This window comes from Xenopus laevis, chromosome 5S (genome assembly GCF_017654675.1).
Source record: "Xenopus laevis strain J_2021 chromosome 5S, Xenopus_laevis_v10.1, whole genome shotgun sequence".
NCBI lineage: Eukaryota > Metazoa > Chordata > Amphibia > Anura > Pipidae > Xenopus > Xenopus laevis.
In genome coordinates, this window is record NC_054380.1 from 141,834,583 (window position 1) to 142,122,940 (window position 288,358).

Here is a 288,358-nt window from a genome sequence, read left to right on the forward strand (position 1 = left end):
CTGCGTTGCAGCAGGTGCCTGGGTTCGTTCTGGTGATTCCGACCAGAAATCGTGCGCTTCCAGCTCCTCGTCACGCTGGTCTACAGCCTCATCTGTCACTCATCGCACGGCACGCTCCAGGAAGAAAGCGAAGGGTATTAGGTCGCTGATGGTGCCTTCGGTGCGACTGACCATATTTGTCACCTCTTCAAAAGGTCGCATGAGCCTGCAGGCATCGCGCATAAGCACCCAGTAACGGGGGAAAAAAATCCCCAGCTGTGCAGATCCAGTCCTACCACCCAGTTCAAAAAGGTACTCGTTGACGGCCCTTTGTTGTTGCAGCAGACGTTCCAACATAAGGAGCGTTGAATTCCAGCGAGTCTGGCTGTCAGAAATCAAACGCCTGACTGGCATGTTGTAGCGCTGCTGAATGTCAGCAAGGCGTGCCATGGCTGTGTAGGAACGTCTGAAATGGGCCGACACCTTTCTGGACTGGGTGAGAACGTCCTGGAATCCTGGGTACTTGGAGACAAAACGTTGGACTATTAAATTTAACACATGTGCCATGCAGGGCACATGTGTTAAATTGCCTAGTCTCAACGCTGCCAACAGATTGCTTCCATTGTCACACACCACTTTTCCGATCTGCAGTTGGTGTGGGGTCAGCCACCGATCGGCCTGTGACTGCAGAGATGACAGGAGTACAGATCCGGTATGGTTTTTGCTTTCCAGGCACGTCATCCCCAAGACAGCGTGACAACGGCGTACCTGGCACGTCGAATAGCCTAGGGGGAGCTGGGGGTGCACAGGTGTGGAGGAGGAGAAGGAGGACCCAGCAGCAGAGTAAGAAGAAGACGAGGTAGAGAGCGATGGAGGAGTAGAGGTGGTGGCAGAACCGCGTGCAATCCGTGGCGGTGACACCAACTCCACTGTTGTTGTTGAGCTACCCATTCCCTGCTTCCCAGCCATTACCAAGTTCACCCAGTGGGCAGTGTAGGTGACATACCTGCCCTGACCATGCTTGGAGGACCATGCGTCAGTAGTCATATGGACCTTTGGCCCAACACTAAGTGACAGAGATGCGGTAACTTGGCTCTGCACATGTTGGTACAGGTGTGGTATTCCCTTTTTAGAAAAAAAATTGCGGCTGGGTACCTTCCACTGCGGTGTCCCAATTGCTACAAATTTGCGGAAGGCCTCAGAGTCCACCAGCTGGTATGGTAAAAGCTGGCGGGCTAAGAGTGCAGACAAGCCAGCTGTCAGACGCCAGGCAAGGGGGTGACAGTCAGACATTGGCTTCTTACGCTCAAACATGGCCTTCACAGAAACTTGGCTGGTGGCAGATGACTGGGAATGGGAACAGTTGGTCAAGGTGGAAGGCGGAGTGGAGGGTGGTTCAGACGGGTCAAGGAGAGCAGAGGTAGAGCAGTAAGATGCTGGACCAGAAGGAGTGTGGCTTTTAGTTTGCCTGTTGCCTTTGAGGTGTTGCTCCCAAAGTGCTTTGTGCTTGCCGCTCATGTGCCTTCGCATAGAAGTTGTACCTATGTGGCTGTTGGGCTTACCAAGGCTCAGTTTCTGACTGCACTCATTGCAAATTACAATGCTTTTGTCAGAGGCACACACATTAAAAAAATCCCACACTGCTGACTTTTTGGAAGTGTGCGATCTGGCGGTAACAGTAGAAGTTGGCGGCATTGGCGGCAATGGCGGGTGCGTTGGCCGGCTGAACACAGGTGCCGATACATGTTGTTGCCCTACTGATCCCTGCGGGCTGTCCTCCCTGCTTCTTCTAAGTCTTATTCTCCTACTGCCTCTCTGACTCTCCGTCTCTCCATCTGAACTACCCTCCTCTTGCTCTCTTCTACTAGGCACCCACAAAACATCAATCTCCTCATCATCATTCTCCTCAGATGCATCAATTTCTTCTGACACATCACAGAAGGAAGCAGCAGCGGGGACCTCCTCCTCATCACTCATTATGTCCATCTCTATCGTGTTCTCTGCCAGAATTAAATCTGGTGTAAGGTCCTCATCTCCTTCATCTTCTTCTGGCAATAATGGTTGCGCATTACTCAGTTCAAGAAACTCATGGGAAAATAACTCCTCTGACCCCAGTGAAGAAGGGGCACCGGTGGTGGAGGAAGTGTTACGTGGGGTGGCCATAGCAGTGGAGGATGAGGAGGATGTTGTGGTAAAGTTAGAAACGGTAGAGGATGGGGTGTGCTGTGTAAGCCAGTCAACTACCTCTTCAGCATTTTGGGAGTTCAGGGTCATTGGCTTTTTAAAACTGGGCAATTTGCTAGGGCCACAGGATTGCATAGCAGCACGGCCCCTAGCACGGCCTCTGCGTGGCGGCCTGCCTTTGCCTGGCATTATTTTTAAAAAAACAACAACAACAACAAAAACTCAGTTGGTTTTTCTGGAAACGATAATACACACAGCTAGATGGCGGGTTGAAGAAAACAGTGTGCAAATAATGCCTACAAGGTCAACGTATACACTACTACAGCGGTGGATACGGATTACGTAAAATATATGAATGCTGCTTGAAAAAAAGTAACTCAAGTGGTTTTTCTAGAGACGATAATATTATCAATATTTAGACAAAATGTGAACAAGCTCACACAGCTAGATGGCGGGTTGAAGAAAACACTGTGCAAATAATGCCTACAAGGTCAACGTATACACTACTACAGCGGTGGATACGGATTACGTAAAATATATTATGGCTGCTTGAAAAAAGTCACTCCGGTGTTTTTTCTGGAGACGGTAATATTATGGATATTTAGACAGAATGTGAACAAGGTCACACAGCTAGATGGCGGGTTGAAGAAAACAGTGTGCAAATAAAGCCTACAGGGCAAATAATGCCTAAAAGGTCAACTTATACACTACTACAGCGGTAGTAAAATAAAAAAAAGTAAAATAAAAAAAAAATGAATATTAAAAAAAAAAAATTAAAGTTGGTGCTGCTGAACTACTAGGAGCAGCAGATTAGCACACCAGTCCCACTCCCCAACACTGCTAGACTAATAGCACTGGGCTCTTATAGTAGTAGTAGTAGTAGTAGTAGTAAAACAACAAAAAAATAAATAAAAGCAGTCCTTACAAGGACTACTGTTATTGCAGCAGTCAGCAGATGAGATCAGAAGCAGGACAGCTGCCCACTGCAGCTACATACAGAGCACTGCAGTAGAAGGTAGATTACTAGCCAGCAAAGCTACCTAAGCTTAAATGTCCCTCAAACCCCTGCAGACTTCTGTCCCTCCAATAACAGAGCAGTATCAAAACGATTACTAGCCAGCAAACTTTCAACTGTCCCTGAAATCACTAACAGGCAGCAGCTCTCTCCCTACACTATCTCTTCAGCACACACAGGCAGAGTGAAAAAACGCTGCAGGGCTTCGGTTTTTATAGGGAAGGGGAGTGGTCCAGGGGAGAGCTTCCTGATTGGCTGCCATGTACCTGCTGGTCTGGGGTGAGAGGGCAAAAAAAAGCGCCAACCATGGCGAACCCAAAATGGCGAACGTCGCGCGACGTTCGCGAACTTCCGGCGAGCGCGAACACCCGATGTTCGCGCGAACAAGTTCGCCGGCGAACAGTTCGCGACATCTCTAGTGATGGACTATCATCTCTTGTCATCAAAGTGTTTGGGTATTCCTATACTTTTTCATGTAAGTGGATAATCTCTAATAGTCAAAAAGGCTAGGCAAAGGGATATGTTGTTGACAGCCAGTGTTTGACATGGATTGGAAAGTCCTCTTGTGATTGGTCAACTTTGACCGATATGGAAATAAAGGAGACTTGGCAGGTTTTTCTCTCCCTATGGTATTACGGGATAGGGAAGTTGAGGCTTACTAAGCACAGCTCAACACATGGTTATGAGTTGTAATGTCAGATTTTATCATGGGAGTGCTTGGGCAATGGCTAATTTGCCATAGAGGCTAGGCAAAGGGCTGTGTGACTGACAGCTCTTGTCATAGAAGTGGTTGGTTCTTCCTATTGTTTTTCATGCAAGTGGGCAATCTGTAATAGGCAAAGGGCTATGTTGTTTGACAGGCAGTCTTTGACATGGGTTGGAAAGTCCTCTTGTGAATGGTCAACTATGACTGATATGTAAATGAAGAAGACTTGGTAGGTTTTTCTCTCCCTATGGTATTACGGGATAGGGAAATTGAGGCTTACTAGGCACAGCTAAACACATGGCTATGTGTTTTAATGTCAGATTTTATCATGGGAGTTCTTGGGAAATGGCTAATTGCCATAGAGGCTATGCAAAGGGCTGTGTGACTGACAGCTCTGGTGATAGAAGTGGTTGCGTCTTCCTATTATTTTTCATGTTAAGTGGGTAGTATGTAATAGGCAAAGGGCTATGTTGTTGACAGGCAGTCTTTGGCATGGAGTGGAAAGTCCTCTTGTGATTGGTCAACTTTGACTGATATGGAAATAAAGGAGACTTGGCAGGTTTTTCTCTCCCTATGGTATTACAGGATAGGGAAGTTGAGGCTTACTGGGCATGACTTAACACATGGTGTTCCTACCTGACTCTCTGTTCTGTACCTTTTTCCTCCTCCTATCATTATTTTCAATGTCTTGAGCAGATTTTCTAGTTTGGAAATCCTGACAGGCTCTTCCTAATACCGGGTTGTCTGGGTGAAATCTGGACAGGTGGCAACCCTACTTATATGGCACATAGGCTCCTACCTGCCAAATATTCATTATAATCAGGTGAGTTAATCTCTGTGGCACTTGCTATTCTTCAAGTTTTTGTTATGGTCAGTGACTCCAACTTGAAAGCTGGGAAGAGTCAGAAGAAGAGGAATAATTCAAAAACTATTAAAAAATAATGAAGACCAACTGAAAATTTGCATAGAATTGGGAATTCAATAACATATTGACTTAAATACCAAAACATTTGTCAAAAGAAATAATACACTGAGCACAGACACACTTACCTACTTCGCCAGCAAATATTTTGCTGTAGTTTCTCGAATTTATACGCCGGCGGCAGAATGTGGAAATTTAACGCGAATTCTCACCTGCTAAATTTATTCGCCCATCACTAAATTTTACAAGTGAGGGTTGGAAGTGATTGGCTCTTTTCAAAGGACACACTTGGCCGCTTAATGTTTGTACTTAAAAATAACTCAGCAATTCTATTTGTAACAACCCAAATAAACTTTGTCTATAGTATTAATAATTACTGTGTATTAGTTACTGAATCATTAAGGCATATGTGCAGGTACTTTTGTCAGCCCAAATCCGACCCTAAAGCAGCCCACCTCTGACCCACCCGTAAGACTTACAAACTGTCGCCCTTTATTACCTGCACCTGACAGTGGCCAGTGAATAGATGTAAAGGGGAAGTTCATGCTGGTGTTGTGGCTGGGGACGGACATAGGGTTTAAAATCTGATGTTTTGCAGCTAATGAAGCAATTAAGACATATGGAACTGCAACACCGCTACTTACAGCTGTTCTTATATCCATAAAATTGTTATTGTCCCATAATGTTTGTACTTTCTTTGTTCTTATATTAAAATATTCTCATTTATATTCATTTTATTAATTTGTTTACTCATATGATTCAATGAGCAGAAATGCGACTGCCCCCTAGTGACTAATGGGAGGAATAACTTGTACAGGTATGGGACCTGTTATCCAGAATTCTCGGGACCTGGGGCTTTCTGGATGACGGAACTTTCTGTAATTTGGATCTTCATATCTTAAGGGGCAGATTTATCAAGGATCGAATTTCGAATTAAAAAATACTTCGAATTTCGACCATTGAATTGAAATACTTCGAATTCGAATATTTTTTTTTCATCTAATTTGGGTATTCTACGGTCGAAGTAAAATCGTTCGATCGGACGATTAAATCCTTCGAATCGAACGATTTTATCATACGATCGAACGATTTTACTTCGACTTCAAAAAAAATGCTCTAGAAGATCCCCATAGGCTAACATAGCCCTTCGGCAGGTTTAATTTGGCGAAGGATTGAAGTCAAAGTTTTTTTAAAGAGACAGTATTTCGATTATAGAATGGTCGAATATTCTAACGATTTTACTTTTATCAAATTCGAAGTAAATTCGATGGTCGAAATATCCAAAAAATTACTTAGAATTTTTTAACTTCAAAAATCTCCTCAAATTCACTTCGACCCTTCATAAATCTGCCCCTTAGTCTATTAGAAAATCAAATAAATATTAAATAAAGCCAATAGGCTGGTTTTGCCTCCATTAAGGTTTAATTATATCTTAGTTGGGATCAAGTATTGTTACACAGGAAATGGAAATCATTTGGATTATTTAGATAAAATTGAGCCTATGGGAGACGGCCTTTCCTTAATTTGGAGCATTGTGGATAAGGGGTTTCCAGATAAGGGATTCCATACCTGGATACAGAGCTAGAGACACCTTCACTAACCTTCAGAACCTTTTTTGCATCTTGAAGCATTTTCTAACACTAAAAAAAGTAGCATTTTAAAAGAGTGAGAATAAGATTTTCCAAGACTGAAAACCGTTTTGTACCCAGATTCCCACTCAGACATCAGTAAGGAAACTCCATAGGGAATCACTGAGAAACACAATAGGTCACGTGACTCCCCAGTAGGATAAAGGGCTGCGATGGATCTGGTGCCTTTATATTGGATCCCTTTCTGATGTATATGGGATCATTTAAAGGGGGTGTGCACCTTGGACTTAACTGTTGAGGGCATATTTATCAATGGTCGTATTTCGAATTTGAAAAACTTCGAAATTCGAATTGAAATAGACCAACCGAAATTAAGTCAAAGGTTTTTTTTTGATCAAATAGGTCAGTTTTCGATCGGATAGGTCCGTATTTGGCTGAATTCGAATCGTCTGAATCAAAGTAATCGCACATTCGATCAAAGTTTTTCCCCAAAAAAACTTTGCTTTTTCAAAGTCCACCAATTGACTTCAAATGGGTTCTAGGAGGTCCCCCATAGGCTAAAACAGCAATTCGGAAGGTTTTAGATGGTGAATAGTCGTCAAATTTTTAAAGAGACAGTACATGATAAATTTCAATTTATGTATTTTCGATTTTTTTTTTTTCAAATTCGAATCGAATTCGGACTATTCCCTAGTCGAAGTACACAAAAAATAGCTCAAAATACGAATTTTTTAAATTCACCTTGACCTTTGATAAATCTGCCCCTTAGTATGATGTAGAGAGTGATATTTTCAGACAATTTAGGGGGTTATTTACTAACTTTATTAGTAAATACTAAAATCATGAAAAATTTGTGGTTTTTTTTTAAATAAATTTTTTTTTAAATAAAATCGGACATTTAAAAAAATCACAAATTTTTGGGAATTTATTAAACCCAGAGGATGGAAAAGTCCGAATCAGAAAATCCAGCATCTCAGACCTGATGAGGTTGTATATAAGTCATTGGGAGAAGATGTGTGATGGGTTTCTTGCAAAAATCTGAGTTTTCGGGTAATAAGTCCGAAAAAATCATGAAAATTGGATGAAAAACCTGAAAAAATCGTGAAAATCTGATTTTTTTCCCGCAAAATAAATTTTTGGGAAAATGTAATAATAAATAAGCGTAAAAAACCAGAGCGTATTTAATCGGAGTTTGTAGCAAAAAAAATTGAGATAAATTTGGACTTTGATAAATAACCCCCTTACAATTGGTTTTCATTTCTTTTTTTTATATGTGGGTTTTGACTTATTTAGATTTTACTCAACAGCTCTCCAGTTTCCAATTTCAGCAGTCTGGTTGCTAGGGTCCATGTTACCCTAGCAACCGTGTACTGATCTGAATAAGAGACTGGAATATAAATAGGGGAGATCTGAATAGAAAGATGAGGAATACAAAGTAGCAATAACTATAAATGTTTGGCTTTGCAGGACATTTGTTTTAAGATGGGGTCAGTGACCCACATTTGAAAGTTGGAAAGAGATGAAGAAGGAGGCAGAGAAAAGGGCTGAGTCTTCAGCAAGGGGTATTAGGTCAGTACCCTGAAACCACCCAGCAGTATAGGGGCTCTGACTGGAATAGAATTCATTTATGGCTGCAAGATGCTGTGCTAGGCACAAATATTCGTACAGAATTGCCCCGAGGGGGTTATTTATAAGGGAAGAGACACACACTGCTATTTCGAGATTAATTGCCCAGCAACAAATCGCTTCTTCTTCTCGCGATTAATTTCCACGAACTGCCTTCCCGCCGGCAAGAACGTAAATCACCAGCGGGATGGCAATCGGATCGCTTTGGCTTTCCAAAGTCGCCACAAAGTTTCCTCATGAGTTTTTTATATATATAAAATCCGAATTTTTAGTGGAAAACAAAAAAAAAGTCTGAATTCCGTCATCTCAGACCTACCGAGGTTGTTTATGGGAGAGCCAATGGGAGAGGTCCCTATTCTGTTTGGTAGTTTGCGTAGTCTGCGCTGAAATTAGCCTGAAAATCTGACTATTTCTGGCTTTTCGGACAAAGAATCAAGTGATTCGGGAAAAAATCTGAAATAATCACACTATTTTATGGGTTCTCGCTCAATCTTATCATGTTTTCCCAGATCCTATTAAATGTAGCTTTTTTAATATTTAATAAGGTAAAATCATGGATTCTAGTTTGGTTAGACTTTTTTGAAATCTGATTTTTCAGGCAAAAATTCAGAAAAATTGGGCCCAAAAAAAAATCGAGTGATTTTCAAAAAAACTGATTTTTGCTTGATTTTTTGGGTTTGTCCCCGATCCGATACTAAATAATAAATAAGCTCCAATGGTGGATTCTAGTTTGGTCAGACTTTTTTGATTAAAATAATTTGGATTTTGATAAATAAGGCCCTTATTGTCACCATTCAACACAAACTGATTTATGATTATAGAAACCAAATGACTGCTCCAAGCTCCCTCTCCACTTGATACCCCTTCAGTGCAGTCCCTTACCAGGTGCTCAGCCTCCAGTGTCCCAACTGCTAACTAGAGATGCCTGATGCGTTTCGAGAAATTGTTTATTTATCCAGAGTGCCGACTATTTTGTGTTTGAAAGTTGTATAATTATCCTCTGCCGCCTGCCTTGGACCTGCCTGAACTAACTTAATTTTTTTACTACATTTTTGGACTTAGTTTTCCAGTAGGTATAACTCCTTGCACTCCTCTGAGTCAGCTCTGTCTCATCCTCAGGTGATGCTCCTTGTGTGGGAGGTGTAGGAGAGGTCATATTTCTCCAATTGACTCCAAGACCCTGTAAATTGGTCGCTTGTTCCTTAGTCTGTTTTGGTTCCCAAAACTCTGGCCTGTACTATGTGCTTTTGCCTGCCACCAGCCCTGAACTTAGGCTTCTATATTAGGCTCAAATCCATGAAAAGATTTGAGATTTATGTGTAAAGTGTAAAAACCAAGAAAAACTCTAATACAAAAATTTGACAGGTAAAATTAGTCAAGGTCCTATAGAAGTCAATGTGCTGATCCTATTGGACCCTTTTTAATCAATTCAGACTGGTTTTTTCTCCAGTAATTGTGTCACGACCGGCACCCAATACCAGAACAAATGCCAAGGGCCCTGGTCTCGGCTCGGCTTCACCAGTAGTGTGACCACCTTTGGGCTTCGGGAGGAGCCCTCAGCTTAATTGGGTGCCACCTGGACTTAACGAGGGGTACAAGGCAAGAGGTTCTGGCTGGCAAAGGGGCACGACCGGTTAGCAAGAGTCTTTGGGCAGAAGGTCAAGGACAAGGCGTCTGGTGGAAACGGAACAGACCGGATAAGGCAGAAGGATGGTCAGACAGGCTGGGTCGAGGCAGGCGGATATCAGAATCGTCAGGCAGGCAAGGGTCGAACCGGGTGATCAAACAAGGGGTTAAGCAGGAAGAGTTGTCGTAGACAGGCAAGGGTCAGGATACAGAATGCAGAATAGTCAGGAACAGGCAGGGTCAAACACGGATAATCAGTCAGGATAGCAAATTCAGGAACAGGTAGCACAAAGCTCAGGAAACCACAGGATATGATCCTATAACGGGCACTGGCTACAGGTCTGAATGGGCCTTAATTAGGGTCCCAATTCCCGCCAAAACGTGCGCAATTTCGTGCCATTGCACGCTGGCGCAATTACACCAGCGTGCCTGCGCCTTTAAGAGACACGCGCCCTAGGGATCCAAGATGGGATCCAAGAGGACGCGGCGTGGACCCCGCTGCCCACTAGACCACCAGGGTAGGTTTCTTACATTTTGTTCAAAAAACTCAAAATTTTAAATAGGTTTTTGAGGTATATATATTTATTAGAGCATAATTTTTTTTAGTTTGTACTTTTTATATAAAATTTTTTAATAACTTCAATCATTTGAGCCATTTTAAATCATTTGCTGGCAAATATTACATTGCGCTAAACAAAAGTTTGCGTTAACACCTGCTCTGGAGTTTCGTTAAATATTTTATTGCAAAAAAGGCTTTTCAATTGTGAAATTTTATTACATGCACTGCACATATTTAAAAAAAAGCCATTTATGCACAAATGAAGCAGTCGTAATCAGTCAAAAGTAATGCAAAAATGGTTGCTAACATTGATTGCGCTAACGAAACATATTCGATTCCCCCAATAGAGTTTAATTGTGCTTTCAAAAACCTCTAAAACCACTAAAATTTGACTTTTGATAAATGGGTCTCCCCGTGAAACAAATGAATGGTCCACTAAATATGATTGGAAAGGTGGCCTTTTGCAATATTGTGGTTTTCTAAAAACTTTCCGATCCAATTCCTCATTGATTACTCGTATTACTCTTATTAAAAGCAACCCGATATGCTAAAATTAAACCAAATACTCTCTAAGTTTATACGGCAGGTCTGAGATGGAGGATTTTCGAATTCAGATTTTTTGCAGCCTCGGAGTATAACAAATCTTTTGCACAATTCTGATTTTAGCATTCAGACCTTAATAAATAACCCCCTACGTGAAATGGTTAACTGAGAAGAGAAAGTTTTAAAATCTAGATATTGAGCTTTGTCATGGGTCTCAAGAATCTGTTGGTTCTTTTCTTCATAAAAACAGGATGAATCAACCTATAGATGTCCAAAAGAATCCTTTTTAAAGAGATATTATTTCTGCCTGAATATTTTTATGGAAACATAATATTTTGAACTTTTAAATTTCCCCTTTTTCGTTTCCATTTAATATGGACATATTTTCTAACCCAAAACTCAGTCCTTCTCTCTTGGAGAAATAAGGGTATCCATGGATATTGGATTATGACAACGAAGAAGGACTAACCTGGAATCATAACAGGCTACAATTTATCTGAATTTGACAAATTGAATTTTTCTCATCAAATTTTTTGGCTAGAAATGTTTCAAGAAAAACATTCTATGGCCTCCAATAAAGACAGTCTATACATAAATCCATCTTACAATTGATGGATGATGCCACGTTGATTAACACTAGATGAATCTCTCAAATCTTTCTTTCCTTCCTTCACAACACTTTTTATCTCTTCCAAATTCAGCTGATTTTGAAGGTGATCCTCATTCTTAAAAATGTATATCAAGTCCAAAACTTACAACATTATAATAGATGTATATTTTCAGAAAGTTTCATCTACTACATCTTGGTTATAGCAAAATGTAAGGAAAATGTTCAAACATTAAAACCATTTTGGAATGGTTGGAATGTCAGCTTTTATCATGTGAGTGCTTGGGCAATGGCTATTTAGCCATAGAGGCTAGGCAAAGGGATATGGGACTTACAGCTCTTGTCATAAAAGGCTCTTGTCATAAAAGGCTTCCTATTTATTTGTATGGAAGGTGGAATCTATAGTAGGCAAAGGGCTATGTTGTTTGACAGGCAGTCTTTGACCTGGATTGGAAAGTCCTCTTGTATTTGGTCAACTTAGACTGGTATGGAAATGAAGAAGACTTGGCAGGTTTTTCTCTCCCTATGGTATTACGGGATAGGGAAGTTGAGGCTTACTAGGCACAGGTCAACACATGGCTATGTGTTGGAATGTTAGATTTTATCATGAGAGTGTTTGGGTAATGTCTAATTTGCTATAGAGGCTAGGCAAAGGGATATGGGACTGACAGCTCTTGTCATAGAAGTCTGTGGGTCTTCCTATTGTTTTTCATATAAGTGGGCGATCTGTAATAGCCAAAGGGCTATGTTGTCTGACAGGCAGTCTTTGACATGGATGGGAAAGTCCTCTTGTGATTGGTCAACTTAGACTGATATGGAAATGAAGAAGACTTGGTAGGTTTTTCTCTCCCTATGGTATTATGGGATAAGGAAGTTGAGGCTTACTAGGCACAGCTCAACACTTGGTTATGTGTTAGAATGTCAGCTTTTATCATGTGAGTGCTTGGGCAATGGCTAATTAGCCATAGAGACTAGGCAAAGGGATATGTGACTGACAGCTCTTGTCATAGAAGGCTGTCGGTCTTCCTATTTATTTGTATGGAAGGGGGAATCTATAGTAGGCAAATGACTATGTTGTTTCACAGGCAGTCTTTGACATGGATTGGAAAGTCCTCTTGTGATTGGTCAACTTTGACTGATATGGAAACGAAGAAGACTTGGTAGGATTTTCTCTCCCTATGGTATTACGGGATAGGGAAGTTGAGGCTTCCTAGGCACAGCTCAACACATGGCAATTTGTTGGAATGTCAGCTTTTATCATGGAAGTGATTGGGCAATGGCTAATTAGCCATAGAGGCTAGGCAAAGGGCTATGTTGTTTGACAGGCAGTCTTTGACATGGATTGGAAAGTCCTCTTGTGATTGGTCAACTTTGACTGATATGGAAATGTAGAAGACTTGGTAGGTTTTTCTCTCCCTATGGTATTACGGGATAGGGAAGTTGAGGCTTACTAAGCAAAGCTCATACATGGTAATGTGTTGGAATGTCAGCTTTTATCATGGGAGTGCTTGGGCAATGGCTAATTTGCCATAGAGGTTACGCAAAGGGCTATGTGACTGACAGCTCTTGTCATAGAAGGCTGTGGGTCTTCCTATTGTTTTTCACATAAGTGGGCAATCTGTAATAGGCAAAGGGCTATGTTGTCTGACAGGCAGTCTTTGACATGGATGGGAAAGTCCTCTTGTGATTGGTCAATTAGACTGATATGGAAATGAAGAAGACCTGGTAGGTTTTGCTCTCCCTATGGTATTACGGGATAGGGAAGTTGAGGCTTACTAGGCACAGCTCAACACATGAACATGTTTTCGAATATCAGTTTCTATCATGGGAGTTTTTGGGCACTGGCTAATTAGCTATAGAGGTTAGGCAAATGTCTATGTGTCTGACAGCTCATGTCATAGAATGCTGTGGGTCTTCCATTTCTTTTGTATGGAAGGGAGAATCTATAGTAGGCAAATGTCTATGTTGTTTGACAGACAGTCTTTGACATGGATTGGAAAGTCCTATTGTGATTGGTCAACTTTGACAGATATGGAAATGAAGAAGACTTGGTAGATTTTTCTCTCCCTATGGTATTACGGGATAGGGAAGTTGAGGCTTACTAAGCACAGGTCAACACATGGGTATGTGTTGGAATGTCAGCTTTATCATGGGAGTTTTTGGGCACTGGCTAATTAGCCATAGAGGCTAGGCAAAGGGCTATGTGTCTAACAGCTCTTGTCATAAAAGGCTGTGGGTCTTCCTATTTATTTGTATGAAAGGGGGAATCTATAGTAGGCAAAGGATTATGTTGTTTGACAGGCAGTCAGTGACATGGGTTGGAAAGTCCTCTTGTGATTGGTCAACTTTGACTGATATGGAAAAGAAGAAGACTTGGTAGATTTTTCTCTCCCTATGGTATTATGGGATAGGGAAGTTGAGGCTTACTAAGCACAGCTTGACACATACCCAGAGTTGGAACATCATCTTTTATCATGGGAGTGCTTGAGCAATGACTAGTTTGCCATAGAGGCTAGGTAAAGGACTACGTGTCTGACAGCTCTTGTCATAGAAGGCTACGGGTCTTCCTATTCTTTTGTATGGAAGGGGGAATCTATAGTAAGCAAAGAGCTATGTTGTTTGACAGGCAGTCTTTGCTCCACTGTTTATTCCATGTGTTATAACTGAGGTAACACACTGGGTGTTTTGTCAGCATTATAAATAAATGATAATGAATAGTCCCCTCATCAATTTTACATCTACTAATTGTTGAGGTTTCCTTATCCTTTAAAGAAACAGAGTAGGGGGTTCATCACAGTGAGGACAGTGAGGTTGGGGAATGCACTGCCGGGTGATGATTCAGTTAATGACTATAAGAGGGACTTGGATGATTTCTTGGACAGACATAATACAAAGGCTATTGTGATACTAAACTCTATAGTTAGTATAGATATGGGTATATATCATTTATGTGACAGTAGGGAGGGGTGTGTGTATGGGGCTGGGTTTTCATTTGGAGGGTTTGAACTTGATGGACTTTGTCTTTTTTCATCCCAACTTAACTATGTAAGCATACAAGGAACTCCAGCTACATGAACTCTGTAGTGAGTGGCCTGAATAGAATAGAGCTGGAGAAGACCACCGCTGCACCTCTTGTTGACTTCAATTCAGCCCTGAGTCAATTGCAGGAGCCAAATGATAATATTAAGGGGGTTATTTATCAAGCTCCGAATTTATCTCAGCAACTCTGAAAATCTGCGCAACTCAAAATTCCCAAAAGGACCTTATTTATTATTCAAAAAAAAAAAAAATATATATATATATACAAATACATGATTCCTCTGCACTCAACCCATTATCAATATATTTAAGACAGCGACATTTTGTGCTACTGCTACTGAAAAATGCCTTACCCTTTAAACAAAACAGGGATTGTTTGTCCATATATTGCAATATATTTAAGCTGAACAACTACGTCAAAGTCATCCCATATCTGGCCAGTCCTATGCTCAATTTTCATCTGATTCATTAAGAATTCTATGGTTTAATTATACATTTTATAAAAGGGATGAATACGTTTTACCTGCAACTTACTTGCTGCTTTCAAAGTAAAACTCCCAAACTTGGCTGCCCTTTTATTAGACACCAGTGGGATCACCTGACTATAGTTGGAGGGGGTGGTAGCTACAACATGGAGCTGGCCAGATATGGGATGACTTTGACGTAGTTGGCCAGCTTAAATATATTGTAATATATGGACAAACAATCCCTGTGTTGTTTAAAGGGTAAGGCATTTTTCAGTAGCAGTAGAACAAAATGTCGCTGTCTTAAATATATTGATAATGGGTTGAGTGCAGAGGAATCTTGTATTTGTCTATATGTATTTTGTGGTCACACCCTCATTGCACCCCCGCCTAATGATTTTAAAAACTAGTGGTGAGCACAACTTTCCCCTGTTTGTTATAGTTATACAGGAGCAGTGACCAGCTCCATGTTGTAGCTCCCACCCTTCCCAGCTATAGTCAGGTGATCCCACTGGTGTCTAATAAAAGGGCAGCCAAGTTTGGGAGTTTTACTTTGAAAGCAGCAAGTAAGTTGCAGGTAAAACTTAGTCCCTTTTATAAAATGTATAATTAAACCATAGAATTCTTAATGAATCAGATAAAATTAAGCGTAGGACTGGCCAGATATGGGATGACTTTGACGTAGTTGTTCAGCTTAAATATATTGTAATATATGGACAAACAATCCCTGTTTTGTTTAAAGGGTAAGGCATTTTTCAGTAGCAGTAGCACAAAATGTCTCTGTCTTAAATATATTGATAATGGGTTGAGTGCAGAGGAATCTTGTATTTGACTATATGTTTTTTGTGGTCACACCCTCATTGAACCCCGCCTAATGATTTTAAAAACTAGTGGTGAGCACAACTTTCCCCTGTTTATATATATATATACATCAATAAGTAGAATTAAAAACAGAATTGACACTTATGTTGGGCCTGGCCAATCAAGTACTGTATCTTTTTTCTGGGAGCTCTTGGCTTCTTGCAGGGGGTTGTACACTTACATTCTGGCTCCTGGCCCATCCTTTCACCTACTAATGTGTATAAAGGAAAGGAAAAAAGAGGTTTTAAAAAAAGTGAGAATGAAAAAGGAGGAAATTACAAGTTTATTACATATACTCTGCATACTGGAAACGGAAAGATAGACTTGTCAATGTACCAAACTTCTCCTTTATATTTGAAAAAAGTTCATTTCAAGATAGAAAATAGAATCATTCATAAAGTAATGCAGCGTCCCATAACCAACCAGACATAATCAAGTGAATCTACACTTTGGGTTTAGTTGTTATGATTTTCTTTATCCAACTCATGGTCCTTTGGTACATTGCTACACAGGCTTTTCTCAGTCTGCTGTTGAAATAAATCAAGATCAGAGAATGGAAAATCGGGTAGAAACATGAAATAGCCGTACAGAACATGAGCCAAAATGGTTCAAGCTGCCCATATGAGGCAAGAATGTCCGCTACATAATATATAGCATAAAGAAAAAAGGAGACAACCAGCTTCCTTAATACATTGAGTTGAACTTCCACACTCAGACTTTGGAGACTTGTTTCGCTGCTTCTCATCCGTCGGATGTGTCTCCATAGAGAGTTCAGCAAAAGCAAAGCCGCAATGCAGTATAATAAAAATGGCTGTGTAACCGCCACATAGTATACAACTAATGAAGTCTGAAGGGTTATGGTGACATTTCCATGTTCCTCTGTGCTGTTCTTCTGCATAATTCCTGTAGAACTGCTCAGAGAGTGGGGAAAACCATATGTTGTATACCAGTCAAGGCAACTGAGAGCCAGAGAAGTCAGCAGATTGGCCAAAACCATCCATGTGCAAACTCTGGAGATCCTGTGCTTCAAATAGATGAATAAGGAATTGGAATAGTTTGCAACTGTCACACAATAAATGGCACAGAGGAAGGAAGCAAACCATAGACTGGCAGTATTGAAAAAAATATAGAGAGCCTGAAAAATACTGGTTAAAACTATATGTTTAAAGTGCATAGGTGAATAGAAGAAAAAGAAAAACAGGTGCATCAACAGCCTGGTGAAGCCCAAGCACATGAGGATAGTATCGCTGGCATGGAGGCGTTTATTAGTTATCCATTCCAGGCAAAATGTCCACACAATGAATCCGTTTACTGGCATCCCCAAGAGGAACTGAGTGAATGCTATGATTGCCAATGTGAAATCACTAATCATTTTCTTGGGTATGGACTGTCCTTCTTAGATGATGATATTCTTGCAGATCTATCACAGGCAGCAGGGATGGAACCCGATCTCCAGTTGTACAGTCTGTATGGGGTGTGCAAGGTGCTCAGGTTATTTTATGGAGCTGTGCCTTATGCAAAACGTATTCATATTCACTAATCTGCCCCGGTGCCAATGCAAATCTCTAAGTAGCAATCACATCCTCACTGACGGTGTTGTGTGATCCATGGCCAATGCATTGCTTAGGGTTTCAGAGGGAAAACGTAACATCTCTTGCTTAATTTACAACTCTTAGTTGAACACATTGATCTTACATAACTCATCATTGAATCGTTTTATTTGGAGAAATAATAAAACCTACAATAGCTTTAGCCAAATGTCCATTTAATTTAGGAGGTTTTAAGGTACCCAAGTTTAGAATTTTCACCTGGTACCTTATAAAAAGGCTATTTGGAGGGAACAGGTTTATAAATTCTGAGATTAAAATCCTTTGTGAATATTTGTCTAACATTTTGAGCGCTCTGTATAATAAAATGAAGAGATGTGCTCAATGCCGAACAACCTGTTATTTAGGGGGTATTTAATAAAACTCATATTTTTCTTATATTAAAAATTCAACCTAACTCCCAAACATGATTTGGCTTAATTTACTAAAATATCAGAGCAAAAATTGCACACGAGGGAAAAGTCTCGTCTAAAAAACATGCAACATGCAACTTTTTCAAATTGTCAGCAGAAAAACTCAAAATGTAAAACAGCTCGAAACCCTTGAACATCCTGAAGTCAAAAAACATCTTCCAAATATAAGACATCTGCTGTTGACTTTTACACGACTTTGATTCATTTTAGTTGGAGCATTTTCAGATTTTTAGAAGCTTTGGAGCATAATTATCTTGAAAAAAAAGAAAAAAGGTTTTGTTTTCCTATTTTTATAGGAAAACAAAACCTTTTTTTTTTTTTTTCAAGATAATTATGCTCCAAAGCTGTATCAGCTTTTATGGCAGATATTATTTGAAGCCCAACTGAAGCCCAGACCACACTGAGCATGTGCACAGTCTTGGTCTTGCAAAGATGTTTAACAAAGTTACAAGACGGTGACTCCCTGTAGCCAACTTTGAAAACATAAATCATTTGTTTGATTAGGCTTGTGGTGCAGTAAGTTCATGTTCATGTTTAGTATACAAAATACAGCATTTCTAGCCTTATTCTATTTTAGACAAAGATAGTAATGAAAGAAGATATGGCCATAAATGAAAGGAGCTCTGTTATGGATATACATCTGTTTTGGGTATACATGAAGTCTAGTACCATAAATACAACATGAGAGAGCATGGCAAAGGTCATGCATAGTAGAGTAATAACCCTCCAGTTGGAATCCAGGTTCATTGCTTATTTTGAATCTGTGGTGTACCAAAAAACAATACAATTAAGGTAAAACATGCAAACGTAGTCTGAAGCTATCAGCAGAACTGGAGATCAGGAAAAATCGATAATGGCACCTAAAGACAATGTTACTGAGGTTTACAAGGATTTTGTCATGATGTTTATGGTTTATAGTTTTTATTTCTAAATGACACTGTTTACACTGCAAATAATTCACTCTACCATATAAAATTAATTTTTTTTTTTTTTTTTTGGTTGTAATGTTGGTGCATAAGCGCCATCTCAGGTCATTTTGCCTGGTCGTGTGCTTTTAGAAAGAGTCAGTGCTGCACTATGGAACTGCTTTCTGGCAGGCTATTGTTTCTCCTACTCAAAGTAACTGAAGGAGTCGCAGTGGGACTACCTTCCCATTGTTCTGCTGATGAGTGCTGGGTGTGATATCATTCCAACTTGCAGTACAGCAGTAAAGAGGGACTGAAGTTTATCAGAGCACAAGTCACGTGACTGGGGGCACCTGAGAAACGGACAATATGTCAATCCCCATGTCGGATTTCAAAATTAAATATGAAAAAATCTGTTTGCTCTTTAAAAAATGGATTTCATTGTAGATTTCTGCTGGAGCAGCACTAATATTTTCCTATGACACTATCCCTTTAAGAATAGGTGTAGGTAACAGTACAGCATACAACAAAGCTCCTATTTCAAGTCCAGTCCAGTGGACAACAACATATTGAAATAATCACTGGAGTCTTACAGCTGTTGGCCAATACAGGTAATGTTACCTACATTTATTGGTGTAGAGATATTCTGACAATAGACTTGGCTTATAAACTACAAGCATTGTAGCTTCAAGTCTACACTCTGTACCATCCATGCGTGTAGAGCAATAGTCAGTCAAAAGATCTTCTGTCTCTCCAGCATTATTAGTATGTAGAAGGTTTTTAAAGGTCCATCAGAAATGAATTTGATATGTCTTCAGCCATAATACAATATGGGACTGTGGATGTTATAGAATGAATAGGAAAGACAAAGGCAAACAACTGAAAATATATGCCACGTTCAGTAGACAGGAGTCAATAATGAACAGTTACAGTAGGCAAATATGTACTCAGCATATTCACACTGTGTTCTGAATTTGGGTGTTTGGTTTCCTGGTCTTGGCACAATGAATGGATCCATGATACATAACCAGACAGGCTTTTCTCAGTGCCTTGTTGGAGAAGATCAGGACCCCAGAATGGACAGAGGGGTAGAAGCAGAGAATTATAACATAGGAAATCGACATCTCTTTTACTTTGTACCTATCAAGTGAACCAATGAGCATTGAAATAAAATACATAATGTAAAGGGACAGAAATAATATCAGTACTTTTATTACCCTTAAATGGGCTTTCAGATGTGGGTTTTGTATGGGCGCCCCACTGCATTGTATGTGCTGTGTGTGTCTCCAGAGAGAGTGAATCAAAGCTGTCATAGAGGACAAGCGCATTAGTCCTGAAAAGAAAAACGCAAGGCAGAACAGAGCGAAGCTATAGTCCGTGCTTATCCCCGTTAGCATTAATGGACTGTTCACAAGCCAAATGTCGGAATTATTCTGATGGGACAAAACAAAATCCCATGGAACTGAAATCACACTGTAAGCCAAACTAATCACCAAAGTGGCCAAAATTAGCCATTTTAATATTCTGGAGATCCTGAGCTTGATGTAAACGAAAACATCGTTGTTATAGTTCGAGATCTTGACACAGTAGCCGACGCAGAGCACAGAAACCAGCCCAAAGCTGTTCCAGTTTAACAAAGAACTCATAGCAAAACAAGTAGCATATACCGGTAACCCAATGTCAGGAATGAAACTGGTCAAAGAAATGACCCAATGCCAAAGGAATCTCATTAGAGCCACAAAAATAAGGATTGTGTCAATGGTATTGAGGCTTCCACCAGTTATCCACTGTGTCAAATACACCCCAACAATGAATCCATTGATAGTGATCCCCAGGAAGAACTGGACCAACAGTACAACTTGCAAAGCCAAATCCATTGTTATTCCTTAGAATATGATTGTGGTTCTGAATTGAACAGCTCTGCAGGTCTGTCACTCGAGAGGAATGGGAAGCCCAGTGTCTGAGAGGCACGGGATATGTACTGGTCTCGGATGCTCAGGCTTTTATATGAAGCAGACAATGTGCCGTTTGCCCAGCACAGGCAATAAGTTACTTTGATTATGATGCAAATCTGGGTCTCAATTTATTCTTCACGGTATGTTTTGCATTGTGCACATACTGGTGCAGCCCAGGTGGAGCTTTGGATCTGCTATTTTAGAACTCTATCTTCAAACAGCAAAGCAAAGAAGACGTTCTGTAACTGTGGGATTTCATGTCTCCTTTTGAGCTGAAACGTTTGAAGCAACTCAAATGCCGCCATGTCCACATGTAGCTGTTCTTCTCCTCTTAAATCCACACTGTTTTCATGATTCTCACATTCTTTTCATTTGAAACACACCAAACATCTTGGTCTGTTCCAATTATCTTGGTTAGTTTTGTGATGACAAGGAAACTCACTGGGGCAGATTTACTAAAGGGCGAAGTGGCCATCGCTAGCAAAATTCTGCCAGAAATCTGCAGGGACATCGGCAATTTACAGGTGTAGAGGACAATTCACTAGTGAAAGAGACTGTTGCTAATGTAGTTTCGCTCCCTATCGCCAGGCGAATTTTCACTCGGGAAAACCGTCGTTACTCTGCAAATTCACTAAAGTGTAAATTTTACAGAACATTATCTCTTTCGCCAGAGTTTCCTTCTCCACCTAAAACTGGCCACAGACGCAAAGATCCGATTGTACGAATCAACGTACGATCGGACTTTCCCATCTCCCGACCTGCCACTAACCATTCAGATCAAAGTCTTACCATTCCGACCAAATAAAGTAGTTAAAGAACAGATCAGCTGATGTTCTGCCCCTGACAGCAATCGTACGATAGAAAACGTTAGTGACATTCTCCCACGCAGAGATATTATTGGCAGCCGACAGAAATTTTCTAACCTGTCCGATCGACCAAACGACTGATCTCCGCCGGATGAAAAATGTCGGGACTCTTCACACACGTTCCAAAAATCATACGAATCCTCGATTCGTACGATGAGATCTTTGCGTCTATAGCCAGCTTTAAACCGGGCGAACTGATAAGATGAAGCTACATCCTCCTTAGTCTTATATCAGTGACATCATATCCTGTATGCCAGAAAGTTGTAAAAAAAACGCTGGTGTTTAATTATTAAAGATTTTTGTGTTAAAAGCTTTTTTCCAACCATTTGAGGGGCATGCCACATTTGTTTTAGGGTAGGCTCTTGTCTAGGGCATTAGAGGATCTTTTTTGTCTTTATTTTGCTTAGGACATTTGTAGTAATAATTGGCCACTTCAAGCATTTGCACCAACATCTCCAATAAAGACGTCTATACAACCTACAGTATATGTACCCAGCCTTTTCAAATTGAGTAAGAGTACTAACAAAGTTTCGCTAGGTAGAATTGAACGCTAGTAAAAGATCGCTTATAAATGCTTGCGCTGATGAATTGACCCTAGCAAAACTTCTCCAGCGTTCGGCTGCTGAGACGCAACTTCGCATTTTAGTGGTAGTTGGCGCGAAGTGTGTCGGAGCGTTTGCTGGCAAAAATTCGCCCATCAGTGAATTTGCCCCTTTGCCTGTAAAGCGATATCCATTACTTTTAGTATCTTCCTTGATATTATCAGTAACATGATGTAACATAATGCATGCCTGCGCCTAATCCATCATTTTCCAAGCATTTTAACAAGTTTTCCTGAACAAGAAGTCTAGAGTCTTCTTGCTTCTTGAATACTTGTCCTGAGCTTTCCAACCCTTGGCAGTGACAGCTGTGAGCCAACATGGGTCCATAATGTCCAGAGCAACATGCAGAGGATTGGAGCATGCTCACTAGAAAGGGATCTCCCAGTGAATTCTAGATGTGACATTAGCATGCATTTGTGCTATGAAATCCAAACCCTTAAAACCAATTTATTGACATTGCGTTCCCACTGGCCATTCCGATGATGGTAGGTGCTCCAGACCTGTTCCTGTATTGAGCTTTGCCTGCTTGACCTAACTAGCCTCAAAATCTTTTTGTTGTTTCACAATCATTTTAAGATCAAATGACAACAATTCAATATCTATTTGAGGATATTCTTATTTATGAAAAACAGAATGTGATGCGGATGCAAAATATGAATTCTTGGGGTTTTATAATGTCCTGTACCTGTGTTCTGCTGGTTCTAGGCTCTGACAAATAGGAAATAAGGATTTGACTATACTTCACTCAATGACCCCACGTTCCATCTGGCTTTGCGTATTATGTGCAAATAATATTAATTGAATTTACCACAATCTTTTTTGCCTGTCCTGTAACCAAAGTAGAAAGCACATTTACTGTATGTACATTATAGATCTTTTGTTTATGGCTGGATCTATTTGAAAGTCAGTTACAGCCTTAGATTTGTGTTTCCAGATGCATTTACACATGTTGATTTAGAAACACTTTGCATCCACCAAGCAATTTTTCCATAAAATAGATGTTTTTTTGTGTCCCATAATTTAATCACACTTCTTCCCTGCTGCATAACGAAAGCTAAAATTCGAATTAAATCAAGGCAGCCATGGGATCTGAGTGCAAAATGCAAAAGCTAAGCACCAAGGCACATGCAAAGTCTACAACTTGCTGTATGGGGCATGGGCTTCAGTGTTGGTGTTTCTTGTCATTAGGTGCTTCAAAAGTGCTCCAAAGAAGAGAATAAGATCTGTACAGTAACTCAAAGATGAACATCTGTGGCACATTGGAATTGGATACTAAGCTATCACTCCAAGAGGTGGGATCTGGCTTTAGCTCTGAAGAGGATTAGGGAATGGTCCTTATGAAGGAATTTAGGGATGACATTGACAGAGGGAATGAGCAGTAGGAGAAAGGCAGGCGAGCAGTCAGTGTGGGCAGTATGAAAAGATGATGGGTCTCTGAGGAACCTTCAAGGAACATATGTATGCACAATTGAAGAAAGGTACTGAGATGTGGAGGCTCAAAGGGCTTTGAATGTTGATAGAATAACTCTATTTATTGCTTAACTGGGTGCTATGAAAGTATTGGGCAAACGGAGGACAATTCTAGCAGCAGAGACAGAATAGGGAGTATATACAGTGCTACGCAATATGTTGGCGCTATATAAATACATGTTAATAATAATAATAAAATAAGCATACAGGTAGTCAAGTCTGCAACCACTCCCAATAAGCAAAAAATGGCATAGTGGGGTACTGTCTAATAAGTACATTCACTATGAATTTATGAAAAATGTCTCTTCCCAAACATTATGGGGCACTTGATTCTGTTGTGGGGTCTCCAATGCCCAAAATGGACATTACTGAAATACAATATAGAAATCGTTTGCCAGCTTAGAAATCACATTTACTGTATGTACATTATAGATCCTTTGTTTATGGCTGGATCTATTTGAAAGTCAGTTACAGCCTTAGATTTGTGTTTCCACATGCATTTACACATGTTGATTTAGAAACACTTTGCATCCACCAATCAATTTTTCCATAAAATAGATGTTTTTTTGTGTCCCATAATTTAACACTTCTTCCCTGCTGCATAACGATAGCTAAAATTCTAATTAAATCCACAGTCATACTGACCAAGGCAGCCATGGGGTCTGAGTGTAAAATGCAAGCTAAGCATCAAGGCACATGCAAAGTCTACAACTTGCTGTATGGGGCAAGGGCTTCCGTGTTGGTGTTTCTTGTCATTAGGTGCAACTGACAGTGCCTGGGCTTCAAAAGTGCTCCAAAGAAGAGAATAAGATCTGTATAGCAACTCAAAGATGAACATCTGTGGCACATTGGAATTGGATACTAAGCTATCACTCCAAGAGGTGGGATCTGGCTTTAGCTCTGAAGAGGATTAGGGAATGGTCCTTATGAAGGAATTTAGGGATGAAATTGGCAGAGGGAATGAGCAGTAGGAGAAAGGCAGGCGAGCAGTCAGTGTGGGCAGTATGAAAAGATGATGGGTCTCTGAGGAACCTTCAAGGAACATATGTATGCACAATTGAAGAAAGGTACTGAGATGTGCAGGCTTGAGGGGCTGTGAATGTTAATAGAATAACTCTATTTATTGCTTAACTGGGTGCTATGAAAGGATTGGGCAAACGGAGGACAATTCTAGCAGCAGAGACAGAATAGGGAGTATATACAGTGCTACGCAATATGTTGGCGCTATATAAATACATGTTAATAATAATAATAATAAAATAAGCATACAGGTAGTCAAGTCTGCAACCACTCCCAATAAGCAAAAAATGGCATAGTGGGGTACTGTCTAATAAGTACATTCACTATGAATTTATGAAAAATGTCTCTTCCCAAACATTATGGGGCACTTGATTCTGTTGTGGGGTCTCCAATGCCCAAAATGGACATTACTGAAATAAAGAAATACAATATAGAAATCGTTTGCCAGCTTAGACCAGGGAATCTCGATCTTATCTTAGTGACAACACCAGTAAACCCCCGATTCTCTAAAGAATCGTTAATGAAAGAATGGTAACAACAGTGAGGCAGCAAAATGCGATGGGTGCTGATTCACTCTCCATCCCCAGGCAGCAACTGGCGACGCTAATTTGTGGGGATGTAGAGTGAATCTGTGCCGATTGCTTGTTGTTACCTATCTGCTATTAGAATTCTTAAATTTTGAGTTTATTGGTAGTAAAGTGTTACTGAAAAATTTCTTTATAAACAACATTTTTGGTGAAAATGTTCTCCTGTCCTTGAATGAGTTCTCCCTGGTGAGCTGTACTTAAAATCTTGACTTTAACATCAGATGAACGCTGCACTCTTGAAAATGCAACATAAAGTTGACCATGACCAAACACAGGCTCAGATAGGTAAATGCCGACTTTATCCAATGTTTGTCCTTGTGATTTGTTGATTGTCATGGCAAATGCAGCCTTAATGGGGAATTGTCGTCGTTTAAGTTTAAAAGGTAATTCCTGGTCAGAACTGGTAAGGTCAATTCTGGGAATCAAAATGGTATCACCGCTATGGGATCCTGTAAGCACTTCTGCCTTGATAACATTTTGTCTCATGGTCTTCACAACCAACCGTGTACCGTTACATAAACCTTGCTTAGTGTTAAGGTTTCTTAACAGCATGACTATTGTTCCTACTTTGAGTATTAGATTGTGTTGTGGTAATCCAGCAGGGTTGATAGTGTTTAAATATTGTAATGGGAAATTAAGTTTCTCACTTTCGTCTTCAGAATCAATACAGTCTGTACTCAGAAAGACACAGCTTTGTCCAGGAAGTAATGCAATCACTTGGTTGTTTATCATGTCAACATCAATATTTTTTGGAGATAATATAGCCCGTTTTGCTAATAATGGTATCTGGTCTAATGACAGTTTATTAACTGGTGTGACAGAGGCAGTGGAGTAGCTGCCGGCACTGGTGACAGAGGCAGACAGTTTATTAACTGGTGTGACAGAGGCAGTGGAGTAGCTGGTGGCACTGGTGACAGAGGCAGTGGAGTAGCTGCTGGCAGTCGGCACTGGTGACAGAGGCAGTGGAGTAGCTGCCGGCACTGGTGACAGAGGCAGACAGTTTATTAACTGGTGTGACAGAGGCAGAGGAGTAGCTGGTGGCACTGGTGACAGAGGCAGTGGAGTAGCTGCTGGCAGTCGGCACTGGTGACAGAGGCAGTGGAGTAGCTGCCGGCACTGGTGACAGAGGCAGACAGTTTATTAACTGGTGTGACAGAGGCAGAGGAGTAGCTGGTGGCACTGGTGACAGAGGCAGTGGAGTAGCTGCCAGCACTGGTGACAGAGGCAGACAGCTTATTAACTGGTGTGACAGAGGCAGTGGAGTAGCTGCCGGCACTGGTGGTGTGACAGAGGCAGAGGAGCGCCGCCATTACACAAACTCACAGAGGAGTAGCAACATGGCCGATGGTGCGTGCTGATTGGGCAGTGCGGTGCCGCCCACTCTCCCAGCAAAGAAGAGGTGGCGGGAGGCAGAAGGAGACAGCGGTAAGAGTGAGGGGGACGGTGTCTGGGGAGCCTGAATCTGCCGCCAGCACAGCGCATATGCCTCCTTCCTAACCTATGTCCGGCGTGTCTTTCAGCTGACACGCCGGGCACTCACAGAGGAGTAGCAACATGGCCGCCCAGCAAAGAAGAGGCGGCGGGAGGCAGAAGGAGACAGCGGTAAGAGTGAGGGGGATGATCTTATGCCAGCAACCTATGTCCGGCGTGTCTTTCTGCGCGCGCATCTTTCCTAGCCTTTCAGCTGAAGATGCGCGCGCCGGGCATGAGTGAGGGGCCTCCCCGACACGCCGGGCATGAGTGAGGGGGACGGTGTCTGCCTGAATCTTCTGGCAGCTGGCAGCAACCTATGTCCGGCGTGTCTTTCTGCGCGCGCATCTTTGCTAACCTTTCAGCTGAAGATGCGCGCGCATCTGCCTCCCCGACACGCCGGGCATAGAAACAACCTTCGTTTAGTATATAGGATGTCCTGTATGCTGAAAAGTCATAAAAGCTGTAAATATTTTAAAGCAGGATTGTCTTCAAAAGTTCTAACTATTAAAGATTTGTGTGTTAACATTTGTTTTACCAATTTGAGGGGCATGCCACAATTGTTTTAGGGTGGGCTCATGTCTAGGGCATTAGAGGATCTCTTTTGTCTTTATTTTGGTTCCTTGGACATTTGTGGCCACTTCAAGCATTTGCAGCAACATCTCCAATAAAGACGTACAGTATATATGACCTATATGTACCCGCCCTATTCAAATTGACCTAAGTGTAACTGAACTAACAATAAAATGAACATTAGCAAAAGTTCGCTATGAAATCACGCTGACGAATTAACGCTAACATTTAGCTGCCAAGACGCAACTTTGCATTTTAGTGAATCAGCGCAGTGGTAAGGACTTTACACCCGGCGAAGAGGCACATAGTGTGGCGGATCCTTCGCTGGCAAAAATGTGTGAATCTGCCGTAAAGAATCTTTATTGAGAGCAAAACCAGCCTATTCAGTTTATTTAATGTTTACATGATTTTCTAGTAGCTGTAGGCTATGAAGATTTAAATTATGGAAAAATCCGTTATCCGGAAATCCCCGGGTCCTAAGCATTCTGGACAACAGGTCCCATTCCTGTACAGACAATTCTGCCACCTACCCAGGGCCTTGTTTCTGAAAGGGCCCAAAGCCCAACAAGAGAAAGTGTCAGCTGAGTTGAACTATGTCTTGTCAATATAAACAAGCTGCTGTGTAGCCATGGGGGCAGCCATTCAAGCACAGGATACACAGTAGATAACAGATAAGTACTACTATAGTTTATATAAACAAGCTGCTGTGTAGCCATGGGGGCAGCCATTCAAGCACAGGATACACAGTAGATAACAGATAAGTACTACTATAGTTTATATAAACAAGCTGCTGTGTAGCCATGGGGGCAGCCATTCAAGCACAGGATACACAGTAGATAACAGATAAATACTACTATAGTTTATATAAACAAGCTGCTGTGTAGCCATGGGGGCAGCCATTCAAGCACAGGATACACAGTAGATAACAGATAAGTACTACTATAGTTTATATAAACAAGCTGATGTGTAGTCATGGGGGCAGACATTCAAGCACAGGATACACAGTAGATAACAGATAAGTACTACTATAGTTTATATAAACAAGCTGCTGTGTAGCCATGGGGGCAGCCATTCAAGCACAGGATACACAGTAGATAACATAAGTACTACTATAGTTTATATAAACAAGATGCTGTGTAGCCATGGGGGCAGCCATTCAAGCACAGGATACACAGTAGATAACAGATAAGTACTACTATAGTTTATATAAACAAGCTGCTGAGTAGCAATGGTGGAAATTGAAAAAAGGCTATATGGCACAGGATAAATAGTGGATAACAGATAACACCATTATGATCTACAGAGCTTATCGGCTGTGTAACAAGCTTTTTCTCCTTTGAATAACTTCCCCCATTGCTACACAGCAGCTTGTTTTTTTTTTATAAACAATTTAATTTCTGAAGCAAACAGAGCAGTTTTACCAGTACAGGGCAACACTGCATTATATTTGTATTACTTTAAAACAATTTCATTTTTAGATGTTACTGTTTCTTTAACTGCCCACCGCAAACCTCAGCTCCCAATGTTTTCAGTAATTTATTATTTCTGCTCAAAGCTCCCACTTGTGCCAGAGAACTGAGAAATCATTTTTTATGCAAACTAGGACTAGATAATATTGAAGGGGTGGTTCACATTTACGTTAACTTTGTAGGTTATAGAATGGGCAAGTCTAAGCAACTTCTCATTATTTTGTATAGTTCTAGTGTAGTATAATTATTTATATTTTTACTGCTACGAGAGTCCATGTTGGGGCACACACATGCATATAATTAGCGAATGCTGCGACTTGCTCATTATGCACATGCGCATGAAATCAGAAGCGCATTATGCGCATCTACTATGTATGACATGGCGGCTTGTACCTGGAGCTGCTTCTCAGTGCAAGTACCCTAGCCCAGGCGCGGGGGGGGAATTTCTAGGGGTAGGCCTACTCTGCCTACCCCTAGTTCCGGCCCTGCCATGATTCGTTCTGCAGGTATAAGCACTCCCTACCTCCCTATTGGCTGCTGCTGGCACAGGTACAGATTTGGGGGCATTATGATGGATTTTTGGCTGCTGCTGTCACAAGTACATGCAATATTGTTACATAGTTACATAGTTAAATTGGGTTGAAAAAAGACAAAGTCCATCAAGTCCAACCCCTCCAAATGAAAACCCAGCCCCATACACACACCCCTCCCTACTGTCACATAAATGATATATCCCCATATCTATACTAACTATAGAGTTTAGTATCACAATAGCCTTTGTATTATGTCTGTCCAAGAAATCCTCCAAGTCCCTCTTATAGTCATTAACTGAATCATCACCCGGCAGTGCATTCCCCAACCTCACTGTCCTCACTGTGATGAACCCCCTACTCTGTTCCTTTAAATGAAACTTCTTTTCCTCTAGTCTGAAGGGGAGGCCTCTGGTACGTGATTCTCTTTATGGGTAAAAAGGTCCCCTGCTATTTGTCTATAATGTCCTCTAATGTACTTGTAAAGTCTAATCATGTCCCCTCACAAGCGCCTTTTTTCCCCCAGAGAAAACAACCCCAACCTTGTCAGTCTCCCCTCATAATTTAACTCTTCCCTCCCTCTAACCAGTTTAGTTGCACTTAGTCTCTGCACTCTCTCCAGCTCATTTATATCCCTCTTAAGGACTGGAGTCCAAAACTGCCCCCATACTCCAGATGGATTGTGGATTGTTTTGGCTGCTGCTGGCACAGATACAGATTGGGGCAATATGAAGGATTGGTTGCTGCTGGCTCAGGTACATGGGGCACGGGTACAGAGATATTTGGGGCAATATGATGGATTTTTGGCTCCTGCTGGCACAGGTACAAATTAGAGGCAATATGATTAAATTTTGGCTCCAGCCAGGGTTGGACTGGCACAGTGGGACACTGGGAAAAAACCCAATGGGCCCCGAGCCACAGACCCCCTGTCCTGATATTTGGATTCTAAAAGAATGTTCATGCATGCGCGCCGCGCGTCACAGTAGGGGGGCACTTGTAAGGAGGTGAACGAAATGTGTGTGCAGAATGATAAGTATAATGTGGGTGCATGGTCACTAGATGGCAGGCAAGTGTAACAAAAGTACAAGTGTAATTATTTCCCCTGCCACTAGAGGGAGTTGGTTTCTTACTACGGGTATAAAAGGGAACCACACCCAGAGTTAAGTGTCTTGTGATGGGAAAGAACTGTCAAGAAAGAAGGTCCAGATAGAGAGGCCCGGTAAGAACAAAAGACAGACAGTATTGAGAGGCTAAGGTAGTAAGATTTAAGTGGAGCAGGCACTAGGTGCATGAGGCAGGAAATTTAGTAAGGGCCGCTCAATAACCCAACGAGGAGGTTAGAGGGGATAGTGCCCCCCTGGATACCCCACGAGTTAGGAATTCTAGAAGTTAGAATAGGAGAAGAGAGGGTTTGAGGGCCTTGGGCCAGAAAGCTGCCAGCAAAGAAGCCCAACTGGAATAGCAAAGGGGTGCTGATGGGGTAACGGATTGTTGAAGTGGGTGAGCCTGTGAGAGTGGAAAGGGGTGATGTGTGAGGATTGTCGAAGCAGGTAGACTGGAGCTGTTTGTGAATGCCCTTCTCCAGTATTCCGGGTGGATCCCTTTGGGAAGAAGGAAACCCGTGATGTAAGTGGGCCTATACTGTAGTGGAGTGCCTGATTGGATGTAAATTTGCCTGGCTGTGAGAAATTGGAAGGGAAGTTGGAGGGATTGTACCAAGAAAACTCTGGATTGTGTTTAATGTGAGGGGATAGACAGTTGGTAATTCTCCTTACACATTTGCATAGGTACAGATTGGGGGTAACAATATGATGGATGTTTTGCCTTATGTTGGCACAAGTACAGATGGGGGGGGCAATCTGAGGGTTTGACTGCAGTTTTTTATTGAAAGCCCGGGATTGTGCTTTCTAACACCCCTAGTGCACAGTGCGGGTGTCCCCTGAGTCCTACCCCGAAGGGCAATGGGCTCCGTGTTACTTAAAGGAACAGTTCAGTGTGAAAATAAAAACTGGGTAAATAAATAGGCTGTGCAAAATAAAAAATTTATCTAATATAGATAGTTAGGCAAAAATGTAATGTATAAAGGCTGGAGTGAGTGGGTGTGTTACATAATAGCCAGAACACTACTTCCTGCTTTTCAGCTCTCTAACTCTGAGTTAGTCAGTGACTATAAGGGGGGCCACATGGGACATAACTGTTCAGTGAGTTTGTAATTGATCCTCAGTATTCAGCTCAGATTCAAAAGCAACAGTTATGTCCCATGTGCCCCTCCCTCAAGTCTCTGATTGGTTACTGCCTGATAACCACGGTAACCAGTCAGTGTAAACCAAGAGAGCTGAAAAGCAGGAAGTAGTGTTCTGACTGACATGTTATAGATCAAATCACTCCAGCCTTTATACATTACATTTTTGCCTAACTAACTATATTAGATACATCTTTTATTTTGCACAGCCTATTTATTTACCCAGTTTTTATTCTTACACTGAACAATTCCTTTAAGATCCTCAGGCCAAGGCACTGACGGCTACTCAAGTCATTGGACCCACCTTCACCTGAAGCTCGTGTGGGCCCCGTCTGACCTGACCGGCCAAAAGGTGCAGACAGGGGGGCTAGGGTCTCTAGGCTCTCCTTTGCCTCATGGCTAGTCTGCTGAGGATTCACTCTATAGTGCCACCAGACCCGTGTGCACCAGCAAAAGAATACAGACAAGACAAACACGGGGCAACATGAATGGTAAGGTGGCAAATGGTAATGCAGGACCGGGGGGGGCATTGATTGAAGCCCTTGGCTAGGGAGCCAAAATACCTTGGCCGGGCCTGTTGGGAGGATTCAACAGGACAGAGAGAAGAATTGAAGTCCTCCATTGTGTCCTCACTTGTCCCTCTTGGGAGTTCGATTAATCCAGATTTACGTAGAAACACTGGCCCTGGGTTGGATTTTCAGTTGATGAGACATAATGAGGTGGGTTATATGTAAATGAGTGGCCTGACTGTTAATTACAATGACTATTTCATTTACCTCACAGCCCAATACACTCAAGTGCTACTTATCCCACAACAGGTGACACTAGAGTTATGGTGGCCATACACGGCCAGATAAAGCTGCAGATATCAGTCGTTTGGACCGATGTGACAGTTTATCTGCCCGTGTATGGGGGCTTCCGACGGGTCTTCCCAATCGATATCTGGCCACGATATCAATCTGGAAGGTTGGATTTTTACCCGACCGACCCGTCGGAGCCGCTTGGCGCATCGTAATTCGATCGTTCGGCCATACGGCCGAACGCTCGAATTACCCCCGATATAGCCACGCAGTTTAGTGGCATATCGGGGAAAAGATCCGCTCGTTTGGTATGGCCACCTTTACACGTGACTAAACACGACACGACTCCATCTTTTATATTTCTGTGGTGTAGAAAATAGCGACACATTTGGCCTCACATCGCCAGGGTTTTGTAAAGAAAAGGATGATTTTTCTATCGTGTTTTTGTCAGTGACTCCCGCCAGAACTTCGTGCCACAGCGCTGAAGTGACGTCATATCTGACGTAAACTCTGCGCGAAACTTCATCAATAAATGGAATTTCGTTTTACAAAGACTAATAAATGTGCTCCGACTTTATTATTATTATTATTAGTAGTACTCGTTACACTGAGGGATAAAAGCGCTTATCCCCGCGGTTGTGTCTGTGACAGACAATTAGGCGCGCAGCAGCCTCACTCGCTTCTCACACAGTTTCAGCTTTGTGGCGCGCTCATCACGTGACACGGTTTCCGTGAGCGCGCGCTGTCTGTTCCAGCAGGTGGGCGGAGCTGGAGCGTGCTTGCCAGGCTGGCGCTTATTGGTCAGAAGCCGCAAAGGCTGACGGGAAGAGCTTCGAATTGAGTGGCGGGAAGTGTGTGAAGCGAGCGGCTCCGGGACACGGACGGCGGGATAAACTCACAAACTCGTCTCTTTCTAAAGCGAAATGGCGGCGCGCACCCCCCGCAAGAGGAAACTCAGCTGTGTCAGCTCGGACGGGTGAGTGGAAGCTCGGGAGTGGGAGTCATGATTGTGCTCAACTACAGCTCCCGACATTCCCCGCTGAGACTCGTGTGCCCGCGCCTGTCCTGCCCCAATCACAGAGGCGCGGGGAGTCACGGTCACTGCTGGGACTTGTAGTTGAACAGCAGCAGCTGGGGGTTACTGTGGACAAGATCAGTGTCGGACACTTGTGTCACAGGAGCAGGGGTCGCCGACGTGACACATAATTGGCTACTGCTTCTATTAATGGGCTCCTGCGCCTTTAAATTAACCTACTGTGATGTACAGGGACATTCTGAGACCATTTGTGATTGGTCTTTATTATTTGTGGTTTTTGACTTATTTAGTTTTTTATTCAGCAGCTCTCCTGTTTGTAATTTCAGCCATCTGGTTGCTAGGGTCCAAATTCCCCTAGCAACCATGCACTGATTTGTATAAGAGACTGGAAAATGAATAGGAGAGGCCTGAATAGAAAGATGAGGAATAAAAAGTAACAATAACAATACATTTGTAGCCTTACAGAGCATTTGTTTTTTATTTGGCCTTCCCCTCCAAAGACTGTCAGCTCTCCAGTCCATAATGAACACTGCTGCGAGGCTCATACACCTCAGCAACCGCTCCTCCTCTGCCTCGCCATTCTGTCAATCCCTGCACTGGCTTCCGTTACCTTTCAGAATCAAATTCAAATTAATGACCCTGACATTCAAAGCACTTCATAACTCTGCCCCACCCTACATCTCTGAACTCATCTCTATATACTCACCCACTCGCTTACTACTCTCCTCTACTGACCTGCTCCTCAACTCTTCTCTCATTACCTCCTCACATGCTCGCATTCAAGACTTTGCAAGGGCTGCTCCCTCCTCTGGAACTCTCTCCCACGGTCTGTCCCACTTTCTCCCAACCTTTCTGCTTTCAAGAAATCTCTGAAAACGCACTTCTTTCGAGAAGCCTCCCCTCACTCTGCTTAACTACCAAACGCAACACCACATACAGTACCACATTTCTCACCCACTTAATTCCATCTTGCCCACTCCCACACCTTGTGTATTACTCCCTTCCCTTTTGACTGTAAGCTCTTTTGCATAGGGCCTTCCTCACCTTTTGTACCGGTATTGATTGTGATGTATGTAACTCCATATGTTCTATGTATATAATTCATGTGATGTAGTTTTATAATCACATTTACTTTACAGTGCTACGCAATATGTTGGCGCTATATAAATACATGTTAATAATAATAATAATAATAATAGTTGCGGTCAGTGACCCCCATTTGAAAGCAAAGCAAAATGATTAACAATCTAATAAAATAATGGCCAATTGAAAAGTTGCTTAACAATGTTACCTCCCCTTCAACCCTTGAGATGCTTTAGCTGTGCAGTTGAGACTAGAGGGGCCGCTTTAAATTAACTATTCTCATCATGTAGAGAGTGAACTTTTGAGATAATTTGCAGTTGGTCTTCCTTTTCTATTTGTGCGTCTTCAGATATTTCCATTTTTTTTTTTTATTTAAGCAGCTCTCCAGTTTCAGCAGACTGGTTGCTAGAGTCCAAATTCCCCTAGCAACCATGTACTGATTGGAATAAGAGACTGGCACCTGAATAGAAGATAAGGAATAAAATAAAATAATACATTTTTTAGCTTTACATTTGTTTTTTTTAGATGGAGTCAGTGACCCCCATTTAAAAACTGGGATGGGCCAGAAGAATAAGGAAACATTAAAAATTAAAAAAAAAAAAAGGGAATACCAATTGAAAAGCTGCTTAGAATTAGCCATTCTATAACATACTAAAAATTAACATAATAGTGGAGCATGCCTTTAAATTCAGAAAAGGTTCTTACAGGCAGGCTTGTCACATAATTGCAGTTGGTCTTTTTTTTCTGGTTTTTGATCTAGTTGTGCTTTTATTCTCTCAGACGTAACACGCTGGTCGCTTGTTGGTGTCCTGCCTCCCACAAAGCAAGTTCGTTTTCACTCCAGGTTTCTGTTGCTTCTTCCTGTTTGGCCCCTCCCCTGTTCTACCATAAAATGTGCTGTCAGTTGCTAGGGTCAGTGGGACCCTAGCAACCAGCCAACTGTTTTGCTTTCAGACCAGACAGAAGCAGATAACTTAGTCCACAGAGTAAAAATTGAAGTCCAACTGCAAATTGTCTAGAAATCCCTCAATTCGATTTGTACTAAAAGGGCTAGACCACCCTGGAATGAACTTTAAGCACTTTCCACACCATGTGACACATAACTGGCATCTTCTCTTGTTTCTAGTCTCTTGTTTCTAGTCCCTTATCAATGCTGTCCGGTAGCCTTTCAGTAGATGCCCAGGAGCAGCTTCAGGAAGTGAAGTCTATAAAGCTGCTAATGCTTCCCAGTGGTTACAGATCTATTTATACATGTCGGCTATATAAATATATACAGGTATGGGACCTATTATACAGAATGCTCGGAGTCTGGGGTTTTCCGGTTAACGGATCTTTCCATAATTTGGATCTTCATACCTTACATCTGCTAGAAAATTATATAAACATTAAATAAAGCCAATAGGCTGGTTTTGCCTCCAATAAGGATTAATTATATCTTAGTTGGGAACAAGTACAAGTTACTGTTTTATTATTACACAGAAAAAGGAAATCATTTTTAAACATTTGGATTATTGGATAAAATGAAGTCTATGGGAGATGGCCTTTCTGTAATTCGAAGCTTTCTGGATAAAGGGTTTCCGGATAACAGTTCCCATACCTGTACAATATACAGGGCCACGCTCTTATTTCTAACGGCCAGTAGGGGGAGACATACTTGAATGCACAGTGCACATACTGTGCAATGGCTACTAGACAGCATTCCCATTGTACCCTAATATATTCCTTTCAGAAATACAACCTAATATCCACTATGGTTTCTGCTAAGGATTTAGAGCAGGATCTGAAAACTCCATGTTTGTTATTGGCCCCACCCATTGGGCAGGTGTCTGGGCCCAGACTTCCTGTGTCTCCTGCAGCAGGGCATTGTGGGATATTGTGGGAGCTGTGATATTCAGGCTGCAGTGGATTGAGCTAAAGGTGAGCAGGAGAGGAAGGGCCAGTAACTGGGGGCGGGGCAGTAGCCACATTAATCACATGACATAAATCTCCCACCTACCTGCACAGTGCTAGCGCTTCTATCCTTTGGGAACCTGGAGGAGACTCGTACAGAAGCATGGAGGCTAGGGTTGGTGGGGGATGGGATGACCCATTTCCAATAGAACAGGGTTGGCAGACTTTGTACAAAAGTGAACTTTGTTCTTATATTTGTTTGTGTTTGGACACGAGCTACACAAGTGTCTCTTCATATACAGGGGATACACTCCCTGACTCTGCCCATTATGTGCCACATTAAAGGGCTGCTTCACCTTCAGGAGAAATTTTAGTACAGCTACAGGACCTGTTATCCAGAATGCCTGGGACCTGGGGTATTCCAGATAACGGATCTTTCTGTAATTTGGATCTTCATACCTTAAAGGGGTTAACTGTTACTATAATGTATAGAGGGATATTCTGAGACAATTTGCAATTGGTTTTCATTTTTATTATTTGTGGTTTTTGAGTTATTTAGCTTTTTATTCAGCAGCTCTTCAGTTTGCCATTTCAGCAGTCTGGTTGCTAGGGTCCAAATTCTCCTAGCAACCATGCACTGATTTGAATAGGAGACTAGAATATGAATAGGAGAGGCCTGAATAGAAAGATGAGGAATAAAAAGTAACAATAACAATACATTTGTGGCCTTACAGAGCATTTGTTTTTTAGATGGGGTCAGTGACCAAATAATTAAAAAAAACTATAGAAAATAAATAATGAAGACCAGATGAAAAGTTGCTTAGAATTGACATTCTATAACATACTAAAAGTTAACTTAAATGTGATCAATCCCTTTGTCTACTAGAAAATCATATAAACATTAAATAAAGCCAATAGACTAATTCTGTCTCCAATAAGGATTATTTACATCTTAGTTGGGGTCAAGTACAAGCGACTGTTTTAATAATACACTGAAAAAGGAAATCCATTAAAAAAAAAAAAATTGGTTTATTTGATTATAATGGAGTCTATGGGAGATGGCCTTTCCATAATACAGAGCTTTCCGGATAACTGATCCCAGACCTGTATGTTCTAAAATGACTAATTTTGAGCAGCTTTTTAATTTGCTTTTATTTGTTTGTTTTTACTGTTTGTGAATTATTTACCTTTTCCGTCTTGATTCTTTCCAGCTTTCAAACAGGGGTCACTGACCCCATCTAAAAACACATGCTCTGTAAGGCCTGGGATGTATTGTTATTACTACTTTTTATTACTTACTTTCTCTTCAGTCCCTCTCCTATTCATATTCCAGTCTCTTATTCAAATCAATGTATGGTTGTTAGGGGAATTTGCACCTAGCAACAAGACTGCTGAAATTGCGAACTGGAGAGCTGCTGCTGCTGAATAAAAAGCTAAGTCAAAAAAACACAAATAATAAAAAAAAAAGAAAAACCAATTGCAAATTCTCAGAATATCCCTCTCTACATCATACTAACAGTTAATTTAAAGGTAAACAACCCCATTAAATTTCCTGACTGCTCTTTTACTCATTTCAGTAACATTTTCCTTATCATTATTAAAGCCCTTTGCCACCCACTCCAAGAGAGAGGCTAATAGCTGTGTAACAAGCCCACCCTGGTGCCAAATGTTTATCTATACATACACATGGGATCTGTTATAAGGAAACTCGTTATCCAGAAAGCTGTAAATGATGGGAAGAATGTCTCCCGTAGAGCAGAGCCCAGGTTGATGAAATAATGAACTGCTGCAGGTCATTCCCCAGGCAATTGAATAAAGTAGTGAGTGCAGGTGCAACTGTCTCATCTTCCCAACATCACTTCTGGGTTCAGTAAGAAGCCTCGTCAGTCTGCTGTATAAATGTGGCCCCTATATGGCGACCATTACTTATATAAGTGTATTTCTATAAATGGGATTAGACCTACTGGCACTAACCATTATTACAAGAGTGGGGGTATTTGTTTATAATACTTGCGTGTGTGTATATGAAAAAACAATTTGGGGCTCTGGTTGCCCCTATATAATGCTTATATCCTGCTGTGGTGGGGGTACGTGCCAATAATCCTTCCGATGGCTGAAGTCTTCTCCCCCCTGCTGGTAAACTCATACTGGTGCTTTTAAAGGGAAACTATTGCGAAAATGATAATTTAATATAAGCTTCCTCTTACTGAAGTAAGAAAATTTCTAAATACAATCAATTAAATATTCTGTAGAGTTTCTGAAATAATCAAGTTTATCTTCACTATTCCTCTCAGCATCTGTTTCTCTTCATTCTGTCTTCATGCAGATATTCATGTCTTCATGTCAGATATTCACTGACAGTTACATCCAATATATCTTATAGGGGGGGGCTCCTTTCCTAGCAGATGTATTAGAACTCACTCAAATAACTGATTCCAGTACAAACAAAATGTAACAAAATAACTGCCTTTTGCACAAATCCTGCATGTAGAGAGACATGATGTCTGGTGAGTTTAATAGAGTGAGCTCTAATACATCTTCTAGGCAAAAGGAGCCCCCCTTTAAGACGGAATGTTCCCCAGACATTTAAATGGGTGCAGGAAATTCAGCAAATGTCGGCTGTGGTCTGGGGTTTAGAAAGTAACCCCTGTGGTTCAGCCTGTGTGCAGATTATCTCCCAAACTGAAAGTGTTTGCTTACTAAGCATGAATATTTTCATTGATAATGTTTCTCTCTGTGCACAGGCGTCAGGCTTTCTATGGAACCCCAGTGAAGAAGCTGATTGTGGAGAACAGCAACTGCCCATCGCCCCTTACAACCCGGAACTCCAGTCAGCGAAATATAAAGAAGAGCCCCCCTGTCGCAAGCTACACAGACATGGATGACCTTACAGAGAAGGAGAATGTAGGTGCTTCTCCACTGAAGTCCAGCACTGCACGGAAGCTTGTGGTCTCACCCACCCAGACAGCGGCTGTGCCCAGAGCAGTGTATGGAAACCCTCCGCTTGTCACTTCACCCCGGCCTGCGTCCCCATTTAAGGCTTCCGTCTCAACTCGGTCCTTTTATAAACGGGACAAGTTCTACGTCACCCCTCTGGACCGGAAACTGATCAATCAAAGTAAATCCTCGAGCAGCAGTGAAAGCTCCATGTCCTCTCCTACCAGTCCAGTGAGTAGCGGCACCTCCAGGGTTAAACCAAATAAGCCTCAGCCTGGCAAGCGCAAGTCTGGCACTAAAAGCAAGAAAACCCCTCCGGGCAGTGGAAAGAAGACCACTCATAAGCCCACCCCATCTCCCCGCAGTGCAATGAACGCTCTGCCCAACGTGTCTGCCCGTAAACCGGCCCCATCTCCCCGCAATGACCAACCCACCCCATCTCCCCAAAGTGATAAGCCCACCAGTAAAAAGGGGACAGAGATAAATGCCCTTCCTTCTAAGCCCACCCCAGAACCAGAGGAAACTACGAGCGTTCTCAGCATGAAGACCACCTTTCTTGGGCTTAAGATGAAGCCAAGACCAAAACTCACAGTCGGAGCAGCGTTTTTTGCTACAGGCAAGAGACCCCACTCTGCTCCCAAGAGGCCGTCCCCAAATATTAAATTCCCCCCATCAGCAAAGCCGGTGAAGCAGAGCCCTGTGCCTGTCACTAAAGCTTTGCCGCCACACAGTGCGTTTAAAGGGGTATTTTGTGTGGCTGAAGGGCAGAAGCAGGGGCAAGAAGAGCAGAGGAAGACATGCAACTTACACTCTGAATTGAAGGGAGGAAAGGAGCCTGAAAGCAGCAAGAAAGTTACACTAGAGAAGGATCATGTTGGCCAGGAGAGACTACCTACCTCTCCAGAGCAATCAGGCACTGGCATGCAGGTAGGCACAATACATGGGCCCTTTTATTTAAAGGGATGATGTTGCCTCATTGTCCAATTCTAATGGAAACATAGCACTGTGTATTAGCTTCAGGCCTGTGTAAAAGCGCTCTAGCTGTGTAATTAATAACTCTTCCTCTCTATGGGCAGCAAGTGGCACCAGACTCTCCTGTGATGGGCGTGGGTGAGGACAGTCCTGTACCAAAGCCGTCTGATAAGAAAGGTAACGTGAGGTTTTATTTGCAGTTCAGCCCATCTATTGGTTCATAGATATGTGAATGTGACCAGTACAATCCAGCCTATCGTATTATTGGCCCAAATGGAATTGCTTTAAATCTTTTCTTCCCTTTTATTTTTAGGTCCAACTGTGTTTCCAATCTTCTGTACCCCCGTGGCCAATAAGAGGTCAGTACTTTATTGCTGTATACCCTTGGCTCTGTTAGTAGCCACAGTCGCTATCAGAGATACCAGTCTCTAGCTGTTGCTGAACTGCAGCTCCCACAAGCAGGTGCAGCAAGCTCAATATCTTTGTTGCTTCAGTTCTGTTGATTTACAATAGGCTTTAGGGTGAGTGAATATCCGCATCTTGGAGTTAGATGTAGGGTAGAAGCTGCTTTGGCCATGGGTAGCCATGTTCCCTTTCCAGTGCTCCCTGGTCACCCCATTATAATAAGGGGGCCCTTGGGAACATCTTGTTGAATTTTTCAATCGGGCAGCAGATCTCACTACTTTCCTATGGTGTTTCCCCTTCTTTGTGTGAACAGGTAGGACTGATGTAGGTACCTGACTTGGGAACACAGATACCCAGGAAATCTTTGCGCCCCTCATTCTGAAAAGAATATCTCTTACAGGATAGAAATATCCATTATTGAGCCAAATATGGGTGGGATAGATGACCTTTTGGAGCTGGGGAAATAAGCTTTATTTGTTGTTGTTCTGTATCCAGACCTTTGGAGCTGAGAGATCTGGCCTCCCCGGTGTTCTCCAGCACCCCGACTAATGCCCCTGCTGCCCTCCGGTTCCCCAAACAAGGCAAGAAAAAGAGAGAAGGAAAGAAGGTAGCCGAGGACCAGCTCGTCATTGTAAGTTCCTCTAGCAGTAGTAGCAGCATCTCACTGCATGTGGCACCCCTAGGGATCTAGTCCCACCTGTCACGCACTTCCTTTTGGTAAATCTGGAAACTGCTGCAAATATTCTTGATTTTATTGAATTCCGTCCCCACTAATTTACACTATCCCCACTTCTGTCTGCTCCAGGATGCAGGGCAGAGGCACTTTGGGGCAGTGGCATGCACCACGTGTGGGATGGTCTATGCTGCAGCCAATATGGAGGATGAAGCTCAGCACGTTCAGTATCACCAGAGGCTTCTAGAAGGAATACGATATGTGGTAAGTGCTGTACTACCAGCAATAGTGTCCTTAGTCTGCCGTGGGCAAACAGCGCAACAAGGACCCACTTAGGGGAAATAAGGGATCCTGGGATATAGATGGGGAGGCAATCTACTGATGTATGTGTAAAGCCTGACATATCTTCTCCAAATTACAAGCGCACACCCTGGCCCTCCTGAAACTTGAATCCCTGGTGCCCAGCGAAAAAGGGGATCGGCCAACCCCTCAAAAGTCCAGACGAAAAGAAATTCACTGGCACTCAGGTAATGCTCGCAGGGTGAAACCCTTGCTTTAAATTTATGCAATGCGGCATGCAATGTTTCGGGGACAACCCCTTTATCAAGCTTGATAAAGGGGTTGTCCCCGAAACGTTGCACGCCGCATTGAATAGATTTAAAGCAAGGGTTTCACCCTGCGAGCATTACCTGAGTGCCAGTGAAGTTCTTTTCGTCTAAAGCCTGACATATGTCTTAAGAGCTCTAGAAGCTCTCTTTGTTTAGGATAGCAGCTGACATATTAATTTGGTGTGACATCACTTCCTACCTGAGTCTCTCCCTGCTTACTCATAGCTCTGGGCTCAGATTACAGCAGGGAGGGGAGGAGCGAGGGGGAGAGGAGCAAACTGAGCATGCTCAAGCCCTAGCCCTGGAGGTTTAAGCTGAAAACAGGAAGTCTGATACAGAAGCCCATGAGTACACAATAGAAGAAAAGAAATGTGAAGCTGCTCTGAGTCCTCTGTCAAAATAAATATTAGTTTGAGGGTTTACTGGTATATTTATATAGACCTTTCTGATAAAGCTTACTTAATTTTAGCCTTTCATACTCCTTTAGTGTAACCTGAGGGGAAACTCTTAACAGATTAGGGAGACCAGGATGCAGGGTTTACAGATCGGTTACTGCCTAGGCACCCAGCATGTTTGGAGGGGGGGTTTGGAGTGTTGAATTATAGAGAGCAATTTGTGTAACTGGATAGAGACTGATACTACTGAGTTCATTCTTTTCAAGGGCTGGAAGAAAGAGCGAGTTATTACAGAGTTCTGGGATGGAAAAATCATAATGGTTTCACCAGATGACCCTAAATACGCCCTGAAAAAGGTGAGACCTCTTAATTTTATCTGGTGTCTTTTGAAGAGCAAGTGTGCAGACATGTCTCATGACTCCTTATTGCCATTGCCAGCAGAAACATCACAACCATGCTCTGATAGTCACCATTTTGGGCAAAACAATATCTTTATATCTGTATAATAATGTACACTTTTCAACCCCCACGTCAGGAGCTGGACTATCAACGAAGAGTCAACAGGGGTTAGCCGTTCAGATGGGTTTTAGTGATCAGCAGCAGCACTGAACTCTAACACCCCATTGACATTAATGGTTTCTGACTGCTTAGAGCAATCAAACACACTGATCGGCTGATAATTGTATCAATTCCTATTGGGGAACAGCTCCTGGAGCTGGCACTTCTGTATGTTTTTAAAAAAAAAAAACCAGTTAGTGGTCCGTATCCCCCTATTGTTTGCATGGTCTAGTAATTAGTCCACTGCCAGGCATTGGTGTCTGAAGAGCTTACATTCTTTTCATGACTGTAACGTTCTTTTAGGGTCCATATCCCCATGGTTAAAGGTTTTTCTGTACACCTTCACATGTTTTTCCCTGTTTTCTATTTGTAAGGCGGAGGAAGTTCGGGAGCTGGTGGATTCTGAGCTGGGATTTCAGCAGGTTTCCTTGAGGTGCCCAAGCCAGACCAGAACCTACATGTTTGTATCGAACGAGAAGAAGATCGTTGGCTGTTTGATTGCAGAGCCAATCAGAGAGGTGTGTTTCTCAATTCATTATGGGGTATTATAGAACATATTCCTGAACATGTGACCAGGCCCAGCACATGACCACCACTTTAAGGAACCAGAAATCTAGAGGTGGCCCTCTAGATGTCTGGTTCCTTAAAGTGGTTGTCATGATTTTTATGGTGTAATTTTTATTTCTAAATTACACTGTTTACACTGCAAATAATTCACTCTAAAATATAAAATTTCATTCCTGAACCAGTAAGTGTATTTAGTTGTAATATTGGTGTGTAGGTGCATCTCAGGTCATTTTGCCTGGTCATGTGCTTTCAGAAAGGGCCAGCACTAGGATGGAACTGCTTTCTGACAGGCTGTTTCTTCTACTCAATGTAACTGAATGTGTCTCAGTGGGACCTGGATTTTACTTATTGAGTGCTGTTCTTAGATCTACCAGGCAGCTGTTATATTGTGTAAGGGAGCTGCCATCTGGTTACCTTCCCATTGTTCTTTTGTTTGGCTGCTGGGAGGAAAGTGAGGGGGTGATATCACTCCAACTTGCAGTAAAGAGTGACTGAAGTTTATCAGAGCAGAAGTCACACGACTGGGGGCAGCTGGGAAACTGACTATGTCTATCCCCATGTCAAATTTCAAAATTAAATATAAAAAAATCTGTTTGCTCTTTTGAGAAATGGATTTCAGTGCAGATTTCTGCTGGAGCAGCACTATTAACTGAGGCGTTTAAAAAAAAAACAGTACCCCTTTAATATGTGACCTTATCTCATGTGTCTGTTGCTTACATCTGCTGCATCTCTTTTAGGCCTATCGAGTGCTCGCAGAGCCCCCATCTCTACACTCGCTACATGGGGAACCTCTAGAGCGTCATCGAGCTTGGAGGTGCTCCACTGAGCCGGAGCCTGCTATATGTGGCATCAGCAGAATTTGGGTCTTTGCCCTCATGCGCAGAAAGGCCATCGCTAGCCGCATGGTGGATGCCGTCAGGTGAGTTGTTGTTTTCCCATTATATCCTGTGGTTCTGAAACCTTTCAGTTTAATGAAGCCAGGGAAAGCCCTGCAGTAGTGACATTACACGTTCAGGGTTCAGAAGATTTAAGGGGTTCAGACTGAGCAGAGTAGTAGCTACTGGAATTAGATAACTGGCCCAGATATAAAGTACGAGGGAGTGACTGTAATGAGTTTATTCTATATAGAAAATGTGAACTTGTGAGACACTTGTTGCTTTGTGGCATGTAGTAAAACACATTCCTCCTTTTGCAGAAGTTCCTTTATGTATGGCTCAGTCCTCACCACAGAAGAAATCGCCTTCTCCGACCCGACTCCTGACGGCAAACTGTTTGCCAGCACCTACTGCAAGGTTCCAGATTTCCTGGTGTATAATTTTGTCAGTTAGAAGTGTGCGCTGTTCCATTGCACTTTCACTGTTTCACCAACCCCAGCGCCTTTGCTGCTGTCGCTAGCGTTTAATATGGTACTTGAGCAACTGCCGCCTAGTTCCGGCAATAAATGCAAGTTTTTGGTTTTAATCGATGGCAGTGGGTGCATTTCTAAATATGTTTAACAAAATATGCTAAAAGAAAAGCCCCGGCATTGCCATTGTAAATAACCCATAAGGGTGAAAATGTTTTATTAGGGTTTCATATTGAATGTAGCTTCCATGCTGCGGATGCCTGCTGATTTTGAAGTAGCTTTGGTGCTCGAACTCCACCAAAGAGCTTGTAGGCAGCCAGATTGGTGTTGCCCATGAAAGCAGCAGGGATCCGGTGGAATGTAGAGCAGCCATTGTTCTGTATGTCTGAATCAAGCTGCTTCATGTTGGGGTTTCTATGTTTATGTGCAAATCTGTATGTTCTGTAAATACTTTATTGTTATCAGTCTGTTCATGTTCTATTTGTTGTACCTGTTTTTCATGATTTACATTGTGCCATTTGCTACAGACACTAGTTGTTAGTGTGTAACAGCAGTGGCTTCCACCAGTCTGGTCTCTTTTTTAGGCAAGTTCTTTTATCCAGCAGTTATTTTAAATATGTGAGAGAATCCTGTGCAAATCCAGTTTCAGCCGCTGTTTGGGTCAGAGACAAACTCATTCGAGGAGATTAGTCGGCCAGCGGCAAATCTCTTCTTCTTCGGGTCCACTAATCTCCCCGAACTACCTCCCGCTGGCTAGAATGTAAATCGCCGGCAGGATGAAAATCGGTGCGCTTTTGTTTTCCGAAGTTGCCTCATGAGGAGACTTCGGAAAACTAAACTCACAGAGTGCCATCCCGCTGGCGGGATATTAGTCGCCCCAAAGGAGATTTTTCACCAGATGACTTCTCCCTGAATCGGAGCGTGTGTCTCTGCCCTAAGACTGTGTACCAGCTACTTCCATGTTCCATGATTTGTTTTGCATATGTAAATGGTGTCATTGCACAGGTAAGTGGCTGTGGCCTAAAGAAAGCTACTGTTCTGCGCCTTTGGGCTGGAGCTGATTGGACGTCCCTCTTCATGGAACAATTGTGCCAGGGAATAAAAGCAAAGTGATTTGACACCTTCTCTCACTGTTCTGTATTATCTGACAAATGTTTCACATTAAATATTTAAAGCAATAATTGAGTGACGGTGGCTGTGGTTCTTCTGAAATCATTGTGCCCGTTCCCGTGCCGGTTGCTTTAGTTAATGGGAACACAGTGCTTCTCGTGGAAGCGAGACACATAGGGAAGAATTCACTAAAGGGCGAATTTTCGCCTGGAAAGGCTTCGCCGCACTTAGCGCCACTTCACCAGACGTTAATTCGTATGACATACGCAAATTTATCAAAATGCAACGCATGCATTTCATAGCGAACTTTTGTTGGCATTCATTTCAGCTTAGCGAAACTTCATTGGTACTCTTAGAGTTAATTTCAATAGGGTGGGTACATATACTGTAGGTCGTATAGACGTCTTCATTAGAGATGTGCAAATGCTTGAAGTGGCCACTTATTATTACACATGTTGTCCAAGGAAGCAAAATAAAGACCAGATCCCCTATTGCCCTGAACATGAGCCCACCCTAAAACAAATGTGGCATGACCCTCAAATAGTTAAAAAAAAGAATATTAAAATGAAAATATCTGTCACAACTTTTAAGCAGAATCCCACTTTAATATAAGAAAACGCCAGTGTTTTTTTCTTTTAAACTTTATAGTTATTGTCACTGACTGAGGAGGATGTTGCTTCATCTTATCAGTTTAACCTGGCGAAGGAAACTCTGGCGAAAGAGGTAACGTAACGGAAGATTCAATCACCTGGCAAATGGGAGTGAAACTTCGTTAGTGATGTACACTTTCGCTAATGAATTGTCCTCTACGCCCTTTCGGATGTCCCTGTGAATGAGATTTCTGGCGAATTTTCACTAGCGACGGCCACTTCGCCCTTTAGTAAATCTGCCCCATTCTGTAGCATTTGTGAGAGGGACGAGCTGTATAATAACTAAAGGCTGGTAGTGAGATTTAGTCTGGTTCCTACTCAACATAAACTAAATTCAATTGACATAAGACAAGTAATGTTACAATTTTGGCCTATGCAAATTAGGGTTAATTCTATTAACCTTGTTGATTTGTCTGGCAAGGTCACCAGTCAGTATTTTGACTAAAGCAATGGGTCTGCCAGACTCGCAGGTGTGGGGTATTTGTCCAACTGTGCAATTGTAGATTTGTGCATTGAATCTGAAAACACTATTATGTGTATGTCATCCATCCCTGTCTAGTTATACACTCCTCACTTATATACTGGAGACAAACGGTGTTGCCAATGCTCTTAGTCTATAGTCAGAAAGCAGCAATTGGCACCTGTATGATCCCCTGGAAGTAGGACCCCTAAACCATTATAGACCCTCAATGAGAGAAGCCTCAGTAGTAAGGTCTGGGTCACAAAGACCTTTACGTGCAACTGGTGCTGATGACACCAAAAGTGGTAGGTTTGCCAATAGCCAACATTTGACCTACCTAATTTTCTAACCTGAACCTGCCAGAATTCCAGGTATTCTATACTTCTACATCTATGTTTGGAAGTACCAACCTGGGTATCCATGAACTGTACACCTAGACTGAAACTACTGTATGGGTTATAAACAGAAGATCTTCCAGATGTTCAGGATTGCTAAATACCTCCACAACTTCTGGTCTCGCACTCCTATTGGTCGGATCGATATTGGCAATTTGACGTCACACAAGGGCCTGGATATAGTAAAGCAGAGCAGTTGAGCAGATAAATCAGCCTTATGCCCAATACTGCTGCTCATCGGTCCAGAACATGCCTTTTCCGCTGTTTATACCAACACCTTTAGCTCTGTATTAAAATCTCTGCTTTATTTTCCTTTATAATCCATCTTAAAGGGATACTGTCATGGGAAAAAAAATGTTTTCAAAATGAATCCGTTAATAGTGCTGCTCCAGCAGAATTCTGCACTGAAATCCATTTCTCAAAAGAGCAAACTGATTTTTTTATATTTAATTTTGAAATCTGACATGGGGCTAGACATTTTGTCAATTTCCCAGCTGCCCCAGGTCATGTGACTTGTGCTCTGATAAACTTCAATCACTCTTTACTGCTGTACTGCAAGTCGGAGTCATATCACCCCCTTCCTTTCCCCCCCAGCAGCCTAACAACAGAACAATGGGAAGGTAACCAGATAGCAGCTCCCTAACACAAGATAACAGCTGCCTGGTAGATCTAAGAACAGCATTCAATAGTAAAATCCAGGTCCCACTGAGACACATTCAGTTACATTGAGAAGGAAAAACAGCTGCCTGCCAGAAAGCATTTCTCTCCTAAAGTGCAGGCACAAGTCACATGACCAGGGGCAGCTGGGAAATTGACAATATGTCTAGCCCCATGCCAGATTTCAAAATTGAATATAAAAAAATCTGTTTGGTCTTTTAAGAAATGGATTTCAGTGCAGAATTCTGCTGGAGCAGCACTACAGATGGGCAATACATGCAGAGATATCGACAGCCGACAGAAATCTTTTAACCTGTCAGATCATCCAAACGACCGATCTCCATGGGACGAAAAATGACAGGACTCTCCACACATGGTCCGAAAATTGGATCTTTCCGTCTATGGCCAGCTTAAGTCAAAGCCTGGGAACTGTACAAATTATCTGCACTTACAGGCCCTGCAATTCTATCGTCTCCAGTAAGTGCAATCCCCATGGGAGAAGGAAGAGACATGGGAAGACTGATCTGCATTTTGTATGTTAATACAAAAGCTGAAGTCTCAGTCTGACTGCTTCATTTTACCACTATAAGGGCATTTGCACTTGTGTTAGAGAAGCAGCTTTCATCTAAACTACACACATAACCTAAAATGACGACAAACCAACACAAATGCGTTTCTTATCTTCTGCCTCTAAAACCTCGATGATTTTGGCAGCGGAGGGTCACAGCTTGGGGTCTTCGTTTGTGCACATGTAGAAGAGCTCAATCACCTTCTAGTAGGAATCGTCAAGTTCCTCCATATTGAGCGGAGGCCGGGTCCCCAAGGCCTCATAGTAAGCATCTTCATCAGTCATCTTCATCGAATGTATCGTCTGTGCAGAGGAAACACAAATCAACAGGATAATTTCACTGGACCTGATGTTCCCCGTACTGGGAGAGGATCCCAACACTAACCCAACAATCGATGCTTCATATTTCCTTTGACCTTGACCCAACATTAATATGGTTTTGTGAATTGGTTTGGTTAGACTCCATAATAATGACTGTACGTTCCATTCGCTGGTGCCTTAAGGTGGCCATACACACAGATCCACTCGTCTGGCAATTTTGCTAACGGGCCAATCGGCTGCCGACTTGGTCTGTCAGCAGCTTTTATCGGCCCATGTATGGCCACCTTTACCCTATTGGACGTGTCTAATTATCTGTGATCTGTGCGTTTAATTGTGAATAATGTATATTTGCGGCACACCTTCATATTCAGGAGGCAGATTTAAATGGGGTATGGACAGGGCCATCATCTCCCACAGAGGCCAAATGCAAAGATGTCTGCTTTATCCGTTCTAATTGCGCCTTCATCCAAGGCTTCCATGGAAGGGGAGAGGGTTAGCTGCAACTTTCTTACCAATCAAAAGCAACAATGTGTCTTACTCATAATTTACTCAACATGAACCATTTCAGAGAACATTAATTACATGGACAAACTTTTTTTTCTTAAATTTCCGGGTTACACAATATAACATTAGGGCTGGAATGGACAGACCTACAGCTGTAGTGAGCGATACGACACCCTAACATCACAGATCTTGATGGATTCAAAGTCTCCCTTTACAGCACAGACTTACATGTTAGATCACTGTAACTCCCCGCCATGCTCTCAGACACTCCCTGCTTTACCCAAGGTCAAACCACAAGCAGATCCCAAATTAAACTCCAGCGTATCCAATTGGTCACTTATCTGTCTGATCCCCCCCCCACACACACACCTCAGCATCCGGCTGGATGCGTCACACAGCTTGCATATCTTCTTTACAGCCCAAGGGGAATGAGGCACATCCCTGGGGGATCTGCACAATGGAACAATATTAATCAGCTGAACATAGGGAAAATGTACCCCCTACTGTAAATGACAAGGATATTAGAAGTCACTGAGGGGTTGTTCTGTGACCATATAAAGGCACAAGGCTGCAGGCTGAGTTATACAGGGAACTCTGAGTATCACTCATGTATTATAAGGGATAATGTACCCCCTACTGTAAATGATAAGGATATTAGAAGTCACTGAGGAGTTGTTCTGTGACCATATATAGACACAAGGCTGCAGGCTGAGTTATACAGGGAACTCTGAGTATCACTCGTGTATTATAAGGGATAATGTACCCCCTACTGTAAATGATAAGGATATTAGAAGTCACTGAGGGGTTGTTCTGTGACCATATAAAGGCACAAGGCTGCAGGCTGAGTTATACAGGGAACTCTGAGTATCACTCATGTATTATAAGGGATAATGTACCCCCTACTGTAAATGATAAGGATATTAGAAGTCACTGAGGGGTTGTTCTGTGACCATATAAAGGCACAAGGCTGCAGGCTGAGTTATACAGGGAACTCTGAGTATCACTCATGTATTATAAGGGATAATGTACCCCTACTGTAAATGATAAGGATATTAGAAGTCACTGAGGGGTTGTTCTGTGACCAATATAAGGCACAAGGCTGCAGGCTGAGTTATACAGGGAACTCTGAGTATCACTCATGTATTATAAGGGATAATGTACCCCCTACTGTAAATGATAAGGATATTAGAAGTCACTGAGGGGTTGTTCTGTGACCATATAAAGGCACAAGGCTGCAGGCTGAGTTATACAGGGAACTCTGAGTATCACTCATGTATTATAAGGGATAATGTACCCCTACTGTAAATGACAAGGATATTAGAAGTCACTGAGGGGTTGTTCTGTGACCATATAAAGGCACAAGGCTGCAGGCTGAGTTATACAGGGAACTCTGAGTATCACTCGTCTATTATAAGGGATAATGTACCCCCTACTGTAAATGATAAGGATATTAGAAGTCACTGAGGGGTTGTTCTGTGACCATATAAAGGCACAAGGCTGCAGGCTGAGTTATACAGGGAACTCTGAGTATCACTCATGTATTATAAGGGATAATGTACCCCTACTGTAAATGATAAGGATATTAGAAGTCACTGAGGGGTTGTTCTGTGACCATATAAAGGCACAAGGCTGCAGGCTGAGTTATACAGGGAACTCTGAGTATCACTCGTCTATTATAAGGGATAATGTACCCCCTACTGTAAATGATAAGGATATTAGAAGTCACTGAGGGGTTGTTCTGTGACCATATAAAGGCACAAGGCTGCAGGCTGAGTTATACAGGGAACTCTGAGTATCACTCATGTATTATAAGGGATAATGTACCCCCTACTGTAAATGATAAGGATATTAGAAGTCACTGAGGGGTTGTTCTGTGACCATATAAAGGCACAAGGCTGCAGGCTGAGTTATACAGGGAACTCTGAGTATCACTCATGTATTATAAGGGATAATGTACCCCTACTGTAAATGATAAGGATATTAGAAGTCACTGAGGGGTTGTTCTGTGACCATATAAAGGCACAAGGCTGCAGGCTGAGTTATACAGGGAACTCTGAGTATCACTCATGTATTATAAGGGATAATGTACCCCCTACTGTAAATGATAAGGATATTAGAAGTCACTGAGGGGTTGTTCTGTGACCATATAAAGGCACAAGGCTGCAGGCTGAGTTATACAGGGAACTCTGAGTATCACTCATGTATTATAAGGGATAATGTACCCCCTACTGTAAATGATAAGGATATTAGAAGTCACTGAGGGGTTGTTCTGTGACCATATAAAGACACAAGGCTGCAGGCTGAGTTATACAGGGAACTCTGAGTATCACTCATGTATTATAAGGGATAATGTACCCCCTACTGTAAATGATAAGGATATTAGAAGTCACTGAGGAGTTGTTCTGTGACCATATAAAGACACAAGGCTGCAGGCTGAGTTATACAGGGAACTCTGAGTATCACTCATGTATTATAAGGATAATGTACCCCCTACTGTAAATGATAAGGATATTAGAAGTCACTGAGGAGTTGTTCTGTGACCATATATAGACACAAGGCTGCAGGCTGAGTTATACAGGGAACTCTGAGTATCACTCGTGTATTATAAGGGATAATGTACCCCCTACTGTAAATGATAAGGATATTAGAAGTCACTGAGGGGTTGTTCTGTGACCATATAAAGGCACAAGGCTGCAGGCTGAGTTATACAGGGAACTCTGAGTATCACTCATGTATTATAAGGGATAATGTACCCCCTACTGTAAATGATAAGGATATTAGAAGTCACTGAGGGGTTGTTCTGTGACCATATAAAGGCACAAGGCTGCAGGCTGAGTTATACAGGGAACTCTGAGTATCACTCATGTATTATAAGGGATAATGTACCCCCTACTGTAAATGATAAGGATATTAGAAGTCACTGAGGGGTTGTTCTGTGACCATATAAAGGCACAAGGCTGCAGGCTGAGTTATACAGGGAACTCTGAGTATCACTCATGTATTATAAGGGATAATGTACCCCCTACTGTAAATGATAAGGATATTAGAAGTCACTGAGGGGTTGTTCTGTGACCATATAAAGACACAAGGCTGCAGGCTGAGTTATACAGGGAACTCTGAGTATCACTCATGTATTATAAGGGATAATGTACCCCCTACTGTAAATGATAAGGATATTAGAAGTCACTGAGGAGTTGTTCTGTGACCATATAAAGACACAAGGCTGCAGGCTGAGTTATACAGGGAACTCTGAGTATCACTCATGTATTATAAGGATAATGTACCCCCTACTGTAAATGATAAGGATATTAGAAGTCACTGAGGAGTTGTTCTGTGACCATATATAGACACAAGGCTGCAGGCTGACACTGTTTGTCTTGTAGTGTGGGACCTGCACACACACAGGGAAAACAACAGGGTTATAGAGAGATAGTAAGATCTTTGGGGCAGATCCCTCTTCGGCTTTTGTTCTGGTCATTGTATATTGTCTCTAAAAATACTTAATTGTTAGTATGATGTAGAGAGGGATATTCTGAGTCAATTTGCAATTGTTTTGGTTTTTTTGAGTTATTTAGCGTTTTATTTAGCAGCTCTCCAGTTTCAAAATTTCATCCATCTGGTTGCTAGGAGAGGCCTGAATAGAAAGATGAGGAATAAAAAGTAGCAACAACAATAAATGTGTAGCCTTACAGAGGATTTGTTTTTAGATGGGGTCAGTGACCCCCATTTGAAAGCTGAAAAGAGTCAGAAGAAGAAGGCAATCGTTGAAAAAAACTACAGAAAATAAATAATGAAGACCAACTGAAAAATGCTGAAAGTGAAAGGTGATTTAGTCCGTTAAAGGAGACATATTATGTAAAACACAAGAATGTACCAGTGCATTATACTCATTGAGATATAGATTGTAGTGTTTCAGGCTGATTTATTGAATATTTCTGCAAAAACCCTAATAATCCCGCCCTTCTCTTCCACTTGCTGAATTCCCAGGCTGTGCACTCACTGCACTGTAGGACAGGAACCAATCAGCAGCTAGCAGGACCTGATAGGGAACTGAAGCCTGTCTGTGTGACTGCAGGGCTGTGATTGGCTGTCCCCCTCCTACTGTGCTTCTGGCAGGGACACGCCCATCCCTCATTTGAACACAGACAGGGACCAGAGAACATCTATAGGGAGCTCCAATAAAGGGGCTAATTTTAAAGATAATAATTTTAAGCAGCATGTAAACAACACCATATATTACTTATAATTGCCTACACAATTAGGGTTTTTTCATTTATCCTATATGTCTCTTTTAACACAAATAGGAATAAAGTGGGGAAGCGCTGAGCCACAGCAATGGGTTCCAGGAACCCAGCGCCTCCCGGTGGAGCAGTCCCAGCTTGCTCATGCACACGCGTGTCACATACAGTTAGGGGCATATGATCGGGACCCTTTGATACAGTTAAAAGACAAGGGAAGTAAAAATCACTGGGGGCACCTGACAAACACAGGGTAGGAACACCGGCCCGGGGGCAAGGGTAGCAGTCAAGCTCACTGGGGGTGTCTGAATATGATGGAGCACATTAACTGGTTAGGATGAAGAGCTGCCATTGCTGGGGATTCTTTATTCATTGCAGATAAAATGGTTGGTGGTGCTCCCCTCCATCTTGGCTTTGTCCATTAATTAAAGAAGCCACAGACAATACAGTGTTTACTGAGCAATAAAAGCAAAGTAGTGCGATGATATGAGGCTGGGGCAGTGACACTGCTTCTCTTTCCTCCGCAAATGGCATTACCAAATATAATCTAGTGGGTCTCACCGTGATCTCTGGTGCTAGTGGATTTGTATAGGAAAGAAGCTGCCTATAATGGAGCCCTACTTGCACCAAACAGTGCCCAGTCTCAAGGCAAATAATACATTCCAGAGAAATACAGAACCTCTTATTCTCTGATGGGAAAAAGCTCAGGCATCTGGTTCTGGTTATCAGTGCGAGTGTACGGCGCCTCTCACAGGCTGATCCAGTCCAAACAATGAGGTGCTGGTATGTACCCGTCATCATACTGACCTATTATCTACCAACCCTTGCATGTGGCCTTTCTCTGCTACACTAAGCTTTCATATCCGTGATATCTCGGCTATATCTTGCTACACATCCAATTGGCCAAGGATGATGTTCTTGTGAGTCTGCATGGGATATAAATCAGGCCAATCAAAACAGGAAAATACGGCTCATCTTTTATTTTCATATTAACTTTTCTTTCCAACCTTCAGTGTTTCTGATCGTTGTTCCTTCGCTGAGATGAACGTTGCAGACCCTTCCTCCTGTGGTAGCCATGGATTTGTATCTTCTCCTTGCAAATATACATTTCTAGCCCTTTAAAGGCCACAGAAAGGTTACTCATTGGGAAAGGTTACTCATTTGTTAAGAATGCCCCCTGGTTATAATATCTCGGACTCTGGGCCACAATCATCTTTCCTGAAAAATGCAGCTCAGGGTCCATTCTTATGAGCATCCCAGCACCTTGTTCCATCACCCTTGTGCATGCTCAGTAGGGTAAAAGTAAGATCTCAGCTCTGATTTTAGATGCAATCACTGATGGTTATGGTAAAAATAGCTTTGGGGGTGTTGAGCCAAGAGGGCCGTACTGCTCAGTTCGAAGGCTGAGTTAAGTGTTTTCAAATGTTTTAAAGGTTCTTCAGTACTGGAAAAAGACTTCTTGGATTACAGCAACCAATAAGACAAGTCTCATTCCTCAGTTCCAGATGTAATTAATAATTGTCTTATTTGTGGTTTTTGAAATATTATTTTTTGATGATTCAATATTTTTTGTGGTTTGGAATTTCCCACGTGGTATAAATTAATGGGTTTCACTTTTTATAAACCCTATCAGCTCCTAGTGGAGAAGTCCAGACCAAGGAGGAAGCTTCAGGACAAAGTTCAAGTTTGCGGTAATCAAAAAGGATTCAAGAGCAATCGTAGTCAATTTCAGGCCGTAGTTCAATTGGCAGACAGCAAAGGATCGTGGAAACAGGTTCAGGCAAGAGTCAAAGTCCAGGAATACAATTTAGGAACACCCTGGAACCAAAGTAGCAATTCCTATAATTGGGCATTGAACCTGTGACCTGGAAGTCATCGCGCCGGCGTAAAGGAGTCGGCCCACGTGGTTCATGGGAGCCCCCATCTTGGATGTGATGCCACCGGAGACGGGAACGCCAACTGGTGCTCCTGACACCCTTCACCAGATTCCAACTAGGAAAAGCAGAGCTCGAGATGTTCTTCATAACTCTTCTTCCTCCCACAAGAAACGGTGGGATCTCTTGGTCTAAGCAACTGACTTTGTCTTCCTAATAAATAGGGCGAAGAAAAATGACTGGTGTTGGAGTTCCAACAGAGTCTTCTCAGAATGAAATATTTTCCATCAAAGGGTAAAATGACTAAATAGTTAAGTAGGAAAAATATGTGATATTTTCAAACTTCTGCCAACACCTAGAATAAAAAGTTGCCTCCTTTCCTTTATATCTGGTTCTTTCTTCTACATGACCTTCCTGCTGTTCTTCAGGACATTCTCCCTCTTGACATTCAGAGCAGAACTGTTGAACAAAGACCACATCAACACTCTGATCACGTGATCCTCATCTGATAGGCTAAAACCTGCCCAATATATATCTGGCTGGTTATAGATGGATGTCGTCAGGCTCATCAGTGGCCTCATACACAAGACATTTGCTAAATCAGTCTGGATGGAGCAAGATGGCAGATTTTAGCAGCCATATTTGGGGGTTAGTAATGCATTCGGTCTGTGCTTCCCCTTTGATATCTAATATTTCTGGCAGCAATTAAAACCAACAGCTCCTAAATAACACTAATTACTTTCAAATGATGTCAGTGGAAGGTTATGAACACAGTCATAGGATCTAATGATCATTCCTTTTCATCAATGATTTCCTCAGCTGCTCTTATTTTACTTTTTGATGAAATCCAAGTATTTTGGGTTTTTTTTTCCCATTCGGATGACTGAGATTAGATTTAACCCTACAGTGCAACTCACATATTAATGGGAAAAGTCTGGGGTCACTGTAATTTTCCAATTTAGAGCCTTCATCAGCGCTCGGGCTCCAACTTCTAATTAGTTGTTCCCAGGACTTTAATCAATTCTGTCTTTAGGCTTTAACGTAGAATCACACAGCAGCTACTGTATCCCTGTAGGGAAATGTATAGCTTGTTTATACAGGGGCAACCAAAATAATTCTCCAATATATTCATATAAACAATCTATTCCCAAATAAAAACTTACATTTCCACCACCCTCTTGTTAATCTTTATCCCTGCAATGAAGGACTATTAGGACTGGAACTATATTCAAGAAATATTCCTATTTCCACTGGTGCACAAATTAAATAATACAGTAACCTGATAATAGGGATTCGGTTCAGGATTCAGCCAAATCCTTCTTCCCGGCTGAACCGAATCCTAATTTGCATATGCAAATTAGGGGCCGGGTGGAAAATCTATGACTTTGTCACAAAAAAAGATTCCAAACTGAATTGTGGATTTGATGCATCTCTACCTGATATATATCAGTCATGCAACCTCTTATCATCTAGTTAATAAAAAGATCATGTGGCACACGTCGTATACACAGTAATTAAATACAAGAATAAATCATTAGATAATCCATAAGAGGGGATCTCAAGGCACACACATGTACAAAGGATTCTCACCTTCCGCCAACCAACCCCAATGCACATTTCATCAAATAGGGGACAAACGAACATAAACCCAACCCCAAAGCTATCTGAGCTAATTCATCCATTCTGCTAAGATTATAAAGGCTTCTCGTTAGCCAATCATCAGATCACACCCCATGGGGAATCAATAAAGACTTTTTTCTTAGTTCAACATCCAAGCTCATCAGGAACTAGGGATGCACCCAATCCACTATTTTGGATTCAACCAAACCCCCAAATCCTTCACAAAAGATGCGGCCGAAGACCGAATTGGAATGTGTGTGTGTCCCCCATGTGTAGTGAGAGGCCCCAGGAATTTTTTTTTCCCCTGTAAACTTAGTACATTGAGCACTTTAAATCTACCTTTGTACTTACTCAGGTCTTATGTACAACGTTCCCTTGTATCTTATTTTGATATTGTACCTGAAGAGGGCAGTGATAGGCTGCAAGATAATTGACCCTATTGAGCCGATGTTCTGTCATACGAGTGTGATAAAAGCCATGATTATATTTTTATTTTGTATAATGCTCATTTCTCGTAAATCTGCCCGATTATCTCCTTTTAACACTTGTGTTTATGTTCTGTGCCAAAGAACATTGTGTAAAAAGAAAAGAAATAACATATTTCTTGCAGATTTGATACTCAAGTGTAGGGATAAATCAGATGGGGGATCCCTGACCAGTTAATGCCCCATATATAGTACCCCACAATAGATCTGTTTCCCTTGTGGGGAGTTATGTTACCCCTGCTGGTGAGGTGCATTATAGGTTATGCACTTTGGCAGAAATAATATAAATGCAAGTTATACACTAAATGGCAGTGTGTTGGGAGTTTCCTTAAATGAGAAGGATCTTGGGGTCTTTGTAGATAACACGTTGTCTAATTCTGAGCAGTGTCATTCTGTGGCTACTAAAGCAAATAAAGTTCTTGTATAAAAAAGGGCATTAACTCAAGGGATGAAACATAATTGTGTCTCTTTATAGGTCCCTGGTGAGGCCTCATCTGGAGTATGGGGGCAGTTTTGGACTCCAGTCCTTAAGAGGGATATAAATGAGCTGGAGAGAGTGCAGAGACTAAGTGCAACTAAACTGGTTAGAGGGAGGGAAGAGTTAAATTATGAGGGGAGACTGACAAGGTTGGGGTTGTTTTCTCTGGGGGAAAAAAGGCGCTTGTGAGGGACATGATTAGACTTTACAAGTACATTAGAGGACATTATAGACAAATAGCAGGGGACCTTTTTACCCATAAAGAGAATCACGTACCAGAGGCCTCCCCTTCAGACTAGAGGAAAAGAAGTTTCATTTAAAGGAACAGAGTAGGGGGTTCATCACAGTGAGGACAGTGAGGTTGGGGAATGCACTGCCGGGTGATGATTCAGTTAATGACTATAAGAGGGACTTGGATGATTTCTTGGACAGACATAATACAAAGGCTATTGTGATACTAAACTCTATAGTTAGTATAGATATGGGGATATATCATTTATGTGACAGTAGGGAGGGGTGTGTGTATGGAGCTGGGTTTTCATTTGGAGGGGTTGAACTTGATGGACTTTGTCTTTTTTCAACCCAATTTAACTATGTAACTATATATGGATGTGCTTAGGGTACTAAGTGGCTGATTGCCAAACAAGCCTGCAAATTAGTGATGTGCGGGTCGGTTTTTCCCGACCCGTACCCGTCCCTAACCCGCCCTCCACGCACGTGCCCGCCCGAGTCCGACTTTCCTTTATAGACCCGCTGACCCACCCCGCCAATGACATCACAAGAGGAATGGGGCGAGCAGGCACATGGCTATAAAGACGGAAGCCGGCAGTTAAAGGTTGCGGGCGGGGAGAGCAGGGGGTGCAAGGTCAGCCCAAACCCGACCAGCCCGCGGGTCCCACAGGTATCAGGCCGGCCCACAGATCACTACTGCAAATACATTAAACAAGAATAGTATCTACAGCCAAAGACCTTGCCGGATCAGTAGCAGAACACACTCTGAGAAGAGACAATCGTTTTGCCCCAAGATTGGGCTGTGTATATCCAAATTAACATTGAGTAATGGTTCTGCCATGATTTTTATGGTGTAGTTTTTATTTCTAAATGACACTGTTTACACTGCAAATAATTCCCTGTTCAATATAAAATGTCATTCCTGAAGCAGCAAGTGTATTTAGTTGTAATATTGGTGTGTAGGTGCATCTCAGCTCATTTTGCCTGGTCATGTGATTTCAGAAAGAGCCATCACTTTAGGATGGAACTGCTTTCTGGCAGGCTGTTGTTTCTCCTACTCAATGTAACTGAATGTGTCTCAGTGGGACCTGGATTTTACTATTGAGTGTTGTTCTTAGATCTACCAGGGAGCTGTTATCTTGTGTTAGGGAACTGCTAACACAGGATAGGATCTCAACACAGTTTTTTGTGAGGGGGGTTGATTTTATGTAATAATAATGAAAGAGTTCCACAGTTACAAATATGACAGTAATTAAGATAGTGTCACCTCTATTGTATGTGGATTCAGAAACAGCCCTGAGCAAATCCGAAGCAAGATGGTGGCAAATTAGCAACCCAGAAGATTATGATGAAATATGAAGATTCATAAACAAGTGGCTATCACAATGGTCTAACCACACCCACAGCCAGATTCTTTAGCAAGTCAATTTGCTTCAGATTCTCCACTAGTGGAAACTGCAGTGCATTTGCTTTTCAGAAGATGAAATAATAAGCTGAGGGCTCGGAGTAGCTCATATTTTATTATTATTATTATTTTTAACATGTATTTATATAGCGCCAACATATTGCGTAGCACTGTAAAGTAAATGTGATTATACAACTACATCACATGAATTACATATATAGAATATATGGAGTAACAAACATCACAATCAATACAGGTACAAAGAGGTGAGGAAGGCCCTATGCATAGGCATACAGTCTAAAGGGAAGGGAGTAATACACAAGGTGTGGGAGTGGGTAAGATGGAATTAAGTGGGTGAGAAATGTGGTACTGTATGTGGTGTTGCGTTTGGTAGTTAAGCAGAGTGAGGGGAGGCTTCTCGAAAGAAGTGCGTTTTCAGAGATTTTTTGAAAGCAGAAAGGTTGGGAGAAAGTCGGACAGACCGTGGAAGAGCGTTCCAGAGGAGGGTGCAGCCCTTGCAAAGTCTTGAATGCGAGCGTGTGAGGAGGTAATGAGAGAAGAGTTGAGTAGCAGGTCAGTAGAGGAGCGTAGTAAGCGAGTGGGTGAGTATATAGAGATGAGTTCAGAGATGTAGGGTGGAGCAGAGTTGTGAAGTGCTTTGAAAGTCAGTGTCATTAATTTGAATTTGATTCTGAAAGGTAACGGAAGCCAGTGCAGGGATTGACAGAATGGCGAGGCAGAGGAGGAGCGGTTGCTGAGGTGTATGAGCCTCGCAGCAGTGTTCATTATGGACTGGAGAGCTGACAGTCTCTGGAGGGGGAGGCCAATTAAAAGAGAGTTGCAGTAGTCTAGACGCGATATGATGAGAGAGTGAATAAGAATTTTGGCAGCGTCTTGGGTGATAAATGATCTTATTTTGGATATGTTCCTTAGGTGGAAGTGACATATTTGCTGGTTGTTTTCTATTACCATCCTTGTGCCATGGAGTCCATTGAGTAACTTGTTTAAATTTGCCTTCCAGGGTGCCCTGAAACAGTCCAGAAAGTTCCTGGGGGGCAGACAGTTGAAGAGTTCATGTTTCAGACCATCAAGAAGGCCTGTGCAAAAGGGCAATCTAAAAAAGATGTTTCCTCATAAATGGTGCACCATGGACAATGCCGGTTCATGCACAGCTTATGGGAATACATAAAGGTTCTAAGTGGGAAGTACATCTTGGATAGACTTCCATCACATGTCCTTGACATTATTCATGATATGGTTAGCCCGTCTGAAGAAGTATTTTCCCAGACAGTGGCAGATAAGTCTCCAACACAACTTTGGCTGTGGTGAGCAGAAGTCGGGCTTCATTCCCTCCATTTTGTGAACCCTCACAAACTTTATAACGGGTAAAAACAAGGGGAATCCAGTTGTAAGGATTGTAGAGTAGGGTAGAGCTGTTCCACTTTTCCCACCCTTCATGTGCAAATGAGAGAAGAAAGAATGTAGATCTGTCAGTAGTGCCTAAATTTGGCTTGTCAATTTCTGGTTGATGTGGTTTCTAGGGATGTCAGGAATACCTTTCCCACCCTACCCAAGCTTTTTGTACATAACTGACTGCTTGACTCTGTCCATCTTGGATCCCCAGATGAAGTAAAAAACTGTCCTAGTGATGGCTCTGCAGAGTCCTGAGTCATGTACTCCGGGATGGGAAGAATCTCATTCCACACCAGTGTTTTCCCTTCCATGGTAAGTTCTCTGACCACTTTTTTGTTGACATCTTCTCATCCAAGCATTTTAGGGCACCACCACCTTAGTGAAGTTTTACTTGATGGGCAATGAGATGGCATCAGAAGTCAGGTCCCACTCTTAGAAGAGCAGGGTCTGTAGGAGCTAACGTATGTAGCACTTTGTATTTTAGGGACTGTTCCTGGGCACCCACATGGAATGTTTTGTTTTGAGGGGGAGAGAATGTCTATTATTATTATTATTACAGGTTTATTTACATGCTTAGAAATAATCTCAGCAGAGACAATCCTGAAATTCTTCTCCTTCAGTTCATGTGTTGGTCCTTTAATCTCCCCTTTTCCTGTTGCTTTTTTGTTGTTTGGTTGCATTGAGGGTTGAACTGTGCTATAGAATATGTGTATTGTAATGTTTGTTCTTATTTTATTATAGTATAATGTTCAATAGAATGATTGAATTATTTCATTTGGAGGGGAATGGAGGCTAGAGGCCCTCCTGCGGCACAGACGTATGGCAAGTAGTAGTAGGGCTACTTTTCTAACCTTAAGTTCAAATATGGCTATTTCAGTATTAGTGTAACTTTAAAAGCTTACAGCCCCTTTTCCATATATTGCCTTCCAAACCGCTGTTATTACTTTGCCGATGAACTTATTGGGTGGCAGTTTGGGTGGGAAAGTTTGAGGTTTATTTCGCTGGTGCAGCTCCATTTTCCAGCTCTCCTGGAGATTGTAAATACCAGTTCCAAATCACAGAGCCAGCGAATAAATCCTATATCCCTGCCAGACTGATAACTTGACACATAGCAGATGAATAAAGCAAAGCTCTACTATGTTCAGCTGGGACCAGCAATTCCGAAACCCGAACAGAAACACAATTTAATTAGTTCCTCGGATAATTAAAGTCAAACCTGCCTTATATAGACATATGAACATTTCTGATTCAAGTTACTTTTTATTCCTGATCGCTAGGTAAATATTATTTTATAGATATATATACAAGGATATTGCAAAAAAGAGATATATTATTGTGGTATAGGTCACATAGTCTGCAACGTTTCGGGCCCTTTGACAAGACATGTTGAAAATAGCTTTAAATGATGGAATTTAAAGGGATACACAGGAAGTTACCTTACATTATTCCCATGGTGCACAATTAGCAGATAAAACCGTAATATAAATATAGAAATAAATAGACAAAAAATAGAAATGGGTCATAATCTTTTAAGTTTAAACTCCCTGGGGCAAATTCACTAAGTGCCGAACGCTAGCGTTACTTCGCTAGCGTTTGGCATTATCGTTACTGCGCTAATTCACTAATGAACGCTGGCGTAGTTTCGCTAGTGTTACTTCGCACCCTTACGCCTGGCGAAGTTTCGCTAGCGACGTAACTACGCAAATTCACTAATGCGCGCAGTGTACTGAACGCTACCTTTTACGCTAGACTTCCTTCGCCACCTCAGACCAGGCGAAGCGCAATACAGTAGATAGGGATTGCTTCAAAAAACAGTCAAAATATTTTCTAAGTCCCAAAAAACGCTGGCGTGTTTTCTACATGACGGGTGATAGGCTGAAAAAGATCGAAAAAATTTTTGGGGCTCCCCTCCTTCCCCCCTACATCTCCTGACTCATGGCAACTTACCTATACAGTGGGCACATTCCTCCATTGAAATTTGAATTTGGCGCCGTATGCAAATTAGCCTTCGCTAGCGTAACTTCGCTTTACTTAGCGAATCAATGCTAGCGCAACTTCGCAACCTTACGCTACCCCTGAGCGCAACTTCGGATTTTAGTGAATTTGCGAAGCGCTGGCGAAACTACGCCTGGCGAAGTGCGACGAAGTTACGCCTGGCGCAACTACGAATCTTAGTGAATTTGCCCCCCTGTCTCCTCCGCTCTTAAGTGATAGGGGGTAATGTTTTCAACACCATAAATCTAAGTTGTCGGAGGTGTGGCTTTTTTTCCAAAAAGTGCTTAGACACAGGTGATAAGGTATTACCAAGATTAATAGCAGAGCGGTGTTGTGAAATACGTGACTATATAGATGAGACCACATGGATTTCAGGAGCGCCCATTGGGTGATGACGTCACGCGCCCGGCGCAAACGTTGAAAATAAAAGGACTTCCAGGTCATTGGTTCAATGACGTTTATAGGAATTGCTGAATTGTGTTCCTGGGTTTCCTAAATGACTGTTTCCTGGCTGCTTGACCCTGATTTGGATTCTTGCTGCCTGCCTTATTGAACATTAGCCTGAACTTGACTACGTTTACGCCTGACCCCTTTTGGGGACTTTAACCCCTGGGCTTCCTCCTTGGTCCGGACTTCTCCGTAAGTGGCATTATCTGTCCTGTATGGGGATGATCAAACTCCCCCCGCCCCTTTCACATATAAAATCACTGAGTGCAGCCAAGACAGGGGTACATGCCCTTTGATTTGACTCCCAAAAAAGTATTCCTTCCCTAGTTTTGGCCTTAATACGTGAGGAAATGACCAAAACTCCAATGGTTTTACCTCTGCAATATGAGAAAAGAGGTGGCAACTTAAAATCCTGTATAGAGGGCTATGAATTGGGTGGCCATACATGTAGAGATCCACTTGTTTGGCCCTAGGGCCCAACTATTGGATCATAGTTCAGGAAATACAGGCGTCAGATTGCGGGACTGTATCAACGAACAGATGCAGCCCAATCTTACAGAATTTTTTACCCTGCCCGATCGACATCTGGCCAATTTTCGGGCAGATATCGATCAGGGAAGCCCGTCAGAGGGCCCCACACATGGGCCAATAAGCTGCCGACTCGGTCTGTATGTGCCAAGCTTTAGAATATACCGATGTTTACTCAACATTTTCCCTATAGAATCATTGTTGGCATAAAGTTGTGTAACAAACGGTATGTGACCCGACTTTTTAATTCTCTCATGTGGATACTTGATTCCATGTTGAGATTTCCGAATAACCTATTCTGGATAACCTCTCTCGTGAAACTTCTGGCGTATAATTTGTTCCTCTGCTTTCTATTTCTGAGTTTCACTCACCAGTCTAGAAGATCTGTACATTTTATGGCTAAAGAGGTGCACAAATGGCCATCCTGGACTTTTTAAATCAAAACATCAACAAAAAAATGAATGCCATGGAGATTAAATGAAAGTGACAAAGGATAGAAGGAGGCACCTCATTCAGTAAACTGTGGAACTACTGTAGGGAGTCAACATCACCAGGCCATAGTACAAAAACATCGTATCTCTTGGTCTATCATACATTTCTTCAATTCTAGCCATAAAGCTTAGCTGAGGACGGGCAACTTTGGATCTCATGATGGTCCCACAAAGCTGGGGGTAAAATTGTTCCCTTAAAGTGAATTAGTTCCAGCTTAATATGATCTCCAACGCTCTCTTTAAGAATCCATGTACAGGCCTGTATTCCATCCTGGTGCTGTATGGAGCGGGAATGTAAGGAACCAGGGGGAGAACTCATAGTTTGATTAGGAAACTGATATAGCACATTACACAGTAGAGTCCTTCAGCGGGGAAAGGTACCTGCAAAAAAAACGGGATGAAGGTAGGGTGTGGGTATTTCTTATGCTATATTGTCTACATTTTAATCCTTTTAAAATTTTACAAAACTTTTTGCTGTCTCCACCCACTTTTGATGATGTCACTTCCGGTTTGCAAAAACAGCACTTCCTGTTTAATGGTGGTCAGCGGGTAGCGGATAAGGCAGTTACAGGTCGGGAAGAGGATCCAAGTGGGTAAATATTTGGGTTGCAGTTTCAATAGCGGGCTGCAGGTTGGGTCCGGGTCTCAAAAATTGGTTCCATGCAGGACTCACTAACTCACAGTGTAGATCAACAATGGAGCTTGTTTCATATGACAAACAGCAGCGCAACTCAATGTACTCAATGGCAGGTCTTGGTAGGCACGTGGACTGCCGCGATTCAACACAAAATCAGCTGATAGACTTAAAGGGACAGTATATACGCTTCATAACAAGTACAAGGAATAGGGATTGGGCCGAACATACGCTTTGCCTGTGGAACAAGCCCAATGCTGAAACCTTAAGTCGCATTCTACTCCCTGATTCAGATGAGCACAAACAAAACAAATCAGCTTGATCTGTGATCCAGTTTTGCCGGTGGCAATGGGCCTTCCAGTTGGGTAAATTCGTTGGTAAAACCTTTGTACTGTAAATTAGAGATGCTGCCGGTATTGTCCAAGTTATCATGTCATGTAATTGTTACTATGGGTCAGACTTAGATATTAACAGTGGGGGTGCCTGAGGTTTTACTTTGGGAGAACTTTTGCTTCTTCTGTGTAATATGTTCAGATGGGCTTGGGGAGGAGACTCTGCTTTGCTTATACTCCAGGAGATATGGAGACCTTCCAATAACATTATGCATTGGCCACCTGCACCCAGGTGTTAAACCTCAGGGCAATATGAGCACATACAGGTCCTGTGCCTGGGCAGCCCTTGTTTAGAGGAATAAAAGCCTATAATTATATTAATTTTCCAGACAATAGCAGCACAATTACATTTCTGCTCAGATCCTTCCCAAAATGGCACCAGTACAAAGAGTCCAAACAGAATTCCAGCCAAAAACAAACTGGGCACACGCACAGGGACGTACTTAGCTGGTGGCATGAAATTATTATAGAGGTGCCATTATCAATAATGTTCTTTGGCATCAGCTCTTTCTTCTATTTCACACAGTCTGTAGCTTGGCACGGAACATTGGAAGAGAGAACATTGCTAGAATGGGTGGCAAGAACTAACCAGCCCGTGGGACTGGGAAGCTCATGTGCCCAATACTCAATAATAAAGATTTCATTGGATGTATTGCTGTTATACCCAATATCTGCCGCAATTTGCTTGCCAGTGCTTGCAACAAACTCAATGCTGAATATTAGGAGCAAATGGAGGGGTATTTGTTGGATATTATTGCTCTTCTCGGCTGCATTTAAAGGGGAAGCTTAACTCTCCAGCTTTATACTTTTCTGCCTGCCCCTGTTCCACTGGAAAATGACCATCGATCTACAGTTCCACCAATGCTTGTGCCCAGTGCAATTAGCCGGCGCATTAAATAAGCTGCAGTCCTAATAACAAGAGTAACTAATAACAAGAACATATTTTCCCCTCCGAGCAAAGTACGGAACAAAATATGAAGATCTGTCAGGAATCCGAGGGGCTGTTTACTCCACTTCTGGACTGTGATTTCAGAGCACCTAATACTTTGCCCATTTCTCAGAGGAGCAGAGTTTTTGTCGGCATTAGAGCTCGCAATTAATGAAGTGACCGAAATAAAAACCTGCTTTCCTGGCACCATCCCCGCTACATATTTACAGACCAGATTGTACAATCACTGAACCTGTCCCTTCTCTGACCCCTCCATATCTGCTCCAGCACAAAACCTATTGTAATTCACATGGTGCCTGTTGTTGGCTCTCTGCGACTCTATATTTCATTGGAGATGGAGAAGATGCATTGTTATTATTTGGCCAGTAGAGACTGATCATAGGCCAATGTCATCAAACCCTTAGTGGTACTTACTATTGTCTGAAACCCATTGCATTGAACTTCCGAATTCCAGTGTAGCAACACAATAACAGCACTAGAATACGTAGGTGCATTTGTGTTGGTCAAGAGCCATTCTGTGCATAGAAATACAAAACTAATTGCAAAATTACACCTAGAGTGTTACTTGCCACCAGATTACTTACAATCCCACCACCCAGTCCCTTCCCAGAGACTATTATCCACTGTTACTATAGGCACCATCTCTCCCTACTATACCTGCTATCCCACAGTCACACTCCCTTCCCAGAGACTATTATCCACTGTTACTATAGACACCATCTCTCCTACTATACCTGCTATCCCACAGTCACACTCCTTCCCAGAGACTATTATCCACTGTTACTATAGGCACATCTCTCCTACTATACCTGCTATCCACAGTCACACCCTTCCCAGAGACTATTATCCACTGTTACTATAGGCACCATCTCTCCTACTATACTGCTATCCACAGTCACACTCCCTTCCCAGAGACTATTATCAAATGTTACTATAGCACCATCTCTCCTACTATACCTGCTATCCACAGTCACACTCCTTCCCAGAGACTATTATCCACTGTTACTATAGCACCATCTCTCCTACTATACCTGCTATCCACAGTCACACTCCCTTCCCAGAGACTATTATCCACTGTTACTATAGGCACATCTCTCCTACTATACCTGCTATCCCACAGTCACACTCCCTTCCCAGAGACTATTATCCACTGTTACTATAGGCACCATCTCTCCCTACTATACTGCTATCCCACAGTCACACTCCCTTCCCAGAGACTATTATCCACTGTTACTATAGCACATCTCCCTACTATACCTGCTATCCCACAGTCACACTCCCTTCCCAGAGACTATTATCCACTGTTACTATAGGCACCATCTCTCCTACTATACCTGCTATCCCACAGTCACACTCCTTCCCAGAGACTATTATCCACTGTTATATAGACACATCTCTCCCTACTATACCTGCTATCCCACAGTCACACTCCCTTCCCAGAGACTATTATCCACTGTTACTATAGACACCATCTCTCCTACTATACCTGCTATCCCACAGTCACACTCCCTTCCCAGAGACTATTATTCCACTGTTACTACTAGACACCATCTCTCCCTACTATACTGCTATCCCACAGTCACATCCCTTCCCAGAGACTATTATCCACTGTTACTATAGGCACCATCTCTCCCTACTATACCTGCTATCCCACAGTCACACTCCCTTCCCAGAGACTATTATCCACTGTTACTATAGGCACCATCTCTCCTACTATACCTGCTATCCCACAGTCACACTCCCTTCCCAGAGACTATTATCCAATGTTACTATAGGCACCATCTCTCCCTACTATACCTGCTATCCACAGTCACACTCCCTTCCCAGAGACTATTATCCACTGTTACTATAGACACCATCTCTCCCTACTATACCTGCTATCCCACAGTCACACTCCTTCCCAGAGACTATTATCCACTGTTACTATAGACACATCTCTCCCTACTATACCTGCTATCCCACAGTCACACTCCCTTCCCAGAGACTATTATCCACTGTTACTATAGGCACCATCTCTCCCTACTATACCTGCTATCCACAGTCACACTCCTTCCCAGAGACTATTATCCACTGTTACTATAGCACATCTCTCCCTACTATACCTGCTATCCCACAGTCACACTCCCTTCCCAGAGACTATTATCCACTGTTACTATAGGCACCATCTCTCCCTACTATACCTGCTATCCCACAGTCACACTCCCTTCCCAGAGACTATTATCCACTGTTACTATGGGCACCATCTCTCCTACTATACCTGCTATCCCACAGTCACACTCCCTTCCCAGAGACTATTATCCCACTGTTACTATAGGCACCATCTCTCCCTACTATACCTGCTATCCACAGTCACACTCCTTCCCGGGGCCCCCTATAGGCACCATCTCTCCCTACTATACCTGCTATCCCACAGTCCACCCCTTCCCAGAGACTATTATCCCACTGTTATATAGCACATCTCTCCTACTATACCTGCTATCCACATCACACTCCCTTCCCAGAGACTATTATCACTGTTACTATAGGCACCATCTCTCCTACTATACCTGCTATCCCACAGTCACAATCCCTTTCCCAGAGACATTATTATGTTCTGGCATTTCCCACTAACTGCATAAGTCACTCCCTCCCGGACTATTTCCACTGTTAATATAGACCTTCCCTACTATACCTGCTATCCCACAGCACACTCCTTCCGAGATATTATCCACTGTACTTGGCACCATCTCTCCTCTATATGTATAAGCAATCCTTCCAAGAGACTATTATCCACTGTTACTATGAACACCATCTTCCTATATCCTGCTACCACAGTCACACTCCTTTCCCAGAGACTATTATCCCTGTACTACAGACACCATCTCTCTACTATACTGCTATCCCACAGTCCACTCCCTTCCCAGAGACTATTATCCACTGTTACTATAGGCACCATCTCTCCCTACTATACCTGCTATCCACAGTCACACTCCCTTCCCAGAGACTATTATCCACTGTTACTATAGGCACCATCTCTCCCTACTATACCTGCTATCCCACAGTCACACTCCCTTCCCAGAGACTATTATCCATGTTACTATAGACACATCTCTCCCTACTATACCTGCTATCCCACAGTCACACTCCCTTCCCAGAGACTATTATCCACTGTTACTATAGCACCATCTCTCCTACTATACCTGCTATCCACAGTCACACTCCCTTCCAGAGACTATTATCCACTGTTACTATAGACACATCTCTCCTACTATACCTGCTATCCCACAGTCACACTCCCTTCCCAGAGACTATTATCCACTGTTACTATAGGCACCATCTCTCCCTACTATACCTGCTATCCCACAGTCACACTCCCTCCCAGAGACTATTATCCACTGTTACTATAGACACCATCTCTCCCTACTATACCTGCTATCCCACAGTCACACTCCCTTCCCAGAGACTATTATCCACTGTTACTATAGACACATCTCTCCCTACTATACCTGCTATCCCACAGTCACACTCCCTTCCCAGAGACTATTATCCACTGTTACTATAGGCACCATCTCTCCCTACTATACCTGCTATCCCACAGTCACACTCCCTTCCCAGAGACTATTATCCACTGTTACTATAGACACATCTCTCCCTACTATACCTGCTATCCCACAGTCACACTCCCTTCCCAGAGACTATTATCCCACTGTTACTATAGGCACCATCTCTCCCTACTATACCTGCTATCCCACAGTCACACTCCCTTCCCAGAGATTATTATCCCACTGTTACTATAGGCACCATCTCTCCATACTATACCTGCTATCCCACAGTCACACTCCCTTCCCAGAGACTATTATCCCACTGTTACTATAGGCACCATCTCTCCCTACTATACCTGCTATCCCATACTCCGTTCCCAGAGACTATTATCCACTGTTACTATAGGCACCATCTCTCCCTACTATACCTGCTGTCCCACAGTCACACTCCCTTCCCAGAGACTAAGATAAGCTTTATAATACAGGTATGGGACCTGTTATCCAGAATGCTCGGGACCTGGGGGTTTTACAGATAAAGGATCTTTTTGTAAATTTGGATCTTCATACCTAAAGTCTACTAGAAAATCATATAAACATTAAATAAACCCAATAGTCTGGTTTTGCTTCCAATAAGGATTAATTATATCTTAGTTGGGATCAAGTACACGCTATTGTTTTACTATTACAGAGAAAAATGGAATCATTGTTAAAGATTTGGATAAAATGGACCTATGGGAGATGGCTTTTCTGTAATTTGGAGCTTTCTGGATAATGGGTTTCCAGATAACGGATCACATACCTGTACCAAAATGGGAAACTTCACAAATATTATCAGTTAAAAAATCTGACCAGTTCCGTTTCTTGATTATTTCAGAAACAGGTCAGGATATTAAATTTGTCATATAAAATTTTTATTTCAGCATGATGAAGTTAGTTCCCCTTTATGTGTAATGCTGCAGAGGAATGTTGCTTTGAGCTTCACTATGAAAGTTTACAGGGAATTTGTTACATGGCAAATACAGGCACAAGCGGAGCATTTATAGGCGGAGCTTAGAAACTGTCAGTCTGGGAGCTGTTGGCTGCGCGGAGCAGGGAATACTGAATAATTACAGCGCTTGGTGAACGAGGAATAATGGGCTGTAGCTGTTCCCATTGTTCCAGTGAAAAGTGAAAAAGTGGGGTACAATGACATTCCTGACAATTCCGTGGAACAGTTTGGGGGGTACAAGACAAACCTGAGCCACCCCGCAGTGGTATTGGGAGAGACTGGGTACCTGGTACTTACTAGCGCCTCCAACTAGTAAGATCTGGGACTGAACCTACGGGGGCCCCACTAGGAACACAGTAATAAAACACACACAGTAGTTGGTAACTAGATAACAGTTTATATAAATTAAATGTAAAGGGCAGCGAATAGAAACAGGTGCCAATAGGAGCTTCACTAACTAACTAGGGCCAGGGCAAACTATCTCTCAAAAGAAAGACGGAAAAGTAATTTAATATATTTCCAAAAACACAGTCTCTGAAATCGTCAAGCTCTCCTTTAAGACACTGCCCTAACTGAGTAATGGTAACAATGCAACGTCTTTCTATTGGCTACTCCACATTCCTACCCTGATACTATACCCTAACTGAGTAATGGTACCACTACAACAGCTTTCTACTGTGGACCACTCCACTTTCCTACAGTAAGCTGGCTGGGTATCATAACTAAGCAATGGTACCAGTTCAACATCTTTCTGTTAGAGACTACTCCACCTTTTTAGAATAATCCAGATCCTAAATGTGGATCAGTACCCCTGCAGCATCATTCCCTGTGGATTATCTACTTATCCCCGTCACAAATTCAGAAGAGTACTCTGCACAGGGCATTGTACCACGGCAGCATAATTCCCTTGGGAACGCCCTATTTACTTTGGCTTTTTAAATGGAGGAATTTTTGCCCTTTATCCCACTATACACAATATTCTGAACAACCATGTATTGTATTTACAGTTACTGAAGACCGATAGTTGGCCTGAGCCGGCCATTATCATCATATCCTATTGAAGATTACTTTTTGTGGTTAGAACTAAAGGAGCATTATAAATATAGTGAAGTCACATTTTCTATTTATGATTAAAATTCAAGGACAAACACATATTTGTTTCCATGTAATCAAATGCAACACACCAATATGGAACCACTAAGCTCGTGCCGCTCTTTCCCCCCATCACTTGCCATAATAAACAGTATGTTACCATGCAATGCCATTATGAGTCAATCAGCAAGTACAAACTTGACAACATAATGTTCCACGGCTGGAATGTTCCAAATGTTATACTTGGATCCAAATCCTGATCAAGTTGTTGCCTCTCCTAAAAGTGACCTCACTGCGATCATAAAACTATAGTTGTGGCTCCCCAACTGCTTTTATTCCCTTCACTTGATATTGACATCAGAAAGAGAACACAAAAGAAAAATTCAGCGTTTGGGGCATGTTCTAGCTATTACGTTGGATTGTCTTGGCAAAGAAACTGTAACCGGCACAGCCATGTCGGTCTCTGGAAGTCCATCATGTTCTCAGAGACCTTATTCACCTGCAGGGCAGTATGAGAGTGTAGCTGGCTGATAGCCGAGGTAGTGGAGAGTCTACAGAACCAAGACATCCGATGCTTTATAGCCTCACATTGGACGCCATGGAAGACCCATGATGACCCCTCCTAGGAACACTCATCTCAGAAAATGACAGCAGAAGAGATTCTATTGCTTCAACAAGTTCAGTGCTTTCTATTCATCAAGCCAGCCAGGAAACCCTTTAAAGCCAAAGTTCATATAAAGTATCGCTTAATGGTACAAAGGTTTCGGACAGTCCTCCTTTTCCTTGATTTAACATGGTTTTTTCCTAAAGTTTGCAACCCAGACATCTTTCATTAACACATCCCATTCTCACTTCAGCTCTTGGTGCACCCCAGTGTCTATGTGGTCTTGTACAACTATCACTTGTGATCAAGAGAAATTGCTGGATATCCCAATGTCAGAACAGACTCCAAGGACCCGGTTGAGGCTCACCCTTCTGTCGATAACAGCCGCCTTTGGCTTCGGAACCAGCCCTCCGCTACTTGGATGCTGCCAGGTCTTAATGTGAGAGGCCCAAGGAGAGAGTTCTGAGCAAGCAAGGGAACCAAGCATGGGGTTATAGACTGGGAACCAAGGGTTGTAGAACGTAGTCAAAAGCAAGACAGGGTCAGTAATAATCAGACAGTATGGTACAGTTACAGGAGACATAGGAATGGTTGAGGTTACAGGTCTGTTCAAACACACCAACATCGCAGTATACAACAGGATCCAAGAAAGTAGTCGAAAACAAGGCAAAGATCAAAACAGGCAGCAAACTAGACGTAATCTGGGACAGGCAGGGTCAGTAACAGATCAGCAGTACAGAGAAAAACACACCCAGGAACTATGAAATAGACCTAACATTGGGCAATGAACAAAAGGCACCTTCGCCTTTAAATATATGAATCTCACAACAAAGTGAGCGCCGCCACTCAAACCTTATTCACCTGCAGGGCAGTATGAGAGTGTACAGAAAGTGCTCAGAAAGTGACAGCAGAAGAGATTCTATTGCTTCAACAAGTTCAGTGCTTTCTATTCAACAAGCCAGCCAGGAAACCCTGACTCCCCCTGGCCAGCTACTACAGAATGGGAAACATCTCCCCCAAGAATGGGACATATCTCCTCTTCCCAACTGTAAATCAGGACCAGCTCTCAGCTGTCCACAAATTTCCTGGGGAACAACCTGAAATAAAGGTTGGTAAAAACTTTACCCTCTTCGCAAGGATGAATTACGGCACAGTTGCAAAGTTGTCTTAAGGTCCCAGGGTCTCCTGGTCGGTCCTTTTGTAATATCAAGTGATAGAATTTATAGAGCTTATTTATTTGCCTTTTTATAAATAAATTTTGACAGTTTGTAACAGTATGTATGTTTATTATACTGTTATATTTGTGCCGTTACTGAGCTATGAGCTCTATGCACATTTTCACTGCACGAACCGTTAGAGGCCTCAGTTTGTTTGTTTGTATGTTTATTGATTATGATAATAAAATGAAAATAAGCAACCCAAGATAAAATGGAGTTACAGTTCTGTAAAAAGTTAATCGCTTGTCCTCTGTCTCTGTTGGCTATGTGGAGGAATTTTGCTCCTCCAAGTCGTTCCTGTTCCCTGGAGTTAGAGAATATCAACAAGAGCTAAAGGACCATAAAAGTGGTTCTCTGTTTTTGTTTCTCAAAATGACTTAATAAATTTGTATGAGAAGCAGCGGAGTAAATAGGTTTCTTGGGTTCCCTATTTGAGGCTATTATTTTGATATTTTGTTATGTACGTTGTTGATATGAAGAGTATTATGCTCTATGGAATATACATTTTGAAGGTATTGGGAGTTTTGTTAGTGTGTTGAAGTGTCACTAGTGAGTTTGACAGAGAGTAATCAAACTAGTAAATGTTCGTGTAGAGAACTGAAGATTTAGTTACCCTTTATTCAGGCTTCCCCTACGTTTTGGCCAAGGGAAGGGACTACAGTATATTCAAGCAGTTCAGCAACTGGCCAGCAGATGTCATTGTTTGGTTCTATAAATGGGGGAGCCAGCATGTGCTCTTGATCTTTCTTATGTAAGGTGGGTGCAAGTTAGGGCCTGGTCGCAGGTATGCCCAGTAGGTAAATTTGGTGTGAGCCTAGTTCTGTTATAGCTCACTACAGGAATAAGAGATAGATTCAGGTTAGCTAGTGAGCAGCCTGAGCTCCACCAAGCTGAATTAGAAGGGTTAGAGTCCTTGGTGTTCCACCCATAGAGTAGGAACTCAAGTGTATGGACTAAGGGACTTTTGAAGCTTGCCTAGGTTCCACTTAAAGGGCCTGGTACTTGGGATTCAATGTTCTGTTATTAACCCCTGATAGGTAAAGCATGGTGGTAGAACCTGTGTATGTGATTAAATGGTAACTGTACAGAACTTATATTGATGACTGTCCTCCTGGAGGTTGTGCTACAATTCTATAAATAAATAGTTCTCTTTTGTTTTAAGAACCACTGGTGTCCAATTTACTTGCTCACCCTGAGGGTGGTAGTTCTGTGATACCCTTCCTCCAACCCGAGGGCCATACATTGATTTGAATGGTATCGGATAGTCCTCTGGTTAAAAGCAAGTCCAGTTATCTATCTCCTTAAAGTTGACAACCATTTTGTTTTTAAATACACAATTAACAGCAAAGAAATAGGAACAACAACAAAAAGTCTTATTTATTCATATTCATATTGGATTTGTTTTTCCTTTTAAGTTTGAAATTTCATTTTGCAATAATTAGTAAGTGGATAGCCAGGCAGTTTGGAGATGGGTTGGCCCATGTGCAAAATGAATTGTACAAGAGAAAGAGATATTAGTTCATGAAAAAATGAATAGAAAAAGCTGAAGATGTAAGATGAGGGCAAGTGAAATGTGCAGAGAATAGAGATGTCCCCGGTATTAAATACCCTACTTATAGCTTGAAATTACAATTAAAGCCACATATATGTGTGATTTTTAATTAAATGTTATCTTACAGTTGTGCCATGATATACTGAGGTATATATGAGTAGTTAGGAAACTGGCACCCATAGTTGAATAGAGGAGACTTCATACAAAGTACTGGCACACAATAGCTTTGCAAAGGGGTGATTCCCCTACGTGTTTATTACGTCAAATAAAAGTTCACAACGTTTCGGGGGCTGGCCCCTTCGTCAGGTGAACAGAGGAGAGCCAGACTGCAAGTGAAATCAGGGTGCTGTAACGTTGTGTGTGTCTGGGCAGAAGAAGGGGAAGAAGGTTCATGAGAGAGTTTAACTACTACTGAATGGAGAGGGATTTGCTAATATCCAAGAACATTTTGGCTTTATAGAAACAACAGTCACTTCTTAAATGAGGCTCAACCAAGAATCTAATAAAACATCCAAAAAGTTTCTTTGGACTCACGTGCTCTCCATTTTCCACTATAAGCAAAATAGTTCTCAGGTCCTGGTGCTCAGCTAGGACATGTCACAGTAGCTACTGCATTGGGAGACCTGTGCACCTGTAGGGTTCTATCCTAAGCTTTTGTTGTGTCAAGCTCCTTCATATATACAGAAGTCCAGTCCAATCTTCTTGGGGCCATGTTCAACCAAAGGAAGAAAGAGATCCATATTACACAGACAGACAGACAGACAGAGTGGTCTTTGAGAGCAAAGGAATCCTCAATGGATTCCTAAGTAGTATCCTTCTAAGCAGAGACAATTCTAAAGGAATAATAGCCCTAAAATGCATCATTGTAGAAAGAACCACATCACAAGGGGCTCCTACATACTCCTAATACGGTAGATTTATTTCCCATGTGTTATACATCACCTCTTACCTTGCTAGTCTGAATCTGTTAACAAGGTCCTAATTGCCAGAGAAGTCAAAATGATTCAGTGACTATCAAGTAACATATGCTTTCTTTTAGATTGTATTACATAATGGTCTGTTCTTCTGGACCATATTCCAGTACTGATTGTACAGCTTCATTTGTGACTTGTGACTGATGACATGAGGGGTTTTCCTCAGATCTCCTTCCTTGGGTTCAAGGACAGAACCCCAACCCCACTAGTCATGCTACACATTACTGTCAGGGGAATTAATATTTCTGTTTGGAATTTATTCATAATTACACGTTCAGAGGCATGATCGAGTTTCAGTAAACACTGACATACTGTATTTCTTTTAGAATCCACATAACATCATCATTATCCTTTTTCTCTCGCCAATATAACACGGTACGGTTCTGGAAGACTATAAAAGGTAGATATAACGTTCCCTATTGTAGTGAGACTTCCTACTTTATGGTGTTTAGTCATGGGGATAGTATGGAAGAGCTTACATATTGCCCCATGTGTCATCAACCACAAACTGCATTGTGCAGCAGATTTTAGTAGTACTAGAGGACTGGAGCAAGGGTTAGGAGTATGAGAGGGCTTAAGCAAGGGTTAGGAGTGCTGGAGGGCTGGAGGACTGGAGGAAGGGTTAGGAATATGAGAGGAATTGAGAAGGGATTGTGGTTGGACTGCATCAGGGGTAGGGGTTAAGAGTGCTGCAGTAATGAATAGCAGTGCTGTGGGAATATATCAATATATTAAAATATAATGCAATTTATAAAAATATATAATTCCCCAATCTTCTAAGATATATACACACACATATATAGAATATATATATTATATTGTTAAAATACAGGTTTCAAATACAAAAATAGTATATTCAGCGAATGATATCTCAATTGTGATGTTTAGGGCACAGTGTTTGCCCTTTATCAAGCTATGGCAAACATGGTGCCCGAAACATCAAAATTGTTATGTTATTCACTTACTGTACTCTTTTTGCATTTGGAACCTGTGTGCCGCTTCTTATTTTAACAAGATATTTGATGCACTTTAGGAAGCAGGAGGACAGATTGCATATGTGGGAGAATGGTTAGAATTTACCATTCTGGTTGCTGTGTGACACTTGAAAAAGAGCTTGTGCTCGAAACGTTTCTTACAATTACTTTTGGCTGAATACATGGAATTACCTTTGTGGCGTCCTGCCATGAGTTCCGGGGGTATTATACATGGAATTGCCTTTGTGCCGTCCTGTTGTGAGTTCCGGGGGTATTTATACATGGAATTACCTTTGTGCCCTCCTGCTGTGAGTTCTGGGGGTATTATATATGGAATTTGCCTTTGTGCCCTCCTGTTGTGAGTTCTCGGGGTATTATACATGAAATTGGGGGAATTAGCAGTGGTGGGCAGGTTAAGCAGAAGCTCCGGAGCAAAAGACAGGGACACTATCTCTTCAGCCAAACACAGGTTTATTTCAAAAGGCTTTACCCAACATAAATTCATAGAAATACAGTTCATTAGCTTTCAGTATCAGGCATATAAACTTTTCCCCCTCTCTCACCATTTGAGAGCGACTCCTGCACTAAGGCATATTCAGGCTTCTCCCTAAGTCTCTCTACACTCCCCTTCAGGGATACTCATTGACTATCTGCTGGTAGCACCACACCTCCCTCCAGCATACGGACGTGTCCATGGGCCTCTCACCCTCCTCCAGCAGAAGGTCTCCCAGAAAACACCTCCTTTATCTACAGCTCATCTGCAGCCTAATCAGATAGTTACCTCTAGCTGGGCAGCTACAATGTATGGAACGGAGGCCCACCCTGTTCTCCTCCATTCACTCCAGGGACTCATTTATCCAGTTTTCCTAAGCTATACAGTATATACAGTATATTTGTTATGGGCTTGGTTAGTTAGTTATTTACACCATGACTTTCCTTTCTTTGGAAGTTTTGGCTACATCTTGATGCAAGAGAGCTTGTGTTGAAGTGTTCCCATTATGGCCCTGGAAGCTAATCGAAGGCCTGGACTTCTAAGGAAACTAAGTCAAGGGAGTAGGTTAGTCACTAGAGACCCATCCATATTCATCTGCTGATTCCATTTATTATAGTAACACTGAGCAGAAGTGATAGAAAATAGGAATTTAAGGAAAGAGATCCCGCAGAGATGGTCAAGTAGCATTTTCTTCATTCCCGTCAAGCTTTTGGTTTCATAATAGAAAGCACCAAGTTAATAATCCAAACTCTGTAGTCACTGACTGTGATATCCACATTCTAAGCATCTCCTTTATGTTCTGAGGAATAATTATTTCTGTGAATGCAAAGCTAATAAGAATGATACCATCAGAATGTCAAGTGAAGGTCTTCTACTGAACCAAGAGCTGGAGATGTAAAGGCCAGGCCTGATCATGTCTATCATTGTAGAGTAAGACTGATCATTAGATCACCAGTTTCTTCCATTAGTCTGTGTTCCTCCTGGATCCCAAACACATGGATCTCATTGTGATGCTTCCTTCAAACAAGGCTCATAAACAGGGGAGGGGGAGGAACCAAAATAAAATAAATAGTATATTCTAAAATCCCCATTCACGTCTTTGCAGATTGTATTAATTATAGTAATAAAAACTAATGAAATACAGTAGATCATGGATGCTACACGAGGTCAGGGTTTGTGCTGGAATCGATGTGCTGAGGGAATTCTCTGGAACCAAACTAGCGGTTTCTACATGAAAAACAAAGACCCAGGAGGTAATGATAAAGGAACAGATACTTATTTATTGTTCTGTGATGAGCAGGCCTGGGAACATTTGTGTTTCTTGTTTATAATCAACGTGTCCAGTAAAAGGACATTTCTTCTATATATCCCAATGATATGGCTGCTACCTGTGCTTCTATCAGAATTGTCCATCCAAGGGCAAAAGGGATGCTGGGCACCCTGGGGAAATGCACCCTAACATCTATTTACTGTATGCTTACTCAAAACTGGGGATCAGTTGCCTTATGAGCCTTGAACAGCAACAAGAAAGTCACACAGATACATCTAGATGAGAAGATTTGGCTTTGGCAGGGCTGTTTTATCTCAAATATATACCAGTCCATCATGTTGTTTAGCCCCAAAGACTAAAAAGGCTAATTTTACTAGTATGTTTAGCATCAACAGTTTCCATCAATGTGGTTATCTCCTATTTAGAAGTATTTGTAGAGGTGACGGCAAAGTTGTGGGAAAGTCTTTGATGTACAGTAAAATCCCATTATTCCAATATTTATTTATTTTATTTATCTCCAGTTATTTATATGGCCAACATATTTCCTCAACACTTTATATACATTATACATCATTCACATTGACCGCTGCCCCAGTGAGCTTACAATCTAAGGTCCCTATCGCAATCCCATCAGTCCCTGCAGTCTAATGTCCCTGTCACATTGCGATCAGTTCCTGCCCCAGTGAGCTTACACTCTAAGGTCCCTATCAGATTCCCATCAGCCCCTGTCACAGTGAGTTTACAAACTAAGGTTCCGATCCCAGTTCCATCAGCCCCTACCCCAGTGAGCTTACAATCTAAGGTCCCTATCACATTTCCATCAGCCCCTGCCCAATGAGCTTGCAATCTAAGGTCCCTATCACATTCCCATCAGTCCCTGCCCCAGTGAAGTACAATCAAAGGTCCCTATCACATTCCCATCAGTCCCTGCCCCAGTGAATTTACAACCTAAGGTCCCTATCACATTTCCATCAGTCCCTGTCCAGTGAGATTACGATCTAATGTCCCTATCACATTCCCTGCCCCAGTGAGTTTATAATCTAAGGTCCCTATCATATTACCATCAGCCCTGCCCCAGTAAGCTTACAGTCTAATGTCTCTATAACATTCCCATCAGTTCCTATCCCAGTGAGCTTACAATCTAAGGTCCCTATCACATTTCCATCAGTCCCTGCCCCAGTGATCTTACAATCTAAGGTCCCTATCACATTCCCATCAGTCCCTGTCCCAGAGGAGACTACAATCTAAGGTCCCTATCACATTCCCATCAGTCCCTGTCCCAGAGGAGACTACAATCTAAGGTCCCCATCACTTTCCCATCAGTCCTTGCTCCAGTGAGCTTACAATCTAAATCCCACTTCACTTTCACACAGACTATGATCAAGTTAATCAGCAGCCAATTAACTTGCCTTTATGTATGGGAGGAAGATGGGGTACCCATAGGAAACTTATACAAACATGGGGAGAACTTACACACTCCTTGCAGAGAGTATTCTGACTGGAATTGAACTCAGGGCCCCAGTGCTGTTATTTCTGTGACTTAATGAAATAATTGCTGGGCAATAACATTTTTATAACCTCTCTCACAAGTCCTTGATATACAGTACTTGGATTTGGCAGAGCAGTGCAGGCAAAGACATTTTTGCCATATTTAGGTCCAACTGAATGATGTACAAAACATTTTCTATCCATAAATCTGCGACGTCAAATATTTTTGAACGTCACTACTTTTTCATGTGGGACCCAGTCACTTTGAAGGCACATAAAGAAGCTGCTCCATTGAAACAAAATATCCTATAGAGCCCAGAGGCCTTTAGAACGAGTCAATATGTAAAAATACGGCATTTCTTGGGCATGATGGGAACATGACATGTTTCACAAAAAGAAGCCCCCATTTGTAGGCTTTGAAAATAAGCAAGAAACTAAGAAATGGTTTATATTTTTGCCTCTGGTATGATTTTATTTTGTAATGAAACACAACTGGCAGCCCTTCTTTGGCACATTGTGTTGCAGGATCCATGGCCCCAACACTGTATTGTACAATAATAATCATAAACTCTTCATTAAAACCATGGGCAGAATCGACATCTCCGTGTGTAGCAGCTGCTGGTGGCCTATTATGTGGCGAGTTCTGCTTAGTGTTTGAGGAACAGTATCAGCCGTCCCACATCCATTCTGGACAAGGATGTGCCTCGCCAAGCAGCCAAAATGCTTCCAAAAACATTTCCTAGGAAACAAAGTGAAAAACTCCAGAATCTGTGACACATAATAATATTCCCTTCCCAACAGTTTATTAACCTTCTTTATCCTGGATCTATAAATCCAGGCTTGTAGATCCAGAAGAGTTTTTAATATTAATGAAAGTTCTCAAGTATCCTAGAGGTGGAACTAACTGAAGCATTTTTAAAAAAAAAAATCTTGTACCCCTATTAAGCAGATCTGGATACTGAAATACTGATGATGGAAATAACCTACTAGTGTGTCTTCCTGCGTGGGCACATTAGATTGTAAGCTCTGCTGGGGCAGGGACTGAGGTGTACAATTGCTCCCATGATGAACCTCCCATGAAATAAGTGGAAATGTAGGGAAAGATGCGTCCGTCTCTCGTGACTAGAGGAGATTATATGAGCGAGCGCTGCTTTCCATAACTCTCGGAGTGATTATATGTCAGCGAGGCACTTATTTGGCCATTTAACATGTCAGGAAACAGAACGCAATTCAGATAGATTTTTATATAACGTAATCTAAACCTACAGCACCAGGACCTCAGCCGAGACGCTCGGAGCAAAACACACATTTCCTGTTTTCAGCACAAATGTTATTTTCTGGGTTTGATTAGAGTTGGACAAGCCGGGCCGGGAACAGGCACATCCCTCATGTACTGAGCATCTAACACAACCTGTAATGTCTTTATTAATAGGATAATGGGGGGTCATGGTTCCTCTTTAGCTGTATACCCCTTCTTCCTTAATGAATATCCCCACTCAATTAAAATAAAATATATCTCTTGTTTGTTCATAACCTTCTTTGAATGAGTCCTTGGTGGGAAAGCCTACCTTACACCTTGTATCCCATAGAATGTGACTTCTTTGTGGTGTGTTTTTTACCCCAGTTGTGTGCAATAGTCTGTCATTCAGGTGTGTTTTGGAGGGCAACCCACTCTGGAGGGAAGAGAATTTTGATAAATCACCCCCAATCTAGGCAACATCAGCCAGACAGATAACCCTATAAATTGTTGTGTGTGGAGGGAAACATTGTCCACAGATTCTGGCAAAACCAAAGCCTTGTTTGACTCCTTACTTTCACTGATGGTTCCGTTCCAACAACTGTTTCATCCAGACAACCAGTGATGGGACATGAATGTCGAACAGCAGCACATTTGCACTTGGCTGGATCAGAACTGGGACCTGATGGACCCAATAACAAAACTTTACAATATTGTGTTCCCTATACATTAGTGTAGGTATGTCTGGTATTTGTGACTATGTAGCTACAACATGCAGGCTTAGCCTAGGAGAGATGGGGACTTGGGCAAATTTCCAGGGCTTCTTGCATTTCCACATGATTTAAGATTTAGGGTAAAGCTTGGCTTCTGTGTGCGGATTGAGGCCATTGGAGTATATCGCAAACTGGCCATAGTCCTTTATAACCTAAACTGGCCATAGTCCTCTATAACCCAAACATGCTCATAGTCCTCTATAACCCAAACTTGCTTATAGTCCTCTATAACCAAAACTGGCCATAGTCCTCTATAACCCAAACATGCTTATAGTCCTCTATAACCCAAACTGCCATAGTCCTCTATAACCCAAACTGGCCATAGTCCTCTATAACCCAAACTGGCCATAGTCCTCTATAACCCAAACATGCTTATAGTCCTTTATAACCCAAACTGCCAAAGTCCTCTATAACCCAAACTGGCCATAGTCCTCTATAACCCAAACTGGCCATAGTCCTCTATAACCCAAACTTGCTTATAGTCCTTTATAACCCAAACTGCCATAGTCCTCTATAAACCAAACTGGCCATAGTCCTCTATAACCCAAACTTGCTTATAGTCCCATCACATATTCTGAGTCCTCTATAACCCAGTCTGGTTTATATCCACATAGTGGGTCCTCTGTGGCCCAAACCGTCTTATGTCCCCATGACTAAATTGAGTCAACTATGTCCCAAACTGGCTTATTGCCCCATCACATATACCCATGTCTTTGGGCAGCTTGATTGGAGAACCTCTGTAAGGGAAGAAAACAGACTGAGCTCAGAAAGAGGAGCCACGGCTTGTTAATTGGGAAGTGAATAAATGATGAAAAGACTGAGTGTATTGTGTGTCTGGCCCTGTGTCACAGTCATACTCCCAACTAGTGTGTTAGATTTTACACAGTAACACTCAGTACATTCTCTTGCTCTCTTGGCTTGATACAATATTTTGTCCTGTAATGTGATTGGTTACAGGTAATGCTCGGCAGGCACGGTATTGGCTGAAGAGAATTCATTACCATGTTTGACCCCGGCTACAAATAAGGGGCTTAATGAGGTTTTCTTCTAAGAAGTGAGAAGTACAGCCAATATCCTCTCTCACGGCATAACTGATCATTTTCAATAGGATCTGACACATAAACGTGAGCTCTCAGCTCTGGGGAAGATATATAACAGCATTAAGCTAATGGCCATCTAGATACACAGTGAGGGGTATAACTATCACTATCCCAACACCTTCATAGAGCCTTATAATGTAAATCTTTCTCTTACTCTCCGCATACACTTGGGTACAAGCTGCTTCTGCTTCATCTTTCTCCCCCCACCACTCAACTAGTTGCATTTTATTTGTATGATTAAATTTAACATGACTCCCTCTGCTGTATAGCATGTTATGGGTTTATAAAGAGCCAATCAGTTCTCTGGGTTGCTAGATGAAAGATCTAGGGGCAATATGTACAATCATGCCATTTCTTACATTTTCCCCCAAAATGCATGATTTTCTCCAGAGAATTCCAATGGTCATAATCTTATACCTTAGTAATTGTGCCACAACTGAGTGCCACATGGGCAGAACCAGGGCCACCATTAGCAATACCACTAAGTTTGCAGGACCCATGCCCTACAGTTACTTCCTTTTGCCCAGCTGATTTAATGGGATGTAAAACCAATGGGAAGGGCTGTATGATGTTTGGGGGCTGGAATGGTGACATTTGGAGGTGGTAGTATTATGTCAAGGGTGGGGCGATGACACAGCCGCCAAGAATTGGCCAAAATGCCAGGTCCTACTGGAAGAGTTTTGTAGTTTTGAACTGGACAGAATGTGTAAATCCAGTTCAAAACAGTTGGAACCCCAACCTTTCCCATGGGGGTGGGGCAATTATTAACGCATTGGGAGGAGGGCCCTGTCATAGAGTTGAATGGGAACCCAATGGCCTTGCAGACATGACCACACCCCATAAATACTTAAAGGAGGAATAACTCCTCCCTGTGCAATTATTTTCACTCAAGCTGAGGGCAGTGGCTAGTAAACTGGGAGCACTGGCAAAATGGCACCACCACACTCTCTGTAGTATGACGGGGCAGGAGTCTAGTTTAAGGAACAAGCTCATCACCCAAGAATATCAGGTTAGGGACTTGGGTCACAGGATTGGGGGTACAATAGTTCTCCATATTTTTCCACAGTACGGTTGGTTGAAGCCGAGCCTCTCCACCATCAGAGGGGCCACACATGCAAACAGGAATATTTAAAACATAAATTGGTCAAAGAGAGATTTAATTCAAATGGAAAATCAGTGCAACATCACCAGTGCAATGGCTGAATGGACCTGGCATGTCAGTGCATCGTGTTACCGGACTAATTCCTCATGTAGAACTCAAAACACGCAGTTCCTCTGGCTGCCGGCTCCATTACCCACTCCGGCAAGGCTGCCTTCATCCTAGGGCTTCGTTTGAAATGCAAAACAAGGTTTTCATGTTCGTACCCAAATACATCCCATGTGTCTGGGCTCCTACCCAACGTCAAGTTGCTGCTTTCTTTTTATTTCTTTTTTTTAATTTTATTTTTCCTGAAACACAAAGTAAAATCTTATTTGGTCGCCGTCCCATCAAAATGAACAATTGAATTTGCGTAAAATCGACACCAGACCCGTTTTAAACGAAACCAATGAAATAAAGAATCAACTTCATACAAATGAATCTGTCATTAAGGATTTGATTTCATTCTTTCTTATTTCATTTTAAAATTGTTTAACAAAAACTTACTGCAAATTTAAACCAGAAAACTTTGCATAGTTATTGGCACATGCGAGAGCCAATGGAAAATAAACCCTACTAATAGGACAATTAACATTTCCACACATATTCATAAGGAATAACTTGCCCTTTGGTTAAAGAGTTGCGATTGCTGTTTTTATTTAGTAGAGATCAAAGAGTTTATCATTCTATATCAACGTATCAAAGAGCCTACAAAGAATCCCCCTTGTTATATAAAAACAAATGCTAAATATTTAATGGATATGAAATAAGGTTTTTCTTAAATAACCTTAAATTGTGGACTTTACAAACCACTACCGACATCTGGATGGCACCACAGACAAGGGAAAAGCTCAACTGTTCATCATGGTGTCCCACAAAATAGGGATAAGGGTGGTTTATTGCTGTAGTGTGTTCCCAGGATTGGCCTCTTAGCACACGATACAGATTCTGTTGTGAGTAGTCATCATCGGTGGATAATGGGACGAATAAAGGGGAAGATGAAAGAATGTGGGCACTGCTGGAAAAAAGTGAGAAGATGACCCTGTTCTGGCACCTTATAAACAGAAGGAATCAAAGTACACCAGCTGCAGCCATCTTGATATAATAGTCCTTGGACACAAGGAGGAAGGCTCCCCTGCTAAAATGGGTCAAGCAAAGAGACTTGGTGCTCCAGAACTCAGCAAAAAGATGGACCACGTACCAGGCTGAAGGTATGATTGAGTGTGCCATCACTGCAAAGATGTCATAGGCTCTGAGGTTACTACTTCAGTGGGTCAACTATGAAGCGAGTGGGTATTGGCAGATGAACAGTGAATTATATCACTCAGAAGAGAGTCTTGGCTAAGACCACCCTGGGACCAACTGGTTTTCTTTTAGGGAAGGTACTTTGGCTCTATTTTTGATGGACTTTGTTAGTTAGAGATTGGTTCTTTTTCAAAATGAACTAGGTAGCCCCCCAGTACCAGAAGCAGCTAAATATATTTCTATTTGGCTATATACGTATCTGTTTCAGTTTCAAATCAGTTTTATATTTATGGTTTATTATGAGGAGCTTGAGAACAGCTAGATCCCATTAACGTTGATGTGTCTGTTGTTCTTACAGTTGCTTATTTACAAATTGACCATCTCTCACCATTATTCCTATTCCATTAAAACAACAGTAGTAAGCTAAATATATGTGGCTGCCTACATATACATTTCTAAATCTGGATCTTCCTCTGTCACATCTCGTTTGAGCATCTGACAGTGGCCTGAGTTCTACATTAGCCCTAGAGTTAGAATAAGTCTCTTGTCTGGTTGCCGGGGTCAATGAGCAGAAAATTTAATCGAATTGACTTAAAGGGGAACTATCGCGAAAATGAAAATTTAATATAAGCTTCATCATACTGAAATAAGAAACTTTCTAAATACAAACAATTAAATATTCTGCATTGTTTCTGAAATAATCAAGTTTATCTCTCAGCATCTGTTTCTCTTCATTCTGTCTTCATGCAGCAGTTGCTGCCTTTTGCACAAATCCTGCAAGAGATATCTGGGATTTTAATAGAGTGAGCTCTAATACATCTAGGCAAAAGGAGCCCCCCTATAAGATATATTGGATGTAACTGTCAATGAATATCTGACACCCAACTGCTGCATGAAGAGAGAATGAAGAGAAACAGATGCTGAGAGAGGGACATTGAAGATAAACTTGATTATTTCAGAAACAATGCAGAATATTTAATTGATTGTATTTAAAAACTTTCTTATTTCAGTATGATGCTTATGTTCAATTTTTATTTTCATGATAGTTCCCCTTTAACCCATGGTTTATTGGCTTTGCCCAGACCAGAGCTATAGATCATTGGTCTCTGTCGTCTCTGTTATGTTCAATTTCTGGCCCATGTACTGTGACTTAGCGTTAGGGTTCAGTAGAGTAAGAATTTCCTTTACCATCATATATGGTTATCTAATCCAGAGCACCCTCATAACTGGAAGACAAAACTACTGTTTTATAGCTCAACCACCCCTTCTCTCCCACCAAAAATCTCAACATCTCTGAGAATTTGGTGGAGAATTGTCTTTTTACTTTTTTTATCCTGTACACCCCTAGGAATATGAGGATAAGGTTAATATGAATGATCTATGGAGTATCAGAACCCATTGAATAACCCTGGAGACAACATGAAATGTGAGACTATTAACTATACAGAAGTTCCATCTCTTGATTTTTCTTCAGCCTGGTGTCCCTGTCCTTAAGACCATGGACTAACATTTAAAGGCTTCCACTTTTTCTTCTGTTTTCAATGGGAAGTCTCCTTCTGGTCCTGGGCTCTCAGTGGCTACTGAACATAGAAATGTTATGTTCAGTCGCCCAATATAGATACAGTAGACACTGTCCTTCATCATGGAAGATTTTACTTCTACCCTTGAAATGTCTTCAACCCCAGAGTTCCCTTGGCTGTGACCACTCACAAGCAAAATCTCAAGTTTCACATTTTAATTGCAGCATACTTTGTCCTGTGTTTGCTGCTGTCCTGGGAACTTAACACTGGAATCTTTAAATGTTGACCTTAAACAAGTGTTGTCCTAATGGCCCTAAATCTGATAGATATGATGAACACCAAATATAAAATACTTGTTATTTCCCACTTAGCCATCATTATATTTGAATATGTCACATGATAAAGCTAAACCAGTTAAAGCAAAACACATCTAGATTTAACAAATGTCTTATAAAACAGAGAGAGTCCTTCCACTTTCCCAACAAACCATCCAATCCTCCATATTGTCTAGATGATAGAAAGAGGCTTTTTCTTTTCCTAAAGGTCAAAAGAAGAGCTGCCACTGCCAACATAGCAAATTAAGAGGTGGGACAGCACAATGCAGTGCAATGGTCTACTAGCTCTGAGATTAGTCTAACCTCAATGTATCTTGTTACATGTATATGCTCATATGTTATAATTTGGTCCTACCTACCTGAGAGGGCCTTCCTACTGAGATTTTAAAACAAATTGCTCCTTTGTAAGATACATGTTATACATGATACTCACTGCATAACTGTATATTAATACTGACCCTTATGACAAGGAACATCAATGATCGAAGAGCTTTTACTTTGTCAACCCAGCCATGTGCCATATGTCACAGCCCATCAGCGCTGGGCAACCATCTGCCATATCTTCTTATACCATCCCACATTCCCATAATGTGCCCCATGTATTAGGCCTCCTATACCATCTTACATAAATATTAGGCTTCTTATACCATTCCTTATATATTAAGCTTTCCATACCAACCTCAGATTCTCCTGTCTGATGAAGCCTATTGTATCATACTTTGTAGAACCATATTCATTTACAGGGTCAGACACAGTTTAACATAAAGTGATCATGTACTCCATCATTGTATTAAACAAAAATAATAGTGGACCTTGTTAAACTGTCATTTGAAGTACATTAATCTAAGTAAAATGTGAAAATGCTTATTTGGATCCAGGGGACCCCTTTAGTGTAGTCCTGCTTATGTTTTGATCTTTTGTGTTATTTGCCATGAATTGTAAATGCATGCCTGTAAGTATAAAAAAATGTTTTGCTTTGAGCATCTCATTGGTCTCTGGATAAATCCCTGGAACAAGTGCAGAAAAGTACATCCTCTTCATGGTTATGAAGACAACAAGCAAGCCAAGTCCTTTGTTTTGGCCAACTTAGTCAAGAGTTATTTTCCTGTCTTTATAACTGTACCATGTTTGGACCTAGTTGACTTAAAGGCTCCAGAAACGGTGTCTTTCTGTAATGTGCATTGTTATTGTTTAATACATGTGACTCCAGCATCCTCTGCATGCCCACAGTTGGTCTTTCCCCAGTTTGAGAAGCTGCACTGTAGGATACTCTCCTCAGTCCCTTTGCAAGCAACATCATCCATCCAGATACGTCCAACACCTGCAACAAAAGTACATTGATAAAACATCAGCCATTCTTCTATTCAATGCTTAGTCATTGGGAACATCTCATTGCAGACCTGCCACCAAATGAGTCTTTAATGACCAGGCACATTCATACTGAAAAGAGTCTGGAACAAAGGGTCTGTTTTCCATTTCATGTTCATTATCATGAATTTTGTAACACCCCAAGATGAACTATCTATACGGGGTCCAAAAAAAGGAAAACTGCCAACATACAGTGGGATACTGTTGAGCAGCAGCTGTAAATAGGAAGAGTGGGAGAGAGCAGGTACAGTAGGACAAACTAGTGCCAAAATGGATATGAGACAAGATGGTGGTATTAGAGCAGTGTACAGGCAATAGGGCTACATTTCTTCCAGGCTAAGCAAACTTTGGCTCATAAAAAGACTACACTGTATATATATACTCTACTATAGTTCAAGGGGTACCCAGGGCACAAATGAGCACTCACCCCAAATCTCCCCCTAACTGACCTTCAGACTGGGCCCCCTTCGCTCATAACAAAGTTACAGATAAATAGAAACATTGGGGTGTCACCCTGCTATAGTTCCAGGGGTACCCAGGACACAAATAAGCACTCACCCCAAATCTTCCCCTAACTGGCCTTCAGGCTGGGCCCCCTAAGCTCATAACAAGGTCACATTTCAGAGACCATTGCAGAGACAATGGACTACTAGAAGAGAATCATAGAGCTCTCTTAGAACAAGTGGTTCTGCTCTTTCTGGGAGAAGCTCCCATCCCACAGCTTTATCACATGTGGCCCATTCTTGGTGACAGTAGGACAGTACCAGTATGAGCTGTGCTGTAGGTAAGACCCTGGATTTGGACTTGCCCAATGAGATAAGCTCCTCCACTTGTTATTATTCATGAATAAGGCAATGCAACTCCTGTATCTATTGATTCTCTCTTTCCCCTTTGTTCATTCTGAGAACATGATCTTCTGGATCTAATAAAACTATATGTGATGTTTTTACTGCAGTTACGAGGGGTAGAGTAAAAGTACAGCACTAGAGCCAGTCCAGTCTGGAGAATAAATAAATCCTAACAAGAACCATTCGCTGGCTCCGTACCCAGCACCGCCCTGAATTTATCTGCTGATTTCACTTATTTACAACTAGACCGGGACATGAGTAGATAACAGTATTTTATATCCCAAAAGCAACAACGTGTCACCAAAACCATCATCTCCAGTGAGGACCAACTCTAGGGAAGCTTTTATTATTCCCAGATACATGAGAGAGCAGATAGGATCTACCAACTGGTCTTAATACTAAAAATGTGTTCACACATGATATATTGTTTTGGATTGGCCAGAACCAGACCAAAAGGATAGTTTCCATTTAGAGAACCACCCTTTCTTTCAATTTGCACTCCTGGGCTACAAGAACATAGACCACTGTGGAAATTGGGTAGGTGGTGGTGGGTAGTTTTGGAATTCACATGCTAATATGCAATTATTGGTGGCATTCGCTGAATCAGTTGAACTATGTTTCAGATACTTCTCTATAAAACATAGAGAATAACTGGCACCAGCTACATGCACATGAGTGGATCAGGGAACTCATAAATGCTCACCCATTACTAGTGCATTACTAGTGCACAATTTCACAGGTTCTAGAAGTAACAAGGGGTGCAGGGTGCTGAGTAATGCCTAAACTTACTGCAAGTTCCCAACCTTCCCAGCCAACCTACTTTGTATCACTTAGTGGGGTCCTGCAGTTTTTCTGCTGCAAACACTTCACTCATGGTGTAAATCCCAGATTAAGAGCCATTGGTCATCCCAGGAGGTCACCCCAGGGACCTTTACTGGTTTCCCCCCTGGCAGCATTATGCAATAATAATATCAGGTTCAGGAAGTTCAGGAATAAACCATTTCATATATTAAATATTATAAAAAAAATTAAGTTTTATTAAACATCTTGTAAAGTCTGGGAACTTTTTCACTGTTCCTCTGTAGGGTCTCTTAAACAAAGCCAGTTGATCCAATCACAGGAGCGACTCAGCGTCAGACTATAAGGAACATGTGATTCCAATAACATTAGGACTTTGGAAGAAATAACATAAACCCCAAACAAACATGTTGCCCTAAAAAGTAATATAAGATATTCTGTCTGCTTTTTAAGTCAAGGGTTGGCCAGGATCCACCAAGGACCACATTGTCGGTTTCCACGCTTTATCTGATGGGAAACACAGGCCCGCGTTGATCCGTGCTGCCTTTGGCCATCGGCTGCCATGGGAATGACGTTCAGTCTAGTCTCCCTCTGCCATTTGGCATTGCCCAGTATGTTCCATTGCATCCATGTCCAGGCTGATTAGTGCAAGGGGAACTAGGGCTTCTCTTTTCCCACAAATGGATTCGTTTTAGAGATGATTAGAAGGAGAGGTTCTGGGAAACGCATCCCTTTCAGTAGTTATTTTGGTGGCTACTGATGACCTGTCACTTGTCATAGAAGTTACTTCCATCTTTTCCCATCACCTGCCAACAACAGCCCTGGAGGTATAATTTGAGTGGTTTTGTGCTGCAGACCAACATTTATTACTGGAATGAACCAGGGCTGCTTCTTAAATGCTTTATTCAGTTAAGGCATTTGGACACAAGTCATGATGCTTCTGATTCCTGAAGCTCACACCATTTCCCCTTCTGTATGTCCCTAATGGTTTTTTAACCACAATTTTGGGTTTTTTATTTGACTGACAGTGGCTCCCCCTTGCTCATGTGCATCCCTACATATTGTACTGGACAATCAACAGTTTAATGGCCCGAAGCTTCTCTTTAAAGGGTAAGGAAAGCTACTAAAGCAGTTTATTGCCAATAGTGTAGCCACAATAGTGCAAGCTATAACACTATATTTATTCTGCAGAATGCTTTACCATACCTGAGTAACCAGCTCTAGAAACTCTTTGTTTAGGATAGAAGCTGCCATATTAACGTGTTGTGACATCACTTCCTGCCTGAGTAACTCCCTGCTCACTCATAGCTCTGGGCTCAGATTACAGCAGGGAGGGAGAGAGGAACAAACTGAGCATGCCCAAGCCCTGGAGGTTGAAGCTGAAAACAGGAAGTCTGATACAGAAGCCCATGAGTACACAATAGAAGGAAAGAAATGTGCTGTTTCTTTTGAAAGAGGCTCTAGAAGCTCTTTGTTTGTTTAGGATAGCAGCTGCCATATTAGCATGGTGTGACATCACTTCCTGCCTGAGTCTCTCCCTGCTGTTTCTTTTGACAGAGGACTCAGAGCAACATTACTTTGAGGCTTTACTGGTGTATTTATATAGACCTTTCTGATAAAGCTCACTTAATATTAGCCTTTCATTCTCCTTTAAGCCCTTACCCTATGGACATGGCATTTCAGAACGTCATTCAGAAGCACCAATGTCCAATATATTGACTCTATCTGATGTTCGTGACTATTAACATGGTTTAGTCTACTAATCTCCTTGCAAATCTTCACAGTTTTTGGGTCAGAAGAGAATTTTTCTGCATTCAGGTACCCCAGTAATTAAGGAAAATTGTCTACTGATGTAACTGTTACTCAATACAAAGCAATTACTATTTCTCCCTAACCACAAGGAGATAAATAACCCTACCTATGGACCTAGGTTTGACTGTTACCTTCTCAATTGTAGGTAACTTGCAGGACCTGCCGCCAGTTCTGTTGCTTCTAGTGTCCTGTGTGCATTGTCTCAGGCCTCCGGTTAACCACCCAGTCCCTGTGCCACCCTATCTAACCTGCTTCCATCTGGGTCTTCTTTGTTTCTATATTGACATTGGATGAAACATCCAACAAGGTGACATTTGGACTTCTGCTCAGAAAAATTCTCACTTGAGCACTTTCCACCAGACGGCAGCAGTGGTCAAAACAACTGTGTACTATAAGCCTAATGGGACACTCCAGCACCCTAGCCACCTAAAGCCACGAGATCTCTTCCAGAATCCCCTTCACATTTCCTCCAATGCCTAAACACAAAGTGCTTTTATATTTGATTTTCCTTTGGGGCCGGGTATGTTATGGGCATAGCCTTGTTATTTATATTTAGCATTGACACCTCCATCTTCCAGAAGAAAACTATTTGGAAGCTTTACTTAAGCACTGGATTTAAATCAAATGGACTGCAAATGGTTATCCTAATTGTCTATCAGGAGAAATCCTCAAGGTCAACCTGATGCCAAACTCAACTAAAAAATGCTTTTATATGCTCAGGGAAAAGGCTCCATCCCTACAGTATGAGTGAAAGCTGTTGAGAAAGAGTTTTTCCTGGGACGTGAGAAGGTGCTAATACTTCCAAACAGAGCTGCCATTAGTGAGGTGTAAGTAGGGGCAACTGTCCAGCTCTCCACTCTGTGTGAGGACCAGAAGAGCAGACCTTTTATGTAGGAAGAGAACTAGAAGTCATGGAGGGGTTGTTCTGTGACCATATAAAGGCACAAGGCTGCAGGCTGAGTTATACAGGGAACTCTGAGTATCACTCATGTATTATAAGGGATAATGTACCCCCTACTGTAAATGATAAGGATATTAGAAGTCACTGAGGGGTTGTTCTGTGACCATATAAAGGCACAAGGCTGCAGGCTGAGTTATACAGGGAACTCTGAGTATCACTCATGTATTATAAGGGATAATGTACCCCCTACTGTAAATGATAAGGATATAAGAAGTCACTGAGGGGTTGTTCTGTGACCATATAAAGGCACAAGGCTGCAGGCTGAGTTATACAGGGAACTCTGAGTATCACTCATGTATTATAAGGGATAATGTACCCCCTACTGTAAATGATAAGGATATTATAAGTCACTGAGGGGTTGTTCTGTGACCATATAAAGACACAAGGCTGCAGGCTGAGTTATACCCTTGGAGTAATTGAATAATAAGCATCCCATTGCTAATTTAGGTTAATAAACAGACTGACAATCCCATGGGGAAGGTGTAGTTAGCTCATATTACTCCTTAACTCCAAACATAATAAAGAAGATAGAGAGGAAATTGTAAGATCACCCATCCCAATGAAGAATGATAATATGGCCGTGTGGATATTTAATCTCTAAATGGAATGTCACTATATGAGTAACTGATCGACTAACCCAAATAGAGGTACCCCTGGGCCCTAAAGCTATTCATCCCAATTTGTTGTATCACATTTAGGAGAAGAAAGCAGCAGTAACAACTTATACCAGGGATGTCGCACTTGAGTTTGGGGCTTTAGTCCAATAAGAGCCGTTGGTTTATAGACAATAAGGCCCCACATGGGGCATTTTTCCTTAGATATAAAGGCACTGCCATCTGTGCTAGGATTTTGGAAGGACATTGGAAGAGGGATTTGTTGTTTTTCTTCATTGTTATGACTTAAAAATGAAAATATAGAAAAGTGTGCAGAACCAAAAGATCTGACTTGAATTATTACTTGGTCAGAAATCATATGTGCTGAAAGCAATTATCTTTTATTAATGTTTTTACAGCCAAGAGCTCCAGAAGGGGAAAAACAAAAATGATCTTAAAATGACATTTTTAGAAATGTATGTTAAAGGAATAAAGTGGGTTCCTGAGAACAACAGGGGGAATTAGGAGCTTCTGGGCAGCTCTTGAAAGAAATATTAATTATGGGCAAAACTCGTTGTGTTACTTAATCAGGTGGGGGAGGAGATACAAGGTACAACATATCATGTTATATCATCATCATCAAAACCAGAGCTTCCTTTACGTCCCAGTCATAGAGTGATGGATTCCTAGTGGGGCTCTGCAGACACCAAGGTGTGGTGGGTTGACCACTGTTAGTTGCCCTATGTATGGGGTTGTAAGGTTTCTGAATTTTCAGTAGGCTGGCAGAGGAGAAATATAACATTTAAGAATGAATAGATTCATGTTTTCATCTACAGATTCTTACCTTGGCCAAACCTGGCAGTCCTGTACACTTCTTCTGCTCCTTTGAAACCCAGCATTCGACAAACTACATCTCCATCTTTCTTGTCCCATCCATCATCACACACCGTCCCCCAACGCTTGTCATAAAACACCTCCACGCGGCCTTCATGGGGACCAGAGCCATTCACTAGCCGGATTACGCTCTCCTCCACTGTGCCTGGGAAACATTGAAGCAGATACGATACTTCAAATTTACTGGTAGATGTCCTCAAATGATATCTAACTATTTTCAAAAGAAGACCAACTGTAATGAGATTCCCATGACATTGTAGTGGGTCTCAACTGCCATGTTACCCTTGCCTACCTTCACCACCCCTCTTGCCATGGCTCATAACAAGACTGAGCAAGTCCTAAAGTGTAACTGTAGACAACTGAAGTCAGCATGGTGACACTAACCTGATAATGATATTATTCAATTGCCTTCCTTAAAATCCCTTGCCTACATGATCCTGCTTTAATTCTACCGGCATGTTATTGATAGTATACCTTTCGATAGACCCGGGAAAGCTCCCCCCATATATCGAACCAAGTGTCAAGCTCTATAATAGGTTGTGTATCTCCCCATTATATTGCTTTTATAGATTGTGGTAGAGAATTGTGTCCAGATGCAGGTCACCACACCCTAGGAATGTTTTCTTGACAACAAAGCCCCCATTTCAATCACAACCCTCAAGGTTTAGGGACTTCATTAGTAGGATTATGTTCTCAGGAATGATCTTAGAGAATGATCTTAGCCTGTCCCCAAGTTCCTCTTAACCTTGTTAGGTTTTTCAAGAATTGTTTCATGTTATATGATAACATTGTAGGTTGATAAAATCTATAATCAATCCTGGTTATTACATATGGGGTTTGTTCAGAGGAGGATTTCTTGACCTGTAACAGCCCAAGCTTTTTGAAGTCCTTATGAATAAATAAATCTAAACGGTTAACTGAGTAGGGCTTGGTCCCGTACAGCTGGATCCCTCTGAGACCATTTAATCCACATAATTCATACCAGATGTGAGGCACAGAGAGCGGTTTTGCTCAAGCTTGATGGAATCATCCAATCACTAAATAAAGTATTTTCCTGCTGATTGTTGGGCAGAATGTGCTGATTATGCGCTTACGTACAGATGGCAGGATACACTCTCTCTCTACGATGCCATAAACATAATGTCATTAATAACATCAATTATTTTTACAAAATGAAGATAATAAATATCTATGGCAAAGAACTCTGACTTGTTATTAAGGTTTAGCCGTATTCAGTGAGATAAGGTAAGGGCTACACATACAGTATAACCAGTTACCACAGATGAACCCTGCCCAAACCCAGGATATACATAAATAAAGAGCACATACAAAATGAGGATTCTGCCAAGACCAAGAGTAAGATGAGTGGTATATATGGAACTATAAGTGGACCTGTCTAGAAAGTGGTACATACATAATGAGGAACAACAGATGGACACTGCCCAGACCAAGAGTAAGGTTAGTGGTAATTATGGAACCACAGATGGACCCTTCCCAGATCAAGAAGTAACCACAGATGTACCCTGCCCAGGCCAAGAGTAAAATGAGTGGTATATATAGAACCATAAGTGGACCCTGCCCAGACTGAGGAGAGTGGTACATGCAGAATGAGGAACAACAGATGGACACTGCCCAGACAAAGAGTAAGATGAGGCATACATACAGAATGAGGAACCGCAGATGGACCCTGTCCAGACCAAGGATAAAATGAGAGGTACATATGGAACCACAGATGTACCCTGCCCAGACCAAGAAGTAACCACTGATGTACCCTTTCCAGACCAAGAAGTAATCACAGATGGACCTTGCCCATACCAAGAGTACAACGAGTGGTACATTTGGAAATACAGATAAATCCTGCCTAGACCAAGAACTAACCACAGTTGGATCCTGCTCAGGTCAAGAAGCAACCACAGATGGACCCTGTCCAGACTAAGAGTAAGTTAAGTGGTACATACAAAATGAGGAATCACAGATGGATCCTGCTCAAGCCAAGAAGCAAATAAAGACAGAACCTGCCAAGACCAAGAAGTAACCACAGATGGACCTTGTCCAGACCAAGAGTAAGTTGAGTGCTACATACAGAATGAGGAATCACAGATGGACTCTGCCCAGACCAAGTAACCACAGATGGGCAATGCCCAGACGAAAAGTAATATGAGTCAAACATACAGAATGACAAAAAAAAAAGATGGATCCTGCACAGACCAAAAAGTAACCATAGATGGACCCTTCCCAGAACTATTCCAAGATGTGTGAAACAGACATAAAGTGGAGATTTAAAGAGGTTTCTCATACTGGGGAATTTGCTCCCACACTCTATAAATTGCTAAAAATATAGAGAATTGTGAATAAACTGAAACCAAACACACAATCCCAACACAAACACAAATAAACAGACACAGGTGGCCGTGAGCTGGTGTTGACATTGTTTTTTCAGATATTATTGCAGACAGATTTTTTAGAAAAATACAGGATAACTAGTTACAGTGTCACCCCTGGGTTATGGTTATGTTTCCCATAACCCTGAAACAGAACAGCACCAGAACCTGCTCCATACTGTGAATACAGATATGTTCTGTGGTTGTTCTTCCTCCCTCCTCACACCATAGTCATCAGTTATTAATTCATTCCATGTATCTGAGTTATTTTTATGGAAATTGTGATTATGAGAAAGTGATGGTTTGAGTATCTGCGTGACCGTGGTTATGGACTGGATAATCAATGTAAGAGATACAAAGTAGCAACAGAAGAGAAGATAATACACGTTTAATAGCCCCATGTCCCAAATAATGTCAACAGGAGTGAGATTAGAATTCACATCTGGCCTGATTCCTATATGGAACATCTGGAATAATCGCCCACAGTAGTTGGAGGAACCTTCAGAAAAATCAACGTCCGCCAAGATGAGAAGCCACCAGCCAGATCCTGATGGAATCCTTTATTGAAGAAAAAGAAATAATAACATACAAAGCCCCGAAGGTGAATGTATTAGGTACACCCCAAACCATAAGTGGGTGCACTGTAGGCCATGGCTGCTGAGCAACAGAGAGAGGCACAAGTGACCGTAGAACCAATTGCTCTGGGAGAAATTATAGGAGGTTATAAATGGCTCTAATTGGCTGTGGTTATATGGACTTAATTTTAATTGAAATTCCTGGCCCGGTTACATTCTTACCTAATAGTGGTGCCCCTCCTGCGCCTCTGGAAGTTGGACTCATTCAGTCATTTTATTTCTTTTGCTGTTTATTTTTTTTACAGTTATACACACGGCGCCTAGAATAATACCTGACCCCTGACCAGTTCTCTGATTAATAACTGAATGGCTAATTATTCCATAAATTCTCTCTCACCCTGTCTGATATTTTTATTTTCAATTTATTTCATGTGACATTTGTTTTGTAATAGAAAAAAAGCAGCTTAGGAATGAATAACGGATCTCAGTGTTTGGATGGGTAGGATGGCAGGGATCTTGGCCCATTACTCCAGGAAGATTTGCTCCAGGTTTCTCAGACATCACTTTTGGACCCCAGTTCTCAAATTGTCCCAGAGATTCTCAACTGGATTGAGATCAGGGTTGTGATTGGGCTTTTGTAGGACAATCTCCAGCCCAGTGTTGGACTGGCCCAGGAAAACTCCCGGTGGGCCAAGGTGTCAGTGGGCCCTCTAGCTTCTAAACTTTTGGCCAATTTCATGGCCATTCCCTTTTCCTATGAGAACAAAGAGGCTAAATAGATGGAATAATTGATTATAGTATATAAAGAAAACAGACTAGGAGAATAGAGGTTGATTGAGAAGATGAAGAATAATAGTACTGAGAGTGGACCCTGGTCTAAGGTTTTTGGGTGGGCCCTGGTCTAAGGTTTTTGGGTGGGCCCCTGGTGTACCAGTCCGACACTGCTCCAGCCTTTGGCCTATTGGCCACTGATAGACCCTTAGCAATGTATAGTATATGTAGCTGTGATTATAACAACAAACTATGCATTGGAGTGGAGGATAGAATATATAGCTCCTGCACCAGTATATAAAATTTGGGTTACAGTCCTTTTATGAGTTGAGTTTTAAACAAAATTTAAAGATATAGGTGCAAATTATGCCTTTGTTACTGGAAATACAGTGAGAACCAGAAATGTCCATACCTGTAGGGCGTGACCCTCCCCCTCAGTGGTTAAATATTTGCTCAGGTCCCAATCACCTTAAAACAAGGTTACATATATTTATATTTTTTAGGGTCCATATACCATGACCATGGATGCAAATGCTAAAGCACTAACCCCCACGAGCCCACCATCTCTTCCTACCTTGTGCATGTCAATGACAAACAAGTCCAGGACTCATGAAAAAATGCCACCCTGCCCTGTTCTTAGTAGATGAACCCTAACGTGTTCCTAATAGTCTCCCTTCTGTCTCAGCAGACCAATGGGAACCAACCCAAAATTATGGCAACCTCTCAGTTAAGAGTGTGATGGTGTCGAAAACTGAAATAATGGTGAAATTAATTGGTGGTTTGATTTGGTTAAATTTGTTGTTTGGTAATTATAATCCAATGGTCTCCCACCTACCACCTTTGAGCTTTGGGTGGTCTCACAGTATTGCCCACTTGTCCCTAGAGGATGTGGTAATCACTGTTGGCCTTGTTTCCAGGTTCCTATAGGTAAGTGTTATTGATTCTGAGCACCTGCATACTCTAAATGTATATAATGTATCTTGCTTAGACTTAGACTATCAACCAGAAGATCCAAAGGCATCAGGGCATGTTTTCCTGTATAACCCTGCTGGGTTAATTATATGATCTACAAGCTGTGCTGAGCGTTTGTGCCCCACAGAGACCCACAATGTGCGGAGTCAGCATGATGCGGCATTGAGTCCGTCCTTATTCAGCCTTGTCCATAGACGACCTACTGAACTGGAGCCAATCAGAATGTGCCTCTCTGTAGAGGAAGCAAAATACAAAAGACCTGGGGCAATTTTCCTGGTTCTCCAGCCCCGAGTCATGTTGTTTCCTAACCATCTCCATCATTGCCAAGTCCAGCATGTGGAATCAGAGCAATTAAGGCGCTTGGCAAAGGCTTCAGCCCAAATGAAATTGTTTTTGAAGTCGGAACTGACATAGCGAGTTGGTTTTAATTGACCGCCTTTATCAAGATTAATAAGTGCATAAGTACATTGGGCAAAGACTTCTGAGCTGTTTGTTTCCCTTAATGCACAAATGAAACGTAACAAGGGGTGAGCGCCGGGTTAGTTCTGCCTTAGAGGGAAAAGGCAAGAAAAGATCTGACTTTATTTTATGAGGCCCCAGTCTGTGGTTCTTACCCTTCCTATATCTTACAGTTTGGCTTTAGTGTAAGTTTATAGTTGCCTGGAGTGTATAAAGAAGTACAAGTCATTCCAATATCATTGCGATGTTGTTAGTGGAATTGTGAATCAATAAGTTGGTTATTTAATCAAGTGCTCCTGCCAGGTGACTGCGGTTTTGTAGAACAATGATTGTGTCTGGGGCCAATTTAGCCAATCAATCCAATTGGATTGGAATTAGATGGAACGTTTGTATTTTCACAGGATTAAAAAAAAAAAAACAACAGAACAAATTCTTCAGTGTTTTTGGCTGCAGAAAAGTTGCCCTGAAACGCCAGTCGGACAGAATGTGATCATGATCCATGGCCAATGTCCAACATCTGACAGTAGAAGGAAGCAATCAACACCAAGCAGAATGAATTGAGCCCTAGTTTCTCTCTTTCTTGTAAGGTAAATATCTGTATAGACATGGAGGCAGTTTTCTGATTCAGGGGGCCCTGAAAAACTCCATAAATTCTACATGATGCAGAGCAAGATGGTTGAGCTGGAGAAGGGAGGTGGCCCTTTCTGGGTTGACCTACATCCCTGGAAGGAATACTTTGAAATACATTTTTTATCACAACAAACTCACACTGATGTAAATAAAGTGCCAGATGCTCTATTGACACTACCGCTTGAGGGTTTAGATGGTCAGGAGATTCAACCAACATTGGCCAAATTGCTTCACCTATGCTACACCACCTTAAAGGGATTCTGTCATGGTTTTGTGGTGTAGTTTTTATTTCCACTGTTTACACTGCAAATAATTTACTCTACCATGTAAATGTCATTCCTAACCCAACAAGTGTATTTTTTTAAAGATTTTTATTTTGCATTTTATAACAAATAAACAAACAAACAATAAAATATGCATGGTTATGTCATTATTGTAGCCATCACAGTACAGCATATGCATTTAACACTTTTTGAATCCCGTAAATTCGTATACATTTCGGTGCAGTTATGGTTTTGTATCTGTTACCCCTAGGTAGCTTGAACAATAATTATGTATAGCTAAGCTCCTACTTGCTTGTCATCTCTGGCATTAAGGCTCCTCTGTGGCTTCCAGGCAGTTTAGCCACACCAGGTTATATTTCTGGAGACAACCTCTTGCAGTATAAGGGAGTTGCATTAGGGGGAGTGTTGCTTTAAGCAGGTTCAGCCAGCCATTGAGAGTGGGCGGTTATGGGGACATCCAATTCAGGAGGATGCATTTCCAGGCATAGAATAATAATGTGCGGAAAAGTATTCTCATGGCCGCCCTTGGGGTGACGTCATCTATTACACCAAGGAGGCATACCTTAGGGGTTATTAGCTTAGGTAGTGCTGTTTTGTCCTGAATATAGTTGAGAACCTGGAACCAGAAGGCTTGGATTCGGGGGGCATGACCAGATGAGGTGTAGGTAAGGTGCCTCTGAGGCCCTACACTTTTGACACTGTGGTGAGTTGAGTTTGTTCATACGGACCAGTCTAGTTGGGGTTAAGTGGAGTCTATGTAGGATTTTGAATTGGATCAGTCGATCTCTGGTTGAGACTAGGTAGTCAGAGGCCCTGTCAGTTGCCTCTTCCCAGTCATCATCCTCCAACTCTGGGATGCCTCTACTCCAGGCTATACCCGCTGCATTAAATGGAGGTTTAATGGTAACTACGAGAAGTGAGTATAGCCTGGTGACAAGTTTCCTGGTGGTGGTGGCTCTAAGGGCTGATTCTATCTTAGAATTTGTAAGGTTCATAGTGTTCCCTTGAAATTGGGTATTGGTGGCCTGTCTCAGCTGAAAGTATGCGAACCAGAGGAGAGCCTCCTGGGTTTGAACATGTTTTATTTGGGGCGTACCACTCCAGTCCCCTAGTGTGCGTAGGCCCCAGTGTGGCCATATTTTGTACTCCGCTATGTGTTGCAGATGTGGGAGGAAGAAATTTCCCCATAGAGTAAGATGTAGCGATAGGAGAGGTAGTGCGAGGTTGCTAACTTTAAGTGTTGCCACCCATGCTTTATATGCGGTGGTTATAACTGGGTGGGCTGTGTGTAAGTCGGGAGGTTTGACTTGGGATATATGAGAGTGACCATGTTGAGCTTGCTAGAGTGGCCTGTAGTGGGAAATTTGGATTAAATGGGTCTGGATTAAGCCACCAGTGCATAAAGTAGATCTGGGCTACCAATGAGTAAAAGTACCAATGTGGGAGGTCCAATCCCCCTTCGCTAACTGGACCCCGCAGTTTGGTTCTAGCAAACCTGGGGGGCTTGTTTGCCCAAAGAAAAGCTGTTTGGGCCGTATCAATGGTTGAAAAGAAAGAACGGGGATGGGACAGGGGAATTGTGGATGATGTAGAGGAAATTGGGGAGAAATATCATCTTTAGGTTATTGATCCTGCTCAGGATAGCCCACACTTTCAGTTTGTCTTTCATACTGGAGAGAATCAGATCAAGATTAGAGGGTATGAAGGCATTTCAATTCCTATGTACCACAATGCCAAGGTATTTGAATGAGTCCACCCAGACTAGAGGGGTGGGAGGGAATGAGCTGGGGTTAATGTTTGTGTCGATAGAGAGTCTGCTTGATTTCTCCCAATAAATTTTTGCCCTGAAAATTGTCCAAAGTGGTCCACTATTCTCAGGACCGCCTGCAGGGAGTTGCCTGGGTTATCCAGATATAACAGTATGTCGTCACCATAGAGAGAGATGGGTTCTTCCACTCTCCCCAGGCGGAGTCCTGTGATGTTATTTGCCTGACAGATACGGATTGCTAGAGGCTCTACAGCCAGGGCTAGAACTAGGGGTAGGCAGAAGAGGCACCTGGCTAGGGCGCAACAATGTAGGGGCACTGGGCAGGTGCCTGTTGAAGTGTCTTCTGCCTACCCCTAGTCTGTCTGCACTCCCCTCTGCCGCTCTCACTCGCCTACCGCCTCTCTCCCATGTGCTTCCAAATCCCTTCCGCATACTGCCCTTCTGCATTCCTTCCACATACTGCCCTTCCACACCTCTTCCGCATACTGCTCTTCCGCATCCCTTCCACATCCTACGGAACCTGCCCTTTCGCATCCTCTCTTCTATGTCGCATGCGTTCTTGTGCGCACACATGGGGGGCGGGGTTAGCCGACCAGGTTGCCTAGGGTGCCTGGTCAGTTCGGCCCGGGACTGGCCAGGACAAAGAGGAATGGCGATAATGGACATTCCTGTCGGGTGCCCCTATAAAGGTTGAGTGCAGCTGATAGGTGGCCATTAGAGCTGACTCTCGCTATTGGTTGTTTATATAGTAGCTTCACCCGTTCAATGAATTGGTCCCCCAAGCCAAATTTCCCAAAGGAATGGCCATTCTATAGAGTTGAGTGCTTTATCTACATTCAGTGACACTACTGCTCGTGATTGCTATGGGTTGCATGCAACTTTGTAAATAGCCTTCGGATTTTCACATTGGTGGATCTATTGGCATATATCAAGTTTGGTCTGGTTCAACTATTTCCTCTATGGTTTACTTTAGTCTGGTGGCCAGGACCTTTGCAAACACCTTGGCATCTGTGTTAAGCAGGGAGATAGGTCGGTAAGATCTGCAGTTCAGAGGGTCCTTTCCTTCTTTCAGAATGACCACAATCAGTGCCTCATTGAAGAGGGAGGAAGGTGGTCTTTTTTTAGTTGTAATATTGGTGTGTAGGTGCATCTCAGGTCATTTTGCCTGGTCATGTGCTTTCAGAAAGAGCCAGCACTTTAGGATGAAACTGCTTTTTGGCAGGCTGTTGTTTCTCCTACTCAATGTAACTAAATGTGTCTCAGTGGGACCTGGATTGTTACTACTGAGTGCTGTTCTTAGATCTACCAGGCAGCTGTTATCTTGTGTTAGGGAGCTGCTATCTGGTTATCTTCACATTATTCTGCTGATGGGCTGCAACTTGCAGTACAGCAGTAAAGAGTGACTGAAGTTTATCAGAGCACAAGTCACATGACTGGGGCACCTGGGAACTGACAATATGTCTAGCCCCATGTCATATTTCAAAATTAAATATAAAAAAAATCTGTTTGCTCTTTTGAGAAATTCATTTCTGTGCAGAATTCTGCTGGAGCAGCACTATTAACTGATGTGTTTTGAAAGAAAACGTTTCCCATGACAGTATCCCTTTAATAATATTTACAAAAATAAATGGAATAGCAGTGAGTGTACAGCACCCCCCATGGTTGTAGAAAGGGGCAGCTGTCTCAATTATAATTAATGCAGATTCACATGAAATAGCCAACAAGTTAGATGATACCCCTAAAGCAGAAATAAAGTCAATGCAGGTCTTTCCTTGGTCAAAGTGAAGTATAAGCAATACACAAGTCTAGAGATAAAGCCTAAAGTCTAAGATAAAGCCAACTAATATAAAACACAGTGTCCAGTCAGTTTTGTTATCTTCAGAGAATGTTCTATTGTGACTAGTAGGTTCCTATGTCCTTTGCCAACCAGGAGACACGGTTATAGGGAGACCTTCTGGACGTATGAAGGACACATCTCACGCAACAGTTTATGTACCAGCCCCAAGAGCTTATTAATGAATTCTGCAAATTGTAAGTAACGGACCAGTCCCAAAAGCTATGATCTGTTTGCTTGAATAACAGAACTGGAGAATTCTATCGCACAAGTCCTTTCCATTCTGCACCAGTCGCTGATTCGTTAAACAGTCTCTTGTTGGATCAACAAATTGTTCTGCCAATATTTTTACATCTTGACATTCGCTAACAGCTAATAAAACCAGATTATATTTGGGGTCTCGGTGGGACCAATAAAACCGTCTTGTTTCAGCTTCAGAGAGCTCAGCTCAAAGCTCAGCGCAGTTCGCTCGTCTATAGTTTTCTACTTGCCCTTAGGGAAACCTGAAGGGGCTTTTAAAACCCACCTGTTCACTTTCACATTATATCTCAGTTTTATATCAATGGTTTTATTTGACACAAAATGGGCTTTCAGGTGTGAATCTGGGACATCAGGTTTCACCTGAAAGAATTTTGTCTTTCGAAATACAGGTATAGGATCCATTATCCGGAAACCCGTTATGCAGCAAGCTCCGAATTACAGAATTACAGCCGTCTCTCATAGACTCCATTATAATGAAAGATCCAAATGTATAAAAATGATTTCCTTTTTCTGTGTAATAATAAAACATTCGCTTGTACTTGATCCCAACTAAGATATAATCAATCCTTATTGGAGGCAAAAGCAGCCTATTGGGTTTATTTCATGTTTATATGATTTTCTAGTAGACTTAAGGTATGAAGATCCAAATTATGGAAAGATGCGTTATCCTGAAAACCTCAGGTCCAGATCATTCTGGATAACAGGTCCAATACCTGTGATATTAACCCATAGCTATTCAAAATTTATTCCCACAAAAAGTAAAAGCATTAAGGACTTGGACTATCTCCGTCGCAAGTTGGTGTTTTGGCATGCGCATTTCATTGCGTGGGAGCATCGGTATTGACGCACGGAATGCGATGACGTAGATCCATGTCAAGATTGATGATCTGCCCATGTGTTGTGGTAATAAGAGGACAATCCGACCTGCTCACTTTGTGAAGTGATTATGGAACGGGGGACCTTGTCTTGGAGGAAGTTGGTGGAGATACAGCCTCTCCTACACCTCCCACAGGGTAGACAATCTCTGAGAGTGGAAACAGAACTGTAACCAGTGGAGGAATGTCAGGAGTGCCAAAAGAGTTCTGGAATGTCAAGGCAAAGCTGCAGGCAATAGCAGGTGTAAGAAATTGCCATCTTGGTTTGACATTATAGGTTTTACCTAAAGTATATGTTAATGTATACTTTGGGTTTCCTGTGACTACTTAGTCCTATGTCGGCTGTGGGGACCATAAATCAACTTACTGAATGCAAAAAAACTCGCTCAACAGGAGGAAGACAAGTTTATCTCGGCATCTTATCAGTTGGGAGGTTGCTGTGGTTGCAGGTGTCACAACCGAGGATAAAAAACCCTGGAGAGATTGGAGAGGGAAGCAGCTGGGGGCCTGGAGAAGAGAGGAACCTGGGGAAGAGAGGAGCCTGGGGAAGAGAGGAGCCTGGGGAAGAGACGGAGGAACCTGGGACAAGTCAGTATGTGAGGACTTCAGACCAGAGGGAAGCCATAATGAAGCTGACCTCTATTCCATTGCTATGGTGGTAACAACAATGTAGACTTGTATAATGAGTAACTGTAAATACTGTACATACTGTTTTAGTCTAAGTGTAATCATTTATGTGTAAAAATCCAATGAATTATTCCAATGAAATATAATCTCTTTAATATACGTTTCTTTGTCTGCTTGCTCCAAAAAACCACACCCAAGTAAGAGGCTTGAGGTATATTATTATTAATATACAGTATGATCCTACACAGGTCAATCAAGCAGAGGGTTGGTCCAGGCAGCAAAGGTTCAGCAACGTAGAAACAGACAGAAAAGTCATTAGTCAGCAGAAGGTACAAGGCCGGTGTGTCATTTTATTATTAGGGTACATGCGCAGAGCGTCAAACTGGACGCTGGTTTGAATCATCATGTTCTGTGCGTAAATGCCGACTCCCAACTGCGACGAAACACAAGTGCCCAAATTCCAAACAGTTCTGACCTGCAGTGGAGAGCGTCGAAGTCCGTGACAAAAGGAGCCGTCACTGGAGGTGCCTGACAGTATCTCTACCAACTCTCTCAGACACAAGGTGCCCCGTTCCAAGGTACATGATAGTAACGGGGTTAATAGGAAAGAATAAGACAGCAAAAGGGATAGAAACTTCCTTTAGAATCTGTGATTAATACAATAAATACTGCAAAGCAGCAATAAGGAAGGCAAAAAGCTGAAGTGAAAATGAGGAACTGATTGCTTCACCTTCAAAGAGTAATTCCAAAAGGTTTTAAGTGTATCAGTAGTAAATAGATGTGGGTCAAGAGTGTGGCTTTATTACGGTAGAAATATATTGGTTAATGTGTTTAATCATTACTTTTCTCTTAGATTTCATTGGGTCACTAACGAGTAATAACTTAAAGTCATATCTTTCAAAGCCCTTCATTCCTCTGCATCTCACTGCAAGGGAAACCTATGAATGCAGTGCAGTGATGCCTCATAAGAGAGGCAATGTCAATCGGGTGCTACTGGAGGTGCAGATCATTTCTGGGGAGGGGGGTGAGTCATTTCCGTGGCTCAGAGTTAAGTCGCATTGGCATGAGAAATTTATGAATCAATTCTGCTGAACCTATTGACTCAATCTATTGTGGGGACCTGTAAATTAGCACAATGTTCAGGGATGACAGTAGCTTTAGGGTTCTATAGCCAAGTTAAATGCATCTTCCCTTTTGGAATCCTAACCCTAAATTTTTCCCTCAATTCTTTACAACCAAACCCAAAAGCCACCTATTGACCCAATGGCTCAAAATCTGATTCTGTCAGGGATTTATGGGGCAATGCTTCAACCATGATAGTTTTCCTCCTCCCTTATATTTCCCTAACTTCACTGCCTTGGGCCCCTTCTACTCTAAAGCAAAAACAGAGAACTGCACAAGTAAAGGACAAGTAAAACAGAAACACACACCTGGGTTAGTAACATATCTAAAGACATGTTGTATGGTTTTTGCCCTTTTATTTCTCTAGGGTAGAAAACTATTTTTATGAATCATATACCATAACTGGTCTGATTGCCGTCACACCGTCCCTGACTTGCTGCCCACCCCCTGGGCCCTTGATTTGGAAGAGTCTCAATGCTCAAGCTGATGGCGCACACACACAAGCCAATCTTTAGTCCACTGTTAGCAATGACGCAGGTCACACGGAAACACTGCAAGATGGCAGCTGGGTGTGACTGGCAGTTTGAATGGGGCAGTCGGCACTCTAGTGACCTGAGGGGAACAGAAGGATAATAAATAGACTTTTCTTCTCCTTTAATCTGGCCCATTTCAAGGAGATGCAGTTGCGTAGCTCTCACCCCTGTGTCTCTTTTAATAAACCAGCCCCTACATCTCCATATTGTAACATTCCCATATCCATCACATACGGAGCCTGAGGATTTCATGCTAACAATGCCCTTCTGCCCAATAATTAGACCTATTGATTGAATGGGCTGATTGCACAAACAGAAACCCAGTTCCAACTCCACAGATGTTATTAGTTATTCCCAGCACCTCCCAGCAAGGTTAATAGCGATATATCAGCGACGGGATTGTGGATTGCGTATTCCTGTAATTTCCCGGCATATAAACACGAGCTCAAGGAATAAAACAAATAAAAATAGAAAGCGATAGAGCTACGAAGTGCCGGCAGGGAATATGTTTATCCCATTCCATATCATTTATACGCGGCTAATGGAAAAGAGCAACAGCAAGTGATTTATGGGGCTCCATGTGTTTTCTATTTTAGGGATCTGGGGGGATTCTGTTTAACTGTCTGGAAAAGGTACAGCGGCTGTACAGCAAGGTCCTATTTATTCACCTTCAGAATAGCAAAATCAGGTACCTTTACTATTAAAAATCTAACTGTCCTAGAGGTCCTGGTTCTGTAGAACTTACAATCTATGTAGGTGGGTCATACAGGCACAAATAGATAATATGTTTTACTAAGCACAATGGTTAGGGCAGTGGCCAATAAGTTCCAAGACTAGTTTCAAGACTAGTTCCAAGACTAGACAATAAACCATTCAACTGCTCCAAAAAGTAGGCAATGAATTTAGTTCTTAGGAGCTGGGGGCAAGTTGGAATGAGAGTTCAGAGAGAAGGAGCAGCAGGAGAGACATGTTTTAAGAGAGGATTGAATGTGGGTGGTATGAAAACATGATGGCACCTAGAGGAACAGTGGAGATAACAAGGAACATATGGAGATATAAGTAGGGTAAAAGAGTAGGAATGGTAAAATAGCCAACTATTAACAGTATAGGAGATTTAAAGGAGTTAACCAGTCCTACTATGAGGAAGTGTACCAATGCCCTGGGGAGGAATATGTTCCCATAGGTCCAGAGGTAGTGGCTGAAGTTGATGTGCCCTGGTCTATATAAGAGTATGAAGCACATGGTCCTGTCTCTATGGATCCCAATCCAGGAGGAGGTGAAAGCTGCTGGAGAGCCTGAGGTAGGAGACCTCTGTAAGGAGATTAAACCATAAGGTAATCAAAGCCTTAGTAAAGTCAGGGATAAGGGACCCTAGGAATGAGGACAGGATAGTGGAAGGTAGGACTTTATATACGACACTCTAAGAGTGTTACCTACCCCTTATTAAAGCTTAGTAAGTGGTAGGTCCCCATGTGACACTCAGCACGTTGTAGGGACTCAAGTGGGCAATCTTTGTGTAATCCCTTGAAACACTCGGTGTAACCTGAATAATACCCATATGTGATGTGATATTGTGTATACTTGTTCTTTTGTTATTTCTTCACTAAATCAATAGTTCCTGTTTAATAACCACTGGTGCCGAAACTTCAAAGTGAATATGCTGAGAGTAATAGTGCAGCCTGGAGACCCTTCCTATAATACTAAAGTACCATCTACAGTAGTAGTCACGTGTAGCTCTACCATTAAGAGCAGCTGGAGAGTTAGCCTCTAGTATCTATAGCACTACTTTTAGGTATATTATATCTATAAAAAAGGGGATGCACCCCTACTATTCTTTTGGAATCTCTCACTGGAGGATGAAGAATGTGGTTCAGCGACTGGGGTAAGAGACCTAAGTGAAGAGTGAGTCCTGGGGTAGGAAGAGCTCAAACTGTGACTAGATAACGTCTTAGATTCTAAATTAAGGTGATCGGGGAACATTTTTAGCCTGCACCTAGAGTAGGGGTCTGAAAGTTGAGGTTCACCATGGGGTGTAACCTGCTAACTGGCTTGAGTAATCCACAATGGGGGATGAAACAGCATATCCAATATACATAATAAAGTTCTTCCTCCCTACAGCACCACAGAGCCACTGGGCAGCATTGCTGTAGAAAGCTAATGGTGTGCCTCAGACATAGTGCTGGGAGTGCAAGTAGGGACACACTTGTATAAATACACACTGTCTCAGACTAAATGAACACTGGCAAGAGAGACTCTTCCTCTAATCACTTGCAGCTTCTCCAACATGTCCCTGATATTCCGACGGCACTCACATCTGGCCCAATTGCCGCTATGGGCGTCTGCGACTGGGGGGGGTTAAAACATGAGAGATATCAGACAAGAAGGTACTGCCATGCGTCTTTGGAAAAGGGGCCCTCCTTGCATGTAAAGGATGATCTGATTGGTTGGTTTGCTTTTTAAAGGTCTATGTTTTAATTGATGGGGAATAAAAAAAAATCTGCAGTGTTAAGAAATCCAAATAAAGTTAAGGCTTTGGGAGTTAACATGACAGAAAACAACAAAAACATCAAATGAAGAATAGTGAAGGAAGCCATAGCCAAAAAACAACAAAAATATGGCATTTAGGAGAAAAATAATGGCACCACGGGCACAAAGAACACTACCCTTGTGTATCAATATAAAACAATGTCACTTCATGTTAATGGAGAGTTAATTCAATACTGAGGTCCAACAGAGGGGATAGAACTTACTGACACCCAAACAGCCCCCATGTTGGCATTAATTACAGCGGAGACGGCATTTGTTTTTTAGGACAGATCTTTGCTCTTCTCCCACGCTACCATCATGTTCCCTTAGATCCTGTAGTTCTTGGAGCCCCTCATTTGTCTCATTATTATTTCTTGATTATCAGCACTAGACCCAACTGCTAATTTGAATCATATTTCAGCTTATCCTCATGCAAAGGAAAAAGAAACAAGCCCCAAATATAATGATACAACATCTACTGTAACATTCATTTGTTGAATCCCATCACCTCTTTCTAAATTACCCGCAACTCAAACTTATGGCTGAATTGCTTCAATCCACAAATCATTCCAACGGTCTGAAAAAATTAATTCCACTTTATTTGTAGAGTAAATATTGCAGCACAAGTTTCTCCTACCGTATCCTCCTAAACATCTCAGATTATGCCACATTGTGAGCACTCCGTTCCATAATAACCATCTCTGCCTGGTTCGACAACTTGTTTTTAATATGAATACAATAGAACCCTCATTTTAGGTTTTTAAGAGGACAAAAGTGGTGTAAAATTCAGGAAAATGTGAAATCAGGGAAATGCATTAGGCATTAATATTAATATAGAGGTGGGACCACACAATACAGTGTCAAATGAAGGAAAACTTAACACAATGTATTTTTTCCCTCAAGGGTGAGTGGACTATCCAGAAAGATCAGATGGGCGATAGAGGGCCTTAAAAATGGATAACAAAATAAACAGGGCAAATTCAGGAGCCAAAGAAAATAAATTTAGAGTTTAACTCCACTCCCAGTTCTTAGTTGAGCTACAGACAGAATTAGTCTCTAACAATAGTCCCCTACTGTGTGGTCCTAGAGTAAATAATGTCTAGGATAGTCGCTAACCTTATGTTATTATTATTATTATTATTATCAACATGTATTTTTAGAGCTCCAACATATCCCACAGTGCTGTACAAGAAGTGGGTTTATACAAAGAAAATACAGAATGACATAAAGGTTGACCAAGAACCAATACAAAAGGTTAAGAGGGCCCTGCCCAAAAGAGCTTGCAATCTAAAAGGATATGGGCTTGGGGCACAAGGTGTGGGAATGGGCAAGATCAGATGTAAGCAAGCTGAGAGATGTAGCATAGGGTATTACATTTAGTAGCAAACTGAAGTCATGCTAAACTAAATGAGGGTAAGCTTCCAAATCATTGTCTTTTAAGAGATCTTTAAAAAGTGGAAAGGTTGGGAGAAAATAGGACAGACCTTGGAAGAGAATTCCAGAGAAGGGGTGCGGTTCTTGCAAAGTCTGGAATGTGAGGAGGCAATGAGAGAAGAGCCAAGGAGCAGGTTTCTAGAGTAAATGGTGTCTAGAATAGTCCCCTACTTTATGTTCCTACTGCCAATAGCGTCTAGAATAGTCCATAGTCCATTACCTTGTGTTACTAGAAAAAATATATAAAGTGTCTAGGATAGAACCTACCTTATGTTCCTACTGCAAATAGTGTCTAGAATAGTCCATAGTCCACTACCTTGTGGTCCTACGATAAATATACAAAGTATCTAGGATAGTCCCTTGCTTGTGTTTCTACAGCAAATAGTGTCTAGTTAGGACCTTTGTGTTTCTTAAGTAAATAAAGATCTAACCATCTGCTACCCAATCATTGACCACTTGGTCCCTCCTGAGGCTTTCTGCTTCAGGCCCACCATTCACTGAGGCTCCCCACCATGAGTTTCTTCTTTTTCCTTCACTGAGGGGTTGCAGAAGAAACATGGTAACTCATCCCCTAGCCCAACCAGCCTTCAACCCCAGTAAAACACCATGCTGAATGGTGGGTTCCACTTACTCCAACTAACCTAGGGCACATACTTAGCACCTTAATGTAATATATTTTCATTATTTCCTTACATTCTATTTAAAGACACCCACTGGATCTGGAACTGTACAGAGATGTTTATTTCTACATTAAGCTCATTCGTTTCTTTTTGACAGATAAGGATAATTAGATTATTGGTTTGCAGGCTCCAAAGTTGGATGATTCCAATAAAGAAGAATGCAGTAGCCTCCTGGGAAATATGATAACGGACAATGCCCAAAACCATCACCATTTATCAGCTAATGATACATAACAGGCCGCTCAGAGGGGAGTCACAGAGCTTTATCCATCAACTATTTACTTGTCAGCACTTGGAAAACTGATGAGCAGTAATGTGTATGGCTTGGCTGGAAGGACAGAGCTGGGATTCTGAGCTAATATATTATTAGTGGAGGAGAAAAGTCCCCAAACCAAGATGAAACTAATTACAAAAACCTCTCTAGTTCCATTTAGGTCTATTATGTTCTTCATTAGCAGGATGAGATATATCTGAATCATTGAAGGCAAATTACACATAGATATGAGGAACACCTTTTTCCAGGCCACACCCTCTTCATAGTTTGGATCTAATACAGTCAGTTATTTAAAATTAAAGGAAAGTTCATTCCTTTTTAAGACACACACGGCACATTCTTAGAGACATTTCTGGTTTGTCTCTCAAGGCTTAGTAAGCATGTGAGGCCACAGTTGGTTATTTTCTAAAAGGAAACTTTTCATAGGGAATCTCATTGGGTTTGGCTAAAGTTGAGTCCAGTGATTGCTGTCTGTGCTTTGTCTGCAGATAACACATATTTTAGATTCCGTAATCCTAACATGTTTGGTTAATGACAAACTTTAAATTCTAGATAAAGAAGAAACTTTCCACTAGAGCAAATCAACCAGGAGCAGAATAACATTTCAGAAAGAGTCAGTTGTGAAACTCTTATCAACAAAACATCGGGGCTCCCGATCAGTTCAACAAGAAGGTGTCCACCTCACCCTTCTGTGGAAACCAGTCATTGCTAAACTCTAATTATCCCCTGAATGGCTACAGAAGCCACAATAGATCCCCCTAAAATTGTTCAACGTGACTCTTAAAATGGAATGTTTGTAACTGTAAAAGGAATTCAAGAATTGAAAAATGTACCCCAATAGAATGAAGGAGCCAACTGCATAGGTTCTTCTAGAATAAAGAACTACACGTGAAGAGCATTGGTGTGATGTTAGTTATCCCAAACCCAGAACAAACCTCAAGGTCCCAGTCACAGCTCACTGTTCTGCCTATAACAACCGTCTTTCTCTTTGGGATGCCGCCATGTCTAAATGTGAGAGAACCAAGGACAGAGTTCTGGCCAAGCAAGGTTACCGTATGTGGAACAGGAACGGAGAATAGGAGCATGGTCAAAATACAGGACTAGTCAGTATCAAATCAGACAGCACAGTACAAAATCATGAGACAGAAGCTTAGTTGGGGTCACAGGCCAGGTCAGAATACCAAAGTGGCGGGTTCAAGACAGGATCCGAGAGAATGGTCAAAGTACAGGCAAGAGTCAATACAGGCAGCAGACAAAACAGGAACAGGGACAGTCAAGGTTTAAACACGGCTGATATAAACTAGAATTAGCACCCAGGAACTACCAAAAATAGACCTACGTTGGGCAACGAGTCAGTAGACGCGGGCTCTTTAAATATTTGAATTTCTCGCCTATGAGCAATGGCGTCATCACCTTGTCAAACCCAGGAGCACAGAGCACAGAGCATGTCATTTGCCATCTAGGACATGGCGGGCATCCAGGAGGCGGCACCACCGCTAAACCACCAGGGATTCTCACAGTTGGTCCATTTCAGTTACCACATCTGCCAGTAAAAACTGGTAGTAAGACATTGTTGAGGAGTTTCCTGCCCCATCTCAACCTGGGATCAACCTGTCACTACAAAGAGGTGAGATGGGGCAAGTTCGGACCAGAAATGATGGGAACCTCATGAGAAAGAGAGGAAACCAGTAGCTAATGGATAATTCCAGTCTATCATAACTGCCTTGGCTCTTGCACCAAGTGGAGTCCCAAAGCAGAAGGCCTTGTCTATGTTCCTTACATGGATGAATATTCTCATGGACTTGTGTTTAGCTCCATCTATTAACTCAAGAAATCTGGAGATTAAAATAAAACACAACAAAGAAAACCGTTAATAGCTATGACCCAACCTGTGATGCCGCAGCTTCTGTTTAACCTGTTCATAAATGGGAATATCAACAGAACCACTGTAGCTCCATCATCGTAGTTGCTCCACCTAAGATCCTTTCTACATATAATGAGTCCTGTAGCTCCTTCATCATATTTGCTCCACCTAATATCCTCTCTATAAATATTGAGCCTTGTAGCACCTTCATTATGTTTGCTCCACCTGAGATTAGTCTCTGCATATAATGACTCCAGTTTTTCCCTCACATTTGATCTACCTGAGATCCTCTCAACATATAGTGAGTCCAGTAGATGTTTCATCATACTTGCTCCAACTAAGATTAGGTGCACTCCTGCAGGTGTTTGATAATATCTGCTTTGCCCGAGATCCCTCAGTAGCCCATCAATCCACAGTGAGCCCTGCAGCTGCTTGATAAGGTCCACCTGAGAATCAATCTCTCTGTAAATAGTGACTCTTGTATTGGACAAGACTGTGTGATCTCTGGGGCATGTTTGGCCCTGCTACCAAGCTTTTTGGTAAGACCAACCAATCAATGGATTTAGTGCATGTATAATATCATTGGCTGGCCTAGAGATGCATGGGTCGCTCTTTTTAAAACTTATACAAAACCAGAACCTATCAACCTGTCAATGACTCGTGAACCCAACTGAGATCATTACCTTCCCTTCAGCAAGAAGCTTTATAGAACTTGTAATTCATAATAACGAACAGCACCCCCTACTGTTTCAGCCCCAGAAAATGCATTTATTTGTTCAAGAAACAAATTCACAATGAAGATTTTTACCTGTGTCGCCTCTGTCTCCTCTGTCGCCCTTTTCACCTTTTGGCCCTCGGTCCCCTAGAAAGTAAAAGATAAAAGATGATGAAGACTCAGTTCATTATGTACTTTTCACTGAAGAGATGCAAGAAGTGTCTTGGCTCCTTTAGTACAGAGATAAAACTATGGCACATAGGTATTCCCTGTACTAAGCACAATTCAGCAGGAACAGTCCCTAAGTTTGCTCATAGTCTGTACAGAGAGATCCCATAAAACTATGGCAGCATAGGTATTCCCTGTACTAAGCACAATTCAGCAGGAACATTCCCCTAAGTTTGCTCATAGTCTGTACAGAGAGATCCCATAAAACTATGGTACATAGGTATTCCCTGTACTAAGCACAATTCAGCAGGAACAGTCCCTAAGTTTGCTCATAGTCTGTACAGAGAGATCCCATAAAACTATGACAGCATAGGTATTCCCTGTACTAAGCACAATTCAGCAGGAATATTCCCCTAAGTTTGCTCATAGTCTGTACAGAGAGATCCCATAAAACTATGGTACATAGGTATTCCCTGTACTAAGCACAATTCAGCAGGAACAGTCCCTAAGTTTGCTCATAGTCTGTACAGAGAGATCCCATAAAACTATGGCAGCATATGTATTCCCTGTACTAAGCACAATTCAGCAGGAACAGTCCCTAAGTTTGCTCATAGTCTGTACAGAGAGATCCCATAAAACTATGGCAGCATAGGTATTCCCTGTACTAAGCACAATTCAGCAGGAACAGCCCCTAAGTTTGCTCATAGTCTGTACAGAGAGATCCCATAAAACTATGGCAGCATAGGTATCCCCTGTACTAAGCACAATTCAGCAGGAACAGCCCCCTAAGTTTGCTCATAGTCTGTACAGAGAGATCCCATAAAACTATGGCAGCATAGGTATTCCCTGTACTAAGCACAATTCAGCAGGAACAGTCCCTAAGTTTGCTCATAGTCTGTACAGAGAGATCCCATAAAACTATGGTACATAGGTATTCCCTGTACTAAGCACAATTCAGCAGGAACAGTCCCTAAGTTTGCTCATAGTCTGTATAGAGAGATCCTATAAAACTATGTCAGCATAGATATTCCCTGTACTAAGCACAATTCAGCAGGAACAGCCCATTAACTCCCAGCATCCTTGGCTAGCCATGGTTAGTAGCAGAGTTCAGAAATGGGCAGATCACATTGAGGTATATGAGACATGGGGGCACTAGGGTCATGTTGGGAGAGGGTGTGGGAGACATTATGAATATAAAGGAAATAATAACGAGCTCGTTAGTTCTATCTGTACATTAAACTCTCCGGCTCGTTTGCTTAATGCACAAACACTTTATTATAAAGTATAAAATTGACATAAAAAATCCCAGGAAATTCTCCCCCTTGAACAGGGAACTGTGGGTCCCATGAGCTTTATCAGCTGCAGACATGGAGCTCTTACTCGCACGGCCTGGTGAGAAGCAGATGGAGGTGATGCTGCACGAGGCCCTTATCTACTAAACTGCAGTAATTGCAGAGACTTGACCTGATATTGTTGTGTCAAGAACCGCAGTGGATTTGTGGGCAGAAAGGCCGGGTCCTAAACTCCAGCACCATCTGCAACAAAGCGTATGCGCCTAAAAGCTTAAAGGGGAACTCCACCCAAATATTTTTTCTGCACTGATGGTTCTGACAACCTGTAAATGCAGCAAAGGCTAGCTGGCCTCCACTGATGACTGCAATTCCAACTGTATCCAATGGGCCTCAGTGTACCAGAATACATGTGCCAGGGGCATTTACTGAATTCATGGACCCATCACATGTTGGTGCCACACAGAACTTGATACATTGGCAACCTTAGGGCACATAAGGGTAAGTGATGCCTGAAGAAAAAAATATGAGTCTCCCTGGCCAAATCAAGTGTCACCTGTACATAGTAGCCCATTTAATAATTAGCACCCACATTCCATCCCCTAGTGGGAAGCTTAGGCCTAAGCTCTGTAGGTGCCAGTGTTAGATATGTGGCCCAAGCCCATGGACTAGTGGCATTGTGGTGACACTAGCAGCATGCTTAGGGGGGACATGGTTAGGGGGGATATTGTTGGGGTGCCATGGTTAGGGGTGACAGCCTATAAGCCTGTGTTGCATTTTTTACAAGCAGGTGTTGTGCCACTGCTGTTGGGGCAATTCCACTCAAATATGAAGAGCTTCTGTCTGTAGAAAGAACCCTCTTTGGTGGGTAGGGCTAAACAGTGGAAGGACCATCCGCCTGTGTTTAAAGAAACATGTAGAACAACAGGTAGACTGTAGCCCACCACAAACTTGGAGATTAGTGCATCAGAGATATAGGCTTTTTTTTTGCCTTTTATATATCTACTGTTGTTGGGGCAGGCAGTATAATAGGCAGCTAAAGCCTTACTACTGCCCACAGGCAACAGGAGAGCGCCCCCTAGTGTCTGTCAGTGGAAACTACGTACAGAGCAACATGTCACATGTCCCTCACCCCACAATGTGGCAACAACTCATAACATTACACGTGTCACACCCAGCATTCCATAGACTGGATCATCCATGAGGTCAACTTCATGTTTGGGGTCAAATCATCGACTACAGAGGCAATGGTGAAATGAGCTGGAAGGTGTAGGCGTTGGTTGTTGAGTGTAGAAATTCATTTCCAAACCATATTGCTGATTATTATTGAGCCACAGTGGATACACCCTCTACACACAAACACCACGGGGGGAGGGGCAAGAAGCTATAGGGGTGGCCTATACTGGAGAGTCAGGACCACGGCTCTGTAAGACCCTTTAATGTGTTTAAGTGCAAATGGCAGTTGGATCCTCAGAGGACAGAGTTGTGGCAGATCCAAGTAATGGGGCGCAGGGAATCCAATATCTTTAATAGCCTGAGTATTATGGGCGAGTGTTTGTGATGTGGAAGGGCGAGAGTCATAATGTGGTTCTCATGGTGGGAATTTGTTTTTCCATTCAGCCAAAGAGTGGGAACAGCAATTTCTCAGCCTCGTGCTTCCACTTAGTGGGAATTCTTGCGGCTGGGGGTTCACCCTGATTGTTGACACAGGAGTTATCAGTGAAACCCCGGAGCTGGCACAGTAAATGCCCCACATACAGAATTTACATAGAAAATGGAATATGAAATGATATGACTTTGTGTAGCCTTTCTACTTGCAGCTTATGAACTCAAACTCCCAGCACCCTTCATAAACACAGTAGGGAACATCTACCCTTAAACTGCCACTATTTCTACTATTGTTCCCAGAATGCTTCACACCCCTAAAGGTGCAATTTGCACCCCTCCACAGGCAGTAGTTACAGGGTGCTATATGGGGATGCTAACCTTCATTTGTGAGGCCCAGGGCCACCTCACTGCACCTCCTCAAGAACTTGCCCCAACTGACATTTTTCCCAAAAGGCAATTTTAGTCCAGTGTATTTACTGACAATGCACAAATGCCAGTTCCACTCAGGGGACTCTCTGTTTGAGGCCCATCAACTCGTTGGCCACTCTGAGCTACTTGCCAGTGGAATAGTTGAGCAGAGACTGGCAGTTAGGTAGGTTAAAAAAAGTTATAAGGTTGAACATGATAGACGTGTGTCTTTTTTCAAACGAACATACTATGTTACTATGTTACTATAAGGCATGCATGTTGGGAAAAAGATGGCAGAAAGCTCTTATGCTAAACCAAGGGGGAGATGAAGAGAAGCATTGTGGGTAGGTGAGAGGGGCAGAGCAAAAAGGTGCAAGTAAATCCTGCACAGGTTGTGTCTGTTTTGGCTCAAAATTGTCTCTGTTCACCTCAGATGTTCTCCGTCTGTTCCATATGTAGGTGCATCACACAAAGACAATCTTCTGACTGTAGGTGCCTCCATGGGCTGGTCCTTGGCACCTTTAGCACAACTCATCATCCAATGACTCCAATAACAGATGCTGCACTTGACTAGGGGCTGCTCGAGTAACGTAGACGTTGGACTAGGTAGGTTGACCTATTGGTTTGAAGTGGACTTCCCAGAAGTCCAGGAAGTACATAGACCCTCAGAAGGTTCTGGGCCCTGTTGCTGATCAATATGCATTGACATTCACTATTACAAACAACATATTTTATTTTTCCCTCCAAACTAAAGCGTCTTGTAATGATATAGCCCTGGAGGGGTTATATATAAGTTATTATAGTCACATATTGGACGGCCTTTCTCTGTGGGAACCTGCTCAGTGGCCAGACCAATGTATAAATATTTAGCAGTTCTATGGAGAAGAGAAAGATGTTGGGCCGAGATGGTATCACTGTGAGTCCAGCGCCGGCATCTGGACTGGAACCTGATTGGAAATGTGTTGTGCAGATCTTTCCTCTACTCCAGCAACCAAACATCTCATTCAGCTTCTAACAACCACACAACTTGTTCCAAGAGACTTTCCTCCCCCAGCTGTCACAGAACAACATGTTTCTTCATTAAAATCCTGCTGACACTTGCTATCTACGTGCCATCCAGTCCCACGCTGATTAGAGCTTACGCCATGGCCAGACTCTATAGCTTCTCTCAGTGCCCTAATACAAGAGTGCAGACTGGGGATGTGTTGGTTATATTTATATTGGAAGGGGTTTGTTTATCCTGGCGCCTCTCCATCTTCAGATCTCCTTCACTTTCCTCTCCCCGACAGTTGTTTGTTTTTATTCAGGGTGAGACGCTTGTCATATGTAGAGTTCTCCTTTCTAAACATTATACTGTCTCTTGTGTTACCGTCCGGCCAGGATCTGAGCTTATTCCACATCCACATTATCTCAACCAGAAGGAATTTCTGAGCTTCCTATGCTTGCATTACTTCCATATACACACCAAAAAAAGAAATTCACCACTTTGACTGTCTCTACTACCTTGCTGGCACACAGCAGTCCGCTTTGCTTTATGGTAGAAATTCTATATAGACCCTCAGTGGCAGAGCTGTAGTCTCATTGGATACTTGATGATTCATTTAGATTCAGTACAAACTAATAAACTTTTAATATGTCTGAAGGGTCAATAGTTTCCATTTAAAGCAGGGGTATCCAACCTTTGAGGCACATTCAAATGTAAAAAAGTTGGGGAGTAACACAAGCATGAAAAAGGTTCCTGGGGTGCCAGATGCCTATGATTGGTTATCAGTAGCCCCAATATGGACTGGCAGCCTACAGGAGGTTCTACTAGACATTACAACTAAACTTGCCCTGAAACCAGGAATTCAATAATAAGCATTGGGACCACTGGAAGCAATAGCCGAGGGATTAGTGACCAAAAGCTACTGGTTGAGGATCACTGGTTTGTTTTCCATTTAAGGACAACTCCAGTCTAATCTAATGTTAGGGCTCCACCCAAACTGCTCTTTTGGGTGGAGTCTAATCTAATGCTAGTTCCTCCCACTGCTCTAAGTCCCACAGTTTGTGAAGCACTTGTACTTGTGTACTAGACCACAGGTCCAATGGCCCATGAAATGTTCTGCCCCAAAGGCATATTACTGGTTCTCTGTTAGTTGTTCCAGTGCACACAAGAAGGGGGTTGTGGGATCCCCCCAAGGATGAGTAAATGTACAAGTACAATGGAAATGTCCAACTGTTCTGATCTGGCCAAATTATCTACAAGCTTACAAAAGAGAGAGGAGCTTTATCATTGCACGTTCCCTGGTCCCCCATACGAAGATATAGTAGGGGCATATAACCGAATATCAACATATATTATTCCTTGGGGGCAGTTTCCTACACTCAGGTGTCATTCCACGGCACATTCGTATCGAGAAGCTGGAAAACATTTGCCCTGTGCCTCATCCTCTGGTAATGGATTGGGGTTCGGCTTGGTGCCTGCGCATTTAATGAGGTGTGTGTCAACCTCCAGTCATACAGAAATAAAACTCAATGTCCCTGGTTTTGTTGAATTCCGCACTAACAAGCAATTACTTGTGCAAGTGAAATAAATTCCTCCATGCCATTAATGTGTAGTTCTGCTTCTACTGTAGTCAGGCTGGAACTGTCCGGTAATTAGAAGCACCTGCCTCTGAACTGCAGTAGAAATGGATCTATATCATTGTGCCATGAAGTCTGACCTCTACAGCACGTCAGCCAATCACCCATAATTCATTTGGATGGTAAGTGTCATGTCTCTGATGTACTTGTAGCTGATGGTGCCTGTATCAAGGTTAGTCTGGATAAGGGGTTCTGCTGTGGATCACTAGAGCACTGAATCATTGTCCCTATAACTACATAGTCCAGTAAATGTGTAGGAGACCCCTTAGTGCACTTGGATTGTTTTGAGGTAGAATGTCAAACAGCTCAGATGATCAACTCCTATTGACTCCAGTGGAATGTGCCACAAATATTTTGGCTGGAGAAGAGGCTAGTGCAAACTCCACAGGTGGAACCAGCATTGTTGATGAAGTCAAAAACAGCAGGAGACTCGGCTGGAGAACAGTTTCAGGAGACGGGTCAAGTTACATTATGTTCGTATGTTTCAAAGAAGTATCCCATTAGAAACGATGCCGCTGGTGTCCATGAAAAGAACTTTTGTTATGAGATTTTGGCACAGGGCAATGCTGGTCTTGTTTTTGTCTGAGAGGCTCCCTGTAAAGGCCAAGATGACTCCAAGCAGCCAGCCATTGGTATGTTTATGTTCCCTCTCAGGTATCCATTCAGACAATGTTCTCCTTCCTTTGGCAATGCCCAGGGTGTAGGATTCAACTGGAATTTGCATTAATTCAATCATTCTCAGACAGAATGGGCTGAACAATAGAGAATGGGCTGGTCTTGCCTAGAGCAACTGGGCTACCAACCAAACACCATAACACAAATTCTTTGATTTCCTGGGTTTCTAAAGGTTGGGGTTGTGTTAACAGACTAGAGTTAAGAGAGAAATAATATAAATATACTTCATAAGAGGCTTTTGTTCTTTATAAATAATATTAATTTAGGATTAACTTAAGAACCTGTAGCCAATTAAAGCATCAGAAATTTTACAGAGATAATGCAGCCGTTGGCCAAACATTAGTGGGACTGTCAACCTCTTCCATAAATTGACCCAATGTGACAACCCCACTCTGTTTTTATTGGAGCCTTGAGATTTGCATCACCATTTCCCGCCCTTTGAAGTCCATTGGGCAAAAGTGACAATAGTACCTTGATAGCCAAAAATGACCCAGGACATATGTATTGTAATGTAGGTTTATTCAGTTCACCATTCCAAAATTCTTCCACAAGCCTACTGCCCTCACCCTTCCTGCCCCCTCTTCCTTACGTAACATACCTCTGTAACTGTAACTGTAATAGGCATGAGCTACAGGCCCGACAAAATGTTATTAGGGCCAACAGAATATAATTGTTGAAGATTTTAAGACACTTCAAGTCCTGGTGTAGCCAATAAAGCCAAGGCCCAAGCTCCCCCAGTCTCCTTGGACAACCTGAATTTTAAAACATTTGCCTAAAATTAAACAGTTGATGAAGATGACGGTGGCATGTTGGAAAGAGTATCCAAGTGACTAAGCCACTCTGACAACACACACGTTCCCAAAGAACAAATAATCAAACATATAAGATAGATTTTTGGATGAGATGTTAAAGGATAAACAGCAAGCAAGAACAACTTGTCACCATGACAATATATTTAAAGTACAAATAACTGCCGCCCTAACGGGAGACCTCACTTAGGTCATAGTAATAAAAATATAAACGTGTTGGCTCAGACGTCTAAACCAAATTCCAGTCTCTATGAAGTCAAATTCCTGGCTACTCCAGAAATATTGGCCGGGCAATCTTTTTTTAGGTAGTTTTTGCTCATTTCCATAAAAACAGACTTATTTTAAGAAACAGCTTAGTCTGTTCCTAAAATGGGAAAATGCAAATGGGGATTAGTGGAGATCTGAGGACAGAAAGAGAAAAGAGTAACAGTTACAGTAATAAAAAATGTTTCTATCATTCAGCTAAACCTAATCAATCATTTTCTGGCTATTGGAGGGCTATCGTTCACTGCAGGCTCACCAGGATTCTTTCTTAAAGAAAACATACACATTTAAATGAATATTTCAGTGGCTGCAGGGCCTACATATAGACCAGTTGACATTAGATTTGGGGGATTGCCTATCTGCTTACAGCATGACGGGATAGATTTGTGAAGAATTTCTATTTGCTCTCCTAGATCCACAGCCTAAAGCCTTTTTGGAGCTATTATTGAGAATGTCTATTTGCTCTCCTAGATCTTCCTGGATCCACAGCCTGGAGCCTCTTTAGAGTTAGTATTGGGGATTGTCTATTTGCTCTCCTAGATATTCCTGTATCCACAGACTGAGGCTTTTTTGGAGTTAGTATTGAGAACACCTATTTGCCGTCCTAGATATTCATGGCTCCACAGCCTGAAGGCCCTTTGGAGTTAATATTGAGAACGTCTTTTTGCTGTCCTAGATATTCCTGGATCCACAGCCTTAAGCCTCTTTGGGGTAAGTATTGAGAAGGTCTATTTGCTTTCCTAGATATTCCTGGATCCACAGATTGAAGGCTCTTTAGAATTACAGTAGTTCTGAGAATACCTATTTGCTCTTCTGGATATACCTGGAACAACTATTTTCCTTGTATGCCTATACAGCTGCAATTGCCCCATTTCTATATAGGAATAAAGAGAAGAAATGGAGGGAGCTGTTATCAGCTGTGAGTGGCTGAATTGTTGGATTTAAAAGAGGACATGTAATCAAAATGGTTTGAACCACAGCTCTATATACTTTCTCATCAACCAGAGAAATATGTAAATGGAAAAAGTTACTCTGTTCAATCAAATGAATTGACATTAACCCCGGATCTAATATCTTGTGTAAGACTTATTATAAATTCACTACTCCATGGTTGTTTTTGCCCATAATGTACCCTGCCGTGCCATGAGTAGTGCCTGGAGTCCTTAGAACTCTCTCTCTATGTGACTTGCAGCACTGTACTAGACAGACAGTTTTGGGATACTCAAGGCAACTCTGGGGAACTCAAGGGATATATACCCTACAGTGGTTCTACCTCTGCTCATAGTAAATGAACCCCAAGATCTGCCTGTGTGGAAAGCATTTGATTGCTGCAATATTCATCTAATGATTAGAGGGGGGGGTCTCCAAAATTCTCAGATGTCCATCATAATAGTTTTTATAGAGACAAAATCAACTTCAGATTACCAATTACCGACTGAAAAAACAATTAGGTCTAATTTTGCTGTAATCAAAAAATGACGGGAATGAATTCCAGACAGCATTCAGCTTATATCCACTTGCATGCAGAACTTTCCATTGTTGAAAGATAAAGGGATACTATTATTATATTGAAGCCAGCCGATCCAATGAGATATAATGCCAACGGTGACTCAGTGTCAGTTCTAAAGCAGCCTGGGCCATTCCTCTTAGAGTCCAATGGGGGGTGTCTTTTGTAATGCAATATACTTTCATTTGGTTGACAAAATTCTATTACTGTATCCCTTTAGTAAATGGTTCTTAAATCATACAGAACCTCTGTTTTCATTCCAAATCCGACCCAAACCTCAACCCACCCATTTCTTTGGATGATGAACCCATTCTTAGACAGAGGGAATCATATACAATACTTACCTTTGAAGCCACGTAATCCCATAATTCCTGGTGCACCGATGTCTCCTTGATCTCCTTTGAGCCCGGGTAATCCCACTGGGCCAGGCACTCCTGGCATGCCTAGGAGAAACAGATTAGACAAAGTGAGCTGGACATTTGGCCAGGTCTAGTAACCAATAGAAACATACAAATATCTGGTTTTGTTATTCAGACATCAGTTTCAGTGTAAAACTGCCTAGTAACGTAATCTTTACCTATGACCCACAGAGCCTCCCTTGCTATGGCCAACTGCCCTGGCTGGATTCTGCTTGGACACAGTTTAGCTTCAAAGTTTAGTTCATGTTCCAACTCGAGGGAGCATTTGAGAAACAAGATCTAGCCTTTGTGCATCAAGCAACCAGATAAACCAGATCCAGATGGTTAAGAAGAAAGTCTTTGAAGACAAGAAATTCTTTCCCCTTATTTGTGCTGTTCCTAAGATGTTCCTGCTTTCCTTATGCAGTTTGGTAAGGCGGGAGATTAGGAGTGCAATAAAAAGGTTTGTATTTTTGGCACCCGGGAAATAAATAAATGAGTAAAACTTCCCAAATGCTTGAGGTCCAGATGTCATAAAACCTATACCCTAAGGAGAGATTGTAGAAACACCACAAACCTTCAGTGGAAGGAGATCATTTCCTTGGTGGATTCATGAAGGTGCCTTTCCAGAAGAATGCCAAGGAGTTGCCTTGTATGAAGCTCTTAGATTAGATTTATTGAAACAGATGGAGCTACAGTACTCTTAAACCAGATGATATATAAACCAAAGTCCTTGAGTTCTCTCTTAGCTTAAGGTCGGAGAAATATAGGACATGGAGAGATGCATTTTCCTGAGGGTAGATTTGCCTCTCCTGCTGTTACAAGAATTTCACAAGGAACCACCAGCTGCTCCTTGGCACATTCCCTAATTTGTTTCTGATTTTTATTACAGGATCTTGTAAACATATGTTCATTAGCTTTAGGGCATAGAGAAGCACCCTTTTGTACTTTGTCTATGGTGTGGTTACAGGTCCCTCAGCTGCAGAATGTGGGTGGCATGTTAGGAGTTATAGTGTTGTAGCAGCCAGAGAACAAGTAATTGCCAAATGCCATCAGAACTAGGGATGTAGCGAACCGCCGATAATGTGTTCGCGAACGCCGTTCGCGAACACCGGCAAAAAATGCGAACAGTTCGCGAACTTCGAACATCCGAAAATCGTTCGATTCGAACGATCGAAGGATTTTAATCGTTCGATCGAACGATTTTCGTTCGAATCGAACGAAAATCGTTCGATTTTAGCGATCGAATGGTCGAATGGTCGAACGATTTTGACGCGAACGCCTATTGGCGAACGTCGCGCGACGTTCGCGAACTTGCGGCGGACGCGAACAGCCGATGTTCGCGCGAACAAGTTCGCCGCCGAACAGTCCGCGACATCCCTAATCAGAACCCAGAATCCTCTGCACCAGACCTGTTCGCTAGCCTGAAATCTCTGATCCTCAGTGTATTACTCATTTTAAAGAACAGCCTTCACTGCCTTAGGTCTGGTTCTACATCACTCCCCTTACCAAAAATGTATGCAAGAGACAAACTGTAATTCACCCCACTTTATATACATAGATGGGTGTCATCTGACATTGACATAACTAAAGAAGCCATCCACACTTTCTTAATGTCTCCACCCTGAGAAAAGCTATTTGTACAAGTAGTGTCCTTTAATAAAATACCATCATCCCTACCAGTGTGTTAGGATTTAGCCGGTTTTGGACTGGAAACCTACTCTTTATTGGCTGCTCAGTCTTTCCTTCTCCACCTGTATTCCCTATGACATTTATGAAGCCTAACTTGTAATTTGAGGTCAGCCAATTAGAGCCAGCTGTGCTCTGTTTAAGCTCTTCTCATACCTAATCTCCTGGCCTGAATATTAATGTAGTTTTGAATACTTGAATACTGTGGCTTTCCCCTAGCTCTAGCTCTTCTTTGCTTTCACCCTCCATTGTGTTGACGCTGCTTCAATCTGTTCTTTGATCCTGTTCTGTCCCACTCCAGTCTGTCCATTTTGCTTCCAAACTGCTCCTTGCCGGAAAGACTCACCGCTATCCCATCTCCCTATCACTGGGGATTTCCCCTTAAATCCATGACACACTGGCACTAAAGGTATCATAGTCTTGAATGAGGTTGGAGAGCTTACAATTCTTGTCTTCTACTGGTCAGTTCTTGTACTTTGAGCCACAGTAATATCAAGGTACTTGCACCAAACGACTAGTGTTCAAATGCCATATAATCTATCTTGTCCACATCAACACCCTGCAACCAGCACCATTGAAAGTAAATTCAACTGATGGGTAAAAATGCTGCATTGTGGGTAAAAATCATGGGGAAATGCTCTTCAACTGTAACGTTATTCATTTAGCACTTGGTAAATGAGCCCTAGGAAATGTAAGTGGTGCCTTTGCTGGGTCACTGACCCTATCACACCCATTAGATTTCTTTCATTAGCACATTCTCTGGGCAGGATAGAGGCGAATTGAGCACAGGGAGGATAAATGATTTATGTCTGTACAGAGAATCTGATCGGATTATTATCCACCAATCACTCACATGTGGAAGCACTTTGGAGGAGACAGTCGCTGTTCTAATGTGCAAAATATGAAAATAGAGGGGTGGTAATGCACCAGCCATTCTGTAATGGAACAGGTTTGACAGATGGAGGGGATTTGCTGAGTTCAGAATGGTAATACGGTTACTAATACAACATTACAATTGACTGGTGATTATTCACTTCAGCTCTCTGAATAGGGATGTCTGTCTTGTTCCTGAGCACCACTTATAGTTAGAATAGGAACCATAGCAGAACAAGCAAGGGGCAGAGCAAGAGAATCAGAGGGGAGGACATCATGACAGCAGGGCAAGAAAGAGAAAAATTAGAGACAGTAGGGCAAGATGGAGAAGAAGATGCAGACAGTAGGGCAAGATAGACACAGCATAGCAAAATAAAGACAGTAGGGTATGATGGCAACACTAGGACAAATTAGAAACAGTAGGGCAGGACGACGATAGTATCGTCAGATAAACACTAAAAAAGGAAAACAAGATGGAAACAGTAGAAAATCTATTGATAATTCATCAATATATATATGTAATGGTGCCCTAAATCTCTTTTTACCACCAAAGATTGTTGTACCTAGTGCCAAATAGACATTAAGCAGGAAACTTGCAACATCTGATAAAAATTATGGAATTTTAACACAATTAAAATTATTCAATTATTCAAAATTATTCAATTATCCAACCCTCAGGGTTTCTTCTAGGCTGATACTTTTCCAGCCCGGCCAAAAAAACCTCTACCCTATGGCAATGTTAGTAACGTAGGAAAGTCAACAAAGATATGGGGGCAGGATGTTTTTTCCAGAGCAAAGAGGTAGACCCAGCATCTCCATAAGTTGGTCATATAAAAATTGCAGACTGTGTGATCCTGACTGTATATAATTGGGTGTTTTTTGGAATCTGGGGAATTATATTATCTGAATATATTTCTCTTTAATCCGACCAAGAGGAGGCATTGTACTGATCTTAACTTTCTAGAGAATCTCATCCCCCTATAGCTTCTGGGTATGGCAGGTCATTTTCCTTCTATCAAGAAACTGCACCTCTTTATTTATAGATCCCTGATTTTATACATTAAAACATCAAAGAACAGGAAAGTAGGATTATAGTCAAGTGAAGAAGTGACACAACAATAGGCTACAGAAAGCTTCTAGCTGATAAAACTGATAAAAACTCTCATTTAAATGCTGATTGTAAAATGTACCTTGTAACCCAGGTAGGCCAGGTACTCCAGGTACACCTTCCATTCCTTCATGGCCTTGTTCTCCCTTCGGCCCAGGGGGACCTGAAAATAATTAAAGATACATTGAATTTTGAGATTTTGTACCATGACCATGATAAGCTTGGTGAGGACCATCAGTACAATATATTATATAAATAAGTTATGCCCGGTGCACTTTATACATATAGTGAAAGAAATGTGGTTTCCTGCTTTAAAATTACAAAATACAAGTACAGTCATTTCTATACCCAAAACAGAGATCATTATGCAGGTAAGTACCCATCAAGATTATACCAAAAATAACCAGATTCTGAAAAACAATTGTCACACCTTGTGTCTCAAGCCCTTCTCCTTTTAGATTGTGAGCTCTTTGTATGCAATTCTGTATGTTCTTCTGTATAAACCCTTTTATTGTACAGCACTGCAGACTATGTTGGTGCTCTACAAAAATCTAAGAATAATAATAGATGAGGGAAGCTATCTACACCATGTCTAATAAAGGATGGATAGTGGTTCCTACAGACTATTGAATAGCCCATATACAGTAGGATAAACATACACAGTTATACAATAGAGAATTGGAACCACATTATTAAGTGGAGTCTGCTTTGCTAGAGCTGGATCGGTTGGCATACAGGGCATGTGGCCAAGATCTTGGGCAATAGGGATGAAGATCTTTATTTCGCAGCATGAGAAACAAAATGTACATGTGCTGAAAGAGAGCCCCACATGCTACTCAGCAATGAGTTTCCAACTCAAAGGAGAAGATACCTCCACTGTCAAAATGGCAAGACTTTCATGCCCTTCAGTGGGTTTTGATAAGGCCTCCAGTCCTAAGGGGAGGGACTACTATCTTCTTTCCATAGAGGCTTCCTTAACCCTATTTGCAGCTAAGTAGTCTACGGTTCCAGCAGTCCTTCTTAGACACTAAGGGGTCAGATGTATCTAGGGTCGAATATCGAGGGTTAATTAACCCTCGATATTCGACTGCCAAATTAAAATCCTTCGACTTCGAATATCGAAGTCAAGGATTTTGCGCAATTCCTTTGATCGAACGAATAATCGGGTTATCCTTCGATCAGAAAAACCTTGGAAAGCCTATGGGGACCTTCCTTATAGGCTAACATTGGCCTCGGTAGGTTTTAGGTGGCGAACTAGGGGGGTTGAAGAAATTTTTAAAGAGACAGTACTTCGATTATCGAATGGTCGATTATTCAAACAATTTCGATTCGAAGTCGAAGGTCTAAGTAGCCAAATCGATGGTCGAAGTAGCCAAAAAAAAAGATTTGAAAATCAATTTTTTTTCCTCTATTTTCCTCCATTCCTTCACTTGAGCTTAGTGAATGGGCCCCTGCATCTCCCTAAAAGGGAAATTGTCTCTCTGACTTCCCAAGAAAATGTGCCTGTTCCACCTCTTTCTCCTTTCTTTCTTGGGCCTCCTCATCTTGAAAGGACCTCTTATGGAGTAGCACTCAATCTTCCAATTGGACAAATGAATTAGACAGTGCCATACAAAGACCAAACATACTATTATATAACATAGAATACATATAAAATTATAAACTTGAAAGTGATGCCAAGAAAATAGTCCAAAGCACAAAGAGTAAGGGACACTCAACAAAGTCCCTTACAGGTCAAGCAGTTCACAGTCTCATGCCTTCCTCTATCAATGTCACCTTCTGCCCGGTCCACATGATGCTGAAGGAAGGATATATATATATATATATATATATATATATATATATATATATATATATAGGTATGAGAAGGCAATTATTTGGCTCTATACATGGAATGATTGGATGCCACTTCATACAAAAAAGGTACCAAATATCTGCCCATATACCAGCACAAGCAGAGGGACTATAGGTAATTTACCATTTAGGATGAATGTGTTGGTGCAGCTGTATTCTTCTATATTCTACATTTCTTTTTATCTCAGTTCTGATTAGTGGAAAGCTTGTTAGACATAAATGTTTTTATAACTGAAATCTTTGCATGTTGGCTCATCCCAAACTCTAATAGCGCACTGGGATTTAGAATATTCTGCTGGTAAAGACTGTTTTTCATGTGATAATTAGATCTAAAGACATTTCTGAAGGCAGTTATTGCCCCGCTGCTCTGACCCAAGAAGGAATTCGAATTTATCTGTTTTCCTTATTGCCCAAGAAAATCAAAGGACAAAACTTACATCCAACTTGGCCCTCCAATCAGAACCCACAGTATAAATCATCTTTAACTTATCTATAAATAGTCCAAACACTGAAAGGATTAATTGTGCCAAAGATATACTGTATATATTAGCCAGGTAATGATCCCAAAGCCAGGGCATAATGAATAGTAAGTACTTTATAGTAAGTCACTGGCAGGGTATCAATAAATCCACCAATATCAGAGAGAGATCATTTTTATTTACTTCTTCAAAAATTTACTGAAAACCAATATATTTACTGACCAATTTAATTGAGTACCTGCAATTCTCTGGGTTATAGAAGGGGGCTCCAACTGAAGACTTGACTGGAGCGAGGAAGATTTAGAAGGAAGGAGAGCTCTTCCTATGCCAGCGATACAGAGAGCAGCATCCCTCCCACCTACCCTTTTAGTTTTCTTATGGACAAGTGGTAAGATTAAAGCAAGTTTTGGCTCCAAAGCCAAGATTGCCCGAGGTGGAGGCCTGTGCTCTAGTTTTATGCACAAGGTTGTGGATGCCTCTGCTGGGGCTCGAACCCAGGACCTCCTGGTTGTTGGCTTCTATATATGACCTTTGGACCAGGAGAGCAGCCAGCAAGTTCCCATCTCTCTTCATCCTGTTTCCTTGGTTACATACGGTTACACCCCAACAGTCTTATTGGTTGGGTAGGGTCAGTCTTATATGAGCCCAGTCCTCCTAACTTCCTGTGCCTGAACATTGGCTTCTCTCTTCCTTGCACTTGCTCCTCTCTCCTCCTTGTCTTGTTCCTGACCTGTTCCTGTTCCCTACTCTAGTCCTGCTCAGTTCTATTCTTGCTCAAATCCAGTCCTGTCCCAGTCAGTCACCAGTTCTTTCCCCACACAATCCCTGTAATGTTAAGTCTGTTCCTAATTCTTCTCCTGCACCATTCCTATCCTACTAGACCCTGACTCTTCATCCTTGACACCCTGATCTTGTTCCTAACCTTCTGTCACCCCTTTTCTATCTGCTGGCATGATACCAGTCCTCACCTGAAGGACCTTTAATCATGGCAAGCATTCCTGGCATGATGGACCTTAATGTAACAAGGTGATTACCAATCATCTCTTATCTTAAAACACGAGGGGTTTGGGATAACATCACTCAATCAATATGGGGAAGTTAAAAGCAAGGACTTTAGGAAGACTCCTCACAATAATCATCTGGGAGACACAGAACATAGGGACAGCCCATAAGATATATGGTTGTAATCAAAGAGATATTGATTTTGCTATGAGAGATTCAATACTTTGTCAATTGACTTAGTCTTTAAGATAACCCCATGAAATTGTAATATCAGGCCCTCCTTCCTATAAAAGGGATACAAAACCAATTCTTTCACTACTACATGTAAATCAGCATCGCCCCATAAATGTTTAAGGCAGGAACCAGATCTACTACCATGGAAAACAATGACCTTGATGATATTATAGACATATAGACGCTCCGTCAGTTCTGATTCCCCTCATAGATTACTGGAAGTCTGGCTTCTGTCTGAATTCTCTGATGAAATAGGAGTCAACTTTTTGTTTATATTATTCTTATTACCCTTAATTCTGTTGATTAGAATATGTTGTTAGTTTGTTCATGGACTTTAATTTAAAGACAGAGAATTCTATAAACATTTTCTGTAAAATACAAAAGGAACACACAGTCACACTCCCTTCCCAGAGACTATTATCCACTGTTACTATAGGCACCATCTCTCCCTACTATACCTGCTATCCCACAGTCACACTCCCTTCCCAGAGACTATTATCCACTGTTACTATAGACACATCTCTCCCTACTATACCTGCTATCCCACAGTCACACTCCCTTCCCAGAGACTATTATCCACTGTTACTATAGACACATCTCTCCCTACTATACCTGCTATCCCACAGTCACACTCCCTTCCCAGAGACTATTATCCACTGTTACTATAGACACATCATTCCCTACTATACCTGCTATCCCACAGTCACACTCCCTTCCCAGAGACTATTATCCACTGTTACTATAGACACATCTCTCCCTACTATACCTGCTATCCCACAGTCACACTCCCTTCACAGAGACTATTATCCACTGTTACTATAGGCACCATCTCTCCCTACTATACCTGTTATCCCACAGTCACACTCCCTTCCTAGAGACTATTATCCCACTGTTACTATAGACACCATCTCTCCCTACTATACCTGCTATCCCACAGTCACACTCCCTTCCCAGAGACTATTATCCACTGTTACTATAGACACCATCTCTCCCTACTATACCTGCTATCCCACAGTCACACTCCCTTCACAGAGACTATTATCCACTGTTACTATAGGCACCATCTCTCCCTACTATACCTGTTATCCCACAGTCACACTCCCTTCCTAGAGACTATTATCCCACTGTTACTATAGGCACCATCTCTCCCTACTATACCTGCTATCCCACAGTCACACTCCCTTCCCAGAGACTATTATCCACTGTTACTATAGACATCATTTCTCCCTACTATACCTGCTATCCCACAGTCACACTCCCTTCCCAGAGACTATTATCCCACTGTTACTATAGACATCATTTCTCCCTACTATACCTGCTATCCCACAGTCACACTCCCTTCCCAGAGACTATTATCCACTGTTACTATAGACATCATTTCTCCCTACTATACCTGCTATCCCACAGTCACACTCCCTTCCCAGAGACTATTATCCACTGTTACTATAGACACCATCTCTCCCTACTATACCTGCTATCCCACAGTCACACTCCCTTCCCAGAGACTATTATCCACTGTTACTATAGGCACCATCTCTCCCTACTATACCTGCTATCCCACAGTCACACTCCCTTCCCAGAGACTATTAACCCACTGTTACTATAGACACCATCTCTCCCTACTATACCTGCTATCCCACAGTCACACTCCCTTCCCAGAGACTATTATCCACTGTTACTATAGACACATCTCTCCCTACTATACCTGCTATCCCACAGTCACACACCCTTCCCAGAGACTATTATCCACTGTTACTATAGGCACCATCTCTCCCTACTATACCTGCTATCCCACAGTCACACTCCCTTCCCAGGTATGCTATTATATATATATATGCATCAGAGATGTATATATCTCACTTCCTTCAGCTGTAATTGCACTGGAACTTGTGTTGCTGTTCAGACATTCAAAAGACGTACCTTGTGACCGTGTAATGGAAACCACATTATAGTTTATTTATAAGAATAACTTTGCTTTTCCTTGAGGCTGTGATATATTTTGGGAATTAATCTGTGTGTTTTGGTGGTGGGAGACAAATCCTGTCAACATTTAGGAACATGTCAACATTACATGGATGTCTCTGGCAGAACATTCTAACCGCAGTGTTTGGATTCTATAGGTCAAGAGTAGAACATCTCATGTGTAGGATATAAAGATCAAGTTGTATTAATTATCCTTATTGCTCATGATGTCCTGCCCACTGGGAATGGCTTGGCAAGCACAGATCCAGCTTCTATCATCAGTTCAGTTGATCTGGTTTATAGAAAGTTCATGTTTTTATGACATTGCTTCCAAATGTGTCCATTATTACAGATTATAATTTTTTTGGAGCTTCCCAGTCTGAATCTTTTAATATTAAAGTACAAGAACACACAAACATATCCCCCAACTGGAGTAGAACAGGTTGGGAATTCATTCAAGAGTCAACATGCTGCAGATAAAGACTAAACTGGGAGATACAGAAAAATTTCCTGCATTTTAATCCCGGTATATTTAATGAATTGACACATTCATATCAAGCTTGAAACCTGTATCAGTTCATGAAAATGTATTTTGCTTTGAGCCTTGGAACCCAAAACTGTCCATCAAGTTCATCCCTATTCTAACAGGGATCAGCCTATGGGGTTCACGCTAGGCATCACCCACTGGACTGTGAGACAATTTATATCATACCTGCATACACGTGGTACCAGATCTGGCAGGCAGCATGGGTGCAGGAGATATTTTGGCCAGTTGGAGGCCACCGCAGAAAATATAGTGAGGGCAACTCTGGCTCAGCTGAGTATCCTGTGGGGAAATGAGAAAAATAGGTCTTCCTCCAATCAGCATTTATGGTGAGGGGTGCACCTTACTCTTTCTTCTTCATTGAACATGCCCTCTTCTCAAGGTGTGTACCACCTGTATGTATATGGCTCCCTGGTGCTGATACTGCTTCTCTCTGGGATGCAGCTTGTATGTAGCCTGGGAGAATGTTGGAAAATATGTCATGTGCACCTTTTCTTTACTTATGCCATTTGCTGTGTTTTTGTAGGGGTGCAAACTGGAGGGGGTTGCTCTGGAAAAGACTTTTCTGGGAATGTTGGTTTGGGTTGGTGGTGGTGGGACAGCCATTGATTTGCTTTGATGTTGCAATTGAACAGATGGATGGACTCTATTTTCTGGAGAGTATATAGGGGGGTTTGTGGGATGCTTTGATTATTTTTGTGTTGTGAACTGTTTATGATATGTTGATTATTTAATGTGAAGTGTTTTTATAAATCAAAAATTCTTATTCTAGAGCTGGTGCAGCAATTCTGAGTAGCAGGAAGACAGCAGGGGAAGATGGGGTTGGAATGGGCTGCAGAAGGACATGGCCAGGGATTGGGACATGAGGAGCAGTGACAGGTGCAGTTATAGAGCCCTCACCCTTATCAGTATATTATAGACATTTTGAGATGTAGGATCAGTGTTGGTAATGGATTTATAAGGAGCAGAGGACTGAAATGACATCTGAAAAAAAGGAGAGCCATGGCTACCAGGGTTCATGAGGAATAGGATTGGGTATGTGGAAGGCTATTTACAATCCTGATAAATTATAGTGGCCAGGGAATGGGTGAGAATTATATCTGCCTCACTAGGAAGCATAGACTGAATGGTTCCGAGGCAGATGTAGTTGGAACCTGAGTGTGAGGATTAAAGGGTAGACAAAAGGTTATGGTCGGGTTCTTGCTGAAACTGCTGGCCATGATATCACAGTACCACAAATGGACAGCTGATGTCAGAATCAGAGCTCAGGTAAGGAATAAAGACTAATTACACATATGATATAAAGTAGCGCTGTCCATTGGTCGTGTTGTATTGGCAGGTGAGGGATGCATGCCCAAACAAGACTACCATGTATTGTGCCAACACTTGGCCTACACAGTGGCCACTGATATTTGTTGTCAGCTGTATTTAATGATATCACCATAAATTGTGCAGCTTCTGAAAAGAATCTAATTGCCCTCTGATTATCCATTTTATTTCCTAAATAAAATGACCCGGTCACTGCTACTCATGAAGGCCACTCTGTCTGTGCTTGCCCACATTACAATGAAGAAGTGGTTGTCAGTGATCACAAACTGGAATAAGAGGCCTAAATCTACTGGGCCGTATTATCTCATACCTAGTGAAATGATGACCAATGAATGCAGTCTAAACTAGTGATGTCATAGGGCCACCTAGACTATTTGACTTATTGACAAATGTTGGTTTAGCAAATATACAGCATTAACTGTATACTACATAGTAATTATATTATGGGGGTTAAAATAATGAACAATAATATTTCTTCAAGGTGGGCACCAATGAGATGTGATATTGTTGACCACACATGGAAATGGCCAAACTGTGTTGACCAAAGTCAATGTTCCTTATGGCAACTGAACAGAACTTTACCCAGTAGTGTTGGGCACCTCAGCTGTGGCTTAAGATACAATTCTGGATAGGGGTTATCAAGCAAAGTGAATTGAATAAACTCTGCTGAAACCAACTTTAGGGCATTTAGGACAATTGCTAATTCATGACTTCTCCAGTTACATGTAGGGGCACCAATACACAATATCAGGTGATCAAATTCAATCAAACAATAAAGCTAAGATCCATGGACCAGAAAGGGGATCATTACAGATGTCAGGGGGAATGTACAGTATTTGTTTAGCCTATTGGAAGTCCTTCAGGGTCAAAGATGAATTCTTAACCTTACGCTGACACACACTGAACGCTAAAGATATGCAAAATATTTTACAGCTTTAAAATCGCCCTGGAGGAAATGCCTTGGAGCTCGGCAAATATACACAGATAATAAGAAATATATAGAGGCCCAAGAACAGTCTCAAATAATATATATGTGAAAGCACCAAAGGGCAAACATTCCATGTAGGAAATAATTAGCCACAAATCTCAGTTTTATCACTAGAAATGAAGTGAAACAGCTCTGGTTAACAAAGTATATGCATTGTGGCCTGGCAATGGAGTAGAAAGGGAAATGAGTGTAACATGAAGCAATAAGTTCATTATTTCGCCCTTGTCAACAAGGATTCTGAGACGAACAGAAGACATTCTTTATTTTGGCTGTACCGCATCTCTTTTGCACATCAGCTCTTGTCAACAGGGGCAACTAAATCCAGCCAGGGCAAAGTAAACTTTGATGATACCCATCACTTAATATGAAATTGTGATATTTGGCCTTAACTATGAAGTCCAACTTCCACAACCTTTCAGTAGAAGGGCTAGTCTGTGGGTGCTGGGAGTAAGACACCATAATATCGTTCCTTCTTTTCACTATCTATAAATAGAACATGCTTTAATAACTTGAGACGTTCTTTAAGAAATCAACTGGTTACTGTGTCATGCAGTTCCATAGCACCAACCAGGGCACTTAAGATCCCCTTTAGGGTGCTCCATAGCAAAGCATGGACTTTTTCCTCCAGGATTATCAAATATATCAAGTTCCTCCAAAATAGTTTCAATGAGCCACCTGCAGGGGCATTAGTTCATATGGAAATGTGGTCAGTATTCTTATTACTGCACTAAATCCTAAACATTCCAAATAAACATTTCTCATTGCAAATAGCTGGAGTTTTTGCATGTTTTTATACATCTGCAGGGTGGGACTGATTAGCTATGTGAGACTTTCTGCACACAAGATCAGTTAGAAGTGACCCAAATCCCATGCCAAGGAAAACTATCCAATCACCCTGTAACCAAAATTGTCACTATAATTGGTAATTGTCACTATAATTGGTGTTTTTAATACAAAGAACTCAGGCAACAAACATCACCCTCGGTCAGACATCCCAGGTAAGAGAAAAGGCCACAATATATATGATTATTTATGGTATGGCCATCCATGTGCTTCACTCCCAGGCCTGAGCTAAATGACAGACTTTATAACAATACCAACCGTAAATAGGTTGAAAATAGAATTTTGCTGCAATTATGGGTCTAATTGATACCAGGGGGAGCTAATAAATAACCCCAGAAGTGCTAGAGAAGAACATGACAGTAATATCTGAGAGAAGGGCTTGGGATGACAGCCAAACCCAGTGCTTTCACCCTGTTTGGGCCTTGCACATCTTGCCAAATGGTTCCCACAAGAAATAGTGGAGTCAACAAATTAGTATAAGGAAAACTGTACCCAGAGAACTAGCAGGTATTCTGTATCACTCTAAAGAACATTGTAGCATGCAGCAGATATAGTAATATAGAGGTGCAACCCATAAGGGACATTGTCCCATCCTGCACTGGGTAGAAGCCCATCCATTTAATGATGATGTACTGACCATCCATAGACATCTGCCAGTAAGTCCTTAGGATTCTGATAGGACACCTATGTCAGGTGTGTATATCTACTCTACACTAGGTAAGGATTAGAAATAGGCTAACCCATAGAGAGCCCTGCAACCAAAACAGCTCGTAATTGGCTTTATGCACTTTTTAAGGTTCCAAAATGAGTCAACAGGGATTCTATCCAACCAGCTACAGTATGACCTCTGCATTCCTTCAATAAAGCCCCCTTTCGTAAAAAGTAAGGTAAAATGATCAGAGCATTATATTCGCTGTCCTTATGCAAGACCCTATGCTAGGTATAGTTATCCTTAACCAGCACCCCACTACCTGCTCAGCTTTGGAAGGACAGTAGGTCATGTTGCTGAAGGCTCCCCAGCCCTACACTGATGAGTAGATTTAAGGATATAAGAAATGAACCTTCAATATATCCCAAGAACCATTCCTAATATACATGATTGGAGCATTTTTGAAACTATATTGAGGGCCACTAATACTTTCTTGTAGGCATGTGTTTTGGGAAGCCAATTAATGAGTCTGCCATTGTGATGGATTTAGCAGCACTCAAGCTGGGCTGTGCCCAATGTCTGGAGCAGTTGCTAAGCTAAGGTAAATAAAGGGAATATTTTGCAATTTAATATGGCAGCAGGAAGCGGATTCATGAATGGTTAAGTGACATTGCTACCAAAACATTGTGTGAATGTGGCTCAGTCCAACTGCCAGCTTTCTGTTTACTTTGAGAGGACAGCTCCACTGTTTCTGGCATTCTGATCCACCTTATGAATATCCAGTAAGCTGAAAGCGATATTGGAAAACCGTAACGTTTGAGAAAGTACCGTTCTCATTCCCTTTAAACTCAGTGGGAGAACTTCTCCACTTCTCTACTAATAATATAAATAATATCAAGAGCTCCAGCTAATTAAAGTCAAGAGAACGAGCCAAGAGAGGGTCATGTTACTTCCCATATGGGTCCCATACATGGACATGTGCAATAGAGTTGCATTCCTCTCAGCAGAGGGCAATGTTCCTCCTGTCGATTTCTCATTCTTCCCTCAACCACAGGGAAAGAGCTGCAGATTAATAGGAATTTTGTGGATTTACTTGGTAAAGTAATTGGCTTTTAATTTCACCACATGGGGAGGTTTGTCCATCTGCACGGCAGGAGCCGGAGAGGGAAGGAGTCATGGGGAGACACAGAGTTCAGATCTGGAGCAGCTTATGGTTCTATTTGTTTTATTTCATTCAATAACCAGTTAAGAATTCTATTGTTTTTAATAAAGTCCAGCAGCAACGACTTTTCTATTCACCAGGACATGAGGAAGGAGATGCCGGGAGAGACACACATATAGCGGCCATTTAATTAGAAGCTCATAGGACCTAATGCCCCTGGTTTATTCACCAAAACACCACTATCCTCCCATATTAGATGATTCTGCACATTGCCTTGTGTGCTTGCCTCTTTAACAACTCATTTTCTGTGCCCATGGGTCCTGGGCTCAGACACAGTCAATGAGCTTAGAAGATACTTTGCCAAAAAGCCTAATGTCACGACCGGCACCAGAATACCAGAACAAATGGCAAGCACCCTGGTCTCGGCTCGGCTTCACCAGTAGTGTGACCACCGTTGGGCAAGGGTCAAACCGGGTTGTCAATCAAGGGGTTAAGCAGGAAGATTTGTCGTAGGCAGGCAAGGGTCAGGATACAGAATGCAGAGTAGTCAGGAACAGGCAGGGTCAAACACGGGTAATCAAACAGACTAGATTCAGAACAGATCAGACGCACAAGCCTCAGGAACCACAAGAAACAAGTTCTATCACGGGCACTGGCTGGGAAACTGAATGGGCCTTAAATAGGTTAAAATTTCGCGCCAAACGGGCGTCAGAAACGTGCTGGCGCAAATGCGCCAGCGTGCCTGTGCCTTTAAGAGGCGCGCAGGCGCGCCCTAGATTCCAAGATGGCGCCGGCGCCGGCTCGAGGACCATGCGTCCTGCCGCATCGGTAAGACTCTTACATTACCCCCCTCTCCAGGGGGGGCCACTGGACCCCCAGGCTTCCCAAGAAACTTTTGGTGAAATTGCTTCCTAAGACGGTCAGCTCTGATGTCATCAACTGAGACCCAGGAGTTCTCTTCAGGGCCAAAGTCCTTCCATCTGGTCAGATATTGTACTTTACCACGCACAAGGCGTGAATCAAGGAACTCCTGGATCTCAAATTCAGGCTGACCTTCAACCAGCACAGGGAGAGGAACAGAAACAAAACGAACATGGTTAGCAGGTTTTAACAAGGAAACATGAAAAGAGTCTGAAATCTTAAAATTAGCAGGTAACTTAAGACGAACACAAGAAGGGTTGATAATTTCAGAAATGGGGTATGGACCAATGAATCTAGGCCCCAGTTTGAGAGAGGGAACCTTCAGTTTAATATTCCTAGTAGAGAGCCATACTGAGTCTCCCACTTTATATTGGGGTGCTTCTCTACGGGTTCTGTCAGCAGCTTTTTTCTGAGCTGAGGAAGCTGCTGACAGAGAGTCGTGAACCAGCGACCAAACCCTAGAAAAACGGTCAATACAAGAATTAGCAGAGGGAACAGGGGAACCAGACCCAGAAAATTAAAATGCTTTGGGGTGCAACCCATTAACCACAAAAAAAGGGGACTCCCCTGAGGAGGAATGGGTCGCATTATTGTACGCAAATTCTGCCCAAGGTAAAAGTTCTGCCCATGTGGACTGGTTATCCGAAACATAACACCTGAGGTACTGCTCAAGGGACTGGTTTACCCTTTCAGTTTGACCATTAGTTTGGGGGTGATAAGCAGACAAAAAGGATAATTCAACCCCAACCAGAGAACAGAAAGCACGCCAAAACTTAGATACAAACTGAACCCCCCTGTCAGAAACAATGTTCTCAGGAAAACCATGAAACTTAAAAATATGAGTGACAAACAGATCAGCCAAGGATTTAGCAGAAGGGAGGTGTGGAAGGGGTACAAAATGGCTCATCTTGCTAAACCTATCCACCACCACCCAGATCACAGTTTTCCCCTGTGAAGGAGGTAACTCGACAATAAAATCCATCAAAAGATGGGTCCATGGTTTCTCTGGGATTGTTAAGGGAAGTAGCAGACCCTGGGAAGACCTCCAAGAGGATTTAGACCTTTGGCAGACTGGACAAGAATTTACAAAGGCCTTAGTATCTTGTTTGAATGAAGGCCACCAAACATGACGGGATAACAGAGACACCGTTTTAGCAATACCTGGATGTCCTGCCATTTTAGAATCATGAACCTCCCTCAATACTTGCTCCCTTAACTCCTGTGGTACAAACCATCTCCCCGAAGGGGTATCTGTAGGAGCAGAAGGTTGAAGAGGGAGCAATAAAGAGGAAAGGTCAGATTCAAGGGTTGCAATGATCATTTCTCTGGGAATAATGGGAGTACACTCACTAGAGTCAGAAGAAATGGATTCAAAACTCCTAGAGAGTGCATCCGCCTTGGTGTTTTTAGTCCCAGGCCTGAAAGTCAAAGAAAAATGAAACCTTGTGAAAAATAGAGCCCACCTAGCCTGCCTCGGATTAAGGCGCTTAGCAGACTCTATATATAGTAGATTTTTGTGGTCAGTATAGACCGTCACCAGATGTTTTGCACCCTCCAGGAGATGCCGCCATTCCTCAAAGACCCATTTGACTGCCAACAATTCCCTGTTACCTACTGTATATCATAATTCACCTCTGTAGGTGAAAACTTCCTGGAGAAGAAAGCACAGGGGTGTAACTTGTTGGTAGTCGGGTGCCTTTGAGAAAGGACTGCCCCCGCTCCCACCTCAGAGGTGTCAACCTCCACAATAAAAGGTAGTGCAGTATCGGGGTGTCTGAGAATGGGGGCTGAACTGAACTCCTTTTTGAGGAATTCAAATGCTTGAACGGCCTCAGGGGGCCACATGCTGGGGTCAGCGCCCTTTTTAGTCAGATCAGTGACCACAATGAGGGAAAATTTTTTGATAAACTGCCGATAATAATTAGCAAAACCAAGAAATCTTTGGGTTGCACATAACGAAAGGGGTTGGGTCCAATCCAGGACTGCTCTCACCTTGCCTGGATCCATTTCTAGACCCTTGCTGGAAATGTTAAACCCCAAAAACTGAACAGAAGAAACCCCAAAAGTACATTTCTCTAGTTTCGCATAAAGATTATTCCCCCTTAGCCTTTGTAAGACTTCACAAACATGATTTTGATGTTCCTTCATGTTGGAGGAAAAAATAAGAATATCGTCTAGGTAGACCACTACGAAGATCCCCAGCAGGTCCTGGAAGATGTCATTGACAAACTCTTGGAACACTGCGGGGGCGTTACAGAGACCAAAAGGCATAACAAGATACTCGTAGTGGCTATCCCTGGTGTTAAATGCAGTCTTCCACTCATCACCCTCCCTGATTCGAATCAAGTTATAAGCCCCCCTAAGATCAAGCTTGGAAAAGACTTTTGCATTTTTAACCTGATCAAAAAGCTCAGAAATGAAAGGGAGAGGATAGCGATTTTTTACGGTAATCTTATTGAGCCCCCTATAATCAATACAGGGTGAAGACCACCATCTTTTTTCCCAACGAAAAAGAAGACTAGAAACTAGAAGGTCTGATGAAACCTCTTTCTAGGTTTTCCCTTATATACTCCTTCATTGCCTGGGCTTCGGGCAAAGAAAGAGGGTAGGTTCTACCACGAGGAGGAGTGGAACCAGGAATAAGGTCAATTGGGCAGTCATACTGCCGGTGTGGGGGTAGAGTTTCAGCAGCTTTTTTTGAAAATACATCAGCATACTCTGCATATGCGGCAGGTAACCCTTCAAGAGAAGTAGTTGACACCACTGAAGGAAAGCAAACCCCACCACACTTGGGACCCCATTGAACAACTCCCTTTGAGACCCAATCAATTAGAGGGTTATGCCTCTGGAGCCAGGGTAATCCTAAAATTAGGGGAGAGGAAGCACCCTCAATGAGGTATAAAGCTATCTCCTCACAGTGCAGATTGTCAGTACACATAGAAAGAAAAACAGTTTGTTTTGAAACCACACCTGACCCTAAAGGTCTTTTATCCACTGCCCATATTCTCATGGGGGTAGTTAGAGAAACCAAGGGAATTTTGTATTTGGCTGCAAAAGCAGTATTCAGAAAATTACCCTCCGTCCCTGAGTCCACAAATGCGGACACCTTGACAGAGCCCGTAGGCCAGGTTAGTTTAACTGGCAACAAAACCTTGGAGGCAGATTGGGGAGAGGAAACTCCTGCACCCAAATGGAGCTCCCCTTCTCCATTTAGGCTTCGGAGTTTCCTGGCCTCTTAGCACATTGGTTCAGAAAATGTCCCTTTTCACCACAGTACATGCAAAGACCCAGGGAACGCCTGCGTGCCTTTTCCTCAGGAGTTAAATGGGATATGCCTAACTGAATAGGCTCCTCCTGAGGCAAAGGCACCGAGGGGTTAGGAGATTTTACATTGGTCACCACATTAGATCTTATATTAGTAACCCCAGAGAAGCTTGTACTCCTCTCACCCCTTCTCTCCTTTTGCCTTCTATCTACCTGGATGGCGAAGGACATGAGGTCATCCAGGTTAGAAGGTACGGGAAAATTAACCAAACTATCTTTTACAGAATCAGATAACCCCAAACGGAATTGACTCCTTAGAGCCAAATCATTTCACCCAGTTTCCACTGCCCACCGGCGGAATTCAGTGCAATACACCTCCGCATCCCTTTTCCCTTGGCGCAACTTACGAATCGCGGTATGGGCAGATGATGCACGATCGGGGTCGTTGTAAAGAATGGCCGTGTTGTTAAAGAAAGTGTCTAGGGAATAACGAGCAGGGTCTGAGGAAGGCAGCCTGAGGGCCCAAATTTGGGGGTCACCCAAAAGCAGGGTCATTATGAACCTTACTTTCTCCTCACCTGATTGGAAAGAATGAGGAAAGAAACTAAGGTACAGCTTACATGCCTCTTTGAAAACAAAAAATTTAGTGCGATCCCCACTGAACCTTTCGGGGAACACAATTTTTGGTTCATGGGGTTTAGATGAATTACCCCAATTGGCAGAGGAACCCACAGAAGGTGCAGGAACAGATTGCTGCTGCGAAGCTTGCGTACCCTCCAGCTGTCGGGTTAGATTGTGGAAACCCTGTAGGAGGTAATTTTGCTTCTGTTCATGATCCTCCAAGCGCTGTAATAGAGTGGTAAGAAGCACTTCAGTGTTAGTTGGAGGAGCAGCAGCGACAGCAGCTTCATCATGACTTTCGTCCTCCATGGGCCCGTGATAATGTCACAGATAATTACAGTAGAGCAAGATGGAGACAGTAGGACAAGATAGAGACAGTAGAGCAAGATGGAGACAGTAGGACAAGATAGAGACAGTAGGACAAGATGGAGACAGTAGGGCAAGATGGGGACAGTAGGACAAGATGGAGACAGTAGGACAAGATGGAGACAGTAGGGCTAGATAGAGACAGTAGGACAAGATGGAGACAGTAGGACAAGATGGAGACAGTAGAACAAGATTGAGACAGTAGGACAAGATAGAGACAGTAGGACAAGATGGAGACAGTAGGGCAAGATGGAGACAGCAGGACAAGATGGAGCCAGTAGCACAAGATGGAGACAGTAGGACAAGATGGAGACAGTAGGAGAAGATAGAGATTGTAGGACAAGCTGGAGACAGTAGGACAAGATGGAGACAGTAGGACAAGATGGAGACAGTAGGACAAAATGGAGACAGTAGGACAAGATGGAGACAGTAGGACAAGATGGAGACTGTAGGACAAGCTGGAGACAGTAGGACAAGATGGAGACTGTAGGACAAGCTGGAGACAGTAAGACAAGATGGAGCCAGTAGGACAAGATGGAGCCAGTAGGACAAGATGGAGACAGTAGGGCAAGATTAAGACAGAAGATTGGGGAAAGAGGGCAAGGCTGAGACAGTAGGTGGTCAAAATGGGATGATTAGAGGAAGACAATAGCTGAAGGGCATAAAGTATAAAGTAAAGTAAAACAGTAAAACTTTAGACCACAATAAGTGGGACAAATTATGGGGGTGACAAGTCTTAAGTTTAGGGGGGTTGTTTTTTGTTTTGTTTTTAATTTAAACCTGATTCCTCCCTGGGTTGCCCCAATGGGTTTTGAAGGCACTTGTTAAGATAAGTAAAGCATGGAATTGAAAGATTAATGATGACAATGTTCATCACCCTAAAAGGTTCATCACAAGGCAAAATTACCCTTAGCTTTCTATTATTTAGTGTAGATATCTAAGGGAAATATATCAACTCATCAACTCTAATCAGCAGTTGGAATCACGTGTGGGAAGGGAGAGCATGTGGGCAGCAGCTTATTGGCTGCTCATCCCCTTGATGTTCTCATCGCTAAAAATGACTATTTCAGTTGTTCTGTTGAAGCATTTACCTTATGTGACCCTGTGCGGCACATGACAAGCAGTTGCCAAGGCTTCTCTATACATTACTCTTACTGCTGCACTTGATAGACCGCCAGGCCGGAACGTGTTTCAAGTCTAGGGTCATTTATTTGTACTCACTGAATCTGCTGACAGATTTTCTTCATGGAGATCAATAGAGATCTTGGCAGAGTGTCTGGAATAGGATAGACAAGTCCCATTGGGCAGAGTGACAGGGACCTGGAATCAGTTAAAGGGGAAGAACACAACTATCTATAAAGAAGGTTTGACCTCTAATTATTTCTCTTTAAATGGAGCATGGGGGTAGACCTGCTGTCATATTGATTCCCTTAGACAGTACAGTATGAGGGTATAGCTTATTGTGTGCCCAGAACATTCCTTCTCTGTATATTTGTATTTATACATATGGGAGGAGGAGGTGCCATATTGATTCCCTTAGACAGTACAGTATGAGGGTATAGCTTATTGTGTGCCCAGAACATTCCTTCTCTGTATATTTGTATTTATACATATGGGAGGAGGAGGTGCCATATTGATTCCCTTAGACAGTACAGTATGAGGGTATAGCTTATTGTGTGCCCACAACATTCCTTCTCTGTATATTTGTAAATCTACATGTAGGTAGGAGCTGCCATATTGTAGACCCCTATTGATTATATATATTAGGGATGCACCAAATCCACTAATCCACTTTGGATTCGGCCGAAACCCTGAATCCTTAGCAAACATTTGACTGAATACTGAACCAAATCCGAATCCTAATTTGCATATGCAAATCAGGTGTGGGAAGGCAAAACATATTTTACTTCTTTGTTTTGTGATGAAAAGTCACACGATTTCCCTCCTCACCTCTAATTTGCATATGCAAATTAGGATTTGGATTCGGTTCGACCGTGCAGAAGGATTTGCCAAAATCCGAATCCTGCTGAAAAAGGCAGAATCCTGGATTCATTGTATCCCTAATATATATATATGTATATTGTCTGTTCCCCAAATTCCATTGATTCCTGCAACTCAAAGCAGAATCTTTATTGCTAGTCAAGTGAGAATCAAAAACCCATTTTGGGTTTGAAATGAATTAGGGATGCACCAAATCCAGGATTCGGTTTGGGATTCGGCCAGGATTCTGCCTTTTTCAGCAGGATTCGGACGAATCCTTCTGTTCGGTCGAACCGAATTGGAATCCTAATTTGCATATGCAAATAAGCAGCGGGAGGGAAATCCCATGACTTTTTGTCACAAAACAAGTGAATATGGAAAGTGAAGAGCCATTGTGGGTGCTCGAAAATACAGCAATTAAACTGCCCTGAAAGTGTTAATAATGGGAGGGATTTGTCGTGCAAATAACGTTGTGTGTCTGGAGTAAGGAATGAGTGAGACTCATGAGCGAGGCCAAGTTTCTATAAGGAATAACTAATGAGCTCAGATGTTGTTGCCTTTAAATCATATGAAACTGTTGTTACAGCCAATCCCTGTCTATTTTGGGAAGCGTACATTCTAATTAAATAACGGATCATAATTATACGTGTCACTGTAAGTAAATGATCCATTACACTCTGTATTGTTCCTTTCTTATTTTCTTCATAAACTGCAGCGTAAACAAAGTGTCAGGTATTTCCTAATAAACAACGTTTCCCAGAAACCATCATCATCATCAATGAGAAGCCTTCAGACCAACATGAATCAACACTTTTGATTTATTGGGCTCATTTATATAAATGTTTCCAGAACCTGTTATTAAAAGATGGCTTGAGCGCTATAAAAAAGTTCCACCATCCCCAGTCTCTTCTCATAATGGCAAATCTCTAATAACAGGTTCAGCCCTGGAAGAGAGACAAGCCTTGTCTTCAATGTGTCCCAGGCACATCCCTATTGTGGATTGGCTAAACCTAATCATTGTCCCCTCTTTATTATTTATTACCTCTCATGACCCTACTTCTGCATCAGAAACCCCTGAAAAGAAGCCACCAGAATATGTGGCCTAGTCCCCTCTGGGTCATCCCCAGTCATAAATAGGCAGCTAGAAGATACTATAAGAAAAGCTTTAGCAGGACATCCAGTTGAGTGTGTTTACTCCCTATACAGAGAGAAATATTATATAACTCTGGACACTTTGTCTAAAATGTGTATAGGAGGCTATACAAATAAAAAAAAAAATACATACACATTGCCGGGTTTCAAACTGTCCCAAGCCGACACAGGAGCTATTTGTACGAATTGTTTATGGATGATCAGAGCCAAAGAAACTTAACATCTCCATGTGCCATGATGGACTCTGAAGCACTGGACATGTGGCTAAATGGCATCTGGTGGTGTGATGGAAAACTCTCTGGGTTGAGCAGATGTCAAGAGAACGTTACCTATCTGAAAATGCCAACAGTAACATTTGGTGGAGAAGGAATAATGGTTTGGTGCTGTTTCCACGGTTCCATGGTCTGAACCCCTGGTTCCTGTGAAACTTTAAAGCTAATGGGTACAATGACATTCTTGACTATTCCTTCTTCCTACTTTGTGGATCAGTTTGGAGAAGGCCCTTTCCTGTTTCAGCCCAATAATGCCCCATAGCACAAAGCCAGTTCCCTTTAGAATGGGTTTGCTGAGCTGGAAGTAGGAGAACCTGACTGCACAGAGCCATGACCATAACCCAACAGAACCCCTGTGCGATGAATTGGAACCCTGACTGTCAGGGCTGATCCCCAACTTCAGTGACCAACCTAACTAATCTATTGTGACTGAATGGAGGAAAATCCCACCATCAAGGTTCTAACAACTAGTGGGATCTTCCTAGAAGACTAGGGGCTCTTATAGTAATATTAATTGGTTTGTTGTTGGACAGGCAGGTGTCCAGATGTCTATATGCCATATGTAACATAATACTATGCCCTTATAGGTAGCACCATGTTCCAGGAAAATACCAATTTAGAGCAGCCTTTTATGAAAGTACAGTAGACCCAGTGGTCCACATTAATATATGTATGTGAAGAAGAGCCTATGCTAAATGCTATAGGACCTGTATATATTGCACATTTAAACAAATATTGCATATAAAGACAATGAAGTCTAAAGTTTAAAGTTCATATATTATCAAACATTCACACTTTAAAGATCTGTTCTATGAAAGTAGAGGGATTTATAGCAGCATCCACTGAGGATTTGGACATGTTACTCTAGAACAGGGGTCCCCAACCTGTTTTACCCGTGAGCCACATTCAAAAATAAAAAGAGTTGGAGCGCAACACGGGGATTCAAAAACTTCCTGGGGTGTCACATAAGGCTCTGATTGGCTATTTGGTAGCCCCTATATGAACTGTCAGCCTACAGGAGGATCTGTTTGGCAGTACACCTGGTTTTTTATGTAACCAAAACTTGCCTCCAAGCCGGGAATTCAAAAATAAGTACCTGCTCTGAGGCTACTGGGAGCAACATCTAAGGGGTTGGGGAGCAATATGTTGTTTGTGAACTACTGGTTGGGGATCACTGCTCTAGATACAACTAGATACAACACCCCCTCAGAATTATACACATATCTGTGAAAGAGAGAAGAAGTAGGACAAGGTGAGAATGCCTGGGCCAACAGGAAAGAATTCCTCCACCCCACAGATACATCTCTTTCTAGGACAAGCATAGGAATTTTATAAATCTATAAAATAAAATTACTCAGTGTACATGCCTAAGCTACTAAATGGTACTCTGCAAAGTCTACCAAGTAAGTGGAAGAAAACACCCACCCTGTATTTATTTCTGGATGGTCCTTCCCACTCCTATCGATCAACTAACTTGTGCCTATTTCTGATATGCAAATTAGAGAGCAGCAGAGTACACTGGCCACAATGGCACCCTACCGCCTGCTCTATTACTGCTGCTTGGTTCTTAGTGACAACTCATGTTCCATGTTGACTTCACAACTACAGCTTGGTTGGTAGGGTAATTAAGCCAATAAATCATCATAAAAGTTAATTAAACGGTGAATTACCCCTTTCAGTCTATAATATGGAATTTATACTTATTGTTCCTGGTGAAGAACCTACCTCTTATAACAGTAATATTTTTTAAGGCGATTGAGTGTTCCCAGTCTTTAAGCCTCAGATCTTCTGTCACATTATTCAGTAGAGCCATCTCGTGCTTTAACTGTTGCTCCATAACAATATGGAGAAGTCTCATGTGCCTCGTTTCCTCTGACACGTTGTTTATGAGACCCTGAAGATCTTGAATCCTTGTGTGATGAATTCCTATATCATAGGTAAAAGTTGCATTAACTGCATTTAGTGTCCCCAATATTTCACTTATTTGGTAATTAAGTCCCTCAACTTTTGTAGACATCTCCTTCAGTAAAGTGTCATGATGGTGCCACATGTACCTACTGCCGTTAAACTCTGTTGAGAGACGATAAACCTCTGACTGGTGAGAGTCACTTAAATGGTTGAGATTGGCACCAAGGTTTGCAGTAATTGTATCCGTTTTGGTGGCCATGTCTTGAAGGCGCTGAAGATTCTCTTCTAATTTATGGAGAGAGTCTGTGAGTTGGAGAAGTGAGTCAGAATGGTTCTGAAACAAATCCTGCAGCTTCCAAACATGTTCCATGAAGTCTCCCTTGAAGGAGAGCTGCATCAGCTTGAACTGGAGGTCTCGGTAGCTTTCATTTAAACGATTCACATTGCTGGTTAAAACTTTTAAATCCTCAGGAGAACTCTGGGGTCTTGAAACTGAAATAGAAAAAGAGAATGAATTGTATCTTTTCTACACTGACCTTCCATGGACAACTTGTGGCCAAAAAGTGGCGCTGTACAAAACAAAAATAGAGACAACAGGGCAATTGGAACACGATGCTTGGGCACCTTAGTAAAGCTCTTCATTGTGGAGTTCCTAATTGTTATATACAATATAAAACTGCTATAAACACTTGACAAACACTGATATAAGTTTGTGTATTCTCCTTGTGATGTATCTTCCCAATAACAATGAGTTAAGGGGAATATAAGAAAGGCTCAAATCACTGTTTTTGTTTGCAAGGAGCCAGAAAATACTATTTATTTTAGAACAGATGTCCACTCATCTCCCGCTATTGTTCAATCCCAAACCGGACACAATTAGTGAGAGCCCTGTGTTTTATTTACATGGGATTCTTACAGTGATTTCCTGGGCAGATGTGATGGTGAATTCAAATGTAAAGGTTTAAAGTCATTCGGAAATGTACAGCTCAGAGGAGGTCGCATTTCACGCTAAAAGTCAAGCAAACAACCTTGATCCAGATGTATAAACCCAACCCTCCTATTCAGGAAAAAGCCCACGTGTTATGGGGTTTGATCATCAGTGGAGGACCGTGTGCATTTTCTATGTGGGGTTTTGGTAGATGAAGAGTAACGTGGTCAGGCCCGGACTGGCAATCTGTGGGTTCTGGCAAATGCCAGAGAGGCTGCTATAAGGTCCCATAGAAAGTCAGTATTTAGTGGGCTGGTGGGGGCTGTTTGGGCCTCTATGTGGGCTGATTGGGCCTCTGTGTACCTGAAATGCCAGGGCCTATTTTAATTCTCAGTCCGGACATGAACGTGGTCACATATAATACTCAACCTATGCTATCTTCTCCCCAATATAAAGGAGACCACATAAGATATACACAATAGATGTAATACCATAACACAATCAATTAGAGAATTGTAATATGAATTCACATTGCACGTTAAACATTCCAACTCTCGGAGGTCCCATGAAAATAAATCTCATTTGCTTTGGCAATGGAACTTACTCGTTTGTTCCTCAGTGTGCATGGTCTCCTATAAAAGATAAGGTGAGGTGATCCAAGAGATTTTTTGAGTAGATTAAAATAAATTATCCAGACACAGTTTGGATGTAACTAGACTCTGTCCATCCATTCTGCACAATAGGGGCATGGAGGGCAAAAATGGGCTCAGCTGGGGAAGAAGGACTGTTACCTAAATTCTCACACTTTTTTAATATTCCAATACGGGGAGGGATGTGACGTGGGTGATGCCATCAGGAGTAGAGCCCAATACCCTGACACTGCACTAGTCATGAACCTACAGAATGTGTAGTAGAACAGCTGGAGAACTGCAGTTTGGATCTTTCCTACAAATATATAGAGGTTCCTCATCACAGATTGAGCCCCATCTCCTATAAACCGAACATATGACCCAAAAGCAAGACATTTGTGTGTTAGCTCTTTGGTGCTTGCAGCTGTAAAACTTGCCCAAAATGTGCCTATTTGGGCAGTTTGACCAGTTTCTTATTTCATACTCTACTTCCTGAACATCTACCCCAGGGGGTAGTTTTACCACCATATCCTCTCTGATTGCAATTTATATACCCCAACAGAAATTTGCTGATGCTCCTTTTAGGTAAGAGCTGCTTACCTTCCCGGCGGTCGCGATGAAAATCCAAGGTGGCGGTGCCCATGCTGAACACATGGGTGCGGCGTCGCTGCATGATGATGTCATCGCTGGTGCCGGGATTTTGTAATAAAAGGGTGCCCTGGATGCTGAAACCCTGCCCAATTATAGGTCTTTAATCCTGTGAGTACCTGGGTGTATTGTCTGTCTGATTCCCGGTTTTGATTCCTGCTGTGATCCTGACTCTGATCCTGATCTGCCTGTTTGAACTCTTGCCTGGACTTTAACTAACGATTTTGCCTGATTCCTATTTGTACTGCATACTCGGACTTTAACCCTTGTTGGGCTTCCTCCTTAGTCCTGACTACTCCTGCTAGAAGCCGATAGGCCCCCTGACAGAAAGACTAGGCCATTTACAATTGATGAAGTGTGAAGAGCACATTCCTCCTTCACTGCTCACATACTTCTTATTTATTTGTTTGGCTCTTGGCCCAGTTGATTGGATCTGTTTGGCTCTTGACCTAAATGGTTGGATACCATGATTGATGGTCACTGTCCACAATAACAGAACATTAAACTCAGTGTTCCTTGTCTAATAAGAAATAGCAAGGAAAGAGTCATCAAACCTGGTATCAATGAGAAAACCTCTTGATCAGACACATTGATCCGCAGACACATGCACCAGTCTGCCCCATGCAAATGGAATGGAAAAGCCATATTGGTATATTAGGGGGATTATTTATCAAAATCTGAATTTTTCTGATTATTTAATTAAAACAATTCAGAGCAAACTAGAATCCACAATTGGACCTTATTTTGTATTAAAAAAAGCTTTATTTAATTGGATCAGGGAAAAACTCAATAAAACCAAGCAAAACCCTGAATCATATGATTTTGTCCTCAATTTTTCGGAGCTTTTTAACAAAAAGTCCCAGATAGTCGGATTTTCGGGCTAATTCTGGCACAGACCAGAAACAGAGCTTGTTTATATAAACTATAGTAGTACTTATCTGTTATCTACTGTGTATCCTGTGCTTGAATGGCTGCCCCCATGGCTACACAGCAGCTTGTTTATATAAACTATAGTAGTACTTATCTGTTATCTACTGTGTATCCTGTGCTTGAATGACTGCCCCCATGGCTACACAGCAGCTTGTTTATATAAACTATAGTAGTACTTATCTGTTATCTACTGTGTATCCTGTGCTTGAATGACTGCCCCCATGGCTACACAGCAGCTTGTTTATATAAACTATAGCAAACACACCAGTTTTACCCGTGCAGTGCAACACTATGTTTTATTTTAATTACGGCAAAACTCTTTGACTTTTTGGTGCTACTGCTCCTTTAAGGGCAAGATAGGTTCTTCTACCATTGAGTGTTACTGGGTGTTCTGGAAATGTAAGGGGGATGATTGTTGTTACCACTGTAGGATGAGTTCTGTCACCATCAAGTCCTACTTGGTGTTACCGCACCATTGTATCCTACTGAGATGTGGAGGTGGATGGGTTTTATTATCATTGTGTCCTACTAGATGTTCCTGAGATATAAGGATAGAATCAGTTCTTTTATCATTGTATCCTATTGAGCTGTGAAGCAGAATGTATTATGTTCCTATTGTGTAATGTAATTTGTAATGTGAAGCAAGATGGTTGTGTTACCATTGACTGCAGGTTCTGCCCATTCCTTTCTGTAACATTAGCCACAGGAGCTGACCATTTAGTACAGGGAATCAGGTGCAAACTAACAGCCCCAACGCTCATATGTTTATTTTGGCAAATCTTCTCCTTCCAGTCTGATTATTTAAAGCACAATAGAAATCCTGCCACAATCTCTTCTATTCTACTTATAATTTCTCCTTTGTCACACAATGTCATTGCCCTGCCTGTACCCTGTTGTGTTATAGACACTTATTTCTATTACACAATCCCCCACGCGCACAACACAAAGCAGATTTATGGATCACTTGCCAGCGGAATCAGCCCCCCGGGATCCATTCCATATGTTCCCAATTACACACAATTCCTGCAATGTTTTCTCATTACTAAAGTTGTTTTATTTCAGACCTCACTGACCCACAGGAATTATTTCTGGAACATCCTACAAATTACAATTGTCTTGTTGGTTTAGGTACAATTGTGGCATCTGAATGGGAAAGTCACGATAGAATATTGTACAAGAGGGTAGAACTGTCTCACCAACTGATGTCTGAAATTTGGGGTGAGTGTTTATTTGTACCCTGGGTACCCCTGGAACTATAGCAGGGCGACACCCCAATGTTTCTATATATCTGTAACCTTGTTATGAGCTAAGGGGACCCAGTCTGAAGGTCAGTTAGGGGGAGATTTGGGGTGAGTGCTTATTTGTACCCTGGGTACCCCTGGAACTATAGCAGGGTGACACCCCAATGTTTCTATATATCTGTAACCTTGTTATGAGCTAAGGGGGCCCAGTCTGAAGGTCAGTTAGGGGGAGATTTGGGGTGAGTGCTTATTTGTACCCTGGGTACCCCTGGAACTATAGCAGGGTGACACCCCAATGTTTCTATATATCTGTAACCTTGTTATGAGCTAAGGGGGCCCAGTCTGAAGGTCAGTTAGGGGGAGATTTGGGGTGAGTTCTTATTTGTACCCTGGGTACCCCTGGAACTATAGCAGGGTGACACCCCAATGTTTCTATATATCTGTAACCTTGTTATGAACTAAGGGGGCTCAGTCTGAAGGTCAGTTAGGGGGAGATTTGGGGTGAGTGTTTATTTGTACCCTGGGTACTCCTGGAACTATAGCAGGGTGACACCCCAATGTTTCTATATATCTGTAACCTTGTTATGAGCTAAGGGGGCCCAGTCTGAAGGTCAGTTAGGGGGAGATTTGGGGTGAGTGCTTATTTGTACCCTGGGTACCCCTGGAACTATAGCAGGGTGACACCCCAATGTTTCTATATATCTGTAACCTTGTTATGAGCTAAGGGGGCCCAGTCTGAAGGCCAGTTAGGGGGAGATTTGGGGTGAGTGCTTATTTGTACCCTGGGTACCCCATGAACTATAGCAGGGTGACACCCCAATGTTTCTATATATCTGTAACCTTGTTATGAGCTAAGGGGGCCCAGTCTGAAGGTCAGTTAGGGGGAGATTTGGGGTGAGTGCTTATTTGTACCCTGGGTACCCCTGGAACTATAGCAGGGTGACACCCCAATGTTTCTATATATCTGTAACCTTGTTATGAGCTAAAGGGGCCCAGTCTGAAGGCCAGTTAGGGGGAGATTTGGGGTGAGTGTTTATTTGTACCCTGGGTACCCCTGGAACTATAGCAGGGTGACACCCCAATGTTTCTATATATCTGTAACCTTGTTATGAGCTAAGGGGGCCCAGTCTGAAGGTCAGTTAGGGGGAGATTTGGGGTGAGTTCTTATTTGTACCCTGGGTACCCCTGGAACTATAGCAGGGTGACACCCCAATGTTTCTATATATCTGTAACCTTGTTATGAACTAAGGGGGCTCAGTCTGAAGGTCAGTTAGGGGGAGATTTGGGGTGAGTGTTTATTTGTGCCCTGGGTACCCCTGGAACTATAGCAGGGTGACACCCCAATGTTTCTATATATCTGTAACCTTGTTATGAACTAAGGGGGCTCAGTCTGAAGGTCAGTTAGGGGGAGATTTGGGGTAAGTGTTTATTTGTACCCTGGGTACCCCTGGAACTATAGCAGGGTGACACCCCAATGTTTCTATATATCTGTAACCTTGTTATGAGCTAAGGGGGCTCAGTCTGAAGGTCAGTTAGGGGGAGTTTTGGGGTGAGTGTTTATTTGTACCCTGGGTACCCCTGGAACTATAGCAGGGTGACACCCCAATGTTTCTATATATCTGTAACCTTGTTATGAGCTAAGGGGGCCCAGTCTGAAGGTCAGTTAGGGGGAGATTTGGGGTGAGAGTTTATTTGTACCCTGGGTACCCCTGGAACTATAGCAGGGTGACACCCCAATGTTTCTATATATCTGTAACCTTGTTATGAGCTAAGGGGGCCCAGTCTGAAGGTCAGTTAGGGGGAGATTTGGGGTGAGTGTCTATTTGTACCCTGGGTACCCCTGGAACTATAGCAGGGTGACACCCCAATGTTTCTATATATCTGTAACCTTGTTATGAGCTAAGGGGGCCCAGTCTGAAGGTCAGTTAGGGGGAGATTTGGGGTGAGAGTTTATTTGTACCCTGGGTACCCCTGGAACTATAGCAGGGTGACACCCCAATGTTTCTATATATCTGTAACCTTGTTATGAGCTAAGGGGGCCCAGTCTGAAGGTCAGTTAGGGGGAGATTTGGGGTGAGTGATTATTTGTACCCTGGGTACCCCTGGAACTATAGCAGGGTGACTGTTACCCCAATGTTTCTATATATCTGTAACCTTGTTATGAGCTAAGGGGGCCCAGTCTGAAGGTCAGTTAGGGGGAGATTTGGGGTGAGTGCTTATTTGTACCCTGGGTACCCCTGGAACTATAGCAGGGTGACACCCCAATGTTTCTATATATCTGTAACCTTGTTATGAGCTAAGGGGGCCCAGTCTGAAGGCCAGTTAGGGGGAGATTTGGGGTGAGTGCTTATTTGTACCCTGGGTACCCCTGGAACTATAGCAGGGTGACACCCCAATGTTTCTATATATCTGTAACCTTGTTATGAGCTAAGGGGGCCCAGTCTAAAGGTCAGTTAGGGGGAGATTTGGGGTGAGTGATTATTTGTGTCCTGGGTACCCCTGGAACTATAGCACGGTGACACCCCAATGTTTCTATATATCTGTAACCATGTTATGAGCTAAGGGGGCCCAGTCTGAAGGTCAGTTAGGGGGAGATTTGGGGTGAGTGTTTATTTGTACCCTGGGTACCCCTGGAACTATAGCAGGGTCGTTGTTATCCCACTTTTTTATGAATCCTGAATGCTGTATGTTCATATGGAGTTTCTTCTGTAGTATAATTGCTAATGTAACTCCAGCCAGAGCAACATATCATGGCTAGAACCATAAACAGGGCACTTTATTTGAGTAAAGAAGGTTTTATTAGAAGAACTGTCGCAGCTGAAGAATAAATGGGATGATGCCAAGTAACCGAGGGTTGATCCGTGTGCCCATTAGACAGACATCACTGGCAGTCGCTCACACCTCATATACAATCTCTCAGGAATGAGTATTTATTTAAGGGTTTTGTTTCCAATTAGGGAAAAGGAAACAAAGTAAAGATTTAGCTTGTTAAGAGTTGGAAGAGAGGAAATCCGATGGCAGGAGCTGTGGATGGGAAGATGGAACATTTGGAACATGACCACAGCAAATAAAGACTCAACTTCTATGGATTTTGTCCCTGCGGAGCCCACTGTCATCAAAGATATAGAGGAAAACCACCTCAATGCATCTTAATCCCCCACCAGCCCACAGTAATTTAATGCACTTTCCTCTTAAACATCCCTCTAAAAAGACACCAAGCAAGTACATAAAGGCAGTTCCCTGACAGCCAGAGTCACAACTGCAAAAAATTAGAATATTTTGCTGCCACGGTCCAAAAGGGCCTTGGGTTTCAGTATTTATCAGTAGGGCAAGTTGACGACAGTAGCACATAATGGAGACGATAGGACAAGATGAAGACAGTAAAGCAAGATGAAGATGGTAGGACAAAATGGAAACAGTATGGCAAGATGAAGACAGAAGGGAAAGAGCATGACAGTAGGGCAAGATGCAGACTGTGGAGCTAGAGACAGTAGGACAATAGACACAGTAATGCAAGACGGTGACAGTAGGACAAGATGGAGACAGTAGGACAAGATGGAGACAGTAGGACAAGATGGAGACAGTAGGGCAAGATGGAGACAGTAGGACAAGATGGAGACAGTAGGACAAGATGGAGACAGTATAGCAAGATGGAGAAAATAGAGAGAGACGAAGATAGAAGGACAAGATAGAGCCAGGAGGACAAGATGGAGATGGTAGTACAAGATGGAGACAGTAGCACGAGATAAAGAAAGTTGGACAAAATAGAAATAGTCATGCAAGGTGGTGACAGTAGGAATAGATGGAGACTTTAGATCACGATGGAAATATTAGAGGAATATAGAAATAGTGTGAAACTAGATGGGGCCTGTAGAACAAGGACAGTAAGACAATGTGGTGAATGCAGAATAAAATGGAGAGTTGGAAAGAGTAGATAGTATAAGACGATGAATCTAGAACAAGATGTCAACTGTAACTCTTTATACTAATATTGTGCTTTCAGAAACCATTTCATTGTTGATTAAGAACAACAACAGGTGGAGGTCTACACATACTAAAAGTCCTGTTTTGCCCTTGCAACCTTTAAAAATTATCATTGGCAACAATACATACATCAATTACTGTGAAAAGACAACAAAGCACTCATTCATATTAGTGGCTTTGAGAGTCTCTCGCAAAAGAGAGACTTTTCTACTTTAAAGCACCATGGCAGCTCACACAATTCTGGATACTGTAAGTGTTTGCTCATAACTCTCTCTCTTTATTTAAAGGATAATACAAGACAAATAAACCTACTTATAGGTCATATTCCCAGCTGCGCTTTCCTTACCTAATCTACTTCTCATGGAAATCAGTTTATTTTCCAATCCATTCCTAATGGCGTCCGGTTCTATTTGTCACTTTATGCACATAAATAGCTTGTGTTTGCTTAGTACAAATCCCCAGCCATCCATAAGACTTGTGTGATTAAATCAAAATAAACGGATCAAGGGCTGTGCTTCATATTTAAGTCTGTGAATGTTTTATTTGGCAATATTTTTTCAATTCGTTACCCTGCACAAAGGCTGTCGGTGCCATATGTGTAAAGCTGCAGAGAAGGGTGAGAGTAATGTGTTCCTTGCTCTATGTCTATGTGCAGTTCCACATAGAAACTCGGTGTAGTTCCTTCTTACTCTTTCCTAATGGTATAAGCATGTCTCTTTCATCTGGTATGGTAACTATGGATTGGAGGAAAGGTGATGTTAATCCTATAGAAAAGGATTACGATCTCAGCCTGGCAACTATAGGCCAGTAAGTCTGACATCTGTGGTGGGCAAATTATTTGAAGGCTTGTTAAGGGATCACATTCAAAATGTTGTCCTAGTGAATGTCATTATGAGCAGCAATCAGCATGGCTTTATGAAGGATAGGTCATGTCAGACTAATTTGATTGCATTTTATGATGAGGTAAGTAAGATTCTGGATAGTGGGGGGGCAGTAGATCTATTTGGATTTAGCCAAAGCGTTTGATACTGTGCCCCACAAACGACTGCTTTCTAAACTAAGGTCTGTTGGGCTTAATGAAGTCGTTTGCACATGGATAGGAAACTGGCTACAGGATCGGGTACAGAGGGTGGTTGTTAATGGGACATTCTCTACTTGGAGTAAGGTTCTTAGTGGGGTCCCTCAGGGCTCAGTATTGGGGCCACTTTTATTTAACTTGTTCATTAATGACTTAGGGGAGGGTATTGTAAGTAATGTATCAGTGTTTGCAGATGAGACAAAACTATCAGCCCAATTAATTCCATCCAGGATGTGGCACTTGCAACAAGATCTTGACTAACTGGCAATCTGGGCAGCTAAGTGGCAAATGAGATTCAATGTTGATAAATGTAAAGTCCTGCACCTGGGATGTAACAATATCCAAGGGTTATGGAAGAAGCTCATAGTACAAGTTGATCCAGGGGACTAGTTTTTCGCCTTCCTCTGGATCAACTGACAGTTAGTCAGGTCATATATAGACGTAAAAGGTTGAACTTGATTGACATGTGTCTATTTTCAACTTAACTTAATATGTTACTATGTTACTATTGTAAGAAATTGCCATCTTGATTTTGTTATTTAATATGAAAGCTGTTGTTCAGGGAACTTACATGAAGCCCTGATCATAACAAAGGTTTTCCTGTGACTACTAAGGTCTATGTCTGCTGTGGGGACCATAAAACTGATTGTGTATGCGAGAAAACTTGCTCAACAGGATGTAGGCAAGTTGGGGGTTTATCACAGCATCTTGGCAGTTGGGAAGGTTTCTGTGGGGGCAGGTGAGAACCCAGGATAAAAGAACACAAGCAGACCTGTGAAGGAGCTGGGCAGGAGAGAGGGAGCTGGGCAGCTGAGAGGAGGCAGCTAGAGAGCTGGAGAAGCCAGAGGAGCCTTGGACAAGACATGTGAGGAATGAAGACCAGAGGGGAAGGCAGAGATGAAGCCGAACTCTATTCCCCTGCCTTTTTGGTAACAACTATGTAGACTTGTGTAATGTGTAACTGTAAATATTGTAATTTTTGTTTAGTCTAAGTGTAATCATTTATGTAGAACAATCAATTGATTTATTTTACAATACATCACTTTACTATACGCTCATTGGTGTGGATTCATTGTCTGCTTGCTCAAAAGAACCAGAAACCCTAGTAAGTGGGTTGAGGTATATTGATATTATTATTAATGATATAATATACATAGAAACTTATAAATGGCGAGCCAGCCAGGAGATTTATAAGTTTCTATGTATATTATATCATTAATAATAATATCAATATACCTCAACCCACTTACTAGGGTTTCTGGTTCTTTTGAGCAAGCAGACAATGAATCCACACCAATGAGCGTATAGTAAAGTGATGTATTGTAAAATAAATCAATTGATTGTTCTACATAAATGATTACACTTAGACTAAACAAAAATTACAATATTTACAGTTACACATTACACAAGTCTACATAGTTGTTACCAAAAAGGCAGGGGAATAGAGTTCGGCTTCATCTCTGCCTTCCCCTCTGGTCTTCATTCCTCACATGTCTTGTCCAAGGCTCCTCTGGCTTCTCCAGCTCTCTAGCTGCCTCCTCTCAGCTGCCCAGCTCCCTCTCTCCTGCCCAGCTCCTTCACAGGTCTGCTTGTGTTCTTTTATCCTGGGTTCTCACCTGCCCCCACAGAAACCTTCCCAACTGCCAAGATGCTGTGATAAACCCCCAACTTGCCTACATCCTGTTGAGCAAGTTCTCTCGCATACACAATCAGTTTTATGGTCCCCACAGCAGACATAGACCTTAGTAGTCACAGGAAAACCTTTGTTATGATAATCAGGGCTTCATGTAAGTTCCCTGAACAACAGCTTTCATATTAAATAACAAAATCAAGATGGCAATTTCTTACACTATGTTACTATGTCAGGTCCATGGTATGAAGGTAAAAGTAAAAAATGCTTGAGAAGCTCTGAATCGTGAAACAAATGAAGCTCAGGGCCAGCAGAGGTTTCCTGGAGCTCGAGGGTGGTCTGTAATACATCCGATCCCTTATTACATGGAAATCTGTGTATTTGTACAAGCTCTGCTGTCTGTGATCTATAGATGGACTTTTATTCCTGTTTGTTTTCATTTTCAGAGCATTTTAAATGAATGTGCTTGTATGAAATTCAATATATACGTAGCAAAGAAATGTTATCAATTAAAATAACATGTGGAAATATGTTGCTGGTATTGCCTTGAAATTGTCTGGGACACTGGTTAGGAATGGAAATAAATGACAGTAGACAGAACTGGATTTGTGGGAAGGCCACCAACGCCCAGGCCTAGGACGGCACAATTTTAAGACTGACACCGCCCAGCCGCATTTTGGGGCACTGGGGAATAGTGAGCAGGAGATTTGACGGTTCTTTTAATCTTCCATGCACCTATTCCCCTGGACCAAGGAGGAAGGATTGCACATGTGTGAGCGGGGGGGGGAGTCTAGCAAGAGGAGCACATGCGCGCTAGTGAGGCGCAACCATGCATGCATATGGGGATGACAGGCGCTGGCCTAGGGACGCAGTAGGGGAGACCAGAATCGCCCATAGGTGGGAATTTGCTATCACACTACACACAAGCTGATATAAAATGCACAATAATAGTATCAGATACTCAGTTAGGAAGTCAATTTTCTGGGATTTAAATATCCATCTGAAATTTACATATACTGTGTTATAAAGACATTTCCCAATGTGGTGTCTGTGTTGGAGAAGGATAACAGTACCACATTCTTTTACCCTAATGGGAATTTCCCTCAGCCCTTTCATATATTCAACAAAGGCATTTATCTACATTCAATAGCTATGAGGTTGGACCCTGAATGTCAGCTTCTCTGGAGGACCTCAGGAGACCCACTGGTAACTGATATGTGTCTGCCCCATCCCTGCTATCCATCCCTGGGTGAAAGTGGTTCAATGTTCTATAGGACTAGTGTGAGATTAATCTTAGAAAAGATCCAGTTTTCAAGGCTGATAAATTGTAATCCATGCTTGTATATGTCTAATGGGGGCACGTGTACTCCTTACTGTAGTTCCAAAAAAGCAAGGCTACATCTAGTCAGTCTGATCATTATAATAATCACAAGGCCAGGCCAACCTCAACTCTTTAAGAGCATTGGAATAGTGAAAGCGTTTGGTCAAGCTGGTTGTCAATGAGACCCCTGGAATCTTTACATGGATAGAGCTGCCTATGACTAAGTGTTCACAAGGCACGAAACGAGTAAGGCCACCCCTTGAGATTTTTATTTAATAAATTACTTTTTATTTGCATCATACTTTGGCGTGAAGTTTTTGTGCCGGCCTACAACTGAATCGCAAATGTATGACATTACCTCCCCAAGCTGAAGGTCTGGAGCTTAAGCACCTGGACCCCTGTTAATATTGGTAAGTGTACCTTATTGTTCACAAGTTTACAAAACTCAACACCTTCCCCTTCCCCTTTTTTTGCCCCTTCATTATAACTTATGTATGATTGGTCTACCTCTAACCAAACAGAGAGTTAGAGAATTAGTATGGTCCTTACCTCTAACCAAACAGAGTGTTAGAGCATTGTCTCTATCCTCCAATCTACACCTGCGTACTCAGTATAACATTGTATGTTATACTGCTTCCGATCGGAGAGACTAAATGGCAGGTGCTACAATGTTGCGCTTAGTACAGCGCAACTGCATAATAGGTAAGGACAAGAGACAGTGAGTTGAAAATGGCAAATAGTTATATGTATGTTTCCGTGACATTGCCTGTCACTTTCCACTGATGACGCTCAATACGCCGGTTGGCTGCTGGTGCGTGATGCCGGTAGTGAGTTGGAGCTTACTTATTGGCTCATTCAAACTCATACCGGCTGCTCCGTGGTTATAAATATGACTGCAGTACCGGCTCTCTGCATATGCCTTTGATAAAGCCCACAAACTGGCGGGTGAAACAAGCGTCAGGCGCACTTTTAGCTCTGGTTAGGTAGGCGTCTGGTAGGGACAAAGAATTTATCACGGGGGCAATCGGATCGGGAGGGGACCTTGGAGGGTGAAGGGGTTGATTCAACGAACGATCCGTGGGTTTACCAATCGATGCTAGCATCCTAATATATACAGTTTTGGAACAATTTAAATGAATTGAGGTTTTGCTAACCGAATTCCTTAACAGTTCGCCCGTACACCGGAAGGGAGGGATCCTGAAGTGGGTGAAGGGGTGGCTGTACGTGGGGCACTAACTGGTGTACCTATAGATATATAGTGCGATCAATGTGCCGGATGATCATATATCAACTCCCTTGAACCAACCGTCACTCCTGACTTAGAAAACCCCTCTAACCCCCTGCTATTCAGTGTATCAGCCTCCTTACCTTTACCTTCTTTTTAATGGTGCTATCTAGATAATGGTTTTAATAGTTTATTAAAAGTTAAGTTTTATGAATCACTTCACTGGAGTTTTGCAAAATATATGGATGGGAAGGTGCAATTGGATGGGTCATTTCTTTTTTCTCCCCTTTTTTTTTTGTGCTTTTAATCATTATTTGACCCTGCACACCATTCTCTGTGTCGGATGGACGGTGCTCCCCAACCTCTAATTCTTTAATATGAGTTAGAGAATTAGTATGGTCCTTACCTCTAACCAAACAGAGCGTTAGAGCATTAGAATGTTGCCAAAGTTTTGCTAAAAAGCAATAGATAAACACCATATGCATTCCAACAACATATGTCTAATCAGCTGTATTTAAAATCCACATACATTATACTGTAGTAGAACGTTATAATATAAGGAAGACAGCATGGGTACAATAGAAATCAGGATTCATCTTACAAAATTAGTTCAATCATATGATTTCTTTAATTTTAGTGAGTCCAATTGCCAGCGCCACTCTGTAATTTAGCCGTTCCAAGCCTGTAGTTGGGAGTAATATTTTGCAGTGTACCGTAATTAAAATTCTACTAGTAATTTACTAAACTCCTCATTAGAGCATGAAATTAGACAAATGAGCCTGGACGGCATACAAATGTCTATAATAGAGTATAAACTGATGTCAGGCCTGGAACTTGTGTCTGGGATTCCTTTTCTGGCTCCCGCGTAAGGAAACATTAATCAGAGCATTGACACGAGAGATAATGTCAGGGGGCATAGACTATACTGTATATATATATATAATATAATCATACATATGCAAATTTTAAATGTTCTTTCCTTTGTTTTCATACTCCGGGTTTTAGTTTCCCTTTAAGCTCCTTGTCCAGCCACAGACAAAGAAAACTATAGGCAAACCAAACCTAATTAAAGTCTACGTAGCAGTTTGTCACATAGGAACCCCTGGCTCTGAGATCTGGAAAGATCTTAAGAAGTTCGGGAATATGATGGCACAAAGCTGAAAAAGGATTGAGCTTCCTAGAAAGAGAGTTGAAAGGAATCTGAGTCAACACAAGGCTTGTCCTTCATCATCACTAATGATCATCCTAATCTTTGATTTATCTTCCCCACTTGTTTCCTCCAGACAATACACAATAAATGTTCAGTAAAGGCCAAGATACTGATAGATTGTTCTGCACTGATTACTTTGCCTATATATATATATACCGTATATATATCATCATGTTTGGGCACTGCTCTACAGGTTACCCCTGTGGTGGGCCGTCCTGAACAAAAATGTTGTTAGTGGAACTGCATGGGGAAAAGGTAATAAAATGAAGTTTATAGATTTAGAAACTGAGGACATTTACACAGTATGAAACATTTGCTTTATTTGTCTTGTTGGTGATAGAGCTGAAGTAGAATTATCAGTCATTGAGTAGAAGTATCAGTCATTGAGTAGAAGTATCAGTCATTGAGTAGAAGTATCAGTCATTGAGTAGAATTATCAGTCATTGAGTAGAATTATCAGTCATTGAGTAGAATTATCAGTCATTGAGTAGAATTATCAGTCATTGAGTAGAATTATCAGTCATTGAGTAGAATTATCAGTCATTGAGTAGAATGTGCCAGACACAACAATTCACTTCAATTCCATCTATGGTCATTGCCCAGGAGTCAACATCTTGGTGCTTAGCATTAGCTCAGAGGTTTGGGAGGGCACCCGGTTGGCAGAAGCAATAGAGACGGCAGGTCAAGTATATCATCCTGGACATGAAGACTAGAGCTATACTGGATTTAGAACACCGAGTAGACACTAACCGTTTGGAAGATAAATCTATTGAGTTAGGGATCCACTGGGAACCAACATTAATGGTTCTGCCTTTATAGGAGGAAGATGGTAAGAGAATGGCAATCATCCTATTAATTCGTAGAACACGGTGTGAGCGCACAACCTCGCCTTCCCTTTTCAGTGGCCTGGTGCACAATCCTCTGGGGAGACGGCACTCCCACGATTTCCAATGTAAAGCAGAACAAGGAGAGATCGGCACACAGACGAACACTCACCTGACGAAGGGGCGTGCCCCCGAAACGTTGTGCAAACTATGACACAATAAACACCTAGGGGTTTACCCCATGTTGCAATTGTTCCTGTGTGCCGATCTCTCCTTGTTCTGCTTTACATTAATCATCCTATTAATACTTGCTTTATCTACAAACTCTGGTCTTTGCAGTATGATCTTGTCTTCCATCTCTGTCCTAAAAACCTGCAGAGATCCTTACACTTGTCCAATGTGATAAATGCAAAGAAGAAGAGGTGCATGGCATTTGGGACATTGGACTGGGCCAACATAATAAGGAGTTACCAGTTAAGGGCTCAGAATATGAACTTTGTGAGGCAGGACAACTGTCCTTAGCACTTCTACTCCGAGTCTAGCTGCAATGGGAAGACCGTCCTCTTATGAGGGTTGTATAAAGCTGGACTTCTAATGAGCAGATGTTTGGAGGGAACTCTACCTGCTGGTCTTCAAACTGCTTAAAGGGATTCTGTCATGATTTTTATGGTTTATAGTTTTTATTTCTAAATGACACTGTTTACACTGCAAATAATTGACTCTACAATATAAAATGTCATTCCTGAAGCAGCAAGTGTATTTAGTTGTAATATTGGTGTGTAGGTGCATCTCAGGTCATTTTGCCTGGTCATGTGATTTCAGAAAGAGCCAGCACTTTAGGATGGAACTGCTTTCTGGCAGGCTGTTGTTTCTCCTACTCAATGTAACTGAATGTGTCTCAGTGGGACCTGGATTTTACTATTGAGTGTTGTTCTTAGATCTACCAGGCAGCTGTTATCTTGTGTTAGGGAGCTGCTATCTGGTTACCTTCCCATTGTTCTGTTGTTTGGCTGCTGGGGGGAAAGGGAGTGGGTGATATCACTCCAACTTGCTGTACAGCAGTAAAGAGAGACTGAAGTTTATCAGAGCACAAGTCACATGACTGGGGGCACCTGAGAAACTGACAATATGTCTAGCCCCATGTTGGATTTCCAAATTAAATATTGAAAAATCCATGTGCTCTTTTGGAAAACAGATTTCAGTACAGAAGTCTGGAGCAGCCCTATTAATGTGTGCATTTTGAAAAATGGATTTTTTAATATTTAATTTTGAAATCTGACATGGAGCTAGACATATTGTCAATTTCCCAGCTGCCCCAGTCATGTGACTTGTGCTCTGATAAACTTCAATCACTCTTTACTCTTTTCAGTGCAGCATTCTGCTGGAGCAGCACTATTAACTGATGCATTTTGGAAAACAATTTTTTCCCATGACAGTATCCCTTTAAGAAGAACTCTGTACTGAACTCGAGGTGATCTCTTTAACTTGTTGATTTCAATTGGTACTTGCTTGCTCCCCTATCCCCCAAAAACTTTCTACCCTGCAGTGAAACATTTTTTTGTTTGAACCCTGATAATGAAGTGTGTGCAGATTAGAATAAAGTGCTGGGTGCAGAGTTGGTAGCACCCCCTGTCCTTGTTTGGTTCCAGCCTGTGCCCGTTGCTATAATGAAGGAAAAAGGCAAGAAAGTAAAAGAGGAATACGTGGAAACTAAAGGCAAAATCACTGAAGTGGACAAATATGAAAATTATTGGCACGTCTGCTCAACATCGTTTAACCCAGAGACTGGGCAGGGCTTGTTCATAATACTCAAGGAGTAACATTGGCTCCAGATCAAGTCATCTGTGTGTTTATGTTCTTCTAGAGAAGCAGCAACCAAACCACATGGAAAGAATCATAAGCAAGTGAAAGGGTTTCTTATCCCGTGGCTCTTTCTTCAGAACCACATATGGAACCCAGAAACAGCAAAATATCCTCTGGAATAAATAATACAGGATACAAACTCCCCATTAGCCCTGTTTACTTAATCTCTACTTAAACTAATATATACACACACTTATCTCTCCCTACTATACCTGCTATCCCACAGTCACACTCCCTTCCCAGAGACTATTATCCACTGTTACTATAGACACCATCTCTCCCTACTATACCTGCTATCCCACAGTCACACTCCCTTCCCAGAGACTATTATCCACTGTTACTATAGACACCATCTCTCCCTACTATACCTGCTATCCCACAGTCACACTCCCTTCCCAGAGACTATTATCCACTGTTACTATAGACACCATCTCTCCCTACTATACCTGCTATCCCACAGTCACACTCCCTTCCCAGAGACTATTATCCACTGTTACTATAGGCACCATCTCTCCCTACTATACCTGCTATCCCACAGTCACACTCCCTTCCCAGAGACTATTATCCACTGTTACTATAGGCACCATCTCTCCCTACTATACCTGCTATCCCACAGTCACACTCCCTTCCCAGAGACTATTATCCACTGTTACTATAGGCACCATCTCTCCCTACTATACCTGCTATCCCACAGTCACACTCCCTTCCCTGAGACTATTATCCACTGTTACTATAGACACATCTCTCCCTACTATACCTGCTATCCCACAGTCACACTCCCTTCCCAGAGACTATTATCCACTGTTACTATAGACACCATCTCTCCCTACTATACCTGCTATCCCACAGTCACACTCCCTTCCCAGAGACTATTATCCCACTGTTACTATAGACACCATCTCTCCCTACTATACCTGCTATCCCACAGTCACACTCCCTTCCCAGAGACTATTATCCACTGTTACTATAGACACCATCTCTCCCTACTATACCTGCTATCCCACAGTCACACTCCCTTCCCAGAGACTATTATCCACTGTTACTATAGACACCATCTCTCCCTACTATACCTGCTATCCCACAGTCACACTCCCTTCCCAGAGACTATTATCCACTGTTACTATAGACACCATCTCTCCCTACTATACCTGCTATCCCACAGTCAGACTCCCTTCCCAGAGACTATTATCCCACTGTTACTATAGACACCATCTCTCCCTACTATACCTGCTATCCCACAGTCACACTCCCTTCTCAGAGACTATTATCCACTGTTACTATAGACACCATCTCTCCCTACTATACCTGCTATCCCACAGTCACACTCCCTTCCCAGAGACTATTATCCACTGTTACTATAGACACCATCTCTCCCTACTATACCTGCTATCACACAGTCACACTCCCTTCCCAGAGACTATTATCCCACTGTTACTATAGACACATCTCTCCCTACTATACCTGTTATCCTACACTCCCTTCCCAGAGACTAGTATCCCACTGTTACTATAGACACCATCTCTCCCTACTATACCTGCTATCCCACAGTCACACTCCCTTCCCAGAGACTATTATCCATTGTTACTATAGACACCATCTCTCCCTACTATACCTGCTATCCCACAGTCACACTCCCTTCCCAGAGACTATTATCCCACTGTTACTATAGACACCATCTCTCCCTACTATACCTGCTATCCCACAGTCACACTCCCTTCCCAGAGACTATTATCCACTGTTACTATAGACACCATCTCTCCCTACTATACCTGCTATCCCACAGTCACACTCCCTTCCCAGAGACTATTATCCACTGTTACTATAGACACCATCTCTCCCTACTATACCTGCTATCCACAGTCACACTCCCTTCCCAGAGACTATTATCCCACTGTTACTATAGACACCATCTCTCCCTACTATACCTGCTATCCCACAGTCACACTCCCTTCTCAGAGACTATTATCCACTGTTACTATAGACACCATCTCTCCCTACTATACCTGCTATCCCACAGTCACACTCCCTTCCCAGAGACTATTATCCACTGTTACTATAGGCACCATCTCTCCCTACTATACCTGCTATCCCACAGTCACACTCCCTTCCCAAAGACTATTATCCACTGTTACTATAGACACCATCTCTCCCTACTATACCTGCTATCACACAGTCACACTCCCTTCCCAGAGACTATTATCCCACTGTTACTATAGACACATCTCTCCCTACTATACCTGTTATCCTACACTCCCTTCCCAGAGACTATTATCCCACTGTTACTATAGACACCATCTCTCCCTACTATACCTGCTATCCCACAGTCACACTCCCTTCCCAGAGACTATTATCCACTGTTACTATAGACACCATCTCTCCCTACTATACCTGCTATCCCACAGTCACACTCCCTTCCCAGAGACTATTATCCATTGTTACTATAGGCACCATCTCTCCCTACTATACCTGCTATCCCACAGTCACACTCCCTTCCCAGAGACTATTATCCATTGTTACTATAGGCACCATCTCTCCCTACTATACCTGCTATCCAACAGTCACACTCCCTTCCCAGAGACTATTATCCACTGTTACTATAGACACCATCTCTCCCTACTATACCTGCTATCCCACAGTCACACTCCCTTCCCAGAGACTATTATCCATTGTTACTATAGGCACCATCTCTCCCTACTATACCTGCTATCCCACAGTCACACTCCCTTCCCAGAGACTATTATCCATTGTTACTATAGGCACCATCTCTCCCTACTATACCTGCTATCCAACAGTCACACTCCCTTCCCAGAGACTATTATCCACTGTTACTATAGACACCATATCTCCCTACTATACCTGCTATCCCACAGTCACACTCCCTTCCCAGAGACTATTATCCACTGTTACTATAGACACCATCTCTCCCTACTATACCTGTTATCCCACAGTCACACTTCCTTCCCAGAGATTATTATCCCACTGTTACTATAGGCACCATCTCTCCCTACTATACCTGTTATCCTACACTCCCTTCCCAGAGACTAATGATTGTACCACCTTACACAATCATAATTGCATCACTTAACAGATGGGATGGTTGGGATGGAGAGGACACTCCTGGAGCTCTCAAAGGTGCCTCTGATGAAGCACTGGTAATTGAAAGGGGCCAGAGATACATCTGGAGTGGCCAGAGGGTGGTGGAAGAGTATTTGTTCCTTTCTGTGGGAAATATTGGACAGAGGTCACCAGGGAGTTGTATGACTTTGTTGCTACACGTTACCAGAGATACTGCTGAATTGCCCCTTCCAAGCTGTAAATAGAAGAAAAGTCTCTGAACTGAGGTCTGGAAGACTTCCATAAGAGTGATTTCAATGGTACTGTTTGTGTCGAGATTGTCTCTTTGTATAATTTGCGATTCCACTTGCAGGATGATATGGTCTAACAATGGGGACCATAAGGTGGAATCCCCTGCTGGTATTAGTTCATTCTGCTTCTAAACTGCACCAGTAACGTGAAAAGCTCTGGAAAATGAGTTACAGCTTCAGTATATTCAAATGAAATGCAATATTAGATTTTACATGTTTAGGGGTTGGGTTCTTAGTTCCCACACAAATGTTTTATATTTATTAAGCATTAAAAAATTGTAAAAAAACAAAACTCGAATCTAAAATGTTGGCATCTAAAAGCTTGTCAGGTCATGTAGAAGTCAATGGGAGCTGTCCTAGGCAAAATGTAGATAATTTTTTTGTGAGTTTTTGCAATGTTTTTTTAAGCTTGTCGTGGTTTTTATATTTGGATTCTTTAATAAATAAGCAATTTCATTCAGCGTAGTCAAATCCTTCAAAATTACACAAATTCCAATTTTGATAAAAGACCATTAGGTATCACTCTGGGCTGGATCCTGGGACCCTGGGTTTTATTCAGACAAGAGCTCTAGTACCATAGGTTTGTGGTGGGGGGGGGGTTAAATGGTATAGGCAGGTATGGGTTGGACAGCTCAATTTCCTGTAATGCATCAATGATGTCATAATGTGACATCATTATAATGTTTATGCAGTAAAAGAGGGTGCGATTGCACTTGAAGAACGCATTACGCATCAACTCAACTCTGCTGTGAAGGCCACAGGAATGTTGAGTATTGGCGTGTTTACCCAATTTAACGTCTAGTAATGAGCTTATTTATGCATTTCTATGGTGCACCGACTCTCATTCCACTGGCAAAGTAACTAATATTCCAGCTGCTCAACAGGGAACTATCAGCTGTGATAAAACTCACTCTCACACCCCTTATTTCAGCTCAAGCTCATTCCAAATCTTCTATGAAATCTTTTTCTTGCGAGTCTCAGAGGACACGTAATATGTTCTTTCATGTGCTCGGCAGTCCCTTTGTAATTAAAATTTCTGCCGTTGTATAAAGAAATGCGTCATGGTCTCTGGGAGGATGTAAAGCAGCCTATACACATGTATCTGGAATTAATTGCACATCTATATTGCAATATAACCATTATATCTTATGATATGATTTCTACTTTATATGTGATCCAACATTAAAGTTATGTTTTCAGTTCAGTTTTACTGACAGACGAGTCCATCCATTAGCCCTAAGCAGTAGGATCATTAATGGTGACAGAGTGAGACTCAGCCAATCTTCTACAGAAGAGAGGAAGACTTTATACTTTACTGTCAGGATTGGGGGCACAGGGTTATTGTTGGTAAAACAAATGTTTGCTGGTTTCCTGACATCTACTAACACTTCAGCTCTTGCTGAAATTTGCTGTTGGGTTTGGCCTCCAATGTAGGTTCCTCCAAGAGAACCTGACCTGTCATGGAAAACTCTACAAACTCTTAGCTGCAGCCTGTAATTGTCCAATATTGCCAGGCCAGCCGGACCCTGAAGACTTGAATTAGGATTTCAGTTTTTGCCTTACATAAAGAGTGATGGGTGTGACTTCTACATATACACAAGGCCTATTGTAACACACGCATGCATTGGTGCTCTCAGGAAGATCCACTGTAGTTACCAAAGCTTTACATGGGGAGATCTACCAATGGTTTAGAGGACATTTGTTATCATAATTTACCATAGACCCCAAACCCAAATCCAAACAGGAATGACACAGTAGGTTTCAAAACATGCCCAGCATCATTACATCCATCACCATAGAGAGGAACACACAATTCTGCACCTGGGGACTATTATGCAAAAAGGTAGAGAGAGAACCATGACAGTCATTCAGACTAGATCTTCCACTAGATCACTCTAGGCTCTGGTCACCAACAACATACAACTGCATAGAGAGGTCAGTAGCCCCATAAATGGCACTATCCTTTTAACTAGAGGATTTCTATCCTGATGATCCTTAAGGTTGTGCGCTTTAATGAGCAGAACCCTCAGTTCCTCTAGTAATGGTCATAATTAGAATATAATATGTGTATAGTTATGAATATTATTATTGTCCTAAGCTCTGATCCTGAGTGTACATCCAGGACTCACAAGAGTATCATGAAATATATGATAAATGCCCCCAGTAAGAGAGAAACAGGCTGATATGGCTCACATGTGGCGTGTCTTTATATTTGCACCCATTCATCTTAGGAATATTAATAACCCAAATCTACTTCCAGCAATATGGACAGAATCTTTAACTTCTCTTAAAGCTGTCATCAGCGTGAGGTTGTTCCATGCAGCTATGGTGGAACATCTGCTTTGTGTCGATTCCAGAGATCCCTCTGCCAGAAGAACATGGGGTTCCTCCCTTTAACCTTCTGGGTCAGCGTGTAGGCCTGGGGTGATGGATTAGGTTTTCAAGTCAGGTCTGCTGAACAAACCACAATTTATAGCTTGAAAATGATAAACTGTGAATGCTTCAGAAAAAGAAAATGATGATTTAGGGCCAAGTTTGGTCTGAGCCTATTGTTTACCTTTAACAAATGCATTCATTGTCCGCCAGCAAAAGCAGAGTTGCCCAATGGATTATATTTATTGGGACCCATTCCAATTCATCACATGATTAAATATCTTTATTTACTAGGGTTATCAAGCTGGATGCAGAATGTGTAATATGGCTAAAGTAATCTCTTGTAGATGAACATTATCAGTACAATGGCCTCTTGTTGGCATGGAGCTCGTAATCCATTGTATTGGCCAGGCTGTAGCATTATAAGGACACTGATAAAACACTGGTTCTTAGCGAATTGGAATCCCAAACAGCATGTTTAGATTTTTGCATCAGGAAAAAAAGGAATATCATTTGTTCACTGTTTTTCCTTGTAGAAATTAATTCAGTCGTGCTATTTGGCATTTGGACATTTCAACTTACTGCTGCACTAGAGCAGTTAAATCGCTAACCAACAAAGACACCCTCATACACAGGCAATAGATTCATTCCCTCCAGACTGAGGGTGTATGAGGCCTTTCCAACAGCCGCCTGAGTGATACATGCCTGAAACTTTCCAGAAATTAAAAAATCCCATTGGATGAAGACCTTATTGGGTCATTGACATGGTGATTATCCAATGGTTTTCCATAGACCCAAAGTATGATTAAATTGTTGGCTTGAAGGGCAAACATTCAGATCAGCCAAATTTGACAAGTATATGAGTGGCCAAATCAGCAACACTCGCTTGATGACCTTGCCAAATAAGTCAATCATTCCATGTATACCCACATGAACAACTGTGTCCTGGTACGACCCATTGCAACTGCTGTCAATCTCAGAATAATAATTAGTGCTTCAGGAAAGGCAACGCTCACTAATGAAACACAAAAGGGAAAATATACCCATTTTTGACATGAGCACCCTCAGTTGGGAATTGTAGAAAAGGTGCATTAACACAGTCTGAACAAAAATCAATATAAATGTTTTTGCTACACAAATATACCTGATTCCACAGACTGAATAGAAACCAATCCCATCAACCCTTAGGCTCACAGTGTAATGCAACCATTCTATCAGGAGATCCATTGTGAAGTGATGGATTCTGGGACTCTGGTGCCTCTGCTTTGCATAGTGAGTGCTGCACACACTCTCAGGAAAGCATGGAGGGAGGGGCTGGATCACTCTGTGAGCCTAAGGGGGCGGGGAACTGGTCCCAGTGGGCACAGACACACTATTATGGTTTCCTTTCAGAAAAATTTATTTTTGTTCATTTAGGTTTTTACATAACCCAACATGTCCTCCTTTCTCATCAGTATGTAGATGCATTGACAACTGTAGAGTGATGTCTACAGGCAACTTCTCTGGGGACAGGAGACTGCGAATCCCCATTTAATATCATATTTTAGATAATCTAACATCATTTCTTTATTGTTTTCCGTTAACATATTGAGAGTGAGTGGAATGCTGGGGACCCATGCCAAGACTTTCCAACACTTGAGCACAGACTAGAAGCTTGAGAGGCTCACAGGCAACATGGATCTTCCATTAAGGGGTAGTGACCGATAACAATTGGTAAGTAATAGATCATCTTAGATTGCTGTGAAAGTGAAATAATTTAACGCTCGTGGTCCAGAGAGCTGTCTTGTATTTGGCTCTATGAGACATTACAATAGGGTTGGAAATAGTAACTTTAGAAAGAATGCAGAATGTTAAGTAGCAGAATAAAATATGAAGGATTAGTGCCATATTCAAACGAGAGTAGAATTAAACTTCTAAAATATATGTCTTTTTGATGCTGGATATAAAGTAGAGGGACTCAGGGCAATGCTCCTCTTCCTAGTGTTTGATGCAACTTGATCCCCTTTTCTAGACAACCCTACTGTTAATCAAGTTCCCTACAATGGATGTTCCAGTTCTTTGCACAATGTCTAATCAAATACTCAAACTCATCTGGAGCCCAACGGAGAGCAATGTACAAGTGGCCATAGCATTCATCCTCTGCTGGACCTACCTAGAGACTTGAGGTCTAGTGGGGTCTGAAAGTTTATGAACATGACCAGTCCAAGGTCTTCCTTTTACATCTTCCAAAATGATCAAATGATAAATGACAATAACCAGACAACACTAAGGGGCAGATTTATCAAGGGTCGAAGTGAAATCGAGGGAATTTTCGAAGTTAAAAAATTCGAAATTCGAAGTAATTTTTGGATACTTCGACCATCAAATAGGCGACTTCGACCTTTAAATTTAAATTGTTCGACTATTCGACCATTCGATAATCAAAGTACTGTCTCTAAAAAAACTTTGACTTCAATTCTTCGCCAACTTAAACCTACCGAAGTGGTATGTTAGCCTATGGGGACCTTCCAAGTTTTTTGTTTTCGAAGGAAAATCGTACGATCGTACCATAAAATCGTTCGAAACGTACGATTTGAAGTATGATCGTACTACGATCGGAATACGATCATACGATGCAAAAAATCCTACGAATTAGATTTCGAATTTCGTAGTATTCAATTCGATGGTCGAATTTTGAAGTATTTTCCACTTCTAAATTCGACCCTTGATAAATCTGCCCCTAAAATGATTATCATGGTAGGCAAATGCAATAAACAGTAAATCTGCCCCTATGTCTTTGTTATAACTAGGTTTTTTTCCATTTCTTAAACTAAGGTTCTCCATCTGTTGGTTAACATTTATTAAAGGAAAACTATACCCCCAAAATGAATATTTAAACAACAGGTAGTTTATATCATATTATGTGGCATATTAAAGAATCTTACCTAACTGGTCTATATATTTAAGTAAATATTGCCCTTTTACATCTCTTGCCTTGAACCACCATTTTGTGATGGTCTGTGTGCTGCCTCAGAGATCACCTGACCAGTAATAATGCAACAATAAGGGGCAGATTTATCAAGGGTCGAATTAAAAATTCGAAATTTTTTAGGGATTTATCATACTCGAATTCAACTATTTGCCACCTAAAACCTGCCGAATTGTTGTTTAAGTCAATGGGAGAGGTCCAGGGTTCAATTTGCAGCCTTCCTTCGAGTTTTTATAGTTTTAAAAATTCAATTTTATTAATACATTTAGGTCGAATTTCGAGTTCATGGGCGTTTATGGGAGTTTTAAAAAAACTCACATGAATTTGAAATTTGACCCTTGATAAATGTGCCTCTTTAACTGTAACAGGAAGAAGTGTGGAAGCAAAAGACAGAACTTTGTATTTTAATTGGCTCATGTGACCTAACAAGTATAGTTTGTTTGAGTGCACAGTGAATCCTACAAATCCAGGGGGCGGCCCTTATTTTTTAAAATGGCAATTTTCTATTTATGATTACCCAATGGCACATTCTAGTAGAAAAGTGTATTATTATAAAAATGATTTATTTATACGAAGCAGGGTTTTACATATGAGCTGTTTTATGTAATTTCTTTTTAAAGAGACCTACATTGTTTGGGGGTATAGTTTTCCTTTAAACAAGTTATTTCCAATTAGTCTGCCTTGTTTCATGTCTCTTCCTGGATGTGAAGGAAATTCCAATATAAAGCAAAGGCGCGAAGAACAGGAGGTTTGTGAACTGACTATAAGGAGCGCCAGACATATATATAGACATATATCTACATGATTCACAATGAAAGAAAGAACCATGAGAAAATAGTTTTCCTACTGAGTCACAATATTTTTAGTGGTCAAACTGATTGTTATCAAAAAATTATTAGCAAACAAAAGCAATTCAAAGAGAAAAACAGATGAAATAGAAGGAGGAGATTTCATATACTAATATAAATAAATAAGCTTAAGAATTTATATAAAATATATTTTTTTAAATTTAAAAAAAAAAATAAAGAAACAATCATATTAGTATACAAAATCTCTTCCCACAACGAAGAGCGCATGGATTTAGGAAGGACTTGGATTGATATATGAATTGTATATTCATTTTATAAATTGTTGTACAGGTATGGGACCTGTTATCCAGAATGCTTGGGACCTGGGGTTTTCCGGATAATGGATCTTTCTGTAATTTGGGTCTTCATACCTTAAGTCTACAAGAAATTCATTTAAACATGAAATAAACCCAATAGGCTGGTTTTGCTTCCAATAAGGATTAATTATATCTTAGTTGGGATCAAGTACAAGCGACTGTTTTATTACTACAGAGAAAAAGGAAATCATTTTTAAAAATTAGGATTATTTGGATAAAATGGAGTCTATGGAGACAGCCATTCCGTAATTCAGAGCTTTCTGGATATCAGGTTTCCGGATAAGGGATCCTATACCTGTACAAGTATTAATTCAGGTCGGCTGGAACGCCAATTTTTAATGGCACTAATGTGAATAATAAACAACATTAAGCAGATTTACTAAGCTCGAGTGAATAATTCAAATGAAAAAATATTCGAATTTCGAAGTAATTTCTTGGGTACTTCGACCATCGAATTGGTCAAATTTTCGATTGAATCAAATGATTTGAACGATTCAAAGTAAAAATCGTTCGACTATTCGACCATTCAACCATTCGATAAACTAAGTACTGTCTCTTTAAAAAAAACTTTGACTTCATACTTCGCCACTTTAAGGGGCACATTTACTATGGGTCGAAGATCGAGGGTTAATTAAACCTCGATATTCGACCATCGAAGTTAAATCCTTCAAGGATTTACCACAATTAGTTCGATCGAAGGTAAAATCGTTCGATCAAACGATTAAATCCTTTGATCGAACGTTTTCGAAATTGCTAGTAGGTGGTGGTCGAAGTTTTTTTTTAAAGAGACAGTACTTCGAATGGTCGAATGGTCGAATAGTCGAACAATTTTTAGTTCGAATCGTTCGATTCGAAGTTGAAGTCGTAGTCGAAGGTCGAAGTAGCCAATTCGATGGTCGAAGTAGCCAAAAAAATACTTCCAAATTCGAAGTATTTTTTATTCTAATCCTTCACTCGAGCTAAGTAAATGTGCCCATAAACCTACCGAAGTCCAATGTTAGCCCCAGCAATTTTCGAAGCTTTTTTTGGTTGAATAAAAATCGTTTGATCGATCGCTTAAAATCGTTCGATTCGAGTGATTTTATCGTTCAATCGATTCTTATTTGATTATTCGATCAAAGCTTTTGTTTAAAAACCTTTGAATTCGAGGCTTTTTAACCCTCGAAATTCGACACCCTTGATAAATCTGTCCCTCTTAGTACTAACAGACTGTTTCAATTTAAAGGAAAACTATACCCCCAAAATCAACACTTAAGCAACAGATAGTTCATATCATATTAAGTGGCATATTAAAGAATCTTACCAAACTGGAATATATATTTAAGTAAATATTGCCCTTTTACATCTCTTGCCTTGAGCCACCATTTTGTGATGGTCCGTGTGCTGCCTCTGAGATCACCTGACCAGAAATACTACAACTCTTAACTGTAACAGGAAGAAGTGTGGAAATAAAAGACACAACTCTGTCTGTTAATTGGCTCATGTGACCTAACATGTATGGTTTGTTGGTATGTTTGTGAGTACAGTGAATCCTATGATCCCAGGGGGCGGCCCTTATTTTTTAAAATGGCAATTTTCTATTTATGATTACCCAATGGCACATACTACTAGAAAAGTATATTATTATGAAAATGGTTTATTTACATGAAGCAGGATTTTATATATGAGCTGTTTTATGCAATATCTTTTTATAGAGACCTACATTGTTTGGGGGGTATAGTTTTCCTTTAAGAAAATCACAGAAATAAAAAAGGAATTGTAATATTTTGGAATTCACCTTTTTCGAACTGGATTTGTCAGTTAAAATCATTTTGTAAATTCGAAGAATAAAAAAACCTGCCACTAAAACCGGGGGGAGCTTCACTAGCCGTTAATGAGAGGTGTATTTTCACCATTCCAGCTGTTTTATATGTAAAGTCAACGTAAAAAGTCAAATGGTGAACAATGTCATTTTCAAAGTGATCGAGTTTTTTCCCGCAAATTAACAAAATCAAGTTTTTCCTATTCAAGTTTATTTGAGATTTTTTTTTAATTAGTTAATTGGCCTCCTGTGTGAGTCCATGACACCTGTGTTTAAGCACAATCAACCAATTTGCTCCAATTTAAGACATTGCTTAGATTTGTATTCCCTGAGCTTTGTCTGAGGTGGTTCATAATGTCCCCCCATATGACTATATTAAAGGGACCAGAAACAGTTATTACATATAACGTTTCTATTGGTTCATGCAGCATCCAGCCCTGCCCACTTTGGAATCTATCCCCACCCACATTTCCTACTGACAAGCAATAAGCTTCAAGTTATGGGAATTGTGTCTCATTTTGAATATTCTCTTGGGCTGCAGCGCAGGAATGTATTAGATCCTCGGCCAAAGGTTTCCTCCAAAGTTGAGATCACCTACTATTTTAAACATCCATATTGCACATAATGAGGGCAAAATATTTGGGAAAATATATTGGATCATCTACCAGATCCATTTTCTGTTGATTAATAACGTGTTTGTAGAACTAGCTACATAGAATATGTTCGTGGCCATCTAGATGTTCCAAAGCTATGGGACGCCCAGAGCAGAAGAAACTGAGGCTCAGCCAAAAAGCTGATTAGCTTTGAATGTGGATGTTGATTTACTTGAATGCAAAGAATGATAACAGACTGACTGATACAAACATGTTTTTCTATATCTGTGACCTTGAGCTATGGACTATGGGAGGGATATAAAAGATCAGAGGGGGTCCTTGATATGGTAACCATTATGGAGCCTAATACTTTCCTGGAACTTATAGAGCCTTGGGCTTCTGCTCACAAACAATGCGCTTCATTTAAAGCACAAAACATGTTCTGGTTCAATAAAGAGTTAACTATCTGGTGAAATAATCCAGTATGGGAACAATATTCTCCTGAACAGCAAATCTGTATTGTTTCCAAACCTCAATAGATCCAATTTCATCTGTAAAACCATAAAAACCATCGTCAACCTCTGACAGTTTGTTGGAACGTCTTGTATAAATATTCCAAACATCCTCGCGATTCCCCCGTATCACCAGGAGAAAATATCACCAGGATTGTTCAACAGAGATTCCCAGGATGGGAAATGTTATATATTCCAAACGAGTATCTAGTTTCTGTTATTCGTTGTGGTGGGTTCCAGTTTGTGTATGAAATAGGTGCCACGGTAACACAAAAGTCACATTGTGACCAATATGATTTTCATGGCGATCAAGTTTATTCTTGAAGCCTCCAGAAATATTGCAGACAACTTATGGCTCTTTAGTTGTTGTAGAACTACAACTCAAAAGACCCCTGACAACCTTTGGGTGCTACAAGTTAAGCTCAGGGTCTGGGACAGGGGGACACTGGAAAAAACCCGGTGGGCCCTGAACACCCCAGATTATGCTTCCACAACAACTCCATGAAGAGGACATTAAAGTGAAACTGCCATTTTCTTTCAATTTTCCATTTATCTCACATTAATAACAAGCAGTGGAGATCCTCTAGATCAGCAGTACATTTCCCCCTCTGTGTCCCATCTGATTTTTTATAAAGCCACCAAAACTACAGCATTGGTCCTCTCTGTTATAAGGGGCAGATTAATTAAAGTTTGAATGGTAAATTCGAATTTTCAAATTTGTTTGTGTCACAACTCACAAATTCAAATTTGAAAGCACCAACTGGAATGTAGATTCGAATTTGAGAATTATCACGTCTCGACCATGGAAACAGTTCTGATTCGAATACTCGCCACCTAAAACCTGCCAAATTCATTTACAAGTCAATGGCAGAGGTCCGGTGACCCATTTGAAGATGTTAATAGCCTTTTTTTCAGAGGAAAATTCGAGTTTCCTTAGTATTCAATTCTAATACGAAATGAATTTTTAATTACATTCAATCTAATAACCTCCCATTCTAGTTGCAAGTACATTCGAATTAATAAAAAAATTCACATCAATTCTAAATTTTACCTTTGATAAATAACCCACAAGGGGGCACATTTACCTAGGGTCGAATATCGAGGGTTAATTAACCCTCGATATTCGACTGCCGAATTAAAATCCTTCGACTTCGAATATCGAAGTCGACGGATTTTGCGCAATTCGTTCGATCGTTCGATCGAAGGAATAATCGTTCGATCGAACGATTAAATCCCGCGAATCGAACGATTTTAATCCATTGATCGAAGGATTATCCTTCGATCAGAAAAGTGTTAGCAAGCCTATGGGGACCTTCCACATAGGCTAACATTGGCCTCCGTAGGTTTTAGGTGGTGAACTAGGGGGTCGAAGAAATTTTTAAAGAGACAGTACTTTGATTATTGAATAGTCGAATAGTTGAACAATTTGCTGAATGAGCCCCTATGTGTCAGTGCCGTCTGTTTTACAATGGCTGAATAAGTGCACTGGGTGAAGGAGTATCTACTTGGCAAGCACAAAAGAAAGACACAGTAGAAAGTACACATTTAGGGTTATGTTTCTGCAAACAAAATACAGGTTTCCAAGATAAATTATGGAGAGATAATAGATGAGTAAATAAATAAAGGAAATAATTAAAGGAAGACATGTTTTTTTAGAAGAAACAGGTGTTCTTTCTGCTCTTCACTATTCATTGGAAGGTGCCAGGAAAATCTGCTCTTTTAACCTGCCTTATACCTATACCCCATCAGCCTTATTGGCTATTCAGGGCTAGCCAGTTAGAGATGGCTGCACCCTATTTAAATCTTCCTCCAGCATTATCTCCTACCCATAAACATTGTCGCTAGAGCACAGTTCTTGCCCCAAGCTCTTCTGTCTCTTGGTCCTTGTCCTGCCTTGTTATTATTTCTGTCCTGCTTTGATGTCCTCTCTAGTTTGTCCTGATTCTCTGTCCACTCTGTCTATTTCTGTTTCAGCTCTTTGGCATCTCCTCTTGTCTAGACCCTTATTGATCCTGAACTGCTCTTTGTTTGAAGGACTCCTGTCCTCCTATGTGTATTGTGGATTGTCTCGTTAGTAATCGTTTACACTAATAACTTATTGAAGATAGTGTAAGAGTAAATTCCTCATCACTAACCTCTCTAACCTCTAATATAAACGTTGAGCAGGAATATGATGAGAAGTGAAATGTGCAATGCAATCCATCTGTCTAACTGCACAAGTACTGAGGAGGATGGGATAGTAGGTCTGATGGGGATGACCTAGAGTCCTAGAACATCACAAGTGATGCAGTGAAAAGACTTACTGCATTGCCTGGTTGCTAAATCTGTTTTTAACTGGCCATACAGAGAAGAGAAGGTCTTTGCTGAAAATGTAGTTTTTCAGTTGGGAATTGTCTCCTATGAAACCCCCCCCCCATGAGTCATATGAGTCAATGTAATTTTATAATGACCTTGCTATGGCAGTTAACAAGAGCAAATCTTATATCCCAATCATTTTTTGGGGGTGTATATTTTTAATAAACATTGAAAAACAAAAAACACAGTCTTAATTGTCCAGACATGGCTTGATGAGCCTCATTCAGGTGTCACACTATTTCATATCTTGGCCTAAATTTGAGAATTTTAGAAGAACAAGGCACAGCAATACTTCAGTGCTGACCCCCATTAGCTGGATTGTGAGGGGGTTACACTGGAAAACAGAAATGGAGCCTCTCTGTTTGTTGGAAACATTCTTTCTCTTCCCTGGGATCAAATCTTGGATTCTGGGATCCATTATTTCAGTTGAGGAACAGCCTTACTGTGCGATCTCAGAAGAGAAGAAACAGCTGGAGGGAGGAAGAGATTTCCGGCACAGATGGAACAATTTCTTTTTAAATTGAGAGAAGGGTCATTTAACTTTTTGAAAATATTGCAATATTTCCTAATGTTTATAAAATAGCACCACCCAGTCTCTCGACCTTCTCTTCCATAGAACATTGGGCAATAATGATAAATATTTAGATTTCCTCTATGCTCTGAATACACAGCCTGGTGGTTTATCAAAGGCACTGCATGTTTCAGAGTAGACTGACTCACTAGTCCAGCTCAGCAGTTTATTCTATCAAGGAAATAGTTAAGAATGATAATTCTGTGTGGTTTTTTTCTTATTAAAAAAAGTATTCTAAAATAGAATTAAATTATGTGCATGGCATACTGTAGAAATTGTCCTTTATACCTTCCAAAAGTCAACTTTTTAAACATGTGGGCTTCACCACTGACCAGACTAGACAGCTGTTGATCTGCCCAAGTTCCATCCTACTTTACACTAAGTCCTGCCCCTTTAGGGATCTGCAAATTTGACTATCACCAAAATTATTTTGATGCCCATTGACTTCAATGCGTTTAGTGAATCGGCACAGATTCGCCCATCACTACATCTAACTGGTGTTCTTCTGCATTCTAAATGGTTACATTGCCATGTGGAGAGCACTGGTAACAATTTCTGTTGTTGGTTTAGGAATAAAGTTCTATAAAAAGCTACACGTCCCATACTGTGTTGTCTAAACTGTATGAAAGCTCCCACCTTATCTATAAAATAGTTTTATTCAATATTCACGGGGTTTGGATCAAGTCCCTCTGGCTTAGAGTGATATATTTGCTGAGCGGATAAAAGGAAGGAGAACATTTATAAACTGTTGACTTGAAGCTTTGCTCAAAAACATTGGCTATTATTATTATTATTATTAATGGGGGTTTTTATTACACAGGGGAGCATTTTTTGTTTGCTCCTAGAAAAACAGAAAGTTCAGTTGAAAAAAAGTCATCCATTTATAGCTTTTATTGCAATAGACAAACACAAAGCTCTAAGGAGTCTTCCCTGAATTATTTCCCCAAATAACTCATACTCTTGCCCCTGTTTGTATTGAGTGCAACCAAGTAACTTGGGCAGAGAGCTGTCATCAAGGAGAGCACAGGGTTGACTATCGTCTGGGGCCAGGCAGATTCACATTCTAAGAGGTAGAAAGCAATCCAGCAGCACACTGATTTTTTATGCAATAAGTGATATTATTTATTCAGCCCATATACATACAAGAAAAGGGCAACGTTTCGGACCCCACTGGGTCCTTTGTCAAGCTTGACTTGACAAAGGACCCAGTGGGGTCCGAAACGTTGCCCTTTTCTTGTATGTATATGGGCTGAATAAATAATATCACTTATTGCATAAAAAATCAGTGTGCTGCTGGATTGCTTTCTACATTGTATGCTGGACCCTGTGGGCAGGAAAGGGTCAACCAGAGCAAGCACCTGACACCCTGCATAGGGTTATTGTGAAGGGTCGAGCACTCCGAATTTTGCAAATTCACATTCTAAGAGGGGCACAGTCGTGCTATAGAAGAAGCTCTGGATAAGAACGAAGAAACCACGATGGAAAAGAACGAAAAAGCCACGGTGGGAAAGAATGAAGAAGCTGCGACAGAAAGAAAGAAGAAAAATGCTACAGAGAAGAAGGAAGAAGTCATGGCGGAAAGAGTGAAGAAGCTGCGACAGAGAAGAATGAAGAAGCAATGATGGAAAAGAAGGAAGAAGCTGTGACAGAAAAGAACAAAGAAGCCACAACGGAATAGGACAAAGTAGAACGCTCGCTGGGGCACTGAGGACGATGGAGGCCACTTGCCAAAATTAAAAGGTAAGTTCCACTGAACACCAATGTTCTTTTTTTTAAACCACCTTTCCACCAATTAACAGTAGGTATTCCCTGGACACCAATGTTTTTTTTAACACGGGGGGGCTGGCCACCAATGGTTTCTTCAAACTTGTAAGGGGCCCTAGCCACCAATGTTTTTTAACTTGGGGGGCCCTGGCCACCAATGTTTTTTAATGTGGGGGTCCCTGGCCACCGATGTTTTTTTAACTTAGGGAGGGTCCATGATCACCAATGTTTCTTTGAATGTGTAGGGAACCCTGGTCACCAATATTTTTTTTTAACTTGTACAGGGGGCCCTGCCTATCAATGTTTTTTTTTAACTTGTAGGGACCCTGTCCACAGATGATTTGTAACTTGGGGGGGCCATCAATTTTTTACAACTTGTACAGGGGGCCCTGCGCATCAATGTTTCTTTTAACTTGTACGAGAGCCCTGGCCATCAGTTGGGGTGGATTTTTGTCATACAGGGCCCCCTCGATTTCTGATGTGACCCTACACATGAACAGTTCTTGTGCCAGGCCTTATGTAAAGTTCTTCAGATAATGTCACAATGGATTAGGGTGTATGTGCACCTACTGGTCACCTTAAACTCACTTTCATGTCTTTCTTCACTGTTTATGTCAACAGAGTGAATAGTGTGATGTTATATTCAGAGGATGGAACAGCAGCTCTTCTTGTGTCCAATCCACCCAGAGTCTAATTAAATATAAAGGTGGAAATGAGAATTGCTTTGTCCATCTTTATGCTGTGGTGATAGTTGGAGGGACGGAGGTGGTTGTGGTGGGGCTCTGGGAAAAACACAATATGTGGACCAATAATTTATAAAAAGCAGATCTGTCCAACCTATTCCTTTAGAAGATTTCAGACCCACATCTCACAATTTTCAGTTGGTTTACTATGAATAACCCCCAAAGAAGTGAGCATAGAAAGATCTGGGAGCCAAGCTGAGGAACCAGACTGCTGACAGTTACATTTCAATTGGCTTTGCCTGCACTTTATTCAAGTCAGAGTTCTGTTGCAGCTTGTTAAACCTGTAGTAACTATAAGAGTTGGTCATTTAGAATTTCAGTGCTTGTAACTGAGTTTTTAAGCTTTATTTATAATGCCTTTGCATGTAACATTCAAATCTTGGTCTCAGGCTGCTTTACAATCCTATTGATAAGGTTATTGGATAAAGCAGTGTAGAAATGAGACATCCAATATATTCAGCCTTACCTGCAAGAATGAATACTCCGACCAGAATAAGAAAGACTAACAGGTAGAGTCCCACCACCGCATACTTCAGAGCTGCAATAGAACCCAATCGACCACATCTTCTGGAGGATCTTCTCTGTCCTGTTGGACCTGTATATAGAAAAAAATGTACAAAAAAATCCTCAGCATCAGTTGTTCAAGAAAATGGGGTCATGGGCAAAGAATGAACTGCCTCCAGGTAAAGGGAATTGAGCTGAAGAAGGATATTCTGAAAGTCAGACTGAGTGTGTGTAAATGGTGAACTCAGCAGAAGTAAAAATGGAAAAAACTGAATGCTGGTTTACAAAGGACACTATGGGGCCAATTCGAGTGAAGGATTCGAAGTAAAAAAACTTCGAATTTCGAAGTGTTTTTTGGGCTACTTCGACCATCGAATGGGCTACTTCGACCTTCGACTTTGAATCAAAGGATTCAAACTAAAAATCGTTCGACTATTCGACCATTCGATAGTCGAAGTACTGTCTCTTTAAGAAAAAACTTCGACTCCCTAGTTCGCCACCTAAAAGCTACTGAAGTCCATGTTAGCCTATGGGGAAGGTCCCCATAGGCTTTCCAAGTGTTTTCTGATCGAAGGATAATCCTTCGATCGATGGATTAAAATCCTTCGAATCGTTCGATTCGAAGGATTTAATCGTTCGATCGAACGATTATTCCTTTGATCGTTCAGTCAAACTATATTCGAAGTCGAAGGATTTTAATTCCCAGTCGAATATCGAGGGTTAATTAACCCTCGATATTCGACCCTTGGTGAATTTGCCCCTATGTTGTTGACCGGGCTGCACTGATCATACATTTTTTTTTGTTGCAGCTCTTTTCTGTAAAAGTTTTCCTCCTGAGAGGCGCTTTCTATATGTGCACAAATGGTTCTCCAAAGACCCCAAAAAGAGTAAGGCTTAGAGCAGTTGCCCCACTCGTATTGAGCCAAATGAGTATGGGGGAAAATGTGTAGAGGGTTGTGCAATAGGTCGGTGTAGGACGTATTGTGTGTAGTTGGGTGTAGCAGAGTGAGTCGCTGTATCCCTAGCTGGTCAGTCTCATGGGGAGCTCTAAGTGACATAGAAACAGGTTTGTGAACTCAACATGCAGAAGTCTATGTACCTGTACACACACACTTTCCTGTTCAGAGGTCTGTAATGTTGCTGCCATTGAGTCAGCATAGTGTACAGAATGGGGAAAATCAACCTACAACCTTCTACCTTATCTACAAGGCCATTGTGCATTGGCACATGCAGAAGTAAAGGCTCCTAATCACCTCCTACTCTTCTGATGGTTTGGGCAAAAACAAAAAGACCAATAAAAACATGGATATATTGTGTATGACACTTCCATCTGTTATGGGCAGTTGTGTAATGGATGGGGGTTAGACTGTGTATGGCCACCTGGACTTTAATCGTCAGGTAAAAAGAATTCCCTCCAAGGCCGAGTGTTGCAAACTCCTTTTTTCATTCCTGAGTTTTTCATTGATTTGGTAAATCCATACTGACGGGACCGGGTTTTTGGGGAGAGGTGAAAGCTTTAAAATACTTGAATTTAATTTCTATTTCCAAAAGTGAATAAAATAAACTACGACCCACTTTATTATTGCCCTAATTGTATTTTTATTTGTCTTTTTTTATGTACTTTATGAATTTTTTATTTGTAAGAATCTGTATCTATAATATATTAAGAATGATTATATTTTTATTCCTTTTTAATTTACTTATACTTTTATTTTATGTGCAATCGATTTATATGTAAACACATACAATACACACCTATATTATGTATTATTTATATATGACTATATCATCTATTTTATTATATTTCATTTGACTTTGATTTATTTTATGTAATATGACATATTTGTTCTATGAAATTTAATTAGATCATGTAATATTATATTATGTAATGCTTAAATATTAAGGGTCGAGTTTTGAAAGAGAGAAACTTTTTTAGAGGAAAAAAAACCTTTCTTTTTCTAGATTTATTATGCTCTGAAGCTGCTAAAAATACGAATCCAAAAATACTTCAGCTAAAACCTGTGAAATCATGAAGAAGTGAATGGTAAATGGCTGGAAGATGTTTTATACCTTCAGGATTCTTGACTGTCGAATTGTCGAGGCGACACTTCGATAAAGGCGAATTGTCAGGGAGACAATTCAAAAAGTTATACAATTCAAATTGACGTTGTAACTTTTTCCCGCCACCTATTTTTCCAATAAGTTTTAATGGTAAATTGAGGGGATTGGGGTTTGGCCAAATAATTTTTTAAATTATAGGGAGGAAAAGTCGATGTGACAGTAAGTGATGGTCTAGTGGGGTGGTGGGGACCCCGCCGTCTAATCTCCTGTGTCTGACTCTCCCTTCAGGAATGAGTGCGCTCGTGCCACTTATGGGTTTTGACATGCGCGCTCCGTCTGACATCATTGCGCTTGGAGCTTATTTCAAATATTTAAAGGTACCACGTCCCTATTAACATTACCCAACGTAGGTCTATTTTCTATAGTTCCAGGGTGTGTTTATAGTTCTGATCTCTGTTCTTGACCCTTGCCTGTCCCTGACTCCTGCTGATTCGCTGCCTGTAACGACCCCTGCCTGTTATTGACTATTCTTCGGATCCTGACTTTGTACAGCGCTACTGATTGGTATTAACCTTGGCTTGTGACCTCAACTACGCTTCTGGTTCCTGATTTTGTACCATATTGTCTGTTTGGCATTGACCTTGGTCTGTGACCTTGACTATGCTTCTGGTCCCTGACTGCGCAGCCCTCTGCCTGTCTGGAACTGACCCGACCTGTTCCATGACTACAGCACTACCCATCCCTTCAGTACACGTTTGATTCCCTTGCCTGCCCAGAACTCTCGCCTTGGTCCTCTCACTTTAAGACATGGTGGCCTCTGAGGGCTCCTCCCGAAGCGAAAGGCGGCTGTTATAGGCGGAAGTATGAGCCGTGACTGGGACCTTGGCACCGGTTCTGGGTTTGGGGATACCTTACGTTACAGTCAAGTTTTATAAACACCCCCCTACGTGTCCACATAATCTAGATCGCTGCACAATGGTAGGATGAAATTGTATCAGATTCTCCATCTCATTGCTTCTTAGTAATCAGCTTTGAAGAAGGAACGGCAATGTTCTGAAAGCTGGCTGTGATTATCATCTTAGTTAATAGCCAATAAAGGTGTCACCTTTACACCACTTTTGTTTTGCTTCATATCAAACGTTCTTCCCTATAACTTTTTCAACGGGCTGACACGGTACAAGAAACGTTACCTGAACCCAACTCTCTCCATTGTGGAACTTGGAGCCAAAGCCAAAGAAGCAGTTGATTGCCGTCCCTATTCCTAAACATGAGCATTAGATCTATATCACACTTATTTCAATGTTGTTTTTACTTTCCCTGAATTGAAAAATGTAAAGAAAATAAATCCTGTTTGGATGAAAGTAATTTTTAATTCATTTCTATTTCACCACTTTGGAACATTTCTGTCCGTTTGTAAGAAAATTCATGTTCTTTCTTTAGAAGAATATTCCGACGACACCGTTTATTTTCCTGGGCAGATAATTATGTTGAAGGAAACTGAGTGAAATGTAACGAACCATCGACAGTGAATTCAGAGAGAAAGGACTGGGATTTCCCATTCTACTATTTCATCATTTCAGTAGCTCAGTAAAAACCTTTTACCTCTCCCTCCTCTCTGGCAGAACAGCGGCCGACAAGTTATAAATCTGCAATTCTTTTAAGTATAAAAATGTCAAAACATGTCAAAATGCAAGTGGTTTATAAACTTAACCCTACGCTCCTGAGGTATGAATAATGTGTAGTGATGGGCGAGTAAATTCGGCAGCTGTGAATTTGCGGCAAATGTCCGCGTTTCGCCACCAGCGAATAAATTTGCATCATAAAAATTTGCCTGTGCGTTGGAAAAGTCGCCCATTGACATTAAGTCGGGCATCAAAATTAACACTAATTGCGTGGGTGTCAAAATTCGAGTTTCACCCATCACTTATGATGTGCTGTAACATTACATTGGGGGCTCAATGACGGGCGCATGTCGAGGGCTGAAGATATTGAGCCACATTGTCCATCTGCTCCTCATCACTTTATTCAAGAAACCTTCTGATTATTCTTATTATTTCTTATTATAGAGAAAGGAAACGTGTTTCTATGGGGGTGACGGCAGGAGAAGAAAGGATCGACATCTGCCATAATGATTGTCTCCTTTTCCAAACAGATCGTTATTTCATCTGCTTTGTAGATCATTAGACCTAGAAATACCTGTGAGGAGATGACTGAAAGAAAGTCACACACAGTCACTCTGAGACTAAAGAGATAAATGTGTCCTGGGCTCAAGAAATTGCTCAATTGAATCTGTTTCTCTGGATTTAGTTCAGCGCAGTAAAACTAATGTATCTGCTAGTTTTTATTATTAGTGTTTCCCCTTGTGTTGTATGACCCATTGTAAGAATTTTATAACAAAAATGTATTTTACCTTTATATGGTCAAATATACAGTAAGTTACAGTAGGGGGTACATTATCCCTTATAATACATGAGTGATACTCAGAGTTCCCTGTATAACTCAGCCTGCAGCCTTGTGTCTTTATATGGTCACAGAACAACCCCTCAGTGACTTCTAATATCCTTATCATTTACAGTAGGGGGTACATTATCCCTTATAATACATGAGTGATACTCAGAGTTCCCTGTATAACTCAGCCTGCAGCCTTGTGTCTTTATATGGTCACAGAACAACCCCTCAGTGACTTCTAATATCCTTATCATTTACAGTAGGGGGTACATTATCCCTTATAATACATGAGTGATACTCAGAGTTCCCTGTATAACTCAGCCTGCAGCCTTGTGCCTTTATATGGTCACAGAACAACTTTTCTACATTCCTTATATCAACACATAAATAGAAAACGTAAGAGCTGTATTTTATATTACGACAGAAGATTTCATGTGCTGATTCATAAATTTAAAATTAATTTTATCCCTTTGACCAAGAATGTATTTAAATAGTTTTTTTATATGTGATTGAAGAATGTTTGAGACGGTTCCTAAACCTTAGAAAAGTTTTTAGTTAATGAAAAGTTTCCCTTGACCTGAAATAACAACCCCAAAAATAGGAAACACATGTTGGACAAAACTCAATATATTTTATTGTAGCTCTTTGACTAAATATATAAAACTGGTCCTGGCGCCAAAACCTCACAAAGACGATTTAAGTCAGGAACTTTATTTATCAGAATTCCCATTTGTCATTTTAGTAGTTTTTCCAACTTCTAATAAATTCACATTTTAAAAAATGAGTTACATTATTTATTAAAAATCTGAATGTAAAAAACTCAAATGAATAAAATTGTGGGGAAAAATTAATTAGTGGTTTACGCATCTTTTTTAGTGAGTTCAAACACTCAAATAAAATTGGAAAAACTCAAATTGAATAAATAGTTTGCGTTTTGGCTAAGACAGCTCCCATGGACTAATATATGACCTTTAAGCTTTTGTTTCTTGTTTTTAAATCATTATTCACATTCATGGGTTTGACCATGGTGGAATAGCAAGGAAGGCTGTGAGTTAGAGTTCTCCAACTTAGAAAATGTATTTTGTGTTTAGGGTGTGAGTTATAGTTCTCCAATTTATTTTGTATTTAGGGTGTGAGTTATAGTTCTCCAATTTGGTAAATCGGTGTAGGGTACTGCTTGATAATGCCCTATAGAGGCGAAACGCGTTGCAGCACCCAAGTGGGGTCACTCCTTAGTTTGGATCGTTATTTTTTGTGTTTTTACCTCAATATCGAAAAAAATGTGAAAATCGGCAGCTTGCCAGTACTTCGTGATCTGTTAAATCGTGAAGAAAATCGTGAAAATCGTGAAAAAACAGTGAAAACTGTGAGGAGATTTGGAGAATTGCGATCCGCAGTGCAACGCACGCGATGAAGTGAACCAGGCGCCATCTTGGACCTTCAGGAAAAAGGTACCTGCAAAGTGGAGAAATCGTGAACCACTAAAAGTCTATGCCCGGCTGTGGCCTAGAGGAAAGACTGGAAGGCAAGATCTGGTGAGATCAATCCAATTATTTTGGGGGGCATTTACAGCTGGAAAAAAAGGAGTGGGAGACGCCCCAACAAATCCCTTTGGAAACCCGTTTTTCATCTACAGCTTTATACAAATTAGCTTGATAATCCACTGCGAGAAGTACCTTGTACTAGAGTCCTGCAGCGGGTCGGGTACCCGGGGGTTACCCGCAAAAACCTGCAGAACCATGCGGGTTTTTCGTTGAAGTTCAAGGTGCGGGTATACCCGCGGGTCGGTGGTTCTGCGGGTTTGCGGGTTGCGGGTCGGGCTGCGGGTCTTCTCAATATCAATATTTGCTCCTTTTTTCTGGTCACGTCCACTTCCGATGATGTCATTTCCGGTACACAATGACACCACTTCCGGTTTTACTCCCCTTTTTCTGATCATATCTACTTCCGATGATGTCACTTCCGGTTTATAATGACAGCACTTCCTGATTCTTGATGGTCAGCGGGTCGCGGGTCTGGGTTGCAGAGAAGGTACTTGCGGGTCGGGTTGTGGGTCCAAGCGGGTAAGAATGCGGGTTGCGGGTGCGGGTTGCGGATTGCAGGTTGCGGGTCGGGTTCGGGTCCCAAAAAATGGACCCGCGAAGGACTCTACCTTGTACCCTACACCGATTTACCGAATTGGAGAACTATAACTCACACCCTAAACACAAAATAACTTTTCTAAGCCGGAGAACTCTAACTCACAGCCTTCCTTGCTATTTCATAATTAGGGCAAGTACCTATCATAACCAAGGAGTATATATTGTGTTATTAAAATTTAAACGAGCGACTACCCACCTGGAGTAACATGATAATTGTTTTATGTCATTTTACTGATTATCTATTTATGGTGTTTCCTGGCCGGCCAGCTGTTAAGAATTCTGTTTTGTATTTTTTTTTAAGACATTGGTCTTCAAATGCACCTTTAATTTATTTCTTTGGCTTTGTATTATCCTCAGTAGGACCTTGAGGGTTGAGGGCGTTATTTTGACCAGTGAGAAAGTTTTTATTAATGTCACAATACCTCATATAATACATGACTATGGTGGAACACTTGGCACTTAAACAAGTTCCTGTGGGGGGCTCCATGTCTGGACTGGGAATCAAAATAGGCCCTGGCATTCCAATTACACAGAGGCCCAAACAGCCCCCCACCAGCCCACTAAATAGTGACTGTCTATGGCATCTTACAGCAGCCCCTCTGGCATTTGCCAGAACCCACAGTTTGCCAATCCGTTCCTGGGGGACTCAGTGGTGAATGAAGCTTCTTTAACGGGGAAGGAAAAAAAGGTCTTTTTGCACTTGGGGTGCCAAATGTTAGTCACCCCTAAGTGATTGTATTTACTTACCTGAAACCCTGTGCTGGTGCTCCTATCAGCAGAAAACAGCACCGGCCCTGGGTTATACCAGTGATCACCACGGAGCGAATCCTCTTCCGTCTTCCTCTTTCTTCAAATTTCCCGGGCAGGGCGCATGCGCAGTTGAATGAAATAGTGACTTATTAGTTAACTTAGTTACTGTGCATGTGCAGCAGCGCAAAGAAAGAGGAAGACGGAAGTGGATGGCTCCGTGGTGCTCACTGGTATAAACCCAGGTGCAGTTTTCTGCTGATAGGAGCACCAGCCCGGGGTTTTCAGGTAAGTAAATACAATCACTTAGGGGTGCCTAACATTTGGCACCCCCAATTGCAAGATGACTTTTCTTCTCCTTTAAGACGGCACTTCATGGCAGATAATGGAACACGATTTAAGGACATCTGTAAGCCCAGGAATCCAAGTGATATTTATATAAGTGATAACTGTTGACCTATCTGGGATCAAGATCATTAATCACAGGCCTGAGGGTATCTTTGGAAACATCAGCATCAGATGGGTGACAGTCAGTATATAGATATGGGTGAAAGCACAGAAGAAACCACAAAGATGGTGCAACTAGCCAAACAAGGTGCCTCCTTGTCTTCTCCTTCTCTATAGCCTTCTCCACCTCTAGGGCTGTGGAACAAGAGATATCCTCATATCCAGGGCACCTTCTAAGAACTATTCAATATAAAGTATATGAAATGACATTCATACTGTCATGATTTTTATGGTGTGGGTTTTATTTCTAAATTACATTTTCTACACTGGAAATAAAATGTTATTCCAAAACCAAGAAGTATATATTTTTTTACTTGTAATAAGGTTATTTTGCCTGATTCTGTGCTTTCAGAAAGAGCCAGCACTTTGTGATGGAACTGCTTTCAGGCAGGCTGTTGTTTCTCCTACTCAGTGTAACTAAATGTGTCGCAGTGGGACCTGGATTTTTATTATTGAGTTCTATTCTTAGATCTACCAGGGAGCTGTTATCTTGTTAACTTCCCATTGTTCTGTTGTTTGGCTGCTGGGGGGAAGGGAGGGGGCGATATCACTCCAACTTGCAGTACAGCAGTAAAGAGAGACTGAAGTTTATCAGAGCACAAGTCACATGACTGGGGGCACCTGGGAAACTGACAATATGTCTAGCCCCATATCAGATTTCAAAATTAAATATTAAAAAATCCATTTGCTCTTTTGAAAAACTGATTTCAGTGCAGAAGTCTGCTGGGTCAGCACTATTAACTGATGCGTTTTGGGAAAAAAAAAACATGTTTTTCTGTGACAGAATGCTTTTAACTACTTGACTCAAGAGAAAATCTCTTAAAATAGCAATTTTTTTAAAAAAAATTACATTTTATTAATTCAATATTAAAAACATTTTTCAGTCATCAACACAGCGTTTCTGTTTACAACTCACATGATCACCTGACGGGTTTATTATACCTCTGATGAAGTGCTAGAAGAAAAATGTTTTCAACAATCGATATAATGTAATGTTAAATTCTTAAGCGATTGACTGAGTAATGGAGATTTTCTCTGGAGTCATGTTATTACGACGTGACCCCTGTATCATACACAGCATATTTATCTTTACTCAGGCAACAGTAAGTGAATATACTGTATGTATTACATCTGACTGAGCAGAAGAAGAGAGGAGCGCTAACTGAAGTCTCCATCTGTTCTTTGTTTCTTGTTACTTAATCTTCCCTTAACTCTGCAGAGAAACACATTACAGATTTAAGTGAAAATATCAGTCTGTAACCAAATAAAAACATGAAAAACATTGTTGCCAGTTGATTATCAATCATGTCCCCCTAGAGCACCCCCTTATTAGCCAATTTTCATATTCAGTTTCCTTTTCCTCTTGAGTTTTTATTTTGGATAAGTGATAAAAACCACCTGTTGGCCTATTCCCATTCCAGAACAACCGCACACTTTGCTATGACCATCAATAACTCTTGGTGCCTGTCAAGGTTACAATGAACCCTCACTGCATTTCAAACTCTGACAATTTGGAGAAAAATACAAAACTCAGCATATCCGTTGGATTAGATTATAATACAAAATATGTATATCATACTATGGATGCTGTGGGGAGCCCAAGGTAGGAGGCCTCAGTAAATGAGAAGCCTGGGCCCTAAAGTATGGAGAAGACCTTAGTAGTTGGGTGAATGATGGCGTCTAGTTAGGGACAGTCTTGCATTGTTATAGCATTCAGACACAGAATTTAGAGAGGGCAGTTCTGTGCAGAGTTGGACTGTGGTGCCCTACCCCAGCAGCAAAGACACCTCAGGCCATTAGTAATGGTGCCCTGCAGATCAAGGGAACCTGAGTCAGTTCATATTTGGGAACTCTAGGCATGGAGTTTATATGTTCTATCCATGTGTCCTCCAAAGCCATGCAGGTACTTTAATTTGTTCCTGGTCAATCAATCAGCATTCTTTGAATGGTCAGTGGCTGTTCTTGATGTGGCCCTCTCCTGGCAAGTCTGCTCTGTCCCCCAATGTGATCATGTGTCCAGTAAATGTACAATCAGATAAACTCAATTTGTCTTTCCACTTGGGTGGGCTTGGGTGGTCAAAACCACTTTGGAAGCCTCACCAGATTTGCGTATGAGCTTAGAACCCCCAAAGCAATTAAGGAAGGGAACAAGGTGGGAATAATGATAGATTCCCTTTTTGTATGTCCCCAAGACAAATATAAAGTGGAAACAGAGAGTTCAGTGTAGGTAGGGTAGCTCTTTAAGTGTACATTAAATCAATATGAAAAAAAGAAACTCTGTCTCATTGCTTACAAGGCGTCCAATTGTCTCATAAACACATTCCAGATCAGGACATTTGCAAGGGCCAACAGACTGAACATTCAGTATCCTATAAAGAAACATGTAACCTGAACCATGGTGGGCTGTAGAAGCAGGATTGTCCCTACGCCAGGATCCCCCCTCCTTGGAAGGTTTTCACTGTATTTCAACGTCAGATTTTCTCTTGAGGTCTCTAGTCGACCACTTTGCAAAGTGCAGCGTGTGCAGCTGGTGTGAAACCAGTGATAAAACTTCACACACGTTCCACTATTTCCTCACAGCGGCCATCCATGAAACACTCCATTCATCTTTACCACTGAAGACTCTTTCAGATCCAAAGATATGACAGCGAATGAAACATTGCGAACGGCTTTCTTCTTTGGGACAGAAACATTTGTACAGCTGGCAATTTGGCTTCTCTTGTGGTCCAGGAAGGCATGACCAATGGGACAGCTAAAATAGGAGTGTCTCCCCCCCCCGCCCCCAGAGATAAGCTGTTTCTGTGTATATTGCTATAGTAATGCATTGGTTGTAACAATTGCCTTGTCAACCAGTAAATTCAAATAACATGTAACAAGCTACAGCTTTCCTCCCAGCACGCAAAAAAAATCATTGGCATGAGATCGGGATATTTTTGTTCATTGTACAAGCTGACATATTAAAGAGATACTAATTAGTTTTTTAGTACTTTGAATAATTCAGTAAATTTAGCCTGGCCATAAATAAAATGGCTATCTGTCCAGACTCCAGTCCATAATATGCCTGGAGTTGAGAGTAAGAGTAATCCCACTCTTGTGCAGAGAATCAATAGCACTTTCCCAACTGCCCTCAACCCTTGAGACTTCAACACTGACCCTAAGCAGTTACTGAACCCTGGAACAGGTCACTTACACCATAGCACCAATACAGACAAGCTCCCGTCTTAAGGCCACTTAGGTTAAAGTTTGCACAGTGGTTCCAAAACTGTAGGAATGAACCCTCTGGAAGGACCATGAACAGTGGAAAGGAAGCCTAGGCTGAAGGTTACTTGGTGGTAGATTTGTGGAGAATGCTTATTTGTTCTCATAGTTACCTAAAAGTCTAGTTTGAAAGTTAGTTGTGTGGGATTTGGGGCAAACAATTATTTTCTGTCCTCAATATTCTTGTAACTATGGGTAAAAGAAGGCCAACACATCAGTGGTTGAGATAAAGGGGTCCCTGATCATTAAGAATGATGGAAGAAGTCAACTGCTGAGGGTTCAGACTCAAAACATCTGTGAGAGACTGGTTCAGTAAGTTTATACCACTGATATGGCCGGGGGCAAGCCCCTGAGTTGTTAATTATATTCCTGTACTTGTTATAGTGTTGGTCACTATACAATCAGATTAAAAAAGAAGTGTAGTCAATGATGAAGGTATTCCTTTAACAATACATGAATATAAAGTTCTGAAAATGTGTTAACGGCACCCAACGGAGATCCGAGTAACTCTGCGTCCAGGTGCTGTCTCTACTTTGCCAATTCTGCTTGGCCAAGAGCAAGTTGCATGCTGCCCATAACCACAATTCTCCATGGTTTGTTGCACATGACTAATATTTCCCCCTCCAAGGTCAGTGTTTACAATAGAATGTGATGCCGTTGGATATAAAGGATGTGGGATTTGTATTCATTGACAAAAACTGAGGTTAAATTACATTTAAACCATTAGTGGAGAGTCTTCCATTGTTCCATCTGCTCATGGACGTCCTTGAGAAGGTGCCATTCTCACGGTATTTTATTTACAACATGGCTATAGTTCTGATACACCATCAAGATGGGAAACAGCAATACAAAGCCACCCTACATGAATGGGGAGAAACCCATGAGCTACACTCTATGGGGCAAATTCAGTAAGATTCGTAGTTGCGCCAGGTGTAACTTCGCCGCACTTCGCCGCACTTCGGCAGGCGTCGTTTCGCCAGTGCTCCGCAAATTCACTAAAATCCGAAGTTGCGCTCAGGGGTAGCGTAAGGTTGCAAAGTTGCGCTAGCTTTGATTCGCTAAGCGAAGCGAAGTTACGCTAGCGATGGTTAATTTGCATACGGCGCCAAATTCAAATTTCAATGGAGGAATACGTAGCAACACTACAAATGCCTGGGAAACCTTCAAAACATCAAATAATTTTTTTATTTTGCCCTACACATGTGCCCACTGTATAGGTAAGTTGCCATGAGTTAGGAAATGTAGGGGGGAAGGAGGGGAGCCCCAAAAATTTTTTCGATCTTTTTCAGCCTATCACCCATAATATAGAAAAAACGCCAGCGTTTTTTGGGACTTAGAAAAAATGTGAACTTTTTTTGAAGCAATCCCTATCTACTCTATTGCGCTTCACCTGGTCTGAGGTGGCGAAGGAAGTCTAGCGTAAAAGGTAGCGTTCAGTACACTGCGCAAGTTAGTGAATTTGCGTAGTTACGTCCTTTGCGAAAATTCGCCAGGCGTAAGGGTGCGAAGTAACACTAGCGAATTTACGCCAGCATTCGTTAGTGAATTTGCGAAGTAACGAAAATGACCAACGCTAGCGAATTGACGCTAGCGTTAGGCGCTTCGGCACTTAGTGAATTTGCCCCTATATGTGTACATCAACATCTACAAAAATTAAACAGGATGGCAATCCAAAATTCCAATTTTGCCTATAGCAAGAAAATGTATTCTAAGCAACTTTCTAGTATATATATATAATATTGTTCATTTTCAAAGTTATTTATAAATGTAATTGCTACTGAGAGACTGTGCCTTCTTACACCCTGCACTGCTGATTCTGACTATTGAAATATTGTATAAGAAGCCAGAACTGTAAAGGAGCCTGCAAGGCATTGTGGGAATTTGAGTCTTGGCTGGCAGAGATCTGACGTCTGTTATAGTTTCTGCAAGTTAAATCCATATTTCACATTATTTTATTTAGTCAGAGTTAATGCAAGGCAAATGTAGCTTGATATAAAATACTACAAATTACATCCAAGACTTTTTCCAATTTTATCCAGATTTGTCATGTTTATCTGAATGATTTGGTGATTAGAGACAAGTTCATGTCTCATACAGAGTTGCTCACTGATCCAGATAAAGAATTTCACATACTGTGCTTGAATGTATTTGTTACCTTCACTGCCAAATCTTCCTCAGCTCCAAAACTTGTGGCTCAAACCCCTTCTCCTTTTAGATTGTAAGCTCTGTTGTGCAGGTCGTTACTTTTTGTATCGGTTGTATTTTTTATGTAATCTGTTATGAATGTGTAGATGGATCCAAAGGTTTGTAGGCATATTCCCTTTAGATTAGAACAATATTTTTCATGAGATTATGCCGCTTTTTGCAGCCCAATACTGGCCAGGCTTCTCTTCCCTTTTAGCTATATGTTATCAAGGGTCTAATAAGCACTCCACCTCCCAAATCTCCCCCAAACGGGCCCCCTTAGCTCATAACAAGGTTACAGATATATAGAAACATTGGGGTAACAGTCACCCTGCTATAGTTCCAGGGGTTCCCCAGCACAAATAAGCACTCACCCCAAATCTCCCCCTAACTGGCCTTCAGACTGGGCCCCCTTAGCTCATAACAAGGTTACAGATATATAGAAACATTGGGGTGTCACCCTGTTATAGTTCCAGGGGTACCCAGGGTACAAATAAACACTCACCCCAAATCTCCCCCTAACTGACCTTCAGACTGGGCCCCCTTAGCTCATAACAAGGTTACAGATATATAGAAACATTGGGGTGTCACCCTGCTATAGTTCCAGGGGTACCCAGGGCACAAATAAGCACTCACCCCAAATCTCCCCCTAACTGACCTTCAGACTGGACCCCATTAGCTCATAACAAGGTTACAGATATATAGAAACATTGGGGTGTCACCCTTCTATAGTTCCAGGGGTACCCAGGGTACAAATAAACACTCACCCCAAATCTCCCCCTAACTGACATTCAGACTGGGCCCCCTTAGCTCATAACAAGGTTACAGATATATAGAAACATTGGGGTGTCACCCTTCTATAGTTCCAGGGGTACCCAGGGTACAAATAAACACTCACCCCAAATCTCCCCCTAACTGACATTCAGACTGGGCCCCCTTAGCTCATAACAAGGTTACAGATATATAGAAACATTGGGGTAACAGTCACCCTGTTACAGTTCTAGGTGTTCCTTACAGTTGCCCATCCCTTTACTGCTTTATCAGCTATTTTGGACAAGTTGGTCCAATCTTTTCGGTTCTGGAAGCCATTTCGGGACCTGTGTAGATACAGAGGTAACAGAATGTACAGGATTCAAGCAAACAATTTGTTGTGTGGGGTTCTTGTGCGAGTTCAGCTGCAGCTCCATACAGAGTGGGTGGGGTGGGGTAATTTAAGCCAATGTTCTTGTCTCCAAGGATCTGATATAATTGCTTATGTGGAGGGAGAAGAAATTGCAGCTATTAGTGTTTATGAAGATATAATTTCAGCTGTTCTGGCACATCAGGGTTACCTGAGCAACCTCCCCCCCATTAAAACAAAGTTTATTTAGGGACACGGACTACAGAGTGTGGATACAAATAAACTTTATTGAGCATCCAAGGGCAGGACACTGAAGCTCATTAACCACTTCTCAAATACAAAGGGAGCCAAGTCACATGTGTGGATAAAAACCTTGTTATTTCTGCAGTTCCAATGGGTTAAGGGTTGATATACAACTATTTATAAACACAATGTTTGGCCTTTCATAATGGTTGGATTCTGAGCCAATCACAGGGAGTGAAGAAGAAAAACAATCTCAACAAAGCCCCCTATTTATGATGAACATTGAGTTTCCAGGGCTCAGTGACAATCAACGTGGACAGTGCTGGGTTCAAAACCATAAACAAGTCGTACACACAAAAGCACCACATTTATGCACATATTGTATCTGTTAATACACTCATTTACGGTGATAATAAGCAGAGATGTGGTGCAAGGGATCCTTCTTATGAGCTAAACAGATATTGACCCATGTGCCCCTTGTGCTGTTTTTTATGCCCAGAAAATGACGCACAATTTAAGTGAAGTGTAATGTGATACCCAGGACATGGATGCACTTAACTTGCGACTAGAATCATGAGGAACACCTATAATCACTACCTTTCTTCTCTCCATTAACTACAGGGATTCTTGACCCTTGACTTCTCTTTGTAGGCACCTTCAAAAAGATCTGCCCTGTCCCTCAATCTTACAATCATATTGCTCCGCATCTGTCCTTGGAAACCTGCTCAGTTTACTCTCATTTCTTCACTTGCCCATTACAGAATGAAACTGTTCTCTCAAAGGAACCCATAAGGGCAAATGTATCACACCCTACTCAATGCCAGGGCACTGTCCCTCACGCATCAGAAATGATGGACATGGAAGTGAATCGCTTCAAAAGAACCACTTTCTTTGTTGGCAGATAAGCATGTCATTGTGTTGATCATGGAGGGATTCAGTCATTCTCAAGCTCCCAAGACAAGGACTACAAGTTTTACAAATGACTCAGATGTTGAAGTGGTCCTGTCTGGTCACTTGTCTTTCATATTGACGTTGGTTTGTTGACAACAGAAATAGTGACTTTAATTATTTCAAGAGATTTGGGGGTTGGTCACATCTCATTTCTTAGAATAATGTACTGTACATCTGCAGGAGAAACAGAAACTTTCCTTTATTACATTTAGAGAAGCTCTAAATGTATTTAATGATATAAGCTGTAGTCTACCCTTGCCTGTAACTCTTATGTATTTTATTAATACAAAGGTTCGTTTTCCCCTCGCCTATAAAGGTTATATAGGATTTGCAGATTTGTTCTCAGTTTCCCTGTGCCAAGGATATTACACGATTTCTGGCAATTTCTTCTTAAACAAGTGAACCATAAATTCTTCTAGTGGATTTGGCTGAAAGCAGAGGAACATGGCATTTATGTCTACACCAGCGAAGGCTGAAGCAGAATAGAGCCTCAGCCTGTTTATTCCAGGAGTGATTTTCTATGAAATTACTACAACACTTGAGCATTTTCATTTCTAGATAACTTTTGTTAATCAGGGATACCATCCATAGGTTATTGATGATCAAATCAACAGAGCAACTCAAAAACAAAGAATTCAAAGAAAAGACAGAAAACACCAGATTATCTATAGTATTTACCTACAATCCACAACTGAACATTATTAGAGTGACCTGCAACCCATGCTCCATACAGATACCAGACTAAAGGAAATATTTCTGGAACTACCTCCTCCTGTTTTATAGACAACCTCCTAATCTAAGAAGGAGAATGAATGTCTGAAGTCTCTTCCTAAAAAAACTAAAGCAGCATCATTTCCCTGCAACAGCAACAGATGTGAAACCTTGTCAATCTATCCTGTGCAAAGTTGTTATACCAAATACACAAGAAGTCTCCACCATTCAGGACCAGTATTCATGTGCTTCATCCAATGTGGTATACATGATAACATGTACTAGGTGCTCTACAGGAGGCAGATACATTGGACATTAACTCCTCACAAGGATGAACCATTACAGACATAAGATCAAGAGCAAATCATGTGATACAACACTTCTAAAACAGAACTTTAAAACTGAACGGTAAAGGAAGATCTATGAATTCAACACATTAAGACATTCATTTAGGGTCAGGTTTCACGTGACACTATGTGACCTGACTCAATCCAGACCCCTGGACTATTTACAAACCACCCAAATTACTTTCATTATCTCTATTTTTATGTTTTGGGTAGCAGAGGATGAGTAGAGTATAACAGTGCTTTATTAGCAGAGAGTCATGCAGCCATTACACAATAGTAACTTTCACTTTCACTTTTAAACTGTCAGGAAGTATGCACAGTCTGGGCACAGTAACTACAGGCCATTTGTATAAACATCACATCTATCTATCTGTACATTTCTAATTTATTGCCCTTGAATACCTTTCAATGATCTAACAGTATATATACTGTGCCTTTCCAGCTTTCCACTGTATTTTGCCTGACTATTGGGGCCTTGGTGCTCCAAAAGCTTCCAATGTATTTTTATTGTTAGCCAATATAGGTATAACTTCTACAATACTTTTTTTATTTTTCTTTTATTTGTTATTTTTGCTACTGGCTAACACGGTACCACGGGTTTTGTGTTGTTATTTTTTAGATAAAAATTACTGGTGTTTTTTAAATTGGTTATTAGGATGATCTTGATGTGTGATTCCCCTGAGCAACATTAAAGCAGCTAAGAATAGTCACTGGTGGAGAATATGAGAGTAGAGGATAAAAAGCAATTACCTTTTGCCCCAAAACTTAGAAGGGACCCTATACTGGGAGACATTTCAGTACATGCACCATGTTACCAATTAAACTTCTACACAACCCCCTCAGATACAATATAGGATCTAACCAATCCCAATACAACCTATGGAGAGAGATGTTACATAGAATTCCCAATTAGATTGACTTGGTCATTGAATGGACAACGTATAAAGCATCAATGCTGGAAATACTGTTCAACTGCCTGACTATAACTGTGTTTTCGCCTTTGCCATATTATAAAGAGCTTTGACATTGTCTCTGCCCAAAATATCCATGAAATGACTTTTCCTCGCTCAAAATATATCATTATATCAAAGGCATATATAACCTTGTTTCCTATGGGAAGACAGAAAATTTATCTCTGGTTAAATGAGAGACATCACTAATATTTTATTGTCCATTGCTAATTTACTGCCTTTGATATAATGATATCTTTGATGACATTTCTGTGAAAACTATGAGATCTACTCTTACACATTACTTTAACTGCTTAACTCTTTGAACTGCTCTAATTAGACAAAGTTCTATATATCAAATATAGCTACAATATATAATCAGGACTTGCTAAGTAAAACAGCCTTATCTTAATAGTCTTCTGTCTCTGGAAGGGTAACTTTCTAACCACTTCTCATTTTACACGTTTTACATCCAACAGGATTCAATTTATTAGGTTTAATGAGAATTCAGCAGTTGAGTGGTCATTCCCCTAATATTAGCGCTACAATTATGAATGATTGTCTGGTATAGTAAACTCATTATATCCTTCCATACCATACACCATATACCATTTTCTATACAGAAAACAACCCTACCCTTTTTGTCTGAGTTAAATAAGGGAATGTACCAATTTACCCAATAGTGAGCACATGTCTCATTATTACAAGAGAGATGTGTTGAAACTGTTGGCAGTGGGAGCCTTCCTAACCACAATACTGCATAAGAAGAAAATTGGTATGCCCCTAAATAAGTGAATGGCAGCCTCCTTCATGAAGGCAAGGTGGCGGCAATGATGACTGCCATTCAAAGCTCATTTATGAATGCAACCCGCAAATGAGATGCATCAATGCTATTCATAAAAGATACTGTGGCACAGTGTCTGAGAAAACCCTAGTGGGAATATGCATATCTCCCAGGATGCTCTATGAGACCCATCATATGGGAAGCATAGCAGAGGCTGTTTATTGTGATGGCTGTGAGGCAATCATTAATGACTCACTACCTGGGGGAGGGGAGCTTTCTGCCCTACTATGGGCCCTCTGCTTAGGTTGCATTGTCTCATGTCTATTTGCGCACAGTTCATCAACGAAGCCTGAAGCATCGGCGCTCTCCAAAAGTACTTGGAAGTGCAAGGAGCATTCATTAATAGAACCAGTAGCCTATAGCTGTCAGGAGGACTCATAGGGTTTCAAACCCTGGTCTGTATGGTGGCTTACAGATGTTCTTTCCTGCTGAGCCACTGGGGGCCTCTTACGGCTCTGAGAATTCACTTAGATTCCCTTTGCTACTCTCTCTCTGTCTCCTCCTCTGATCTGGTGTCAGTAATCTAATCAATAAGAGTATATTTAAGACAATCCCTTTCCACATTTCTGGATTATTCAAATCAGTTTGGTGATCTTGCCCCAGTTTGTTCTTGTTCCTGCTCCAGCCTACATTCGATCCTTGCCTATACCCTTATTCTTGTTGTTTACCCGGCTGTGACTTCTGCCTGTCCCCACAGGCTTACACTTGATTTCCTGTCTGTCTCGACCAAGGACCTGCTCTTGTTAGCCATCTTGCCTGATCCTTGCCCGCTTAAGGACTTCATATTACTTTACCTTTTGTTCTTCACTGGTTGATATTGACTTGCCTTTTATTTTCATCTTCTGCTGTTGGCATTTTCATGATTAAATCTGATTCATTCACTATCATAAGGTCTCTGCTCATCTTCAAGTCAACTTTACACATCAGCTTAGTTACATAGCACATAGTCTTCCACCTGATAACCTCACACCAGAGGTAGTTCTTGACAATAGTTAAGGAATATAGTTGTACTGAGCACAACTGGGTAGGATGCCATTTAGCAGGTGGCAATGACACTGGAATTCTCAGAAAAAAAACATGGAAATTTGTGTCTGAAGTGAAAACCACGTTCTTTCCCACCTCCAGTACTACATAACTCTGTATACAGCAGTCACGTACTTCACACATTTTTGCCCAATAGTAAATGCAAATATATAAGATTAAACTGGCCATGTAGCATGTTTACTGACTACGACCATTTGGGGGTGATTTCGAAAAGTCACCTCAGTTTGCACCTCATTAGGAAAGCAAATTCTCCAGTTCTAGTGGAAGCCCCTCCCTGTATCATTTGATTAAAAGCCTTTGGCACGTGGCTACTGACTAATCCGACTCCACGCGTCACGCTAAACCATGCGATAGAGCAGTATCAAAGGAACCTGCCAACATCAATCACAGAGGGTGTTTAATTCCTATACGGACTGTGTGTTTGTTGCTATGAATAATACAGGGAATGGACAAGTAACAAATGATGTGCTGGAAAGTGTAACATATCCCATATCTGTTTGTAGTTATGCTGGACGCAATACAGAATGATGAAATGCACTTTGTTATTTCTCTGCATTGTGTCAGGGCCATAATTCATCCTGCGCATCATACTGTGAAACACAACAAATGCAAACAGCTTCACACACACAGTTTTATAGCATTCATACAAAGGTTTCTATGTGAACTTTAGTACAATTTCTTGAACTCTAGGGCTACACCAAGTGATTTTCTTTTGACAACCAAATCCCCTGGAGGGACCTTCCCTTAAGACTGTTATCCTCTAGATATACCCCTGGAAACTTAAAGACAAGCACGTTTTTGTAGTTGAGCTAATCAACGGAAATTTACAGGCAGCTCAACATAGTCTACAGCATCTGGGTTCACTCTGCTAGCAACCTCTTCAGTTAGCAGCCAACCAATGAGCATCAGCCAACTAGGATCTCTTCAATGATGTCCTAGAAGAAGGCAAGTTGCCTTCACCCTACTTTCCTCAAGCCTTAATCTCACCACCACTGCTGCCTCGCTGCTTTAAGTTTCCCCTCGTGGAGTGATTGTCATCCTTCTCTCCCTACCCGTCTCCAACCCACCTCACCTCTTAGTCCAACTTCATCCTCATGCCTTCCTCCTATAATGATTAAAAGGTATGGACACCCTCTGTTTCTCAGCCTTCTTCTTAAAGACAATCAACGTAGAGTCCAACGTCAAGTCCTTCCTCCTTGAATCACTGGGGGGGGCATATATCAACTTTCGTCAAATTTGCCCATGGCCAGTAACCCATAGCAAGCAATAAAACTGTTGCATTCATTATCCTACTTGCAGCTGGCTTTAAAAAGCTGGTCACTGATTGGTTACTGTGGGTAACTGTCCATGGGCAAATTTGCCCAGTGTTGATAAATGAGCCCCACTTTCTGTATACAGTCACCCTGTGCAGTATGTCTCAGCATGCTCCACTCTCTGCCTTCTCAGTCCCCGAGACAGCCAAACCCCTCCCTGATGACCACCTCCCAAAATGACATGAACCAGCTATGCACCACTTCATGGAGTGTTTCACTGCATTGTTACAGTGATTTCTAGACCAACACCCACAATTAATGGGTGACTAGATCAACCACGAAAGCCATGGATAAACTGTACACCACAAAGATCTCGCCCTTCTCCAGTGAGCTATGTGTCTTGGCACATTCAGCCATTTTGTATCCCATGCTCAAGAGAAAAGTCATGGCTAACGCAGAGCAACACTAGCCATATTTCAGGATGATTTGGCTCATATTTACAGCTCATTCTGTTCCCCAAGGTCATACGTGGGTGCTCAGCCTGATCCAATGTCTCAAACCATCGCAGAATGCAGCCTGCGCCTCAGCCAACGTCTGCTGCTTCCAGAAAACATTTACTCTTCCCTGGGAATGTTTTTTCGCCTGTCTCTGTCACGCATGAGAATATTTTGGAATGCACCGAGATACTCACACTTTTGGTAACCCCAAATATCTAATTAAACGAGCAGAGGCACTTCAGATGAATTATTGTGCAACACTAAACTGGCTGCAAAACATCTCACATCTCTACAAGTCACTGTTTTCTCAAGGTCTAGAAAAATACTGAAAAGCTGTGGGAGAAAAAATGTAAACTGCATTAAATAAAAAAAGGCAAATATTTATTTTTACTTCATATTTCAGCTACAGTGGGATGGGATTACTAAGGAGAACTTAACAAAAAGCATTAAAAGGTAATGTCATTAACTACAGAAGAGAAAGTAGCCAAAGAAAACTTGGTAAGGCGCCATTTTGTACTGATGTGCCAAGACTCTGTTAATGTCAGCCGAACTGAACTCTGGAGAAAAGACAACTGTACTAGAAACTTATGGATATATAAAGTATGAGAACTTCACATAAAAGGGCTACACCATCAATAATCAACCCAATCAAATGGTTATTCTAGTATGACAGTGGTTTTAGGCAGTAAAAATGTGTTACATCCCACAAAAGCAGAGGCTTCTGACTATATTCTCCCCCATTTGGTCAAACCCTTCTCAGAGATATATGGACACATTGTTATAATAGTCATTCCCCTATCAGTGATAGCCAAGACCAATTGGCCTCCATGCCAAGGCCATGAACCACTGTTTTAAAACCTCAAACTCATGTAGAAATGAGTCCAAGGGGGTGATTTACTAAACTTCAGAGTCAACTTTTCACTTTGCAAGAAAATCACAGCAAAAATCCCAAATTCCAATATTTTTGTATTTGGCCGAATTTCCAAAATGTATCAATACCAAAAATCTTGAAAATCATTAGGCAGAGAGCTTCTATAAAAGGCAATATTTTCAACAGTTGAGCTAATTCATTGCAATCAAGTTTTTTTTAAACAGTTTAATTTGTAAAAATAAATGCAAAAATCTTATTTTCATTATTCTTATTTTTCCCACAAATTAATGCACTAAACTTTTTGAATTTTAGTTTATTTAGAAAAAAAAACAATTTAGAAATTGGATTACATGTGGATTAAACTCCATCCAGTTTGATGTTTTTTTTTTTGTTTTATAAATTGAATTTTATTTACACTCAAATTAGATATTTGATAAATCTTCCCTGTGAGATAACTTGGCATCACCATTCATAAAATAAACATAAAAGAAGGGGCGCACTCCCATTGTATAAAAATGTATCATTGTAAAGAGTTAAGGCACTTACAATTTAGCAGAGAATGATTGTTCATCAATTTAATTAATCTGTTAAATCTGTTCTCAACGCGTTTCGGGACACAACTGCTTTAAACCAGATTGCACCCCTTTTCTCTTATATACAGCTTTTATCACCATAGGTCATAGTCCTTGCTAGAATCTCAGTTGAGAAAAGAGCTATGAGTTACGAGCGGAAGAGGAACATGTATATTGAGGTACAAAAACATAAGCTCTTCGGGGCAAATTCACTAAGATCCGAAGTTGCGCCGGCGACAGCTTCGCCACAATCCACCGCACTTTGCCAGGCGTAGTTTCACTAAAGTCACTAAAATGCGAAGTTGAGCTCAGGGAGGCGAACGGTAGCAAGGTTGCGCTAGCGTTAATTCGTCAAGCAAAGTGAAGTTACACTAGCGGTGCCTAATTTGCATACGGCGCCAAGTTAAAGTACAATGGACGTATATGTAGCAGCAAATACATTACACTACTTAATCCTGGGAAAACTTCATTAAATAAAATAGAGTTGTTATTTTGCCCTACACATGTGCCCACTGTATAGTTTAAGTGCCATATCTTAGGAAATGTAGGGGGGAAGGAGGGTACCCTCAAAAAAATGTATGATCTTTTTCAGCCTATCACCCTTAAAAAAGGAAAAGACGCCAGCATTTTTTGGGAAAATTTCAACTTTTTTTTAAGCAATACCTATCTACTCTATTGCACTTCGCCTGGTCTCAGTTGGCGAAGGCAAGTGTGGCGCAAGAGTTAACGTTCATGAATACGCAAGTATAGGTCAACTTCACTAGCGAATTTACGCCAGCGCCCGTTAGTAAATCGGCGAAGTAACGAAATGACGTCACGCTGGCGTTAGCCACTTCGCGCTTTAGTAAATTTGCCCCTTCATCTCAATTTCATTTATTGCCTTCATTTTCTTATTCCACATTTGTTTTTTTTGTTTTTTAAGGCAAAAAAAATGAGAACAAGATAAAGAACCTTTTAGCTCAATTATTAAATAATTCAATTTTAAGCGACCATATTTTATCATGTCTCAGACAAAAAAAAGAAGTCCTGGCCAACATGTTAGTAAGGCTTCAAAGAACTGTAATAATATCTATAAATGAGCAAATAGGAATCTAGGAATGAAACGTTACTTCCTACTTGTGTTCTCGGTTACCCAGCGATCTCCAGTAATCTCGTGTAACTATACAAAAAGCGGAACGTGTGTGGGGAAGACAAAGTAGGAAGCTATTGGTTATTGGCAAATACAAACACCATGACTATGTAGGATAAGCAAATCTGTGTATGTTTTATATTGAATAATAAATCTTATTGTTTCTTGTGTTGGGGTAAAATATGAGGCCGTAACCACAATTTCCTTCAGAACAATGTGAGCGTAGCGCTGGGATTATCGATGTGTGTGGTCTGATAGGAGAGAATAAACTGGCGCCCCCCGGTGTAACTTTACTCCTGTTACATCTGCACAAAATAACAAGTTTGGACTGCGTCAGGTCCATGTTGTATCACTGTTTTCCTTCTGTACCAATATCCTAACATTTTTGTTTAAAGGTTTTAATTTCCTTTAATTTAATTTAATTTCCTTTTGTCAAGTTTGCAAGGGAATAGTGTGCTGTGTTCAATTATAGTCCGACGAGTACAAGATGTAGCTTGATGTGTAGCTCGGCTTACTCGCCCAACAGCAAATGTCCATGGAGTACTTGTTAATGGGGTCACTTATAATGGAAGATATAATGTTACTATTAATGTGAAGGTGAAATGTTACTACTAGGAGGAAGGTGTAATAATACTACCAGAGAAAAGGTATAATGCAATGGCATAACTACCGGGGGTGCAGGGTGTGCGATTGGGCCAGGGCCCGCACCCCCTCAGGGCCCCTGGCAGCTCGCGCGCCACTGACTTCTTCAGTGTTTCTGGGCATACGGAGGGGGGCGGGGGCCCGGCTGCACGTCCCGCTTCAGGGCCCGCCCCCCTTTAGTTACATTACTGGTATAATGTTACTATTAATGGGAACGTGTATTGTTACTATTAAGGGAAACTATAATGTTACTGTTAAGAGAGTAACTTAAAGGGCTACTGCCATTTGTAAAGATGTATTTTTCAAAACACATCAGTTAATAGTGCTGCTCCAGCAGAATTCTGCACTGAAATCCATTTCTCAAAAGAGCAAATTGATTTTTTTATATTTCATTTTGAAATCTGACATGGGGCTAGACATATTGTAGTTTCCCAGCTGCCCCCAGTCATGTGACTTGTGCTCTGATAAACATCAGTCACTCTTTACTGCTGTACTGCAAGTTGGACTGATATCACCCCAAGCAGCCCATCATCAGAACAATGGGAAGGTAACCAGATAACAGCTCCCTGGTAGGTCTATGAACAACACTCATTAGTAAAATCCAGGTCCCACTGAGACACATTCAGTTACATTGAGTAGGAGAAACAACAGACTGCCAGAAAGCAGTTCCATCCTAAAGTGCTGGCTCTTTCTGAAATCACATGACCAGGCAAAATGAGCTGAGATGCAGCTACACACCAGTATTACAACTAAATACACTTGCTGGATCAGGAATGACATTTTATATTGTAGAGTGAATTATTTGCAGTGTAAACAGTGTCATTTAGACAGAATTCCTTTAAATATGCCAGACAACTATATAAAAAAGAAAAAATCTTTTTGTGAAATATGTATTTCTTAAACTTTCACTGAAGTTTGATCATTTAATTCCAATAAATAAATTCATAAATAAATCAATTATAAATAAATAATTGATAATAAAAACAATAGTTTATTGGTTGCATTAGGCAATTTCATCGTTTAGCTTCTGTTAGTTACACTGGCCCAGGCATGTATGTATTATATATACTTACAGCCATCGCACAGGTTCATCTTGGAAAGATTCCTCCCATCGTAGGGTTCCTCAAAGGCGGAGCCATTTTCTTTCTCATCGAAGGAATGCAGGTACATGGCCTTATTGTCCATCCTCTTTGTCTACGGAAACAAAAAGACGCTCATTAGAATCTCCTTGTCTTGCATTAAATACACTCTGCAGAACTCGAATCCCTCCAGAAGAGTTACTGCCTTGAGCAAGCTCTGTAGCCACTATAATGGAATCATGTGATCTTCTTCTTCTGAATCTTCTTCTTACTCTTCTTCTGACTCTTGCCTGACTTTGTCCTCTGAACTCTGCTCCTAATTGTTGGCTTCCCATACATCTCTTGACTTCTCTCTCCAAATACGCCCCAGTTAATTTTTGGTTTTCCTTACTTGACTTTCTGCTGATATCAATAATTCCTCATTTTAGCCTCTGTGTATCTAGATATAGGTCCAGCATCACCCCCTCTCTAAATACCTCTACCTTAGAGACTGCCTAAAACTGGGGGCATTTGAAAATGATTTTGTTTGGGTTGGGGTTCTAAAGATGTTAGATGTACATGCTCTTCTGGTGCACACCCGAATACTAAAACCAAATAAATAATTACAATACATGAAGCATTTATATCATATCATGGATGTTTCTTCTCTATCTCAGATTACATGAGCTGGACTCTCTTTCTTAGCACATGCCAAAGATGACTATCCTGCAGCTGCCTGGCTCTTGCTGAACCACATCCCCCACCATATTCCAGCAGCCAATAATAATAATTCTAATAATAAACAGCAGGGTTATGTAATAACATAAAAAAACCCTTGCCCAGTAATGTAGATCAGGCAAAAAGGTATTTGCCTTATCCTATAGCTGGTCAGAAACAGGCAGATCTGAGCATTGACCTCATCATCCAATCACCAGATTCATACTTACTATAGAGAGGCAGCTAAAACATTCAATATAAGATTTACTCATAGGTTTTCTTTTTAAATATTAAAGGGGAACTCCATCTAAGTTTGTTTTTCATAATGAAAGACAATGTAATTCTAAGCAACTTCACAACATGAATGACAGGTATAGGACCTGTTATCCAGAATGCTCAGGACCTGGGGTTTTCCAGATAATGGATCTTTCTGTAATTTGGATCTTCATTCCTCAAGTCTACTAGAAAATCATATAAACATTAAATAAACCCAATAGACTGGTTTTGCTTCCAATAAGGATTAATTATATCTTAGTTGGGATCAAGTACAAGCTACTGTTTTATTAATACATTGAAAAAGGAAAGTATTTTTAAATATTTGGATTATTTGCATAAAATGAAGTCTATGGCCTTTTGGAGCTTTCTAGATAATGGGTTTCCAGGTAACGGATCCCACACCTGTACTGATTTTCAATGGATTTAATTCAATGAATGCCTTCACAGGTCTCTTATCAGCTGTCTTCTATTACACTGTTACAGTCAGAACCAGCAGTGCAGAGAATAAAGAGAGAAATACATATGTTGCTTTCAAAAGCAATTACATTTAAAAAAAAACCTCAAAAACCATTGGAAATGTCTAATATTAATTTATATTTAAAGATTCTTTGGAATTATTTTCTAGACACAAGCTTTATAATGAGATTCAGAAGGAAGGACCAACTGTGGTCTGTAACCTATGGTGTCTCACTATACACAGCATGTTGTTGATACAGTCTTTGGAATAATAACCCACACCACTTAACGGTTCCCATGAATATGCCACAGATATCCAACTAAATCCTGTGGATATTGTGCAAATGGCACAGGCAAATTGTAGGGTTTCATGCATTTGTGTAGATGGTCCAAATGGTTTGGTCTAAAAAGAAGTTGGAACAAGGTTTGGCTTCTCTCACTTCCTCATTTAGGGCACCAGACAATAATATGGCAGGTATATTTTCAGTGTGGACAGATGGACACCAGTATTGCCTGTCAAAGCTACCCCCAACCACCCTGAGGTGAGTATGATCAACCCGTCCAACCAAATCTGGGCATCTATGGTCAACCTAAATAGTTATTGACCTCTCAAAACATCTTCTTCATCCTACATCCTCCTCTTAAAGGAAGAGTTCAGCGTAAAAATATTAACTGGGTAAATAGATAGGCTGTGCAAAATAAATAAATAACATAAAATGTAATGTATAAAGGCTGGAGTCACTGGATGTCTAACAGAACAGAACCTAACTCTGAGTCAGTGGCTTTAAAGGGGGCCACATAGGGGCGCAAATCTCTGATTGGTTACTGCCTGGTAACCAATCAGTGGAAACCAAGAGAGCTGAAAAGCAGGAAGTAGTGTTCTGGCTATTATGTTATACATCCAGTCACTCCAGCCTTTATACATTACATTTTTAGCTAAATAACTATATTGAATTTTTTTTTTATTTTGCACAGCCTATGTATTTGAACCAGTTTTTATTTTTATACTCAACAATTCCTTTAAGGGTATGACCATCAAGGCAGGGGAGTATTGGTAACTTACACTTTATACTCATTATAATGGTTTGTGGCCATGTCGAGACCAATCCACCAATTCCGAAGTCTTGAATTCATCCAAAACAAAATAGGTAACCAGGCAAAGTGCATTAAAAGAAAACGAATCTAAGTTCCAGAAGCTCCCAGCCTGGAGTCAGTGTCATAACTAAATCAAAGTGCATCAGTTTCATGTGAGGTTCTCAATGCAATATTGTAAGCAACGGCTAATGATACAATCATTGAGTTGTGTAGAACTGGACTAATATGAAGTGTAGACATTGGAGGAAACATGTGCTACCATAACCCTATCTTGAACTACAAAGTTCTGACAGAGATGTCCATGACACTACTGGGGCAACACACAACAGTTATAACACTACCAGCAAGTATGGGAGCAGAGGAAGAATGGGGCTTGTACTTGTATGTATGGGACAATGACACAACTGAACACTGATAGCAGGTAACATGTTGGGGTCTTGATTATTTGGGAAATTAAAATAACATCACTAAAAGGTAAAAATGGTGGCAAAAGGCATCAAACTGTATGGTGCCGATTTACTTGAGGTACTATAACAAAAATGTACATTACCATCATTAATTTAGCAAAAAACAATGTTACAATAAACATTAGGAAGTAGGACTAAATAGCGGGTTATTAAATAATAAAAAATACACTATAGTTCTAGTTTTTAACATCTAACTCACATTGTTCCCTAGAACTTTAAAGACTTTTTAGGGGGTTCATAAAATGTAATTTTTCCATCTTGCCTCTTTGCTCATGCCAAGCAGCCTTACCAGGAAAAAAAAATCAATAAATTCCTCAGTGGGAAGGTACCTCTGCCCTAAGAAAGATGGAAAGGGGAGCAACAGAAGACAATGATGAAAGCAGACAGGCTCCCAAGCATGTATCTCAAACAATGACTTTAGTAAATGTTTCCAATATGTGTAAGGTATGGGGCTCATTTCCTCTGGGAGCACCCCTGCTTCTTCAGGACCAAGAAACCACCCAGTCAAGGGCACAACTCAAGGTACATAAGCTATAAAACTGCTCCCCATTCTATAGGACACTTCAGGTGGGCTGGCTATGAAGTGACTTCTAGTTAACTTCTAGTTAAGAGGCCACCACATTTATTGAGCTCTCTGGCCTTAGTAACATCCCCAGATCTGGTAGAATATAAACCCCCTCATCTTCGGTAAAGCACAAGTTGTGGTTAAGCATATAAACAACTTAGAATACTGAGGGCAGCCTGATCCCCATGCAGACATATCATACTGGAATCTACAAAACTGGAATTGCTGTATTCCTCAAAAAACCAAAGTTTATAAGGGAGGGGAATAACAGAAAGTTTATATAGTGTAGTATTTGACACTCCAATAATTCACCCTTAGTGATTATCAAACCTTAGTGTATTACTGAATCACACCTTTCTTGTGAAAACAATGTGTATCCAAATTACATTCCCATATAGCAGGGGCTAAGCACCTTATACATCCACTTGTGACCTAATAGCCTTAAGTGACATGTTCACCATTTACATGAATTTATACACTTTAACAATTACCAAAGACAACTGGGTGGGCTGGGAGCTTGGGGTTGGTGTGAATATTGCAACCAGCCTCTGGACTCCAAGGGGCAGATTTACTAAGGTTCGAGTGAATTTTCGAAGTACAAAAAGTTCTAATTTCAAGGTTATTTTTTGGATACTTCGACCATCGAATAGGATACTACGACTTCGAATTTACTTCGACTTTGATTCGAAGTAAAAATCGTTCGAATATTCGACCATTCGATAGTCGAAGTACTGTCTCTTTAAAAAAACTTCGACTTCAATACTTCGTCAACTTAAACCTGCCGAAGTGCTATGTTAGCCTATGGGGACCTGACAGAGCATATTTCTAAGTTTTTGGGTATCGAAGGAAAAGCATACGATCATACGATAAAATCGTACGGAATATGATCGTACGATAAATAAAATCCTCCGACTTCAAATTTGAATGTCAGAGGATTCTATTCGATGGTCGAATTTCAAAGTATTTTCCACTTCGAAATTCGAACCTTGATAAATCTGCCCCCTAGTGTTTCCAGTGGTATAATATACTCACAAGACGTGAGTTGAAACACGCATGGGTAAAAATGATCAATTTCGTATCCAAGCTTCCCGACTTGTTGCTTTAAATGGAGAGATAAAACAGCTTGTGCAGAAGCGCTTTTTCAAATTTTAATAAATATTTAAAATCACACTCACAAACCGCATTCAGAATGGCCTTATATGTTCCGTATGGCACTTTTCGACTCCTCGCCGTCCCTCAGAGCTCCGTGTACATTTCAAATGCAGCTCTTCTGCAAGTCCAGAGTGTAATCTCGCTTTGGGGGAGACCACAAATTCTGGGACTCTAATCTATATCATACTGGAAGCTCACACTGGGTTTACTCTTGAGCAAGTAGTTTTTAAGTTCATGACTTTGTTTGAGGACAAAAATATCATCCAGGTTACAACATTAGTTGTATTATTTGCAAATGTAGCTTGGACAGCTAATAAGTATTCACTGCAAATGTTATGCTAAGTGGTCCCAGCTATTGCTCCTGGTCCTCAAAAGCTGAGCCACCATACAGTTCAAGACCGCAGATCTGCACCTTCTGGACTTAATCTGGCCTCACACCAGAAGACTTGCTTTTGGTAATTCCCAAGATGGCCACCCAGGTGCTGGGCTAAACAGAGCTAATAATGTGCTCATAATAGGAACTTATGAAAACTTTGTCATAAGAAAAGTTTGGCATAAGATTTCATAAACAGTAATTTCTAACAGACACAATATATATTTGGATGAATTGAGTTGGGCAGGCCACCAGTTTGCCCATATACACAGGCCAATAATATACTGATCTGGAGGGCCCAAACCAGCAACTAATTCTGGTCTGTGTAAGGCCATCTTTAGAATAGGCATCTAGTTTAAGGGCAGAGACATACGCCAAGATTCAGGGGAGATTTAGTCGCACGGCGACTATTCACCTCTTCTTCAGGCGTCAAATGTCCCCAAAAAGCCTTCCCGCTGGCTAGAATCTAAATCGCCGGTGGCATGACACTCAAGGGTAGATTTTTTAAGAAGTTCGAGATCTCCACAGTCCGCAGAGTGAAATACAGCCTATCTTCATTCATTTCTATGGAATTTTTAAAGGCGTATTTATCAAATGGTGAATTTTCACTATCACCCTTTGATAAATACACCTTTAAAAATCCCATAGAAATTAATGAAGAGAGACGTTATTTCACTCTGCCGACTAGGGAGATCTCTAACTTCACTCTTTGATAAATCTAACCCTCGGAGCACTTCATTTTCCGAAGTCCCCGGAAGTTGCCTCACGAGGAAACGTCGGGCGACTTCGGAAAGCGATTTCGATTTTAGCCAGCAGGAAGGCATTGCGGAGAGATTAGTCGCTCGAAGAAGAGGCAATATGTCGCTGGCCGATTAATCTCCCTGAATCTCCACATGTGTCTCTGCTCTAAAGAGATACTGGCACCAGAAATTAAACCATTTTTTTACATCTATCATAAAATTGTTATGCTTTTACAATTTACATGTTTTTTATAATTTTGCCATAAAATTATTCTACATTTCCTTACAGATCACCAATGTTCCTCTATGAGGGGGCTTAGAAAAGAAAAACTGGCACTCAGGACTCCATGCAAGCGGGCCAAGCCCTGCGTGTTTAATGCAACGAAACGTTTCGGGGGCGTGCCCCTTCGTGAGACGTCTGACAATTGGGCATGCCCCCAAAACGTTACGTTGCATTAAACACGCAGGGCTTGGCCCTCTTGCATGGAGTCCTGAGTGCCAGTTTTTCTTTTCTAAGTGTGTCAAATTAAGGGTTGCCGATCCTTTTTATCTGAGCACCGGACCAGCTGTAATTCGAGAGGCCAGGGAGTGCTGGTGGGTTTTTGGAAATTAGACCCTCTATGAGGGGACTGCCATATTTGTGCAACAGCAATCCCTTAGCATTAGAAACTCTTACTGACAGGTTGAGAAGGGACAGTCAGACTGACAAAAAAGTCAGGATTAGGAACTTAAAGTAACAATTACTAACAAAAACAGAACTATCAGCAAATAAATGGTCAACACGACCTATAGGTAACTTTTAATGTATATTTATAGTTTTTTATGTCAGTATCACTTTAAGGAATACTGGGGCATTTAGAAGAACATCTGTAGCGTTATCTAGACATTTCTACAAATGAAACATTTAAGATGGATGTTTCCCTTATAAGGAAGGGCAATATTCTATATGTTTATAGCATATGGTTGAAAAACACATGAAACTACCCTATCGATGCCTGTAATGAACCCACAACAATTAAGCCTCAAATGCATGAATCCTTAAACGAACCAAAACTATTTTTCCGGGGCATTCCTGGCAATTTCATCCATCTTGTTGGATGATGGAATTTCCCCATATACAGAATACTTTTGCCCTAAGTGAGCACTAGTTGGGTGATTTGGTGGATGTGATGGACAGAGAGCAGGACAACCCTGTCCATAGATAAGGCTGCTGTCCAAAGTGCTGCTCTGATGACCTTCAGCTCACTCAACAAGATAACTTGACACTACCCAAGACTATTAGTAACAACAGAATTTTATGATAAAGCAACAGGGAGTATCAATGATTTAGAATGTACAGTATAAGGGCAAATGTTAGGTGAGGATAACACACTGGTGTACTGCAAATAAAGGCCTCTAAACAGTGAGGTGGAATTTACAGACAGGACAGGAGTGACCTAACTCTAGGAATTCCTTGTAGAGGCACAAGATCAGTCATCCTGAGGGCTCCACCTGGGCTTATTATTGTAGCGTCATGTGAGAACAACCTTGATAATTGCTGGGCTGCTGTCTGTGAGAAATAAATGGTTCTGTCCTGGGAGAAAGGGTGGATTAGAACCATCCCCATGGTGTTGATTACTAGGTGATATCATCATGAGTTCCGCTTTATGTACACACTGCTATCAACACATGTGAGAAGTATTTGTGGATATCATTGATGTGCCTGTACTGAACAGCATGAGGGGAGTCATTATTCTTCGGCACAACTGCAATCCTATTTCACTCTCATGTATTGGGTACAATATTAGGCCTCTCACATGGTGTACACGGGTTTTATCTTACACCTCTTCTACCAAGTTGAGCATTTGGAGGAGATGTATTTATTATATTTAGCAACTAATAGCTCAGTACATATTATCAGTCAGTTCTATTGCTTTCTCTCTCACTTGAACAACTTTACACACTTACCCCTATCTTTATCATCTTAGGTTACCTTGACTTATGGGTAATGGCCCAACTATCAGTTGGCCAGTTCTATCTAACGTGTGCTGCTACAACTCACACAGGACAACCAGCCTTACTCCTTGCTATGTTGCATTTACTGTCTCCCATCCCTGACTTACTCTTCAACAGGCTGACTTTTGGGTGACCATCCTAGACCTTTACACTTAGGACAGGACTTACCTGAACTGTATGTATCACAGGGGATACTCAATGTTCTCCCATCATCCAAGCTTCAGGAGTTAACCTCTTACTCTCTAGATGTTTCAGGTCATTAAGCAAGGAGGTGCACAGTCAATAGACACATCCTTTACCATATCCCTACACAATCACACTGCACACCACAGTGTAAAGCAGCAAAAATGCACTCACACACCTTTACACTAGAGTCACACGTGCTCATTTGAAAGGTGGTCTCAGATTTGGTTGAGCTGTTGTACTTTCGTCATAATCTAATTTCACATAAGTGATTATCAATAAAATATCATGTTTGACCTTTTGCAGGATGAGGATTAGCTAATGCCATTAATAAAGTGCCTTACTGGTCCATTATTAAAATCCATTTTTCAAAATGGCAGACATATACAATGATGGCAGGAAAAAAGAGGATGTTAATGGCAATCCTTTTTAATTTTTACTGTGGTTTAAAGAACACGGGGGGGGCAAAAATTCTTAAACGCAACGAAAGGAAAGAGTTTAGTGTTGAACAGGAGGAGATTCATTGTGATCCTCACAAGTTATAACATATTTCATGGTGAAATTTGAAGGTACAGCAACTCAACGATAGTCCTACCAAATTCCCAGAGGCTTAGCAAAACAAACCCAAGAGATGCCAGCTCTACAGTTTGGGAATCTCTGCCCTAAGCGAAGAAAGTGAGACAGCTCATTATATAATCAATTCTCTTTCTGGCTGCACTGGAACAGGTATGGGATCTGTTATCTGAAAACGTTTTAATCCAGAAAGCTCAGAATAACAGGAAGGCCGTCTCCCATCAAATAATTCTGATTTATATATATATATATATATATATATATATATATATATATATATATATATATATATATATATATATATATATATATATGTATATTTTTTTTTTTCTGTAATAATAAAACAGTACCCTGTACCTGAACCCAACTAAGATATAATTAATCCTTTTGGAATAAATAAATTAAATATAAATTATTTTTTAAACAGATTTAAATTATGGAAATGTAAATTAAGGAAAGACAATCGTAATCCAGAAAACTCCAGGTCCCGAGCATTCTGGATAACAAGTCTTATACCTCTACTGGCAAATGAACTGCACTGTAGATCTCAACCTGAATACAGAAAAATGTACAAAAGATCCCAAATGCATAAAAAAAACTGAGAGAAAATGCTGAGATCAACCAAAGACGAAAAGTCAAGGTTGATGCCCAAAGGCACTGCTGAATCCTCAGTCATTTCAGGCGTCTGCAATCAAGCAGAGCAGGAAGAAAAGGAACATGTTTGGCACTAGATTAATAAAAAGGCAATTTGTAATAAGTCATTAAGGAAATCGTTGTTTGTATTATACAGAAAAATAATTAAACAAAGCAAAGAAACAAAAAATTGCTAATGTCAGGAGCCTTAGCAACAAAACAGATATCTTAGAATCTGAAGATTACTGGCAAAGTAAAGCCCACCCAAAGTATGCACGTGTTCTATTTGTTTTCTGGTGTAGGAATGCTGGGAATTGTAGTTTAGCAGCACCCAGGAAGCAGGTTGACACAATAATGTGCGTAGGTTGCCTTTCTCTATTATGCAGCTTACTTTGTATAAACACGCACATTTAATTTGTTTTTATAGTATTCTTAATATTAAAGGTGACTGTGAAACCTTAAGGATCCAACGTAAGACACCTGTGTATGTGGGTCACTCACCTGTAACTGAAGGCACCTCTGCGCCCCCTGGGATGTTCTCTCCCGGCTCTTTGCAGCACAGGGCTGAATACAAGGTAGAGATTTGCCTGGAGTTGTGTCCCTTACACTGCAAGTTCTTCCTCCACATTCCCAACCAGTAATGAGTGATGACCCCAGGATACCTGGGACAGGTCTTTATTCCTGCACTGCTCCTTGTCCTCACTACAAGCGCCTCACAGTACTTTTGGGGAAGTTGTTTGCAAGAGAGTTTTGGAGCCACTTTGTATTGGAAAAAAGAGGTTTATTTCTTATTTGACAGTCCTCACAATGCACCCACCCCTTTTGGTTACAAAAAAAATGTATTGATGAATCCTCAAAATGTGCTGCCCCATCACACACACATGTCCATGGTAACTGGTGGGTTCTTCTGCTTCCAGATGCAATTTGGTATTTCAGCTGAGCTGAGGAATGGATGCCCCCTTGTGTTATCAACTTCTACTGCAGCTTCTGCGCTCATTTACTGTATCATGTATGTCGCATAGAACAGCCTTGTACTGCCCTCAACAGAGCACTGCCTAGGGCTTCACAAACAAAGCTCTGAGGAATAATGGTTGTAGGGACTAAGAAATAACAAAACATACAGTATATTTATTTTGTGGTTGAAATGTATAAATGGACTAGTAGGGAGCAATTATGTCTATAGTAACAGTGGTATAATAGTCTATGGGAAGGGAGTGTGACTGTGGGATAGCAGGTATAGTAGGGAGAGATGGTGCCTATAGTAACAGTGGATAATAGTCTCTGGGAAGGGAGTGTGACTGTGGGATAGCAGGTATAGTAGGGAGAGATGGTGTCTATAGTAACAGTGGATAATAGTCTCTGGGAAGGGAGTGTGACTGTGGGATAGCAGGTATAGTAGGGAGAGATGGTACCTATAGTAACAGTGGATAATAGTCTCTGGGAAGGGAGTGTGACTGTGGGATAGCAGGTATAGTAGGGAGAGATGGTACCTATAGTAACAGTGGATAATAGTCTCTGGGAAGGGAGTGTGACTGTGGGATAGCAGGTATAGTAGGGAGAGATGGTGCCTATAGTAACAGTGGATAATAGTCTCTGGGAAGGGAGTGTGACTGTGGGATAGCAGGTATAGTAGGGAGAGATGGTACCTATAGTAACAGTGGATAATAGTCTCTGGGAAGGGAGTGTGACTGTGGGATAGCAGGTATAGTAGGGAGAGATGGTACCTATAGTAACAGTGGATAATAGTCTCTGGGAAGGGAGTGTGACTGTGGGATAACAGGTATAGTAGGGAGAGATGGTGTCTATAGTAACAGTGGTATAATAGTCTATGGGAAGGGAGTGTGACTGTGGGATAGCAGGTATAGTAGGGAGAGATGGTGTCTATAGTAACAGTGGATAATAGTCTCTGGGAAGGGAGTGTGACTGTGGGATAGCAGGTATAGTAGGGAGAGATGTGTCTATAGTAACAGTGGATAATAGTCTCTGGGAAGGGAGTGTGACTGTGGGATAGCAGGTATAGTAGGGAGAGATGGTGTCTATAGTAACAGTGGGATAATAGTCTCTGGGAAGGGAGTGTGACTGTGGGATAGCAGGTATAGTAGGGAGAGATGGTGCCTATAGTAACAGTGGGATAATAGTCTCTGGGAAGGGAGTGTGACTGTGGGATAGCAGGTATAGTAGGGAGAGATGGTGCCTATAGTAACAGTGGGATAATAGTCTCTGGGAAGGGAGTGTGACTGGGATAGCAGGTATAGTAGGGAGAGATGGTGTCTATAGTAACAGTGGATAATAGTCTCTGGGAAGGGAGTGTGACTGTGGGATAGCAGGTATAGTAGGGAGAGATGGTGTCTATAGTAACAGTGGATAATAGTCTCTGGGAAGGGAGTGTGACTGTGCGATAACAGGTATAGTAGGGAGAGATGGTGTCTATAGTAACAGTGGATAATAGTCTCTGGGAAGGGAGTGTGACTGTGGGATAGCAGGTATAGTAGGGAGAGATGTGTCTATAGTAACAGTGGATAATAGTCTCTGGGAAGGGAGTGTGACTGTGGGATAACAGGTATAGTAGGGAGAGATGGTGCCTATAGTAACAGTGGATAATAGTCTCTGGGAAGGGAGTGTGACTGTGGGATAGCAGGTATAGTAGAGAGAGATGGTGTCTATAGTAACAGTGGATAATAGTCTCTGGGAAGGGAGTGTGACTGTGGGATAGCAGGTATAGTAGGGAGAGATGTGTCTATAGTAACAGTGGATAATAGTCTCTGGGAAGGGAGTGTGACTGTGGGATAGCAGGTATAGTAGGGAGAGATGGTGCCTATAGTAACAGTGGATAATAGTCTCTGGGAAGGGAGTGTGACTGTGGGATAGCAGGTATAGTAGGGAGAGATGGTGCCTATAGTAACAGTGGATAATAGTCTCTGGGAAGGGAGTGTGACTGTGGGATAGCAGGTATAGTAGGGAGAAATGATGTCTATAGTAACAGTGGGATAATAGTCTCTGGGAAGGGAGTGTGATTGTGGGATAGCAGGTATAGTAGGGAGAAATGATGTCTATAGTAACAGTGGATAATAGTCTCTGGGAAGGGAGTGTGACTGTGGGATAGCAGGTATAGTAGGGAGAGATGGTGTCTATAGTAACAGTGGATAATAGTCTCTGGGAAGGGAGTGTGACTGTGGGATAGCAGGTATAGTAGGGAGAGATGGTGCCTATAGTAACAGTGGGATAATAGTCTCTAGGAAGGGATTGTGACTGTGGGATAGCAGGTATAGTAGGGAGAGATGGTGCCTATAGTAACAGTGGATAATAGTCTCTGGGAAGGGAGTGTGACTGTGGGATAGCAGGTATAGTAGGGAGAGATGGTGTCTATAGTAACAGTGGATAATAGTCTCTGGGAAGGGAGTGTGACTGTGGGATAACAGGTATAGTAGGGAGAGATGGTGCCTATAGTAACAGTGGATAATAGTCTCTGGGAAGGGAGTGTGACTGTGGGATAGCAGGTATAGTAGGGAGAGATGTGTCTATAGTAACAGTGGATAATTGTCTCTGGGAAGGGAGTGTGACTGTGGGATAGCAGGTATAGTAGGGAGAGATGGTGCCTATAGTAACAGTGGATAATAGTCTCTGGGAAGGGAGTGTGACTGTGGGATAGCAGGTATAGTAGGGAGAGATGGTGTCTATAGTAACAGTGGATAATAGTCTCTGGGAAGGGAGTGTGACTGTGGGATAGCAGGTATAGTAGGGAGATATAGTGACTATATGTAAAAGAGATCAGGGCTGGAGCATGACAGGGGTAATATTTTGCACTGCCAAACAAGAAGTATACAGAAATAACCATGAGAATAATATCAATAACGGGCGCATTTCTGAGCTTGTTGCTGTGTGTGAGGTGGGAGTAGGGTGGGAGGTTGTAAATAACAGTATAAGTCTATGGCTGATGCTTATACAGAGTTGTGGGTTACAAGCTGTGCCCAAGGAGTGATCCAGAAGAGCTGACAATCTATTTCACAAGACTGGGTGGCTGAAGAGCCGAGTATCGTTTTTACATGAATGAATAAAAGTGAAATACGAGTGCTGGAGAAGAGCTGACAATCTATTTTTCTCTCATTGCAGTCAGTAGATTGGCAGCAGTGTGAGCTCATGTCTCAGTGGGGGACACAAGAGCAGTAATAATGGAGGAATGAGCAGTTCATGTGGTGAGACCCCTGAGGAGCCGCCATGTTTGTGCTGGCAGTGCAGGGGTTAATGTTAGAATTTGCTGCAGTTGGTGCAGGGGGGGCTGGGCATGAAGAGATGGGCAGTGACACAGGAAATGATCCTGTCACATTATTGGTGATTATTAAATAATACAGCTTAACCTACTGATAAACTCTACTCTTAATGGTTCATTTTAGGTGTGTTGCATCATGGCACAGTCTGCATCAGAAAGATGCTTTTACTAATAGGAGGGTATGAGCACTTTATTATTGATACACATCTTCCATGTTTACATTCTCTGCAGCTCATGCTTTATTTGGCATCAGGTGACCTGCACAAACCAATCCAAAGTTGGCTAGATTCCAACGCAGTCGACAAACCCGCTTTGTACGTAAGAAGCCGCTCGATTGGCCATTTAACAACCATGTGATATGCATAACTGTGATTGGAGCTGAGTGAACACGTGCCGAAAGCAGCCAACGGGCTTTCCTTGTGGTTTAATAATCTCTCCGCGTCTGATTGGTGGAGAGTCACCACGTGATTGTAAAGGGGTGGACGAAGTGTTTATTTTGTGTGGGACACGGATGAGGGTGGTTGTGGGATTGGGCAGTTCCTGATGTTTGTGACTGGATTGGGGAAGATTAATAATTTTCCTGCCAGAGGAAGAATTAGGGAGGTGGAATATACGGTGTTCAGTTTAACCAGCGCAGCAGCTTTAGTTGGTGCCAGTGACTGGTTAGAGTTTAGGGAAGTAACGGGCGCGAGGCTGGTTTAGGCGGGAAATGATAAATCACATCGCTGTGCTGTTGTCTGAAGTACTGGGCTCCGGCTACAGCGCTGAAGAAAGACGCCTGGGCTTCTAGCAATTGTTATACAACTGGGTGTGGGTGCAGGGAGTTTCCTACGGTGCAGGGAGTCTCATAAGGTGCAGGGAGTTTCATAAGGTGCAGGGAGTCTCATAAGGTGCAGGGAGTCTCATAAGGTGCAGGGAGTTTCATAAGGTGCAGGGAGTCTCATAAGGTGCAGGGAATTTCATAGGGTGCAGGGAGTTTATTTGCCTCAGCGGAGGCTGAAACCTACAGTCCGTTACACAGAGTTGTGAGGAATATGATTGAGGAAGAGATAATAATCTAGGGCTCAATGTGCAAGAAATAATGGAGGTTAATGTGTGACTGAGCTGCACATGTAGCAGGGTCTCTGGGGAAATGATGTGGAACATACACAGCTCATAGTTCTAGTTGAACCCCATGGCTGGTTTATATATTCAATTAAAAAAGAGGAAAAAGTACCCCACTAGCTTCAAACTCGCTCAGCAGTCTCTGGTAGTTTAAAGCTACCTAATTATAATAATCTCAAAAAGCACTTTCAATTCTATGAATTATTGTTTAGTCCGGATGAATTCATGTTAATTTCCAGTCTTCATTAACTCTTTAGGCACTTGCACCTTAAAGTTTTTTAACTTAAAGTGATTGGAGGGGGTTATTAACTTTTAGAGTAATACACCTTGTGGCAAAAGGATATACACTATTGTGAAATAGAATTGATCATAGCTAAGGGTATATTAGTACCAATTTTTCTTAACCCCTGCATAAATAATAGAATGAATTGTATCACATTTATTTAATTAATTCATAATCAATTGGGATTTTAACCAGTTAAATTATAGCACAAGCACTTTTTGAATTAATAAGATTACTATAAAGTAATTAGTAATTTTGCACGCAATTGAGATTATTTTAATTAGGTAGCTTTAAGCTACCAGAGACTGCTGAGCGAGTTTGAAGCTAGTGGGGTACTTTTTCCTCTTTTTTAATTCATTAATTTGTACTGACGAAGGTCAGACCTCCACTTCTACCGCAGGATAAATATATTTAATAAGGGATCACTTTTTTTTGTTTGGTTTATATATTGGCCAGAACCAAACTAACCTCTGCTGCGACATATGTTCAAACCAGGATTTTACATCATTCTGCGCCCAATTTCACTGGTGTCGTTTATTATTTGTGAGGGGCGAATCTGACCTGTTTACCTGGAAATTTACAAAACATCAAATTTCCCAAAATGCATTTAAGTCTGTAGGTGACATTTTTTTTTTAGGTGTAAGGCAATGTGACCATTTTTTTTTCACCCATTGGAACATATGCACGTCATTTTCACAGTGAAAAGCAGCGTCAAATTTCCATCATCGATATTTTATCATCCACCGAGAACTTCTTTTAATTCATGTCTAAAATAAACCAGATCAGCGCTGGGACGCACACGGTTATTTTTAATGCATGGTTTAAAGTTCAGCTGAATATTCAGTGGCGTGAAACGACCGGGCAAATTAATTGGTATAAGATCAGGCAGGAATAATGGCAGTTCCTGAGGTTTCTGTATCTAATGAGGACCAGCCAGGTTAACTAAGAAGCTATTAAGGGTTCTAATATAAATAGAAAACCATATTGGTATTTATTCAATAGATAATTAAAAATACATGGGCTCATATTCCAGGGAAGGGATATTCCAGAAATGGAGTTAATCACAAGTCACAGGGCTCGCAGCTATTAAACCTGTTCCCTGCTGCATGGTATTATGCGAATCTGCGCACCAACATCTATGAATCACCTTGACCGCAATTTCACAATAATAATCATTTATGTTCTTCAACACCCCCCTCTTTTTTAACTAAGGTGATTATCGCTCGCATATTCAGAGTTATAAACCAAGTTATGTATAAATAAGTTATCCGGCTAATTATTTTATATTGGCGCATTTTTAAAAAACACCAGGATCTTTCACAGTGCTGTACAATAGACCTGTACATTGAACACCTCAATTACATAAAAATATAGAACCAATATGAAAGGTGAAGAGGCCTCTGCTCAATAGCACTTACAATTTCTTTTTGTTTATGGCTCCAAAAAGCATACATAACTAAATTAGATCTTGTATTCTTTGAATTGAAATATTAACTTGTTTCAGATTCTGACTCAGGCTTACACGGAATACTTTTTTTCTTAAAGGCAATATTTCTTTGTATGAGTACTTACATTTTTTAAATGCTAACATGGTCCTGCGACTTACAGACAAAATAACACCAGATTCAACTCACCATTTAACTGTCAGGATGCCTGTGAATGGACAGTGTATCCCATCCACCAAATTCACATACTTTTCAGACTTCCCTAGATATTCTTTAAAAGCCTTTACATACAGCTCAACAAGCCAAGTTTCAAACAAGATTATATTATAATCTCAACTACTAGAGACTGATAGGCTATTTCTATTTCGCTGGGCCATGATGAAAAAATATTTGGCGCTTTCTTGTTACAAAATTATTGAAATACAGAAATTGTTGAGTCATGTGTGTCCCAAAAACTGACTTCCCGTTCCAAAGGTAGAATTATGTTTTTCCTAGATCTAGATTAGCAAAAACATTTTTTAAATAAAATATTGGTTTGAAAATTGGTTTGCTTTACAAACAGGTTTAATGATAAACATTCAAATGTGTAGAAAATATTTGTCCTAAAATACAGTAATAAGGAAAGCCACTTTCTGTAGTGCTGTTTGTGGAGCTTTTTACAAAACCTTTTTTTTTAAAGTTTGCTGTTTATCGGTAAGCTAGTAAGGAGGATTCTAGGATATATTTCACAGCCCATGAACAAAACTGCATCAATTATGTTTTTTAATGATTTTGTATAGTCCTAGAGGTATCAATTATATGTGATGACAAGGGGAACCTAATTATTTGTGGTTTGTATTGAAGAAGGTTGTCCCTGGGTATAGAGAGAGCCCTTAGCTTGTCACTGGGTATGGAGATAGTGATCTGTTCTTTTGGTGTTGTATCCCTGTTTGATGAAATTACTCCTGAGTGCTCTTAGATATCCATCACTGTTAGTAGGGTCTTAACAAAAACAAAAGTTGGGAAAGACTTGGAGGCAAATTCATCAAGGGTCGAATATTGAGGGTTAATTAACCCTCGATATTGGACTGGAAATGAAAATCCTTCGACTTCGAATATCGAATTCGATCGAACGATTCGAAGGATTTAAATCCAACAATCGAAGGATTATCCTTCGACCAAAAAAACTTAGCCAAGCCTATGGGGACCTTCCCCATAGGCTAACATTGGTTTCGGTAGCTTTTAGGTGGCGAACTAGGGGGTCGAAGTTTTTTCTTAAAGAGACAGGACTTCGACTAACGAATGGTCCAATAGTCGAACGATTTTTAGTTCGAATTGTTCGATTCTTAGTCGAAGGTCAAAGTAGCCCATTCGATGGTTAAAGTAGCCAAAAAAACACTTCGAAAGTTTTTTTTCTTCTACTCCTTCACTTAAAGTTAATGAATTGGCCCCTTACTGTTGTGAAAAAGAGGAGGCCAGATGATATGTAAAAAGCAGGGATGGGCGAATTTGACCCGTTTCGTTTCGCCAAAAATTCGCCGCCGGCGAAATGTCGCAGACGCCCATTAAAGTCTATGGGCGTCAAAAAAAATTTTGACGCACGTCTCCATACAAGTCTATGGGCGTCATTTTTTCGGCGAAACAAGGCGAAAAAATTCGCCCATCTCTAGTAAAAAGTAGAAAATCTTTATTTAGGACATGCCAAAGCCCGACGTGTTTCCTGCCAATGGTGGGCACTAACTCATGGGCTATTTCCCCACACAATCATTTTAAAGAGGGTAATGACCAATAAAATTTTCATACATGACATGACATCACACCGTGCCTTATCAAATAGGGATAAAATAAAGCTCAATACATAAAAGTAAACCAATGGGAGAGGATTGTATAAATGACATCACACATGGATTATCAAAACATGAGAAAAGGGAGGGGGAAGGGGAAAAAGATAAATTGTTTCTTATAGTTAGGGTAAAAAAAAAAGTCAATGTGTAAAAAGCAATGTGGCTGTGTAGAAAGATTCATACTTCCCCATCACAAGGGAAAGCTAAAGTGTTATACAACAAGATATTCATATCTGGATAAAATATTGTTGTTGCAAAAATGCAATATATTGAAGTCAAAGGTTTCAGTTTTCCAAAAAATGATAATGATAATAGAAATTGTACTCTAGTGATAGGAAAAAATGCTACCAAAGTGTGTGTGTGTGTGTGTGTCTAAACTATAGGTAGAGGTCTGACAAAGTCAGATAAGATAACTGGTTAACATTTTTTTAGATTACAGAAAGAAACTCCACCAAATAGTTAATACTGTACCAATACCAAGTTAATTTAAACCTCAATTTGAAAGACTGAGGTAGTTAATAATAATGGTAATTGATAAGGAAGTGTTATCTAATAAATTAAGTAAAGTGCTAGTGCAAATAATCAGTCAGCCGCAAAGGCTGGTGATAACAATAGTTGATTGTTTCTAAACTAAAAGGGTATATTACCCCACCAATTAATTCAAATACCACCCCTTTATAGACAAAGTCATTAATTAATTAACAAGGTTCAATCAATCAACAGCGTTAGAAAATTAATGTTGCGATTAAATTCTACCGGTAAAGTGCAGTGCAATAAATAGGGTAAAAATTAAACTTGGTAATTAATTGACTAGTTAAAAAGGAGTAATTAAAAATTGACCAAAAATTCAGTGTGGGTTAAAAAGTCATATGGTCACAATCCATAGATAAAATTCATAGTAAATTGAAAAAATAGGGTGGCGTTGTCCCAAAATCGAACTGCCTATTTTTGTTTCTAAGGCCTGGGACACCACAAAGTAAAGGCAGGACAGGGTAACCCCGAGCTGTGGCCTTGTTATTTAACTTGCCCTAGTAATTTAAAAGAGGCTAAATAAACCTAAAAAGCCACAAACCCACGGCCCCTTAGAACGGACGTATTTCTGAGCTACGCATGTCCGACTGTAGGTTTTTATAAGTAATAAGGTTATTACCTTTTTATTTTGGTAGTGGTGTCCAGGAAATAGATTTTTATCTTTTGAGAAATTTGTAAGTTAAGGTGCAAGACTTGTTTAGAGCACTTTATAGCTTTAACGTAAATCATTCACAATATGCCAAACCACTAAACACTACTTTGCCTGACTCATTTTGCAATTGTTTTGAACAGACTTTATTTATTTCCTCAATTGAGTTCAAATAATATGTTATATTTGCTGTGCATTTTCCTTTATACATTCTTGTGAACAATTTCTATATATGATAATTTCAAGTTATTTGTATCTAAATGTTTAATCTAAACAAACGAAATTACCGAAATGATAATGCTTACTTGGTTGTACATGGGATTTAGGTGCACTAACCCCAGATCTTCAACAGGTGGAGAAAAATATGCACTGCCATTAATTAATAAACTGTCACACCCACAATCCACTGTTTTCTACAAGTTCAAAAAGACTTTTAGCAAATATTACTATACAAAGCATTTTGTGCTTGATGCACTTAAACATTAATCACAAAGCAAATCTTTAAGAAACATTTCCAAAAAGCATTAACAAATATAAAATGAAAACCTAAGGGCATCTAGGTTTAATGTAAATTTGTTATGGTTTAATGGTAGTAATGTTTTACAACTTATTTGTTTCTTCAATAAAATTGCATCTTTGGCCATGGTTCTGCTTGATGTTCACATGCCTTTATACCTGTAACCCAGAAATTGTGTTGCTCGACAAATGGATATAAATAGGTTTCTCTTGTTCCGAATTGATCAGAAAATCTATTCTCAACCCTAAGCACTTTGAAGAGGTGGTTGGTAGTTTGCATTGAACAGGAAATCTATTCTAAACCTAATAACTTTGACAAGGTATTTGGCAGCAAGATAGAGTATACACTGATGTAGACAGCAATACTGAATTTTGTTTATGATGAGTAGGACATGTAAATATGTGTATTTAAGTGTGAGTTATATTCAGTTATTGTATATAACCTGTATGGGTAGAGTTTAATACATAATTTTTATTGTCTTTTTTTCCCACATTTCTTCCTGATATTGCTGTGATTGAAATTATCTTATAATAGCTATCCCCCCTATATATTTTTGTTTGGACTGGGTGTTTCTTCATTAATCTCTTTGAAGTTGAAATATCTGTTTTGACATTTTGGATTTTTTTCTGCTTCTGAAATGAAAAAAATAAACATATATTTCTATGCTGATAGAAGCACCTTCCATTTATCTGTAGATATCTGTAGAAACCTGCCATCAGGATTTTTTGTACTCTAATGTATGAGTAATGTGTGAGTAAAATGAATGATGTCAACAGTACTCTGCCTTAAAGGCTTTAAAGCTTATTTATGAAAGGTTGGATTTTAGAGGGTTTTTGAAACCACTATTGCCATTGAATGTTTTTAAAACATCCATATATAAAACATATGAATGAAAAAATAACTGCACAATGCACTTAATATTTTGAATACCTTGAAAACCTCTAAAAATTAGAGTTTTTTAGGCAATTTCTAGCAAAAATAATTTCGAAAACCTTTAAGTCCGAAGTGATTTACAGCGGTCCAATAAGATGCCTTCTATAGGACCTTGGCAAAGCTGGGCCCTAGAGGTTTTAGTATTTTTTACACCTAATTGTGAATTTTTAGTGCTTTTTAGAAATATAGGAAAACCACAAATGTTTCGAGACTCATGGAAAATAATCAAAATTTGTTAGTAAATTGACCCCTTTAGGTCTCAGTCTTGCTAAGCACTTTTAACAAAAGTTTTTCTGGCTCACTGCCATGTTTCTCTTGAAATTCTGCTTACACACCGTGGTAAACTTAGACCTTTTTAATAATATACTGTTTTTTATCAACTAGAAACCCATTGTTCCAGAATGTCATGGATTATTGGGATGCTATATTGAATCTGTCAATGAATATCTGACACCCAACTCCTGCATGAAGAGAGAATTAAGAGAAACAGGCATAGTGAAGATAAACTTGATTATTTCAGGAATGTTTGATTATATTTAGAAAACGTCATATTTCAGTATGATGAAGCTTATAATAAATATTCATTTCTGCAATGGTTCCCCTTTAAATTATTTAAATAATTTAAGTAAAATATTAGAGCACAAGTAAAAAATGTGCATTCACAGTCATTACAAATCACACAACTGATTCAAAAAATGAAAAACTTGCTTTAAATCAGTAAATGATCTAAACAATTGAAATACAAAGCACACAAATGTTAACTGATACACCAGTAAAAAGAAAATTGCTTTGACAAATTATTTCAGATCTCATATCTAGTCTCATATCTAGTACAAAATTGTTAACAATTTGAAGTTTTTTATGTTTTTTTTTTTAAATCTGATCAATTATGTCAGTTGACAGTGGTAGCGTACCATATGTGAAAATAGTGTCGAGAAAAATTAAAATTTGGAATGATTTTAAAGGAAGCAATGAATTCTGTGGAAGACGGACGTTCAGTTATACTTTATTTGACACAGCATATAGTTATATCTTTGACGGATACCAATAGATCATCAAGTCTATGTGGTGGTGTTTTTTTTATTTTTTTTTGGAAAAGCATCTTTTCAACAACATGTTTGTCAAATTCCAACAACTTTTTTTGGTAAACAATTCTATATATAAAATGCCCAATGACCATATGTCAGATTTGTATGTTGCTGGTTCCTAATCTATTTGACACTCTGGCGATATATATAGCGGCGTTCCACCATTGTGGAGGATAATGGTTCTAGTCATATGGCTGCCCATATTCAGTGTAACCGTGTCTTTTATGTGGGCCAACCCCTAATCTGTCAGGATTGCTCTTTGGCCTCCACAGTAGAAATGAGTGATTGCAAATCAGAGAATTACCAAGCTATATTATTATACAAATGTTTTTATGTACAATAATTTGCTGTTTAAACAATTGAAATCATACAAGCAAGCAAAATGTATGCCCTTAAAATCCAAAAATGTTTATATTTTTTACTTTAAAAAAAACGAATTTCTTCTTCAGCAAATTACCACTAACACCATCATGTCTCTTTACTTCATGCTTATGTACACTTACCTTTGGTGCAATATATATCCTATCCTGAGCAATAGCAATCCATTTTAGAACTAGATTTTTATCTCATAATTATTAGAGCATACCATAATAAATCAAACCAGATTATTAACCATATGTACATTCACTGAATTAACATTGTGGTTAGGTTTTCCTTTAGAGAACACTTCTATACATCATTTACCTTAAAGGAAGAGTTTAGTGTAAAAAAACTGGGTAAATAGGCTGTACAAAATAAAACATTTTTTCAATATAATGAATTAGCCAAAAATGTAATGTATAAGGCCTGGAGTGACTGGGTGTCTAACAGAATAGAACACTAGTGATGGGTGAATTTATTCGCCAGGCGCGAATTTGTGCGATTCACCGCCAGTGAATAAATTTGCGAAACGCCCGCGTTGAAAAAAAACGGACGTCAAAAACGGGTGCCGGCGTCAAAAACGAGATGCCACGCCGTTTAGCGAATTTTTTGCCGTTTCGCGAATTTTTTGCCGTTTCGCGAATTTTTCGCCGTTTCAGCAAAGCGGAACGGCGCAAAATTCGCCCAAAAAATGAATTAGCCAAAAATGTAATGTATAAGGCCTGGAGTGACTGGGTGTCTAACAGAATAGAACACTAGTGATGGGTGAATTTATTCGCCAGGTGCGAATTTGTGCGATTCGCCGCCAGTGAATAAATTTGCGAAACGCCCGCGTTGAAAAAAACGGACGTCAAAAACGGGTGCCGTGTCAAAAACTAGATGCCGCGCCGTTTAGCGAATTTTTCGCCGTTTCGCGAATTTTTCGCCGTTTCGCGAATTTTTCGCCGTTTCAGCAAAGCGGAACGGCGCAAAATTCGCCCATCATTATAGAACACGACAAAGTTACATCATACATCACTAAAATATAGTCTTTCTGACAATCTAGACCCCCTAGATAACTGCTGTGGTAGCTTTTAAATATAAAGGCAGGCCTAGTACATATGTCTGAAGAAAAAAGTAATCGTACTGGATACTATTCAGTTTTTTATGAATCTTTGGAGTATTTTAGAAAAATTCACCTTTAAGAAAGCTCTTTTCTGCCACATAATTGTATCTGAAAACATTTGAGTAAGAAGCCTTGCCTTATTTGAATGTTTCCTAGCATATATATATAGAGGCACCACCGCCTGCAACTGATGTGCCGCCCCTTATTAAAAATTATTTAAAGAAGAAAAGTTTCCATAATGGAGGCTGCTCATCAGTCAGATTGGTAGGGGGTGCTGAGGAGGTGAAGAATAGGAAGGGGGGTCCTTCAGGCAGGAGCTATACTGTACAGGCAGAACATGTGCAGGCAGGGTATAGAATAGGACGAAGTACTATGAAATGGAGCAGGAGTAGGAAGTTGTGGACAAAGCTGCAGAATCAGTAACAGATTAGGAGTAGGTGAAGAACAATGCAGGGCATGATGGAGAGTAGGTTAGGACTGGAGAGCATTGTCAGGCAAGGCAAGGACCCAGGGCAGGGAACAAAGCTACGGACAGTGCTCAGTAAGGCCAATGCTCTGGCACTGGTGGTTAAAAGGACTTGTCAGCCCTGATTGGCTGACCCTAACCCACCAGTAAGAATGCTGATGTGAGATGGCTTATCCGGAAACCCAGCAGAAGAGTAAATGGGAACTTGCTGGCTGCTCTCCTGGCCCACTGGTTAGGGCGAGCAGGCAGTAATCAGGAGATTCCAGGGTCAAATCCCAGCAGAGCTTGACGCTATCATGTTCTCTGGTTTGACTATATAAAAATATACTACAGTGCTAGCTTTTAATTTTGGAATTTTTAACATTAGTATATTACATAATACTGTATGTTTTTACTTTGAGGTAATTTGTCAATCATAAAGCCTATAATCTGTGATGAAATGCAACAATTCTCATTACAGCAGAGATATGATTCTAAATGTTTGTGACAGTAACTCAACAGATTTTGTTCTTTAAACAAGACAACCTGTTCCACTGGCAGACTGGCCAAACAGGTCTTGCACTTTATAGAAAAGTTAAGCCCCACTTTGGGTAGTTAGTTCATATATATGTTTCCAACAGCCTTGGTTGCCTCCAGAGTATTTTTTCACTCACTTCTCACTTAGCGTGTACCTTACAGACTCCTACTTCCTTCTTCACCTGGGCCCTCCCCCAGATGATAAGCCATCACTTACAGCACCTGTGCTAGTTGGTTTACAGGCATCCTGGGAGATATAAACTTTCCAGACACTGTACCACAGTTTTTTTTACAAAGAATATTTTTATACAAGCTTTGATATGCGAGTTTGATAAACTATGGCAAGATTTTTTTTCTAATAGACTTGTGTGTATTTTTCTCACTGATCATATTCTTGAACCAAGCCTTCTACTTATTTATAAGCAAGCTTAAGACCATAAGACCTCCAGCAAGTTACACAAGTTAAATATCCTAGCCCATTTTTGCAACATTTTTGCCATCTATTTACAATTTATCTTCCCATTTTGACAAGTAGACTGTACATTTCAAAATTTGATTTTTCACCATCTTTGTCATTTGGTGAAGGCTGTGGAATGATAATGCTGCTACTGGATTCAAATTCTTCATTGATCAATATTACTAGAATGTAAGCTCTATGAGGCAGGGACTTCCTACTAAATTGGAGTCCTAGAATTTTAAAAAAAATCTTTTAATTTGGTTTTTACCAGTACAAAGGACAGAAGCTAAAATTAATAAATTTTCTAAAGGAAATTGTTTGCATTTTGTTTTGACAGGTTCAAAATTAGTTTAAATGATCGTTCAGGCATATTCCATAAACTGTTAAAACGGTTCATACAATTTTTAAAAATAATTCCTAATGAAAACAAGCCACAATAACATTTATAATTTTTGTTCTTAGTTCCCCTTATAACGATTTAAACTATGTAAGTAAAATATTAAAGCTCCAGGAAAAATTGTGCATCCAGGCATTACAAATCACACAACTGATTACAAAAATGAATAACTTGCTTTGAAACCGTAAACGATTTAAACAATTTAAGTAAAATATTAGAGAACAAGTAAAAAATTGTGCATTCACAGTCTTAATAGAAAGCTCACACATTTTAACTTTTATCCAAAAAAATTAATTTGTTTTGAAATATTATTTTACAATATCTCATATCTATCTATAGGTTCCATGCAGGATGCTCCCACTATGTAGAGTGATTTGTCTAAGTTGGAAAACTGGGCAGCAAACTGGAAAACGAGGTTCAATGTTGATAAATGCAGGTTATGCACTTTGGCAAAAATAATATAAATGCAAGTTATACACTAAATGGCAGTGTGTGGGGAGTTTACTTAAAGGGATACTGTCATGGGAAAAAATGAATCAGTTAATAGTGCTGCTCCAGCAGAATTCTGCACTGAAATCCATTTCTCAAAAGAGCAAACAGATTTTTTTTATATTCAATTTTGAAATCTGACATGGGGCTAGACATATTGTCAATTTCCCAGCTGCCCCTGGTCATGTGACTTGTGCCTGCATTTTAGGAGAGAAATGCTTTCTGGCAGGCTGCTGTTTTTCCTTCTCAATGTAGGGAGGGGTGTGTGTATGGGGCTGGGTTTTCATTTGGAGGGGATGGACTTTGGCTTTTTTCAACCCAATTTAACTATGTAACTATTCCAAAAATGGTTTACGATTTAAAGGTTTTTTAAATCAATGACAGTGTTGTGTCAAATTTAGTGTCAGTTGACAGTGGCCATATGTTAGCTTACCATATGTAACCATAGTGTCGAGAAAAATTAAAATTTGGAATGGTTTTGACGGAGGCAATGATTTCTGTGGCAGACGACCGTTCATTTATACTATATTTGACACAAAATGTAATGTAATGATATCTTTGGCAGATGCCGGTAGATCATCAAGTCAATGTGGTGGTGTTTTTTTTTTCAGAAAAGCATCTTTTCAATGACATAATGTTTGTCACTTTTTTTGGTAAACAATTCTATATATAAATTGCCCAATGACCATATGTCAGATTTGTATGTTGCTGGTTCGTAATCTATTTGACACTCTGGCGACATATATAGTGGGGAATAATGGTTCTAGTCATATGGCTGCCCATATTTAGGGGCAAATTTACTTAAGGTCGAATATCGAGGGTTAATTAACCCTCGATATTTGACTGTCGAAGTTAAATCCTTCAACTTCGAATATCAATAGATTATCGATGGATTTTAATCCATCGATCGAATGTTTTTTTTCAACCAAAAAAAGATAGCAAAGCCTATGGGGACCTTCCCCACTTTTCTTCAGTTTTCCGGTGTACCAAATTAGAGAACTTGTTCTGTTGCTGTTTCTTGCTCTTATTGTGCTGCAAAAGCTGTGCTTGTTTTGTGAAACACTCTCCCAGATTCTAGTAGGTAACAGTAAGGTCAAGCTTTGTTCTACCTGAGTGATGTTTAGTCGTATGGCATCAACTATAAAATTGATCTGTCTGTCCCGTACAAGTTTTTTCTCAGGGAAAAATAGGGGTCTAAAGGCATTAAAGTTTATCTGATAGATCAAGGAAACCATACAGATGGCATAAATCAAGGCAGATTGTATTCCTCCTTTTCATATCAATATGGGCCTGGATATTCATCACAGATTGTCTTTTAATATGCAAGATGGGCTTGACGATGATCCCTCTTTCCTCGGTAGCTGTGTGCCCAGCGTCGGACTGGGGGGCCCCAGGCCCCCCGGAGCTGCTGCATCAGGGGTCCCCACACCTCCCACTGAGGCCCCCCCCTCCAGCACCCCTCACAAGGCACCTGCCCCCTCTGCCAGTCTCAGGCAGCAATGAAAGTGGGTCTGGGCTGGCAGGGCCCATGAGGGCAGGTGCCCACTGGGTTTTTTCGCATTACCTCACCAGCCCAGACCAACCTTGCGTGTACCCACAGGGTTAATAAATCTGTACACTGTTATGCGTAGAAACCTGTAAAAATATATATTTTTTAAAAGGGGAGATGTTTTTTAAATAAAAACTTTTATTCAATAAATCCAGTTTTGTACGTATTAGCCAGTTCAATATTACATTTTGTAACCCAAAAGTTTATTGTCATAATAGTCTCTTCTAAACAAGATGTCCTGAATGTGTGGTGTTCACTTATACAGTTGAGACCCTCCATTTACCAGTCTATATTTCCATTTTCTTTACAGCAAAGAGAGACCTCCTCGGTTGGCATCTCCATGTATTTGCCACATTCAAAACAAGATATCGAGAGGCTCATATGTTAAGGATTGAATTTTAGTGTTAGAGCTTTTTCTCTAAAACCATGAATGCCATAAACGTTTTTAAAAGATCCAGTTATTAAAAAGTACTGTATGAACAGGAAAAGTTGCTGAGCAATGCGCTAAAAGATAAATTAAATTTATACTTTAATACTAAAAATGTTTAATTTATTGAGTCATTTTAAAAAAACAAATTTTTGAGAAAAGAATGCAATTTGTGAAAAAGAAATTGGAATGTTAGTAAAAGACCCCAAAGTCTTGGACATTAAAGGAACAGTAGCACCAACAAATGAAAGTGTTCTAAAGTTTTTAAGACTTGAGTCAATGTCCCCTACAGATCTCATCCTCCTTTATATATTTAGGAGTCAAGATTGCACTTCCTATTTCAAGTTATTACCCCCTCAACGTGGCCCCACTACTTGAGTGTGTTAAAACTAAACTGGAGGCTGGGCCCCTCTGCCAGTGGGACCAGTGGGCAGAATTACTCTTAATAAAATATCTATCCTCTTCTCATTCCTAAAACATTTTATCAAAAAGTTGGAGGCACGGTTAAGAAGCTTTATTTGCGGGCAAGAGTTGGGCCAGACTGGGTTTCTGCACCTTTGAAAGACAACAGTGGAGGGGGGGGCTTGGCTATCCCTGACTTCTATATACTCTACATTGCACTACAATTATCGTATATGGCAGCACTGATAGGTGGAATGGCAAGCTATGCTCTATCACTCTGCTCAAGTCTTGGGCTTCCATACTCCTCCAAGGCCAAAACATATCCCAATCCCTGCTTACTCCATACAAAAATGGGATATGGGGTGCTTATCCCATTGTGAGGGCTACCCTAGAACTCTTCCTCAAAGCCACACAACTTATGTCAGTCACTACGCCACTTTGGAGGAGGGGTGGTCTAGGTGAAGTGACTGACCTGATCCACCTAGTGGGTGGATCCAAAAGGGAATCCTTACACTGGGTGATGTATGGCAGAAGAGTAATATCACCCACCCCATTTGCAGATTTACAAGTTTAATTTGATATACCAGCATCACACACTGGCTCAGAAGCACAGGCACGAACAGATTAGGCTGGAAACCCATCCACTCATTTCCATTTTAAGTCCCAGGTCATCCAAGGGTATTATATCCAACCTTTACAAAGAGATAAGTGCATGTTACCTTAAGGAGATCCCATTTCAAACCAGAACTGTATGGAAGGATGACTTAGGGGTAATAACAGATGAACAGTGGACAGACTTTCTTAAATCCCCCTCCCCTGCCCGTCTGCACAAATTAAATCCCGATCACTCTCCCTTATGTCTGAAATGTAAAGAGCAGGAGGGCACTTTATTACATACTATATGGTCTTGCAATGAACTACAACTGTACTGGATTGCTATCACAGATATGCTGTCAGAAGTTCTGGGACTCGTGATATCCCTAGATCCAATCATCTGGATTTTGGGTATCTTTTCTAGTCTACAAATCAACCCTAAGTCCAAAGCCTTTCACAGTAAAACCATGCTCCAGGTTAGGAGGCTTATAACGCTAATATAACTCTAAACCCTCCTACCCAGAGTCTGTGGACCAGCCCAATGTCCAACTTAGCCTATGGAATATCTTATTCTTAAAAAGAAGGACCAATCAAGCTAGGTTTTACAGGAAGTGGTCCCAGCGGATCCATAAATTTCCACTGTACAATCCACATAGCACTCCTACTAACTTATAGTTATGTATTTTATCTAAGCTTCTACCTCAGATACTTTTTGAGAAAACAAATTGACCATTGGAGGAATAGCCCCATGTGAAGAAAGAGCTAGCTGAGGGTGTCTGAAGAAAACACTGGCTATAGACTGGATCCCCCCAGCGAAAAAATACAGATGCAGCCACTTTGGTTTGTCTGTTTGACACAGAATAACTAAACACAGATATCCCATTTATCTCATTTAACACAGAAAACTGTGTCACAACATCCCATCTAATTAAAGCATTCACCATTGTGAACAATGGTGCTTTGGTATGCTAATGAAAAGGTTAAATGCATTAAATGAGTTAAGATAACTTTAGATAACACAGTTTCTTCAATTAACTCTGAGTCATGACGCATTTAACTCACAAATCCAAGTGGCTTCATCTGTAGGTTGATACCGCTTTTTGAAAGACTAATGGTGATGTAATGCCCTTTAAAGATAGGAGTGTCGTAGAAGTTTTTTAGTCTGCACAGTAAGTCATATAATGGAATTGTTTTTATTGATTTCAGAAACATGAAAGGTGAACAATTACAGCCTCTCATTTGTTGGGACGATCAACTGTATCAAGTAGCAATTAGCAGAAGCTAATTGCCAGGACAGTCCTCAAAAGTTCTTCTAGATGTATAGTTGACATAGATTTATACACATTTCTTATCCATTTTTTCCTGGAGCTTTGTTCTTTTTTGTTGCAATTTTCTCAACCTGAACAATGGGCTGTTAAAATCCAATGTTTTTGTTGAGAATTAATGTGGCCAATATAGTGCATGCTTCCATTGCATCAATTTCAAAATATTACCTTTTGGTACTGTAAGGTACGAATATTGAATGAGTCAGGTGCACCTGTGTGACAAAAGTGTGTGAGGGGCTTGTAGCCATTGGCCATCTTGGGATCTCTGATGATATGGCCCAGATGAGTGTATGCTGGGGTATCCTTTGTAAGCCATTTAGTATTTTCACCCTCCTCAGACTCTGTCTGACCATGTTGGCATGTTTTATAAATTGTGTTTTCATCCCACTCTGTTAGCTGTATGAAACTGATTTGCATTTCTCTTGAAGTAGTACAGGATTGTTCTGGCATTATACTCAATCCAAAAAAACAATATCTTTACAATTGTTATTTTTGCTAGCTGTAACCAATTTTTTTTTAACACTTCTGGCTTAGTACTGTGTTAAACTGATGGAGAATTGGAACACAAACTTCACTGGCACACAGGATATTTCAAGCAGGAATAACCTTGCTAGGTATTTATTGCAGCATGCAACGTTTCGGGGTTACCCCCTTTGTCAAGCATGCTTGAAATTCCTGCTTGAAATATCCTGTGTGCCAGTGAAGTTTGTGTTCCAGTATTCCAGGGAGGTGGCCGATTCCTTCTGTTTGCTGTGCACCAGGTGTTCTCTATCTAAATGATTAGGGTGTGCGAGTGTTTCTTGAAACTGATGGAGAATGCCATCATATTTTTTTGAATACTTGAACGGTGGCCTGTTTCTTTGATTTTGGACACAATATCAAATGGATTTCTGCTCAGATCCAAACTTTTCCACGACTGAAGAGAAACTACACTGGCTTCTTTGCACTACTTGAAAGTCTATTATTTTTTCCATTAAGGCATCCAAGATAGTATATACACATAATTTAGCTGAAAATCCTGGGCTGTCCATCACCATGCCCACTCTTTATGTCCAATGGCCTCCGTCACTACTTCTTTTTCTTCAAGCCATGCACTGTGAGTAAAAGGAAATAAAAACTTTCTTTGGTATCTTAATCTGTATCTCACACACGCACCAATAATTTTTTAATAACTTCAACTGCTAAAAAGTAAAGCAGCAGACATCATGATGTTTCCAATCCTTGGCTGTTTCATACAATTCTATGTCCTTTGTAGCATGTTGCCAATATCTGGAAAAGTGGCCCTTCTATTTTTGCATGGACAATCTTAGAACCATCATACTGTATGATTGATCTCTGCACAAGTTTAGTGGTATATTACAGCGTATCAGTATATCTTGTAAGATTGAGATGATTATATCTGAATCCTGTTTAGGTAACTCAACAAGGTCTATAAAATCTTCATGAACCTTCTAATTTTCTTCAACCCATCTGATCAAGCAAACAAGCTGCTCTTGAGTAAGCTCATTAGTTATTTCACGTGACATTTTTATCACTAATACATTTTTATTTCAGGAACGTCTTCCGCACGAAGCTGCATTAAGTGAAACAGATTTCCTCCTTCAGCAGCACTGTGGCAATAGGTGCCAAACATTGTCCAATGAAGAAACAGTGATTTGTTTCACTAACATTTGACCCCTAAGGTGACAGTTCAACTGTACAGCTTTGTTAGGAGAATTAGATGTAACAAGTTTCATGGAATTGAAGCCTGCTTGTGGCATTTCGTTTTCTCATGTTCTCGAAATTAACAAATAGCTTTTTTTTTCCAGTTTTGAAAACCACATACGGTAAAGGCAGGCTCCAATTTTGTACTGAGCCTTCTGACAACAGAAAAACGACATTGTGTACAGAAAATCAGACCTTGTTTAATGCACATTGTTAGCCAAGGAAACTCCTTAAACCACTGCATTTGTACTGGTCTTGTACACTGTGACTTTCCGGTTCCATGTGCTTTCAAACACTACAGGATCCTTAGGTTGACATGGTTTGGTTAGGTGTTCACAGCACTTGATAGATTACAGATTTCACGTTTTATAGTCAACAGAATGAGTGTTTCTAGTGTCCTGAGGAGGACTGGCATCATCACTTCTTCTCTAGGGACAAGTAAGGTCTGTGATTATTGAACAAGCTATTGAATTTATCTGACTTGAATTATACAAACATGGACTTTTTCCATCCTTGCTTCCTCACTGCCACCTCCAACGAGCGTTTCACCTGTTGCAGCTTCTTCAGGGCGTGATGATCTCATTCCTATTAAGTTTTTAAGGCCCAATACCCGATGAATCACATAATCATTAGCATAACCGCACATAATTATTCATGATTTAAAAATTAAATTGTTGTCATTACTCTCAACTTTTGTAAACCCTTATTTTACATTTAATGCATTTTGGCAGATAGAATGAAAGCTCAATTAGGATATATACAAATTCTAACAAAATTAGGTTTTTAAAAATTTTGTGGTTCATTCATTTGGGTTCAAGTCACCATCAGTGTAGCTCTAGTACTTATATAAACACACCAAATTTACATTCCTCATTTAATCTGTTTGGCCAGACAGTATTAAATTCATAAATCCATCTCAGTTCTTTTTTAAGTAGTACCTTATCTACATCACCACCTGATCCCTAAGGATATGTGTTCTATCCCAAAGAACCTTGGGCTTCTCTCGTTCCTCTCATGTATAAGGTTAAAATGCCTAGTAACTAATAATCTCGTTCCCACAGATCTTTTGGTTTTTCCCACATATCTAAATGGCCATTTACATTCTATGACATGTTATAGCTACTGTTTTGCAATTTATGAAACTTTATATTATATTTTGTTGGTTTATATAAGTGCATGAAGTTGGTACTTTTTAAACATATTTACAAATTATACAGTGTCCACATTTAAACATGCCCTTCTATGGTTGGGGTAGCCATGTTTTTAAACTCACTTCGTCGCTCTTAGAAAAATGATTTTGAGTCAATTTGTAAGGGGCCCTTCGGTAAATTAAAGGCACCGTACACTAGTTGTAAAAACAGGAAAAATGTTTATTGAACACTTGACACAGATTTTTACTCACGACACTGGTTGGTCGATAGTTTCTTTGTTCAGATTCACACACAGGTAATCCAAATTACCCCACATCCAACAGAATGTACAAACCCAGCGAAGGACTTTTCAATGCACCACCTACCAGTCAGACAGTCTGTTGCATGTCCTGCAACCCTCCGTCTTGCCCAGGCTAGGACTTTTTACCTGTGCCACCTTCCTGCTTGCCCAGGCTAGGACTTTTTACCTGTGCCACCTTCCTGCTTCAGCCCGTGAAGTGTTCCCCTGGACCTTTCCGGATAGGCTTTTTCAGTCACCTTGGCCTGGGTTGTCCACTTGATCCTACCTGTACACTTTATCCATGTCTGTGGGTGAACCACGCTGCTACAGCCACTTTCTCCTAGTTGGGGTGCCAGCTACACCCTGCATTTCACACATGGCATCATTTTTACCCTCCTTACACTCGCGCCTGGTTATGTAAAGCACATCCTCGTGCATAATATCACTCAAAACACACATGAATACAAGAATCAAGCATAACATACATACAATAAATGAAATGCTAAAACTTTTATATTCACAACATATGCCTTACTGTTTTCATAAGGCCACTTGGTTAGTGCAAAAGAATGAAATGAGTAAAAGTATTTTTCTTAAAATATGCATAACAATATAGTCAAGAAAAACAATTTTCTACCCGGAAGGCAAAAGTTGCGAGCCCCGGAATGCTGCAATGTTCTGCAAACAATTGCCATCAATTTAAAACATCACATTCCCTGAGAAAAAAATGAGAAATAAACCAATTTCCCCAAAAAACAGTCACATATCAGAAAAATAACATCTTCAGAAAAAGAAAATATAAACCACGTATACTATCCTGTGGAAGCAATGCTTAGTAATGGCATGAGAAGTATAGTAAGCAGGATGTGGCTTCTCTATAGTTTTTCCATCATCCGATTTTACATCAGTTGCTCTGGAGCACGTTTGCACACACTTCTCACATGTGTACACGGAACTGTACGTCCGAGCCACCACTTTGGCAAACATGATGTGACTTGCTCCTTTGCTTGATTGCGATCAGGAGTTCCAAGCTGTTACGATCAAGTTGTAAATACAACAGATTGTCCTGATCAATCCACACGGAGGCTACGAAAACCCCACTCTGGGGCGTATGGCAAATAGTAGCCCCAATGCTGGTGTACCTCGTAGTCTATCTTTTGATATGGCTCTAAATTCTCGTGGGGGTGCTTCCCCTGGGAGTACCCAAAAATCAGTTGCCTCGCTAGGGAGTGTTGTATCCTCATTTACAGAAATAGCTGTAGGGGAACAGGATGATGGTAACACACTACAACTTCCAGTACCACTTGCACTGTACCCTGCCGGTGCACCACACACAGTATCAGCATACTTTTGCTCCCAGTCTTCCTGCCATGGGGACTCAGACGTGTCCCTAAAAGAGTCTGGGGTGGTACTTGGTATGATTAGACTCTGAGCGGGAGCAACTGATTCGGTCTTCGGAGCAGCACTCACCTCCGGCATGGACACGACAACTGCAGCAGAAATAATCTCTTCCGCCTCATGCACAACCTGATCATCTTCCACAGGTTTTATCACCTGAGCAGCAGCCAATGTCACGGCACTCGGCACCGGAATACTCCGGGTAGAATGTGCAGCGGGATCAGGAGGAAGTTGTCTGGTAAATAATAACAGCTGTGGCTCCGCCAGCAATACTGGGGGTGGCTGCAATTTCAGCTGCTTTACTAGTCGGTCCACCTCAACAACACTGGGCGGTAGCTGATCCAAATAAAAGGGGCCCAAATAGTGATTGCGCTGACAGTTAACACAGCTGCCTTCAATTTCAGTAATGCCCCAGCATAGCTCCCCTCCGCAGGCTCCACACTGGAATCAAGAGCAGCTTTTCTTGTACTGTCAGATTTTCGGCAAAGTAGCCAGCCCACTGATACCGGTGTCCGGTATCGACCAGTTCAATGCTAGGAGCTCCGGACTTATCCATTTTGTGCGCCAATGCGATTACTCTCATAAGCACAATACTGGAAACACTTGCACACTCACCAAAATGGCGCAGAGTCCTCGTCCGCAGTCTTTAATATCAGTCAATGACCTCCTCAATATGGCTGCTGAACAAGTTCCTCTTCCTGTTACCGGCCACAAGGAAGGAGTCTCACAGCGCCACATTCAAGCAACTGTCACAGCCTCCTGTCATTTGTATATTCCACAGCCATGCAATTCCGTGCGGCAAATCCAAACTATCGTCAACGCAATGTACTTACTGTACTCCTTGCTACAGAGAGGCTTAGAGTTTGGGGGCCTACCAGCTCTCTGTTCTTGAATTACTAATGAGTTGTGGATTGTCGTTAGCATAAAAACATTTTTTCTATCAAAAAATTTAATGGCAAGGAGCTCATCATTTCTTAGGGAATACATTTCTCCACGGTTCAGATTTTTGTCGAGGAGCTCCCTGGCTTAAATCGGTTACGATTTATGGTGCCACAGGCTGGGGTGTCTAAACAATGTAGGGTCTTGAATAGGAGGATGCTGGTGTAAAAGTTATCCACGTATAAGTGGTAACCTTGGCCCAATAGTGGAGTGATGAGCTCCCACACAATTTTGCCACTGACAATCAGGTCAAAGGGACAACCAGGGGGGGTCTTAATTGTGAGTCCTTTCCTTCATAAATCAAAAAGTGGTTGGTGTACCCAGAGCTGCTTTCGCAAAGTTTATAAAATTTGATCCCATAGCAGGCACACTTGCTTGGGATGTACTGACGGAAGTGCAGGCGCCTTTTGAAGAGGAGAAGGGACTCGTCAATACAAATGTTTTGGGAGGGGGTGTACACTTCTGAGAAGTGCTCAGACAGGCTGTCTATTAGGGGCCTCAATTTATTCAGCCTGTCATGGGAAGGATCATTAGGGGGTACAGCCCTAGAATTGTCATTGAAATGCAGAAACCAGAGCAGTAGCTGATACCGGTTTCTAGACATTGTGGCAGAAAACATTGGAATGGATATCACACGAATTTGCTTTTGAGACCCATAGCTAGAGTCCCACAAACCTCTTCATTTCAGAAATATCAGTGGGATGCCAGGCCTGAGCTTGAGGATATCTAGGGAGGGGATTTTGGGCAAGATATTCTCGGCATACATGTTCGTATTGGACCATATCCTGTAGGATGGCCTCAGTCAAAATATATTGGCTCAAAATTACTGGTGTCCACCGTTACACCTGAAATTGCAGTAAATGGGGGAATTTCAGGGGTAAAATTACCATTAGGCCCCACGCAGGCTCTCCTCCAGTTGCAGCATCAACCCTATCACCCTCTTCCTGATCCTCAACCTCTTCTTCTACATCCTGCTCCAACTCCATGGGCTCCTCAAGGGCAGTAACCGTGCTACTACTACCCGGTGACTCATCAGTAGAAGAGTCACTTTCTGATTCAGGAGGCACATAAAAGAGTCACCAAACTACTCTGAGCTAGAGGCCATGCATAGGACAGCAGCCTCTTCAATATTAAAATACCTTTTTGCCATGTTGCCAACAAAAAAGTTCCCCTAATCCAAAGAACAATCAGTGACAGTGACAAACAGAAAATCAAGTAATAAGTGATTTCACTGCCAGAAAAAGTTAGCTGGATCACACTATGCAAATCTCCTGCAACACAGGGAAGGTAGAGACTTGAGAAAAAAACTGAAGATAAGATAAACAAATCAGACAAAGTAAATAGAAAAAAACAAAAACTATAGGTCCAACCCTCCCTGGAACTTTCTAGAATAAAAAGCCTAACCCCCTGGACTCTCAAACTCCCTGAAAGAAAAGCCCTGTCTCACAAATTTTAGGGTTGCCACCCGGACGGTATTTTACCGGCCTAGCTGGTAAAACACCTGCCAAAAGACGGGGGCTGGTATTACAAATAGGGATGGGCGAATTTGACCCGTTTCGCTTCGCCAAAAATTCGCCTCCGGCGAAATGTCGCAGACGCCCATTAAAGTCTCTGGGCATCAAAAATATTTTGTCGCGCGGCGAAATTATTTTGTCGCACGTCTTTTTTTTTTTGACGCACGTCTCCATACAAGTCTATGGGCGTCATTTTTTCGGCGAAACTAGGGGAAAAAATTCGCCCATCCCTGATTACAAATTTACCGGCAATGTAGCTGCCGGTAAATTTGTAATACACCTAACAAAAGCCGTGGCCTGCCCCCAAACTCACCTTTTTTGCCGGCTTCTTGTCAATCGCAGCGCAGAGGCTCCGCCCCCTTGATGTCATGATCCTCCCCAGCCAATCACACACCGTGTCTCCACCCCTTTTGACATCACGGCCCACCCCTTTCAAGTCGCGATCCGCCCCCTCCACCGGCCGGTGGAACTTTTATTAAAAGGTGGCAATCCTACTCACAATGCCAAGTGAAAACAACTACAAAAATAAAATCACAAACAAAATATCTGATCACTAGTGACCCAACAAAAAGAGCAGGTATTGAACAACTATTGGACAAGTAAATGAAAATTCAATAAAATTAAGTGACAAATGATCACTAATCAAGAAAACCAAAAACCGATCAGCTATACAAAACTAAAAATGACAGTACAAGCAAAAACAAGGTGGAACCAGTGAACAGCAAAGTATAAAGAAAAGTAAAGAGAATGCAAAGCACCAACACAAACCAGCTAGAACGATAAACCAACAGCAAAGCAACACTGAAATGGAATAAATCACTGATAATCAATAAAAACAACAGTGATTGGCAGCAACACAAAAGAGAAGAAGCAATAAAAGTCACTGAAAATGAAATTTAAGCCAATAAAAGAAAAATACAAAAATATAATCTCACTGCGTAAAACATACCTCCCAACTGTCCCTTTTTCGGAGGGACAGTCCCTCTTTTGACAGCTCAACCCGCAGTCCCTCATTTGTACTGGAAAGTCCCTATTTTCTCTGCACTGAACAGCCAGAAAAAGAAACAAAGTCTCCAACTTAATTGGCTTTTAGCAGAGAGCACAGAACAGCCAACAGGTGCAAATAAGATACTTTTGTAACAATTTTGAGACACAAAAACACAGTTTAGATAAGGAGAAATATTTTCAAACTTTCATAACCTGCCAAATTGTGTAAAATGAACATGGTAATTAGGGGGTGTGGCCACAGAAAGGGGTGTGGTCAAAAATTGCTGAGCTACATGCGGAAAAAAATTTTTTGTCCCTCTTTTTACTTCCAAAATGTTGGGAGGTATGCGTAAAACAAGCAATAAAATATAATAAACAGCAATACAAATGTAGGTGTGTGTGTGTGCAAAAGCAAGTGAAGGTAAGTCAAAGTAAGTGAAAAAAGGGAAAAATAAGAAAGACAAATTAGATAAAGGTGTGTAAATGAGTGTGTAAGTTATTGTGAAAATGTGTTACCTGGGGCAGGCACAGAAGATCTCACAGGCAAGGATCACAGGAGGGCCGCAGCAGGAGGGCTCCAAATGGAATCCAGGACCAGTAGAGAAGAGGAGGTGGTGCTGGGGGTTGTTCTTATATACCCCAACAGCAGGAACATCCTGATGACGTTGCTGCTGCGTCTGGGGGTCACACAATATTCTAGCACACTGCTCGTTGCCTAGGGAGAGTGGCTGCTGATCTGCGGCTTTCCTTCCCAGAAGAAAGCCGCAGTAGAGGGAGAGTAGCGTTGACATCATCAGAGGTACCTGGTGGGTTTGGGGGTTGGCATAGGGGTCATCGGCTCCATGTGGCACCCATCCAGCCACCTGCTCGTTGCCTAAGGGGGCTGGAAACTGAGCTACGGCTTTCCGATTTGAGGGAAAGCCGCAGCTGAAGAGAAATCCTAACCGCCAGCGAAAACGTACATGGTACATTGCAGGCGGTTAGAGGCCACCTCAAGTGAGGCCACCAATCATTTTTGCTTTTAGATAGTTTTCAAGACTTGAGATTTCCCATCTCAGCCTCATTTGTTCTATCAAACTTTTTTTTATATATATTTTAAACTCAGCGGCCAAAGATTGAATATCATTTTCAGAGACACTGTTACTTTCAGACCTAGTGTCAAATACTTCATTTAGATCAGACTCCCAATCCGAGTCACTTAGGCAGAATGCCATAATAACCCAAATGGGTTGAACCACTACTTATAATTGTGAAATCTCAAACAAATAGCCAGTACTATGTCTGATAATTATTTATTTTATTATGTATAATTAAAATTTTTGTTCATATAGTTGAATTACTTGTGCCTTCCTGAGAATGGAGCTCTAAAGGATATTCTGTCCCATCACACTCCAAAGTTAAATCCACAATTGATTGGAGATTAGTAGAACTCTGCTAATACCTCAGTGTGGGGTTTTGCGGACTATAGAAATATTTTTTTCTTTCAAAATATTGGTAAATAGTTCTTTTCATTCTGTAGGATAGAAGAGTAGAAAGAAAAAAAGGTATAAAAGGCTGATGGGTCAATGGCCCATTTCAAAGTTCAAAAGCTTATGAAAATTTAACTGGGGGTTGAATTTCACGTTACGTTACAAGTGGTAGGGACTGCAGGGTAGGAGGGAGGTGGACATGCAACCACCAAAGCCAGTTAAACTGGTCCTGTTTTTAAATAAACACATTGCCCTAAATATAAGCAATTATTCCTAACCCCACCCAACATTCCCATACTTCCTCAGATACCTCTCCGTGTATTTGCCACATTCACAACAAGATATAGAGGCCCATTTGTTAAAGGTTGAATTTTAGTGGTATTTGAAACCACAGTTAAACGCATTTTCTCTAAAACCACGAATGCCATACAAGTTATTAAAAGCTCCAGCTATAAAAAGTACGAACAGGAAAAGACGCTGAGTGATGCGCTAAAAGATACAAATTAAATTTATACCTAAAAACTAAAAATTTTAGGTTTCAGTCATGAAAGGTGAACAATTACAGGCTCTCATTTGTGGGACGATCAACTGTAGCAAGATTTCTTGCCAGGAGGAACATGTTTTTCCTTAGAGTATTTCCAAAACAGTCCTCAAAAGTTCTTCTAGATGTATAGTTAACATTTATACACCTGCCTTATTATCCATTTTTTCCTGGAGCTTTGTTCTTTTTTTGTTGCAATTTTCTCAACCTGAACAATGGCCTGTTCACATCCAATGTTTTTGTTGAGCATTAATATGGCCAATATAGTGCATTCTTCCATCGCATCAAGTTCAAAATATTGCCTTTTGGTACAGTATTGTAAGGCACAAATATTGAATGAGTCAGGTGCACCTGTGTGGCAACAGTGTGTGAGGGGCTAGTAGCCATTGGCCATCTTGGGATCTCTGATGATATGGCCCAGATGAGTGTATGCTGGGGTATCCTTTGTAAGCCATTTAGTATTTTCACCCTCCTCAGACTCTGTCTGACCATGTTTTATAAATTGTACCTTCATCCCACTCTATGTTAGCTGTATGAAACTGATTTGCATTTCTCTTGAAGTAGTACAGGATTGTTCTGGCATTATACTCAATCCAAAATAACCAATATCTTTACAATTGTTCTTTTTGCTAAATGTAACCATTTTTTTTTAATACTCTTGGCATAATGTCATGTATTAAACCGATGGAGAATGCCATCATATTATTTTGAATACTTGAATGGAGGCCTGTTGCTTTGTTTTTAAAACACAATATCAATTGGAGAGATTTCTGCTCAGATCCAAACTTTTCCATGACTGAAGAGGAACTACACTGGCTTCTTTGCACTACTTCAAAGTCTATTATTTTTTCCATTAAGACATCCAAGATAGTATATACACATTATTATTGTTATCTGATAATCCTGGGCTGCCTATCACCACCACCATGCCCACTCTTTATTTACAATGGCCTTTGTCACTTTCTTGTTCTTCAAGCTATGCATTGTGAGTAAATGGAAATAAAAACTTCCTTTGGTATCTTAATGTGTGCTTTCTCACTCATGTTCCAATACAAAAATGGACTTACATCATGTTGTGAATTTTTTGATAACTGCAACTTCTAAAAAGTAAACCGGCAGACATCATGATGTTTCCATTCCTTGGCTGACTGTTTCATACAATTCCTTTGTAGCATGTTGACATTATCGGGAAAAGTGGCCCTTCTATTTTTTTTCTACATGAACAATCTTAGAACCATCATATGATTGATCTCTGCACAAGTTTAGTGGTATATTACAGCATATCAGTATATCTTGTAAGATTGAGATGATTGTAGCTGAATCCTGTTTAGGTAACTCAACAAGGCCTATAAAATCTTCATGAACCTTGTAATTTTCTTCAACCCATCTGATCAAGCAAACAAGCTGCTCTTTGTTTTAATATCCATTATTTCGTCAGCAATTATAGAATATACAGTAGCCTTATGTATCTTTGAAAGTACTGCTCTCTGTACATCTAAGGCAAACACGAGTAAGTTCATTAGTTATTTCACGTGACATTTTTTTTTCCACTAATAAATTGGTTTATTTCAGGAACGTCTTCAGCACTAAGCTGCATTAAGCAAAACAGATTTCCTCCTTCAGCAGCACTGTGGCCATAGGTAGCCATACATAGCCATACCTTGCCCAATGAGGCAACAGTGATTTGTTTTACTAACATTTGACTGCAGTTTTTGCTGAGCCCTAAGGTGACAGTCCAACTCTACAGCTTTGTTAAGAGAATTAGATGTAACATTTTCATGGTAATTGAAGCCTGCTTGTGGCATTTTGTTTTCTCGTGTTCTCGAAATGAAGAGATGGCTTTTTTCCAGTTTTGAAAGCCACAGAAAATGACATTGTGTATAAAAAATCAGACCTTGCTTAATGCACATTGTTAGCCAAGGAAACTCCTTAAACCACTGCATTTGTACTGGTCTTGTACACTGTGACTTTCCGGTCCCTTGTACTTTTTTTGGGCTACAAAACACTACAAGATCCTTAGGTTGACATGGTTTGGTTAGATCTTCACAGCACTTGATAGAGGACAGATTTCAGGTATTAGACTCAGCAGAATAAGTGTTTCTAGTGTCTGGCATTATCACATAAAAGTTATAACTTCTTCTCTAGGGGCAATTAAGGACTGCAAGCTCTTGATTGAAAGGAAAGGAAATGGCTCTGGGATTATTGTACAAGCTATTGAATTTATCTGACTGGGTAGTTGAATTATGCAAACATGGACTTTTTCCATCGTTGCTTCCTCACTGCCACCGCCAACGAGAGTTTCACCTGATGCAGCTTCTTCAGGGCGTGATGGTCTCATGTTCTTAAAGCCTTTTTAAAGCCCAATACCTGGTGAAATAGCCTAATTATCTTACATTCAAAGTTCAATTAGGCTATATAAAAATTCTAACAAAATTAGGCTTTCCGACATTTTTAACAAGTTATAACGCAAGTGGTTCATTCATTTGGGTTCAAGTCACCATTGGTGTAGCTCTAGTACTTATATAAACACACCAAATTTACAACCCTCATTTATTTAATCCGTTTGGCCAGCCAGTTTTTAATTCATAAATCCATCTCAATTCTTTTTTAAGTAGTACCTTATCTACATCGCCACCTCTGAACCCTAAGGATACGTGTCCTATCCCCCCAATAAACCTTAGGCTTCTCTTGTTCCTCTCATGTATAAGGTTAAAATGCCTAGCAACAGAGCTTTTTTGGGATTTTCGTCTGATGTCCCCAATATGCTTTAATAATCTCGTGCCCACAGATCTTTTGGTTTTTCCTACAAATCTAAATGGACATTCACATTCTATGACATATATTACAGCTACTGTTTTGAAATTCATGAAACTATTTATATTATATTTTGTTTCTGTAAGTGCATGAAGTTGGCACCTTTTTAAACATATTTACAAGCTTTACAATGTCCACATTTAAACATGCCCTTCTCTGGTTGGGGTAGCCATGTATTTAAACTCACTTTGTCGCTCTTAGTATAATGACTTAGAGTCAATCCATCTTTTAAAGAGGGTGCACTTCTTGTCGTCATTCTCAGAAAAGGGCCCACTACCTCCTGCATTTCTGGGTCTACTAGTAGGATGTCCCAGTTTTTTCTAAGTATGTGTTCTAGATCTTTCCACTGATCATTAAAATCTGTTATAATAAATCTAAACACATTTGTCAGTTTTTTTGTTATTCTTTTTAAATATCAGATCTGATCTGTTTGATTGTCTTGCTCTTTCATACCCTCTATTAATCATTTTATTACTGTATCTCCGATGGGTCAATCTCTGAGATAATTCATACGCTTGCACCTCAAAATCGATATCTTGTGTGCAATTTCTCCATAGTCTCAGAAACTAATCTATACTTTTTTCACCCTTTAATGAGTGGCATCGGGTGATGGCTCTCTGCCCATAAGAGGGTATTTGCAGCTGTGGATTTTCGAAAAGTTTTTGCCCATAACGTCCCGTAAACAATGACAAATCAAGATGTCATTTACATAATGCTGGAAAGTGGCGGGATTGTTGCAAAGATCAAATGCTCAAAGTGTCCATAGCGTGTACAGATCGCCGTTTTCCATTAGTCTCCCTGGCGAATGCATACTAAATTATATGCCCCTCTAAGATCCAGTTTTGTAAAAACACAAGCAGAGTGGAGCCTTTGAAAAAGTTCAGGTATAAGAGGAAGTGGATATCTTTTCTTGATAGTGACCTTGTTTAAATCTCGATAGTCTATGCAGGGTCGCAAAGAATACTCTGTTTTTTCACGAAAAATAGACCAGCCCCATCGGGTGAGGTGGAATAAAAAATGAACCCCTTTTTTAGGTTTTCATTGATGTAGTCTTTAAGGACGTTGAGTTCTGGTTCAGACAAGGGGTAAATTCTCCCAAAGGGAATGGCGGCTCCTGGTAGTAGATCAATCGGACAGTCATAAATCCGATGAGGGGCGAGTTCATCAGCACCCTTCTTATCAAAGACATCAAGGAATAGGGTTCAGGAATAAGCGCAAGCCGAGCATTAGAGGAAACCACATGCAAAGTGTGTCCGTCAGAGAGATGATGTGAACAGAAATCTGGAGAAAAGACCACTAGATTGGTGTGCCAATTAATCATATATACCCCAAAATCACAGGATATAAGGGAGAAGAGACAACATCAAAAGACAGACTCAATATGCTGCTGAATTATTAATAAGGGTAAAGTCTCTTGTAGATTAGGACCAGAAGAAATGTTAGAGCTATCAGCCAATAGTTAAAGTATTAATAACATTATTAATTATGTAGACTATATGTATTAAGTATTAATATTGAACTCCATTAGCAAATTAGGCTCACCATCCCATAGCAAAAGAATGTCATCCACATACCTCAGCCACAGGAGGACATGTTCCCCGGCCCATTTTTCCAAGATCTGTGTCCTCCCAACGTCCTAAATGAAGACAGTCGTAGGTTTGGGAGCACATTGCTCCTATGGCTGTCCCTCTAATTTGTCTGTAAAATGTATCATTTTTCTAAAAGTTTGTATGAAGTTCATATTTTCTCCCTCTGCTGGTGAGATAATCCTTACAGGATTGTATACCTACTAAATAAGGGATTGACGAGTAGAGGCTTTCTACATCTAAAGTAACTAGCCACACATCTCCGAGACTGGCAGTTGGTCAATCTTCCTTGTTACATCTGCCATATTGAGGACAAAGGAAGAAAGGGCAGGAAAATCCTCAAGCTTTCATCCATGTACTTACCACGTACACAATTGGACGTCCTGGAGGGTCATCCATTTTTCCTGGAGGGTCATCCATTTTTTTGTGGATTTTTGGTATTGTGTAAATAAAAGTTTGGTGTAACAGGATTTTTTACATTTAGAAATTCAAATTCACTTTTAGAGATTGCCCCAGTGTATTCTGCTTGTAAGAGAAATGATTGCAATCTTTTTTTAATTTTTAAATCGCACTGGAGTGCTTCATACTGATTTTTGTCATTTAGGTGTCTCATTAATTCTTTTACATATTTTGATTCGTCCATAAGGACTATATTGCCCCCCTTTATCTGCAACCTTTATTACGATCCCCTTTTTGTTTTTTTAAATCTATCAAGGCCTTTCTTTCCTGTTTTGTAAAATTTTCGAAATTAATCAATTTATCTGGTATTGCTTGGATTTCTTTTTTCCACGAAAACCTTACTATTGGGTACTTGTGGAAATGCGGGCAAATATGTTGATTTCTTTTTCAGGGAAGAAAAACCATATTCTCACTTAATTCAGTTTCTGATGTTAAATCAGACTCATACCTCAAAGATTCTAAGATATCTACACCTATATTGTCATTGGTAGTGAGAGTGATTTTTTTTGGGGGGCATGTCTATAAAAAATTTTTTGATGTTAGATCTTTTACAGCCGTGAATCTATCCAGCTTTTGTGTAGAACAAAATCTCAGTCCCTTTTTTAATAATGAAATATGGAAGTCGTTAAGATTAAAGCTGGTCAGATTCACAATCTGCAATTGGTCTATTTCATCTCTCTCCCATACGGCCTTTTCGGGGCATACGGCCACCTGGATCTGTCTCTCAAAAGAACTTGATTTGGTTGATTTATCTCGTCCTTCTCATCCTTCTTTCCCCCCGTTTTTTAAATATATATTCTTCTCTTTAAACCCATCACTCGTCTCATCTTCACTATCATTAAGAACTCTGAAGAACTCTGGGGGGAATTCACAAAAGTGTCGGGAACGAAAAAATTTCTTTAAAATGTCGTAGAAAGTGTCTTAGCAACAGCCGACAAATTCACATTAGTGTCGTTAAAAGTGGGCGTGTTTTTTTCCGGTGCTACTTTTCCCGACATTTTTATGAATTACTCGTAAACTAATTTTTTTTACTTATTAAAGTTTTTTAAAAATAAAAAGTCCATAGCCACCACCAACCAATATGTATCATACATATACAAAAATAATTATGTGGTAGAGAATGATCTAAATAACATTGGCATTCTAGAAACCAACCATTTACAATCACACAAGTTAAATAATGGTTTACATAGATGTCTCTAAAGACACTGGGAATAATGATAGGTTTAATAATTACACCACAACAAACAAATCTGACATTTTTAAAACAGTAATCGGTTACATGTCTAACAGGAATTAAAATTATTTTTACCTAATAACCACGAATCTTTGAACTCACCCTGTTCAAAACGATTAGACAAAGACGATCACGTGAAGAGGCCGCAATACCCACAAATTGTAAGTTAAACGAACAGACAAGCTGAACATTTATGCTGTGAGAGTTCTTACGATTCCGGTAAATATGCTGCTCGTCAGCAGGTGGACACAGTGAAATATATGTACAATCAATTCTGCCCACCACATTAGGAAAACTGGCGATTTCATAAAATTTTTCTTTCACAGTTTGCAAGTAACTGCTATCAGAGGGAAAGCACACATATGATTTGTAAACTTCCATTATTGCCTTCAACACCTCATTTAAGCAGCGGCTGCAGGAGCTCTGGGAAACACCACCAATCACAGCGACACAACTCTCAAAGTCGCCTTTCGCAAAAAAAATTTAAGGCCAAAAGCAGGCAAACAAGGCCAGGGATGGGATCTCTGAGTTGGCTTGCACAAGTATGGTTTGAGTACATCATACAGAGATAGTATCTCCAGAGTGTTCAGCCTGTACCGATCTTTTATTTCAGTGTCCGTAAGGTCCACTAACGTCACTCTGTCACAAAAGCATTTCATCTTCTGCCTTTTGACTTGCCTTCCTTCATTACATGGCATATCCACTTTTTCAATCCTTTTCTTTCATAAATTAAAAAAAAAAATGAGTGAAGGAAATATGATTTTCATGATCTAAAATTAAAAAGAAAAACTTTTATTACAACAATGTAACATTCAAAGCAGAGTTGGACCTGGCCAGCTACACACCCTAACCAACCCATCCAACCGTATCACATTCATTACTGTATGTACATACATGGTAGTGAATACATGTGCAATAGTAGCATTCATGTGAAAGCTTAGTGCAATGTCCGGTCTAGAAGTAGGCAGAACAGGTTCCTCCCCAGCACCCTCCTATAGTTGTGCTCTAGGCAGCTACTTCTTCTGCCTACCCCTACATCCAGCCATGATTCTAAGTGCATATAAACACATGCAAAAGTGTATTCAGTTTGGTCAATTTCCCATGGTATCCAGCTGTAACTTTTATCCTTATAAACATTGCATCAGGGCCGATTTAAGGCCTTGGTGGGCCCTGGGCAGAGATTGTTTGGTGGGCCCCCCTCATCCTGAAAAAAATGTCCTCCCACCATTACCATAGGACACAGTTATACTCACACTAGATAAAAGGAAAACAAAAGCAAACATATTGCATTTAGATTGTTTTATTGATTCTAGATTAAGAACTTCAATATTTTTGCACACACTGGGTATGTTGCAGTAGTTCTGATCAAGCTTAAAGAAAGAAACCCCAGAACCCGGTTTCTGTTTTACACATTTTAAAGAATAATGAATATGGATGCAACCATATGCAAAAAACTCTTATTTGTACACACTGGGTATGTTGCAGTAATTCTGGTCAAGTTTAAAGTAACATTAACACAAGTGTTTCAATTTTTTAGAAGGGCTGAAGAAGAAAGAAGAATATGGATGCAACCATATGCAAAAACAATATTTTTTGTACACACTGGGTATGTTGCAGTAGTTCTGATCAAGCTTAAAGGAACATTTACACCAGAATTTTTTTTACAAGTTTTCAAGAAGAATAATGAAGAATATAGATGGAACCATGTGTAAAAACACTATTTGTACACACTGGGTATGTTGCAGGATTTCTGATCAAGCTTCAAGAAAGATACTAACACCAAAACTGTAATGCCCGAAGGCGCAGTTGAAGTAAGGACCAAAGAGGAAGCAACAAATCAGGTTCGCAGTACAGAAAAGGGTTTATCAAAGAATGGTCGTCAAACAGGCAGAATGGTCAAGACAGGCAGCACAGATTCAAAGTCGATAACAGGCAAAGGTTCAAAACACGGAAGATCAAGACAGAATATATCGCACCCAGGAACTATATGAAACAGACCTATAATTGGGCAAGGTCAGGAAGGAAATGAGGGTCTTTATAGTCCAGTCTATTGGCGCCAAAATTGACGCGCTTGCGTCAGACGCAGACGCCAGCGTCCCCACGTTGACGCCGGCGCCCGATTCTGACGCCGGCGTCCGATTCTGACGCCGGCGTCCGATTCTGACGCCGGCGTCCGATTCTGACGCCGGCGTCCGATTCTGACGCCGGCGTCCGATTCTGACGCCGGCGTCCGATTCTGACGCCGGCGTCCGTTCCGACGCCGGCGTCCGTTCCGTCGCCGGCGACCAATCACAGGGCGAGAAGGAGATGATGCAGGAGGATTGCGACCAGCCGGAACCATGTGCAGGGAAGAGGAATCGCCATTTTGGACGCCATCTTGGAGCAGGTCAGAAGATTCCATTACAGTACCCCCTTCCTTAGGGGGGGCCTCAGGACCACCGGGACCAGGACGAGAAGGAAACTGCCTATGAAACCTGCGAACAAGGATGGGGGCATGGACATCAGATTTTTTCACCCAAGAGCATTCCTCGGGACCGAAACCCTTCCATTCGACAAGATACTGGAGAGCGCCCCTGGAAAAACGAGAGTCCAGAATCCTGCTGACTTCAAATTCTAGATGGTCATCGATAACAACAGGAGCTGTGGAAGAAGAAGAAGAGGAAGACACTGCAGGTTTAAGGAGAGACACATGAAAAGCATTGGGGATCCGCATCTCGGGAGGAAGAAGAAGACGAACTGCCACAGGGTTGATGACCTCGATGATGGGAAAGGGACCGATGAATTTGGGGCCAAGCTTGGGAGTGGGAATCTTGAGGCGAATATTCCGTGTAGACAACCAGACCTTGTCACCAGGAGCATAGGGTGGAGCGGCAATTCTTTTCCTGTCGGCAAACTTCTTCTGGGAGGACGAACTTTTTTCCAAATTAGCAGTGGTGGCCTGCCAGATGGCCAGCATATGAGCGGCTTGATCATTAGCAGCAGGAACGTTTGTGAGTAAGAGATCCTGAGGGAATGCCAATGGGTTTCGGCCATACACACAGAAGAAAGGAGATTTCTGGGAAGAAGAATGAAAAGAATTGTTATGAGCAAACTCCGCCCAGGGAAGAAGGTCCGACCAGTCGTCTTGACACAAGGATACATGGCAACGAAGAAATTGCTCCAAGGCCTGGTTAACACGTTCAGCGGAACCATTGGACTGAGGATGATAAGAAGAAGAAAATTGAAGAGAAATATTTAAAGCTTTACACAGTGACCTCCAAAACTTAGACACAAATTGGGGGCCACGATCGGACACAATTTCTGCAGGAAAGCCATGGAGGCGAAAAATATGTTTAATAAATAGTTCAGAAAGTTCTGGAGCGGAAGGCAGTTTGCGGAGAGGAGTGAAATGAGCCATCTTACTGAATCTGTCGATAACAACCCAAATGACAGTGTGGCCGGAGGAAATGGGCAAATCTACAATAAAGTCCATGGCGAGATGAGTCCAGGGTCGAGATGGGATGGGTAGTGGAAGAAGAAAACCCTTGGGAGGAGAATGTCCGGATTTAGACACAGCACACGTGGAACATGAGGAGACAAAATCTTTAACGTCCTTTCTTAAGGTTGGCCACCATACTAGACGAGACAAAAGCTCGGTCGTCTTCTGAATTCCAGGATGTCCAGCCTGTTTGGAACAATGAGACTGAGACAAAATAGTAAGACGAAATTCAGGAGGGACAAAAGCAACACCAAGAGGAGTTTCCGCAGGAGCAGAATCTTGAGCGGACAACAATTGGGAGGCACAGGAAGGGAACAAGGCAGCAATAATCTTGATAGAGGGTACAATAGTTTCAGGTTCCTTGGACACAGAATCTTCGGGAATAAAGCTTCTGGATAAGGCATCGGCCTTCCTGTTTCTGGAGCCAGGACGAAAAGTAATGACAAAATTAAAACGGGAAAAGAAAAGTGCCCACCTGGCTTGTCGGGGATTCAGACGTTTGAGGGTTTGGATGAACTCAAGATTTTTATGGTCGGTAAAAATCGTCACAGGAACCGAAGAACCCTCCAGTAAGTGTCTCCATTCCTCCAAGGCTAATTTGATGGCGAGTAGTTCCCGATTCCCCACATCATAGTTCTGTTCAGGGGCAGAAATTTTTTTAGAAAAGAACGCACAAGGATGAAGTTTACCGTCAGAGATGGATCTCTGTGATAAGACTGCACCAGCTCCGACATCAGAGGCGTCAACTTCCATGAAGAAGGGTTGTAGGGGATCCGGGTGCCGAAGAATTGGAGCGGAAGAAAAGGCCTCTTTGAGGGACTTGAAGGATTCCAGGGCTTGGGGAGACCAGTGTTGAGGTTTGCCCCCCTTACGAATCAGGGCCAGAATTGGAGAGAGTCTGGAAGAAAATTTTTTATAAACTGTCTGTAATAATTGGCAAAGCCAACAAACCTCTGAATGGCTTTGACACTGGTAGGAAGAGGCCAATCCAGGATTGCAGACACTTTGGCAGGATCCATCTTGAAACCTAGAGGAGAAATAATATAGCCAAGGAAAGAAATGGAAGAGACTTCAAAGGTGCATTTCTCCAATTTAGCAAAGAGACTGTTCTTCCTTAGTCTGGAGAGGACCTCACGTACATGGGCACGATGTTCCGAAAGGTCTTTAGAAAAAACAAGAATGTCATCTAGATAAACGACCACACATAGACCCAATAAATCCCGAAAAATATCATTAACGAACTCCTGGAAGACCGCAGGAGCATTACAGAGACCAAAGGGCATGACCAAATACTCGTAATGTCCATCACGGGTATTAAAGGCGGTCTTCCACTCGTCCCCTTCACGGATCCGGATAAGATTGTATGCCCCCCGAAGATCCAGCTTTGTAAAGATATTGGCACCCCTAAGCTGATCGAACAGTTCAGAAATAAGAGGAAGAGGGTACCTGTTTTTAACTGTGATCTTGTTGAGTCCTCTGTAGTCGATGCAGGGCCGCAAACTACCATCCTTTTTCTCAACAAAGAAGAAACCTGCTCCAGCAGGGGAGGTGGAAGGACGGATGAATCCTCTCTGGAGATTCTCCTGGATGTATAACTTCATAGCAGAAGTTTCCGAAGGGGAGAGTGGGTAGGTGCGGCCCCTGGGGGGCATAGAGCCGGATAGAAGTTCCACAGGGCAATCGTAAGGCCGATGGGGAGGAAGAGTCTCAGCGGAACACTTGTTAAATACATCGGAAAATGCTTGGTACACAGAGGGAATAGAGGAATTAGAGGACACAGAAGAAACTTTGACAACCGGAACAGTGGGTAGGCAGTTTTGTAAACAAAAAGGACTCCATCTGGAAACTTGCAATGAGGACCAGTCAATGACTGGATTATGTACACGTAACCATGGCAGACCCAGGACAACCGGAGTGGAAGGGCAATCAATGAGGAGGAAGGATAGTCTCTCCAAATGCATGGTGCCCACCTTGAAGGAAAGTTCCTGAGTAGAATGCGAGATGAAGGCAGACGACAGGGGACGATCATCAATCGCCAGGACACGAAGAGGAACAGCCAAGGGTTGAAGAGGGATGGAATGGAGTCCTGCAAAGGTTCGGTCCATGAAGTTTCCTGCAGCACCGGAATCTAGAAAGGCTTGTGAAGAAAACTTTAGAGAGCCAAGCTGGATCTGTACCGGAAGAAGGAAACGTAGAGCAGAGGAATGGGGAGAATGACAAATCCCACCCAGGTAAGTCTCCCCATGCTTACCTAGGCTTTGGCGTTTCCCGGCTTCACTGGACACTCCTGGGCAAAGTGGGTTTTACCCCCACAGTAAAGGCATAGACCGGCCGCCCTTCTCCGGAGTTTCTCCTGTTCGGACAGACGGGCCCGCCCAATCTGCATGGGTTCTTCAGCCGGCAAGGAGGAAGAAGCAGAATCCATAGGAGCAGGAGGAAGCACTGGGGGAGCAGGATTGAAAAGCAGGGGTCTCTGGAAGCGGGGGGCCAAATAAGGTTGGAACCGGGGGTACCTTTTTGTACGCTCTCGGTCGAGTTCGAGCTGGAACTCCCTCTGCCGGGTATCCACCTTCACCGCCAAGGCCACCAGATCCTCCCACCGAGAAGGAATTTCCCGTGAAACGAGGTCATTCTTAATGCGTATAGCCAAGCCGTTGTAAAAGGCCGCGTGGTAACCATCGTTATTCCAGGAGGTCTCTGCCACCAGAGTACGAAATTCAATGGCATACTCGGGGACTGAGCGAGTGCCTTGTTGAAGCTGGAACAGTCGAGCCGAGGCTGCAGTAGTACGACCTGGAGCATCAAACACCGTCCAGAGTTCTTGGAGAAAAGCCCCGGCGTTGTCGATCAGCGGGTCTCTCTTCTCCCAAAGGGGTGATGCCCATTCCAGAGCCTTCCCCTGCAGACGGGAGATGACATAACCAACCTTGGCTTGCTCGGAGACGAACTGGCCTGGCTGCAGAGTGAATTGAATTTCACATTGGTTAATAAAACCTCGACAAGCTTTTGGGTCTCCGCTGAAAAGAGGTGGAGCAGGAACACGAGGTTCAGACACCTGAAGAGGAGCAGGAATGGCAGGAACAGGCACAGCCGCAGGAGCCGCAGGAGACATGGCAGTCAATTTCTCCAGGATAACATCAATAGCCTGGCCAATTTGAGACTGCTGGGCTTCATAGGATTTCATGCGAGAAGCCAACCCCCGAATGGCCCCTCCGACATCGAGGGGTACTTGGGCCTCCTCCGAGGGGTCCATGGCCCAATTATACTGTAATGCCCGAAGGCGCAGTTGAAGTAAGGACCAAAGAGGAAGCAACAAATCAGGTTCGCAGTACAGAAAAGGGTTTATCAAAGAATGGTCGTCAAACAGGCAGAATGGTCAAGACAGGCAGCACAGATTCAAAGTCGATAACAGGCAAAGGTTCAAAACACGGAAGATCAAGACAGAATATATCGCACCCAGGAACTATATGAAACAGACCTATAATTGGGCAAGGTCAGGAAGGAAATGAGGGTCTTTATAGTCCAGTCTATTGGCGCCAAAATTGACGCGTTTGCGTCAGACGCAGACGCCAGCGTCCCCACGCTGACGCCTTGACGCCGGCGCCCGATTCTGACGCCGGCGTCCGTTCCGTCGCCGGCGACCAATCACAGGGCGAGAAGGAGATGATGCAGGAGGATTGCGACCAGCCGGAACCATGTGCAGGGAAGAGGAATCGCCATTTTGGACGCCATCTTGGAGCAGGTCAGAAGATTCCATTACAAAAACCCGGTTTTTGTTTTACAAGTTTTGAAGAAGAATGAAAACTATGGATGCAACCATATGCAAAAACACTTATTTGTACAGACTGGGTATGTTGCAGTAGTTCTGATCAAGCTCAAAGAAACAAACATTAACACCAAACACGGTTTCTGTTTTACAAATTTTAAAGAATGAAGAACATGGATGCAACCATATGCTAAAACACTATTTTTTGTACACACTGGGTATGTTGCTGCAGTTATGATCAAGCTTCAAGAAAGAAACCCCAGAACCCGGTTTTTGTTTTACAAGTTTTGAAGAAGAATGAAGACTATGAATGCAACCATATGCAAAAGCACTTGCATGTTCCAGTAGTTCCGGTCAAGCTTTAAGTAACTAACACAAGTGTTTCAATTTTTTAGAAGGTGTGAAGAAGTAAAGAAGAACATGCATGTAGGATATACAATATCCTTTGTGCATGTATGAGGTTTTTCAGAAGCTTTACTTCTTGATCAAAATGGAGTAGCATGCTTTGATATAAGTTGCTGCTCTCATGTTTTAGTGTCAGTGATCCTGACTTGTATTTTTTTGAATTTGGAGGTGGTGACATTAATTGAGCCCGGCAATGGCAACATTAATACCAGAACAGTGTTTCCATTTTTTACATTTTTACAAACAGATAAGTAATGAAGAAGAATATGGATGTACTGTAAGCATGCAAAACCACTATTTTTTGTACACACTTGGCATGTTGCAGTCGTTCTGATGATGTAATGAAGAATATGAATATAGATGATCTAATACTGCTTAGATTAATGTTTGCTTATGTTCTGAATAAAGACTGCAAATCTAAAACTTTTTCCTGGACTTTTGGATTGAAAAGGATTGTACAATATCACTGAAATCCAAACTCTGTACAATATCATTTTCTATTGCCATAAGTGTTAAAGCGTTAAGCCGCTGTTCTTGCATTTGGGAGCGTAATTCTGACTTTATAAATTTAAGTTTAGAGAAAGAACGCTCTCCCCCAGCTACAGAAACATGCAATGTTAAGTATATGCGGAGGGCAATCTCCACATTTGGGTAGACACAAATAATGTTTTTCTCTCTCAAAAATTGACTGCAGTAAATGCTATTCTGAACAACATTTGTGGAATTATAGGACTGCAGTAAGCTCTGAAATGCAACAACTTCATCTGGAAATGTGAACTCCAAATCATTTGGATATGCCATTTGAAGATTGGATGCATTTGTTCTTAACAAATCTAGTTTTCTTAAAGTAAGATCATCTAGGAATCCAAATCTATTATCCAGTGTGGTGTATGCTTTTATTCTTTCCTGAAGACAGGTGACAAGTGTGTCAATTATGACATTGAATGATTCCACTTTGAACTTTTTACAGCCTTGAAGAACAGTATTTTCTTTTTCCTTTTCATCAAAAAAGGCTTTACGTTTACGAAGCCTGGTGGCCTCAAAAGTGCTGTTAGGCATAAGAACTGAAGCATCAGTACAGATCTTCTCAAATTCATCTCTGAGACTTGCAACATATGTTTCCAGGGACCTTAGCATGTTGGTAGCTGTTCCAAGGTTCATGGAACTAGACTGTAAGTAAACACTAGTTAAGTTAAATTGCTCCAGAATTCGGTTCCAAAGTACACACATTATGACATTTTCCAATTTTTCCAGTTTTTTAATTAATGGTTTTGCAAGCTTACGTGTGTCTACATATTCTTCTTCATTACTTTCAATTTTTTTTAAACACTGCAGTATGTTGCAGTAGTTTTGAAATAAAGCTTTAACAGCATTTGCATGAGATGACCATCGTGTGTCTCCAAGCCCTTTTAGGGTCAAAACTCTACCTTTCTCATTTGGCTTTAAGTGACTAAGTAGCAATTCCCAGCGGTGTGTAGAGCCTGAGAAAAAATCATACAATAGCTGCACAAGTGAAAAAAAATCAGCTGCGGTGGGGCAGACACTTACAGCTCGCTGGCCAACCAAGTTAAGGGAGTGTGCACTGCAAGGCACATATTCAGCTAGTGGGTTCACTTTCTGAATATGAGTCTTTACTCCTTTATACTTTCCGGACATGTTACTTGCATTGTCATATGCTTGACCACGACAATCTTTAATCGGTATTTTATGTTCTTCAAGAGTCTTTAATATGGTATTTGCCAAAGACTCTCCAGTGTGTGAATGAATTGGTACAAATTGCAGAAATCTCTCTACTGGTTGACCAGTACACTTGTTGACAAAGCGAACTATAAATGTCAGCTGATCTACATGATTTACGTCTGGAGTGGAGTCCACACATAAAGAATAATATTTTCCAGATATTATTTCTTTAACAATTTGGTTCTGGACTTTGCGACCCATCATGGTAATCATCTCTTCACAGATACCCAAAGACAGGTAAGAAGGCTTACCTCGCCCTTTGTTACCATACTTTTCTATGTGTGCAGCTATGAATGGATCAAACTGAGCCAAGTATTCAAGAGATCCAAGGTACACACCATTATTTGGAGAGCCAAATCTCTCTACTGTGCCACGAAAGGGTAAACCATACTGGGAGAGAGTGGCAACAACACGTCTTAAGACATCTTTCCAATACCTCTCTCGGATTTCAAGTGTCTTTTGTACTTCAGAATCTATTCTACCTTGTACATGGCACCTTTTAATATAGGCTTTTACACACCGCTGATGTTCTGCACTATTTTCATGGTGTATGAGGCAGTCAGATGCATGCTTCCAGTCACTAAAGCCATAATAAGAAAATGCTGTCGTTTTTGTTGAAAAAAGTCGACAGTGAAAACAAAATATGTTTCCCTCAGAAGGTGAATAGATAATGAAGCTTCTTACCACAGTTTCTCCATTTGGCATTATACGCTCTACCATTTCATTATTGAAAGACCGTTTCACACCACCAGAATAACGTCTTTCTGAAACATTGTACTTTCCAGTAAAATTTCTACACATTTGTGGACCATGACAACGCCAATAATCCTGAAGCAAATTTTTATTTTGCTTTGGCCACAAAGCAGGATCAGTAGAAGCCACAATTTTATCTTTTTCACTATTGGAAATACTTGCTATAGAAGCAGCTGTAGAAAAAGCAATATTATCTATTTCACCTGTTTCTGGACAAATTTGTACATCAGTGTGTGCAAGCTCAGTATCATTTGTTTCCTGTAACTTTGTAATTTCACTCTGTTCTGTTAAATGACATATATTTGCATTATCCGTTGTCTCAGACAAACTTGTAACCAAATCATGTGATGTGCACGTAGGGCTTGCAGTCACTTCAACAGTATTCAAAAATGCATCATTTGTACTTGTATGAGGTTTTTCAGGAAATTGTGATAATGTAGCTTTAATTCTAAATTCTGACCAAAACCGAGTAGCATGCTTTGATATAAGCTGTTGTTCTCTCTTCTTTTTAAAACACTCTTTTCTTTTAAGTGATCCTGACTTGTGTTTTTTTGAATTTGAAGGTGGTGACATTATTGGACCCCTGCAATTCCAATAAAAATGAAAAATTCAGTATCTGAGTCACACTTATTTGGTAAAACTGTAAAATACATTTGTATTTTAGAATGTTATAACTAGGCTAGGAATCCAAGTTACTATTCAGGATTGTCATGCTATGTAAGCGAAGGCCTAATTCAAAATGAAACTTAAAGGCAGCATGATTAACCCATCCTAAACTCTACTCTGTTAACAATTACTTTTACTAATATACTTGGGTCAGGTATGGCCAATTTTGTGGTTTGTCGAAAAGACGTAAACATCTGAGGTGCAGAGGCATCAGTAGGAACAATACAATAACAGTTTGTGGTGTTACTTACAGTGAAGATTAGCAGGCGGTGTATGCAGGGCCACACTGAGTTATTCCAGCAAAAGCAAGGCAACCATCCAGGCTACAGTAGGTTTCCTATATGGGCAGCGCTGTCTGTGATGTACCAAATTTCCAGTATCCGTAAGGTAGAAGAGGCAATTCTAGGAAAACATAAATCTGACTAAGTACCAGAAGTGGAGTTACATATACATTAAAACAGATTTCTACCCAAGGCAATTCTAGTTTTTATATTGGAGGCATTACTTACAGTGAAGATTAGCAGGTGGTGTATGCAGGGCCACACTGAGTAATTCATGCAGAGGCAATTGTCCAGGCTAGGCTACAGTAGGTAATATGGAACTGTGGAAGTAAAGCACCTTTATATTAACTTTTAGTTTTTTATTTGTAGTTTGAGTTAGTTAGCTTTTTATTCAGCTGCTCTTCAATTTGCCTCTTAAGCAATCTGGTAACTAGGGTCCAAATTACCCTAGCAACCATGCATTGATTTAAATAAGAGACAGGAATATGAATAGGAGAGGCCGGAATAGAAAGATGTGTAATAAAAAGTAGCAACAACAATAATTTGTAGCCTTACAGAGCATTTGTTTTTTAGTAGGGAGTCAGTGACATTGTGATGCCCATTTGAACGCTGCAAAGAGTCAGAAGAAAAAGGCAAATAACTATAAAACTAAAAAAATAAATAATGAAAACCAATTAAAAAGTTGCTTAGAATTGGTTGTTCTAGAACTTAATACAAAGGTATAAACCACCCCATTAAAGTTGTTCATCTTTACATTATAACTTAGAAGTGATATTCCGAAGCAGCAACTTGCAATTGGATCAATTTGTTATTGTCTGCAGTTTGAGTTATTTAGCTTTTTATTCAGCACCTCTCCAGTTTGCAATTTCAGCAGTCTGGTTGCTATGATCCAAATTGCCCTAGCAACCATGCATTGATTTCAATAAGAGACTGGAATATGAATAGGAAAGGACCTGAAAAGAAAGTACTAAATTTCAAAAGCAGAGCAATTGTTCTTGGTGGGTCAGTGACCCCTGTTTGAAAGTTGCAAATAATTAAATATAGCAGCAGTAAAACACCATCTCATCTCTTCAAATATTGATTTTAAAAAAATAAAGTTAATTATAAAGTGCTAAATGCCAATTCAATTGTGTAATAACTCCCAAATCAATTCTAGACTATGCCTGCACATCAATGAATTAATAAATGAATCAATTACTTTGGTATATAATAAATAATCCAATTAATTAAAGTTCATGTGCTTAAAAAAAGTGTACTGTGTTACTGTTAAAAATGAAGTTCATTAACTTATAAATTAGAGGCCAGGAATTAATTAAAGATCAGAAAAGGAAAATAGGCTGGTCTCAGTGGTCTGGTCTGTGGTGGTGGGGTGGCGTGGCCCAGGTGGGACACTGCCTGGGGCCTGGCGGTCCGGAGAAGGTCCAGGAGGAGCCCCAGGAATCAGGATCTGAGTCGGGCGACGACCAGGGGTCGCCCCTGGGGTTGGGTCGGGGAGTCGGGACTCTCGGGTGACGGGTCGGAATGGATGACAACAGGTAAGGGTGAGGTGAGGCGGTGAGATGAGTCCCTGTGTATATACAAATGTGTATCATCATGGAGGCAGGCCCCATAGGCGGAGGGTGGTTTTTTGTTTGGGGAGGCTACATGGTGGAAATAACCAAAAACATATAAGTATTACAGCACTATTTAAAAATGACCCGCCTTCAGTTGGAACACTCACTGCCGAGTTCCCTACTGTCTCTAAAGACAACTGCAGCAAAAGCACTGTGGGGTTTTTATTGAGGGACAACCGTGTACAAAACTAATGGCAATATGGGCAGTTGTTGGCTTGAGTAATGTACATGTCTCCACCAACAGATTCTAAAGCTAGGCACCGGGAAAAAACCCGGTGGGCCCCGGCTCTTTTGGGGCCGTGCCCAGACCCGCTCCTGCACTAACGAACATGTGCGCAGGATGGGGGACTGTGTTGATGGCGGCAACACAGAGTTGTTTGTGGCTAATGGGCCCAGGCCCAGGGGGGTGGTGTGGGGCCCCTGAGGCTGAAGGTCTGGTGGACCCTGGGTCCTCCAGTCTGACATTGGGTGGAACCATGTTCTTTGAATTGATGAATCCCTCTCTAATATAGCATATACCATATAGCAGTCTGTTAGGCAAGTCTCAGATAAATGGTAAATGCCAATAGAACTTCAGCTGTGTGAATGTGTAATACCAACTGTAAAGGTTTTGTGAAAGCAAACCTTTACAGTATAGCTTACAGCTAACAATTCCATGCTTCCTACTTTGAGACAATAATTTAGGGAAAGCCCTATCCTGTTTCAGCACACTAATGTTTGTGCCTATCTATCTGTCTGCCAGGTATGCATGTCTGTCTATTATACTATACTATTTATACACACAGCACATATACACAAGTAGTCTTACATGTACAACTAAAACGTTGTTTACATGTAAAAACTATCATAATGCACTACTTTTTTTTTTTTTGCAGTTTATGCAGAAGCCTAAGCTTGTACCTATTAAGTTGTGTTGGAACCTGCAGTGCTGACAACTAAAAGTTTTTTCGTTAGGGTCATGTAAGAGGCTCTTCTACTTTCAAAAACTTTTTCTGAGACAGCACTGTTGCAGTAACAGTGGTATGAGAAAGATTGGCTCCACTAACAGACTGCGATCGCACAGAACGTGAAGCATTGATGTGGAAGATTAATTAGAAGCACACGGAAGGAACCGTGCACAGAGGTCACTGAGCCTTGCAGGAAACACATAATTTTAAGCAGACGTACCAGGGTCCTGACGTGACGTTTAATCTTTAGTGTCAGTCAGTAAACGCCAACAGCTGTGTGCAGGAGAAACTGTGTCTCCGTTACTGTACCCCTACCTGAAAATGCTGGTATTATACCTGAAAATGCTGGTTATTGACAATCCGCCCATGGCAGGCCCGCGGTCCGCGGGCCACCCACGGCCGCCCCCTCCCTCCCGAAGTACTGTAGTGTACACTCTGACTTCGCTGGCCTAGAGGCCAGCACAGTCAGCCACCTGACCCCACCACCGGTCCTCACCTCAGAGTCCAGCAGTGACTGTGTGAGTCTGTGACGCACCAACGTCCAACGCGAATACGCATGCAGGCAGGCATGCAGCTGCACCCTGCACAACTCCTCCTCCTCCTCCCGGACTCCTCTCCAGACTGCGGCAGGCGGGCCTTGCTCTCCACGTATTTATAGTTTCAGGTGGTTTCCCGCACTAATTGGCCTCTTCCATTCCAGCAGTACTAGGGGGGGTGGTTGTCCCAAATTTAATTCCTTTGATCTGTTAGGAAGGGAGGCAGCCCAGATCAGCAGCAGAGAAAAAAAAAAAAAAAGCCCAAAAAAATTGTAAAAAATAAAAATAAAAAAAAAATATTTCAATTTTTTTTTTTTTTTAACAGGTCAACAGTGGGCCCCCCTTATAAGTGGGCCCTGGGCAGCTGCCCACTTTGCCCATTTGTTAAAGCGGCCCTGCATTGCATTCCTACATCAGTGTCCTACATCTAATTCCCAGGCTCAGCTCTTCCTTAACATGGAGTTCTCCTCCTGTGTCGCTGTCTCATCTATGACCTCAGTGTCAGGTCCCGCTCTACTTACCCCCGCCAGTAGCAATCCCAGCAAAACTCCAGAGTTATGTGACCTGAATAAAAGCACTCGGCCCACAGCCTTGTTCTTTTATATGGTCACTCGGTGACTAACTGTAAGGATCAGACACAGAATTGAAGCAATCAGATGGGAGCCTGTATGGTGAGGAACCTGGGGTATACCCATAAATGGCAGAACCCAGTCTTAAAGTCATAATAAAGTAATACCAGATTTAATGAAAATAACAGAGGCTTCATGAAAATATAAAGAAATCTACTAGCCTGTGATGGAATGAATCTGCAGGCAAAAACAGAGTCCAGTAAACAGGCCAAGGTCAGGTCAGGCAGCAAGCAAACAGAGTCCAGTGATCAAGCCAAGGGTCGGGTCAGGCAGCAGGCAGCAGTGTCCAGAAACAGGCCAAAGGTCACAACCAGGAAATCCAAATAGAAAAGCTAGAAAGGACAGGAGCACAAGGACAAAGTTGAGAATCAAGGAACAAGTAACGGTCTCAGGAACAAGAAACAAAAATTAAGAATCAAAATGGCCAGATCAGAACTATGAACCAAAATGACCAAGCAAAAAGCAAAGGTCAGGGGCAGGTTTATAAAAGGTCTAGATTAGAAAATGAGGAACACATGGGACTAATAAACTGGGTGGAGACAAGGCAGCAGACAGGAACAGTGAATACATACATAGGAGTACTGGACAAGAGCAAGCATGAGAGCCTACAGTGGCTAAACAATTCCAGAAATGCACAATATAGAGTTCTAATCCCAGGCTGATCCTGACAGTAACAGGGACATAATTAGAAATCACGGGGCCCCATACAACAACATTTTCATGGCCCCCTAGGCCCCACTCACCCTGGCCTGAAGCCCTAACCACCCAAGCCCCACTCCAGATCTGGCCATGACCATTGATGGTTAGGGCCCCCATAAGTAAAATAAAATGTTTATGTCAGGGCCTCCCATAAAAGTGTTTTTTAAAAAATATTAGTGCCAGCCCCCCCCCCTTTATAAGTTGAAAAGAAATATTCAGGCCCTAGAGAATAATTTAAAAAAAACATTGGAGGCAGGGGCCTATAGAGTATTAAAATAATACATTAGTGGTCAGAGGTTTAATAAAATAAAAAAATACACTGATTGATGTTCTTTAGAACTGAACTTGACTTCAGAAGTTGGGGACTATGGCAGATGTGGCACGGCTTTGGCGCTGTCAATGGGGGCCCGGCTTTGGCGCTGTCAATGGGGGCCCGGCTATTTTGAAAATTAAAGACTATCTGGGCCCCCCTGTGCCCTCCCTCATGGTGGCCCTTGTGACTAATAATATCTTTATAAATGTTAATAGTGGTTACATTATCCACTATACATATAAATAAAGCTAGTATTTCACAAAAAATAAAATAGCACAAGGATAACAACTGGACTGGGAACTAGCACTTATATAACAGTGTAACAAACTATAACCTACAGCACTTAATATCCCTCTGAATTGTCTGTATGTTACCCTCCCATTTAGACTGTAAGCCTACGGGGTAGGGTCCTCTAGCCTTTTGTTTCCTTTACACTGAGCACTTAATCTGTATTGAAATTATATTTTATATTTATGTGAATTGTATATGTAATATGCACTTATTGTTATTTATTATTGTTACTTATTAGTGTTACTTATTATTGCAGTGTCCTTTTGTTTCTTCTACTAATTTATTGTTTTGCTGTACAGTGTTTTCCCTTCAAGGAGCGCTATATAAATAATAATATACATATATACAAATAAAATAAAAGAAGCAAGATATATATATGTGAAGAAGAAATATAATAGAAACATTATAAAACTTACCTTAATATATCAGAAGATCTACAAGTGCAATACCTTCTGAATAGTGATATGCGAATTTGCGCCATTTGCGCGAAACGGTGAAAAATTTGCGAAACGGTGTGTTTTTTTTTTGTCGAAAATGCATCGGCGTCCAAAAAACGGACGGCGGTGTCCATTTTTTTGACACCGGCGAATTTTCGCGGCCGTTTCGCCAATTTATTCACCGGCAATCGTGCAAATTCGCGCCTAAATTCGCCCATCACAATCAAATCTCCTGAGGATTAAGCAGCTTACAACAATTTCTCTAAAATGTCATTCCATCGACAAAAAGATATACGACATTTTAGAAAATTGTTGGACTTACAAGACATTCAGAGATGGTAACATCTGCCTTTGTGAATTTGCCGTTAGTACAACATTTTTCAATTTTGTCGACTGCCACTTCTGGGGTTACTTATTTTACCCAACACTTTTGTGAATTCCCCCCTATGTGTTTCATGCAGTTGGTACACCTGGCCTTTCTTGTAATCTTCAGCGTCTCTTGAAATTTTTTCTATTCTTAATTTCTTGTTGTATCTTTGTTAAATCTTTCTTTATATTATTATTCAAAGCTGTAAAATTTTCTTCACCTTCCTTACTTTCTAATTGACGTTTAAATTCCCATTTATTGTTTTACTAGTCATTAGCTGCATGAGTTTAAAAGAGCAGTCGTTAATATTGAATTCCATTTATCAATGAATTCTTCACCGTCACTTTTTATCAGGTTAATTCCTGGACTTTTATTTAACCTTTGCTTTTAGATTTGAGACTTGAGATTTCCCATCTCAGACTCTTTTTTTTGTATCAAACATTTTTTATATATTTTAATCTCAGCAGCCAAATATTGAATATCTTTTTCAGAGACACTGTTACTTTCAGACCTACAGATTTACTAAGGGTCGAATTTCGAGGGTTAAAAAACCCTTGAATTCGAGCCTTGAAGTAAAATCTATCGAATTCGAAGGATTTTAGTGCAAAAGCTTTGATCGAACGATCGAATAAAAATCGTTCGATCAAAGGATTTTAAGCGATCGATCTAAGGATTTTTATTCGACCAAAAAAATGTAGAATAGTGCTGGGGAAGGTAGACTAACATTGGACTTCGGTAGCTTTAACCTGGCGAAATACGAAGTTGAAGTTTTTTTTAAAGAGACAGTACTTCGATTATCGAATGGTCGAACGATTTTTACTTTGAATCATTCGATTCAAACGATTTCCATCGAATTTGACCAATTCGATGGTCGAAGTACCCAAAATTACTTTGAAAATTGAATATTTTTTCATTCGAACTATTCACTTGAGTTTAGTAAATCTGCCCCCTGGTGTCATGAAAATTGAATATTTTTTCATTCGAACTATTCACTTGAGTTTAGTAAATCTGCCCCCTGGTGTCAAATACTTAATTTAGTAGAAAATTCACAGATCCGCACACACTATTTATCTGCAGTCGGGAACATCGCCCCTCTTTTTATTAATTTTTCACTACAATGATCAATGTTTCGGGGGTTTCAACCAAACCACCTGAAACATTGATCACTGTGGTGAAAAATTTATAAAAAGAAGTGCCACGTCACCGACTGCAGATAAATAGTGTGTGCGGATATGTGAATTTTCTACTGTTGCTAAGGGACCTTGCCGGGCCGACGGAGAACCAGCACCACCATTGCAGGAAGTGAAGAGGCGAGAGAGCGGTAATTAAAACATATAACTCTAAATACTTCATTTAGATCAGACTGCCAATCAGAGTCACTTAGGTAGAATGCCATAATAACCCAAATGGGTTGAACCACCTCTTATAATTATAAGATCTTAAACAAATAGCCAGTACTATGTCTGATAATTATTTATTTTATTATGTATATTATATTTTAATTTTAAATACAGGTGCAGCGTAGCCTAGAAACTTAAATAGTGGCTGCGGAGATTACTCCAATTTAAGGAGTGGTGCGTGAGTAAAAAAATAGCTGATAATGCAAACATGAACTGAAGTAGTCACTAGTCGCACTCTGTAGTATCCTCCATCCAAATATTTGATTATAAATTAATTTGAAATCTCACAATTAATTACAATTTGTTTTCGGATAGTTGAATTACTTGTAAATAGATAATAGAGAGCACTAACCCACACACACTGTATGTCGACCTTGCCGTCTGTGCTGACACATGCACGCGTTTCCGGAAGAACACGTTGAAAACTGGATCCACTGAACAACAAAATCATGGAGCACCAGGCAGCATTTGGGGTCATAACAAAATCATGGAGCACCAGGCAGCATTTGGGGTCATATAAAAGATCCAAATTTATTGAGAAAAATCATAAAATCATGATGAGCAACCAAGTGAACATAGCCCCACGCTTAACGCGTTTCGTGGCCTCACGCCACTTCTTTAGAAGCACGGGGCCCCTCCTCTTCTAACTCTATATATCTAGACATCCCACACCTGATTAAAATCATTAACTCATTACCACCCATATAAAAACTATCGTGAGACACGGGTCTTAGGAGCGAAATCTATATATGTATCTCCTTCCATAATCCAGTGGAGTATTATATCTCCTATATGGATGGGACAATATATAATCTTAAACAAACATTAATCTTGAAGGAATCTGTATAATAATAATAATGATGAAAACAGTTTAAGAAATTGAGTTAATTAATATATATACACGAATTAGATTATTGTTACCATCTAAAATAGAGTACGTGGAAATATGTTAATCACGTTTATATAATGATTCTAAACAGAATCCTGATACTTCAGCATATTCAATTAATATATATAATATATAATGTATTAAATACAGGAATGTACACGACCACTAATATCAAATAAAGGGAACAAATACCCTCCCCGACAGTGTTGATCTATTTAGTCACAAAAACAGGAGAATTCACAGTCCCTATTCAAGCCCCCATGAGTCTCTATGGTTTTTAGATGGTAAATCCAGGAGGCTTCCAATCTTCCTAGTCTATATTCAAAATCACCTCCTCTCACTTACTTACGCGGTTTATCAATTACTTGGAAAATAACCTGTATAACCCCATCATGTTTCTTTTTTTATGTTTCGCAACCGCTGATTTTAAATCTTTCCTGTCTATGGCAGATATATGTTCTAGGAATCTGGTACTCGCCATCCGTGTCGTTTTACCAACATATTGAGCACGACAAACGCAAGTAATTAAATACACTATTCCCTTGGATGTACAGTTAAAATACTGGTTAGTATTGTAAGACAACCCCGTAACTGAGCTGGTAAAAGTTTTGGATGGTTTAACATAGCTGCAAGTTTTGCATCTAGTCCTCCCACATTTATACATCCCCTTATATTTGAGCCATGTTAGTTCAGAAGTTTTAATCTTAGAGGAAAAGAGGCTTTTAGAGATATGGGATGCTATATTCTTGCCTCTATTAAATGTAAATGAGGGTTTGGTGTCTATCACGTTTTTCAGTATAGGATCCTGCAGAAGTATTCCCCAATGCCTACGTATGCTATTTTTAATAATATGCGTGTCTTAACTATAGGTAGTGAAAAACCGTAACTTCTTGGGTTTATATCTAGACTCCACTGTCCGTTCAGATTTACACTGCAATAAATCGTTGCGATTCAAGGACACTGCTCTGTCGTATGCATTTTTTACATCTTCAGTCTTATATCCCCTTTCGATGAAACGATCCCAAAGTCTCATGGCTTGCTCCTGAAACGCATCCCACGAGGAACAGACCCTACGCAAACGTATAAACTGTCCTACAGGGATACCCCTCAGGCAGGGACTGGGGTGTCCACTATTTGCATGCAACAATGTATTTCGAGTGATAGGTTTCCTATACAGATCTGTAACAACGTTATTATCTTCAACCTTAAAAATCACATCTAAAAATGGTAATTGTACAGGATCTGTTTCGTATGTAAACTGGATACCCCTCACTGCATGGTTACAATATTCCACAAATAAAGCCAAGGAATTCTCATCTCCGTCCCATACACCAATGCAGTCATCGATAAATTTGTAGAACCTAATTATTTTATGTTTGAAACAGTTATGTTCGCCAAAAATAAAAATCTTTTCCCACCAACCCATAACCAAATTGGCATAGGTGGGAGAGAACGAAGCACCCATAGCTGCTCCTTTCTGTTGTAAATAGAAACGTTCATCAAACAGAAAATAATTAGAGTGTAATAAAAAATCTATACTCTGCATAATAAATTCATTTTGGATCTTTGGAAAAACATTACTCCAATTAAGCCAGAATTGTATAGAGTGCATTCCTATATCATGCTTAATAGACGAATATAGGGATTTCACATCCATTGAAAACCATCTATAGTTAGCGTCCCACTTGAAATCTGACATTTTATTTAAACACATGGTTGTGTCCCTTAAGTATGTTGGCAGTTTAGTGACCAGGGTTAGTAGTAGTTGATCCACGTATTTGGATAAACCCTCAGTCAAAGAACCTATGCTCGCTACGATAGGACGACTTTTTACATCTAGTAACGACTTATGCACTTTAGGCAGTGCGTGGAAGATCGGTATAATTGGATTTTTACAAAAAAGAAAATCAAACTCTTTTTTAGTGATAATATCATCTCCCAAAGCTGACAGTAAGAGATCCTTCAGCTTTAACTGTAAATAGACTGTGGGATCTGTATCCAATACATATCTTGATCTGTTAGTTGTCTCAAAATTAATTACAATTTGTGTTCGGATAGTTGAATTACTTGTGCCTTCCTGAGAATGGAGCTCTAAAGGATAATGTCACGGCCGGCACCCAATACCAAAACAAGTGCCAAGTACCCTGGTCTCGGCTCGGCTTCACCAGTAGTGTGACCACCCCTGGGCTTCGGGAGGAGCCCTCAGCTTACTTGGATGCCACCTGGACTTAACGAGGGGTACAAGGCAAGATGTTCTGGCTGGCAAAGGGGCACAGCAGTTAGCAGAGTCTTTTGGGCCGAAGGTCACAGTACAAGAGGATTAGGCAGAAGGATGGTCAGACAGGCTGGGTCGAGGCAGGCGGATATCAGAATCGTCAGGCAGGCAAGGGTCAAAACCGGGTAGTCAATCAAGGGGTTAAGCAGGAGAGTTGTTGTAGGCAGGCAAGGGTCAGAATACAGATTTGAGAGTAGTCAGGAACAGGCAGGGTCAAACACGGATAATCAGATCAGAATTTTCAAGACAGACGCACAAGGCTCAGAAAAACCACTAGAACGTTCTATCACAGGCAATTACAAACAGCCAGACTGGGCTTTAAATAATATTTGAATTTCGCGCCTTTGCGCGATGACGTCATACGTCAGCGCGCCTGCGCCTTTAAATAACCAGGAGGCGCCTTAGAGAGGAGCTGGCGCCAGCGAAGACATGCTGGCGTGGCTAGAGGGAAGAGCGGTGCGGCGGGTGTCCCCGCCGATGGCGCGCCGGTATTCTTATAGATATTCTGTCCCATCACACTCCAAAGTTAAATCCACAATTGATTGGAGGTTAGTAGAACTCTGCTGATACCTCAGTGTGGGGTTTTGCGGATACTAAAGAAATGTTTTTCTTGCAAAATATTGATAAATAGTTCTTTTCATTCTGTAGGATAGAAAAGTAGAAAGAAAAAAAAGGTATAAAAGGCTGATGGGTCAATGGCCCATTTCAAAGTTCAAAAAGTTATGAAAATTTTAACTGGGGGTTGAATTTTATGTTACGTTACAAGTGGTAGGGGCTGCAGGGTAGGAGGGAGGTGGACATGCTGCCACCAAAGCCAGTTGAACTGGTCCTGTTTTTAAATAAACACATTGCCCTAAATATAAGCAATTATTCCTAACCCCACCCAACACTTACCTTTACAGAGCCCACGTAGACTTGAGAATCCTGCCAATACCGTATTTAGTAGTGTCTTGTAAGTAGATGGTCTGCCTCAGTTTTACATATTCACAATTCAATGGTGGTGTGTTCTTTGCTGGAGAAGATACTAGGTTATACAAATGAATTTACTCAGATGTAAATCTAGGAGACATTAACCCCTATGTAACACTTACCTGTGAAAAACGTGAATATCCTGTAAAGAAACTGTATGTGACTCAGCATTCGGATGGTCTTGTCTTAACTTTGTGTCCTTTGTAGCAGATATTAGTCTTGTGTCTTGATGAAATGCAAAAACCTAAAGAGAAAAGAAAAACATTATGCACAAATGTATATATGAAAGTGTAGCTGAAGGGAAAATGACAGACACTAGGGAGCACAGAGTTCAAAAAGATGAAGCTCCTGCCAAGGTACTGTATGTGGCTCAACGGTTGGATGGTCTTGTCTTAACTTTGTGTCCTTTGTAACAGGTACAAGTCTTGTCACTTGATGAAAAAATGGGACCTGTTATCCAGAATGCTCGGGACCTGGAGCTTTCTAGATAACAAATCTTTCTTTAATTTGGATCTTCATACCTTAAGTCTATTAGAAAATCATGTAAACATGAAATAAACCCAATAGTTTTGCTTCCAATAAGGATTAATTATATCTTAGTTGGGATCAAGTACAAACTACTGTTTTATTATTACACAGAAAAAGGAAATCATTTTTAAAAATTCAGGTTATAATAGTCTATGGGAGGCGGCCTTTCTGTAATTCGGAGCTTTCTGGATAAGGAGTTTCTGGATAGGGGATCCCATACCTGTATTTAAAGCATTGTCTATGGATGGCAGGTAGGCACCAGCAGCAATGGACACTACATTGATTCAAGGAGCAGGCGGTAGGGGCTGCAACAATAAATCGATTAATTCTGACAATTTCTCATTTAGTGAACGTACTCCGGACACAATTAGTCTGGAAAAAGACCATTATGGACTTATGGAAGATGATAGAACGTAGGCACTACTGGAGATTCTGGTACCAAAACCAATTTCAAGTCCTCATCATACACTCCCATTTCATAGCCCTTTTCAACTATTTGTATCAATTCTCTCTTATAAGCTGCACTGGAATTTTTATTAAAAACTTGATAGGTCTCCTAACTCATCTAATTGTCGTTTGGCCTCCTTCACATAGTCAGAAGTATTCAACACTACAACTTTACCTCCTTTATTCGCCTTCTTAATTGCTCTATCTTTCTACAAATTTTCTACAGCTAGCTTTTCTTTTCTACTTAAATTCTATTTTGGTTCCAGCTAATTCTGTTCTACCCACTACCTCCTGGGTACTGGGTAGAACTCCCCTTTAATTTCTCAAAGTAAATTTTATTCACAACTTCTTTGTTCAAAATGTTCGTTTTTGAGTCCCACATCAATGACTCAACAGGTGACAGACCCCCCCCTTTCTCTTTATCCAAAAAGAATCTCTTTAGGACTAATTTCCTTTCAAACCGGTTCACAAATATATAATGTTTCTAACAAATCAAAGTTCCACGAGGGACAAAAAGATAGCCCTTTGCAAGTAGTCCCAATTTCTCTGTTGTTAATTCCTTGTCTAAGTTCAAAACGGATTCCTTCCCATTTCTCCCTTCTTCCATAGTTGATACACGCTGTATTCTAGATCTCTTTCCTTTCCTGGTTCTCTTTGATTTTTCATTCTTCCTCTTTGTATCGGTCCACTGGAAAAAATCTCTCCTTGGATTTCTCTACCTTTTCTCATTTGTGATTCACGACCAATTTCATCCATCCTTTTTTTCTTCCTATCTTCTTTGACAGTTTTATCTCATCATTTTTGATTCACGTTCCTCCTGCAGGGAAACAGTGCTCTATTATTTCGCGATGATTCACTTTCAAAACCCGAGAAACTAACTATCCTTGGACTATAAGATCGCTTAAGAATGGAGTACTTCTATTAAATGGGCGTTTATTATATCTAGATTTATCAGGTGTCTTTAGATAGACTTTCCCTTCTTCCTAATCTCCTCTGTCTCTCACAAACTTTTTTGTTTTCCTTAACACAGTTTCATCTTCCTCTTTTTTCATTCAATCTTTACCTATATCTTTTTGGTCTTTTTCTCAGCAAGTAAGTCTGTTCTACAAGTCACCTTTGCTTTTTAGAGTCATAACCTCTACTTCCAAAATGTTGCAACATCTGATATGCTCTCTCATCAAATCTCTTGCACGTAATAGTTGACTATATGGTTATCCCTTGATAGTCTCTGGTGGATGAAAACTATTTGGGTCGAATGTGTCACTCTTGTCAGTTGACAAATAATCCTCTGTTCCCTGCCACACAAAGAACAGATCTTCAATGTACCGTAGTCAGGAACGCACTAAGGGACAAAATTCACTCTCAAACACAAATTCATTTCAAAACTTGCCATAAAGATTGGCATATGCCGGAGCAACATTGGACCCCATAGACGAACCCTGGCTCTGTTCATAGGACCTGTTCTCAAACACAAAATAGTTTCTCTTTAGAACCCATTCTAAAAACCGAAGCAACATCCTTGCTACATAACATGGGAGTTGTAGTTCCTGTATAGTTCTTGTTACAGTTTCTATACCCAAGTCATGTGGGATGTATACAAAGATGCAACACCCATTATGCATAACAGTGCATTGTCTGGGACCCCATTGGTCAAGTTTAGTTTGTAAATGAAATCTGTAGTATCTCTCACATAGGTTCTAGTACGTACCACAACAGGATTTAAAACATCATCAAGTAAGCTAGCCATAGTTTGTAAAACTGATGACTTCCCTGCTAAGATAGGTTTATAGGTCGTCCTGGTGGTCTCAAAGGATCTTTATGTATCTTGGGGAGAAGATAAAATGCAGATACAACAGGATTATCAAATTGAAGATACTGTCATAATTTACTACTGATCACCCCCTTTATCTCATTCTCTCCAAGAAAGTTGTCTATCTGCAACTTTATATCTTGTGTAGGATTCTCACCTAGAGCCCTATAATGCATAGCATCTTGTAGCTGGGTCAATGCTTCTCTCCTATAGAGCTCTCTGTCCATAACAACAATGGCACCGCCTCTATCAGCAGGTTTAATAGTAATGGAAATATTCTTTTTTAAATGTTTTATTGCTTGTGCTTTAGAGTGACTTAAATTATGTGTCCTGTTTGTTAGAGCTATATCCAACAGACCTCAGCACACTGACACGTTGTTTCTGTAAACTTTCTTTGTGATTTATTGGCTCATTTTCAGTAGACAAAATAATGAGACGTTTCGAGTCACACAGGACTCTTTATCAGGCATGTGGTTACACTCGTTACTCTGTGTTAAATAGTGATCAGTGGGGGCGGGGAAGGTCAGGGGAAGTGATGGGCGGGGACATCAATTACAATGTAACATACATTGGATACAAAAAATACATATTCATTAAAATGTTAAAAGCTGTTATATTACCTGGACTGTGTCCATATATACTTTTTAGTGTGTCAATCTAGTGTTAATTACAACAAACCATATTTTTGTATTGGCAATAACCCAACAATAAAAAAGGTCTCTTGTTCAGTGTTATCCTTTCTTATCAATTCTACACAAATCAAATCGTAGTATTGGAAGATCTGAGACGCTTGTATTACCTTTCTTGCAACATTCTATTCCATGGTTTCTTATGCAGAAGGTAATAACTGCACTCAGAATTTTCCGATTCCCAAACCATTCTTACTACCCTTTAAAGTAGAGCTGGCCATTTAAGGTTATTGATATCCCATTCAACAGATTGGGCAAATGCCTCTACACAATGATTATTCATAGGGGAATGAACTTACTTTTGGGTCTACATCTGGTGACATCATACCATCATGTCCTGCATATCAGCAATGTCCTCATCACAATCTGATTGTATGGTGTCAGAGGATTGTTCCTGTGCAAAAAAAAACCTTTAATCTTAAAGGGGAACTCCGGTTTTACAAAAAATCTCCCAATCTCTAAGTTGTAGTGAAACAGACATTTTATCAATAGCAATGCATTATTTTTTTCTTACTTTTTAGCGACAGTATAACTCTAAAACCACTCCTAACGGTCACTCAGCCTTTTTCTTCTTCACCGTTTCCGACTCCAGTAACATGAAACTTAAGTGAAAGTAGTCGAATCTCTAATCCTTACGTCATCACGCTCGCAGGAAGCTTAGCCATAACCATGACAACCTCTCCCTCCCGCTGATTGAGCTGTCCATCAGAAGGTCAGGTCAGAATCCTTCATAGCAGCCTACAGGAATTAATCAACGAGGGGAGGGAGCTGTCGGACCCAGGGCTGCCGCGTACATAGGAAATCCACAGATCAGACACAGCACCAGCAACGGAGCCTCCCTGGCACTGACAGGCACCAGGTAACATTCTGTTCCTTAGCACAGGAATGGGAATCCCTAGGCAGGATGATCCGGGTCGGCTGTAACCCTGTAACCCCCAGTGAGGAGAAGGTGCCAGGAATGCAGAGAGTATGTCGGCCTGTTTGGAATTTGCAATTTGTGCTGGGGGGGGAGACAGAGGGTCAGTTGCACATCAGACCCGCCCAGGCTGCAGGCGAGAGACAGAAAGACTGGGGGAGCAGGCGGTTCTAGGACCTGCGCAGGTTGCCGGTATGGTGCTGGAGCGGCAGGAGTTAATGGAGCGGTGCCCGGAGTCCCCGGGATCCCCCAATGGAGCTACTGAGCATGGAAGGAACAGGGGACATGGGGGGCTGGTGACATTCCTAGATCATGTGCAGGTGTTGCTGGAAGCGGCTGGTTACATGGAGCACGATTGTAAAAGTAAGTTGAGGTTGGAGTCGTGCGGATACAAAGGGCAGGTGGAGTAATGGTGTAATTAGTGTATTTAGTGTATTTGTGGCTGGGAGTAGTGAGTAGAGAGCAATGTATCTGCTGGTGTTTGTGACACAATCATCACTTCCCAATGCCTAATAAAGAGCTGCGTGCCAAAAGAAGACCAGGAGTACTGCATTCTAAAGCTGGCCATAGACGCAAAGATCCGATTTTCGGACCATGTGTGGAGAGTCCAGTCATTTTTCGTCCGTCGGAGATCGGTCGTTTGGTCGATGGGACAGTTTAGAAAATTTCTGTCGCCTGCCGATAATATCTCTGCGTGTATTGTCGATCGTACGATTTTCAGTGGGAGACTGTCACTAGTGTTGTCAGACATAACTATCGTACGATTGTTGTCAGGGGCAGAACATTGGGTGATCTGTTCTTATTTGATCAGAATGGTAGAGACTTTGATCTGAATGGTTAGTGGAGGGTTGGGAGATGGGAAAGTCCGATCGTACGTTGATTCGTACGATCGGATCTTTGCGTCTATGGCCAGCTTAAGTCTCTGCCCAGGAAATGACAAAAGAGAGGCATTATGGGGGATGTAGTTTTTAGCCATACCATTTGAATAACTCATGATGATGTCACAAGCACATTGAACACTCCTACTCTGGAGGACTTTTGAAAATAAACAGATGAATGCAGCTTGCTTTATGGATCAGAAAACAGCTAAAATCACATTTAAAGATTAAGAGGTGGGAATTTTGGGATGCTTAATATTATTTTACATATTAAGGCCAGTGTACTGAAGATTTTTTTGTAAACCCGGAGTTCCCCTTTAATGTTCTAAAAAAAAGCATGTAATTCAACATCCAAAAGTAATTTGTGACCCATGATTAGTTGGTACATACCCTAAACCTTTACTCAACCCACACATTTCATGTTCCGTAAGGGCTCTTCCACTGATGTTCACTAGTATCTTGAAAACAAAGAATACGCTGCATGGGAATGCATCTTGTGAAGTAAAGGCAGACCAACGCCTGCTGCCCGTTGACCCAATCCACTCTGGTCATGTAGTCAAACGTAGTAAGACTTGTAGATCACCGGAGTAAATGCAGGACTTGTTATTGAGAGTGTGTCAATAAAATTCTAAATTTATTTGAAGATCAAGAAAAAAGCATTTGTACAATTAATACAAAAAATGGGTACAGGCGGGGGGGGGGGCATTTTGTGACTGTGCTAGTCACTTCTTCAGAAGCACTACTATCTTGTTTTATTCCTGGTCAAGATCTGGAAGGCAACTATATTTATTGCTCCTCTTTTTGCTCTTCCTACCTCTCCTTGTTCTCCTCTTCCTACCTCTCCTCGTTCTCCTCTTCCTACCTCTCCTCGTTCTACCTCTCCTCGTTCTCCTCTTCCTACCTCTCCTCGTTCTCCTCTTCCTACCTCTCCTCGTTCTCTTCTTGAGCCTCTGTCTAAATAAACTTGAGGAGGTATCAGGTCTTCAAGTCAGATTCCGCCAGAATTGTGGAAGGTGAACTGGTCCATCAGTGGAAGTCACAGAGTTTAAAATTCCCTGCAAACATTGCATCAACTGAAAGGCCAGATAAAAGCGAAGTGATTGCTAAGCTAAGAGATTGTATCGATTTGGACAGCAAGTGTAATGATATTTTGCAAAAAATACTCAATAGTTTTCATCTTTATTAAAATTTACTCTCAGTTCCTTCAAATATTGATGATGTTTTGGTTGAAAAAATTGATGAGTGATACTGTTTGTATATATTTTTTTCTCAAGATAGTAAAAAAAACAATAAAAATTATTTAATTCATGTTTAAAGGGAAGACATAGTAGGTGCAGTGGATTCCACCAGTTCATGCGCTGGCTCCTCAGTTTCCACTGCAGAGCAAGTATTAGGTGTTGGCCGTCTCTGCCTGAGTACTGCATTTGTCATTTGATTTAAGATGGAATTTGTTTGCTGCAATACTTCTGTTAGCTTATCTATTTTTTCTGCATTTTGAAGTTGAAGATTAGGCATTTGAGACATGCCTTGACATCTGTCTCCATTTATTTTTGCTCCAACATTATATATGACCTAGCTAACTGAGCGAGTCATTAAAATTATCACTGCCATCAGGCCTCCCCCTTCCAGGAGTTTGCCTCCTTGCAGTAAATGGTCCACGAGTACTTCTTTGTGGTGCAACTGCAGGGGGGGCTTTCCAAACCACATGGTGCTGAAATCTCCTCATCCAAGGTTTCTAAAAAAAAAAAATAGGGAAGAAAATGTATTATATGTATTTTGCTAAAATCTTTTACACACACACACACTCCCTCTTAGAAACATTTGCGAGACAAATACTCACACACATTCTCAAACATAAGCAAGACAACTGCACACACACACACTCCTACTAGAAACAACCTACACAAATATACACATCCAAGTTGACACAC

The 288,358-nt window shown here is 41.2% G+C and overlaps 3 protein-coding genes and 2 long non-coding RNA genes across 5 annotated transcripts; 1 reads left to right on the forward strand and 4 right to left on the reverse strand.

The window, feature by feature from the left end:
- Positions 1-19,554: 19,554 nt before the first annotated feature.
- Positions 19,555-20,522, reverse strand: LOC108717521 (taste receptor type 2 member 102). Its single transcript, XM_018264755.2, has one exon. The coding sequence runs from the start codon at positions 20,520-20,522 to the stop codon at positions 19,602-19,604; it is 921 nt and encodes a 306-aa protein (XP_018120244.1). The 3' UTR covers positions 19,555-19,601.
- Positions 20,523-33,077: 12,555 nt separating this feature from the next.
- On the forward strand, positions 33,078-45,876 carry esco2.S (establishment of sister chromatid cohesion N-acetyltransferase 2 S homeolog). Its single transcript, NM_001096134.1, is given in 10 exon segments — positions 33,078-33,205; positions 38,983-40,102; positions 40,252-40,324; positions 40,461-40,506; positions 41,048-41,183; positions 41,358-41,489; positions 42,495-42,584; positions 43,161-43,304; positions 44,091-44,272; positions 44,549-45,876. Coding segments are annotated over 10 exon segments (2,109 nt in total). The 5' UTR covers positions 33,078-33,152; the 3' UTR covers positions 44,682-45,876.
- Positions 45,877-87,218: 41,342 nt separating this feature from the next.
- On the reverse strand, positions 87,219-222,745 carry scara5.S (scavenger receptor class A member 5 S homeolog). The gene is made up of 9 exons (XM_018266060.2): positions 222,401-222,745; positions 212,690-212,810; positions 187,059-187,187; positions 150,689-151,363; positions 129,424-129,504; positions 125,618-125,716; positions 116,017-116,070; positions 95,289-95,483; positions 87,219-89,385 (listed from the first exon to the last, which is right to left on the reverse strand). The coding sequence occupies exons 2-9, from the start codon at positions 212,799-212,801 to the stop codon at positions 89,249-89,251; spliced, it is 1,482 nt and encodes a 493-aa protein (XP_018121549.1). The 5' UTR covers positions 212,802-212,810; positions 222,401-222,745; the 3' UTR covers positions 87,219-89,248.
- A 46,175-nt stretch (positions 222,746-268,920) lies between these two features.
- Positions 268,921-273,137, reverse strand: LOC121394339. Its single transcript, XR_005961678.1, has 4 exons — positions 272,851-273,137; positions 270,023-270,114; positions 269,765-269,915; positions 268,921-269,430 (listed from the first exon to the last, which is right to left on the reverse strand). It is a non-coding gene; the product is annotated as an uncharacterized LOC121394339 (long non-coding RNA).
- Positions 273,138-280,380: 7,243 nt separating this feature from the next.
- LOC121394340 lies at positions 280,381-285,276 on the reverse strand. The gene is made up of 5 exons (XR_005961679.1): positions 285,148-285,276; positions 284,933-285,027; positions 281,282-281,403; positions 281,085-281,202; positions 280,381-280,832 (listed from the first exon to the last, which is right to left on the reverse strand). It is a non-coding gene; the product is annotated as an uncharacterized LOC121394340 (long non-coding RNA).
- Positions 285,277-288,358: the final 3,082 nt, after the last annotated feature.

Excerpts from the sequence above, each read along its gene's own strand:
- scara5.S (XM_018266060.2), bottom strand. The coding sequence starts at position 212,801 with ATGGACAATAAGGCCATGTACCTGCATTCCTTCGATGAGAAAGAAAAT. Across the intron at positions 187,188-212,689 it reads GATGAACCTGTGCGATGGCT|GTCCAACAGGACAGAGAAGA; the intron begins GTAAGTATATAT and ends TTCTATATACAG. Across the intron at positions 125,717-129,423 it reads TGGCCTACCTGGGTTACAAG|GCATGCCAGGAGTGCCTGGC; the intron begins GTACATTTTACA and ends TGTTTCTCCTAG.
- LOC108717521 (XM_018264755.2), bottom strand. The coding sequence starts at position 20,522 with ATGGATTTGGCTTTGCAAGTTGTACTGTTGGTCCAGTTCTTCCTGGGG.